At 42.1% G+C, this 288358-nt stretch overlaps 4 protein-coding genes across 7 annotated transcripts; 2 read left to right on the plus strand and 2 right to left on the minus strand.

Annotated features, from left to right (window-relative positions):
* The first annotated feature begins 31915 nt into the window (after positions 1 to 31915).
* MITF (melanocyte inducing transcription factor) lies at positions 31916 to 133871 on the plus strand. 4 transcript variants are annotated; one of them, XM_027640181.1, is made up of 11 exons: positions 31916 to 31931; positions 32240 to 32360; positions 89451 to 89697; positions 116269 to 116496; positions 117636 to 117719; positions 119077 to 119172; positions 124620 to 124737; positions 127932 to 127988; positions 128988 to 129063; positions 130043 to 130190; positions 132280 to 133871. In XM_027640181.1, the coding sequence occupies exons 2-11, from the start codon at positions 32257 to 32259 to the stop codon at positions 132679 to 132681; spliced, it is 1560 nt and encodes a 519-aa protein (XP_027495982.1). In that variant the 5' UTR covers positions 31916 to 31931; positions 32240 to 32256; the 3' UTR covers positions 132682 to 133871. The 4 variants fall into 4 exon arrangements, with proteins under 4 accessions (XP_027495982.1, XP_027495985.1, XP_027495983.1 ...); XM_027640184.1 differs by lacking the exons at positions 31916 to 31931; positions 132280 to 133871 and adding an exon at positions 130479 to 132273 and having other exon boundaries at positions 32169 to 32360; positions 130043 to 130241; XM_027640183.1 differs by lacking the exons at positions 31916 to 31931; positions 32240 to 32360 and adding an exon at positions 39815 to 39968.
* An 8354-nt stretch (positions 133872 to 142225) lies between these two features.
* Positions 142226 to 146942, minus strand: LOC113945860 (2-epi-5-epi-valiolone synthase-like). The gene is made up of 4 exons (XM_027640521.1): positions 146256 to 146942; positions 144439 to 144672; positions 143528 to 143780; positions 142226 to 142843 (listed from the first exon to the last, which is right to left on the minus strand). The coding sequence occupies exons 1-4, from the start codon at positions 146940 to 146942 to the stop codon at positions 142743 to 142745; spliced, it is 1275 nt and encodes a 424-aa protein (XP_027496322.1). The 3' UTR covers positions 142226 to 142742.
* A 10708-nt stretch (positions 146943 to 157650) lies between these two features.
* LOC113945776 (D-threitol dehydrogenase-like) lies at positions 157651 to 184909 on the plus strand. The gene is made up of 9 exons (XM_027640324.1): positions 157651 to 157657; positions 158036 to 158268; positions 164798 to 165034; positions 166379 to 166456; positions 167644 to 167860; positions 172615 to 172823; positions 173349 to 173421; positions 178508 to 178625; positions 184714 to 184909. Exons 1-9 carry the CDS (start codon positions 157651 to 157653, stop codon positions 184907 to 184909), a joined length of 1368 nt encoding a protein of 455 aa, XP_027496125.1.
* Positions 184910 to 231976: 47067 nt separating this feature from the next.
* Positions 231977 to 241116, minus strand: MDFIC2 (MyoD family inhibitor domain containing 2). The gene is made up of 3 exons (XM_027640663.1): positions 241088 to 241116; positions 235917 to 236138; positions 231977 to 232602 (listed from the first exon to the last, which is right to left on the minus strand). Exons 2-3 carry the CDS (start codon positions 236095 to 236097, stop codon positions 232343 to 232345), a joined length of 441 nt encoding a protein of 146 aa, XP_027496464.1. The 5' UTR covers positions 236098 to 236138; positions 241088 to 241116; the 3' UTR covers positions 231977 to 232342.
* Positions 241117 to 288358: the final 47242 nt, after the last annotated feature.

Consider the following 288358-nt stretch of genomic DNA (forward strand, 5'->3'; position numbering starts at 1 on the left):
TGACTAGACATGCAAACTGCAAAACATACAATCTGAACTGCTGAGCCCTGGCAGAGCCAGAGGGGCTGATAAATAAGACCCTTAAGTCATAAATCCAGAGTATCACTATTGAAGTACAAATTGTTCTTTGCATGCTCCATGATCATATAACGCAGAAAAGTTCATTTTCCTGAGTTTGCAAATAGTTTATAAGACTAGACAAATAGATGCTTTCCTCTAGCACACTGAACACTTGGAATATTTGCATATTTAGGTAATGACAATAATTTTTTATGCCTTAGCATATGGAAAATATGGATTTATGAGTACTTTGCTTGTGGTCATAAATCCATAATGCACTGCAAGGCTTTATTGTCCCCCAAAATGTGATGTGCTTCAGTTTTTCCAAGTTATGAGCATGCATCTGCAATTCATTAAGTAACCAACCAACACATTTTCCATTTCACAGTCACTATCTTTGTTATGACCTCTTTGGTCTGATGACTCAAGCATATTTCATAAATTATTAACGGAGATTACATTCTTGGGAGAGGAGCTGTGTAATTAGTTGAAAGAGTGCTCAGAATTGGGTTTGTTGGGATCTTCTGAAATCAGAGAGGGAAGGTGGTCAAGAAGACTCCACAGGAGGTGGGGAAAGAGCACAGAAAATTTAAAACCAGCATATTTTCAGATAACCTATCCCCATATTTTCATATAAAAAAATGAGCCTTGAATGAGTGCAGCTCATGGCTCTTTCTGTGGATTTTAGCTGTCAGATGCTTTAGGGACACAAACTTCCATCCATCTCTCTCTGGCCTCGTATAGGAAATAGAAGATTTGAGGGAACTGGGACTTCCCCGTCCACTGAAGAGCAGCTGGGAGTGTGGCCAGCAAAAGGCAGAGTGGATCTGTATTTTAAACTGTAGTGGTTGCTGAATTCTTCCATTCTGACTGGTTTGTTCACGAGTTTCTAGCAAGGTCTAGAGGGCAGTTGTGGGTTCCTGGCTCTCAGCTGGGTGCTGGGAAGATGCTCCCTGTCCATGGGTGCAAAGGTTGGAGTACAGCAAGTGGGTCTGAAGGACACGTGCTCCAGTTTGGGATTAGCTGGTCCAGAAGGGACCTGCTGCCCCTGCACTGGTGCCTGCAGTTTCAGAGTTATCTCAATAGCTCTGATTTTTCTCTCCTGCATTTTTCATACACTTTGCCTTGCCCAGCTTTAAATGCCTCAGAGTAAATGGGTTTGCTCAGCTCATGCAGCTTTAGTTTTGTCTAAATCTAACCAGTGAGCTGTAACTCTTAAAGTAATAAACATTATTAGTGTTCTGATAAATGAGGTCAGTGTGGCAGAAAAAGCTGTCCATTCTAATCCATGGAAGGGCTCAGCTTCAATCATATCTTATTACTTTCAGAGTATTCAATCTTCATCTCAAATCATTCAGTGGCAGTTTAATCAATACATCAAAATCATGCACAATCCCTGCTACTTTAGGGAACAGCTTGCATCAGAAGTGGTTTCTGGGTTGCGTTCTGGAATCAGGCAAATAACTAAATCAAAGAACTAATGATAGAAACACTCTTAAAGGAACCTCTTTATTTTCTTTATGATTTATCTACATTTCCTGGCCTCAGTTTGTACATGACACTGAACTTCAAATAATCCTCCAAACCCTTTCCACAGATTAATTCTGAGGGTATCGCTGTGATCCAGGTGAGCACTACAATTACGTCTCAGAGCAGGTAACCAGCACAGGGACAGGGGTTGCCATTGCCCATACTGGTCACTGCTCTACTGGATTTGCTGGTTTAAGACTGTAAAATATTACCTGAAATTCAGGCCTTAGCTCTTGGCTTATTGAAAATCAGAGATCAATGGGCTCCTTTGAAAAAGGTGACATTAAAAACAAAGCTAAATTCCAATGCTAAGTTGTAAATGGTCCTGGACTCCAGAAGCATTTTTCCTTCTGTATCAAAGAAATGTAATGCTGCCTTTTCTCCCAGCACTCTTCAGGAATATTTTCTCAAATCCTGATTTCATCACATTGGAGACAAAACTCAAAAAATTAGTTTTTCTGTCTTCTTCACCTCTTTTTTCTTGCCTATCTTTTTATTTTAGTTTCCTGCATATTTTGAGGACACTGCAGGTTAGGAGCCCTATTATAAGGGTGAAAACAAATGTAATCAGTCGTGGGAAATAGTTATTTTTGATGAAGGGCTTTTTTTTTTGTTTATTCTCTTTTCAAATATAATAATGTATTTACCTGATTGACCTGGTATGATCTCCTTGTAGATTTGTTGAGAAGCCACCAAGAGCAGACTTCATACAGTAATGAAGAAGACCCAGTCACAGCCTGCACGGAGTGGTTTTCAGATGGCCTCAGTTCAGCATCCCCCAAAACCTGTTACACCATATCTTCCCTCCAGATAAAAACATGATGAGATACACATGTAATTGCAGTCAGTGGGAGCATCTTGTATGCATTAGATGTGTGGTAAAATAAGCCTAGTCCAATTCTCTTGGTGAACTGTAAAGCATTCATGAGCACTCTGTGAGGCAGCCAGCAGCAAGGTCCCTCTGCTTCCCACAGCACACCTCACTGTGATAATGGCTTGTTTGGATTACATATGCCTGTAAAGTGATTTAGTAGTGAAAAACAGTCACAGTAGCAGCTCATGGAGGGAGTGCTGTATCACTCTGAGTTATGCAGTGCCCCTGCACCTGCCTCAGGAGCACCTCCTTCCACATGCTGTGAATCACTTACAGATCTGTGATTATTCCTGTGGCCTAGACCAGAGACGAGCAAGCAACATGTATTAGTCTTTCACTAGAACTTCATGAAACTGTCACTGGCTTAATGAAATTGCCATCTCTCCATTGACTTCAAAGAGAGAGGGGCTGGGGCCAGCCGTCAAGTTACCATCAAATGACAATAATCCCATTCTTCTTTTGATCAGATTTCCTCCCGTGTTTTTAAAGGTGATGGAGAACACAAGCATATGAATTCTTTTGAGATCAGGTCACTTGCTTGAAGTAATTTTTTTCTGCACTTTGTGCATTTTTCTTTTTACCCTCAAGGAAGAGGCCAGAAGAAAGCACTGACTTCTCTTTTGTTTTTTTTTCCCCTATATGTTACTCCTTTTTTGCGTATCAGATTATGCACTTAAGAAAGCTTAGCAATAAGCCTTGTGTGTGAGACAGGTTGACCTCCAGCTATGACAGCAGGTACTCTATTATAATTATTTTCTGCTCTGATATATTTCATAGAGAAAGATGTGGCTATAGTGTGCTCAAACTGTTTTATGAGAACAACAAGGATCCTGAGGCAAGGGGGTTGATATATTTGGTGCTCTGCTTTGGACAGCACAGCAGGAAAAAGACTCATGGTGCCTTGGGTTCCTTCACTGCAAAAGATTCTCTCAGGACACATCAGGTGGTAAAGAAAAACCCCCACAGGCATTCTTCCCCAATATTTATGCCAGAAGTCAAAGTGTTTGATTCCAAAACACTGTGATGCTCCTCATGTAGTCTGAACACCCCATGGCTTCACTGTCCTGTGAACTGGGATTGCTCAGCAGGCTTTCTGCAGCTGGATTTTCACACCAGCTCCATCTTTATAGTTAAAACCATTTTCACTTTTCATTTCAAAATACCATGTCTCCAAGAAAAGACTGTGACCTCCTTCCTCATGCCTACTCTTTCTTGACAGTGGGATACCATAAATCCAGATATCCAAATATTCCATCCCTCAACCTTCAGCCTCAAAAGGATGCTTTTAGCAGGATATTTTGTTTTCTGGTGTGTAAAGTCCATCGTGGTGTCAAATCACAAGCTAAATGAACATGGTATGTTGGGTGCAAGATCAAACCCATCACATGGCCTTGAGGAAGAGGGTGGTATCAGCAAATGCTAATGGTCTGGCTGTGAACCTCATGGCTTTCAGCAGGATTGGGGTTGTCAGTGTTCTGAATTTCTCCTGAGAGCAGATTAAATGCACCCATACTCACAGCAAATCTCACCAGTGACACCCCTCAGCACCCACTGAGAGCAGAGGAGGAACCATTAGGAAATAAACACCTATTTTGGGCTTACAAGATTATTTTTAGCCTTGTCAGAAGAAACTAACAAAACTGAAAGGATTAGAGAGAAGAGCTGTAAAGCTCACAACCCCACAGATTATGTATGACCACTCTGGCTATGCATTATTTATCATTATTTATCATTATTTATTCTGGCTTTCTGGCTTTTGGACAAGTCCAACGTGTAAAATGCTGGCATAGAAGAGTATTTTTTTTTCCCTGGGCTTTGCTGTGGGGAGAGAAAATGGTAACATGTGATGGGATCCTGCATAAGAAGACAACCGTGATGAAAAATGAGCAAGCTTGTCACGATGGAGTCAGCGCAGTGCTTTCTAAATGAAAAACAATTGAGTAGTTAATTTTAAAGTAAATTGCCCTTGTTTCTTGTGGTAAAGCATTTTGACAGTTGTGTTGACAGTTTCCCTATTAGATGGGAATATTTTGGTGGCATTTCAGTGTAAACCAAGCCAGGTGTTTCAAGGGCCATACAGATCTAATTTCTAGTAAGGTGGATGGTCCGTTCCCTTCCAGGCATCCGAGTGACAGAATTCCATTATTTTTTGTAGACTAAGCCCCTGTTGCAAGCAGCAGCTCATGATGTTGCCAGAGGCAGTATGTAATGTGCATCACAGGTACCAAGGAAAAAAGGTTATCTGCTTCTACTGTAATCTTTTCATTGCACAAAAGCAGCTTCTTGAGCACTTGTGGAGATTTTCAAGCCTCCCCCTTGGTGGGAGGAAGGGAAGGAGGCAGGGAGCACCTCCAGGAGCATGAGGATATGGCTCCTCTCTGCTCTGGGCAGCACTGGGGAGAAACCCAAGCAGAGAATCCAAATAGGAGGAGAAATGCAGTAAATGGGGAAGGGTAATAATAAGCTTGAGAGTGGCAGGAGGTTTTTACTTTAAAATGTGAACTTTGATTGAAAATTCCCCCACTGATAATCCTGAGAAATGTGTGGGGTGAAAGGATCTGGCCATTCCAAGCTGTAGAAAGAGTTGGATCTGCTTCATGTTCACATGGGTTCCAGCACCAGGAGCTGCTCTAGTGATTGCACTGCAAAAATTGTTGTCTCTGACACAGTAGCCCCAAAAAACTCATCTTAGGAAGCTGCCTGGCTTTGTGAGCCCCTTTTAGTGAAATAACCTTGCCTTTTTGTTTCAAAACATAAAAAACAACTGGAATATTAGGTCCATTCACTCAGGATGCCAGGAAATATCTGTACAACTTTTTATTCCTACTCAAGCCAAGAGGTTTTCTTGCAAATGCAGCACAAATATGTACAAGCAATAATTTTGATTTGTGGGACCTCTGGTTTATCAGCTTCCCTGGACTTTTGCATCCCATATGGGAGTGGGAAAGGAAACAAAACTATTCCTCTTTGGGGGAAGGGAAACTGAGGCACAAAGGTACCAATTCCATGATCTCTGTCTCTGGCTTGAATCCTTCAGGGTGCAAAATCTGAACCTTGTGCAGAGTCAGCCTCCTGCCCTCTCTGCCTCTGACAGAATAATTCAGAAAGTTGAAACAGTGGGACAAGAGACTGTTTGTTCCCGTTGCTAGTGGCCAGTTGCTATAGGAGATTTCAGCACTCCCCTGCTCTGCCAGGGGGGATCTTTTCATGTGCCTGAGGGATGCATAAAGGATTTGACTTTCCAGACACAGTTCTGTGCTTAAAATCTCTCCTCACACAGATTAAAGTATATCTTTCTGATTTAGCAAAGACCTCTTGGAATGCTGGATGGAACACAACACGGTTTTCATTCGGCTTCAGCTGCCAGGCCTAATTAGGGAAGAATTAGGAGTTTGCCTGATGGGAATTGTGCTAACTTAAAGGCTGATTTTCCCTCTTTCACTGATGGCTGGTGGATGCTCAGAGCACATCCTGGTCAGATATATTTGAAATACTGGAGGAGAAAATAGCATCCAATCCAACTGTAGAATTACACATTTCTCACTTTGCTGTGTTAAGGGGCAGTGGCTCAACTTCCTCACTCCCTGTGTAACCTGGGAGTAGCAGGGTTCACATGAAAACCGTAGGTGTGAGCCAGAGGATCTCAGCCTGCCTGGAGCCATGGGCTGGCCAGGGGCCACGCTGCCGAGTGTGCAGCTCGGGGAAAGTAAATAGACATTAATACAGCATATATATGTATAAACATATAGAAATATGTAGAAAGATGAGTATTCTTTACTCAAAATCTCTTTGAAAATTACTTTTGTAGTGCAGAGACATTCCCAGCTGGCCCTCATGCCCTTACATCAATGCAGTCACACTTTGAACTGTGCCAGGAGCTCTTCTGCTTTCATATCAGAGTATTGAAAACCACTCTCCAAAATTTACGTGAGGGAGAAATAAATGATTTATGACTTTATTTTTTTTTTTAAAGTTTAGCTTCTTCTTGCTCTGTGAAACCTGTCTGCTCTATTTAAGGACTTTATCAACCCTTCAGATTCCATTAGACTTTCTCAGGCAAAGCTTAAACCCCTAATCATGCAATACATAAAATTACTTGTATGTCATTTTTGTAGGGTATGTTTTATACCCTACAAAAGAAATGTAGAAATTATAACATTTTAGGGTGCATGTGTAATTTAGTTGTCTACTCTGAATTTCTAGATGCTTCAGGAATAAGGCTGGTCGTTCTCTCTTGAGCTGCTGCTTTATTGAAAGTGTCCTGCTCTGGCCACAGGCAGAAAGAAATGTTACTGAAGAAAATGAGTTTGCACCTTCAATACCACAGTGAAGGAAGCTCTGACTGTGACTAAAAGAAATGTTTTTGCAATAGAGAAGGTACAGATCCTGCCTTGTACTACTGTTAAGTGGCATAAACCAGTCACATTCATCCATTGGGAAATTTAAAATGAATAAATTATTACTTCCAGAATAGGAGAACAGAAAGACAGAAAAATAAGGTGAGAATAAACTATAAAAGCTATAGAAAATAAGATATAGAAACCAATAATGGAGCACAGCAACACATGTTGCAATTTATAGGTAATTTATAGCTTTAAATGGTATATTAATTTTATGAAACTCCTGTCTGATTTATTTCACTGGGTGAAACAGTTTTTCCCAAGTAACTCCATTTTATCAATAGCATGTGAGGTAATACAAATTCTTTTGGCAGGAGTATCCAGTGATGAGATAGCAAACATTGCATTACTAACCCCAATAATGCAGGGAAAACATCTTTCTATTGTGCAAGCAGACAGCAATATAACACAGAATTTCCCCGCAGGAATAGATCGCGCTCTTACAACAAAAGCCTTGTGGAAACCTTTGTTCTGATCCCCAAGGATTTTATGATTGTCACACAATCTGTGTAGATCAGCCATTCACCCTGATAAGCAGACTTTGCATTTCTGTGATAGCTGCCTGCTCTTTGAATAGTAGAATAAAATAGGGGGAAAAAATAAGGTGCTTTCGATCATTTTGAGAAATATAAATTTTGTTTCTTGAAGGAGGAAGCAAGAAGAGGTCTGAAATATCTTCACAATGCACAGGATGCCCAGGTGAATAGTGTGAGTGTCTCTGACTGACTGCAGCCAGACCTTGAGGAGACATCCTGAGTAGCCTTTAAATATCTACACAGGTTTTGAAAGTGGGTTTTGTACTCCACTCTGTCCTTACATGGACGCCTGAATCTTTACTTGGACCTCTAATGTTCTGATTACCTTTTGCTGAGATACGAATCAGCATCCCATATGTTTGCTGCAATGATCAACATCTGATTAAGACGTTTTCTCTCTTTCTGGTTAGAAAACAGCATAGATATTGCTGATGCTGCCTGTGATTGTTTTGGAGCACTAAATGTGTGTATAATGTTTATTCCATGCAAGGAGCCTGCACATGGCCACTGCCAGAATTACTGGAGCTGTGCACCCACCATGGTGATATATTTTTCAAGTGATACTTCCCAAAGATGTTTTTATAAAGCTCAACAAACAGGATCCTGATAGACATAACCCTGAGCAAGTAGCATCACTGCATCATAATAATTCAAAATCTTGGCTCGCTGATCACTAGTGAAGTGATCTGTGGTCATATTTATTCAACTAAACCCTGATTTCCTTCAGTGGGCTTCTTGTCGCAAACAGGCTGTACCTTGCAATGGTTTAATACATTAAATTCACTTAAATATGTTTTACTCTGACCAGTAGCCCACACTTTGGGTGAAATAGTAGGAGCTAAAGGGGGAACTAAACCATCAAGATTTGTATTTGACTGCATCTAGGTCACCTCTCCTTGCCATCAGGCTGGGGACCTTGCCCTTTGTGCAAGTGCTGGGCTGGTGATTGCCATCACTGCTCCCTTCCCTCTCCCACCCATCATTAGCATTCCCCTCCTGTGCCAGCTCCAGAGGGGAGCTGTAATTAAAATTCAATGTGACAGAGCATGTCAAATGCTAAGGGTCCCCTTTTGCACGAAGTCTTTGCTAAGCTCCTGTTCATTTTGTGGTTGTTCAGTTCCGTGTGCTGCTTTCTGAGAACAAATGGGCAGGGGAAGGTCAGGCTTTCACAAAATCCTACAGCAATTTTGTTTAGAGCAATTTCTTGATCGTTAAATATCATACATTTACTGGTTGTTTCTTGCTTACAAAAGCAAAGTGATAATCCATGAATTATTTCTCTTCAGAGCCTGGATGTTCTCAGTGTAACAGAATATTGTCCCTGGAGCGAGGGCAGTTCTCCCAGGCCAGAACTTTGCAGCCACCACTCCTTGGGAGTGGATAGGGAGGGCAACCTGGAGGGATGGTGAAAGAAACCAGTCCAGAGCAGAGCTTCCCAGGATGGAAAAGCTCCCCCAGTTTCACCTAGATGATCTAAGAAAGAAGAAATACACAGTAATGCTTCAGCAAGGAGGCCTTGAGATGAGATTTGTGTTTTGAGAAGGGCTTGCCAAAGTGGTCTGGGGAGTCTGGTAGATTGAGAGCTCAGCTGAACAAGAAGCAGTTGAGGACTGGCAGTGGCCCTGCACCAGCAGATCACTCCTCTCAACTAGTGAGACTGAGGAGATTACCCAGAGGACACACCAGACTGAGCAGTGCATGCTTCCACCAGTGCAGTGAGACAGGGACAGGCAGGGAGCTGTGGAAGATGAGGAGGATGGAGCAAGTATTAATGGGGCTTTCCCTGGGCACAGGTGCAGGGTTAAGTGCCTTGTTTCATTAGGGAATTCTTTATACAAAGTGTGCCAGTCATTAACATGTGGTAACCCTCCTTGTTGCATCCCAGGTGTCCCACTCTGCTTTGAAGCTGTCACCGGTGAGACTGTTGATTGCTCTGACTTCAGTACAGAAGTCATGGCAAAAGCAGAGGTTACCACTGTGGGCACATTGCCTTTAAGTAAAGAAAACTTCAAATACTCTTGAGTAAATGTCCACAAAAGAGTGGGGCAGCAATAAAACCCCTAAAATGATAACAAATCTCATACTAAGAGCAAATTTCCCAGTGGAGTGAGGAGGATGTTGGGGTGTAGCAGATCCACACACCTCAATCAAAGGGGTTCTCCCTGTGCTTATCAGAGCAGAAAAACACTGCTGGTGCAGGTGTGATAATCAAGGCCATGGTGTCTCTGGAAAGCTGGGACATATCAAATCTAATGGAGTGATTATATAGTTAATGAGAAGAAGCTGTGCCTTCTCCTTGACTAGTGCTGCAGGCAGGGTATTTAGGCAGGCAGGAGGAGGGCAGGGCTCTTACTAGGCTGCCTGACAGTGCTTGAGAGGAGTGCTCTGCAGAGCAGCAGTTTCCTGTAACAAAGACACCCCTGGAAACCTCAGCATCCTGTGTTGCTCCTCAGGAAGAGCAGATGAGTCAGGAAGAAGAGGGAATATCCACTTTTAAGAAGGCATTGACCTGTAAGCCAACCCCTGAGGCAGCTGTGTTACCACATGAGGAGCACTGGCTTAACTGTAAAAAGGAGATTATGGATGAAGTGGCAGTGCTGCCAGGTCTTTAGCTTTTGAGCCGAGTCACTGTGGGAGCTTAGGAAGCTTAGCAAGGTTTCTTATCATATATTCATGATGAAAAATATAACCACTTCCTTCTCAGGTGTGGGAACTGTTTAGGAGCTGGTGTTTTGTGCACAAGGTTAATTCCCTGGGGGATTTCTTAACACTCTTTCCACTTGGGTCTGGATCTCGCTGATATCTGTAAGGATGAGTCCAGTGATTTAAATGGGCTTTAATTTGTCCCTGGGTTGCTGCACACTCTGAGCAGGAGTTCTGCTTCTGTGTCATTTACAGTGTGCTGTCCTGTTTGGGATGTGAAGGGGAAATACCAACACCCTCCCCAGCAGAAGCCTGTTCTGGGTTTTTCTTCTCTGAGCTCTGCTCTAGCTCTTCCCCAGCATTCCTGTGGCACTTCCAAAGAGTGACCACATGGTCTGCCATGGCTGTTGTCACCCACCTGATTTCAGCTTCACATCTCAAGATAATTCCCGATGTCTGTTTGTACTGTGACTTGCCTTACCCCTGTAAGGACTGGAATACTTATTTAATACCATCCAAGATCAGCTGTAGGGAGGCTGATATTTTAGCAGTCTTGGCCATGTTTTAATTGCAGCTGCTGTGTTAGCACTTGGACTCTGAGTGCACACCTACTGGAGAAAGCTCCACTGATGGAGCTCATCCTCTCTGTACGGAGGAAGGAGAGTTGCTTTCAGTCATCAGCCTTGGTCAGTACTGAACATGTTTTCTTTACCATTTAATGTTTTTTTACTAGGTTTGTGCATTGTGAAACACAGAAAAAAGCCTGAGAGGCAGGTAGAGTTGCAAATATTGAGTGTGAGCAATCCTTGATAAGAAATAGCTCTTCTCCCTTTAACTCCCTTCTCTCTTGTGTTTCTCCAGGAAGGCACAGGAGAGGTTACACCTTGCCCTGTTTGGTTCCAGGTGGTTTGGTTCAAAGCTTCCCTCTCCCAGTTACTGACCATGGTCCAAGGAGCCCCAGAGGAGCGTGTCAGAGTGTGTAAAGTATGTGCACTGCTCTCCCAAAGGCTTCTTTGTTAAATAGAATAAATCATGTTCACTCTCTCCTTACTGCTTTTCTGAATATGATCAAGCATCATTCTACAGGCAATAAAACTCAGTGTCAAAGCACCAAAGTAATTTATTTTACACACTCAGTCCGTACACACCCTCATACTCAGAATGGATTAATGCATACCAGCTGTATTTTGGGGTCTAGCTGGCTTTGGACATTATTAAGATGTAAGCCAAATTCAGGAAATTACCTTGCTAAGGGCTCATTGAAGATTTCCATATATGGTGCTTATTACTGTTACTACAAATGAATTCATGGGAAATTTAATTAAGTTGTAAAAAAAACCCAAATGGTTTTCTATCTATTAAGTATACTGGCCAAGTTTACTTTTGGCACACTTCCTTGTCCCATAAAGGTTTTCAGTACATTATTTTTCTCTGAGTAATCTGGTTACTAATTTAAGCCTTAGGGTCAGCATCAGCTCTCTGTCTAGTGTAGGAAATGTTGATAACTCCAGCGTGCTGCACCTGCAGCCAGGGACGCTTTAAATATTGAAGTCACCACTCTCAAATAACACTCACAGAGAGATCACATTCATTTTCCCTGTGTGTGGCTCCTCTGTATTTCAGAATGGATATGTGCAAACACATCCAGCCAACGTTTCTGCTGGAGAGCCAAAGCACCTTCCCTGCTGTGCTCAGCTGTCCTTGGCAGAGCTGAGGCACCTGTCACTGGAGCTGCTTTTGCCTCCCCAGGCCCTAAATCCAGCAACCTGGTTAAACACTGGAGCTCAGACATGAGCTCTGTTATCACCTGCCTGCTTCCAGATAAGGACTGTGCTAATATGGAATGAACAATGACAGAGCAGTGGAAGATGGGGATAATAATTTACCGTTGACCTGCAAAACCACAAGGAATTATGCAGGAGAGCAGAGAGGGAGTGATGGGACAAGGGGAGATGTCTTTAAACTGGCAGAGGACAGGTTTAGATTAAATATGAGGAAGAAATTCTTCCCTGTGAGAGTGGGGAGGCACTGGCACAGGTTGCCCAGAGAGGCTGTGGATGCCCCATTACTGGAAGTGTCCAAGGCCAGGCTGGACAGGGCTCTAAGCAACCTGGTCTAGTGGAAGGTGCTCCTGCCCATGGCAGAGAGTTGGAACCAGGTGATCTGTAAGGTCCCTTCCAACCCAAAACCATTCCATGGGTGTATTTGAAGTAGCAAATCCTTTCTGTTGCTTGTTTAGGGAAGGAGAAAGGCATGGCTGTAAATCCAGAGGAGTTGCTTATCTGCAAATGGAATGTTGCAGACATGAGCAGCAGTGCCAGCTCTTCTGCTTTGAGCTCTCTGCTATCGTGCTGGGGTTTGTAATCTGATCAGTGAGGGTGAGAGGTGAATGTGATTTAGTATCACAGATCAAAATAATGCCAGGCATGGAAAATATTCTTCCTAAATCCTGTTATGGCAGAGCAACTACCTGTTCATCAGTTAATGCTGACTGAATCTCCTATGCTGAAAGGTGCTTTGCACAGGCAAAAAACCTCACTGCACTTCAGTGAGACACTTATTCAGTGCATGGATCAGAACACAGATGGGTTTGCTGGGCTGGAAAGAAATTCAGCAAATCTTCACCCCAAATGAGAATTTTCATGCTCTGTGGATTCTGCCATTGTTCTGCAAATGTAGACTGATCTGTTTTGGAGTCCATGCTAGGGAGAGGAGCTTATAAGACTAAACACCATTGACACTGCACCTGACAGCTTTAAAGCCACCCAGAAAGTGATGCAGAAATCATCTGCTTGGAAAACAGTAACCTGCAGCAGGCATATTCAATCACTGCTCTGTAGTGTGCACTCACTCCCTGGGACCTTCAAACTGCATATTACATGCTATATCTGTTTCTTGGAAATCTAGATGACTCAGGAACTTTATTTCTAAAATCCTGTCTCTCTTCCTGGGTCCTGCTGCCCCAAATGAACAGGGTAGGGTGGGCAGTGGATGGCAGGAACCCTGTGCTTGGTCCAGATGACAGAGGCTTGGCCAAATCTGCAGGGCTTCCCAGCAGCCTGCTGGAAAAAGTTGAGGGCAAAATAATTCAATGGACCCAAGGGGCTGCCCTGGCAGTGGGGGATATTGCTTAAAGCCACCTGTAAGTCACTCCTTTCCTCCCAGGAAGGGAAGACACAGTGGGGTGGCAGCAATACCTGTGCAAAACCCTGTTACATCACCAGCTGATGCAATATGTGATGGTGAATATATATATATATATATAACTGCAGTCAGAGACAGAGACTTTCCCAAATTAATCTTGTGTCAGATAGATTGGTGGAGGGGACCTGGAGTGGGACTCAGTTGCTGGAGTACCGAAGTTGGCTAATTTAAAGGAGCATATATCAAATGTTTAATGCAGATCCTTCTGAGGATGGGGAGCAAGCCATCCTGGGTTTAGAGTTGTGCTACAGAAAAGCAGGATTTGCTGGTTGATTGTAACGTAAGGCTCTGTATCAATTCAGCAACAGATGGTAATTGGACGTAGATGATGTAATGCTTTGTCTCTTTGGTCTTTCTAAACCTACCGTACACTTCTACCTCATTTATTATTTAGAAACTGATACATTGCTTTATGTGGTGAGGAATTTATGCTCTCAGATATTGACTTGGTGAAAAATCATAAGGTCATTTTGACTATTTCCATTCCAGCTTGGAAAAACAAGCCATAATCCACTGTATGGAGACTGCAGTTGCCCCAGGACATGGTCTGACCTGGGGGTGATGGAGTAGACCAATAATATTAATATTTCTAGTAATAACAATAATAATAGTAATGAAAAAGAGAGAGGGGAATAAAACTCAAGAGAAACGAGTGGTGCAGAGCACAGTTGCTCACCACTGATGATCAGTGGCTCCTGACCAACTCCCCCCAGTTTATATATTGAGTTTGATGTTCTCTGGTTTGGAATATCCCTTTGTCCAGTTTGGGCAGCTGTCCCTGCTCCTTGTGTACCTGCTCACTAGCAGAGCATGGGAAGCTGAAAAGTCCCTGATTCCATGTCAGCCCTGCTCAGCAACAACTAAACCACCAGTGTGTTACCAGTGTTATTCTCATCCTAAATCCAGAACTCAGCACTGTACCAGCTACTTGGAAGGAAATTACCTCTATCCCAACTGAAACCAGGACATTATGGATTCCTATCCCATCCCCTCACAAGGGGCAGGGATTCAGCTCAGGTGGTGCCATACAGCAAATGAGCTTCTCTTTTAGTATTTTGGAAAGACCCAATCCCTGTTCTCCCTGGGGAAGAAGGGGGTGCCCTAATTAAATTAGAAATGAGCACAGTGCAGCAACTCTGATTAGAAATTGGAAAACATCAGGACAAAAGTATCTTTTTTTTTTTTTTTAGGGTGGCATCCCAAATGTGTTTACATCTATATAAACCGGTAATTTTTTCACTCCCACAATGGATCCTACACATCAGCAAATAAATGTCTGTATGTGTTTTCTTTGACTCATCCTAAAATCTGCCTGCTTTCTAGCTGGAGACTAGCAGGGATGGAGCTAGTGCTGGACAGACCTTGGAGGGGTGGCAAACACCAAGACTGGTGGGAGACGCTGTGCTCTGGGCCCTTTCCCCATCATAACTCACTCCCAGTGTGTGCCTGGATCTCCAAGCAGGGTGGAAGTGTGTCGGCTCCTGGCGAGTCAGCAGCACCATCTGCTGCAGGCAGCTCAGAACGGCAGGACTGGGAATTAAATATGGATTTCAGGGCTTAGACGCTGACTGCAGGCTGAGCAATAAATCACACAAACAGTAAGCCAAGTTGCTTAGTGGAACAGCTTGTATGCTCCTTACTGAACAGCAATCGGACTGAGACAGTGCTCTGAGAGAAACACAAACTCGAATATAAATCTCTCTTGCTAAAATAAGAAATGTCAAGTTTCCACAGAGCTTTTGTGGCATTTCAAGTGGAAAGGGGTAAAGGGAAATATGTCTTTCCTAATTATAGAAGCTGGTCAAAACCTCTGATTTGATCTTATGAAAGAAGGAAGTTCAGCTGTGACCTCTGTATCCAAGAACTGTGGGGCACAGCACTGTAGTGGCACATGGTGAGGTCATTAAATGAGAGGACTGATGCTGCTGTGCTGAGCTGTTTGGAAACCTCCCTGCTGCCCTTTTCCACCCTGTAACTGGTAAACTGTTTTCCTGCAAAAGAATGGAAAATTAGGCAATATGCTGAGGGTTTGATCCAAAACATCAGCTTTGGAGAAATCTGGAGCATGCTTATCTCAGTAATCTTCACTTTGAACAGTAGAAAATATTGATTTTCTTTTTTTTTTTCAGTAACCATGTAAGAAGTTCCAGACAGATGTACCAATCACCTGAATATTTGGGTACCATATCTTAGACTGATCTCAGCAGCTGAAAGTACTGTGGAAGTGGTGTCCTGGGCAGGACAGGGGCATTTTCCTCTGCGATCTGTAAGTATGAATAACCTTACATATATATTGTCCCCTTAAAATCTCTTCTCTGGGAAGAGTGGGGGTGTTTAATACCAGATCCTTGGCAGACTGCTGAGGAGATGAAGCATTTTCAGTGAGCTCCCCTGGGCACAGAGGGAAGGTCTGACTCCAAAGCTGGTGATGCTCAGTGGTCCTTGGCCCTGCTCCATCTTGCTCAATGCCCAAGAGCAAACCACAGACGAGAGTAAGGAGGCACCCCAAGCAGCCTGATTGTTGCAACTGTTTTCCAACAAGGCTTGCTCTGCACCCAGCAAGGGCAGCCCAGGGCTGTTTGGCCTATCCAGGAATGTGTGTTTCCAGTAAGCTCCTCTCATGAGAAGAAGGCATGTTCAGGAAACCCAGAGCGATTTTTATTTCCTCATTTAGAGATGCACGCAAAAAAACCAAGCCCAAAAAATGTTGTCAGAAGCTCCCAGCAGGTTAAAACATCTGGTGATGGAGGACATAGGGGAGAAGGGGCTTTGAGGTGTCCCATGACACACAGGCAAGGGCTTGCTGGACCAAGGAACTCCCAAAGCACCCCAATATCAGCAGAGTGTTTGGGTGCACACTGCAGTATCATGCTGCTGTCTGAGACACAGGGACTTTGGAAAGCAGTCTCCCAAGCTGGGATGAGAATTTCCTAAACTGCTGTTAACTGAAAGAGCTGCATCTTTAATAAGGGGCTATTGCAGAAGTAATTTAAAATGCAAAGTTCTACCTTAACCCTGCACTTTTCAAAGCTCTGTTGATGGTGGGTAGAGGTTTCACTTCAGTCTCAGTCCACCTGTTATGCCCCAGAGGCCTGGTGGCTGTGCTGGAAGTGGGACTCTGCCTTATCCTCCAAGTGGAAAGTAGACAGGACTCTTAGAGAAAACCTCAAGTTCATCCTCTCTATTTACTTTGGGGACAGGGTAAGGAAGGAGCTGAGATCCTGACCTAGAGTTACATCAGCTTATTCAGCTTCAGCAGCCAGAGCACGTGGCTATTAGTAATCTAGTGAAAAATGTAACAGCACTTGCTTAAAAATAAACAGCCCACTCAAAAAAGGAAGTTACAATAAATAATCTGCATGCGAGGTAGCAATAAAAACTTTATGGCTGGAGTCATAACTGGCTGTAGAAATAAATGTCTCTAAAGCAGGATGCATTGAATATTTTCCTCCATACATCTTGCCATTGAAATTGCCCCAACTGGAAGAAAGCAAGTGCTCCCAGGCCTGAGTGCCAGGGAAGGAGACATCTCTTTATTTAGAGTCACCCTGGTGCTTCTGCCCACACAACTTCCTTTCTTGAAGTCATGCTGTAGAGAGAAAATGTTTCCCTTCCACTTGCTCAGCAGAGCATGGTGAGCTCATGAGCAGGAGACTTTAACTTTCAGATGTTGAACTCGGCCAAGGACTGATTTCCCTCATTATTTATGTTTTCTTCAGCAGCTCCCATGAACTGAGGCATACTCTGTTAAACTAATCTTCACCAGCTTTCACTCCTCCTTGTCTGGAGAAGTTGTTGCAAGAGGCTGTGGTCAGCCTGTGAATAATCCCCCAGAATTTCTGCAATCCCAGATAATAGGGACTTGCCAGATGAGACTGGGACAGCCCAACAGGGGGTGGGAGAGGTTGCTGCTTACATCTTCTTTTTGGTAATTTTGCATAATTTCAGCTCAAAAGTGAATTGCTTAAGAAGTGCTCTAAAATAGAGTGGTAAAAGTAGACAAACTCCCATCTGGCTTTGTACCACCAAATCCCCAGTCAAAGGAAGGGACCCAAACAAATTGTCCATTGCCAGGGAAGGGAATGGCCCAGACCCAATAAAGCCATGGCAAGTGCCAATCTACTGCAGCTCTGACCTGACAGAGTTCAGTGCAAATTCCGGGGAGTTGTTCTTAACTACAACATCCCACCCCATCTTGCAGAGATGATATCCTCCCACACGTGTTGATATTGTTCTCCAGAAGGCATGTGGTTTTTTATTGTGCTGGTACAGTTAGATGAAACTAATGAGTCAATGGTCCCACATTTTTTAACAGATGGTTGAGATACAGCACTTTTGATTTTAGTCAGCTGATGTTCTCTGGTGCCTCTGTTTTGGATTGAATGTTTGGGACTACACCTGTAGGGAAAAGAGGCTTAAAATGGCTATGGATGCAGACTGGGGAGTAATGGTACCTTGCTGCAGGAAGTCTTACACTGCCTTTAAGACCCTGTGAAGACCCCTCAAGGAGCGTGGTGTCTGGCAGTGGGACAATGGAATTCTTGAAAAAGAATAAAACTGTGTCCTGAGGATGACTGGGGCATCCTATGGGGCCCCACACCCAGAGTGTGAGCTGCTGATACAGTGATGTCAAACAGATCTCAAGAACCTTGGAGAGGCATTTTGGAGAGATGCTGACATTTGGTGTCATCGCACACCTTCACTCAAGCTGTAATGTTCTTACTCATGTTGAGCAGTACCTCTCTGAGGAAGTAATCACACTGGTTGCAGTAGGATTGCTCATAGCAGGCACTAACGCTCAACATGAGCAAACAGCTGTATGTGTGTGATGAGATGTATGTGGTTGCTCAGTCCTCTGGTTTGCAAGGCTGTGGGCAATGCTAGGAATAAATGCACCCTAGTGCAAAATTCCAGATAAATGTCCTCAAGGTTGTGCTGACATTTCTGCAGAGCTGAAGACAAAGACATCTCAGTGATTTTAGTTGGAAAGATTTCTTCTATTCTGAACCAATTTCCTTCCTGTCATTGTTTGGGCTCTGTTGACTGATCTTTTAAAGTTAGGAGTAGAAGCAATATGTGCAAAATGTAGTGTTTATAGACCTCATGGTATCTGAATTCCAGCTAGGAAGTGCCCATACTTGCAGCTCTGAGCGTGGCAAGCAACACCTTTGTAGTACAGTCTGATGTCACAAATCTGGTGTTTGTGTATTAGATGGGAGAAATGAAAACCAAAGCAATACTGAGCAAAAGAGATTTACATGAGGACTGGAAAAATTGTCAAGCACACTGCCATGCTTAATTTTGCCACTTTGGGGATGATTCTGGTGGTTATGTTTGTGGCTTCTTGTGTTTTCTCTGTAGCAAAAGCCTTTGCAGAGGAGCTGCTTGACATCCTGGGCCCATTGAGCAGAATGGTCCATGCACTCCAGTGGGATTCAGGGCAGAGATCTTGGGCAGCCAGGTGTGGCAACTCTCAGCTGCAGGCACACCCCCACACCATGGATTTTGGACTTCTCTAGCACTCAGTCCACAGGTATTTCAATAAATCCCACTCTGAAGTGTTCCAGAGAAGCTGGGCATGGGTGAAAGGAAAAACCTTGTTAAGAGAATGGAAAAATCCCATTGCCTATGCCCTCTCCACAGGAGGCTGGAGGTGGGAGGGTGCTTTGAGTGGCATTCATAGAGGCTGCCAGTCCCACATAATTCACGTAGGAAGTTTCTCACTATTACAATCTGCGGGGACATTTCTTCCCCCTTAGTGACCTAATTTTGATGAGTGAGCAACTGTTTGGAAGGACTTTCCCGCCTCACTTTCCAACTGTAGCTGGGAGCCAGCAGGAATAGGAGCTCAAGTTCAGAGCTTCCCTGGTGGTACATGGTCCAAGAGTCCCAGGATTCTGCCTGGAAGCCCTGGTGCTGTTGGTGTGCTGCTGTGTCACAGGGTGACACTTCATGGACAGAATGTGACGGTGCTGCTAAAAGAAATAAATCCTCAGGATATAAAGCAGCCTAAAGCAAGTTTCAGATCCCACTGTAAGTAACTGGATGTGGCTTACTGAACTTTCATAGAGCTTTGCCAAAAGAAAGTAACTTTTTTTTTACACAAGGCACATGATTTTCCTTTGAAAATATGTTTACAGAATAGAGCTCATTGCTTCATCAGTCAGTGTATCCTTGATATTTTCATTTATGTGGTTTCTTATTCAACACGTGTTTGAATCATAAGACCTCTATCCCTTTATCTGAATTTATCTACTGGGAGCATTTTTAAGAGTGAAATGTCAATCAGGTGCACGCCAGACATGTAACAAACAAAGTTTTTTCTCTGCTTCCTGACTCAGTTCCCTGGAATTCCCCTCTGCTTCCTTCTCATTTTTAATGTCCCCTTTCTAGCAGAGGAGAACAGGTCCAGAGTTTTCTCTGACCAAGGCAACATACTCAGTGAGGTCCTAGGACCAGCTCCTTGCTTAGCATCTTTAATCCACTGACATCAAAACAGGAGGTCTTTTTGTCTCCCAGATGAGTCTTTGAAGACTTCTCATATTTCTTCAGCTGCTCTGTTCTGGTTTGGTACTAGAAAGGTTCCCTCAAGTCTCTGATGGGTCTAAAACCAGACAGCAGCTTGTAGTGCTGCTGGACTGAGTGTTTTTCAGGTGGGTTTTCCCTTTGGCTTTATTTAGATAGCAAAGGAAGGGAAAATCAAACAGGTCAGGAGCATGGTAAGCTGTGGGTGCCCTCCCAGACCTTGCAGCAAGTGCTCCCTGCCCTTCTCTGGTCTGGATGTCTCTTTCTGATTTGTGCTGCACCTGCATGGAGATCTGAGAAAGTGGGCAACACTGGAATGGGAACAGAATGTCATTATTTGTGGTGAATTATTTCTTCAGGCTGAGTGTAGGAGAGACTGTAAATATATGCACTGGTACAGTTTTAACACACTTCTTTCTTCACAATAATAATTCAATTTTCTAGAGAATCTTATAGAAATCCAGACTGAATTTGGATAAAAGAAGTAACTGTTTGTTTTTCCCACTCTTAATTTTTCACTTAAAATAATATACCTAAATATCATCAATAGCGTGATGCATGTGCAAGAATGGTGACAAAGAGTAAGCATGGGGGTGGTGTGATGCTGAGCAGAAGCAGCTCGATGTTTGGTGGTTTAAGCAAGACACGTTTAGAACCAAAACACTGAATCTAAAATATATGATCTTGCCCATATGCCCCTGTTAGCCACCCCTGGAACTGTATCCTGGCTGCTGTGTGCATTGACATCACAGGCAAATGGGGCTGCTGGCATTGATGCCTGTGTCACATGGATTGTATGAAATCAGGGCAACATCTGGCAGTGAGGACTCCAGGCCCCCCATCAGAAAACTGAGTGTAAGAGGAAATGTGGTCGTTCTGCTGTCTCCTGGGTGCTTTAAAAAATAAGACAGAGACTCAAGAACAAAACTATTTCCTAATGAGGCCTACAGGATCTTTCCAGTGTTAACACTCTGCAATGAGCTCAGACAGCATCTCCCCAGAGTGCTGACGAGGGGTTTCAGATGTGTCTGCAGTCAGCAAAGGCATCACCCTGCTGCTGAGATCCAGGGCAAAGCCCTCTCCATCACCCAGGGAGACAATGGCCATGGAGGCTTCAGCCCATGCTCAGCCACATAACAAACCAAAGGGGCAGAGCAGGCACGGGAAGGTCAATGTATGGCTACATCTTTTTTCTTTGCATTTGGACATGCTGCTGAATTTTACTGATAATGCCCAAGTTGGGCAAGAATCCTGTTCACTCACCACCAGTGGGAGAGGATCTGCAGTTCTAACAGGGCCTGTAACTTCCCATCAATTGCAAGGTGCTGTGACTGCACATTTATATTTGATGATGATGACGACGATGTCTTTCAGAAAAAGGTATAGAGGATTTTACATGACTTTCAGCTGGAACACGATGTCACCAACGCTCCCCCTTCCAGGCTGGTGGAGTAGTTCTGATTGCTTACAACACTTTATTAATAGACTTGCTAACATCAAGGAAAGCTTGATGAACGCTTAGAATACAGGGAAGTGCCAGTGACTGCACCTTGAGCTGCTTCTACTAATAATATGTAGAAATTATAAATGATGTGGTTTTATTTTCTGTCTGAGACAAGTTAGCATCACCAATGGGTGGCCTTTCCTTGGCCTTTCAGAGCAACATCCAGCAGCCCTGACCTCTCTGATGCCCACACCAGGCAGTGACAGTGACTGTGTGCTTCTTGCTTAGCAGTTTGGCTAAGTCAAACCCGGTGCCTTGCAGCAGGAGGGGTGGGCAAGGGGTGCAGGAGCTTTGCAGGTTTGCAGATTGGTTTGCAGACAATGGTGAAAACTGAAGGGGTGCACTGGGACAGCCCTGGTAACAGAGACCTGAGGGACTTTCATGCCTCAAATGGAAATGTCCTTTCCCAAGGAAACCCTTGTCCCAGAGGTGCTAACTGACCCTGTGTGTACTGCTCTGGAGGGGGTTATGAGAATCAGTCTCAGTCACATATCTGATGATATGTCAGCAGGGTACATCAAGGATGACATCACAGTGGCTTGACATAGTGCCTTTTGCACTTACAGTGGATGAGAAATGCAGCAGCTGGTTAAAAACCCTTCTTTGTGGGGAGGAAGATGATTTTCCATGAAAGGATAGAGAGGTATTGGGATGTCTTGTGATCATCTGACATGAACGGGGCAGGATTTATCTCTTTATAAGAAGCAGGACTTAGGTTCCTTGGCTTGTATAGCACCTTCTTCAGGCTTTCCACACATCTTGAGCTCTGATCCTACAGTGCTTATAGCCCCCAATACCTCCTTGGTTCCAGTAAATCCAGACACTGCCAGGGAAAATTAAGTGAGGTAGGCTTTATCAGCTCCAGACAGTATAATCTACTTCAGAAATAGCTCTCCCCTGATAAGGATCAGGTGTAACTGATACAGGAACTCCTGCTGGTGTATATGGGAACCTCTGTGAGCTACAACATGTAGCTTTCTCTTTGCCTTTATTGAAATTTAAAAGACTTCTGGAGGTTCTAGCAATGATCAGGGCTAATTAGCTAGATGAAGACATGGGTGTGAGGCAAGTACTGGATTCTTTGATACTGGTTTATAGTTTTGGACCAAAGCAGCCGTGGCTGTTCTGTACTGCTTGGAGGTCCATGGGCAAATAGAGGTCTGTAGCCAGGACAGCACAGATGAGCAAGGGAAGGTTATGAAATCAGGTAACTTTGGTTACTCTAGACTAAACCCTTCCAATTAGACTTGACTTCCTGCTGAGCAAGGCCTTTGTGTTGCAAATAACTTCACATTAAGACCTGCTGGGCAATGGCTTTTCATGGAAATCACTAGAGAGTATTTCTTCCATTCTCCCACATCTGTACAGAGTGTGCTTTTTATTTCATTTTGCCACAGTAATGGCATTAACTGCTGGGAAAGCAGACAGCACGAGCTCCAGGTCTGGCATTCTCACTGACGAGCTCCTTGGAGAGGAGGCAGCTCACTTTAAGCCATATCCATGGAAGCTGCTGTGCCAAGTAATTAAAGCCATCTGAAGTAGTTTGAATACCCTGTTCTCATGCACTACATCATTGGGCAGGGTGTGGAAGGCTAAGGCATGTGTCTGCTCATGTATTCAAGTCACTTAGCTGTGTACAGTTTGGTCCAGGCTGTGCTATTCTCTGTCAAGTCTCCTAATACAGAAAGTAGCATTGGTGCTTCCCAAAGGACTGGCAAAAGGAACTCTCCCAAACAAGCAGTAGTGGTTCAAGCTATACTGCTGGGGCCATGCCTATGTGTTTTGGGGACACTGATGCTTCCCCCAGGGTTCAAAGCTAATGCCAGGCCTTGGCTTTATGGTTTTACAGTCATAGGGGCCCTTCCCAAAGAGCATCTGGGGTCATTGGGCAGTTCAACACTGCTCCCACACTGGGTGCCCTGTTGTTAGTTGGGTGAGCAGAGAATATCAAAGTGACATCTGATGTGAATGTTTTCCCTGCCTCTTCACAGACTGGCACTGATGGGAATGAGTGCTGCATGAACAGAGAACTAAGGAAGTGTGGGGTAAGAGCTGATGAAGGGATGTAAATAGATGGGCAAAATCACAGAGGCATACTATGGGCAAGCTGCCTCATTTTCTGCTTCTTGTGAACACGTATTTTAAGTAAACATTTAAACTCCTCCCTGGATTTACACTATGGGAAGGGACATCCTTTCTTCATGGCTGATGAACAGCCTTCCCTCACAAGCAGGTGATGGGTCTGATGGATTCACGTCGAGCATGTTGGACTGGGCTATCAGGTGTTTAACTTCCCTCTTTTTAACAAAGCCTCTTTAAAGAAAGAAAAAAAATTATCTGGCAAATTATCCTTTCCAGGTAGATGGAGGCAATGACAGCCTTACATTGCATGTTCACATCAAACAGCAGCCTGCTGAGAGACAAGAGGGGGGGAAAAAGTATTAAATCCCTATGGGGATCTGAAGTGGGGACACATTATAAGTAAAGCATTTAATGATCACTCAAGAAAAGTTTTGGGAGCTTTTTTCTTTGTATGGGCAGTTTTGATCTCAGCTATACATAGTTTTGGCCCTTGATGCTATCAATTACCTCTGTATAATACAGATTTAAAATACTTGCCACACTGTCTTGCTAGCTGAAGGCATCCTTTTTGCACATCCAAAATGTGAAAGGTAAGACAAAAATTCAGAAAATTGGCCCTTATCCTTAAACACTCTGCTTTAAAAACCCCACAAGTCTCAGCAGGTTTTATGTACTAAAGACTTTTTTTTTTTTTTTGCTTTGGATTTCTGATTCTCTCACTGCTTAATTTTCGTTTGAAGACAAACTTAGGTGGTGACACAGTAATGAATTGCTGTAGATAAAGGGGAAAAAGGGACTGACTTCAGGTGGAGAATATTTCAGTATTTATTAGAATAATATTTGATATTCTAGTTTCAAGTGAGTGAGTAATTTAAGACATTTGGGGAGGGTTTGTATTTCATGATGTGTGCATAAGGGCCTGATATAAAGCAGAAATATGAAGGTCTTGGTGTTTGAACTCATTGTGAATACTAATGTCTGTATTTCTAATGTTAAAAAAAACCTTTGTTCTCTTCAGATAGTGCTTGTAATGAAGTGTCTCTCAAAAGACAGATGAAGCACAGGAAGCAGTCATGGGACTGTATCAAACCAGAAAGATTTAGAAAGTTTTCACTGAAAAATCCATGCTTTTTCCATTCAAAATTGTTATTGGAGAGTGGGAAATGAAACAAACACCTTCCCCCTAAATTGATGACATTATGTGTATTTTGGAAAACGGGCTGTGATTTTGGTCTCACCTTTTATCGACAGGATTTTTGAGAAACAGATTTAGACCTAAGTGTTGCTGACGTTAAGATTACAGTTTCTCAGGAAAGCTGAGAATAGGGCACCAGAGATCAGGGCTGCTGGGCCAAGTCCTCTGTTCTTGGTGCACTTTGCTCCTGGTTAAAAGCAGTTTCTTACATGTCTCTACAGGTGGTACTGGTTTAAATACAACAGGGAAAAATTGGCAGAGTTGTACAGTTTGCTTTTCATTTTAAAGCAGTCCAGTTAAACCAGCACCAGTACTTACGGCAAATGTATTTAAACCAGTTAACTCTCTAATCAGTTTAACTAGCACTGATGCTGTACACAATTAACATTAAATCAGCATAAGTGAGAGTTTAACCTGGTTTATCTACGTCTGCTCTGGCCTTTGCAACAGTTTAATTAACTGGATTTGCAATGCTGTGCTGGCCAAATGAGGTTTGCCCTCACAAACTTCATTCCACAGACTCATACTGAGTTTCAAGTAGTTGTTCCCAGCCTGTCCATGGCCATGTCTGAGTGCCAGTCGGTAATACCTGCTGGGGTCCAGCTCTAGCTGTTTCTGCTGCTGCCTTTCCTCCCCAGAGATCCTGCAAGAACTCAGAAGGATGAGTCTGTGTGCCTTCTTTGAGAAGTGAGACCCAAATGATTTCTCACTGTAGGAATAACCCTCTGGTCCTCAGGAGGAGCCAATGACACATAGGCTGCTGCCAGCTCTTCTGACCGTGTTCTTGGCCCTGGATTTGTCATTCCCAAGGCAGCAGTTCTGAGAGCTGTTCTAGCTCAGGAGAACCTCAGCTTTCTCTTAAAGAAAAGGCCAACTCCCTACCTCTCCACTTGGAAATGCACAGTCACCACTTCTGAGGGTGACTGGGTGTTACTGGCTGGAAACCCAGTTTAGAGCCTGTCAGATCCTACTCTCCAGGCCATGGATTGAAGGCAAGAGTCCTTTAGGCTCTCCTCTCTATCCTGCAAAACCCTTCCCTGAATACCTCCCCAGACCAGGGAAGATTGACCATTTTTCCCTGCAGAGGCAGTTGTGACCCACACACACCCTCTGGACCCAGGAACATCCGCCTTTATTACCAAGCTCAGTCTCCAGCATGGAAATCATGAAGACTATTCTTTTGATGAAGAACCAGAGGGAATGACTTAATCCCCAGTCTAGGCTTTTTTTTCCCCCCTAAAGCCAAGTCAGAATGACATTGCTCTTCCAGCTTCTGTTTGCAGCACCGCTGCTGTTGGTAACCAGTGTCATGAGTTAGCATCTGGAAAGAGGAACATGTGAAAATCAAAACAAGGATATTGAACAAGAGAGATTGTCCAGTTCCCCCTTGAATTCTTCCATTACCTATCCAAATATGGCAGAGATGAAGAAAGGGAGGACTAGGAATTAGTGGATGACTCATTAGAGTAACATAATTCATTCAGGAGCCCCAGCTGCAGAATTAAACTCCTTCAATTCTGCTGATAAAACCACCCTGGGACTGACAGGGTTTCAGACTTTGTTCCAAACTGATGACACATTCTTAGAATCTATATTTTAAAATACGAATTATCCTTATTTCTCCTGGGGTATTCATGTAACAAGGGGGCTCATTTTCAATCTGAGAACTCCAAACTTTTTCTAAGAGAAACAAATGCAAACTTTGCAGTGAAATTATTAGAGCTGGCAACAGCATCTCGCGTGGGGCAGGCTTGGAGAGCAAGGCTGTCCTGCTGAGATGTGGGGTAGTTGGCCTGCTTTTCTCCCTCATAAAATGGTTTTTGGATTCCTTCTCAAAACATCTGGTTGCTTCTGCCTGTCTAGTAAAGCCCTGCATGAGAAGTGACAAAGCTTGGAAAAATTATCTTGCTGCGTGTGGCTGCTGGTTTTCATGTATGTCAGAGATAGGCCATGTGCTGCTCTTGTGACAATCAGGCTAAAAAGTATTCTTTGAAAATCTGTACCTGGTATATGCACAGCAATGCAACAGTTAAATTTCCACGGGTTTCATCCCTCTCGGGCATTTTCCACCCTAAATGGGAGCAGGATTTCCCCTCCCTTACATTTCCGAGGTGCTGTCTGTAGGGAGCTGAGCAGCTTGTTTGGTTTTATCTTCCTCAGTGGGGAGAAGGAAAACCCTTGATTTGAAAGCAGAAAGGATGAAAACTGCACCCTATTGAAGACAGAGCTCAAACAGCCCTCAGGGTAGGCAGCAACTGTGATTTAAATCTGGAGTAAATGTGTGAAAGTATCACTGGGAGGAAGAAGGAGATCTGAAAGAGGGGAAATGTGTCTTGGCTGGGCAAAGAGATGGGGTGGCAGCTGGGGAGGGAAGGAGATGGGTGACAGACGAGGGGTCTGCAAAGAAACAGGGTGGCTGGAGAAAAAGAAACTGGGACAAGAAATGAGACATTGGGGATGGAAGATTTTAACTGGTGATATATGCAGTTGGTGGAGCAAACAGGACAGGGATGTTCCTCTGAGACTATGTAATCTCCCACGGGCACTGGAAGTTCCCACTTAAATGCCCCCTTTCTGTTGCATTCAATGCTGAAAGCTTTCACACAAGTCTTCTGCCTTGCAGGGAGACAAAGAGCAATAACTTCTTGTCTTTTAGTCTGCAGGGGTAAATTGCATTCTCTTCACGAATTTCACAGTGTATGATACAGAGTATGAATGCAAAAGTCTGGGAACTTTCTTCAAAATTAAATCACATGTCTGTTTATTTTTTTGAATAGCAGCATTGACTGCTTCCTTTCCTCTTCACATGAATGCACAAATAGTTGGTGCGGGGGACTTCTTCCAAACTGGGAACTGAGTTGTGTGTCAATTTTTTTGCCTGCTTATAGAGATATCAATCTATGTTGTTGCTCTCTGCTGTCAACTAGAGATCCTCAGACTGTGGTTTGAGTAACATTACTGATGGGAGAATCATTTTAAATGGTGCCGAAGAAGAAAAATACAAATTATGAGAATTATAAGTGAGGATACTACAAATAAGGGAATTTCAAAGAGGAATCAAGACAGGGAAAAGTATTGGCTCTGCCCAATGTGCTTGCTGCACATTAAATTGTGCACCTCATGGTATCTTGAAAATCATTGCTGAAATCACAGGAAATGTTGGTTCAGAATGAGGAAGAGCTGTGTCTTCTGATAAACCTTTCTTGAGAGCTGCACAACCAAAGTCCTTCAGTCTCCTGAACCTTTGTGCTGCTCTCTCAGTCTTGCTGAGAATCCAATCTGAAAAGGAGAATTTGCCTAATAAGCTGAACACATTTCAATGGCTTAAGCAGAATCAGACCCATCACTTGAAAAATAACTGAACAATGCTGACCAGAGCAAAGATGTCTGCATGGCACTGGGGAGCCCAGATGCAGTCACTGATGGCTTTCGAGGGTGTTAGGTTAGTTTGGGTGAGGAACAAGACAAAAGTGTCATATAAGCACTGAGACTGCCTTTAGTGCTGAAGATGTTGATTTGCAACTCTGGGAAGGACTCAGCAAGGCACGAAAATTTCATTCCATTTGAAAAATGGGAAAATAGTAAATAACATAAATGTGGGCCAATGGGATATTGCCTTCAAAGGGGCAAACTGACTCGCAGTTGTGGTGGGGTGACTGGTTGGATGCCAGGTGTCCACCAAAACAGCTCCATCACTGCCCTCCTCAGCTGGTCAGGGAAGAGAAAATACCCTGAAAGGCTTGTGGGTTGTCTTCTCTCTCCTCTCTCTGGCTGTAATTGCTGTTGTGCTGTTTTTCCTCCCCTTCTTAAATTCTTTATTCCAGAGGCACTGCCACCATCACTGATGGGCTTGGCCTTGGCCAGTGGCAGGTCCATGTTGGAGCTGCTGGCATTGGCTCCACTGGATGTGGGGGAAGCTTCTGGCAGCTTCTCACAGATTCCAACCCTGTCCTGTAGCCCTCTGCTGCCAAAACTTGGCCACAAACCCAGTGCCATAGTTGTCAGTATAGACACAGTTGTTTTATTCTGGTTGTGATTTGCATTAAATTGTTCTTGAAAGTAAGGCTGGTTTCAAGCAATAGAAAACCAAGCTTTGTGTTCCCAGTGATCCCTGTATGGGAATACAAGACTATCCCTGATGAAACCTGACTTTACCTCCTAAAGTGTTTGAGACTCGCTTGTAGGCCCTTAGTGGAGTGACAATACTACAGAAATACTACCTAGTAAGACTCTTAGTAGGGTTATGCCCATAATGCAAACACTAGATTGAAGTTCATGTTCTGCCACTGATTTGATGCTTGACAAATGACCCTTTTGTGTCTTGTTATTCACTTTGCTAAATTGGATAATCATTCTTGCTCACCTCCCTAAAGCAGTTTGACATCCATAACTGCAAAACTATCAACAGAGCCATGCAGAACTCCAGCTATATAGAGTAACTTTACAGAAATCTAAACCCTGCAGCAGCACAACAGTCACTTCATCTATAATTTCACCTAATATGTATTTTGCGGTTAATCTAATTTTCTTTATGGCAATTTAACTTCAATATTGGCATAATAGTATTCATTTTTAAGCATCATGTTTGTTTTGGGGCATGCTTATGTATTAGTATCCTGCTTAGGCACAGTGGAAGTATTGTTCTTTCACCCTGAAAGATAAACTCTAATAAGATATTATAGACATGAATGCCTTCTATTATGAATGGAAGAGCACTTTGTATTTCTCAGCAAAGGTCCCAGTTAGCCCAGGTGCAATGAGAACCTGAACACCAGATAAATGCGTTGCACAGAGGAAGGATGAAAGAGAAAGAAAAGATTCAGTGTCTGCTGAAAAGCAAACCAGCTTCCTCTCTCCCTGGGAGCTGCACACCCTGGCCCTGCTGAAGCTGTGGTATCTCAAGTGAAGCAGCATTGCCAAGGACAGGTATTTGCATATGAGATCTTTGCTCTTTAGAACCAGTGCTATAATTACAACAGAGCCGCACATTTCTAACAGCAGAAGAGAATATCTCATTTTTACACCTGGAAAAATAGAAGCAAAGTCATTGCAAAGAGATGAGTCCTGCTGTTTACTCCCTTCATCAAATCATGGAGTGATTTCTCACTTGTGAAACCACAGTTCCTCAGCAACACCTCCTAACCCACAGGGGCTGAGGCTATAAATGTAGCTTAGCAGTGGGTTTATTCTAAGTTGTTTTTAATTGTTTGTTTGTTGGTTGCTTTTTTTTTTTGCCCAAAGGACTGTTAGCAAGCCTACTCCTCTGTCGAGCCATCCCAGCCATCTGCCAATGTGGGCTCAAAAGAACATTCTTCAGGGCCTTATCCAATTTATTGTATCTGATTCATTAAAGCAATAACTCTTGATATTAAGTCACTGCTTTGAGTTTGGCAGCTGCATAATGACCTGGGACTTAAATTTCTAAACCAAGCTAAAGTTCTTGTGTTTATTTTATTAAATCTCACATTGCCTGAAATGAGCAGGGGTCCTGGCAGCCCAGTGCGAGCAGTCCCTGGTGCATCAGTCCCTGAGCAGCTTCAGTAGTTGTGACAGAGAAAAGCATGCATGGAAAAACCTCTTTTCTGGCTTATCTGGTCTGTTGGAGTTAGTGATGCTCTGCTGGCACAACAGGAGTGGTGTGATTTTAGCTTGGAGTGATAAGATGGCATCAGAATTATTAAGGCATCAGTTACCAACAGCATCCTCAAATGTCCCGGGCCTTTGAGTTGTGCCGTGCCTTTGTTTATTGAGGTCAAAGCTCTGGGGAAATGCCATGAATCAAATTTCCTATGGCATTTCTGAAACGAGGGGTTCCTGTCACCCACATGTGGAAAAATAGAAGCAAGTAAGGAGACAGGACGGAGCTGAGGAAGGTTTCTGGCTCTCTGGATTGTGAAGGGGAACCTCCTGAGAGTCAGTGCTGATACACAATCTCTTCAACATGGAAACAGAGCCCCATTCCTGAAATCCATCTTCCTGCAGCACCAAACCTCCAAACTGAAGAAAACAACAAAGGCCAAACAGGATCATTTGATGAGCCCTGAGTGGGGACCCTCCAGGGTCTTTGAACCCCAGAAGGGACCAACCCCATCGCTCACAGGGCTGAGCAGGCACAAGACATCTCTGATCCCCGACACCACCCAAACTCCTCTGTGCTGAGACCTCCTTGCCACCCTCCCACCCAGCCCTCCCTCCTCAGCTCTCCCTGGGACTGTCATCTGTGTGGGTACAATGGTGTGTGGCAGAGGCTCTTCCCACCTCTGTGTCCTGAGATTATCTGCTCTTAGTATCCTAACCATGCCAGGAGCCGATCTGGAAGATGAGGTGGCACTAAAATATTTCTGCTGCCAATAACTGAAGCCCAGTTGGCTTCAAATGTTCCATTTTACTGCAACTTTCTTCGCAATGTTTATGAGCTTTAGACTATTTATAAAGGCAGATAAAGTTCAAAGGAGGCCTTTTAGAGCTGTCGGTTCTCGTGCTGGGAACTTAATTGGAAAAGTGCAAAGTCCTGGGACGCAAAGCCCATTGCTTTTGTACCTGGCGTAGAAAGTTACCATAAATGTCTCACACTGTCATCAGTTGATCTCTGCTGTTGGCATTCAAACCTGTCACACCCTCCTCTGCCCGAGTTACTCCACTCCCCTCTGACTGAAACCCTGGCAAGGCTGATTCCTGAGTCTGCAGCTGCATGGGAATGTTGTTTGCAGCTGGACACCTGCTGCCTGTGAGACCCTGTGCCAGATGTTCCCAAGGGGAGATGAAGAGCCCTTTATGCCGGTCCCTTCCAGTACCTGAAGGGAGCCTACAGGAAAGATGGGAGAGGGAGTTTTTACAAGAGCAATGTAGTGACAAGACCAGGGATCCCTCTGTAAAGGGAAATGAGGCGATCTCTGTGTGTGTTTCCCTCCCTTGTGGTCTGTTTGGGACCCGCTGTCCATCCTAGTGCTGGAAAGTCAATGCTCTCCCACGCCTTGAGCATCAAACTAAAAGAGAGTAGGTTTAAATTGGATATTAGGAGGAAGTTCTTTGCTGTGAGGGTGGTAAGGCGCTGGAAGAGGTTGCCCAGAGGAGTTATGGATGCCCCATCCTTAGAAGTGTTTAAGGCCGGGCTGGATGGAGTTCTGAGTAATCCGGTCTAGTGGGAGGGTGAACCCATGGCAGGGGGTGGAACGAGATGGTCTTAAAGTCCCTTCCAACCCAAACCATTCTATCAATCTACGATTGTAGGGGACACCCGCAGCGCTGCGCGGAGGGAGAATCCCGGCCCGCCGCTGCCGGGGGTCTGCGGGGCAGCGTGACGTCACGCGCGGCACCTCTGCCGTCAGAGCCGCGTGACGTCACTGCGGGGGCGGGGCGGGCAGGGAGGGGGCGGCAGGTGGCGCCCGGCCGGGATGGGATGGGATGGGATGGGATGGGACGGGACGGGAATGGGGCGGGCCGCGCTCGCCGCGCTCCCGGCTGACAGCGGCGGCCCCGGCGCGGCCCTGCCCTCCCGGGCGGCGCGGCGGGAGTTGTAGTGCGCGGCGGGCGGAGGCGGCCGGGCCGGCCCCGGGGCGGACTACAAGTCCCAGGCGGGGCGGGCGGCGGCGCTGTGTGTGAGCGGGGCCGAGCCGAGCGGGGCGGGCGGCGCGGCGGGGCTCGCTCGGCGCCGCGGCCGTAACCTCCCGTCTCTCCCTCTCGCAGCGGCGGCGGCGGCGACGATGCAGGCGGAGTCGGGGATCGTGCCGGACTTCGAGGTGGGCGAGGAGTTCCACGAGGAGCCCAAGACGTACTACGAGCTGAAGAGCCAGCCCCTCAAGAGCAGGTGGGGCGGCGGGGCCGGAGCGGGGCGGCGGGTGCCCGCCGAGCATCCCCGCGGGCGCTGCTGCGCAGCGGGGCGGCCGGGAGCGCTCCTGCCATAATAGCGGCGTTGTTGGCGGAGGGCGGGCCGGGCCCGCGTTATGTAAAGGGCATTGTTGGCCGTGCGGGCCCGGCTGTCCCCGGGGCAGCCCCCGCCGGCCGCACCTGCCCCCGGTGAGCGCCGCGGCCGAGACCCCCCGGGCGGGGCCAGCGCGGAGCCGCGAGGGGGTTGCGAGGGCTTGTGGCATCTGAGGTCGTTCTTGGTGGGCTTTTTTCTTATTTTTTTTTTTCTCCCCCTCCCCTCCTTTTTTTTTTTTTTTTTTTTTTCCTCCCCCGACTTTGAGAGTAGGTTTGTTACTCGCAATTGTTTGGGGATTGGAAACTTTTGGTAGGTAGGTCACTTTCTTCCTAGAGTGTTTTTCTTTTTTCGCCGAGATAGACCCTGTTTGCTTATCTGGAGCGGCTGCGTCGCGTAGATATGGTCTGTAAAGGGAAATGAGGCGGTTTCTGTGTGTGTTTCTCTCCCTTGTGGGCTGTTAGGGACCCGCTGTCCGTCCTAGTGCTGGAAAAAGAAAGTCAGTGCTCTCCCGCGCCCTGAACATCAACCTTGTCAGCGATGGCACGTTTCTCCCTCCTCTTTTTTCATTCAGCGAACCCTCCATTTCACCTCAGTGCTCTCCTCTGCTGAATATAAGGTCATTGCTGCAAGTGTATTGTGTTTGTAATCACGTCTGTTGTTAGCCTGTTTCTATATTCATATTTTGAACACTGCTCTTTGTACCTCTGTGTGCAGTTGAAAAATGAATAAGAAAGTAAATACTGAAAAAAAAAATTGTGCTAGAATGACTTTAGGTTGTACCGTTTGTCAGACTCACTTCAAAGTAAATACATGAATTTTTGATGATCCTCTGAATGTTTCAGAAACACTGAAAGTCTTGTAGTAAAAGATGTTAAAAATTCTCTCGCTGTCACAAGGGCTGGGAAATCTGGGACCACCTCCTGTGGCCTGTCTTCACAGCAACCCTGCCTCACACTGAACCTATGGTACTGCTGAGGAATGTTGCAGGTAGTGGTGATATACAGACTAAGGGGCCATCGAACCAAACCAAAGTTGCCAGAACTCCTTTGCTCTGTAAGGTTATGCAGGGAAGTTGCCATTATCAAGGTAATTAGCTGGGGGCCAGGCTAATGTGCAGAGAAGGGTTCATCAACAGTGGTGGGTTCCAGCTGTGATGGAGGCAGCTGGGAGACCCACAGGGCTTCGGGTTCAGTGCCTGTGTTGCCAGTGGAGTGCAGCAGTCACGACAACTGTGCTGTGGTCCAGGAGCCCTGTTTGCACCAGCTGCGGGTTCTAACTGGTGTGCAGGAGTTCTCCCTTTATGGTTGTCCACTTTGTAGTCAGCAGTTTGTGCTTTCCTGGTGTGAGCAGTGGAGCATAGAAAGCAAGTCTGCATTGGAGCTTAGATGGCAGGTCTGCATTTGACCTTGCACAGATGTTGCAACTGCTTTTAATTCCTGTGACTTGGTGCTCTGGGACCCGAATGTATCAGTGCGTTGTTCTCTTCTCTCAGGGGGATGTCAATAAACTCTGTAATGAAACACTGGAGTATTTGGCTGTCTTGTAAATGTTGTCACTTCAAATTTCCCTATACTGAATTTCCCTGGTACATCCTTATTTGATTCTCCTGCAGAGCCAGCACTGCCCACCCTTTGGGTTTAAAGGGACCCCTGTGTCTGTCACCCTAACAGCCTGCTGGTGCCTCAGGCCAGCATCTGTCCTGATGTTGGGTAGGAGAAGTGACCAGCTTGCCCCCCTCTGCCTCGTGTCCCTCCACACGTACCCACTTCTATGAGAAGAGGGAGCCCTGAGGGTGGAATAACAATCCATGGTTTTTCTGGCAGACAGTGAACTGACATGTTAACCTCAGCATGGAGCCTGCCCAGCTCACGTACAGCTCTTACCTCGAGGTAGAGTCTCAGTTGTCTTCCTGGTCTTGTGGGAGATGAAGATGCAAAGGAGTCAAGGGCTCTGCTGGGTCCGTATAAACCTGTCCCTGCAGCCAGGCTGATAAAGCTTGATGATAACAGGAGGCAGAAGTTGCTCACAAACCTGTTTGCTTCATGATTGTATCTCAGAGGACTTCTGTAGTCCTTCAGCTTTGCTGAGGCCTGAAACCAGTCTGACTGATGATTATCGAGGGTATCCAGCATCACCCTGCTGCTTTCCCTTGTGGATGTAAATCAGGAGTAATTGCAGAGCAGTGAGTGGAACAGCAGCAGGTCAGCGTGGTGTAGTTGTGGGACTGTGGCCGTGGGAATTGCTTTCTTACCCTCTCCACAGCCTGGCTCTGGAAAGGTGGCTGGGGAGCAAGTAAGCCAGAGGCAAGAGCTGATGTTAGGAGCTGAGTCTAAACAGCAATCTGCTCTTTTCCCTGGTGAGAACTGCTGATTTCCTAGCAACATTCAGGGCTTTCTCTGATCTTGTAACTATAAGAGGTGAGAAGCACCCTTGGCTTACCATAGCAGCCCAAATTGTGAATACAGAGAAAATCCATCCCACTTAAAAACAGGTAAGAATGTCAGTGCTTTGAACCAAGAAAAAACATTTTTGTTGCCCAGTTTAACTCAGCCTTGCTGATATTGTTGTCCTTCACTCAGTGAAACTCTCCTATTCGCTTCCTCCCAGATTGCTTGTTTTCCAATACATGACATCCAGTTCAATGTTTCTCCTCTCCAGTGTGCCCTCACAGTTACTCCATCCCTATTTCATAATTCAAGTCTGCAATCCAAAGCCGCAAGGGGTCCAATAATAAAAGGTTTTTGCAGTAAATACTGTACTAACTCGGGCCAAGCCACAATTGAGTGCTAGAGGCCAAGTTAAAATGTAAGCCCAGCAAAAGCTTTAATCACAGGGGATGGAAGGAATACATGGGGCTGAGATAGATCAGTTCCACCCATATTTCCCAAACCCCTTCGACCCATCAGAAGTTGGCTCCTTGGGCAAAGCCCTACCTACATTCAAGGGTTCTGTGGAATTTGCCATGGTCAAATCTCTTTGAAAACTGAGATGATGTTTCAGTTGCTTTGGTTTCTCCAGAGTCACTTTTCACTGTGGGAAGAAACTGGACTTTAAGACTAGCCAGTAAGACAATGAGATCTGGTTTTTTCCCCTCATATTCATACTTTATTCCTCTCCTACCACATTCACAAGGGATAATAGTTTTAATCTATAAGTACATACACTTAAATATGTATGTGTTTGTGTAATGAACAAGCAAATAAGATTTCTTTCCTGGTACAAGCAGTGTACAATGAAATCGATGGAGTTTTATTACCAAAAGTAAACACAGATCCTGACATGTCTGCATGCAGTCAGCAGGGTGCTGGAGGCTTAAATTACATCTGTCATATTGCTAATGTAGATTCTTTAAATCATTTAACTTACTGTAGTGGTGTTTTGGGTATCAAACTGGTATCTGGAGGTGAAGACTGTACAACCTGCTCTGCACAGGGCAATCTGAACTAACCCAGGTGCGCTGAATGCAGCAAAAAAATTCTATATTCAGTTGATTTTTCTCTGTATTTTTTTGTTCTCTGCAATGTGTGCCCACTTGGATTGTCTGTGAGACCTCGCCAGCAAATTATTGTCGATTGTTGTAATTTACTGCCTTGCTCTTAATAAAGCCTGCAGGTAAATTACTGCTATTTGTGCTCTTTTCTGTTGCCTATATTTTCAGACTGGTTAAAAAGCACCCAAATGATGTAGTTACTAAAGTATTTTTAGTGGAAAAAATACTAGGAAATGCATTTAATTTGCATGATAGTTTCTTAGGAAGCTTATTTTTGTTTTATGAGCAATGGCATTGAGATGTAGAGTTTGTCATTATTAAAGCAGTGATGTCTTTATAAAATTCTCATAATTCCTACTGTCCAAAGGCCTTTTTTTTTTTTTTTACAAACCTTCAATATTTTACTTATGTCAGCCAGTGCCTCATTTCTATCCATTTAGGATCCTCTATAAAGCACTCCTTTTTGTTTTTTTCCTCTTTTCTGGTGCTGTGCTAAACACTGAAGTCTTGATTTAGTTAAAACTTCCCTTTTAATACACAGTGATTGTTGAGGAAATAATAATTTCACCAGAGAGGCACATATTTTTGAAATGTGGGCTTACTCTGGAGCCAAAGAGGATTCTTCTAAAGTGCCTTAGTGCCTTAGCCTGCAGATGATCAAATTTAATTTTGTAAATGAACTTTGCAGCGTGATTGAATTTGAACTTGATTACATTAGGCTTAACATTGAGTTTGTGCCTACTGGAGGTAGTCTTTTCATATTACTGCTATTTATGGATCTTATTCAAGTGTTTTATATTCTGGTTGGGTTCTGCAATGCAGTTTGTTCAAGCTACTGCTTATATCTGTTCCAGTTGTGCAAGAAGTGGAAAATATCCTTTATTTAGAACAGGTCACATGTTCTTGCATCCAGGAACCGCGTCTCAGTGTGATTAAAAAAAAAATAAAAATGTATCTTGGAGGAACAGATTTAAAAAGTTCCTGAAATATTTTTCCGTCTGTTAGAGAGGAACATTACGTATTTTAAACTGAAAGGTAATAATAGCTGAGCTTAAAGTGCTACGTAGGCTAGCACTGCCTGAAATCAGTGGTAAAAGTCTTAGCCAACGTCAGTGGGAGTAGAGCTAAGCCAAAAGTATGTCTCTGAAATCTCTCCGGTAACATTTTTGTGAGTGAGTCAATAATTCCATGTTTATTCTGCACCTCAAATTCACTTCACTGGGAAGGAAACCCTCGCTACATCGTTTTGTACTTTTTTATTTCTGAAAACAGTCTTAAAAGAAAAGGCTGCAATTGGAGTGTCTATTGTATAAACATGTGGAGACAATAAGTGGTATTTCCGTATGTTTCTTTACACAGGGAGCTGGTGCTGCTCCATGTCTGTAGCAGAGCATTTTCCGTGGTGAGAGATCCGGGGTGACCTTTTCTCTCCTGCAAAACTCTCACTGTTATTTGCAGTAGGCCTTTGCTATTTAGCAAGGAAACAGAAATAGCCCATGAAATTCAGTTCAGCATTTGCTTTGATACGAACTATTGAGCGTCACCTTTTTGCTTCCCTGGCCTGCTTTCCTCGGGAGGGTTTTGTTTGGCTGCCAAGCTGATCAGAGAGGGCACAGATATTTTGAGGCCGAGCTGGCTGCACTGACTGTGCATCTTTTAGCAAGCACATGTGTTTTCTTTTTATTTATCAGACTGCTGGCTGCGTTAGTTGTGTGTAAGTACATATGCACTCTGCTTGAAATAAATCTATACCTTTCTGGTGAGCAGGAGGCTTCCCTGTCGGAGGCTTCCCTGTCTATTCTGTTATTGATTTACAGAATCCAGGTGATAATTTGAATCAATATATTCTGTCTCTTAAATGGCTGAAAATAAGAATGTGCAGCCCTGTTGATGGATAGCTGGGCTGCCCCTGGTACTGCTCATTTCCCCATGTGTGGTGGAGGTAATTTCACAAGCTGCTGGTGTAGAATTTTTGGGGCTGCTGTGAACTTAGCCATTGTCATTAACAAGTCATTGCAGAGCCTTTTTTGCACTGTATATGCTTTTATTTGGCACCTAGGGCAATGCACCAGAGGTCTTTCCCAGCATGGTGGTAGGCAGCATGACTAATTCCTGCTGTATGGTTTGGTCAGGATCTAGAAGAAAACTGGGAAGCAGGAGCAGAGGAGACTTGCAGATGTGCTATTTTACAAACAAATCCAGCCTCTTACCACATTCTATGATTAAAAGTTTAATGGGAAGAAATCTGTACAACTGCTTAAAAATGAGGGTACAGGAGACACCCATTCTGACACTTAACTATGCAGTCCTCCCGTTTTTAGATTTGCTTTCCAAAGCAACATACTTTAAGACTTTGAAAATGAAACAGAAGGAGTAATTTTCTGTTTACTTTTCTGCTAAAAAAATTGAAATTGTGTGTTGGCTTTTAATTGTCTTCCGAGAACGATCTGCTCTTTCGGTGTTGAGAACAAAATGAGAGTCCAACTTCCATTAAACTGGTCAGGCTCTTGGCCATTATTGTCTGTCTCGTTCTATTTTGGATTCAAAAAGTTTTTGAAATGTACTGACTGTAATGTTTTTGTTTGCGGAAAAATACACTGTCTTTAGTATATTTTTTTGCTGGAATGAAGACAACATGATTAAGCAGCATGGCATAGCAGATTTTTCTGGACAGTTAACTGTTGCATCACTATCATATCATACTAGAACTGTGATTTTTCTTTTTCTTTTTTTTAATTTTCTCTAGTTAAACAGTAACAGCACAACTAGTGGCTTGCTTGTAATTTTACACTTCATTTCATACTGGGGAAAAAAACAGCACGGGAAAGGGAATATTGTTGCATATTCATGATATAACAATGCAACTGCTTCATCTGCGACAGCTGTAAGAACTGATGCTGCTTTGAGTGTCAAGATTGAAATACTCAGGCTCACTGGAACCTAAGTCTTGAAAGATCAAGCCTGTTCTCGAGCCCATGTTCAAGGTAGAAGTTCCATGCTGTTTTCAGTGTTAGGCACCCCAAGGATCTGCTCGCTGTGGGTAGGCTCTTGCAGTTTTGGATGCCTTTTGAAAGGCTCTGTCCCAGTATCTTTGCCCAGAATTTCAGCTTGTGACTTGCTTAGGCCCCAGTCATTGATGTCTGTGGGCTTCACCAGGTCATAGTAGTGTCCAAGTGCAAGAGGATAGTGTGAGTATCACTGGTACAAGCACAAAAATGGTGGAAATTGCTAAGGAAGGCTTGCAGTACAACTTCTAGCTAATACTTCAACCACTAATAGTGCCTTTGGATTGAGCTCATTTTTTCTGGTAACATCTCTGCTGCAAGGGCTGCTGTAATGTTTGTGTTAGCAGCTTTCTGCCAAGCATGCAAGCCAGGGGCTGGTGGTTTTTAGCTTTTTTTCTTCAGTGGTGATTATGTAGAAACGCTCCATAGGCTCCCCCCACCCTGACCTGCTGCTCGCAGCTGCTGCATGGACTGGACTGGCAGGTTGAAGGGCAAAAATGTGTTCCTGTGATATATAATTACTTCTTCCAGCATGAGCCAACAGAGCTGCTTGCTGTGATGATTGTTACGTATACTGCTATGTAAAACAGAATGCAAGTGTAATGTAGGGTTCGGGCTAGTATTTTAATGTTGTAATTAACAGCCTCTAACAGTAAACAAGTTTTTTTTTTTTAAATCAGTTCCCATGAAGATTATTCCTTTACAATGCAGGCAGACGTACATCTGCAGATGTGGAGTTTATGAATTCTGTGTTGCTTGCAGAAATGAGCATTGAGAACAACCAAATGCCTTTTTTTCAGACCCTTTTTCTCTCGCTCTAGAACACCACAGGTACGGTGTCAGGTGGCTGGAGACCAGTCCTGCAGCTGGTATTTCGTAGGGACATTACGGCTGAGGGCAACAGCTGCACTGGAGATGATGCAGCTGTTCCCACCTCTGGGAAGAACTGGATTCATTCTTCTTAACCGCTCCCCCAAAAACGGTGATCTAGAGGCACAGGTACGTTGCACCTTCGTTTGTGCTGCTCTTCTGACACAAAGTGGGCACAGACCCACCCGGACCTTCTGTTCAGGCTGGTGTGGCTGGGTGGAGCATGCTGGGGGTCTGCTCTTCTCAGGCCATCTTGTGAGACTGATTGTGAAGAGACCACTGAAGTTTTGGAGGGTTGGAAGGACATTTGTATCTGTTCAAACCTACAAAGGCAATCTTTGTGTGCAAGGATTATGTGCCTGGTTTGGCCTACTGTTACATTAAAGAGTTTATTTGTGGTGAATTCTGAGGAAATTCAGGTGAATATATTAATATTTTGGGTTTCTGAAAAGATGTTGATCATCTTTGAGGTATTTAGGCACTGGAAGCAGCACTATGATAACATAATATATAGCCTGTAACCCAAATGCCGAGACACTGCTTCTCTTCTTTGCAAGTATGTGACAACACAAACTGCAGAATGAATGGGGGAAACCTCGTAGGGCAGAGATTTTGGGATCTGGAGATCTGAGAAAAGTAGTAGGAAGTGGGAACAACTGGATTGTCCCAAATGAAGGACGCCTGGTAGAATGGAGATGGGAACATTCAATGATTGTTACTAGCCTTACTGCCAGGCATCCTGTTGTAACATGTAAACACATGAAGAAAATAGGAATTAGTGTGATCCTTTCTGGAGGAGAAGCAGCTAACTAGAAAACTTGGGATTGGAGATAAATCAGTTGGGAACTGTTTCAGGGTGAGAAGATGAGACCAGACTTTGGAAGCTGTCAGATGGGGAGAGATTGGGAATGTGGGCAACGGGGACATGTGGTCCTGGAGCTTAACTGGGAGGTTGGAATAATGTCATAGAGATGGAAAAGGACCATTGAGATATCTGAGTGGGAGAGCCTGGCTGAGCATGTTTTGTGCACATTTACTATTTCCTTTCAGGATTCTTTGGGCTTTATCTAAATAAAGTATTGTATAAAGTATGACTTTGGAAATGCTTTTTCTGGATATGTCTCTGCATGATAATATGCAGCTGTAAAGCCAAATTAGGAATACAAACTACTTCTATAATGTTTGTGAACTTCAGCCTGGATAAATAACAGTTGCAACCTGAGAGAATGAAATCAGAATAATATTGACATGTGTACACATGCAGGAGGGAATGATCTTACAGAAAAACAAAGGGAAAAAACTCCTATGGGCTGTTCATTGAAAGCTGGAAGGAGTTCAGGGGGGTGTGGGTCTCTTGCATTGTGTCCCCTGGGATGCCATTAACTGCTGTGTTTGGGTTTCTGCTCTATCTAGCAGACTTTCTTTTATTTGTACCAAATATTTACAATTCTACCCAAGCTCAGGCAGCTGAAGGCACATCCCAGATGTCAGTCTGTCCAGCGAAGCCACAGGCATGGCTCAGAAGAGTTGCTGAGACCATTTATTTATTTACTGCTGTTGTAACACGAAGGTTGCTATCTGATAAATAATTATTCCACCCTTGGAGAAGGTACATTGTAAATCTGTTAAGCTGCTCCTTTGTTTGTTGGGCTTGTGCATAATGAGTTTGGAATTTAAGATTAGTAGTGTGCTGTGCAAACTGCTCATTTCGTGACCTCATCCCCCGCTCAGCTCGCCTGCCTGTCCACCTGTCACATCCTGTTGGACACTTAGGGCTGTATTCATTAGGGGAACTTTGGGTTTAGTGTTGCATCATCTCATTTTTATGTGTTCTGCTGCCTAGTGGAATTTAAAAAAAACCAACCAAGCATGAGGTTGTTGTCTGTGTTCCTTAAAGAACTCATGAGGGAAAGGTGGATTCAAAGAAGGCTTGTGAGCACCAGCCTGTGGAGTGGGGGATTGGCTGAGTCAGGCAGGGAAGGGTGCAAGAGGCTGGTGTTGGTGCCAAACGCTGTCCCTTGAAGATTTGGTTGTTGGTTCTAGGTGAGCTGTTGCTAAACCCTCCTCAGAGTGACGTGCCCAAGGCAGGTGTGCTCTTACAGAAATGAGGAAGAGCAGGTAGTATGACATCCCCCTACCTCAGCTTTATCCACTCAACACACAGGAGTTTGGAGTTCCAATCCTGACTGTGGCTCAAGACACAGGATTGAAAGTGCCCACCATCCTCTGGAGTGCCCAAACCAATAAACTTCTTTGAGGTGTCTTTTTTGCTGAAGCTACTCTGTTTTGCCTTGTATAGTGTGATTGAGCCTGATAGGGGCAGGAGTGACTTGGTGTAACACAAGGGAGTGAGTATTTGCATGGAATGGTTCTCACCCTCCTCCAGAAAATAGCTACTTGTACAAAGTGGAACAGCTCTACCAGGAGGCAAGTAAGATGTGCTCAGAAATTAGGTAGTTTTCAGCTCCATCTGTTTCTCAAAAATTAGTTTTCCAAATCTCTGTAGTTGAGGTCACAGCATGAAATATGAGGACCTGCTTGAAATAAGAGGGATGATATTTGGGGCAGAGATAGTTGGATGAAGGGAGGAAGTCTTTAGGGTTATGGGAACCAGAGTCCTGAACTGTTGCAGGAGGGCAAGGAATTTGAAGGGTGGTATGAACTCTCATGGCCAAAAGACCTCTCAGAGTGGTATCTATTGGTGAGGAAGCTTCAGGCAAAGGGGGATATTAAGAGTGACGACAAGTATGTGTTATTTCTTAGGAATGCTTAAATTTTTAGGAATGTGAAATCATTTGTGGTACAGCAAGAGAAGCTTGAATCTGTGTAGAAGTGAGTTACAAAGGAGTAATGTAAGGCAGGGAATGAAATAAGATTACGTCTGTATCATAAACTTGTTTTTTGATTTAGCTTGTTGCATAATTTACAGTTTCAATCTAATTGCAAAACTATTCTGCAAGTGATAATTTGGTTCCCAGCTAATGCAGCTTTTGATGCTGCACAAAGCTGTGCTGTAGGAACTGTGAGCCCTGAAGATGCTGTGGACCACCAAGGACTTTGTGATTTTTGAGTGTGTTGAGTAACGTAGAAAATCATGAAATGGATCTGCCTGTTTGAGATCCTGAAGCTGCCCCTGCAACAAAAACAGGGCTGGATGGAAGGGGCCTGGTGCTGCTGCACATTTGCAGAGCTGAGGGAGGGTCTTGCAACCTTTTTGGTATTTCCCAAAGGAATCAGCCTCCTTACAGCATCTGGAAGAGATCCCTCTGAGCAGGCAGTAATTGTTGTCTTTCCAAAGGAGTCCTTGTTCACGGAGGAGGGTTAATTATCCCTCACTTAGCCTTACTAATGAAGGTGCTTGTAAGAGTTGTGCTGGGGTACCACGATCTCCACAGGACAAAACTTCCCTCCTCTCTATGTTCAGTGGTCTCTTGCTCTGATCTGGCAGGTGTGTTCTTGGCTCTCAGTGGGGATCTTTAGGAACTTGCTCTTTGAAACTGTTGACCATTTGGGCTTTTGACTTGCAGCACCACTTGAGACTATAAATAGACCTACAGAGGAACAGGTCCAGTGATCTTGTGTTCCCAAATGCTGTGTCGAGTGTCGCGCTGGGCGCCAGCTCCGAGAAAGGAGGCTGGTGAGAAAAGGTGGCTCTTGCAGTGAGGAAGCCACCTTGATGGTGATCCCACCATTTTCATACCCAGAGCTTCTTCTAGGCAGCTATTTTGGGTAGGCACAGAGACAGGGACACATGGACGCTGACAGGTCCTGCTGTCTGCAAGGACTGCAAGTGGTGCAACGTTCAGCAGGTCCTGGTGATGGTCTTGTCTCTGCCCTCCTGGCTGGATGATGAGGGAAACCAGTAGCATCGTGTGAAAAAACATTAATGACCTACAGAAGAAATGCTTTAGTGATTTCTTACAATTTAAGAAACTCAGTTTAAGTGCTGGGTTTGCTCCCTCGCCTGTTTTCTCCTATTGTTTCTGAGGTGTACTCTGGGCTCCAGGTTTATGTGGTACTGGTATCCTCCTCTGCCAGGGGATAACTCCTGTCCCGTTGCTATGAAGCATTTTAGTGAGATGCCATGAGATGCCATGGAAAAAGGATGAATCCATCTGTAACTGCAGAGATATTTTTTTTCATGGCTCATCTTTTGCTGATCTTTCTGATCAGTTTTCTGATTCTGCTGGCGGTGGATTTGAATGATTTCAGGTGTTGTCATACAATTATGTGATGCTTGTTTCCCATCTGTAATTTAGTTCCTTTGCATTGAGATTTATTAAATAGCACAGCATAGAAAATTGCAGTATCTGTCCTCGTCTCTTTTCAGTGGGTTCGTGTTTTGTGGCAAGGACTTTCACAGCTCTTGAAATTCTAAATCTCTAATGACTATTTAATCTAAGACAGTTTCCCCTGTATTTAAAGAGCCACAGAATCAGACTATGCTGTGGAGAAAATAGCAAATTTGCTAAATTTGGCTGCTTGCAGAGTCATCCAAAGTACATGAGTTATTCAGTAGGTGCTGTTTGGCTTCTTGTGCTATAGGGAATGCTGGGGTTTGGGGGTTTAGTGGTGGGAATGCAGTTCCTCCTTTCTGCATGTAGCACAGGAAAAAATAATGGTTGCACTAGGAGCTGTGTGCAATTTATTTGGTGGCACTTAGAGCTGCAGAGCGCCCCTGGCAGCAGAAAGATGGGTGCTCTAGAACTGGAAGATGGTATTGATTGTGCTGCATTTCTGCTGGAACAAAAATATAATGGGCTCAGCATTTGCACTTTCCACTTGTGTATTGTTTTCTCTTTATTTTGTGTATTTACAAAATGCTGTGCTATGCAAACTGCTGGTTTGGTATTTTCTGTGGAATGAAAATCATCTGGACAATTTTACTGAATTTTGTCAAAGTTTTTGGGAACAGGCTCTTTTCTGTTCCCTGGCATCTTTTTTAGATGAAGATGAGAATTTGAGTTCAAATTCAGGGAAGTGTCTGTGTGCTGGAATTTTAGAAACAATTTGGGCTTGTTTGAGGTTGTAAAAGTAATTCAAATATTAAAATAATATGTAGTATCTCCCAAAAGCATTCTTCCTGAGCAAATGCCTACATTGTCTGTCCTCCCCCCCCAAATGTACTTTAGATCCTTGATGTAGTGGGAGCTGCAAGCTGAGAAAGCATCCAGTGTTCAGGCTGAGGCTATTTTGAAAGAGATCAGCATTCAGTGCCAGCTGAAGTTAAGCATATGTTTAAAGATCCACCTTGATTAGACCTCTGTCCAACACAACACTTCCACATAGTCTTTATTTCGGAATACTTAATAATTCAGTTGGTTTTGTACTTGCAGATTTGAACACAAGAGAGCTCTACCCTGATCCAACAGGCCTTAAGCATGTGAGCTGTGCTGCTTGAGACTGTTTGTGCTTCAGTTTCAGCTCTTGGTTTGAGCTGAAATCCGTGTTGTTGGATTGGGAGAAGAGTGTTCAGCATATGGCAGGCTGTTAAATCTGATGTACTTCTGAGCCTGACACTGTGCTTTTAATATGTTCCACTTTCATTGAAATACTACTTAGAAAAGTAAAAAATCCCACTAGAAAAAGATAAATGCATAATCTTTTCAACATGAGATGCAGAATTAACTGACTTTCCGTATAGTCTGTTTAGCAGAGGATGAGCACTATCAGCTGGGGGTTTTGTTGTTTGTTTTTCTTCCAAAAGACTTAACTGCCCATTTGTTTCAGATATCCTGATGATATCGTTTGAGATAAGTATTAAGATTTGCATGTGCTTATATCATGAAGAACAGTTCCTTTAGCCCTCACATGTGTGTTTGCCTACTGTGATAGCAAGTGCTTTTGTGGCTCCTCTGGAAAAGGAGCTGGATGTGACCACAGCTTTCTGGATGCAAACTGGGCTGTTCTCAAAGTCAACCACAACTCTGTCAAGTCTGCTACTGGGTGTCACATGGGCAGGATCTGAAGGTTTGGAATAGGGTTATTTCCAACATTCTGAAGTTTTTCCCAGTGGCTTTACAGACTCACAGAGTCATTGAGGTGACACCTCTGGAGATCATCTTGTCCAGCTCCATTGCTCATCATTGAGTAGTGGCTCAGAGGCATGTCACGTTGGGTTTTGAGTATCTCCAAAGACAGAGGCTTCATAACTTCTCTGGGTGACCTGCTCCAGTATTGGACCCTCACAGTAAAAAAAAGTGTGGGGTTTTTTGTTTGTGTTTTGGCAGGGTTTTTCTGAGTTACACATAGACTGTTTTCTGACTTCTGTATCACAGTGTGGAGTATGCAGGCGGCTGCACAAACTACACTCGTTCAGCTTTGGTTTTTGAAGTAAGACAGGGGGCTACGTTTCTTATCTAAACTGTTGGGATTTGCCCTAAAAGCAGTGGATTGTACAGGTTTAGTTAAAGACCTCTTGGGCAAAACTTCTGTGTCCTTTTCAGTCGTGACTCAAGGTTTTCTTACTCCTCTTGTTTGAGACAGACTAGTTTTCAACTCTACCATTCCCCATTGTGGATAGATGTAAAGCACCCTTCAACATAACGTTGCATTTAATAAGCACTTCAGTGCAGAGGTTGTGTCCAGTGCTGCAAAACTATGCCTTGGTGTTGTTTGTGCAAAGCATTTGACAGATGCTCATCGCTTGTGATGTTATCTTGGCTGTTTAACATATAATAGTTCCATGAGGCTGTGACTAAAATATTCCTGCTCTTTGATGCACCAGCACTAACTTGTCAGCTATGAATTCATACACTGAATTTGAAATTACTTCTAAAATAGTAAACATGAACTTTGGCCATTCCATGCTCTGGGATAAATCTAGAAACGATTCCTCAGTGTGCTATGCACAAAGTGCCTTTTTGTGACCTATAGCTGTTTCTGTTCATCAGGACAGCATACAATGCACTTCAGCCAAGGTATATTAAATAAATATCACGTGGAATTGAGTATCTAATCTTCAGTTGGGACTGATCTTGTCTAGACTGTCTAGGACTACTTTTCAGTTTTGTGCAGATTGCTTTTGGCAGCTTCAAGTGCCAGCAAATCAGAGATCTTACAGAATATGTTCTTTAGCTTAAAGAAAAGTTTACTGCAATGACTGGAAAAGTTTACTTCAGAGGTTTCTTCCAGGGTAAAAAAAAAAGTGTAGCACTTAAATAAAAATCTGTAATGACACTGCCAATAGCAAGTAAGAGTCCAGTCCTAGGCCATAGCAGTCTTACTTGATTTACTTGGTATCAGATATTGAGATGACCATGTGCTACAGTCTCCAGTCTGTGTTTTCTGAGGCTGCATTCATTTCTCTGTATTCTCAAGCTCTGACATGTTTGGATGATTGGAGTTGACTGGCAATAGCATAACGTCAAGTGTAGAAAATAAACCATGTTTACTGCTCCAGACTTTGTTCCTTTTGCATTTACAATAACTGTTGAGAAATAAGCAGAAAGTTAGAGGTGGTTTCCCAAAGTAGCACTTTCTGGGGAAGAGGCTTGATTATGTAATCCCATCTTGAAGCTCCAGATGAACTTGAGACCCACTAGACTCAATGGTCCTTCTTATTTCAGGTTAGTAGATGAGGATGATGTCTACATTTATGCAGTCCTTTCAGGATTTTCCTGTGTAAATGGGAATGACTTTGGATGGTAAGCAGTGGACAGCAATAGCTGCACTCTCAGTGTGCTTATGGCCTAGTTAGCTGTTAGGTGCTTTGGTGACAAAATTAACACCCTGTGAATGCTGAATGTTGGCAGATCTTGACAGTAGTTTTTGCCTCTGGGTGTACTACCTGAACTGAGAGCTTTTTTTGCTTCATTGCTTTTGTCTTCCCTCCTTTATTCTAAGGCTCAGTGGTGTGTTCCAGGCAGGTGAGAAGCAGATGGGGGGAGAGGTTCTGGATATCTGCTTACAAGACCATCACAAAATGCCACTGGAGTATCTCACTTGAAATGCAAGATTCTGGAGCAGGAGGAATCCTGTCACCTGGATCCTGGGAGGTCTCGCTGTGTGAGCTGCTGCTTGAATAAAGCTGTTGGGGCAGTTTAACTCTGCAATGCTTAACTTCAATTAAGTTGTCAAGTTTAGCATTGCTTTAGGCATTAATAGAGTTTTACTCTCACTTAAAAATCTGGTTTAGTAATTAACCTCCATTTTATTCTGGAGTTCAGAAGGTGCTCATTTAGTGCAGCAAATCTAATGTCATGTGAATTAAAACATGAAAGATATGCAGTAATGAGAAGCTGAAACAGGGTAGTGCAGAAATTTGATTATATGCAGTTTATGAAGAGCTGTGCTAAATGCTGAGTTCTTAATGAAAAGCGTTTTGAAGGCACCGCCTTGCTTCTGCATTTGCATGGTTAAGGGATGTTCTGAATTAAATTAGGAATTAGTAATGGAGTCAGGATTTCTGATGTTGCACACTGACTTTTTGTTGCACTTAGGTTTATTGTACAGCTTTTTGTGAAATCTGGGCTTGGGATGGCTGAGTACAACTTCCAAAAGGTGTGAGGCATTTGCAGAGGTTGGGAGAAGAGTGTACAAAGATGGAGGGACACCTGGTTCAGCTCGGTGATACAGACTAATAGTTGAGATCCCCTTCTCTGCTGGAACTGAAGACTGAACCCAAACTCCAGGATATTCTGCAGAGTTTATTGTGGGAGAGAGGCACAGAAGGGTGGTACATGGAAGGAGAATTACACCTGCAGACAGCAGAGTTCCTTCACAAAAATTGACCTGGTCTTTGTGATTTATTTGGTAGTACCCATATTTTACATCCTACCACAGCCATTACTGTTACAAAGAAAAGTCCCCAGCTCCTCTGGCAAGACTGTTTAACTGCTCTCAGCACTGAGTACAGCTGTGTGCTGCAGCAGAGCTGCTGTGCAAGGGCAGAGGTGTTTAATTTCCCCCAGAAAGTGTCAGGTTTATTGCACGTGTGCGTGGAGTATGTGCCAGCTGGTAAGTCCCGTGCTTTTCAGGGCTGGACTGCTGGCATCATACCAGTTCATACAGGCTGACTTGCCTCTGGATATAAGGTACAGGTCTTCAGACAGCCTGGAAAACTGCACCAGTTTCTGCTGCCCAGGAGTTTTGGGTGACCTCAGGGATAAGGGGCAGCTTTCCCCTTTTCTACTGAACATTGCATGTGCAAAATGTTGGTTACTCACCTTTTTTTGGTCAGGGAATCGGAGACTGTGTAAGAGCTCCAGTTCAGAACATGAACATGAACACAAAAGCATTGCAGAGCAATGCTGTCTATCATGCTTTTGCCCTGTAATGTGCATTCCCATATTGAAGTGCACTTTTATCAATTATTTGTCATTGTCTGCTTCAGTAGATGTCAGAGGCAAAGATGCAGGAGGTTCGATGTTTTTTCAGTTATCTCCTCTGTAGCTTAGGTATGTGAAATCAGAGGCTTTGTCTTCTCTATCACTTGAGCGATTTAAGGGAAAAAATAGCCTCTTATCACTTACTTGGCTACTTTATTTCCAAGGCAGTAATGTGGGGTAAAAGTTCACCTTACAAATGCTGGCAGAAGGACTCTGCACTAGGCGGGGTGTGGTTTTGTGCTCCACCTGATCTCCTCTGGCTGCTGCTGGAAGGTCTGGCCCTGCCCATCTGTGCCTTCAGCCACAGTCCTGTGGAGGAGCTGGCTGCTAAATGGCTGTAAGGAGAGTTGGCTTATCTTGCTGATTCAATGGGAAAGGACCACACATGCTCAAAATAAAAAAATTTTCCATCTGCTTACAGAACTGACTCGTGCTATGGCCACACAGTTATAAGACCCGACCCAGGGGAGGGTTGAGAGCCGGACTGTGGGCAAGACTCCTCCTGCTGTAGTAGCTTGCAGTTATGTTGGGTTACATGGAACTTGAAACCATACTGCTGACCTTACAAAAACATGATAAAACTGGTGTGTGAGTTGTATGGTTGCTGGCCTGTGGTTGTTTCTTTTTATGCGGTTGAATGTCTTAAAATCAGCATTCCAGCAGAAAGTGTGACGGGTACCATGCTTACAGCCAGCAGATACCTTTACCAGTGAGTCCAGTTTGATGTCTGTGACTGATTCTTGTCATACTGAATTTCTTAAATGAATGAGAAACATATGCTAGTGTTCTGTTAACCTGCCAGGCCTCTCTCTTCTTGAGCTTTATGCTTACTCCATAGGAACCATGACCCAAATATACTGGCTCACTGAGCTAATCATCTTACAGCTCAAGCATAGTTTAGTTAATTCTGACTAATAATTTACTGCTGTCAGCTCTGCTGCAGTAGTTATCTGTGTGCAAAGTCCTGGTTTGTAGCAAATATCACGTAATGCAGGTTTAACACAAACCTCTCTGACCACAGACTAAGCTAAGCTCTTTTAGTACACCTTGACTGTCCTCTCACAGCACACGTGGCTGCTCTGGCTGCTCAGCTGCTGAATGGCAACTTGGGATTTTGATGGGCTGCTGGAGCCCTCCTGCCACCCCTGAGGCTTGGAATCCTTTGCATTGACTGCAACTGTAATGTCCAAGTCTTCCTGTGTTAATCCATTTTCCGTGAAAGACAGAAAATGTAGATAGTGGATGAAACAGGGTTAAATTCTTCCAGTGAGTAGCTGCTGCTGGTAACTGTGGACTAGTTTGACAGGGTTCACATCTGTGTTAACTTTCAGAAGACAACATGAAGCTATTATGCAGTTACTACCCACTCCAGGATCTGCACATCAATTAGGAGAGGCTGCTTACTCATGCTCCTCAAAAGTTGTGCCAAAATAGCTATTACATTATGTCAGAGCCCATATTTTCATCCTGAACAATTAATCAGAATATAAACCTTGTTTCTCCTCAGCAGCTTTGAGTATAGACCGACAACTGATACAGGGTGCTTTGGAGGTGTTCTGGTTGCAGAGGGCTCCTCTGTAGTTGGCACACATCAGGGAAATTATGATGAAATGTGACATTATTTTGTCAACAGTATATCTGGGAAGCTCCAACAACAACCTCTTCTGTAAACAGCTTTTGTTCTGTGTGTTGTGACTTATTCTACTGTAACGCTAAGGATCCCTGCTGGGACCCAGTGTCCTGTGCTGCTGGTAGGTGCTGTGTGAGCTCGAAGGAAGGTGGTGGGCTGCTTCACAGCAGATCTGCAGTCTGAGAATAAGACATGAGAAGCAGATGGCTAAAGGGGGAAACAATGAGGCAGAGCTGTCAGCGTGATGGGATGGAGTCCTAGTGCACCCACTGCCTTGCTGTTGGCAAAACCCTGGTCAGTGTCCTGCCCAGGAAAGAGCTCTTGGCGGACTTGGCAGGGCAGGTACACTTGGAGGTACCTCTGAGAAGGTACCTTTGGAAGTGGGATAAAGTGCTGAGCTTTTATCATCATTGGAGGAATGTGGCGTTTCTGGTGACCAGCTTGCAGGTTTTCTTCTCGAGCATCAGGAACCCGTGGGTCTGGATCCCAGCCCTGTCCCCTTGGGTAATTGTGGTGGTTCAGTATGGTCCAGAGATTCACAATAGCAGGGCCTTGGACAGGTGTAGGATCTCAGTTAAGATGTGACATGCAAAGGAAGCAGCGTCTGTGGTGAAGTGACAAAACCTGTTGTAATGAAACCAGAAAAATATTGGCTTCTGGTGTCAGACAGGAACCTGGAGATCTGTCTCCTGACTTTCCAGACTGCCCTCCTGTAGGAGCTGCCTGATAGTGCTGTCCAGGAGCATCTTTTGCAGGAATATTTGTACTGTGCAGCATACAACTTGAATGAGATTCTGCAGAGAAAACAGTACCATCACACTGATGGGAAGGCTAAACTCTGTGCTGTAATTCTTGATCCTAATTCATGGTTTTCTGTCTGTTTTGCCAAATACCTTTAATCCAGGGAAAATGATAACTCAGAAAAGATGGTGTATGATAAAAATAGAAGCACTTGCTCCAATTCCTCCATATGTTAATGGCTGGATTTTCAGGCAAGAGATTCCAGAAAGGTGTGCCAACAGTCTGAATACCTGCATGTGCTGTGGCTCTCTTTCAATGAAAAAGCTGTTTGGGTTAGAGACAAGGGTGAAGTCACTGGAAGTGTTTGGTATCTCTGTGAATTTTATTAGAAGAAACGAAGTATCGTAATTCCTGAGGTACTTGCAAGGTTCTTGCTTTAGAAATCCTGTCTTGCTTCCATTTATTTCTTCTCCATTGGAAAATTCATGGTGAGTGCATAAATTCATTGCGTTGGAGGCCATCTGGAAATGGCTACATCAGGCTAAATTATACATTACATTTGATAAAAACTTTTCAAAGACCCTTTCTGTGGGGAAAGGGAGGATGGAAGCCTGGAAAAAGGTTTAATAGGAAAACCAGACAAAGATTAGTGTTCAATAAATGGGAAACTATGGTAATGTTTTCATTCAAAAAAATACATAGCAGAGAAGTTAGATGATGATTGAATACAAATACTGAACTGTCGAAGTCGTCCCTCACAAATGGCTGTTCTCTTGGTTTATTCTATCTTTTACCAGTTAATGTTTATGACTTCAAGATGCAAACCAGTTTTCCATTGTTTAGCAAGATACCTGCTTAGATTAAAATAAAAGCAAACACAGGAAATGCAATAATACAGGTTTGTAGGGGGAAAAATAAGCTTAAACAGGTAGTAAACACATGAATTTGGTTACTCAGGAGGCTGTGGAAGTAGCTGGTGCTACTGGACTTAAAAGATCATGGACAGACGAGATACTGAAGGGAATTGGACTGGGGTTACTCTGTCTCTTAGTTAGTTACTGTGGATGCTGGAGGGTTGCAAGCAGAGCAGAGCTTAGAGAGTAGCTGGACTTGAGACATGGTGCTGAACTGGATGGACTATGACTGTGATTATTCCATGAATTCACCCAGCACCTGGAATCTGGGTACCAGTCAGCTGAGCTCTGGCAGGTTGGATGTCTAGTTCCTTCTTTCTCTCGTTTCAAATCCGGGAACAACTTGTCCAGGTCTGGACTTATGAATCATTGCAAATGCTTGATGTGTTGGCAGCTCTGTGCCACCCAGCTTCACACTATTCTGCTGCTGTAATTTTAAGAAACTATTGGAACAGTGCCCTCCCCCTAAAAAAGTATATCCAGAGATCTGGGAACTAATGTATGCAGCCCTCCCCCAGTTTATTTGTACCAAGCTGTTTGGGTAGGCCTTGGTATTAGTTTTAGCTGCAGAGCAGGTTTTAGTCAAGGAATCAAAAGCTTGGATATGGTTTACTCTGAGAGGATAATTGAGCCAGTTAATCCAGAATTGATGAAAAAAAAAAAGCGCATCTAAGTTGGGAGAATTCAGTCCAAAACATCAAAATCTCCTGAGTCCATAAAAAAGAGCTTTGCTTTACATGGGGTATTAGTCATTATCCTGTCAGTCATGGTTTTTAGTTTGATTCAGAATTTATTTAGAGGTCTGTCGTGCCAAGCTGTGCTCATCTTGGCACGTACAGGAGACTCCTTTATTCTCCTAATGTGTTAGTTCACTTGAAAAACTGAAATCTGTACTTCCATCAACTATTTTTCATATTTTATTTGACTTGCAAAGGCAACATCATGATGAACTTCACTCTACATGTTAAAACAACTTAGTCTAGTACTTCTAAAAGACTCCTGTCTTTAAGGAGCAGATGCCTTGTGAGGGGGATCTGCTTACCTTGGTCTGGCTGAGGGGTCAGTAGACTTTCAGCATTTATACTTTCAGCAGAGAAGAAATGAGGAGTTATGGAAGTGAGTGGTCCTCTCCTGAATGGGTACTTTATGCATCTTTGTTTTTTCACCCCACATCCCTGTAAGACCTTTGACCTTTTGCTTTCTGAAGCAGACCACAAGTCACATTTGCAGGTTAGCCTGGCCAGAGGAAGAGTTTCCATTTTACAGAGGGGTGAAGTCAGGGACAGTATTTCATCTGGAAGTTGTGAATTGGGCCATTCCTTCAAATGCAGAGGAACAACCTCCTTCTCCAAAAACTTAAACCTTTTTCCAGTATTTGAAAAGTTGCCTGTTTGCCTCTGCTAGTGTTTCCTGCCTTTTCTTTTTCTCCATTTCTGCAGTGTCAGGAAGAAAAAATAAATCTGTAATCCAAGTAATATTCTAAATATAGAAGTGCTAGTTTACAAATGAGAAATCTTTCTGATGGCTTCAAAATGGGTTTTGTAATAAAAGGAAATGTATTTGACACTGCCAGAATTTACAGTCCCACCAGAGACTTGTGAAATAACTGCTATACCAAACAGCCTGGGCTGGAATGGAGCTTGTTGACACGTACGGGTTACTGAAGGGTATTTCTGGCTGTTGCCATGAGGATGGCTTAGCAGGAAAAAATACATTCTCTGCGACTAGTGTAGGGCCCTGTCTGTACCATCAGCTTTTAGAACAAGCATTTTAACAGAGGGTGGTTAAAGAGGGAGGCTGTCTTTCAAATTGGGTACCAGAATATGGATGCTGGGAGCCAGGAGAAGGGGTTATGAGCAAGTCTGGTGTGAGTAGTGCAGTCTAATACTGCTTTTGGCTGTTTAACTGAGTAAAAAAGAGTTTTTGCTGGAGTTCCTACATATTTTGGGCCTTTTTTTTTTTTTCTTTCTTTTCTTTTTTTTTTTTTTGCTTGCTTTCTCCAAAATCCCTTCAGGCTTTGACCTCTCTACAACTGCTCTACAAGTAAAGGTCCCAGTTATTCCTGAGTGGGATAACGAATTTTTCATGTTGTCACAGAACTGCAGGAAGGTGCCACAGTGGTCTCAGATGGTGTCAAACACAGAGACTGCTCTCAGCCCTTTGATGAGATTTCAGCCACGGGTTTAGAGGTGAATGGCCTTACTCCATTTGACAGCAATTATACATAGAGACATAACCACAAAGGAGTTGCAGAAAAAGAGTACTATGCCGTGGTTTCTGCTTGGTCTAACTTAGGGGGCACTGTTGATGTACTGGGGAGAGAGAAAGCTTCTGCCCAGCTTCTCATAGTGCCCCAAAAATAAAATGCTATGGGAGGACCTAAAAAAATGACTAGAAGGAAAAAACCCTCCTCTGTAATGAACATTTCTCCTATCAAAAGATAGTTTTCAAATTGAAATAAGACAGCTAAGAGAAATATTGAAACTTGATAAGTTAAATTGTTTATTAAACAGGGGCTCTGCTTCATTGTCTTCAGATGAAGTTTCTCATCTCATTCACTGTCACACATGAAACTTGCACTATATTATTTTCATCTGCAGGCCTCTTAAGGGTCTTATTGGCTGCCTGTGAGTCCTGTGTTGCTGGAATGTCATGGTATACTGTACATCACGGATTTGCTTAAATGTTTTGCTAAATATCAGTTCCCCTTGCTGAGTGACAGTGATTTAACCAGCAAAACCCCAGTTTTAAAGCCACAGTTTTCAGCCATGCTTAGGCCTGTGACTGTGTAACCTGTTTCTATGGGTGTTGGGGCTTTGCTCTGCCTTATTCTGTGTTTTTGACGTGTGGGCTTCTGCTGCCCTCACACCACCGGCCCTTGTTTGTGAGTCCCTGCTGTGCTGGGTTCCACCAGGCTCTGCTCCTTCTCCATACGCAATGAAAATACCTCCATGAGCTCTCAGAGATGTTTCAGGTTACATAAACCAGAATTTAAAATAGTATCTTTTTCACAACATTTGGAACACGTGTTCCTGAATATAAATTTTCAGCGCAGTGCCAACAGAGTTAGTTTAACAGATGCAGAACTCTGTTACTAAGAATAGTTTCTGCAGTTATCTCCCCACACAAATTTTCTCCCTGGGCATTTGCTATGTGCTTATCAACACTGCAGAAGATCATATGCATGTTCTTTTTTTTTCAGAAAATAGTCTACAAGCTTTCTGCTTTCAGAAGCTATTGAAAGCACATTCTTCTGAAGCCACACTGAGTTTCAACTGATGAATCAGAATTGTGCATGGAAAGATTCGGGTACAAACATAATAACGAAATTTAGCAATACCTTTTTTTGTTGGTTTTTTTTTTTTCATTCTTGCTTTCCCTTGGTAGACAGCAACACTTGCTGGCAAGAATGGGAATAACAGATCAATCTGCTTATTTTCAGTTGTTGGATTCATGTTTGTCAGTCATCCAGCTCTTTTCCAGCTGTTACCCAGTGAGGATTTACCTGGTGGGGAAGAAAATAGAATGTCTTGGCACAAGCTGCAGACTCCTTCCTAGTGACATTAAGGCCATAAGAGCGCCTGAAGTCGAATTCAGATTCTATTTGAATAAAAGCTGAATTCTCAAGAGTTTTCTGACTAAAATGAAGGGCTCTCATGAGTTAGGCAAACAGGATTTGGTCACCAGTAAGCACAGGAAACTATATTTAAACAAGAAGGAAAGAGTTAATTGGAGGTTGCCTGTTCCTCTTTTGCCAAGCAGCAGAACTTTTATAGGCTGTGAAACTGTGGTTATTAACTAGAGTTAATAGGGATTGTCTCATTCATTACCAGACACTGTTAAGAGTAACTGTTGGTTCCTCTGTTCAGGCCGTACTTCTGTTCCCAGTGATGTCAGGAGATCTGCTTCATTTAAAAAAAACAAAGACCTGGGCTTGGTATGTTAGTAGCCATTGAAGGTGAACATAAAAGAAATACAATAGGAACAACATACTGAAAAGAAAAACACGATTTTTAAGGTAGTTGACTGTCAGTTCTCATCTCCCAAATTTGGTGTTCAGTTTGTTGGCATTGCCAGCTGTGGTAGTCCAACCTTCCTGGGTGTTGTCCCCAGTGGTTTCACTGATATCAGGATTTTTCAGCAGTTTAAGACTTTTTCTGTAGGTGGCATTTCTTTTAGCTCAGCTTTTACAGGCTTCAGCATTTGCGGCACAGAAAATCTCTGCTGAGTATTTACGAGATTCCCTAAACATGGAGCTACTTCTGCAAGTCTGGCTCTAAGTGTTACAGCCCCTTTCCTTGCTTATAGGCCACCAACATACGGTTGGATTCTGCCTGGATTCTCCTCCAAAAGTAATTTTAGGATCTGCTGCTGGGAGAAGGAAACATAGCTGGGCCATGGAAGCTGGAGCCTGCTGTCATGTACTTTGCTTGTCTGTACCTGGGAGCAAAACTGATCCCTGAAGTTCTGTAGGACTTCCCCCTTGAAACAGGGAGTAGGAATATGGGGAGGCAAAGGAAAGCTTGGGATTTTCCGTATTCTTGTGCTTAATTTGAAACAGTGATTCAACCAGCCAAGGGAGACAGTTTATCTGTTCAGCTATGGCATAGGCGTTGCCTCTTTTTGTGCCAAATACCTTTGAGGATGGGAAGAGACAACATGGTCCTTCTGGAAACCTGAGAAGAATTTCAGTGGTTAAAAAAATGAAATAAAACTTGAGCCTGCTGAGTCTGTGCTGCCATTTACACCTAGTAGAAGAGAGTAGGGATTATTGTAGAGTTCAAGAGTCTGTATGCATGTTATTTTAAGGAAACCTTTTATTTCTGACTGATCTGTGTCATTTGGTATTTTTATGTCTCCTGGAGAAGGCTCCTGTGTGTGGCTTGTCCATCCAGCAGCTGTGGTAACCCATAACCATGGAGTGCTGTGCTGTAGGTCTGAGATAAATGTTGAAATTTGCATGTTTATTTCTGAAACATGATACAAATGTAATAACTTCTGAAGATCAGGTATAGATTAGCAAATACTTGGTGAGTCATACCTTCCCCTTGCTGCCTTTTTTTTTTCTTAAGCATGTTATAAGCATTTAGGAAAGCTCATTCATCCCAGATAGGTGTGAAATCAATCTTTGATGCATAGGGTTGTGACTCAGGGAGTGGAAACAAAAAGGCCACTTGGTGTAATGTCTGCTGCTGTGCTCTTGCCAAATGCCTTAAGCAGAGGGGGAAATCTCTTCTGCTCTAGTTTGTTTGGGAGATGCTTTGAAGATTATGGATCTCTTCCATGTAGCAGACACCAATTAACTGTGATTAGGAGTGTTGTAGGTAATGGCTCTGCTATGAGGATGAAAAGAAGATGAGAAAGATGAATAGCACAGGATATGAAGGGATTGGCTGGGTGCGTGAGGGAAGGTGATGGAGTATTGGGAACCTTATTCTGAGGGGAACAAGACAGCAGGGAAGTGTGGGGCAGTCCGACCTGGAGGGAGCCTTTTCCAGAGGGTTTCTAGGGCAGGCGTCAGAGCTGGCTGGGGGCTGATGTCAAGGTGAGTTTCCACTTAATCTCTGCGCTCTGGCTTCAGTCCTTCTCTTTGTTGTGTGTGTGCTTTTGGCCCTTCGGATGGAATAAGTGGGACTGCATCCTTACAGGATCCTTTGGTCTTTTATGCAGCACAAAGAGGAACTCAAAGCCTTTAGGCTCTGTCTCTTGCCCATTCTTTCTGTCTTGAAATTAAGTATGTCAAATATATCTTTAGCTGTGAGAACTTTTCCTTATCCTTCCATGTGCATCTTCTGTCCTTCAGAACCCAGCAGTGCCATGAGACTCTCCATCCCTTTCTTCCCATACTTGCTCTTTCAACGTGGACAGGTTTTTGTCTGTTAGTAAAATGAGCTGACTGCCATAACTTCAAACATGTTCTTCACTCTCTCACTTCCTGCCTTGGAAATCACTATTCCAGATTTGTCTTGTGTTACAGCACATCTGCTTTACCTTTCCAAAGCTTTTGCCGTGTGTGTTCATCCACTGTGTCCAACGGAGCACTGTTCCATGATCGTTATCTGTGTGAACCTTTAAAAATGGTTTTATTAATGAACTGTGCTTTAAGTTGGTAAATGGCAGGAAGCTGATGTCATGTCTTTAGGGCTCTTGGTGGCGTGCAGGAGCCTCTGCCCTGGTCCCAGTGGATGTCACCTACTCCAGAGGGGTAGCCAGCCTCTTGCAGCCTGGCAGCTGAGGCTGATGGAGCAGCTTTGGGGCGCTCTTGTGTGCTGAGTGTGTTTGAGCAATGTTGATGTTCCCGTAATTGCGACCAGGCGGACAAACAGGGTGCTTATTGCTCCTGTGATTGCCCAGGAAATGTTCTGTCAACTCCACCCTTTTTTTCCTGATGTGTAGCACATCCCTCTGATCCAGTGTTGGACTAAGTCTGGAGAGGGGAGCAGAGCTCTGGGTGAGTCATCTCACAAAGCTGTTACAGGAGGTGTCTCGCTGAATCTGCTTACCTACCTTGCTTTTCTCATGGTCTTTTTTCTGCCCCATCTCTTCAGTTTCTTTATGTTGTTGTTTGACGAAGTGCTCTTAATAGTAATAGACTTGTTAGCTCTTCTTTTTCCCATTTATCTTCCATTCTTTCCCTCGAGATCTCCAGCTTGCCAGTGCAGGGGGTAAATTAGCAGGTAAAGATGATCTTGATGCTTTCTCCTGCGACATTGCTATGGCAGCATTGCATAAAATTGATTTCATTCAAAGAAAATGAAGGGGAAGGATCAGGAGAGCAGCACCTGGGGAGGAAGGACTCCCAGCTACAATACTGTTTCAAGTGAAAACTTCCATCTGTTGGCCTTGTTGCATCAAAGTGAGTTGACTGTTTCATATGGAAAAAGTATTACTCCTTCCTGACTCTTTCTCCTTCCTTCAAAAGGAAGAAGAGATCCATAGTAGGAAGTGGTTGGGGCTTTTTTATTATAATTGTTAAAAAATACAAACAAACCCCTTTGGTATTGTAAGGACTGCTGCTGTCTCCTGGCACACTTCTGTCTCCCCCCATATTTCTTGTGTTGTCTGCCTTCTATAATTAGGGTTTTTCAGGACAGGAGTGGTCATGTTTGCTATTTGTGTAGTGCTGTTTGGACAAGATGCTGATTGATGTTGACTGCTCCTGTGTGCTGTGGCAGTGCAAACAAATAATTAAGTAGCTCCTATGTGGCAGATAGAGACTTAGTGTATATATGAGTGAATGTGCTTAAAACCCCTGATGTGGTGATATGGTGGGGGTGGAGGAGATGTGCACAAAGCTTTAAGTTTTGTGACTTTGATAAATAAACTGTTTTCAGGTAGTGGGCCAGAGAAATCCCATCCACAGTGGATAAAATATCCAGTATGCTCAAGGGATTGTAGCAAAATAGAAGCCTTTGGGTACATGATGTTGTCAGTCAGAATCGTGAAACAAGTCATTCAGCGGCTGCTTTGTTTAATAATTTTGAATATTATTGTGACTTCTAATGCAGATGGGCAAAACCTTTACCCACTTAAACAATTTTTCTTCAAATGTATATAACAGAGTAAATTAATGCTTTTGGTCTTCATCAGTTTTTTACTTAGTTTGAAAGAAAAATAAGAGAGGTCTCCAGTAAATCCATTTTGACTTAGACCATTCTTCAACTCCTCCACCACTGGAGAAGTGCTGTATGGTTTCTTTTTGCAATGTAAATATTTAAAGGAAACATAACTTGCTGGTGGAAACTGTCTAATTAAAAGTATTAGGAGCTGTGTTTATTTATAACATGTATGAATAATTATTACTCAAAGTCTGAGTATTATTTTCTTGGGAAGTCCCTCATTAGAAACTCTGCATCATCAGGGTGAACTGTACTGTTACTTAACTAGTTTCGGTTCACATCTGGGCAGAGGCGTAAGAAGAGAACTGCAGAGGCAAATACAACATGCTGTGAATATGAAAGCGAATTTTCCAGCATCCCAATGGTTTTTCATAATTATTTTTCTCTGTTGTCTGGAGCTTAAGCACAGCCAGTGCTTAGCTGCTTGTGCAGTGGAATGTTGCATATATGGAGTGTTGTGCTGGGTGGTGCTGGGAGGAAGGGGGAGAGACGTCAGGGAGGGGGGTGTGTGCTTCCCCCCTTAGTGCCAGTGCTGCTGGACATCTCTGAGCCTGCCATGTACCTTCTGCCAGACTGCACTCCCTTGGTGCAGCTCTGCTTGGGTTATACATCCAAATATTTGGCCCCTCTCCATTTCCTTTAGAACAGGGACCATTGTTTGTGCCTGGACAACAGTGGCTGTGTTTGCTAATTCAAAAAATGCCTTATAGAAGAGGCCTTTATCATCATTCCTGCTTTGCAAATGGGGAAATAAAAATCAGGGAAGGGAACAGCTTATCCTCAGGTGATGTAGATAAGCAGCATCCTCGTCCTCACCAAGTCCTATAGTTATTTCTCTTGATGTTAGTGCCAACAAGTAAAACTCTCCTGTGAGCTTCTGAAAATAAGAACGTGAACAACTTTTCCCTGAGTGCAACCAGACCTGGCTTAGTTGCAATTACTGATAATCATGGCCTTAAGCTACTGGCTGGGATATTCTTTGACAGGTAGGAAGAGCTCAGTAGTCAGTGCTGGAGCTATAGAGTTGGAGAGATGTGGCGGATAATAACAACATGTACAGCAGGTACTTTTCATCCTTCAGATTACTGGAAAGGGAAGTTTCTCTACATGTCTGCTCATGTCTGGGTCTGGGAAGTGCTCTCCTGCATGGTCCCATGCACGGAGAGTAAACTCTGACCAGCCAGCTTCTTGAAGCACTGGTTTAGTTTTTGTTACACAACACTTGACCTTTCCTTAAAGAGAACAAAACCAAAAGCTGTTGGGATTTCTTGTTCTTATTTTCTTAGTTCTTCAATACTTTTTGTTCTACGTTACTTCCCTTTTTTTAGAACTGATGCTGTTCTTCCTGGACCCATAAACAGGCATCTCTTTTCCCATCAGTTTATCTCTACATACACCCTGACAAGTATGCTTCCATTTTTACAACAATGGTACTCAGTTGCACTCTGCACACTTTTCTGGCCCTGTCTTTCCTTGTCACTTACTTCACCTGCCCTGATACCTGTCTTCTACCTTTCTCATGCTGTGGATGCTTCAGGCTCCACCTGTGCCACATCCCTTGGGACTGTTCCTCGCTCCTGACGGCTTCTTTGTGTCTCTTGTTTTCTTGCATTTTCCTGTGCCCTTTTCCACTGAAGGAGAATGCCTCTTTTACTACATCCTTCCTTTTGATGTGAAGCCTTGCACTTTATTCTTCCCTCTGTCCTCTCTTTTTACTATTGAACAAATGAAATTTCTGTAGCTTTGTGCCTAATAGCCAGATCTTGATTCTATGATGTTTCCAAAATATAAAGGAATCCCAGCTATAGCTCTCTATTTCGTAGTGTTTTGTACAGCACAAACCCAAGGATGATCCCCAAAATTCTTGTTTGGTGACATTACTTCATTTGGGGTGCAAAGGGTAGAAATGTAAGTAACACAGAAACAAAGTGATAGTTACAAATTTGGGACAGGGCGAGACTGCTTCCTGTAATGGAGAACTACTTGTTAACAAGTGGAAACTGTAAGGATTTTGCTAGCTGACTGTTTCTGAGGCCAGGCTAGGATGGGAGAGTGTGCACTTGTGGAAGGACGTGAGTTTGCTTTGCATTCAGGATGGGGTGAGGAGTGGTTCTGACCTCTCTGCCACTGTTTTCTTTTATCCTCTGTTTGCTATCTATTAATCCTTATGTCCATGACCCAAACAAACCATAATGTGTGCTTTGTAGCTGGCACCTCACTGTGATTTATTTTTGCCTGTTTGCTTCTGTGGCTGGTAGTGGGATAACCAGGATTTAGCATGAAGGCTGTACTGCATGATATTGGTCATGTTAAAGCCTTGCTGTGCATCTGTCATGGAAAAGGAGGAATTCAGATGCGGTCACTTGATTTAGCATGTTTCCATCATACAGTAAAGGAAAACATGTCAACTGAATTGGAAGTTGTGCTTTATTGCATTAGGATTTTTCTTTTCTGTTCATAAATGATTATTTCCTGACTACCTACCCCCTTCCTCCCCAAAACTAATCGAATTTAAGCAGAGTCAACTTTGCATCTAAGGACTGGGCTTCTGAAAAATGCAGTGGAAAGGAATCAATTAATGTCTTATAATAATTTAACCATAAAAACATGTCAGTTATTCCACAATAGCATCGTTTTTCTCGGTTTATGCAACCAGTGGCATGTGAACAGTCTCTGCATTGCTGAAAATGATCCATGTGTTGACATGCTATTGGAACAGCAGAGCACTTCATGGTGCACAGATCTGGTCAACCATTAAGCAGGCGTTTCCTTATAGTTTGGTAGCTTTCTTTAATCATGTGAGATTGTAGATGCTGGAACTGAAAGACCTGGAATATAACTGTGCTGAGCTCACAGGAGAGAAATGGCTTTGTCCAGTGTCCTGCTGTTATTTTTGCCCTGCTTCTGTCTTGTGTGAGAAACAGCAAAACAAAAAAGGTGTATTTCAGAGGTTGGTTTTGTTCTGAGTGGTGTGAGCACCTGGAAACCTAACAAAGAATTTGTCAACTAAAAGCTTATGCTTTTCCCAAGTGTTTCTGTTGATCTAATGAAGTAGTCTCCTTGTAAACTCTTGAATCGCTCATGCCCTGTGATCATCATGGCTGCAAGCACATCACTTTTTGTTATTATAAGAATATAGATTTTGATGTTTCAGACAAATGGGTTTGTTCATCAGCTGCTTTAACAAGTACTTTGTGGATGCATCCCGCAGTCATCTGTCCTGGTTTCTTTTATATTTAGGGAAGGCAAAGGAACTGTGCTGAATACTGTCAAGATTGACCAAGGGTGGTCTGGGCCATCTACTTTGAGTCTCCGAGTTCTGGCCCCGGATCTTTAAACAGTGACTTTTTTGTGTGAATGCCTGAGTCCAGCTCATGTTATCTGCCACCTGTCATCCTGAGTGTGGGGCGAGGGGTAAGAAAGACCAAGCTAGAAGAAGGAAAGAAAGGGTAGAGAAGGGCAGGCAGCTTCCCCTCTTGAAACTCATAGCCTGACTTAGGGAGGTGATGAGAGAAGTGGGGGCTTCTGTTGGATTTTCAGAGACTAGTCACACTGACCTTTCTGAAACAGAGGAAGGTGGTGACTGAGATCTGTTGGCTAAACCTGTAGCTGAAGCCAACTTGCTGTCTTTGTGTGCTGGTGGCTTTTTCTGCAGGCCTCTAGAAGCACAAAGTGTTGGTGGCATCTACGTTGAGGGAGGAGGGAGCAATGGACCTGGAAGGGCTGAATTGTGGCCCTATCTCCTGCATGGGGTGTCTCAGGGAAAGCTGAAAGAAATGATCTCCTGCAGACCAAATCCTCAGCCTTACATTTGAGGACAAGGTGGAGAAAGAAATTAGAATGGATGGTTTCTTTGAAAACAAGTGCAGTGGGACCTCTCCTGCAGCAATTACTTGTTGCTCCTGCCAGGGACAGACCTCTTCTATCAGATCTCCCAGATACAATGTTTTATGATAAAATAATGAGCAGATTTTCTCCAGGTCAGACTTTGCCTCTGTGACGTAACATTACCCAAAAATGTGTGAGCCTGAGTGTAAGAACCATGCTAAAGCTAGATTGCTGTTATAAAGTGGTTTTTGTTATGGGAATAGCCATCCTTTGGGAGTAATCTTTTATGTCTTCACCCAGAAGTTCAACTTTTGTTTCTACCTGAAATTTGAACCCATGGTAGTAACATGGTGAATGTCCTTTTGTTTTGGAGTATGTGTGGGTTACAAGAAAGATGCTGGAAACTGCATATTTTTTGTGACAGTGCACCTGAAGTAGATATCAAGCAGCTAAACTGAAGTAATCCATTTTTTGTTTTCCCACATTTAGGTACTATTTCTTATCCCTGTCCTGATTACACAGGTGTTTGTTTCTGTCTTGTCTGTTTTTTACATAGAAATTAATACTTGTGCTCTAGTCAATGACAATACAAGTGAAATCAGAGGCAAGTGCTGGGACACTGGGGTCTTCTGTCTCCCCACCAGTGCTCTGTGCTCAGCAGTAAGTGGAGAAATGATGAATATTTTCTTCAGATGTTTTGGGAAGACTTGCTGTGTCAAGATGTCTGTGCTGCAGTGCCCGATGGCTTGAATGACACTGCCAGATGGACTGGGTGCTCGAGTGGCTCTGCCAGGTCATGGCATGTCTAAAGGCTTAGTCACCTATTAGATGAAGTTTTTGAAATATTGTTGTTTTATTTTAGTTTAGCATACAAGGCTCACTAAATAATTCTAAAATCCATTGAATATTGTTCGTTCTTAGTGCAATAGAAACAGTTATTTAAAAATGTTTGGAAATGTGTTTCTCAGTGTTTGCTTTGGTCTTTCTGTTGACTGAAATTGTTTATTAACTGGTTAATGCAGCAAGGCTGCTCTCTGAAATAGATCATCTAATACACCCTCTACTGCTCTGCTCAGTCAGTGTGTGTTTCCTTTAAAATGCTACAAGAAGCACAAATATAGCTGGAGCACCTAGTCTGGAGTCGGGGGTCAAAAATAAACATGACATTATTATATTAGACTTGACCACAGTTCTGACTGGTGGTGTGCTTTGATAACTTTGATATCTAATACTTTTAAGCAGACTTTAAGGTTCACAGGGTTTGCTAGTTTGGTGGCCAAGCCTTTCTCAGTCCATTTTTTTCTTTGATGTTCTTGTTTTGCTGTTTGTATCCATCCCTAAAGCCTGCTATAACAGAAAGCCAGGGTTGTGCTTTTCCCTGCTCATACGAAAGTGGTGGTTGGATAGGATGCTCCTGCTGCCAACTGCAAGTGCTCTTTTTTGTACAGCAAGGTCAAAATTACACAGACTTGCAATCAACTCGCTCTGTTACCTTACTAAAGCATTTTTTTGTAGCTCTCTTTCCTCCTTTCCTGCACTGAAACTCCTAAATTTAGTAACACTGAAGCCCAGGGGTTAGATTGTGCTGTGAATTTGCCACAACTCATTTCATGTGCATTATGCCCATTCAGACTTTTAAATGGCTGTTCCCTTTCTTCTGCTTGTGTTTTGGGAAGCCATTGGCAGCTTGCCAGTGGAGTTTGGCCACTGGGCTGCTCTGAGTCCATGTCACTGCTATTGCTCCCACCACTATACCAATAGCTGTATTTATATTTGCAGTATCACCAGCTACAGCCTTTCTATTTTAAGAATCCCTGGCATGCTGTAGCCTTTCCAGAACATGATTTGCACTCTTAGGGAAAATGAAAGATGCATCCAAGAGAAAGGAGCAAGCTTGCAGAAGTTTGGATGTACATCAAGTTTCCTTGAGGCGTACCTTAAGAGAAATGATGGCTGGTTATGAAATATGACTGCTAGAAGATTTCTGTCACTTACAGAAAACTAACAAGGAGAGATTCTGACTGATTCTGCTTAATTTTTTCCAATGCATGTACATTGGCCAAGTACTTCTGTTTTCAGTGCTGAATAGCTGTTAACTCAATATTGTGGATTTGTCACTGAAATTAGTGTTCAGTAAAGAAGATGCTCCTCCAAACTATAATATTTTCCTAAACCTGCCTAAAGGTAATAAAAAGTCATCTTAGACAGTGGCATTGTTGTTGTAGAATAGTAATATGCTAACCAACCTCTGTTGTGTGTGTGTGCATGTGTTAAGTTTGAGCAGGGAAAATATTGCTCAACTCACTGTTGTTCTGGGGGGAAGAAGGGGGTTCAGCTGCTCACTGTTCCCTTACAGGCAGATTTGATCCATTAGTGTTTTAAGAAAGCAGTCAGGAAATTTGCTGTCTCCACATGGAGTTCTATGCTTGATGGGGAGAGGTAAATGTACAATGGTTCAGTGGTTTCTTGTTGGCTCAGCTAACTGAATTTTAGTAGCTGTCAACATTATTAAAAGCTTACATGTTGTCTCTAGTTAATTCTATTAAAAGAGTCTGAATCTCTTAAAATTACAGTAGGTCAACAGACAAACTTACAAGGATTAATAAAGAATTTAACAACAAGGGCCCTGGAACTAAATGGCTTGTGTAGCAAGACGTGCACATAGTTACTGGAGAGTAGTAACAGTCTTGTTGCAATTATAAATGTTCTTATTGGTCTTTCCAATGCATGATGCAGTGCCTGAGCCACATCATTCTGTCATTCTTGATACCATCTGCCATGGCTAAAAACTTTCTAACATGTATGAATAGAATATTTTTAAGTACATGGTAAGTAATTCAAGAGTCAAAGATTGAATCTCAGTGTTTCTGGACCAGAAATAATTTGAGTTGGAAGGGACTCTTGAAGGTCACCGGTCCAATCCCTTGGTTCAGTATCCAAGTTGGAAGCTGACCAAGGAGGCTCTAAGCAGCCTGGTCTAGTCAAGCTTTGCTTTTCTCCCAGGGATCACTAGTGAAAATGTTGGGCCATGTTGATCCCAGTGTTGACCCCTGCAAGGACAGCAGCTATTTACTGTCCCTCCAGTGTGGGTTGACCTGCTGAATGCTGCCTGGAGAGAGCCGGGCAGTCTGTCCAGGTTTCCTCACATCCTGTGGTCATGCCCACGGTGATCACTGCTCTCCATTGTGTCCTCTGAGCCAGCTGTGACACCGTGGAAGGCAGACAATTTGCTGAGTCACCATTTGCCTGGTATGGGAGCCATCCCATCACCTCTCCCCAATCCCAGTGTAGATTACGCAGGTGTTTGACCTGTTCGCTTTGCCTTTCTACTAAAAACCCCAGATCTAAACCATCGTGGCAGTGAGCAACCAGTCAGGAAACAAGGCAGAACAGAGGACCATTGGTTTCTAATGTATTTTCTTTGTGTCAGAGGGCTAAGCAATGCCAGGACTGTGGGGCTTTCCTTACAGATGCCAGTGCCGGGCACTTCCCAATATCCTTCACTGCCTGGATGTTCCAGGTTTCAGAACATTCTCAACTGTACTGATAGGTACATTGTGGGTGGGAAGAGTTTGTTTCCTATTGAAGAAATTAATTGCTGGTAACTTCCCACATTCTTCTTTCTCAGTTTTGACACTGAATATTTTCCAGGACCTGGGGTTTTTTCTGGTAGCGGTTTTGGCTGGAAAAACTATTAGCCTGGTTTTTGGTGCTGTTCACTCAAAAGCAGCTAATATTAAGAGGAAAGTGCATTTGCATTTTCAGAACTTGTAGATGATTAAGTTTGCAGCAGCAGAGATTTTTTAATTTATTTATTTAAGTGCTAACAAAATATGTGCATGCACAAAAGCTGTGTTTGAGTGCATAGAGATTAAGGCAGCTATAAATAGCATCTTCTGTGACCCTGCTGGAATTTTCTTTAAGCTTGGAAACACTGAAGTGTGTGTTTTGTCAGATTTGAATCATGAACCTTGAAGAAGAGCTAATGACTTCTTATTTCTCACCCCTAATCTTCAACTAGAGCATTCTTTATATGAACAGCAGATCAGTCTGAAACTGTACCTCAGGCTTCGTTTACCTTATTTAACTTCATTTACTTGCTTTGTTCATTGTAACATTTTTTCTGCTCCATTTGGTGTGTTTATGAAAATAATTATTTTCAACCCTTATTGTCAGGCCCATGCAAGCTGTGCAATTGTTGCTGGGGGTGACAGTTCCCAAAATCTGCCTTATTTTCTGTTGTACTTAAAAGCAAGCTTTTCCTCTTGAACATCTTGTAAATCTTACCCCGATGAAATGTGTGGCTTTCTCTGTTACTCTGTTTTGTTTTCATGGTGACTTAGTGAAGAGCTATAGCTGGGACTAAATGAACAGCTCTTGGGATAAAATCCCTATTCTTTGCTACCTCTCCTGGTGGACGTGGTTGTAGGTGAGGGGTGGAAAAGTACTTGTTTGCTTTTGGGGCTGAGGTTCAGTTCTGGGCTTCAAAAGTGTTCCCAGGATGTGCTGCACTCGAAGCGTCTGGGGGTCAATTAGCATAACAGTTAATTATGTTTTACCAACAAACCAATAAAAACTGATTAAAACCCTCCATTTGGTTGAAATAAAAGCATTCTGTAGAAATGCATTAGCTTTGGCATATTTGGTAGAAAGCAATCATAATGCTTTTCCCATCCCTTTTTGGTGCTGAATTTCTTTCAGCATACATTAGTACTTAAACTGTAATAGAAGTTTTGGTAATCGGTTGAATCCTTGCTTCAAAAATCTTTTCTTTAAATTTGTCTCTGTTTCTGTGTAGGACGGAATTGCAAAAAATAAATTCCAGTGCTTGACTAGCTCTTGTTTGGCATGAAGTTGTAGAGCACTTAAAATTCCTCATACAACAGCTTTAATTGCTCACTAATCTTGCCTAAAGATTGGCTGAGAATGTCAGCTCCGTTCTCCTGTTGCTTATTCTCAGTAGAGAAAAGTACTGGGAGCATTTACTGTAGAACCTGGGTGAAGGGGTATGGAAACACTTGCCTAGAGGTCAAACTGTTGACATTTTAGTAGCTGGTTATTGATCTCTATCACTAGTCTGACAGCTGTTTAGCTGTTGTAGAATGAGTTAAGAATTTCTTGGTGTAATGCAAAATCAACACCCAGTTGACCTGAGCCCCTGAGCGTGACCCCCATGGAAGGGGATGGTGTGAGATGCTGTTCCCAGTACGTCTGCTCTGCTCCACAGAGTCTTCCTCAATGAGCAGCACTTCTGGACAAAGTCTGACTGGTAGCTGTGCCTTCCTCTTTCCTTTCTGTGTTGTGTTGGGCTTTGATGAATGTGTTAGTGCTCATGTTGTCGGCTGTTCCCTTTTTTTAGAAGCCAATCTTACCCGCAGTAGCTCTATATCCACAGTGAGTAATGGAGAAATCATTGCTCGTTAATGATTCACTTGCAGGTTCCTGTATTGCTGTTGCTCAGTCACTGGTGCTGCTGTTGTCTCCAGCAGCATTGCTCAGCCGAGCACTTACACCTGATTTTCATAGTTTCAGTAGGTTGTTATGACAGGGTGGCAGGTGTCTGTCTGGTCCTCTGGTCCAAAATATATCACTCCAGAGCTGGTCCTGCTGATGCTCTTGGCAGGATTGTAGAAATTCTGTGCTGTTGAACCTTGCAGCTAATTAAAGACCACTTGTACCAGTTATTTTTTGTTGGTCTGTGGAAGCTGTGCTTGGGTATTTTCTTAAAGAGTAACTCATAGTTTACTTGTCCTGCTGTCTCCTGTGCAATAAAAAGGATAAATTTGAATTTTCATTTTGAACTGTATTTCCAGGTAAAGTTCTCATCCCAGCCTCTCCAGAGTGTTTGCTTTCTGTGCACTTTGTGAACTGCTTTCTTGGGAAGTGCATATGCTTTGCTGCAGTTATAAGAATGGTACTTCTAATCAAGGAGCCAAAGCAAACTTCAATTCTTAATAACTCAGCTGCAGAAACAGTGTCCTGAAAGATGCCTGGGGTCACAGAGTCCAGTCCTTTGTCTTAGTCGTGCCTGTCATATCCTCCCTAGGCTGATTGAGTTACACTTGCCTAATAATTCAGCTTCCTATTTTGTAACAGTCATTATTGTAAGCTGTTTCATGGTGCCATTGTTCGAATAAACTATGGAAAAAAAATAATAAAAAGGGCTCACACAAGAACAAGAGGATGCTTTCGCTGCTTCTGGCTTGGTTACTTCCTGTGAAAAAAACCAGTTGCTATGTGATGCTTGGGATTATTCAGCAGCAGTCAGCCCAATAATAGAAATTAATAAGCTAAAAGCCCCCGGAAGCTTTAGGATGTGAACAATGTGAAGATGCTGTGGCCTGACTTTTGAATATTCAGTATCTTTGGTTTTTTTTTCTCCTTGATGTCAACTCACCATCCAGCGTGGGCGGCAAAAGCCCAGCGGCTCCGAGTCATTTCCCAGCACCTTTGTGCAGGATAACGGAGGCCCTGGGCTTGGCAGTGCTACATTTCAGTGCAAGACAGGTGTGAAACCTGCACCCCAGATGAAGGAAGGGGAGAGACACAGCCTCTACTCGGCCATGGTCACAAGCATGGGAGGAGCAGGAGGCTACGGCAGCCCCCAGGCCAAAGAGGGTGTGTGGTGGGAGCTCCATCAGTAAAACATTACAGGCTTGGGGTGATTTGGGACCCAGTTATTTTTATGGCTTTCAGGAGTTCCTGGAATTGATTTATTGAATTGATTGTAGGGAGGAAAGGCAGAATATTGTAACGGAAATAGTTTTTGTGGGGTTTTTTTCTTGTTTCTTTTTTTCTTCCTGGTGGTGAACCAGGTCAGGTTTGCGCAAGGGAAGGCTTTCTCCCACTGTCATTTCACAGCAATGGCTTCATACCCTCTCCATTTTCTGTCTCTTGTGTTGCCCTTCTCCACTTTCCCTTCCCTACACGCTGCCCTTTCCCTCCCATCCCACCTGTTTGCTCCTGGCGCAGTGGGAGCTGGCCTTGTGCCACTGCCAGGAAGGAGTTGGGAGCTCGGCTTGCCAGGGCACCTTTGCCTTTCTGAATTCATCAGCTCCAGAGTGTCACATACCAGAGAGCTCAGGGCTGCCTTTGAGTTTCAGTTTGTGCATAAAGTGGGAATATCTCTGTTCATATTTATTTTTTAATTGAACTCTTAATGTCTAAAATGAAGCAGCACAGAACCCAATTATTTTTATTTTTTTTGTGAGGGATGCCCTTCAAGCAGCCTGAGATTGCTCTGCATTGTGTTGATCCCCAGAAATTATTCGAGAGACCTGGGCCTGAGCTCGTATGGGAAACTGCTCTGGATCAATGAAAGAAAACATTCAGCAATGTGTGTTTTATACAAGCATTTAAACTTTTTTTTTTTTTTTTTTTTGGTTTTTTTTTGTAATAAAAAGAAAAAAGCTATTATTAGTGACCATGGGCTTGGGAGTTTGCTAAAGCAGCAATAGTTACTCATCTGTTTTCATTTGCAGAAGTATTCTAACAAAGGCAGCCACAAATGCAGCAGCAGGGTTAGGAGGTGGATGGTAGGAGTGGAAGTGCAGTTTCTGGAAGTTGGTGCTTACTAAGACCTTTCTGACTAGTCTGGGTTTTGTGGCCATCAGAAGCCCAGGTCCCAGTGAGCTTTTGCTGGATTGGAATGTGAGAGAATGAATCCCCTGGGTAAGTTTTCAGTCCTTTTTTCTTCTCTGAGCTGCAGCAGGGTTGTACAGAGCATTTGTCCCTCCTGGGGTTGTGCCTGCACGTCAGCTCCTGCAGCTGGCTTGTAGGAGATGGAGAACAAGCAATAGGATATGATTATTTTGTTTTAGTTTTCCCTTTCCCCTCCTGGCCCAGGTAGGAATCAAACGGAGAAATCTGACTTAGAACAACAAAACCAACAATATTTCCCTGCTCATTTCTTTTTCCTTTGCAAAGCAGCCAAACAAGCATGCACAAGACCTTTGCATGTGCTTTCATGTGCAGCCAGCTGGTTCAGGGTTTGCTCCGTGGCAGATCCATGGGCTGCAGAGCTGACTGTGGATGGTGGGATGCATCCTGCCTGCCAAGGCAGTTTCCTCAAGTGCAGAAGGGCAGGCAAATTTTCAGCTCAAAATGCTGCAGAGTGTGTCCAAAGAGTCTTTGGGAAATAAGAATGAAATACTCCTATTGATTTCCATGTGTTTAGGACCATGTCCCAGCTAAATTTGCTTATGATGCACTGAATACATGCCTGAATTTAATGCTGGAATTAAATGCTCAGTGAAAGTTGCTGTCTAATAATTCCAATCAGCCTTTCTCCCCAATCTTGCAACAACTAAGAGTCTGCTTTGCAATTTCAGTTTAAATCCTAAGGTTGCTAGGGCAAATACCATGAGAAATATCTTGAATAGTAACAAACTTTCAGAAATTACTGTTTACCTGCATGTCTGTGTGCTGAAGATACGGACTTAAAACCATGGAATTGCAGAAGACCTAAATGGAAAGGAGAGATGCAGAAAGGAGACTCTTGTCAGTGCAGAGATCTGTTGGGGTAGCTGAGCCATAGCCTAGAAAGTTGCAAGTACTTTTCTAGTGTCAGAAATGATACTGTCAGTGGTTTTTAGATAACAGATAAGCGAGGGAGGAATAATTGAGCTGCTTTATCAGGGTGCTTACAGAAACATGACATTTAGCATGATAATTGAATAAAAGGTCTTATCTGTATTTATGGTTGTTAATGGTCAGAAACTGCCATATAAGAGGACAGATTATGTAACTAGTATTAACATTGTAAATATATCCTTTTTTTCCTGGATTTTATACAAACATTTTTTCAAAAAACATATCTTCTCTCTTTGCTACATTCAATAATATTTTGCTTTCAGATGGCAAACATTTGGGAGTAGACTAATGTTGCACTCGGTGATATTTTTACACATGTAGCAATGCTTTTTTGATTTTTAGGAATGGGTTATTAAAATTTTTAATCATCCAGTTTTCTTTCCTTTTTTTTTTTTTTATAGTTGTTTTGCAAGCACAATAAAATGTGTAGACATAAAAGTTTGAAATGACCTGGCACTAAAGGGAACAAAGAAACCTTCACCCTCTTCAAACAAGATTCTTCACTCAGAACTCCGGTTTGCTTGGTTTCCCTCGATGGCAAACAAATTTTTCAAGTTTACTTTGGCAGTAATTCACACCACCACTGTGTTAAATAGGAATGGAAGGATGTTTCCAAGCAGCATGTTGCTTTGTTGCCATGCGGAAATGCAGGTTTAAATCTGTTTTCTGTAGGTACTTTGTTTTTTTTTTTTTTTTTATTTCCTTCTCTTCTTCGCATGCATCTGTAGGTTCCCAACACCACTGGGAATCATACAATCATAGATTGATTTAAGGGACCTTAAAGATCTTCCATTTCCAACTCCCCTGCCATGGGCAGGGAAAAATTCCATTAGACCAGGTTGCTCAGACTACTTTAAAATAAATATTCATGGTTTTAATTGAAATGAGGATAGTATATGATTTGGCCATTCTGGCTTGAAGTTCACTGTTTAAACTACTTTGCATGTAAAATATTAACTGATACAAAAATACATGTGGAGTGGGATCCACCTGCATCTTCATATTTGGTTTTTTAGTACCAAGGGATTTATTGCATTTAATCTCAAATGACAAATTATAAAGATGGACTTTGCCGCAGAAAACTTAGCAGTTCTCTTCCAATATCAAAATATTTTTTTGGTGCTCTAGTGATTATGGAAAACTTTACAGAAAAGCCCTTGTGTATTGCTTCTTCGAGGGTGGTATTTGGGAGGTTGATAAAACGATGCTGCTGTTGAATAATGCAATGAGAAAACGACAAATCAGTTTGAAACCAGGTTTTAAAGCTGCTGCGGCTCAATCTAGAATATTGTGGCCAATTTCTAACAAAACTGGCTGCTCCAGGTTTTGTGGAGCTTGGTCTTTGATTGCGGGGTGCACCTTTGTGTTCAGGGTGGGGCAATACCAGCCCAGGAGAGTGGTGTTGGGAAATGGATGCTATCCATGAGTTATTCCTGCAGTACTGTGTCCTTACAGGAACACTGTAGGCGTTGCTGTACTTCACTGAGCACTTTGGGGATTTTTTGTGGCGTGTTTTCATTCTGAGGATGCCTCTCAGCTTATTCTCCTTAAGCTGTGTTGGAAGTGCCGTGGTCGTCTTCTAAAGGTGAATCAGCCCATTCTTAGGAACTCCAGCTGTCATTTCCATGTGGGCACGGAGAGAGCTCCTCACCCTCGCAAAATACCATCTTGTGCATTCACTGGAATCATAGTAGCCTTTTACTGCTTTATATTTTTAATGGCAATATATTGAGGTTTTCCTTAACTAAGCAGGGATACACCTTACCTGAAGTAGTAACTGTCAGGCTGGTTTTGGTGTCAGTCTTGAGTACCTCCCTCCTGGCACTTGCTAAGGCTTCCTTTGCATTTTCTGTTCTGGGACACTGTAATACTGAGCTCTTGGACCTGTTTGAAAGCCAGAGCCCTTTGGCCTGGGAACTCCATTATTCTGGCTGATTTTGCAATCCTCAGTTTACCTGATGTTGGTTCTGCAGAGGCGTGTGGTGGGATGGGTGGTGAAATTTGATTATTTTCTTTTGCCCAGGGCTTTCTCCCTCTTGTGTTGGGGAATTTTTGAATCTCAGTCTGGAAAGATTTAATGTGCTGGGTTTTTAGTAGTGCTAAACACTTGTTAGATTTTTAAAAACTCATACATAATCGTTCAAATATTAAAGACTTCAGTTTCAAACTACTTGAATATGGACTTAAGAATATATTAATGCATCTGATCTGCTCTGGGGGGGTTTTTCAGTGTAACATTTTCAGCTTAACGTTGTTGTGTATTTTGGAGGTCATCTTTGCTTTTCCCCAATTATTTTTAATAAACCATTTTAGCAGCATGAGCTAATGAATTGTCCGTAGAAAGCACTTGCTCTGCCAGACAGGAGGGTGTTTTTCAGGTTCCATACTTTGGTTTTGTGTACTTAATTATTACTTTTTTCAGAATAAATTAGGCTGTATTAAAAGAGCACCGGAGGCTGGAGTTCTTTGTTCCCAGGCTGTAAATAACATGGTCAGTGATGGTGTTTTCATTTTGTTCCACTTTCAGACTTCAGTGGAAATTTTAGATGGCATGTCCAGGATGTTGAACACTTAGAGGGGGTCAAGGGTTTGACTGTCTTGTGTTCAAAAGGTATCCCACTTAAATCTGCTCTGAATGAAAGACATGCTCTGCATATCTTCTGTCTGCTTTCAGTTGTCTCTTTTCGTAGTAGGTATTTCTTGGGTTTATGTGTGTCTTGGGGGGAACCCTTATCTTTTGGTTATCAGTTTTCCTTTGGGAGAAGAAGGGTAGGTGAGCTTCTACAAATTAACCAGTGTAGCTTTGTAGTTTAAAACATGAGAGCTCCAACTTTCCAGGTTAGCAGAAAGTGGTGGGGAAATTAAGGTGTCCTAGTAAGACTCCTGAAGGTAAATTGGCTTAGTTTTCCTTGCAAAGCAAACTCCCTGGAAGGGAGTATGAATTTTCTTCTATCAAAGTTTGCTATAAGTTATAAGCATGTTATAACCAGCTTGAGCTGAATAAAACAGTTAAATTAAATGACCAGTTTTGACTGTCCAGTCTGGACTGGTAAAGGTATCCCCAAGCTGATCAGAGAGCCATTGCTGGGACAAGAAAATATGGTAGGTGTGCCTTTTATTTTCCTATTTTGATTTTGTTCCTTGATTGAATAAAGAAACAATTTTTTTTTTTTTCTCAGGGGAATATTTGATTTAGGAAAAACTTCTTGACACTGACTCTGTGGGCCAGTTAAGCTGAATAACATGGTGTGGTCAACAGAAGGAAAACACGAACTGAGGCTGATCAGTCTGATGTGAATGAAGAACAGCTTTTCCTTTTCATCACCTGCTCCCACAGTTTTCTAACTCTAGCTTTATTTCTGTGCTGTTATGTCAGTTATTTGTACCACTTGATGAGAGTTTTTGCCTATTTAAGAAATACTGACTTGGAGGAAATTTTGCATGATGAAAATGACCTTCTTTTGGAGCCTCTTTTTAGACCTTTTCCTAATGTCAGTATTGAAGTTAGTCTTGCCTGTTGACTTATTCCATTTGAACCTGTGGCTGCCCCAAGTTAAGTAAGTGCTGTACCCCTCTGGTCTCTGCATGGTTCAATGCAAAAATCTGGGGATGAGTGTGGCAGCCAGACACAAAAGGTGGGGTCAGCTAAGCTGTAGTCCTTTACTTGCAAAGCAGTGGCATAGAAACTCAAGTTATTTCTAAATTAGCTAGAAAGGAGGGGTTGCATTTTTGAGGTATTATTTACTGCTTCAGTTCAACACTTCTGAACTCTGGCTCACTCAGCTGGGCTAACGTGGGAGGGGATACAGGCAGAGGAGGAAGAGAGGGCTTCCAAGAAATTGCAGCATGATGACTGCTGATAACGGTGTCTCTGTCCAGTTAACCCAGAGTCTAGATGATAAGAGCAATGTTTCATTAGGGCCCAAGTGGGCTGGTAGCTCTAGAAGAGCATCTTTGTCCTGGTAGGACCTGCTGAGAAGGCTGTTCAAGCCAGTGTGCTCACCTTCCAGAAGGATTGCATTTGGTGTATGGGAAGGCAGCAGTTCCTGTTGTGTGCGATATTCCAGCACTACTTGAGATCCATGAGCTCTGCCAAAGGGTTTGCTTTGTCCTGTGTCTGTCTCATTCGAGCTTTGGCTGCAGGAGATCTTCTGTGTTCAAGGAACAACTGGACATGGCAGTCAGTGCTCTGGTCTAGTGGACAGGGTTGGTCTCGATCTTAGAGGTCTTTTCCAGCCTAATTGATTCTGTGATTCTGTGTCCTGTAATTCGTTACTGGCTGCTTCATTCCACAGTGACCTACTTTGATTAGGCAACCAGCCTTTATTTGAAAAGGAGCATGTTGTTCCTTCACCAGTCCTCCAGTTGGAAGCTGTTTCAGGTCTGGGCTTCTCAGAATGAGACTGTTGATACCAATTTAATCTTGTTCATAGCTGGTTTATATCGCTTGGTGACGTGCCAGGGTTGTTCTCTCCTGGGTGTTTGTTTCTCAGCTGTATTTATAGGCAGCAACACTCATCCCTGTCAACCTCCAGACTTTTCTTTAGCTTCCCACTATAAAGTGGGCTTGTTTCCCTTGTCCCCTCAATTTTAGCTTCTTTTTCTTGAGCGAGTTGCCCCAGCAGGACCCCTTGACCACAGGGTACACAGACATTTTGCACTATGGACACTGGTGCTTCTCCATCCTCTCTGTCATTGCCTTATCTGATACAGCCTGAGGCTGCTGCTTTTGGGCTTTGCAATGCTGGCCACTTGTGACATTGGGAGTGACTCATTCCCTGGACTCTTCTCTGTCCCATTGAGTTTAAATTCATCATAGAAATACCGATGATAGACCATATCCTGTTGTGCTTTGAACGATCCTAATGGAGTTGTGGCAGCTCACCAGAAGGATGAGCTGTTTCTCCTGACCTGTGATCTGAAACAATACAGACCAAATCCAGCAGACACAAGTCAAGGGAAATTTTATCCATGAGTTGTTTCCCTGAAGTCAGTGGATCCAAGGTTGGAGCCTGAGCAGAGGCATTTGGTAGAGATGTTTCAGGTTACTAGAGAGGAGACCGAAGAGCTTATTTTGAAAGAAAATAACTGGAAATATGAAGAGGGATCCTGGAAAGCCAGTGAGCAATTCAGGTGTGTAATCTGGTAATAAGCTTAAATGCTGTCCCTGTATAAGGGGAGGAAAAGGAGTGTAATTTGAATGTGGTGTGAGCTCAAGACAGTGCCTTGAGCTGGTAGGAGCTCAGCACAGTTTGGGATTTGGAGTTGCTGGAACCTTTGATTCTTTGAAAACAACAAAACAGTGCTCAAAACAGAGATTACTGGGGTGGGAGGGCAGCAGGAGCAGGAAGAACACGGTGAGAAGCCAGGTACTCGCTGGTATCACGCTGTTCCCAAAGCTGCTGTATGCAGGCTGTTTATTTGGGGTGACGTTTGTGTTTCACCCTTTGCCTCTTTACCCTTTTTATCCCAGCTCAGAGCAGTGCCAGACAGCTGAAGAAGCAGGGCACAAAGCTCCATCTAGTGTGGAAAGAGAGGTGTCTGGGAGCTCACCAAATGAGAAATCCTGTAGAAGCTGCCTTTCCCTAGCCTAGGTGTTATTTTTTTGGTGTTATTGTTTTGGGGAGTTTTTTTGGTAACTTGTGAATAGTATTGCAAATGCTTTGGCTGTGTAAGTGTTAATTGAATAACTCTGGCATTCTGACAACTGATGTTCATTTTTGGTGCTCTGGAGTGTGTAAAGGATCATACTAGCTTTAATGCAACTTTAAGTAGTCTGTAATGTCAATTCAAGGAAAATTAAATATATGTCCTTCTGTTAAGATTAGGAATTCAATAGCCAGGTTGCAGCTCTGTGAAGAGACACAGAAGTATAACGATGTATAAGGTTAACACTTTTAAGTTAGAATATCTTTTGACCCTGACTGATTTGTACAATCTTAAACTACAGTAAGATAGCTAATACAAGTATAAATGGACCAGATATTTTATTATCTGCTTTTAAAAACAGGACAAGAATAACAAATCATTTTGAGGTTGCAAAAAATAGATTCCCCTCCCCCCCCCCCAAATACTTGGAAAGCTAATTGCAGTTCCTGAATGTGGCTTTGCAACAGCCTCTCTGGATGAATGAGAAAAACATTTTCAGTGTATTATGTGTAAATATTTCAGCGTATTATTCTCTATGTTGTCCCATTCTTATCCAAAAATAAACTGCCTGTCCTTTTACCTGTAGTACCTCTTCTACAGGTCAGTGCCACAGACCACTGGGCAGAATTTGTCCTTGCCTGAAGCTCGCTGAAATCTGTGGAAAGGTGGAATCTGTGGCAATGGATTTGCCATATGCGGGATGGAAGAAGTCCTGTCAGAGATGGACTAGTGAAGAAAATGAAAACAGTTCAAATGCTATAGAAACCGAAGTTTTTAAGGTGGTTTAAACAGTTTTTAAAATGGCTTTTACCTTTTTGCAGAGTCATTGCCTCTTCTTCCCGACACCCCCTGTGCTCCCACACAAGGTGTCCTGGGAAGGTGTCCTGAGGTGTTTCCCATTAGCCTTTGGGAATCAAACACCTATTTGGGTTTTTATTGTTGTTTTAGGACTTTATATAATTTCCACCATGTTGGGAATACTGGGACTTCTTCCTGTTTCCAGCGTGTTGATAATATTGGGGATTGTTCCTGCTGGGGGAGGATCATGGGGAATAGAAGAAGGTGAGTGAAGAGAAGGTGAAGTTTTCATCCAGATCGGTAGGTTGAGGTGAGGGCACGGCTTCCAGCACTAACTCCTCTGAACCAAGAACGTGAAGAAATGGCAGGGTCACTCTGCTCCCAGCAGCAGGTCTGTCAAGCTTTTGTTCTGCAGAAACGTGCGGCTGCTGCCGAGTCCAGACTGAGCCGTTACAATACAGCTTTTTGGGGACAGCAGTACAGTGGCTGCTGGGCTCCAGCAAGTCTGGAACTGTGCATCATTTCCAGGTGACTTTGCTGCGTGTTTATAAACCTGGCTGACTAATGGAGCACTGTGTAGTCGTCTGCTGTGGCCTAAAATAACAGGAGGTGTGAACTGCTGCTCCACAGCAGTGGTGGGTGCTCCCGCAGGTACTTTGCCAAGGTCACGAATGCTAAATAAACCAGATTAAACAAAACCCTGTTGCAGGAATGCATGATTAACTGTGGTCTTTGCGGGATTTGTTGGCTATAAGCTAAGCGCCTGCCTTTATTTTTTTGCCCTAGTAACTAAGGCAGATGTGAACTTCAAGTCCAGTGAAACATTTTTTGGCTCTTGCCTCTGTTTACATGATTCAGGAGTTTGCAGTAGTTCCACAACAAATATAGCTTTGAACAGAAATAGCCATTCAAGTGCTGTGCTTCTGGCAGAGCAGAACAGATTAAGAGGGTCTAACAAAAAGGCCTGTAAATAGTTTTGAGTTGGTTGCTTTTTTTTCAAAAATAAACCACAAGGGTATTTTGAGAAGTAAGAAGTGGTGTTCCTGCAGCAAATGACATGGACAGCACGGCTCTCTTAGTTGTCAGTGAACTGTGCAAAACATGCACCATGCTGAACAGTTTTACTTGAAAAAATCCCCTTGTCTAGAAATGCATCAACTGTGTTAATTTTTGAGATTTTATTTGGTTTCGTAAAGTTATTTCTGAGGATTTTTCCTATGTCTGCTCTGCAAGAGGCACTTGTGCCTTTTAGAAGCAATATAAGAGATGCAGAGCAAAAGAGTAATTGCAAAATTAAATTAAGGCTGTGTATTAGCAGAGCTGCATTTGAGGTGTTAAAAGACCTATAAATAGATTAAGGAGGATCTTTTTTTATTTATTTTGACACTGTGAAATCCAGAAGTATAAATGTTACTTGTATGTTTTTATTTTGAATGAGAGCTCATTCTGTATTATGTTTTTCATTTGTTATTTTTTATTTACATGTGACCCCAAGTTTAAGTAATTATTCTCATTCCCTCTCTCTGGTGTTCATGAACAGTTTCTGGTTAGAAACACAAGATGCAGAATTTTTTGATGGGGGTAGAGAGGGAATTATCAGAACAGACCCTGGAGATGCAGTTCCCCAGTGCTGAAGCCTTTAAATGTTTCTGTGAAAGAGTGCAGTTCATATAGATGTGACGAATTTAAAATAGAATTTGCAACTGCTGGATGGTGGGTGAAGAGGTCACTTTAACCAACACTGGCACTGACCTACTCCAACCATCCTGACCCACAGTGTATACCCAAAGGCTGTAAGCACACCGAAACTCAGAAAATCCCTGAGTTTGGGATTTGGGAGAGGTACCTGGAGACAAAAGGACCTTAGTGCTGGATGTGTCTGTACTGAGGATGCTGCTGGATCCCGTGGTAGCATAGCAGTGATACCTGATGAACTGGGGGGGGTGTGTTGCTTTCTCCAGGAGCTTTGGTTTGGGATTACCCCATGTCAGGGATGTTGATGGCATTGAATGGCCTAAGCAAGAGAACTGAAGACTGTCTGGTCTGTAGTTATTTGCAGTTGGGTGATTCCTCCATTTTGCTTGGCTTCAATTAGCACATCTGTAAATATCAGTAATGTTTTCTTACATGGACAGCTGAAGCTTATCCCAACTTCCTGTCTTTGGTGTGAAAGCCCAAGGCAGCAAGTCTGGCACATCTGTCCTGCTATTGCAAATTGTAATTGCAATGTAAATATGTAAATGATTGGTAAAGTAACTTGTTGCTGAATAAAGGCTTTTTCCACTGCCCGGAGTCATTCAGCTTACATAGTCACACAATCCTCCTTGTCCCAATAACTCTTCCACAAATAGACAAAAGTGTAGAAGAACTATAAGCAATGCTTAAGAACACTCAAACTGAAGTTTACTTCAAGCATGTGGATGCTGAGGAATTGGTTTCTGCAGTCTGGAGAGCTGCTTTGCTAGAAAGAAAGGTTGCTGAACATACTTGCTGATTTGATCAGGTTCCGTAATGAACAGCTAGTGCTGTGGCTGGAGATGCAAGTGAGATATCTGTCCAAGATTATTTTAATGTTAGAGTTATTGAAGTAATAACTTAGAGGTTGTTTGTTCCCTTGCCCATAGTTTTCACTGTAAGAAGCAAGTCCTCCAAGCTGATAACACTGACTGATCACACACCAAGCACTGAATTCACGGTGTGGTTTTCATCGTGACTCTTTGGGGTTCTTAATCATTTAAAGCAAATCTTCCATAAACACTTTCCCTTTTGCTCCTTAAGATCCTGTTTGCTCAACATACCAGAGCAGGGATGTCATCTGCACGAGATGAGGCTTCGAGCTGCCTCATCCTCTTTGGAAAGCATTAAATAGTGCTGTAACAGTGGAGTCCATAAGCAGAAAACCTTGGATGAGTGGAAGGATTTAGGCTGGGAATTGCTGGGTCACGTTAAGCGTTGAGGAGCATGGTGGCTTTTTAGCTTGAAGGGAATATGAGCATGTAAATTATGGGTACAATCTGTGAACACAGCATGGTCGAGTTGTTTTCTGCAGGACTGCATCTGTGAATAAACTTGCTATTTGACTATGGAAGTGATAGATAATTTCTAAATCAAGATATGATGGAAAGGTGTTGTGGAGTCAGACCTGGGCACTATGTAGTTGCAAAGTATCAAAAAGTGCGGTGATCATACGTCATCTTCCCTCTCAGCGACGGTGTTATCGTCTCTATTTGCCCAGGTAAAAGAAGGTAAATTCTGTATTACAAAATCAAACCCTACAGAGGTTGTTAGTGGAGAGTTATCTCCTCGATTTTTTCTTTTATCACCTCTTGGTTGTTTTAGCTATCTGGCTTTTTGTTTTGCAAATTTGTGTAAAGCCTTTCAGAGAGGGAAGTACCCATAAATGTGGTGTCTGAAAAATGGTTCAAAAAACCTTTAGCAAGGTCACACTTTAAAGTGAAAGACAAATCTGTCTTCACCTGCCTGGTCCTTTTCTGCTTGAAGGTTTCAGCCTGTTTGAGCAGAGGTGAAACTGGGGGAAAAGTGTGTACACTGTCAGTTTGACTCTCCATACCATTAGAGATACACATCTGGCTCTTGTGAGATGCATGTCCAGTGGTTCCTAGGTAGAGGTTCACCTAGTTGAGCCTTGAATGTGAAGGAGTTGTATCCCAGAAAACAAATTTGTCTTGCACTCACCCTTTCCCTTTGTCTTTTTGGTGATAAAGATCGTGAGAAAACGGTGCTGTTACAGACAGCCCTTATCCACTCCTCTGATGGTGTTAATGACCTGATCACACCCCTTTTAATTAATGAATGGGAGAAGTGCTTTCAATGCCAGCCCTTGTCTTCCATTTCTCCCAGTGCTCTCGGGATGGTGAGGGTGGTACGGCTGCCTGGGTGCAGGTGTGGGGATCACACTCAGCCCCACGGTAGTGCTGGACATTTATCCGTGCTTGCTGTGGATCCACACCTTGCTCCGGGCTGTCCCTGTCAGGGCTCTGTGCAGTGCTCTCATGCAGGTGAGACAGGATGTAGTGAGATGTTACCTCCAAACTTCTGGGGTGTTTCAGAGTCGTTTCACGACATACAAAGACCTTGTGCGTGGCTCAACCCCCCCTTCTTTTCTCTCGGTAGGTGCTGGATTGCACAGGTCTGCAGTGCCGGGAACCGCTGCCTGTGTTGCTGCTCCGTGGGGATTGGAGTTGCCAGGTCCTTATCTGGAGCCTCCCCTAGAGACACAGCCGGGCCCGGACGCCGCTTGACTTTCACCCGAGGGTGCTCAGCAAAAGCCCTTGGACACAAAATTGGGGGGAAAGATGGAGGCTGTTAGAGTTCAGATGTTCATGCCCTGCTCCCTTGACAGCTTCTGTCTGTGAGTGACGCTTTCCCGGGTGACGGCACCGTGAGCAGATTATTGTGTGATTGATTTGCTGTGGTGGAGGTTGTGTTCTGGGAGTTAAATATACAATACTTGAGAGCTGGCCACTGTCTCCTGCAGAGCCACGGCAGCTGGGGCTGACCGGCCAAGAGATCATGGTGACTTTGAGGAGGGGAAGACTTGTAAAATACTCTGTGTTTAAAAGAAAAGTAATTAAATATGCATATAAATATCTCTCCTTCCGAAACTTCATGGCATACACAGACATTTGGGCTGATGGGTGTGTTCGGTTTAGGTGGAAAAAGATTTGGTGCATTATAACAATTATTCTGTGGAAGTCTTTCAGGATACTGTGGGTTTGCAGTTATTTATCTCCCTTTAAAAAGAAATGTAAAGGATTGTAAAATGTGACCTTTGCAGATTCTGGATGGAACCTCTTAATTTTACCTGGTTCCTTAATCTGACTGTGATCAAGCTTTCCAAGCTGTACTGCAAACTGTGTCCCCAGGTAAATGGGCATTCAAGCAGATCAACTTGCGGCATTTTATTAAGTCAACACTCATGCAAAAGCCACCTCCAGAGCTTAATAATTATTTACTGAGTGCTCCTGGGTCATGAGAGAGGTTTTCATTAAGTTCAGAAAGCATTATGTTCAGCAGCTTGTGAAGGTGTGTTTTCAAGACAAGAAGAAAAATGGAAAACTACTAAATGGTGTAGAACAACTTATAGAAATTCTTAGCAAGGATTAAATATCTTTGTTTGTGGGGTTGGGTTTTGTTGGAGGGTTTTTTGGGGGGGGGGGGGGGGGGTTCTTGGTTGGTTTTGTTTTTTTGTTTTTTTCCCAAAGCAAGTGTGTCCACTGCATTAATTGGATTTGAGATTCAACCCTTAGCTCCTTGGTAGTAGGTCTGCGTGGTCGATTGCAGGGTTTTTCCTTCCTTCCCCACCCAACCAGGTGCACACAATGCATTCAGGGAGATGGATGGATGGATGCCTTTTGGGCTGTGAGGTGTTCTGTGGGTGCAGCCCATGGTGTGGGGTGAGCAGTGCTGCAGCAGGAGAGCAACTGTGAGCTGGTGCAGGTCAGGATGCAAAAGCAGTTGAGGGACAGAAAACATCTACTTTGATGAAGGAGCAGATGCAGCCTGTCTCTTTAAACATGTAACCTTCAAGTGCAGAAACATTTCATGTAGAAGCCTGAAACGTGGTCCTGGCTTTATTATAAGGGCTGATAAAGGTCTCTGCGCCGTTTTTGTAACTGCTCTGTCCTTGGCAAGTCAGGGCATACAAAGGTGCCAACTCTTGGGCTTGGTTTTTTCTGCGCTGATACTTCGAGCAGTGCCAGGCAGTTGGCGGTGAGCGGAGCGTCGCTGTAACCCACAATCAATTATTAAATGTTAGGAATGAAGTACAAAGTGCTCCAGGGAAAATGCTGTAGTTGGAATCCCTTACCTTGGCTGAGGATGGGGGAGAAGGGATTGTGTAGAACATTTTTGTTCTTTGTGGACTTTCTGCATTTTGTATTATAGTTTCTTTTGGGGGGTGGTGTGGTGTGTGTAATCTGGGTCCTCTTTGCATTTATTTTTTTCTTTTGGTATTCCCTTTTCTGTCACCCCTCTGTGAGGCAAACAGTGGTGCTTGCTGGCAAGTTAGATGCTGCTGCAAGCATTGTTGCCTCAGCTACATATTTAGTACAGGGAATAAAAAGTTACTTGACATTTTACTGCTTGGTTGAAAACAGAATTTGGACAAATCAACTTAATTTTTGAGAAAACTCTAGTGGTTGTGGAACAGGAGGAGTGTTGGAAGGGGAGCTGTGGGGTGATCTCTTCTGAAAATGCCTTCTGGAGGTCCAACCAAGTGTTAGAGTTGTAGCATTGGCAACCTCTCATCTGCTTGCTTTAAAGATCAAGACCGTTTTATGCTAATGTTGGATACTTAAATGTGGATGCCTTTCTTTTCTCTATAAATAATTATGAATGACATAAGGGTAAGAAATTAACACAGGGCTTTAAATCCCGTGTTATTTCTTCTGAGATCTGGTACAGCTCAGTGGATTTCCTGAGGTGCTAAATCTGCTTTACTTGGCTGATTTCTCTGTGGACTACCCCATTAACAAACAGTTGGCATGAATGGAGGAGAGCAGCAGCTTCCCTCTTGTATGCCATTTCTCTGTTTAGAGCAGGGTAGTACATCCTGCCCAAAGCAAGTGGGCTTTTTTTTTTTTGCCTTTTTTTTTTTGTTGTTTGACTCTTGTCAATCTCTGGTTGAGGAGGTCTGGGTTTTGAGGGGTTTATCTGTGCTTTAATTATTGTAATTTGTCTAAGAAACCTTACATTGGAGGCTTTTCTTTTTTTCTGAAATAATTTTTTAATGGCAGTTAAAAAGCAAAGATGAGTTAAATATTTTTTCGAGTTCAAAATCACCAGAGAAGTTTCTTAGCAAATATGTAGCTGTTGCAAAATAATACTTGTGAACCAGACAACTTGTTTAAATACTGTATGTGAACCAGAGAGCTGGTTTGATCAATTTATAGGAATCCAAAACCAAAACTAGCCAACAAAAGATGAGTTTGTCTTTTTGCCCAAGGAGGCAGATAAAATAATCAGTACATATCTGGGAAGGTAGAGTGGGCTGTAAGAGGTATGGTCCCTCTAATCTCTGGAGTCGATGGCAACAAAATCAAACTTGATTTTAATCTGATCAGTTGCCTTTTATTATGCAACACCTGTGTTATAATTCGTGTGCAGTAACTAACATTTCCCAGGCATCTGTGCAAAGGATATGTAATTTAAACTCATTTAATAAAATGTTATCACTTCAGGATTAATTGGATCGGCACATGACACATAAGTAATAACTCCCAGTCTGTATTACACTGTGCTTATTAGACTGCTAATGGATAACTGGTTTAATCATGTGTCAATTAAAGGGATGAGTCGGTTTCATTTATTGCAATTAGATGGTTTCCATAAACTGTTTGCAGGAAGTATCTAAATCACATCGTGTATCAGCTGCGTGTGTGGGCTCTGTTACCAACTCTGCGTGGTCTGGGGGTGAATCAGTTCATGGATGGGAGTTTTGAATCCACATGTCCAGTTCTGGGTTGCACTGTGGCACGTGGCACAGAGCTTGATCATGGGAGGGGATCTGCCTGTGAGGCAGCATGTAGAGGTCAAGAAGCTTTAAAAAGATGCATTTTCAAAATTCTCCTGATGAAGCCTTTGAAATAACAAGTCTTTAATCGCTTCTTTGATTGGAAAAGTGAGTTTCTGGCAAACCTACTGTTTGCTCTGTGGAGGGTATATGGTGATGAAACCCAGACTATCTTCTGTTCCACCTCGGAGTGTTCTGTGCTTGAGAAGAGGAGCAGACATGGTGGAGAAGGGAAGCCAGGCATTCGAACTCACCTGCATTGATGGTGTGATCGTTGGGTGCCCATCTCTTTTTTCCAGGTAACAAGGGATAGGATAAGAGGAGATGGCCTCAACTTGTGTGAGGGGAGGCTTAGATTGAATATTAAGAAAAGTTTCTTCACCAAAAGGGTTGTCAAGTACCGGAACTGGCCGTCCAGGGAAGTGATAGAGTCACCAAAGACATGTGGATGTGGCTCTTCGGGACAGAGTTTAGTGGTGGACTTGGCAGTGCTGGGTTAATGGTTGGACTTTATGGTCTTGGAGATCTTTTCCAACCTAAACAATTTCATGGTTCTTTGGCAGTAACTGCAGTCTGGCAGCACGTGCCTACCAGCACTGCCTGCGTTCAGGGCTTGTGGGCCTCTATACCCTGTAAAATACTGAGCAGAATTGCAAAAGAAATAAAACCTGGAAGTGTCTCTGCCCTTTGGGGAAGAATTTGGTAGAACAACATTTTCTGGGACTGTTGTCTCTTTCAAAGACACGATACTTGAAGCTTTTGTTGACAATTTTCAATCAGTGCTAGAGCCCTGAATCACCATCAGGAACCTGGAGGGACGGTTGTTGGTCTGAGCAGGTACAATAATTGTGTGAGTGAGATCAGGTTCCTGGCAGGGGCTGTTCAAAATGCAGTGGAAATTATTTCTCCTTCCTTCTCCCTCGCATTCCCCAAAATTTCAGTACATGGGAAGGTTCTTCTGAGATGGTTTCCAGCACACTTGGCTTTGGTTGGCGGAGAAACAGTTCAAAATGAAAGAAGGTGGGAGGAACTGCTGGGTTACCAATTTTGCAGCATTAAATATCTGTAAAAAATGCCAGTAGCACACAAATGAGAACACTGTTCAGTGTGATACATAATTCACTTCTCTTCAACATGAGGACAATGAATCCTTCCTTGAAAGCAACATTTGAGTGCCTTTTTTTGCTCAGGTGTTACAGTAGTCTCCATAGTGGGATGCACAGTGGTTGGCAGGAGGAAAATATTATCGCTTCAGTAATACTTGTATATAATTCATAAATAAATAAATATACATATATTGGGAGTGCATGCTCAAACATTCCTGTTAGGAATGTGTAATCAAAAAAATTAGAAGGCCACTGATCTCTAACTATCGTAGTCATGGAAATAAAGTGTCTCCTCTGTTTGGAGATGTAAAAGTGGTTCAGATGTGCAGCCAGAAAACAAGCTGCTGGGTTTAGATGTGAGAATGCTTCACCCTTAATTGAAAAAGGGAGTGTTTTTTACAAGTATCACAGTCAATGACTTGTCTTGAGCAGCTAATTAGTACGATTATTCCGCAGCTGCATTAGTTGTTTTATCAAAAGGATCAGTGTCTCTGTGAATGTTTCAACCTGACAGGTCTTAAATAGCAAGATGGTCCCCTGCCTCCCTGCCCCCAAAATGTGTGCTCTGGAAGAGCAGAGTTTGATCTCTTGGGGCAGTAAGTGTGGGTTCTCCTTTTTTTTTTTGTTTCTACCCTGAACTGTATTCAACATCAGTCCTAAACAAAGCTGGAAAACTTCCAGCAGTGCTGGCTCCAGTTGCCCAAGCACAAGCAGCGCTCGGTACCCACGGCCTCCAAACAAGACCTGGAAGGGATGTTGGCTCCCACACTCCTGTGTCCTGCCAGCATCCTGCAGGTACCACCGAAGCACTGGAGCCAGAGGTGGGGTTTTCAAGAGCAGCCTCCTTCTAGAGTGGGAGGGTTACTGCTGGCATGACCCTCATCATGACAGCCTGATGAGCCCTGTCCTTCCATGGGCTGACAGCAGCCAGCAGAATCTGAACCCAAATATGCTGAGTTATGCACATTTTAGCTCTTTCTTATGTGGAGTCATGTATTCTTACCCACTTCCAACATCCTTCCCTTGAAGGATGTGCAGATTGGTGTTTGCATACCCTAATTGTTCTGCCTTACGCTACAGGAATGAATTTTGGTTCTGAGGGCTAAGAAAAGGATGAGTTGCTTCAAAAGGTGTCCCTGCAGTCCATGTCAAAGTCCAATGGTCTGTTCCAAGCTCTGCCAATGGCATAGAGGTAGCCCTTAGGTGTTAGGGCAGTGCTGTGTGCCAGACTGTTGCTCTTTATAAAGTATGACTGGAATAAAGCTGTTACTGTTGTTTATTCTGCCTGTTCTTGTATGTCACTCCGCTTGGAAGATGCTGGTAGGCCTGGGGTGGGAGTTGAGTCTTTTTGTGGAGGTCTAGTTTCTGGCTCAGAAGTGTGTCACCTCCAGCAAATCCAACCCCAAGGCAGTATTTCGCAAAAATAAGTGAACTTTGTTATGTTGTGTTTTCATGGGAGAGGTAGATTTACTTTATTTATTTATTTTTGAGCTAGACCTGGAGTATTATCTACACCTATCATAAGACTTGCTGCAGGCAGCTCTTTATTACTTTTTTAAGAAAAAGGAATACGAGTGCCTTCCCTTGTCTATTAAAGCATTTGTTTTTTCTTGTGGGCGGTTAGTGCAAAATTTGAAAGAGCAAATAGCTCTTTACAGCTGGATGTTGGCGTTTGGAAGTGGTTGGCTGCAGTCAAGTTAAGGCAGCCTAATGTGGCCGCTAAGTACCTCAAGTAGGTCGGCTCCGAGTTCCCCCTCGCGCGGTGCGTCGTATCCTCACCCACGCCCCGGTCTAACTCCTCAGGCTCCGACCGCTGGAGCCACCATCCCGCTTGGTGGAAGCTGAGCTGTCTTTCTCTGGTCTTCCCACAGCAATTCCGAGCATCCTGGCGCTTCCAAGCCTCCCTTAAGCTCCTCCAGCATGACCTCACGAATCCTGCTACGACAGCAGCTCATGCGTGAGCAGATGCAGGAGCAGGAGCGTCGGGAGCAGCAGCAGAAGCAGCAAGCAGCCCAGTTCATGCAGCAGCGGGTGCCCGTGAGCCAGACCCCTGCCATCAACGTGAGCGTGCCCACCAGCCTGCCCCCCGCCACCCAGGTGCCCATGGAGGTCCTCAAGGTACGCTCTGCCTTTCCTCTCAGGAGCTTGCGCTCATCCGAACGTTCTTTATTTGCGTGGTTCCAGGGATTTTTGGCAAGGAAATTTTGCAAATATTCTGCGCTCTGGCTTGACTTGCAGCTTGTTTTGGTGTCCTGATAGCAAAGAATGGAAAAACCTTTTTTAAAAAGTTTGTGTAACTTTTTGTTTTCTTTGAACTGTGAGATGTCCGGAGGGGGGTTTTGTTACAAAATGAATGTTTCCGTCATTTTCCCTTTGGAAAACACTTCTCAGTCTTTCTAGTACGTAATTATTTTCAAAAAGAAGTTATTAGTAGATATCCAAACCAATATTTTGGTTTTTAAAAGAAAAACAATGAAATATTTTTGTAAGATGGAGTCAAAACTCTTTACAAAAGAGCTCCTCAGAAAACCTTAATCTGAAATATGGGTGAGTTTCCAGCCTCTTGCAACGGGTCTTTGTAATCCTTTTTTGTTTAAATGACTTGTTTGCTATTAGTAGCTTTGGATTCCTTGTCCTACTGGAAACTGTAGGAGCTTGTTAGTGTCCCTCTGTCAAAGGGGATGTAGCTTGCTAATTACTCAGGGAAAAACGTGAACAGCTATAAGAAAAGAGATAATTTCACGCACTGCTTAAGTTCAAGTGGGCTGAAGTGACATGAAAAGTGCGAGTAAAACAATGAGAGATGTTTTGGAGAAGTTTGCTCACATATTTAATGAAAATACATTTTTCACTAGTTTTGAAGAGTGTACTCTGCATTACTGCTGAATCTTTTTATTACAGTTTGATGTTTAGTGACTGCTTTCAGTCAGGGAGTGTGTTCTCACCACGTAAGTTAATTGAGCTTGGTTACAAACCACTCGTAGTTTGCTCATTGCTCTTATATATCAACAATACGTAGTCAAAGATTTAGTTTTAAAATAGACTTGTAGGCTCAGGATTTTGAGGCAGTCTGTGTGATAGGTTTGTGGAGAAAATATAGGGTCACTTTATTGAGTCTGCATTATGGCATTGTGTTGTCAGCACCAAAACTAACACTTAGTTGGGACATCAGGGTCATACAAAGAGGTAGCAGTTGAATTTTGAATTCTATGTATATATACACACATTTCCATTAAAAATTAAATATGATATACTCTTAAGCATGTGTGCATGTGTATAGAAATATGTATAAGGAGTCTGAAATTGTCTGTGAAGAGCTGTTTTGTCTAACATTAGTGCATTACTCACAGTGTTTGTGTATAACGATTTGTTAAACTCGTTTCTAGGTTATGGCAGTGTTATAATTCAGATCTAGCAGAAGTGTATGTGCTATGAAATAGTGTTTTGTTTGGAATGCACCTAGTTAAATAAGCATATGTTACGGTTTTTACATTCTTTCATCCTAATATATTGTGACATGAATTTTAGGGAACTTTTTAAATCTCTGTCAAAATTTGTAGGGAAGCGTTTATTTTCTGATGATATTTTACTGATAAGGAAGGAGTGTAACATCTTAAAGAAGCATTGGCAGTTGTCTTTATTGTTCATTTTGCAAATGCCTCTTTCTGTAAGAGTGGAGGGGAAGCAGTCCTTGATTTCTGAGGGACAGAAGACACTACAAGTGGAAGGTGATGCTCAGTTATTGCAAATGGGTTATACTGGGAATTGGCTTGTCACAGATCTGGATGCAGAGCTGTAACCTGCTGGAGCGTTGCTTGGGAACTTCACCCAGAGCACTTGAATCCTTGTCCTTTAGGATTCCAAAAGTAGTGTCTGTTCCCTGTTTCCTTCTGATGGGGAAGGATCTCCTGGAAAGAGGGAGAACACTTCTCTTGTCTTTGGCCCAAATAACAGAGTGCATGACCCTATAGAGCAAAAAATTATGAGAATATATCCTTAACTGGCTTGTAAAATAGAAATAACTACTGGCAACAACTACCCATTGGCAGCAGAATTGTGATGGTTGTGGAAATAGGAGCTACCTGCTGGACTGAAAAAATGTCCATCTTTTCATCACCTACATTTACATATGTAACAATCAAAATTATGTAAACCAAGTCCTCTGGGTCTCTGTGTGTGAAAGAAAAGAGTCTGCTTTGCATAGTTTTACTGCTTGTGTTTTTGGTGGGGGAAAGGTTCATCTTTTTATCCTTACTGATAAAAATGAACCAGTTCTGTACAAAAAAATTGATACAAAATACCGGTCTTGAAGTCATAATCTTCCTGAAAATTTACCACTGATGCTTCAATGAGAGTAGAATTTGGCTAAAAGGCCCATATAGTTTTGTGTTTGTTTGTTTAGTTGGGTTTGGGGGGGGGGGAGTAGAATTGTTTTGGTTTTTGGGTTTTTTTGTGTTTGTTTTGTTTTTCCAAATAGGATACTTGGCTCAAAAGCTGAGATTAACAATAACTCAGGATCTTCCTGGTGCCAGTGTGCTGACAGGCAGCTCTGCCTGCAGTGACATCATTTCCCTGCAGCTGCTTTTTACACTTCAGTTGTTTTTTAGCCGTAGACAAATTTTCCATATGAGCTGTACAGAAGTTTTAATTAGATAAATAGGGAACTAAGTTGGTAACTTTATTATCCAGATGGTCTGGATTTAGTGACCTTAAAGAATGAGATAGACAAAAAGGGGATTTTTTACACTTTCAGAAATGTTAATCTGCAAAGCAACTTTGTTTGAACGAGGTCTTTTTGAATATTACTTCTTGAACAAGACCAAATGTAGTAGCTGTTTTTGTTGTTTGTTTGTTTTGGAACTTTGTATCAAGAAACCCCACTCTAAACCCATTGAATTTGTCAGTGTTTTGTTTTTAATTGTATTGTGTGACTTGCCCTTTCACCCATATCTCACAGTGTGAGAAGAAGAAGAATACTTGCATATCTGAGGATGGTAATTCGGAATGACTAGTTTAAAAAGAAGCCAAATGTGTTAATGAGCTTGGATTTTATGTTTGTTTTCAAGATGTTCATTTAAAAACAATACAGAAAGAGAAATACGTACAAATCTATGTCACATTGCATAGGAATCTCCAAATTGCATAACTTAGTATGCTCAAGGCCATGTGAATAAATGGGATTTCATTTTCTTGAGTAATGACTTCTTATTGCATCACTTCTCTGCCAAGTAATGTAGCTTGGCAAGGTAGGAAATGACCTGCTGGAATTCAAATTTTGCATTGCTTCGTGCAGTCTAATTAAGAGGTGGACTGGGAGTAGCACCTTCTCATCCATCTCCTGTTGGTAGTTAAGGACCAAATCTACAGATAGATGTCACCAAGGATTCTTTCCTTCTGCTGCAATTCAGCTTCTTGCACTGCCTTGGAAAAAAGAGTATATAACTTAAAATGTTAATCATTTGAGTAGTTCCAAGTCCTATCAGTGTTAAATCTGTTCCTGAGGTACAAAATAAGCTTATGTTTTTATTTGGAAGGATTAACTTATTTTCAAAGAGTTTGTCTTAAGATGTCGTCATACTTCTTCCGTCCTGGTATTTTTTAGTTTATATTTAGTGTATATTTAATGGGTATTAAGAAGCTGTTCTTTTTGTTGGTGGTGTTTGAAGTTATTCTCTTGTCTGGTTGGACTTATTATCTGTTGGAGCAGAAGCAGTGCTGCAGATCTCAGCTTCAGTGTTCCAGAGCTGATCTCTGGGAACCGGTTGCCGCGTTTCTGTAGGCAGGGTTAGCCTGGGACTTGAGGAGGTCGTGCAGTCACTGAGGCCTGATGGTAGGTTAGTCCTGTTGCTCCTCAGTAATCTGTTTGCAAAACAATACTGTTATTAATCCCATACCATGGTGAAAATAAATTTGTTTAAGGTGGTGAGCTTGTAGAGAATGTGGTCTTGGTCTGTAGTGAGGCTGGTCTGTCAGTCAGCTTCCATTGAACTGTCTTGGACTATATCTGTTCCTGTCTTTACACTTGATATCACTGAATTACTGTTTCTGCTGTAGCCCTACCAGCTGCCTGTTGACAGTTGTTTGGGGAGCATCTCCAGCTGATGTGATAGAGTTACTGGTTTCTGCTTTTTATGTCTTTCATGCCTGCCCTGCTTACTCCCTACCTCCTTTCGTACCAAGCAACTTTCAGGATTCTTGTAAAGTGAGTGGTCTCCCACCTCCCAAGTTCGTTGCAGCAGCAGGACAACTCCCTGCCTTTCTGATAGGCAGTGATACCCTGGCCTCATCTGTAGGATAGTTTTCAATCTTCTGTGTCAGTCCAGGCAGCTGATTTTAGGATTTCATTGTTCAGCAGACAAAAAAGCTGACTTGTATGATCAGAGTTTTACATAATGTCCCTCTGGCATCTTCACCAAAGCTGCACTGTAGCAGTTTGGGTTTGGGGCTTATCACCCTTTACACATTTTTAAGAGCTACAAAAGAAAAAGGGTTTTCCTTAATCTAAAATATCTAGAAGATCCAAGGGGGGAAAAAACAAGAAGTGATTCTGAAGGCTGAAATTACCAGCCATCAGGACTTACTCCCACAAGCAAGACTGAAAGGTCCTCTACTTGTTTTTTGGGTTAGTCCTTCAGAAGTTCTGCTCATAGAAGTAACCAGACCGAAGATGTTGATTAAGGCTTGCCTTTGAAGGTTGCTGTGTTTATTTTTTTAATAAGGCCACTTGTACCAAAGTTGTTATATTTACAGAATTTGCAGCGATCCAGAAAATAAACTTACTGCAGAAATTCAGAGGAGTCAGGACTCATCTGTCTACTCATGGAGAGACGTTACAGAAATTGAATTGTAACTATGCTGTGTGGTTTGTACTGCTTTATCTGATCAAATTTGCTGTTCAGATCAAGCATGACACAATCCCCTAAGTACTTTGGACCTGCCTGCCCAAAACACAGTGTGGCATTGCAGGAACTGTAATTAGAGTGAGCAGGCTTGTGTCCTCCGTGGGAGAAGAAGCACAAGAGCATCCTCAGGAGGCAGCAAAGGAGGCTCAGGGCCAGCATCGGCCCACAGATTTGCAAATCAGTTCCACTGAAAATGTTACCAGTTCTTGTAGGATTGAAAACATTACTGGTGGGCAGCTGACATCCAGCCCTCTGCATGTCTCACTAAGCAGATGGAAGGTGGAAAATCGAGGGTGAACATTTCTTCCCTCTGTCCTTCCATGGTACTTGGTGACGTCTCCCAGTTGGTGCGTGGATGTGACACTTGCTGTTGTGTTTTGAATGTGATGCACCAGGTCACTGGTTGATGGAACCTAAACTGTGGATGTATTACAGGTCCCTGTCTCTGCTGCTGGATGCCATTGCTCACAGCGTGCAGTTGGTGTGCATCCCCTCCCTCCTGAGTGTTCTCAAACCAAATGAATAGCACAATAAGAACTCAGCTGGACTTCTCATATCTTTTCCTCCCTCTTTGTCTGCCATTTCGGTTTTAAGAATGTAGCTTCTATTTGGCACAGGTGGGAGATGCTTGTCTGAGAGTGCCATGTTGGATACTGCTGCACAGCACAGCCCCAAGGGCTGGAGTGAGAACCTGCAGTGGTGCAGATGTCTTTTGAACACTGCATAAGTACTTTGCAGGTGATAAGGTAAAATTAGTTCTCCTGACCAGCAGATGATGTAACAGGTCCATTACAGGATGCTAACATCTCCTTTTTCTTTGTTCCTGGAGAGTAAGAAAACAGTTCCCTTGCTCCAGGGCATCTGGACCAGGTGAGTCCTGCTTTGGTGATCTACATATTAAAATCTCTCCTCCCTGGATGTAGAATTTGTATCTGTGCGTATTCCTGCCCTTGCTAACAGGGCAGTTCACCCCCAAATATACATGTGTATATTTTATACATATATATACATATATAAAACCTTATGTATGGAAACATAGGCTGCAAAACCATTTTAAATATTTGTGATTAGGGGATTGTTAATAGTTTATTTGGATACAACAATGTTTATAATATGCTGGGTACTTAAAAAGTTATCTGCCACTAAGGCTTCCACTTTGGAGTCTCCCTGCTACACTGACTGGGTTGGTGTCTTCATGGGAGCTGTTATCTGCTCTTTGGTGCTAGAGTTGCAGCTCTTTATTGTTGCCTCTTGTCATTGTGACCCTTCTTCCTTGTTCTAAACAAGGTGAAACCTCTTCTTTTCACAACCTGGAGCCAGATACTCTTTACTACTTCCTCTCTTGCTTTATTATCCCAAGAGCTTTTCCCCATCTCATGGCAGTATTGTAGGTTGATCCCTGCTGATATCAGAGTAGGACCATTTTCCTCTTCCTCAGTGCCATCCCATTACTGCAGTTTGTGCTCATCTTTCCCCTTACAACAGCTTTTTCAGAGGGAAAACCAATGCTGTACTGCTTGGAAGAGTGCAGGCAACCAGCCTCTCGCCTTCACCCCCATGTTGTTACTCATTCAGATTCTAAATGTGCCACCATGATAAGCTCTTTGCATCAGATACCCTGTATTTCTTCATTTTTTAAATGCCAAGCATGTCTTCTGAGTGATGTTAATGACTACAGACATATATCAAAAAAATACCTCCTCCTAGTCCTTTTCCAGTGTGCTTGTGCCTGAGAGTGACCTGTGGTGGTAGCACAGCCCTGCTTTGCAGGCGAGGCTCCGCAGTTGGCAATAGTGTTCTTGGTGTAATAATTACCATAAAACTTCATTGCATAGGGGACTTATCTCACAGTTCTGAAGAACAGGAACAATGGGATGTTGAGATGAATGAGCAGTTGCGCCTGCTCCAGCAGATGTCTGTTTGTGGACACACTTATCTGATTAAAGGTAATTCAATCTAACCTGACAATGGTAGATAGTAGTGTGTGTGGGTTTGTTAGGTAAGCATCGTGTGTATTTGCAATCAAGAACTTAGACAAGTGATTTGCCAGACTGAGACTTTTTGAGCTACAGATACAACATTTAAACTGAGGTTATTTACACTCCCTGACTGGTATATGTACCTTAAGCCTTCAGCAAATTCTCCATGAAGAAAAACTTGCATTTAACTACGGAGCCACTAAACCCTGACTTGTCTCTTAAGCCTTGACATAAGTAAAAGTATCTCTCAGACCTTAAAACTTTTGCTTGCTCAGTGGGTTGAAAGCTATTCCAAAACAAGCACTGGTGCTTGAGTTCTGTGGTCAGCAACAGAGGTAAAATGTAAACTCTTGCTTAACACCTAGGATATTAGACATTAAAAATGCATGGAATTCAAGGGGGCAACATACTTCTGTGTGCAAGTATCTGCTTAACTGCTAGTGCAAAACAAAGCTTTCACCCTTCATCACAATGTCCTTTTCCTATGGATGCAAACATGTGCTGCAAACATTTCTCTTGAGAGAAATTATTGTTGCTGATGAAGATGTCTGATCTTTCCATCTTGTTTCTTTAGCTGTGGTCCCTGTGACACAAAATACAAAGTTGTAGGACAAACTGTGCTGCTGCTGGGAGTGGGATAGGGCATTTCCTGGGCAAAGGATGCTGTGAGCAGAGTGGGAAGGTAGCTGAGAAACTGCTCCTTATCTTAGAGCTCTTTCCCTGCCAGTTCACAGTAGTTACCTGATAGTTTGAAATAACGTTTTTGGCACAGAGGAAATCAGGATATACTCACACAAAATGATAGAGGCATCTGGAGGTCCAAGCTCTGACCCCTTTTTAGAAATTTTTAGTCTTCTACCCTAGTTGGTGGTCTGAAGCATTTGCTGTCTTCTCTCTGGCATGGAAACATCCACAAAATTAAGGAGAGCTTGCTAAGTTTGGTCTGTTACAGCTTCAAAGCCCTATTTTTTTGTGTGGTCTAGACATATTATCTGCTGGCTGAGTTACCAGACCTTGGGAAAATGGTGGTTTACCATGTGTCAGTGACTGTTTTGGACTTGCAGAAGATGAGTTAATCTTCCTAAAGATTTGTAGATGACCACAGTTGTGGGTATTAAAAGCATTGATGAGGCTCCACAGCCCACCAGCTAACAGGTTTTAACAGCTCGTACTAAGCCCTTTTCCAGTCACCATGAATTTAAAAACCACTTTATTCCTTTTTTTTGGTTGAGCCAAGGACGTATGAAGAAGATGAGTGTTGGTTGCAGTTGTGTTGTTGAGTCCATGGCTTAATTTGGCAGAAGACAGTGCCCGGGGAGGAGTTGGGGGGAGGTCTGGGGGGGCCTCTGCTGACACCTTTGACAGGCGTTAAATTTTAAATGTGAAAACTTAGATGTGCTTAAAGTAATCTTTGGGTATTATGTATCCTCGCAAATATTTCAGTTCTTCAGCTAGTTGGCAGCATTATTCCCCGAGATGCTGAACCTGTGTAGTGAATGAATTCAAAGTGACAAGCTGGAGACATTCCTGCCATTCAAGAGAGGCTTAAGGAATTTCTTATTGGCTAAATTACAAATATGTAGCATTTTGCCCAGCACTGCATGGCAATTTCAACCTGCCTGACCGTGACAAGATTAGCACTTTTCCTCCCCCTCCCCAGCAGTAATTTAAAAAAAAAAAATAAAAAAAAATTAGATTAAGAAGTACCAGGCAGAGATGCGAAAGCTTGAAAGAGTAAAAACCAGCCTTACCTTGAATGATTCTGTCTGTCATTGGATTGGTTCCTTAATTAGCCCCATGTCCTTTAACCTCTTGAGAAATAAGTAAGGGATAAATTTGGGGATAAAGACAAAGACGCCTGGAGATTTACCACACACCGCTAGGTAATTCATCAAGGAATGTTGGTAATTAGCCCTGCCTCTTTCCTTTCTGGCTCATTTAATAAAACTGGTTGATTTAAAATAATGCCTGCTGGTTCATTATCAACTACTTTAAGAGCCAAGTTATGAACTTGAAACAAAACCCAGTATTGTGTTGTCTGCAAAGGGCCTGGCAAGTGTGTTTTGTTTTCTTTTTTTATAAAAAGAAATTATTATGTCTGGTCATCAGTCTCCCCAGCTTGATAATTTAATGTTACTTTGTTTGGATTACCATTTGGCTTTTTGGGTGTACTTATTTCTAGTGTCTACTATAGAGAAGCAGAGGGGGGGGGGGGAAATCCAAGATCTTGAAGAGGTACATGTCAGATTGTGTTAAGAAAGCATGGCCTGATGGAATTCAGCTGAATAAGGACTTTACAATAGTAGTAGTCGTCGTCCAGTTGAGGAAATGGGTAACTGTTTTAACCCTTTGTCTCTCAGAAGTGAGTGCCATCTGCATGTCTTGTTCTTTGAGCAAAATGATCCATTTTATTAACCCATCTCTTTAGTGGAAGTTTGTTCCTGAGTTGAGGACAGAACTCATCTGGTTTGTATTTCGTTAGGAAAACAGTCATGCAGCGTTCTTCCTTCTTCTTTATAGATGGGAATAACATTACTTGGAAATTAAATTAGGAGTTCAGGCCATCACTGGATCAATACACTGCTGCCTTTGCACTTTTCTGGGGGAACATCTCAGCGTGGCAGCATCCAGCTTGAGTTTGTGCACTAACATGTGCTGGCCTGTGGAGCTGGTTGGGTCAGTCTGTTTGAATTAAAGAATTAGGTTACTGTTACTGTAAATCTTCCTTTAATAATTAATGTTAGAGTTGGATTGCAACACTTCTGAAACTCTTGTGGGCTAGAGGAAAAGCAGGCTTTGCTAGCCTTCCACTTAGGGTAGGCTTACTAGTGCTGCATAACACTTTTTTTGAACTTGAACCTTGTCAGTACCATTTGGGGCAGAATTGTTTCAGAAAAGAACATGCTCCTGCTCATCTTCCATACATCCCCTTTACATCCCCGGGATAGTGCTTATTCTGGGGGAACTTGTGTTTGTTAGACCCAGCAAAACCACGTCTGGCTTTATATGCTTGGCAGATTAGTAAATTAAAAAAAATAATAATGTGATAGCTTTTGTGGGAATATTACTGTACCAGTAATTCTTTTGTTACCAAGTATGAAAATAAATTGCTGCCTGCAAACACTTGCAGGGAGGCTGCTAGGGTGGTGGGGTGGCAGCTCAACCCTGTAGGTCCTCGCTAGAAGCTCTGCCACTGGATGCCAGTTACCCGCTTGTTTATTAATTTGAAACTTGTTAATAAACTTCTATAGTTTAAATTGACTTAGAACTAGTATGTTTCTTCCAACTTGTAACAATGTGGAGCAGAAAACTGAGTATCTTCTAAACAAACATCCAAACAATCTCCCAACAAACAGAACTCTGTTTAATAACGTTTTTTGTAAAGTCAGAATGTCCACGCTAAATTAATAGTTTGGGTTTCACACATCATATTCTTATCTTAAAGCACTGGAACAATATTTATTATGGACCTACTTATTACTTATGTATTATGGACAATATTTATTAGTGTACTAGACTTGTTGGATATCAATAGTTGAAGTTCCAGCTAGTTATTTGAAAATTCTTGTTTAACTTATATAATCCAAGCATATTGTTCTCCTGTTGATCACCAGCAGCATGACATAAAGCATTTCATTGTCAACATTACAGTAATTAAACGGGTATATGAAGTGCTGGGAAGCACTGATAACTCATCCAGGTTGTGTCATTCAGGGTGTTGCACTTCCATGATCTCTCAGCAGATGGCAATACAGATTCCAAGAGTCTGTGGATTCCTTGGGAAAGCTCTCAGCTGCCCGGGAATTTGTCTTTCTTGACTATTCCTTTAACTGATGAAGGCTAAAACTCGTGTGTTAAAAACTGTTTTGACACATTATTCTAAATGTGTTGTTTGCTTGTGTTATTGTATCATATTTTCATCAGTTAATGTCCTAGAGATGCCTTTAAATTGTTAACCAAATAAAATGCTGTATGTGAAAGTTATTGCGTGCAAAACCCAAATATTTCTAGAAAGTCTATGAAAGGCAGGCTGCCTCTTTTAAACAAACCTGCTGCTGCTGTACAAGTAATAAACTTGTTCAGCAAGTAAGACTTCACCGATAAAACTGGAGTGTGTTTTCCATTGAACATTCCAGATCCTCAAAGCTGTGTCAGACACAACAGTTCTGTGTTAAATTCTACCCCTCTTCTGCTTTGTGCTAAAAATCATGATTTTTGTAGAAAATGTCAACTGGTGAAAGAAAAATCATTTGGGGTAGTATATGATGCCATTCTGGAAAAACAAGTAGTAAATATTACTGTATTTCTAAATTAATGTGGCTTATAGAGTTCAGAAGCCATTAGCTGCTTTCAGGCAACCCACCTACTTGAATCCCTGGCTTCTGACAGCAGCATTTTTGTCACTGACTTGGCTGGAATCTGTGTCGTATCTCCAAGTGAGCACACTGACATCAGCAGGAGCGTGTCTTGCGTGCTCAAAGAAACCAAAGTTTCAAAGAGCTGCTTTTCTTTCTTGGAACAATGTGCTCCTTGTATCTATCTCTCCGTCCTCTGCTTTTGAACATGGAGAGTGGCAGATCCGCTCACCAGGAAACGTCACAGGCCACGCGAGCGCTGCGGATGCTGGAAGTACATCAGAGCTGTACATGGGAGCTGCTGCTGCTCAACTTGGACACCCAGCAGCAGTTGGGCATCTTTAATAAATCTGGGCCTAAGGGTTCATTGCTGCAAGCTCCAGCAAATCCTAAGAGCGAGCTTTAGAGTATTTTTCCCTCCCCATCCAGCGCTGACTTTTCTTTTTTTGTTTCCTGGTTATAGTGAGAGGCCTTGCCAGAAAACTGCTGTATTAAAATAAACTGGTGATGGATTGAAAGGGAAATTATTCTGACCTAGGATCAAAAATAATTCATTAATTTGGGACGAAATTTGTATGTGAAGAAAGGTGAATCTGAGCTTGTATTTCAGGCTACCTTCCTTAAATTTTGCTACCAAGAAATTGCTGGTTGAAACCATCAAAATTCAGTTTGCGGGTGTAGTGGTTGGCTGTGAATTAAAACTTCCTGTTCTTTCAGAGCAAAATGTAAACTGGCAACTAATGGATATTCTCTTCTTAAAAAATAGTCTCTTACTTGAAGACATTTGAAGGCTGAGGTGTAGAGAACAGTCTATCTTGGCTCTCCCAAGTCTTTATAAAGGTCCTACTAAGGACCTGCAGACAACACACTAAACTTTGTCTTTAAGACAACTGCTTGTAGCTACCTAAGACTGTGACTTCTCTGCTTATGTTTTTCCTATAGGTGTGGGATTGTTTCTGTTTCTTCTGGGTTTCAGGACACCTGTCTAGAGGGGGTGATATTCTCTGGAAAGACTTATTCCAGTTTACCCATATCAGCCATCCAGAGAGCTGCTGCCCTTAACCAGCATGGCTGTCCTGATAGCAGCTGAGTGATAAACCTGCTTTTGGCAAGACAGCTTGTTTTTACTGGGGGGGTAGGGCTGCCTTTGGTGCTGCTACAGCCTCATGTGAAGTAGGGCTGTTCTGTTGAAGCAGTGTTAGCATTTGAGGAACTGCTTTAAAGTTAATTCCTTATTTATTATAAAAGTGCTTTAAAGTTAGTTCTTGTCTTGTTAAGCTGAAAATTCTGAGAAGTGAGACTTCTGTTTGAAATACTATGGCAGTCATCTATATTATCATAATTTACTAATTGAAAAGTCATCCTTTGAGCTGTCTAAAAGTATTTTACTGTAGTATTAATTTGACTGTTTGACAATTCTGCTTCCTGACTCCCATCAAAACCATACTCTGCTGAAATACCTGTCTCAAAGAAACAGTTTGTATTGGGAGGGAGTAAAATGACCTTGAATGAGTCAGCACTTGTGTGTAGCAGTCGTAAGCTTTCCGTTCTCATTGCTCTCTAAAAGGAAATGATTTCTGGACCACAGGCACCATTCATTGCAGGGCAGTTAATGGGCTCCATTCACATGAAAGTTCATATATTCCTTAAGGGTTCAGCCCTGTATGGTTTGCTGTGTAAAAAGAAAAATAGCATTTAATCATGCTACTGTGGCTTATCAAAAGAGTTTATCCTTTTCATACATTGGCTTTTTGAGGGAAGAAAAGTGGTGCCTTCTGCTCTGGAGAGCTGCTTATGCAGTAAGTGGTCGCTCGTGTGAAGTGCTGCTTTCTCTGTGGGTCACTGTTTAGAATGGCCTGTAAGAAATGAGGAAAAAGCTTCCAGCCAGGGCTTCTGCCTGTTTGCAGGATTATCCTTAGAAAACACTTCTCTCTGAACTTTCACCTTCCCCAAGAAAACATATTAATTCCGTTTATCTACTTTGGGTAAAGGCTGCAAGGACTGAGGTGTGTCTCGATGGCTCTGCGTGATCTGAGCACAACGTGTGTGGATGCTCCGCTTTGGATGCAGAGTGAGGAATGTGCTGACTGCTACTGGACCCAGGGAGTAATGACAGATAGCTATTAGAGGAACATAGTTAATTCAACTTTGCATTTTCTTCTCTGGTAGCTGCAGTTGCAGAAAACTGTGCCTCAATAAAAAAAAAATAAAAGCTATTGCTGCCAGGTGTACATAAGCAGTAGGCAAACTGGGGGGTAAATCAGAAGAAGCTTTGGCTGTTAGTTGTGGAATCCTAGAATGATTTGGGTTGGAAGGGACCTTAAACATCACCTAGTCAACTCCCCTGCTATGGAAAGGTGACTGGTTTTTTAAAATCAGCTTTGTATTTTTGATTGCCTGGGTTGGTGTAGCCCTGCAAGCAGCTGTACCTGTGTCACTGAGGGCTGAGAGCAGTGAGCTGATGTGACAGGGCAAGAAAAAAAAGCCGGACATCAGCACTGGCACCTTCTTGGACCAGCTCTGCCTTTACTGTGGAGCAGCAATGTGATGTAAATTCCCAGTTGCAGCAGTAAATTCCCAGTTGCCCCCATGTATTACATATAGCTTATTTTTGCCCAGTGCTGTTGATGAGTACTAATTACATTCTTGTCAGGGAAAATTAAATGAGGAGACCTTGTGTTATTCAGCCTCCACTGGGAGTTCAGTCTGTGAGAGCAGACTAGAGCTGGTTTGACACCAATGGCTTGAAATGCATTATAGTGTTCTGAACTATTCTCCTATGGGGTCCCACATCTCACACCACGTTGTTGGCTATGGTGGATGTACTGGCATCTCCCCTGGCTCCTAGCAGATGTTAAAATACCCTAAGCTTTTACTTTTCATCTGTTCAAACTTAATTTGAAATAAATTATGTTCAGTGTGAGCTTATTTGCATTTTTTAAGATCTCTAAAAATATTTCATCCTGTTAGTAAGGTAGTAATATGCTAAAATGGGTTTATACTTGAGGTTTAAAAAAGGGTGAGGAAGGTCAGGAAGTCTGAGTTAGGATCTAGTTAATCTACATCTAATCTCTAATTACATCTCTAGCATCTGGCTGCCTTGAATTATGTTATGTTCCCATACTATTTCTTAGGTACCTAAAACCTTGTGTATGTCATCAATCAGTGATGAGAGGTATTTTGTAAAATACATGTCATGATGTTTGTATGTTTTCAGTGCTAAAAGGATATTCCCCTTTTTTTACATAAATAAATATGTGAAATCTTTAGTGAAAGATACTTTGCCTATTTCCCCTTGTGAACATAGTTCTGTTCTTGCAATAGCACTCGAAGGGTTACATTAGTGTGGGTCAAGTGCGGTTTAAAATAGGATTCTTCTGAGACCAAGCCTGGGGGCCCTGAATTTCTTTCTCAAAAGACATTTTGATCTTCTGACAAAACTATTACTTCTTAATTTCTTGATGATTCATATTTGCAACTAACCTTTGGAGAACTGGAACGATAACACACACTCTTCTTTGTGTTTTGTGAATGTGCCTCTCCTGGTGAGTCGACGGCTTGTACTTTTTTGAAGTTCAGATGAAACCATTGAAAAGAGTTTTTTGTAAGATGTTTGGAGAGGTGAAATTTGCCTGATGTCATGAAATACAATGTGATTCCAACCCTGCAGAAAGAGCCCTAACCCCAGCCTTGGTAGGACTTCATGCAGGAGAACTTCAAGCCTGTAGTCCCTTGCAAGCTGGAGGTTTTATATTTGCTCACGTGCTGCAAACACTGCTGTGAGAGGTTGAAAATCATGGCAGAATTTTAGACTATCTCTTTATATAACCTATTTTCAGAGTCTTTAAGTTTTTGTTATAAGGAACATGCTTGTGCAATATCTGTTGAAGTAATGAACCTGAGTGCGGTTTTTTATTACAACTGCAATATAAACAGGGCTCCTGACAGCTGACTTGGGTTTTGTCCAAGATTTCATTGCTTCAGTTGATGGTCCTGCCAGTGCCCCATCCTCTGGCCTGATCAAGGGTCATTTATGTAGACAGGAGCTTCTCATTTCACAGTGCAACTAATTATTTGCCTGCTGTATGTGAAATAACACGAGGAGAAGGGTTTTCAACAGCTCATCTTGGGAAGACATGGAGGAGCAGGTGTGGAGAAGGTTACAAAGTCAGCCAAGTGGCTGGATGTTGTTTTTTAAGTATAAAATAGATGGTGATGCTATGTCTCCATGCATGTAAGGCCTGAAATCTTAAAGGGCTGAAGTATTGGCATCCTTGTTTAATAAATGAGCCAGTGCTAGTCTTACTTTTTGCTGGGAGCCAAATGATAGCTACTGTCTGGCTGTTGTAGGAATAAGATCCTGGGGTGTAGAGCTGAGCTTGTGCAGCCTAATGGCTATTTGCTTTAAATATGTCTTCCTGTTACAGGATTATGGTGACATACCTTTAACTAAAAATTAACTAAACCACTTTAATTGTGATTTCTGGATTTAAAATTCGAGTGGAATAAACATAGTTATTTTTATTGTTACTGCATTTCATCCCTTGTGGCTACTGTGATGTCTGCTGGGACACCTGTTTTGTGAGTGAGATGTCAGAAAAGAAACGATGTGATGTTGCTTAATGGAAGTGTTGGACATTAGCACTCTACTCCCTAGGAAGAGCCAACATCATTCAAAGTAACCCTGACAGTGTTGGCTTTCAGTTTTGATGCTCTATGGCACCACTTTGGCCCCTGGGTAAATTCTCCTCCAGAGCAATGCCTTACTGCCCTGCACAAGGAGTGACCCACCTTTGTGGCTTGCCAAAGTCCTCAAAAAAATTCCAATTCTGGTATTTAGCAGAGTGCTTCAGATGAGAGCCAGTTGAGTTTGCATGAAGGTGACTTGGATTATCTTACCTTAGCGAACATGATGATCAAGCACTCTGAGGTACTGAAACTGTTTTATTATAACTCAGTAGGTTTTAATACAGTCATAAATAACAGCACAGCTCGTTGAACGGAAGGATAAAAATCAAGGAGTTCAGTGGTAAGCCAGCTTGCATTTCCTTCACTTAAGTGAAGTCAGCGATTTATTATTATTTTAGGCTGTGTCTAATGATCATATTAGTGATGTGAATAAAATGGATGTATCTGGAGTGCTTTATTTTTGTGCTTATCCGAGCCTTCCATATTGGGGCTGACATGAGACATCATCAGCTGTAGGCAAAGTGGTATAGAGCCCAACTAAGTCATTCTAATTCTTTATTAACTATGATATGTAGAAGCTCAGGGCATGTTAACAGTGTAAAACTGGTTTGAATTAACACAGTCTTCATCCTCTTGCTAACTTCTTCTGGTGGCGCTGTGTGTTTGTTGTAAAGCAAATCCTCTCCAAACAGGCTCGTTCCAGAACAAGTGTCCTTTGTGCTGTAGCCAGTGTGTTGACAAGTGGCTTGTTAAAATAAATGGTCCTTTCAAAATTATTTTCACTCTTATTTTTTGATGCATCTTTAGAAGTTTTGGTAGGCAGACTTTCCAGTAGATGCTGAAAGCTGTTCCAGCATGCACTGGTTGAGTTTGGTGTACTTGTGTTTTCACATTTGGGTCATGATTAGTGGCAAGTTCTTGATATGTGCTGTGTAAGTGACCCTGAGAGCTACCAACCCCACAGGTCCCATGTAATTACGTGAACCATGAATGTAGCAGTCTCTCACGTGGATCTTCTCTAGACAAGTATGCCACAAGTGTAGGTATCTTTGGAGAAGTATGCCGTAAGATATAGAGGTTGGACTAGATGGCCTTTAAAGGGCCCTTCAACCCAGACTGTTCCATGATGTCCTTCTGATATGCAGTGTACCCCCAAAATGAGGAGATTTTTTTTCTGTAGTAACCCAAGAGTTGCATTTGATTTTATAAAGTAGGTTTTATTTTAAAAAGAGAAGGATACAACTGTCTCTGTGGCTTTTGGGTGTTTGATATATTTTGATCTGGTGCCATCTTTACATCTCTCTCCCTCTCCTGCATTTCAGTGCTGAATGTTGAAGTTTCTGTAAATAAATAGTTCAGTAGCCCACAGGCAATATTATGAATACCAGTTCATTCTCACAAGCTAATGTTGTGGATTGGAAAGACTTGTAAATCAAACTCCTTATTGCTTAACCCCAAAGTGCCAACAGTTACATTCCTCAACACTAGAAGTTATCTTGACCAAAATCTGTCCATATGCTATAAATTTGAGCAACCCTTCACAAACCTCAAAGTGACAAATGAGTCCAGGGTTCAGGCTATGAGGTTTTAAAATTTATGAAAGTAACAAGTTGGGTGTTTTCCTACTCTTACACTTTTTATTTACAGTTTGGGCAAAATAGCCTGTTTTAACTTAATTTTCATCTGGAAAAAGTCAACGTTGCATGACATCTTAAGAGAAGTTGATGCAGGGGCAAAATAGATTTACTGCATTAAAATCTACTTTCGGCATGGAAACTTGAAGCTACTTGAATTTTATTTATTGAAGTCTGGACAAGCAAACAACCTGTCCCATTCTACATGTGGGTAACTCTGCATCCCTAGGAAGCTGACAATAAGGAATTTTATTTTAAAGTCGGTGTGTGCTGTCTCTCCTACTGTTTTAAGCTTAGCTCTGGTTACTTTTAACCCAACATCTTGCATAAAACTGATTTCTGTTTTCTCCTTTGTTTGTTTTCTGTGGAAGATGCCGTTATTTTTACCCAGTCCCACTTGTGTTCTTCACATTTGATGAGTGATGATGAGCAACCTGAGAAAAAACAAATCTGGAAAAGGACACCTCTTCTCACCTGTGGAAACTGCATCCTCAGGGCATTGCAAAGGATTTTGTGTAGCAAAGTCCGTGCTGTCTTGCTTTTGGGCTCTAGAAATATACCTAGGGTCTCCAAATCCTGTGCATGTGTGATGGTTGATGTGATTTAAGCAGTAGTCTGACCTGTCAAGGCCCTTCTGGAGAGAAGGGTGGGTATTCTGTGCCTCTTCCCTGCCGTGGGAAATGCAGTGAAGTTTAAACCACTGGTTTTTTCAGCCATCTTGCAGTGTACCAGGGACCTGAAAGTTAATTAGTGTGTCGTTCGGGTCTAGCAGGGGTTACTGCAAGGCTGGAACAGTGGCTGGGTCAGTAACCCCTGTGAAATGTCACTGACAGTCCTGCTCAGGCTCTACGTACGTGACCGCTGGTCAAAGCTGGCACTGGCTCATGCCGTACTTGGCAACCTCAGGAGGAAGATAAAGTTGGACAAATACTTTTACCCCTCTAATGTCACTCTTTCAAGTCAACAGTTATCTGTGTTAGAGTGGTCTGGTGAATCTTGTGTTGCTGTTGGTTGGGCTGTAAAATAGGCTTTGCAAGGGGAAGGTGGGAGCACAGGTGGCTTCAGACCGTCTGCCTGAACTGGTTTTGGGCTTTCAGGCAGCTGAAGTATCTGTAGTCCTGTGACTCTGCTCCCTCTTGAGTTCACATCTCTAAGCCAAGTCTTGCAAGAGATTTTGGAAGCAACTTTATGTCTATCTTTGACAGTTCCTGTGAGGAGGAGTCGTTTGTGTCCTACTTTGAGCGATCTCAAACCATCTAGTGCCGATGAAAGTGCTGCCCGGCTTCCTTCTGAGAGAGCAGGATGGCAGAAGTGGATGTAAATATTTGGTGCTTGAATTAAGCTTTTCACCGTGGCAGTACCATATTTCAAACTTGCCTGTCAGATGCAGTTGTGTGGCTGATGTTGTTGCCTGTTAAGTCATAAAATACTTATGCTCAGAAGCACCTGGGGTAGGTGAAATCATTGCAAAAGATTTGTGTCATTTTATGGAGTCGATTCCTCGTCTGTCCTAAAATGCTGGAGTGCTTTTTGGTATCTGTAACTGTATAAAATAAAAATTTATGGCATGTGTGTTAGGAAGTCAACAGCTAAAATGCTGGTTTCCTAAAAAAAAAAAAAAAGGCAGGACTTCAAAGGACCTAATCCTTCTGAAAGGCAGACTTGTTGAATGGCAGCTAAGCATACCACTAACCTGCAAATTACATCAGTTTCTATCTCCTTAAGCAAATTTGGCCAGCCTCTCTTTAATTTCTTTAGATGCTGTTGTCATGTGCTTCTATAGCTAAAGCACAGTTTTTAAATACTAATCCACGAATACTTTGTTCTTGTTTGCTTCATGTCTTTCCCTTGAACAAACAGTCACGTTACACAGAGGAATTTGATGATGGACTAAGCAACCCCTCGTTGTGTAAATGATGTTCATTCTGTACAATGTGCCATTTCTTTTTTCATAACTTTGTGCTTGCAGATGACTGTTGGATCCATTTACTTAAAGTTCAGTTGTGATGCCAGATCTTAAATAACTTTCTCGTATCTGATTTTCTTTTCAAGTTCAGAGGGGTTTTGGGTGAATTAGATAACCAGGGAGTTTTATTGTGCTAACTGATGTAGTTTCCTTGTGTTCGTCATGACCCTAAGTAAAATGATAGAATCAGTTCATCCTTTGTCATTCCACAGTCAATACAAGTTACTCTTCACCTTTTTCTTGCTCTTGGGCTTTCTGATCAGTGTTGTTCTGGCCATGTTTTCTGGGTAATGGACTACAAGAAAGTGGAGCAAATATGGTCTAGTAAAGTTGGGGGTGAGGGGAGAATGGCAGCTGGAGAAGTTACTGAATAGGTTTATCTATTACTAAATTCACAGTGACCCTAGGGGGAATGATCTATCACAGCCCAATCAGCTTCATTTTGGTGACATTGCAAGTGAGGTGGCTGCTTCATCTTTGAGGACTGGAAAAGTTTCAGAAAGCAACAGGACTGAACTTCTCACGCGAAGCCACTTCAGACCACTGACGTCTTTAGGGGGAAAAATGTGATGCTGTTGTTTAATGTTTGAATGCAGCATGTGGGAAAATGTCATTGAGAATGAGTTAAACCATTGTCTGGCTGGTTATTTGGATTGCTCCAAGTTGGGTGGTAGGAGGTTACTTCCTGGCATTGCAGTGAAACCCATGATCAATATTTAAAGAAGTTAATTGAAGGGATTTTATGGTCTTTAGGATTTTCAGACTTAGTGGACCAACCTCTGGTGAATATGACTTGCAGAATCTTGAATCTGGATTGGAAAATTTTAGGGGAATAAATCACTCTAAGTGGCACTAATTGATTATCTTTCTCATAATGTCATTCTCCTCAAATTTTTCCCCCTAGCCTCAAAGAACAGACACCTATTTATACAACTTCCTGTTTTTATTCAAAGTCTTAGAAGGCAACTTGTTGCTGCTGCTGTTTTTATTCTTGAAAGTAGGTTGAAACAACTTTAAAAAGGAACTTTGAAGCCCAGGACTGGTTTGTTGAACAGGCTTTCTGCTGCAGTGGACCCAGCTGAAGCCTGTAGCCCTTGCAGAACACTTCAGTGGATGTGGTTTCATATAGTTTTTCTTTGTGTGCCATTAATTGTTAAATGACACAGAATTTTAACCTTTCTTAAAAATCCCATGACATTTAGCTGTCTAAGCAACAAAAAGTTCTATTGAACCAAAAAAACTGACAAAAAAGTATTTTATTTGTAATTGTAAACTGTAAGTCCTAAGGCAATTTACTTAAAACAAATGGTCTTTTTAATTAAAGAAAAAAAAAGTGGGAGTGGGGTGGGGAGAATAGTCTTCCTCCCCCTTGGTTTGCTGTCCCCTGACATGTCCCTGTGCCCGAGCCTATCTCTGCTTAAATGAAGCATTGAGTGCTTTGGCTTTACTGTCACAGGAAGTTTCAGTGATGTTTTTGGTGAGAAGAATCTCCTTCTGTGCGATTTTGGAAGTGGGAATATGCTCCATCCCAGCCCGTGGGGGCCAGAGCAGCGGGACAGCCTGGAACTGCTGGCATCGTGCTGGCCTTTGTTCACTTGTGTTGCACTAGCAGGGAATTTGAGGCATCTTCAGCTTTGCTTTGAAAGCAGCAGCACTTGGAGATGTGACAAGTAAGACACTGTGATTTTAAGTAGTAACTGAGATGGTAAAACCAATATTCGGTGTTTCATCTTGAAGAAATACTCTTAACACAAGATAGGCTGTGTTCGTCCTTGCTTCCAGAAGTCACCCATTGCAAAGAAATCAAACCTGTGCAAGGACAAATTCATGAGTATGTCAGTAACACACACCAACTTAGCCTAGTTGCCTTCATCCAGATGTATCAGTGGCTCAAAGCTTGATCCTACTGCAGCATATCAACTTCCAACTATGGTTGAACTTGATGATCTTAAAGGTCTTCTCCCACCTGAATATTTCTATGATTCTGTAACCTTGAAGTTTTCCTAGAGTATGATTGGTAGTAATGCCATCTTTATTCTGTGTAATTCCCCATTGTTTTTATCATTAACCATTTAATTTCTGGATTACACTGTGCAAAATGTATTTGCAAAGGCATTAGGCTTCCCTGGCCTGGGCCTGCCCAAGAGCGAACTCCTGGGTGCCCCTACAAAAAGGGTTTGGTCTGTGCACAGCTGCTGGGAGTGGTGGTGCGTTGCTCTGCTGCCACGTAGCACTGTTCCAAGTTCTTGCCATTATCAGCAAGTTGTTAGTAAATTAAACCTGAGTGATTCCCAGCAAGACTTGACCAGAGGAGCAAGTATCAGCAGTATTGTTTCAGTTGTTTGTGTTGGCTTCGTGCAGAGGAACTACTTGATCTTTGTGCTTAAGCACACAGCTATGCTTTGTGTTTAAATTCCTGAGCCCCCCAATCACCCTAATGGGAAACGTTTTTAGTTTGGGAAATTCAAGGAAGTGTGTGGGTCTACTCAGAGGTTCTGTCACTGATGTGTAATATCATAAGGATTTCGAAGAATGTAGTCTGAAGTGCACCTAAAATTCCCACTGATGTGGTGTGTATACTTAAAACTAGTCAAAGCTATTGATTAAATGTTTGCTTGATGGACACTAGACACAAGGGCTGGGAAAATCTGTCTATTACTGTAATAAACAGCTTATTACTGTTGTTTCTGTGATGTGGAAGAAAATAGGCAGCTACTCAGGAGCCGTTTTTCCTCTACTCAGATACTTGAACTGGTTGTATGCCTGGAATTAGCAGTCAGATTTCAAGATTAGTGAAGGTATGATAAAACCTTTCCCCTGCTTGAGATAATGTGGTTCTCCAGGACAGTGCAAAGTGTGAGGGGTGAGTGCTGAGTAATCAGTGTGGCTCCATATAAAACTTTTCCAGCCCAGCTCAGTCTTGTAGGGCCTAAGTGGGTAACACAGGGGTGCAGTCAATCCTGCCTTTCTCAGTGCTTCACCTCAAGGAAGTGCATCCTCCTGAGTGTCAGCAGGGCAAGAGCAGATGGAGCTTGAATTGCTGACCAATGAGACTGGTGGTGCAGGAGTATCTAATGCTGTGGCAGTTCTAAGTGTGGATGGAACCAGGTTATGGAAATACTGGAGATGCTGCTGAGCTGGCATTGCAGGCAGTTCTGGGATGAAACCAGTTTTGGGGCTCTACTTCTAAGGCAGTGTTATTCTGTATTACCCATGTAGGCATTACCCTGATAACCAAGCAAATTGAAAATGCGTCTGAGTGCAAATTGAATGTACAGCTGCTTTCTGGGTCTTTCTCTGCTGAATCCAGGCTGTGGGCTTCCACTTGGCCATCCTTGAGCTGCAGTTCCTTATAGCCAAATTCTTGTGTTACTATAGTGTGATAAATTTAGCTTGTTTTGCCTCGGCTCATTTCTGAAGTTCTACACATATTACATTACTTCTTGCTTGTCAATACCAAAATGCCCAAAAAAACGTGTTCTACTCAGTTTAGTAATGTTGCAACAAAGCTTTGGTTGAGATTCCTGGAGATAGACAGTTGGAGAACCAGAGGACTTGGTTTCAAGTTGCTTTATTTTTTTCTTTCATGTCCTCATTCAGTCACGTTTCTTAGGAAGTGTATCCAAACCAATAATTTGCCATCTTTCACTTTGTGTCTCATGAATTTGGAAGAACAACAAGAACTATTCTTCACCCGAAAGGCTGGAAGGGGCTGAGGACCAAAATTAGATCTTAAGTCAAAGCTTTTATTCACGGTTTCAAGTTCGGGGTAGCGGAATTTCATTGTAGGGTTATTTTGCAGCTCTTTGCTCGTGAGATATTTTGTCAAAAAGGAAGAACTACTTTATGAGTTATCTACAGGCTGGCTGTGACTGGTGCATCTTGGGGTGTGTGTCCAAGTGGTCACATTTGGTCTGCCTTTGATGTAGAGACTGTGGAAAAGGATGCTTTAGGCCAAAGACAGGGCTAGTCCAACAAACAGCACAGAGTTCATAAAGGCAATTCCCACCAGATTTCCACAGTGGAGCTCCTAAGGCAGCTCAAGAGAGCAGCCAGTGACACAACAGAGAATCAAACTCAAGTCTCTCAGATGCCTTTTGTGTAGCCTGTTGGGCCTCGTGTTTGACCAGAGTGAGGGTTGTTGAAATTGGTACTTCTGTCCAAGAAGGAACATGTGTAAAGCTGCTTTAGTCCTGTAGGGACTCCTGTCCTTGTTGAAGGGTGGGAATTGTTGCATCACATTCTCCTCCATTTGGAGGTTGATTGTATGTTCTTGTATTTAATTGTGAAAGTATGTTTGACTAGCTGTGGATTAAAAGAAAGTGTTCAGTTCCTGAATATCTTTGCATCATTTTGGAGCAAGTTAATGACAGAAAAAGACAGCTCTCTGGCTTCTTTGGTTCACTACTGGACTTGTGTGAGATTGTGACACATGAACTCACAACGTTTTTTCTCCTACCTTTTCCAGCATGCTGAAGGCAGCACAGCCTTTTAAAAAAAACCAAAATTAGTAATTGAGTAGCAAAATAACTCAAAATATTCTAATGTAGAATAATACAACAAAATCACAGGGAGAGTAAGTTCTTATGAAATAAGTTTGTGTTTTAGCAACAAAAATCTTGTGTCAGTTAGGCAGTGTGTGTTTCAAAACTTGACATGTAGTGGAGTCAGTTCAGTGTGTTAGTATATGATATAAATAATGTAGTGTTTGATGATGTAAAGTTGAGATGTGGATCGTGGAATTTTGGTTGTCTCTCTCCTGGGAGCATGGAGGGTGGGTAAGAGTTGGGTGCAGAGAGGAGACACTTCATCCTGGGATGGAGAACAGCAGTTGTGTCTGATGATTATGGAGGAAAAGGAATGTGCAGATTCTGTCAGATGAGTAGGGCTTGTTTTTAAATGTCATAACCAAATATAAGTGTTATGAAAATAACTCATTTACTGATAATTTTATCTACTTTGAAGTTGAAAATTTGGTGAAAAATAGACTTATCTGGGTAGTGTAGCTCTTAGCACTGGTGATAGGAAAATTGATAATGCAGTTTGGAACTGTCACAGTGCTGTACTTATCACAGCAGGCTTTGGTATTGTGTTGTCTTGTGAGGCAGTGCAACAAAGCAGATTAAACTCTCTAGAAATGCCATCCTAATGTGCGGAGACTTTGGAAAATATTGCCAGTTGAGTGGTTTTTATGTCTGTGCTTGAGTACAGACTTCTGTCAAGGAGTTGGATAGAAGAAAAACTTAAGTCCTGGAATGTGCAGGGACTGTGCCCACCTGCAGATAAGTGCATTTGGAACATACTTTAGCCCATGAACTTGAAAACTTCTTGCAGCTCTAGACTGAGACAGAATTAATGGCTTTAGAGCACCAGGGAGGCTGAGGATGGGGTAGAGCTTTTTCAAGTGCTTCATGTTCTGCTGCAGGTCCTGGGTGGATCAGCGGCTGAGCCTGGAAGCTGAGGGTAGAACTGTGTAGCCCGTGGGTTTATCCAGTGCACTCCACTAATGCACTAATGCACTCCAGGGGATGTGCATTAGGCTCGTAGGGCATTTGTTCAGTTATTTCTTACTCTGTCCTTAAAAACTTTTAACCTTACTGCTAAAGAAAACTGCCATTGTCTGTTAGTACGACTGGAACGAAAGCTGAATAGCGAATTAGCCTTGAGGAGACTGTCAATCTGACTTTGATAGCCCATCACTTAAAAGGTCCTTTTATGTTTATGAAAAAGCATGACATCAAAGCCAGGGGAAAAAAAATACCAATCGTTAGGGCTTAACTTAAACTTGCATAACTTCCATGAAGAGCCCTTGTGTGAACTGTTTGTTTCTCCACTTGCATGGCTAATTAGAGTAGGTTACTATAAGTCTGAGCAGTGGCCATCAAGTTTCTTCTGCTGTTCTGGGGTAGCTTGTTTATGGTGCTTCCATATGTGGATCCCTCAAACTGGAGTGGCAGTAGAGGAAAGGATACTGTAGTCGCTTCTCTTGCAACCTCTAAGTAGCATGCTGGAAATGCTTGAATATAATCATTATCAGGTGAGTTGTTGTTGCAGGCTTATTTTAAAACCTGTTGCTAAGAAGGTGTATTTAGGATGCAGGAAACCCTTTTTCTCTGGTGTCTTGGATGCTTTATTTAATTTCTTTCACAGCAATGTACATGGTCACTTGTAACAGCAGAAGTCAGTTTGATGAAACTGTTTTAAAACAAAATAACTTCTCAGAGTATTACTATATTTCGGTTAGTTTTCTATCTTCTGGTGAAAATGCGAATGACCAGAGAAAGGCGACAAAGAGTTTCCAGGATATGGTGGAAATTTTTCATGGAAAAAAAAAAAAATTGCCTTTCTTCTCTTGCTTATTTAGAGTGCACACCAGTAGTTTGGTGTGAGGTTTTTCATATTTTGAATATAAAAAAAATTCTAAGTACTGAAAAGCTTATCTTAAATATAAAAATAGCTGTTGCTGAGGACAGTGATTGATCTGAACTGAAACACTTCTTTTCTTGCATCTTATTTGCATGATGTGTTTATAAACAGGCTGCCTTATTTGTATATGATTTAGGCCATATATCTGAGATATAAATAATCTGTAGGCAGAAAAATGGCGTCTTCCTGTTTTTCTAGTTTAATCAATGTATTAATTTAAAAAAAAACTAACAACCAAAACCTAAAAAAAAAAAAACGACGACAAACCTTTTGACCTCTCTTGGATCAAGGACAGCAATCCATAGTACTTGGTTTTCATTTGTAGCTATTAACAAGTAAAATGAGTCCTGCAGTACAACTCATTTATCCATATTTTAGTGAAAACTGAATGTCGCATAGCTGAAAGTCTGAATGCAGAACTGTCCATTCTGGACTGTCTGTATCAACTGGAAACCTGAGCGTTGGGCTTAAGTGAGAAATCTCATGTTGTAGAAGAATAACTGGAGCTTCTTGGTTTACTGATAATAATTCAGTTGTTGAAACACCAGGTTGTAAACTGATTTTTTGCCACCAGATGTGAGTTAGTGACATGCTGTGACCTTCCTTAGAGCTGTGCAGGTTTGTACTTTGTCAAATGCTTAGTTGGTACTTATGTCAGAAATGCACAGCTCAAATCCATAGCACCTGCGATGACGTTGTTAAGCAGTAACACCCTCTTTTATTAATTGTGTCGCACAGGTGCAGACTCACCTTGAGAATCCAACCAAGTACCACATTCAGCAGGCCCAGCGGCAGCAGGTAAAGCAGTACCTCTCTACCACTCTAGCAAATAAACATGCCAACCAAGCCCTGAGCTTGCCATGTCCAAACCAGCCCGGGGATCATGTCATGCCACCTGGAACTGGAAGCAGCGCTCCCAACAGCCCGATGGCAATGCTCACCCTCAACTCCAACTGTGAGAAAGAGGTAATACGCTCTCCCTGTTCACATTCTTCAGTAAAACAGAATTGCAATCTGCTTTAATTAAGTTGTTTTAAACCATTTTTGCTCATTGTTAAGATGTTGTGTTTATCTTTTCCGAACGTCATTGTGAAAGTGTAACTGCTGCCTCTGTGTCTGCCTGATTAGTAGATAGGTGCATAGAACGTTTTGGCATAACAACTGTATCCCTCAAACTTCCTCCTTTTTGAACTGTGTTAGCTAGTTGATACTTATTAAAACTACTTTTCTTTTCCCCCACCCTGTTGCTTGATGCAACAGTGAATAATTGACCTTTGGAGAACACAAAGCAGCTTTGTAAGCTGTAGCTTTCTGGAATAATGTTATTTATGGCTCATTCTTGTAGAAAGAGCAAAGAGCATAGCAAAAATAACTGAAAAAAAAAACCAAAAAGCTTTTTTGAGATATTTCAGGTATCTTTACAGTAAAATTTGTGCAAGTCTCCTGTGTAACTGGAAGGCCAGATTATCCCAGCAAATATACCCTAAAATCTTACTGGTTGCTGTTTCAGTGCTGCAAATATAAGACTTCACTAGCCTATGCCTAGAAGTCCTTTGCAACCTTGTCTTAATCTTTACTGGCGTAAACTTAATTAGATGTTACATGTGTGCTCAGGCACCAAAGGAAGATGACTGGGAAGATATTGACAAGTATAAGAGTTATGTCAATATTTTGTAAAATGAAAAATTGGAGACAATATAGAACTGCTTATGTCCTCTCATCCTCAAGCCTTTGTGCCAGATTTTTACTACAGATTCAGTCTGTGAGGAGAATACTACACATCTTTGAGAAACAGTTGTTACAGAACATATTTTGCACATGCAAGAGTAATACTTGTGCTCCATAGTTTCAAAAGAAATGAAAATCAAATATTTCCATCCATTGTCCCAGTGGCACCCAAATATTTTTTTCTTCAAGGTATTTACAGCTTCACTTTGCTGTGTCATCAGGAACATGTGTGCATGACACTATTTCAATCGTGCTCTTTTTGGGACTGAGACTGTGCCATGAACTCAGATCCATGCTTTGCTTTTTCTTCTTCTTTTTTTTTTTTTTTCCCCTTTTCTTTTCTTTTTTTTTTTTTTTTTTCCTTTTTATTTCTGCAGGGATTTTATAAATTTGAAGAGCAAAGCAGGGTTGAGAGTGAGTGCCCGGCTCTGAATACACACTCACGAGCATCATGCATGCAGGTACTGGATGACACAGGAGGTGGAGCACAGGTCCCCTTTCTAATGAGCATGTTTCTTTGATGTTGTGTTGACAAATAAACTTGCCCTGTAGTGTCTTTAAGAAGTTGAATATTAAATGTATTTAAGGTACAAAAGAGCAACACTGTTTGTTAGCATTGATGTCAAAAGTGCATGGAGACATCCAAAAAGGGCTCGTGCTGTTCTAGCACTGTAATGCTATAGCAGAAAAACACCTCAAACATGCTTTAAGGTCTCACTTCAGGAAATCTTTTCTAAATGGATTTTCCGAGACTGCATGGATGTGTTCTTACCCTGATAACTTCTGACTCCACATTTCTATGCAGATCAAACTTGCATTTAAATAAATTATGTGAGGAGGCTGTGGTAATTCATCCTCAGTAATCACCCTTTTATATTTTTAAATTTTTTTTAAACTAAATTTTTTTTATTCCTTCCCAGAAACAGTAACAAGACTTTAGTTATGGGCTGTAACTGTTAGTTCCTTTGTTGCCCTCACTTCCAGTCAGTGTAATTTGTTCTGATCACACTTTCTGAAGCCGATGCAAAAATCCCGTATACTACTATCCCATGTACTACTACTTCTATCATCAGTGTTATGCATTGATTTTCTAGATCTCTGTTATTTAAGCTCTTTTTTTTATAATGAGCAAAAAGGAGATAGTCCTGCAGGACTGTTGGAAACAGCTGGGTGGGTGCTTTGGAGAGGTGTTTCTCCTGACCATCTAGGAGCTTACGGAGGAACCTTCCAGCCCAGCCCAAAAAAATATGTCTTGTACCACCTAAAATCATCTCTGAGCTGCCCTTGGGTGGTGCTTCCTGGGAGGGTGTATGAGGGATATGAATCCAGTGGATTCTGCTGTCAGTGGTGGGCAGCCTGTCACCCCACAAGCAGAAGGCCTTTGCTCCCTCTCCTTCCCTGAAGGTGTCAGGGGCTCAGTGTTCCTGTCTGTGGGCAGGTGTTGGTCCCACAGAGGGAAGAGGTGGAGGGTAGGTGGGCAGTGCTGCGGGGGAGAGGGAGTCATGTCGTCAGCATTGCTCCTTCTATGGGCAGCTTCCTCCTCTGCTGTTCCTGGGAAGGAACAGTGTGTCCGTGGGCAGGTAGTGCAGGGTACCTGCTGGTGGGAGGAGTGGGTTAGACCATGAAGCCTCAGCTTTGCCATGACCTGAGTGTCCTGGCTGGGTAGCAGGAGTCGTGGCTGAGGGATTGCAAAATTGCACCAGCACCTTGGGCTTGTGCTGCAGAGCCCGTGTGTGGCTGAAGGGCTTTGTCAGGCCTCTGTATCCTGGTGATTTTGATGACTGGTCTGCTTTTCTTTGTCCACCTTTTCTGCTGCAGATGGATGATGTGATCGATGACATAATTAGTCTGGAGTCAAGTTACAATGAAGAAATCCTCGGCTTGGTGGACCCAGCCCTGCAAATGGCAAACACGGTACAACGGTCCTTTCCTTCTGATTTCCCTGTTAAGTCTATTTATCTTTCCTTGAGAGAAAGCAGAGCTGCAGCATGGCTTCTTTTCCTTGTAATTAAGTAGTTATTGTATTGTTCCACAGAGTGTAATTGGTTTTTTTCTTTGAAGAGCTCAAGGCATACAGTTGCAATGAAAAACACGAATTTAAAAACACAGGCTGGAGTCAGCTCAAGGGAATACAAAGGACAATTTTACCTTTCTTATTTTCAAGTTATGTCAGTTGTGAGAGGATTACAACAGAGGAGTAAACTGTGCTACCATGAATAGCTCATTCCCATCGATCTTAAAGACTGCCATGAACTTTATACTTGTCTTCAGAAAGGAAGGAACCTCTGACATCCCAGGTTGCTGTATCTTGTCATATTCAAGTAAGAAACTGTATGTTACATGTTGGCATCGCTGTCCAGAGATACTCTAGTTTGACAGTTAGCTCTGACATCACAGCTTTAGCTCAGCCTGATATCAGTTGAAGAGAAGTCCCCAGCTAGACTACAACAAAGATGTTACAGAATTTGGGGGGACGGGGGGGAATTTTAAAACACAGTCTTAAACAAAAGGGGAAGGAATAAAGGAAATTAAAAACTGACCAAGTTTGGGCACGTGGGAAGCCTGTCACAAACATCAAGAACACAGGAGTGTGGAAGGCTCTGAGCAAGGCAAGGCCCAGGTTACCTCCAAGTGGCTGTTTCGGTTTGGTTCACGTTGCTTTGAGAATTAGTCTAATCATACTTCTGGCATAATCTGATTTTGATCTTCTGTGGAGGGTAGCTCCAGTGAATTTTTTGCCTTAGGCTTAAGTGCTGTTAGATCTGGCTGAGTAGATGTCTGCCAGTGCTGGCGTCTGTTTCTTTTTTATCTGGTGCCAAAATTTACAGCTTACCACATAGCATTGATTTTGTAGCACAGGTTTACATTTGCTGACAGTAGTCGTCTGATGTCATGTTAACCTAGTCCTGTGCTCCCACAGATTCCCACAGCCCTCTCAGAGACGTGGTGCATGACGCAGGAAGCGGCCCACCAGCTTCCCTCTCTAAATAGTGCCCTTTGAGTACATGGAGAAATAGCTGCAGAGTCCTACCAGAAAGAATAAATTTTCCTTTAGTCTAAGATGCAAAGTGCAACTGTCCTGGAATTTGAGAGAAAAACTCAGTGAACTGCGAAAAAGATAGCTTTCAAGACACTTCATCTATTTTTTTATATATATATATTTTTAAATTGAGGGATGAGGTTCTTCTGGAGTCCTTTCTCTGAAGTTCCTTTGGAGTGCGACTTGTTAAATTAGGAGGGACCTGGTTATTTTTGTGGTTTTCTTCCTCTCTCATTTCACAGGGACCCCAGCAATGGTTCTTTGCTTCCAGGCAGGGACAGAATAGTACTCTGCACTCTTCTGGTGCAAGGAGTCCCTGCAGTCAATGTTCAGGGTAGTCTGCATCCCTCCTGCTCACTGCGTGACAAGAAGCCTTGTAAAGGCTGCCCAGTCCATGTTTACTGTGGAATTTAAGAATTAACCCACTCTGTGTGGTGAAGTCTGGAAAATAAGGATATGAAACAGTAGAATTAATATTTCTTTACTAATACATTTAAATTGCTACAGGAAAAAAGCATATTTCAGTCTCTGATTTAACGTAAAGAGATGGACATTGACCCATGTTTCCCAACAGTTGGCTTGGGGAAAAAAATGTAACGGACACTTTTCTTTTGGGACAGGATTTAGCTCCTAAAAACACACATTATTTTACTAATAAGGAATTAATGTTTATAGACTGAGCTAAGTAGAGGTGGGAGAAATCAAGAGAGGAAATGGTCTCTAAAGAGACGCAACCTATAAATAGCTGTGCTGAGACTCTGACAAAGGCAGCTGTTGTTCCATAACCAACAAAGAACAAAAGGACCAGTTTGTTACAGTTGGTAACAGTACTTAATTGATAAGCAAAATCAGAGATTTTTGTGCAGAGCAAGCTAAGGGAGATTTCCAAGTGCCTTGAACTGAAAATGGCTCATTGCAATCAACTGCTTGTGGAAGTGTTTGTAAACTTGGGGATTGGGCCACCAGTTAATTGGCTTTACTCCACTTTTGGTGGAGAGTGCCACGAAATAGTCTGTAGTTTGCAGAGAGGGTATTCTGCATAGATGTGACTTAGTAATTGAATTGCTGAGTCCTGTGTAAAGTACTTGTGTACCAAGTGGAGATGACAACTAATTCATCCAACTAATCAATTCTAACCAGAGCCTGACATGGAAAGCTGTGTATGGACAGCTCCACTTTTAGATGTGGCTTTCCCATGGAATTAAACTCCAGAAGTAGAGAGGAGTCTTATTTCAGGGACTGCTGCTGAGCGTGTGCTTGTACGTAAGGGAACAACACAATACATTGTAGGCTGCAAGAGCTGGGCAACAGGATCCATTCCAGTGTGTACTGATACCTCAGCAACAGCCTTGTTGATCACACAGCTGATGTCTCAGGGATTTTAGACAGAATGTGGGTGCTTGTTTTGTTGGAGTAGTGGAGGAGAAATGAAAGCCTGAGACTCCCATGAATGTACACTCCGATGAATCTGCAGTCATAATTACCATATTTGAAGTTTCTGTTATATAAAAGCTGTTATTAAAAAAAACCCAAAACCAGAGGCAAAGCAATAGGAAGGTTGAAATTTGTTTTACTTGGTGTGTTTGTGCAGCTTGTAAAGCCAAGGGCTTGAAATATGAAATCTCAAAAACTAAGGCATTTTAGACCATACTGTTTCAATATGCTAAGCCTGGCATAAGCCATTCTTCCTTCATTTACCTTTTGGAAGAGTAAAGGTGGATGATCTGACTGATGCTGCATTTAAATTTCTATTTAGCCAGAAATAGCTAAGAAAGCCTTAAGGAAAATCATATTTAGGTTGGAAACATGATAGAATTTGGAGAAGACAGGGAAGGAGCCTCCATGTCTTTCTCAAAGTTTGGGACTCCATCTTCGTTATGAAATGACCGTGAAAGTTTTGAGATTTTCCCGTCTCCTTTTACTTGGGGATAGTGATGAAAGGCTTGACTGTCTTAGAGCTGAAATGTTTGCAAACAGTGTATAATTTTGTTCAGTTTCTTTCGCAGGGAAGAATTTGAAATCAGTGCCAGGTGTCACTGGAAGGGCATTTACCTCCTCTTGGGTTTTTTTTTGCCTTGTTTCAGCCTAGTGGCTGCTTTTGTGTGCTTACAGCACTACAGACTTGTCCATCTCAAATCAATGCCCTCAGCACGGGGTTCTTCTCCCCTCTCCAGTTCCCTAAACTCTGCACTAATGATTATTGGTTTTACCTTAGTCAGTTGATTTTATTCCTCTGGGAACTGTTATATAATTGTGAACAGAGGATGTACCTCGGTTTTGACTTTTGGTCTTTAGCTGCAGGTATGTTATGTGAGGTGACCCAGAGTGTTGCATGCACTTGGTTTTCATATGGAAGTAATAATATAAGTGAGTCCCTAAGATGTGACTTGTGGGGTCCTGGAAAAGAGGTCTCTCAGAGGCTCATACTCTGTGTGGACTGTACCTGTAAGAAGATGTTACAACTGAAGCTTTGGAGTTCAGATGGTGGGAAAAGTCAAAGAAAGAAGCTGATCAGTCTCTTTGCTTATGGATCACTGATTTAGATGATTGGCATCTCCCCCTAATTTCCCTGATAAGCATTCCTGTGTACAGCCTCTAGCAGCCATCCAAGTGTGCACATTCAGCAGTTGCTGCTTGCCTTTACTGTCCCCTTTTCCTGTTTATTTACATGGAAATCTGGCACATTGACACCTATGGGAAAAAACCATCAATCATGAACTGTTGTAACAAGCAGCTTCTGTCATGCAGTAAGGAAAGCAGCTTGGTGACTTTAACTATTCTTCACGTTTCATTACAACCTGGCTGCTTTACCCAGGCTTTGAGATGCTCGTTTCTAGTTTTCTAACAAAAAAATCAATTCCCCCCTCCCCCCCCTAAATTCCCTGATCTTCCTAATTAGATTTCACATGTCTGGTTATGAACTTCAAGTCCTTGGGCCACAAACAAGGTCTTTGTGCTCTCCCCATGCTTCGGAGCATGAATAGAACGAGCACATCCAAGTCAGAAGGGTGTGTGACGCTATCGCTGTGCCGGTGTCATGGATGCATTTGGGGGGCCCAAAGAGACAAGGGTCAGCCTTGTAGAGAGCAGTGAGTGGTCACCCTGACACTAGTGTGGGTAGGGTAGATCATAACTGGGGCAGCTGTGACCTGAGCAGCATTATTAGATGTTTTGTTTTTTGGGGGTTTTTTTTAATGCATTCGAGAACTAAGGGCAGGGTGAGGAATTGTAACGCTGAATCTTGGTGAGAATTCAGTTACATTTTTTCCTCTGTCACTTAGAGGTTGAGTCAGGAGACTTTGTTTTTGTTGTTGGCCACTGTGTTCAAAGCATGTATCAGCATGGCCTCTAGCTGGTGGTACTTCACCTATCAACTTCTATTTGTCTGCTTCCACATGGCAAAGAAATTTTCTTAGGTCTCCCTCTGTCAAGGACCATCAGTAGGAGTTTAATAGTGCAGGCTGTGACTCGCTGCATTGTATTCAACAGCATTATTTAAATGGGTGTAAAGTTAATACTTACTCTAATCTCTGCAGGATCAATGTCTTGGGGGGATTGGTTTTCTTTGCAGCAGTGATGATAAGAAGTATTGCCACTCAGATAAGATACCAAAGTGTTTTATACCTGTCTTTTCAAAAACAAATAAGAGATGGGTAAAATAATCCACTCAGGATAAATGTAAGCTTCTTTAAATGCATTTCAGTTTAAAGGGATAGTTTTGGTAGGTCTTGTTGGAATACTGTATAAGTTTGCCTGCTTAAACATACCTAAATAAGCATTGCAGAGTGAACAAGTAATTGGGGAAACTTAATGTAAAAATAATCTTCCTCCTACTGGTGCGTGTTCTTGTTATGTAAGGCAAAAAACAAAGTAAACTGAAATGTTTTCTGTGTAGGTAGCTTTCAAATCACATGAAAAATGTGATTAATTAATACAGTGTTCTTCCTCAAGCATGTGACAACTTGCAAAGTACTTCACTCACATATCCCTGGAAAAAGGGGAGCTTTCTCCCAGAGAGTTCTTATACTCTTTCAGATGTGAGGGAAGTGTTGGGGGTACAGATGTAATAGCTTTAAGTGAAAAATAAGGAGCAACAATTACACAACATCATCAGGATTTTACCTCTTTTACATATTTTTGAGGAGATGTTTTGTTCCTCATGCCTGTGCATATCTATGTGACTTTTGCTGACCTTCTTGCACACTCTGTTTGCACATGGAAAAGAGCACAGATTTCTCAGCAGATCCTGACTCTGTTCTTCTGTAGAAAGGCATTCATAAGTGCAAATCAAGTGATCCTTTTCCTTGTTTATCTTTTGCAGTTGCCTGTGTCTGGCAATTTGATTGACCTTTATGGCAACCAAAGCATGCCTCCTCCAGGACTAAACATCAGCAACTCATGTCCAGCTAATCTTCCTAATATAAAAAGGGAGCTCACAGGTAAATACATCTAAAATACCACCTTGGAGTAGTAGTATAATTGTATTGAATTCAAGTGATATTGGACATATTTTCTGAGAAAGAATACATGGTTGAATAGTTACTTTTTGCTTTGCAGACCATTTTTTTAGCAGATGTATCAGCCTGCCATGCAGTTGTGTTCATGTGTGGGCACATGTGTGTGCACTGTCACAAGTTAAGATAAAGTCCCCAGTTGTTACAGTCACACCTGTTTGTTGAAAATGTGACCCAGGAAGTTTCCATGCATCTCTTCCAGAGCTGTTTTCTAGTTTGGTCTTATTGTTTGGTCTGTCAACACTAAACTTCAACAACTTCACATCTGGAGTCTCTGTGGGATTCATGTCGAGGAATAATACACACTAGAGGACTTACTGTAGTAGGAAAGAGCAGTAATGATCAAATAACCTGTTATAATATGAAATCTGGAGATGTAGATCCTATAAAATGTAGAATTAGGCACTGAGGGGGGCTGGAACTTCATGATATTTAAGGTCCCTTCCTTCCCAAGCCATTCTATGATTCTGTGAATATGCATCTCTAAATTAAGATGAAAATTAAGTATTTCCTTAATTTCTTGTTATACCAGTTCCTCCAGCAGTGCTCTAAACAATCTGTGGGAGGCAGGGGGAGGAGAGGAGGACATTAAAAACCTCTTTCTCTCAAACACATGTGTACAGAAGCAAGATAGTTCAAAGCAAGTAATAAGAAGTTTAATATTCTCAAGCATGTTTTATTTTGCTTCACTTGAAAGGATAAAACCTCATATAGGGTACATATACAAGGTAAGTTTGTCTGCAGGTTGAACTAATGGAGATCCATTCTAGAATTGATGGCAAAATCATCTTAATACCCAGAATTGGCTGTTCTTAAGCCCAGCGGGGAGTCACTGACTGTATGCAGTAGGTTGGAGGCCTGGTTTCTTTTCTTGTCTATCATCTTTCTGGGTTTCAGTTGTGAAAACTCACAGGCTGACTCAGTTGCAAAGCAGGTTCTGGGCAGGAATTAGCTTAAGTAGAACAGTTCTAATAGGCCAGGAGTCAGGTTCTCAGGAGGAAATGCCACATCTCTGAGCCAGTGGGTATTTGCATTTATATGACTGCACAGAATTGGAGCTCAGCACCAAAAGAAGACACACAAAGTCCAAATTACAGGCAGTTTCATTGCCCAAAATATAGAAAGTTCAAGGAGCTTTAGAAAAGAAGCTGAAGACCCAACTTGGATGTGCAGGCTGGTGGATTCACTGCAGATGGTTGTGTAAGACTGCAGGCCAAGAAAGCAGAAAGAGAGGAGAAATAGTGAGTGGTCTTATGGAAGTCCTTGATACATCAAAACAGAACTGAAATAAGTTACATGTCTATATGCTACACTCACCAATACATACAATTTAGATGAGTGCTTTTTCTGATCAAAATACATGCTAGCTGATTCAGGGCAGGTTTAGGTATTAAAGTAAAATTTAACAGCAGTCACTTGGACACTGATCTACCCAAGCCTTTGTGCACAAAGCTCCATTGATGGTGCTTTCTGACAGCCAGTGATTTTAAAATCAGCATGTTATTGCAGGCAGGAGTCTTTTGGTTCTCCTTTTCCTGATTTTGTTGCTGGAGCTAGGCTAGAGAGAGTTGCAATATTTAAATCTAGCATTTGGCAGAAACTTTTCTTAATCCTACTATATGCTGAATATATACCAAATAAATACCAAAATGGTGAAGAACCCCACAGAAAATCCAGTCTGTTATCTCAGCATCTGATGTTGATGGTTGTTACTGTAGTTACTGAAGCATTTATTGGGAATCCATCTCTCCCAAGAGTGTGGTTTCTATCAGTTTTGGCCTCACAAACCTCATATCTGTTTAATAAAGCAATGTCAGATTTAAGCCCAAATTTCATTAAGACATTCAGTGATCTTTCAAGCTTTTGGGGGGATCCTTGGGGAGCCTGGCATAGAAAAGGATATGTCCTGTTGTACTGCGTGTAATATTGGGGTACCTCTGTATTCTAAGCAATGAAGCACTCCAAGGGAAACCCTTAGCACCTGTTAATTTGAATTGGATGGGACATAATCCATATTCCTTAGAAATAAAATAATACAGGAAAGAAACTTATTGGAGGCAGTGAGGAGTTGTTTCCATAATGGAATGTGTGATAATACATGATAGACTCATTCCTCCTCACTGACTTACTGTGAAACTGCATAGTGCCTTGCTGGTTTGGGGATTTAAATGCAACAGGGCAAGGATTAATGACCTCACCTTTAAAAAAAAAATAAAGTGGTAGAGCAAACATGAAAATACTTAAAATTGCTTGAGAAACATAGGATCAAACAAGAATTATAAATAACAGATTTAGTTATGTTCTTGCCCAAACTGTTGCAAGCTGAAGTTAATAATTATATAACACTTATAGAATATAATAACATTAGTAATATAATAATAAATAATAGCTAATAAATGTGTGGAGTAAGGTTAGGAGCAGTTCTGAGTTGAGGAGACAAATTCTGTGCAGCGCAGCTCTCATTAGTTTTCTTTTTGCTTTTCCTGAAGCAAACCCCTTTGTTTTCCAGCTTTGTGTGCTAATGAGGGTATTGAATTTTTCATCTTTTTTTTTTTTTTTTTTCCTGTAGGATAGGAACAGTTAGTGTAGCTGGAAAATACAGTCATAATAGGTCACTTAAGTTATCCCTTTAGTGCTGTGGTGATGTGTGTGCACGTGCCACAGAAGGCCATATCCTTAATTGCAGTGAGCAGAGGCTCTGACTCCTGCCTGCTTCACATCCTGTGCAGGTAGCAATGCCATAAGCATGCTGTCCCTCTGGTTCAGCTCCCGTGGGACTCGTATGTAAACGTAGGAGAAGGTATGTTGGATTTCAGCAGCTTGTTGTCCTCAAATACCTTGCTGAGTCAGGGCCTCCGTGGGAAACATTCTCATCGTGGAAGTCAGCCTGGGAGGTGTGGGAAGGGACGCTCTGCAGGTGCAGAGGTGAAGCTCAATACCAGTGGTTGTGTTCTGGCATTCCCAGGCCCTTCTCACTCCTTGGAATGGGTGTAGTAATGGGTGTGACAAATATCGATCAGGCTTCCCGTGCAGATGTTTCACAGACTGAAGCGTTGTGTTTGAATTATTTTTAATTCTAATTACTTCATTCACATGCACAGCATGTATTTTTCCTACAGAGTCGGAAGCAAGAGCGTTGGCTAAGGAGAGGCAAAAGAAAGACAACCACAACTTGAGTAAGTTTTGGTTCTTCACATTTTGCAACAATTCTAGGAGTGATTTTGGGCACTAAATGTTCAAATACTGATGATTTAAATCTGAATGAGTCACTGCAGGTAGTATATAGTATTAGTTTGTTATGTCATGCCCACAGATCAAATATCTCAAATTCCTGTGAAATGTGTGCTTAAATGTACTATTGAATTTTAAGTCTATTGTTATTTTTTTCAATAAGCCAAGTGTATGAGTGAATGTTATCAATGGAATTGCTGTGAACAACACGTGACTCAATTGCTTTTAACAAATCCACCTTTCACCATTTGCTTTTTTAATTTTAATTATTTTTCAAATTAGATATGTGGTCAGTTTGTGACTTTAAACAACGGTTTTGATCCTCAGTGTGGCAATTTTATAGATTTCATTCTTGAAGGGAACTCATATTTCCAGGTTGGAAAAAAAATTTTTAAAATAATTAGTATCTTATGACTTAAAGAATCCTTAAGTTATCTTTTTATACTTTATATTACTAGAAAAAAGGAACCATTTCATACCTTGAGCTGTTCAGAAGCCCTTTCCATAGCATGAAAAACTAATGCTGGAAAATTGATATTTAAAACTGACTTTGGGATCCTCAAAATGTTGCATTTGTAAGAGTACTTTGAAGAAGAGACTGTGTCCTTTTTCACTATTCGTGCTTTGGGATTTCCTTGAGCATGTGAATATTTGTTTCTGAATTTGTCTGTGATGCTTTTCCCTAGGAAAGTGTTTTCTTCTCAGTCATCTCAATTTTTAGAATCTCAGTTTAACTCTGCCACTTCAGCAGTCCCAAAATTTACAGTATAGACAGAACTTCTGTCTTAATATGTCTGTGTGTAGGAGAGAAAATAAATTATCACTGGATTTTAAGCTTCAGGCAAACATTTCAAAGGTGCTGAAAGAAACCTTGGATGAAATAGTTTGTATGTTGTAATTAAGTGTGAATATTACTTGTAACACTTGTGCTGTTTTTCCTAAAGTTGAACGAAGAAGAAGATTTAATATTAATGATCGTATAAAAGAACTGGGCACCTTGATACCCAAGTCAAACGACCCGTAAGTGTAGCGTGCCCGGGGACTGTGGGAGGGAGGGGTTAAAGGGAAATAATCCTAAGGGAGAACAAAAAAAAAAAAATCCTGTTTTCTTGTTGCTCTTGGCACTCTGTGACTGTAGAAATCCTTGCAGGTTCCGTTATATTTTTTTTTTTAAGATTGATTTGGGGTTTATTTTTCCCCTTTAGGAGCCTGCTTATGTTTATATTAATTTGATGATTTTTGTCACAAAGCTGAGGTTGGTGCTGGGAGTGACTGACAGCCTTACCAGAGGCAGAACTGTGAGGATGGGAAACCATAGTCTGGTCTTGCCGCTTAGCTGGTTGCTTCTCTTGCCAGATGATTCTTTTAATTAATTAGATGCCATAGCTTGACAAGACAGAAACAGTCCCTCTTTCAGTGAAAATGGGGGGCAGTTCATCTGATAATTTTATGATAATTTTACTGCTATTAGCTTGTCTTTACACTTTCCCAATGCTGATTCAGTAGCAAGGAACCCTCCTTACTCTAGAGTTTGAAAGTCTCGCTTAAATCTGAATCAGTGCCCCGTGATGCTTCTGGGGAGAGTTTCCAGTGTTTTAAAAGCAGTTGCTCATGGAGCAACTCACAGTTACTCTGCAGAGAGGCTTTGCAGCTTCCTCAAAGGCCAGAAAACCAGTATTGCTCAGTATCAACCTATGGGACAGGTGAATCTTTGCTGATAGCATGCAGACTATTTGTTTATTTAAAGAAAGTAAGATGATGTGAGGAGAAGGCAATGCAGCACCCTCTCCCTCTGAAGAGAGTGTGCTTCCCAAGAGCAGCACTCCGGCCCCCTCTAGTGCATTTCCACTGCCTTCTGTATCCATAAACTTGGAATTAAATATTATCTGGGTGTTAACATCTGTATGAGGTGTAATCACAGCTATGGATGTAAAGGGAACAACTATGAAATAAAGCCTCCCCGAGGGCCTTATCTTTTCCTTTTGTGTTGATTCCAAAGGGATATGCGCTGGAATAAGGGAACGATCCTGAAAGCCTCCGTGGATTACATCCGTAAGCTGCAGAGGGAACAGCAGCGCACGAAGGAGCTGGAGAACAGACAGAAGAAGCTGGAACATGCCAACAGACACCTGCTGCTCAGAATACAGGTTTGCTGATAAATAAGCTGCAAGTGCTCTTCATGTTTGCAGCGTGTGACTGCAGATAGTGGTGACTGAAGCTTGTTTGTAGGGGTGTGGGTTGGAAGGAACCAGCATTTAAATTAACAGTGACCAGTGCTGAGATGAGGCTTTTCCAGAGAAAGCCAAGGATACATAAGTTTAAAGAAAAAAAAAATGGAGTCCTAACGCTCTAGTAGAAGCACTTATGGGTAGTCTGGTTTTGTTCTACTATGGCCCACATTAGTTGCAAAGCATACTATTAAAAAGATTTATATGGTAGTACATTTTTCTGGGCGCTGGGCCTAAGGAATTGGGACTTCATAAATCACCTGTTTGTTGATATTTATGAAATGCAGTTTGGCTGCTTGGGAGTTTTCCCCATACCTTGATGTCTGTAGGACAGTACAACAGTTCTTCTCAGCACTGAAAAGCAGTAAGTGGCATAAATACGTTTTCTCTGTGTGTTGTTGCCTTGTTGGATTCACCCAGATTCCCACTGTTCTGTGCTACACAGAGATCTAAGGGTGAGAACTCCATTTCTCTAATTAATTCCTTTGCCTTCACCTCAAGCTGGATAGGCAATCTTAACCTTGCAGCCTACACAACTTTTGTTGTCACCTCTGTTGTCCAGGTGGGCAAAGACAGCTGGATATCCACCCTTCTCTGAAAAAGGGTAATTAGTGTATCTAGAATTGGGTGTAAGAACACGTGACATAGAGACAGTGATATCCCAGATATCCTCATGTTGCTGCTCACCTGCAGTGCGAACAGCTGAGCTCTGCATGGAGCTGCAGTGTGCCAGGAGACCCCTGAACCACAGCCCAGCTAATCCACCAAGGAGATAATGAAGCTACAAATACCTGGGAGTCAAGTGTGGAAGTAAACAGCTTTAAAATAGAACAGGCTGGGTTGAGCTTCAGTGCAGTTTTTGTACTTGGTTGAACAGTCTGCTTGTTAGAGTGAGATGATAAAAACTCACAACCCTTCTGCAGAGCAACATCAAGCAGTGGTGCTTCAAAGCTGAGATCACTTTTAAAACATCTTTCATCTTCCTTTGCATTATCCATTTGCTCTGGCTCCTTCAATCAAAATAATATAAGACCCAGACCCTTGAATAACAGGCAATACATCTGGCAGCAAATGTGTATTTTCCCTTTTTGTGTCAATTCTGATTAAGCACAGAATAGGGAACTCCTGATTTTGGCACATTAGCTGATGAAAGAAGTGCTTTCTTATTCCACCTTCTCTCTTCATCTTGCAGTGTACCATTGCAAGCTTGTTGTCTTAGCTCGAAAATGGGGGAAAGGGTTATTAATCAACTTCAGTGACAGGAATATCCAGAAACAGCACAATCACAACAGTGATTGTGATTGTCTAATATAAGTAGAAGCAAAACATCTCTTTTACTGATGTATTTATGAAAGGCCATTTAAGTGAATTCTTCTATTATCTGTTTTCAGTCAAGTGCATCTGTATGATTAAATGTGAAGGTGGGATTTAAACTTTCCGGGGAGATTTGAAGAATCCTGGCTGTGTGTGAAGTCTAAGACCTTCCTGTGACTTGCTTGTTTTATTTCAGTGCAGAAATAGTGTTGCTCAGTTTTGGTTGATCTCTTTGAGCTCTGCTAGACTTGTAGAATTAGAAATGTCCCTTCCTATAGACCTGCTATGCCTTCACATATGACTTCATAAAAGTACTAAGCATATGCTTCTGCTATTTCATTTTTTCCTATTTTTAAATGTTTTCCTCACCGTTTGATGCCAAACTTGCCTATCCTGGCACTGGTTTGAGAAAGAGGCCTGAGGGGAAACATGTTTGTGCTACAGAGCACTGGGTTTTGGCTCTGGTGTAGGTTCTGAAGAGGAGTGTGAAGGACCTGTGTGGGGTGGTGTTCACCCACCTCTTCAAGAGACTGATGTTCAGGTGCAAATTTGCAGGGCTGGAGTGTGCAAGGTCACTATGGGAGAGGGAGGAAATGTGTACAGGAGAAGAAAACTCCTAGTTGCAAAGTGAGTGTAAGATGACAGATTTTCCTTTCAGATTTTCTTTTAATTTGTCCCTTTTCCTCCTTCACAGGAACTTGAGATGCAAGCTCGGGCACACGGACTGTCCCTTGTTCCATCTACAGGCCTTTGCTCCCCTGACATGGTCAACAGGGTCATCAAACAGGAGCCTGTATTGGACAACTGCACCCAAGACATGATGGCACACCACACAGACCTGTCCTGCACCACCACCCTCGACCTCACTGACGGCACCATCACCTTCAGTGACAACCTCGGGAACGTGACTGAACCAACTGGCACGTACAGTGTTCCTGCGAAAATGGGATCCAAACTGGAAGATATCCTGATGGACGATACCCTCTCCCCTGTTGGAGTAACTGACCCACTACTTTCCTCCGTGTCTCCTGGGGCGTCGAAGACGAGTAGCAGGCGGAGCAGCGTGAGCATGGAGGACACTGATCATGCTTGTTAGCATATACTTGGCACACCTTTCATAAACTGCTTTGGTTCTTGATCAGTAGATGAAATAATTTACCTTTTGTAGAATTTTTTTGATTTTTTTTTTTTCCCTTGTGCTTCATTAGTGTGTGTGCGTGTGTGTACATATTATATATATAGGATTTTTTTTAGAATTTTTGTGAAGAAACTTGTATATTCTATTTTAAAACTACCAACGCCTCCAAAATATTGTACAGCATATGTACAGTATCTGTGAACTGGATTCGCCAAGAACTTTGAACTGGTCAAATCTACTCAAAGCAATAGAATTACAGATGAAGAGTCTGTTTCTACTTGGGGGGGGAGGGGGCAATCATAGGATTGTAAATGCAACCTATTTACCTGGAAACAAAATGTAAAGTTAAAGAATGTAAAGAAACCAAAAAAAAGAAAAAAAAGTCCAATTTGTAATTGTATTAATTGAATAGTGCTGCCTTAAAGATACAGTGTCCCTCAGATGTTGGTCTTACATGACAAGTGTTTAGGGAAAATACCCACCCTATTCCACTCAGAATACAAACTAAAACCAAGTGTTAAGACATCCTGATTGTGTTGATTGTGATATAAAATGCTGTTGCTGAAACTGCAGGGAGATGTGAGTGTCTCAGAGTGTTGTTTAATTTTACTCTGAGCTGATTTGGGTTTTCCTTTTGATCACGGTTCGAGTTTTTCCTCTTAAATCTTTATTTTGTTTTGTGACACACATTGGTGGCTTTGCCAACAACAAACCAAGCAGGAGCACTGTAAGTTGGAATACACTCTTTGGACAAAAAAAAAAGGCATTTTATCAGCTGGGCACATTATGTTGTACATATCTAATTGGCTTTATTTTATTTTTTAAATTGCATTGTACAGTTTCTTTTGATTTGCATGGATTCCTTAGTTATCGTCAACTTTTTGTTTTAAATTTATTTGTATTTCATTTGTAAGATTTTTGCCTCTTAATATTGCAACGATTTTTTGACATTTTTAAAACTCATTGGAAGTTTTCTGCGTTCTTTGTAAACACTTGAAAGGAAGCTTTTATGCAGGGTTCTGTGTTTTCAGAGAGATTTCAAGAATATTTTGTATATTACAGTCTCACTTTGAAAATGTTTTTAAACGCATTTAAGGTAGAGTAAAAATATAGATTAGGTAATAAAACAACTCTGTAGAGAAACTGAACTTACATATTTATTTTTAGTGATACTGAAAAAAAAAGTAGTAATATGCTTGGAAACATAACTATGTAGTTAATATACCCGTTAGAGCAATTTGTGTTCTATTTCAGCACTGGGGCTGACATAAGAAAAAAAAACAACAAAAAAAAAAAAGGAGTAAATTACTGTATCTGCAAATAACTGTTACTTGATAACAATGTTATTAATTTTTAACATGCAACCATGTTGTAAAAGTAGTTCGGTGCATTATCTACTCAAGTGTAGTCCTATGCAATAACGGTAGTTTTCCTTGTATTATATCCAGCCTAGGTGTTTCACGGAGGTGACATGCGGTGTTCCGAGCTAGACAGAGGGAGTGGATTTCTCCATGGCAGCCTACAGCTGACTCGCAGGCGTAGCTCGTTCAGAATGAAGTGCCTTAAACTCTAGATGTAGTCTTCCTCGACTAGCACTGACTGAAGTGTGGCGTAGGAGAGAGCTTTAGGGTGGTGGTTTGTAGGACGTTGAGGTGTAGCATGGTGCCTACGTGTAGAAAACAAGAGCTTCCCGTTCTCCTTTGTGCTACACTGGAAATTCCATGGGATGAGTGCGACGGTGAGTGACTTGAGTGCCAGTTTGGGAGGCTTTCCAAGGAAACCTGGGGCTCGGCAGTTAGTGCCCAGAAACCAAATGTGAATTGGGTGGTGATGGGGCAGCTGGGGATGGTGTCAGGAGTCCATCCCAAAAGCTTCTCCACGGGAGAGTTCCTGGTGTCCCTGCCTGGCACCGCTGCTCCCGGTGTGGATGGCAGGGACACAGCTGCGGTTACGGTACTCCGGGGTCTGTGTGTTGCTCTTTCTGTGGCTGTGCTGGTTGTGTCTGGCCCTCTCCCTTCCTGCTTGAGCCACCAGCTATGTGTTAGCGTTGATGCAACCACCGGGTTGTGGCTTCTTTCTTTCCTTTGTAGTTTTTGAAGGAGGAGCTGGAGTTAGATTGTAATGATGCCTCTCCCTGCCCCCCCCCCCCCCCCCCCCCCCCCCCCCCCCCCCCCCCCCCCCCCCCCTCCCCCCCCCGGCGCCCGCCCCCCCCCCGCCCCCCCCCCCCCCCCCCGCCCCAGCCAGCCTTTGGGAATGTGTCTTTCCTAGGGTAGAGAAGCTCTGGCCCAGGCAGGACCCAGGAGCCTGCAGGACGCACTGCAGCCACCGTGGTCCTCGGGCAGCAAAATGCTCCCAGTCCCTGCAAGGCAGCTGTGCCATAGTCAGCTCCGAGTCATGTATGGGAGCACAGGCTTCTGGTGCTGCTGTTTGGTTAGGGTGACAGGTGAGAAAATCAGGGCTGTAAAAAATGCTTGTAGCTGTAACACAGACCTGTGTTAGCCTCCCCCATGAAAATGGGACAACTCTGCAGCGTTGGTACAACAAATCAGGGTGTGCACGCTGGAGTGTAGTAACTGAGAACCACTGAGTATATTGAATAAGGATTTTGGTTTGGTGCCTGTGCTGGACATTCAGAAATTCAAGTCTAGACTGTGGTATATGAATATTTTTTGAGCTTATGTGAAATCACTGGTACTCGTTGACAGCCGTGACTTCTAATTCTTAGCTATGTCTGAGTGGAGATGAGTTAGGATTCAAGGCAAACCATTACATCAAGAGCTGGATTCCTGGGTAGAAGTCGCTGTGGCCACAGCAGCTCTGTTGTGTGCTCCCTGTACCTTGTGTTGTTCTGGGGTAACATACAACTCTGCTGTGCCCTGCTCACTCTTCACCCTGTGTTTCCTTAGGCCACAGCCCTACTCTGAGTCTGCCCACCCCTTGAATGGTGACACTGCAGTGGGGACACCTTCTAGGAGACACAGACCCCCAGGTGGGTGCTCATGGGAGGTCCCTTTGCCCTTTTGGGCGTCATGGAGTGTGTGGCTGTGAGGTTTTGCAGGGCATTAGTGGCAGAGGACAGAGACAGCGACTACAGGCAGGGTTTGGCATGGACTGGGTGGAGTGAGATGGACAGAAATTGTTTCCCACTCTGGGGACGGTGACTCGTGTGACGCTGGGCAGCGACGGCTTCCCTGAGCAGGTGGGTGGGGAACGACCAATTCTCACTTTGCCAAACCCGTGCAACAGGCAGGGACATACAGAGTACCATGAAGTTCTTCCTTACTGCTTTTGGCCTATAAAGCAATATTTAACTCTTACAACCTGTAAAGCAAAAAGAAGGTACATGAGGAAAGCACAAAGCACAAAATAATGCACTTACATTTATGTTGTTTGACATAAAATGCACTGGGGGGGAAGCTGATGTTGATAATAGTATAAATACCTATATTTCTTGAAAAAGTGACATTAATTACTGCCTCTTGCTATGATGCTTGGTACTGTAATGTTGATATTCATCTGCTGTTGACTGCAGCAATAATTTGTGTATGGTCCATAGCACTGTAAATTATGGATCAATTATTAATGTATCCAATGAAATAATTTGAACTGTTGTTCTTGATAGATGGATTAAAGCATTTGGTTTTTCACATATGTCTGTGTAAGTCACTCGTTTTCCATGTGGGTGGATCTTGTTCTCCTGTGTATTTGAAGTCCCTGCAGTGCTCCTGTGTCTGGTGGATGTGTCCATGTCCCTGACCTGGTGTTGGTTGGCATCCCTGGTTGTACCAGAACTGTCCAGTTGTGTTTGTATGGTGGTAGCACGGGAGGATGGAGCTACAGATCAGACCCCACTTGGGCTTTGCAAACACACACCAAGGTGAAGAGACCTGGTGCAGCGTAAGGAGTAAAGCAAGTGAGTGTGGTAAAATGTCATTGCCTCTCCCCACTCATGGGCTCCTGCCCTTTGCCTGGCTCCCTCCCTGCTCCCGTGGGCATCTGCCAAAACCACCCCTGGCAGCACTGCCCTTTGCTGCTCACCAGCACCCTGTGCCAGGCATGGGCTCAGTGAGGCCCCTTTGCCCTGCTGTCACTCCTGCAAGGTCACCCACCCCCAGCAGTCCTATGCAGGAGCCCCTCACCACCTTCTCCAGCTGACCTGTGCATGGGATCCCCACCCTCCTTGTGTTCATGCCCAGGTTCCTCCTCCCAGACCTGCACTCACCCACCATGCAAACAGCTGCTCCTGGGTTGTGCTGGGAGCCGCAGCTTGTGGTGATGAGGAACCAGCTGGAGTCTTATTGTGTCTTGCTGTCTTCATTATTTCTCCCTGTCTCTGTTGCTTTCATCCCTTCTGGTCTTGTTCTTTGACAGGCTGTCGCTTCCTGTGTTCACAGCATTGAGTCCCTGTGTCTCTGTGGTCCTTGCTGCAGCAGCAGTGGAGGTTCATGAGTGTTATCTCATGGTTTTGAGCCCTGAATGCAAACAGAAGTTTGAATTTGGCCTGTGTCTTGAAAGTCTGATACCTATTAGGAGTAGAAAATACATAATTCAGTTGAAATTAAAAATTACTAGCTCAATTTAAAAACCAACCCAACAAAAAATGCCTGACTATGCTAGGACTACAGCTGTAAAGACTGGCTCCCTCTTTGTAGAAGATGCTTGAGTAAAAGCTTGTGAATATTTCCAGTAGGTTTTGTAATGTAATTTCTTTAGAAATTCAACATACTATTAGAATGTATCATTGTAATACTGTAGTAGGAAATATATATCAGCAGTCTGGGTTATAATTTCTAATTTAAGTTTGAGTTCTTGGATGTATTTTGGCTTTCCTTTGGTGGTCAGTTTGGAGTGAATTTCTTGCTTTGGGTGGGAGCACCTCGAGGTTTTGGCTGGGTTGTAGAACCCAGGAGGAGCAGGAAGAATACCTGTCATGGGAGTAGTGGCTGTAGGCAATAGCTCAGTGTACCAGCAAAGGGGTGGTGGCACCTCTGCTTAGAAGCCTTTTAGTTCCTTTGGACAAACCTGAAAAATTCTTTGCAGGGTAAGAAAGTGGATATTAGAAGTACGTCCACCTACGTCTGGTGGGGTCTGGTTTGCTGAAAAGCCCTGTGACTAGGATGTGGGGTGGGGCAGGGCTTGGCTGTTGTGTGGTGGCACAGCAGGATGCTGCCACTGGGTCACCTCCTCGTGCTTTCCTTCCTGGGAGACTGACAGCTCGCAGTGCCAGGAGAGAGGTGGTGATTGCCCTGTCTCGGTGGCATTCAGCAGTGCTGCTCCTTTTGCTCTCTCATCTAGGGGTGATCCCAGCACTGAATGATGCTCTACCCTGTTGCACCAGCTCCTTTGAAATGCACTTGTTTAAAATTGCAGGGTAATGGCTTGAAAAAGTGTCCCTGACTTGTTAAAATTAATGAGGCTAAACAGGATGCTGCCTTGGAGGTTAAATGTGTGTGCACTGACCATCACCTTTGTCTTTGCCTGTGACCCAAAGTACACACTTCCTAGAAACTGCTGTGTTTTAAACTCAGCTTTTGGGAGGACTCCCTTAAGAGCTGTGTGTCGTATGTCGAGGCTCATGTCTCTGCTGAGGCCTGAAGCTGCAGTTTCATCCTGTTTACAACTTTTTCACCTAGACTGCAAAGGAGTGAGAAGACTTCTCTGAAGTCCATCTATGCTGAGCACAGATGGATTCCCTGGAGGGAGGGCAGCTCCCAGCACCTCATGGTCCTGCTGGTTTATCCCATTCTGGCACTTTCAGGAGCTGGGCTTCCTGGGGCTGAAGCCCCGTTGTGCACTGGTATCATAAAGGGTTCCTGTGACAGACCTGTGCATTAGTGCTGTCCAAGAGCTGTGTGAGGCAAGGAGAGGCTGCTGCATTCAGTAGGAAGGGCCAGGGCATGCAAAGCATCTAAATATTGATTGTTCTTTAATATATTTATAAAAATCACCGTGGGGGTGATGTACATGGTTACATACTGTCAGCACTGTCTCAAAGCAGGGTTTGGTGGATGGGGCACACGGCTCTGGGGACTCTGGTCTTGCTCAAACACTTTGCCTGCTCTCGTGCTGTTCTGCAGTGCCTCTCCAGAGCTCCCTGCTCCCACTGGCTTTCCTCCTCTCCACCTGTAATAGCAGCAAGAGTTAGACATTAATTAAAAGAATGGAGAACAGCACACTCTTGTGGGGCTGTGTCTTTCCCAGCTGTCTGGAATGAGGACAAGCTTCTCTGGGTGGGCACAGATGTGCCACCATGAGGATTTCAGCGGCATCTCCCTGTGGTGCTGCCTTTGCTCCACCCCAGCAGCTCCATCCTGGCACAGGCCAGCAAACCCACCTTGCTCTAAGGCGAGTTGTGATTTAATTATGTCATTTGCAAATTGTTGTCTCTGAATGCAGAACATAATTCACGGGCTGGTGGATCCCTGCGAGTGATGGGCTCCAGACAGGCAGGCACAGAGGAGCTGAGCATGTGTTGAGTTGTCACTGTTATGATCAGCACTGTTTCTTTAGCCACTTTAAATACATTTAGTCAAAATCTTTTATTGTCTTCAAAACCACTGGTCTGATTCCATTTTACGTGGGGTACACTGAATGCTACTGTTCACTGGGCGTGAGTAACAACTCCTTGTGTAGATGCTCCTTTTTCAGTCCTAGAACCACAGAATTGTAGACTGGTTTGGATTGGAAGGGACCTTAATTAATCTTTGTCTTCTTTTTTCCCTGCTGAAAAGCAGTTTATAGAGCAGGTTGTTGCAAAAGAAATTACTTCAGAACATGTAAATATTAAAATAATTTCTTGTTCTCTGACCACTAAAGTAATTTTGTTCTAACAAATTCACGAAGAACTTGCACTGCTGAGGACCCAGCTGGATCCTACAAGCTTTCCACTTTTTTTTTTGGAGTCATGCATCATAAGAGAATAAGCAGAGATTTTTTAGGTCTAATATAATAATTCTGTTTGGAAAAGCAGGAACTAAATCAAAGCTGAATAAATGGAAAAGAATTAAATTCATGCTAGACATTAAAAAAAAATGCACCTCAAACAATGAGGGGTATTTTTAAAAGTCACTGTTTTATTAATAATACTTTCCACCCCTTTCCCTTGATCTTTTGATGACAAGCCTGACAGAGGCACTTTTTATCAGACACTGAAGCAATTTTGCTGCTGTCATGTGCCTTTCTTGATACACACGTATTAGTCACGCAGCCGTTTTATGTTCTTTAGCATATTTTAGTATATAATTAAAAATGTGGCTGTCTGCTACCAAGCAACCAAGCACATCAGGGGCTGATTGTGTTCTGTCACCCACAGCAGAAGGGAGGGCAAAAAATAATAATAATCATGTGTTCACTTTTCGTCTTAATTGCGCTCCAGCTCCTTGGATGTGTTGTTACAGACACACGCCGGCTTCTGGAGATGGAGGCAAAGCCAATGGCTGGCAGGTGGTAGCACATCAGTCCTAGATCGTGGGCTTTTAATATGTGCATGTGGTTTTGTGACTCTTCTTCGTTCAGTTCACCTGGACCCTGCTAAACTGTACCTTGGCTTTCCATGGAACTGGAGAGCTAAATGCTTTTGGGCTCCTGAGAGTCTCTCCCTGGACATTTACAATAGGAAACTGAAGCTGGATGTTTGTCTTGTACCTCCTCCATGGAGGTGGATGGGAGTAGGAGTGCTGCACTGAAGGACATTGACTGCTGGGCAGACAATAATCCTGTGCTTCATCCATTTCTAAGTTATCTGATGTGAAAAATGGCCCACCCAGATGCTTGACAGGAGGTAAACTACTTGCAAGTGTGCCCAGGTGATCACTGTAAGCACAACATCACATCCTCTCCTGTAGGCTCTTAGCACCTTGGCCCTCAGACTGCTCTCTCTGGGGCTCTCTCACGCTCCTAAAAATTTTGGGTCACAGAATCACAGAATGTTTCAGGTTGGAAGATACCACAGAAGGTCATCTGGTCCAACCTCCCTGCTCAAGGAGGGTCATCCTAGAGCACATGGCACAGGACTGCATCCAGGTGGTTCTGGAATATCCCCAGTGAGGAAACTGCACACCCTCTCTGGTCTCTGTTCCAGCGCTCGGTCACTGCACAGGGAAGAAGTTCTTCCTCATGTTCAGGTGGAACTTTCTGTGCATCACTTTCTGCCCATTGCCTCTTGTCCTATTGCTTTGCACCACACAGCAGAGCCCGGTCCATCCTCTTGACACCCTCCCTTCAGATATTTATGTACATGGGTCCTCCCTGTCTCCCGTTGCACTGTCCCTGCCTGTTCCAGCCAAGGCTGGCAGTGCTGGTGGATACCTGCGAGTGGCAGCAATGCTCTCCTGTCTCGGTGGCTGCAGGACCCAGCTGAATGAACCTTTGTTTGATGGTCTGGAAAAAGGACACAAGTTCACTGATATCCTCAGCCCCAGGCTTATTTAACTTGAGGAATTATGGGGTTATTTCTATGGGAAGTTGTGGCTCTAAGGATGTGCTCTAAAAGCTGTGGGCTCCTTGGTAAAATGGCACCATCTGTGTGAAAACCCGTCCTGAACCTGGAGAGATGCATTGATCTGGAAAAGGGCTGAGGAGGGCTTTTGGTGTAGTTTTAGGCACATCCTCTGCAGACTCAAGTGCAAAAGGAAATTTATTGTGTCAGCTCTATGCCTCACTTCTCCAGTCTCTTTCTGTCTCTCAAGCATGTGCAAATGTACCCAGGTACACACTGCAATCATTATTCCAAAAGTTTTTAAATTTTAGTAGCTTTTATTACTTTAGCGAAACAGAAGTCAGCACATCAGCACAAACTGGTGTGGGAAAAAAAACACCATCAGGGAAAAAACAAATAATGCTGTAAATAATTCAAAGGCTGTTTGTTCATTGCAATTCCTTTGATTGGACCTCCAGGGAGAAGGATGGCATTGCCTTTATTTTTTTCACCATCAGCATCCAATATATAATCTGCCCTGAGTCTGCTAGGATCTTGAGACGTGACACTGAGGCTGCTTGAAGATGATAAACTTACCTGAACTTCTCTAATTTCTCTTGTTTTTCCCCAGCTGGCCTTAATCTAACCAGAAACGGCTGTGATGGGGAAGGAGCCTCAGACAAACAGGTACAAGGAGAACTGTGGCAGATGTGGGGACACTTGATGGTTCTGAAATACAGCCAGGAGCCCAACTTTGTTCATAGGCACAACTGCTGCAAATTGTTCCCTATTTGTCAGTCCAGGGGCTTGCAGGGGTTGCACAGTGCATACATTTGGGCACCAGTGCATACATTTGGGCAGCAAGAGGGGCCTTGCCAGCATGTCCTCAGTATCTGAGTCCCAAGACATAGTTCCCATTGTGGTTCACAGCAGCAATATGCACTGATCTGTGGCTAGTGATGGTGCCTGTAATCAGAGTGTGTTGTGCAAAGGCTGGCAGATGAGTTTCTTTTTTTGCCAGTTTGAATGAGCTGAGAAAACAGGAAGAACACCAAGAAGAAAAGAATAATGCCAAAACCAGTGAAGGAGATAATATGATCTATATTTTCTATGAAGGAGATAATTTTGCAGAGCATGGAGATTTTGCATGGTGCCATGCCATGGTCTGTGAGCCAGCTATACCCATGCCATGGTCTGTGAGCCAGCTACACCTACAACTGCCCCTGTCAGGGGTCCAAGCACAAGCAGTGGTGGGATACCACTGGGAAGGGCCTTGGCAGCCCCCAGCTTGGATTAGCCAAGTGAATGAATAGTCCTGCTCGCATTCCCCAAGAGGAGACAGCTTGCTATGAACTATACTACAGGCACTTGGTGGTTTCACTTGTGAGTGATCACTTTTTGAGCATCGATAGATTCCCTTTCAAACAAAGCAATTGAAAAAGGTAAATGGGGTTAGATGCCAAGATTCTTCTTGCTCCATGCTCTGGGGTGTATGCAGTTTCACAGGTGCTTCTCTGTTTATGTTGTTTAAAATTCAGTTCTGCTCACTAATTTACAGTGGCAAACAGGTGTGGGGTAGGACATCAGCTTGGGCTCGCAGCAATCAGAGAGCAGCTGGCTCTTCCTCCAGCACCGTCCTGCAGTCCCTGACCCACAGCTTGTATGCTTTCTCCAGGGTCTCTTCACTGGTGTCATTGAATATCTCTGGAAAACAAGAGTTGTAGTTAACGGAACATCCAGAGGAGCTTTTCCTGCCTGCACACACTGACTGAGGGGGAAAGTCACTCCTTCAAACAGTTTGTGAGAGTCTGTTGTCTTATGGGTGCATAGAGACTGAGCTTCATAGAAGTAGTCTGGATGGATATTGATGCCAGAGTTCACAATCTGGTCCCTTGTGTTGCTTCTGTGTTAGGGATTGGTTGGTTTTTATCTTTAAGTCTTGTAAGTAATAATATTTAATCCCAGATACTGAACAGCTACTATTTAGTTTTCAACTATTAGTTCTAGACTCAGTATTACACTAAATTGTTTTTGCCAAGAACTATTTAACTAATCTTTTCAAGTACAGCAAAGGAATTTTTTTCCTTTTTGACCTTGCTTTGTCTGCCAGAGCACTGCATTTACCTGTTGGTTTGCAAACACCTTTGCAAGGTGAATTGGTTAATTATAGTGCAGTTAATTAGGCCTCAGTCCTTAACGGAGTTCTGGTGGTTACACATGAGACAGATCTCGTCTCTCAATGGGTTTATCAAGACGTGAACAAAAGCACCAGAAAACCCAGAAATGCACAGCTGCAAACCACAAGGCACATTTTCCAGCTTGTCCCTGTGGTGGGATGTCCCCCAAATTCCCACTCTGGAGGCTTCCTGGTGTCCCTCACCGCCGTACCTGCTACGCCGAGGCCGGTGGGCAGAGGCATCCGGGGCTGTCCCCCGCTGTGCTTCAGGCGCTCCCTCAGGGCTGTCTTGATGAGGGCCCAGCTGCAGCCGCTGTGCCAGACCGGCAGCTCCAGGCCCCTCATGCACTGGAGGATCTGCTCCCTCTCCTCAGTGGTGATGAGCCCCCGCGTGTGGGCCACGTACGTCATGAATGCCATGTCGACGTTCACAGCCTCCCCGTGCATCAGCGACGGCAAAACCCTCTGGAACACAGCAAAGGTGGGTGGCAGAAAAAAAGGGTTTGGGCTGGCAAAGAGGAAATAAGTAGGGTTTTTTCTAAAATTGCACCTGAAAATTGACACTTGACTCGCTGCACTTGCTGGATGTTGGCATCTTGTGGTTTACGGGTTGCGAGGGTGATCTGTTTTACATGTGATTAATTACATCTAAAATCTCCCACAGAGATCCAGGATTTAATTCTACTTCCACCTAAATCACTGATAGAGCACCACAGGATGGAGCGAAGAGCTCTGAATCTTGTCTCTGAATAAGTCGTCCCCCTCATTCCTCAGCGGCAATTTCTCCTCAGTGATATGGGCTATGGTCTCTATGCCTTTGTGCTGTTACAGCTCATGTTGGTGATTTCTAGTGGCTTCACTGAAATCTGGTCATCTCTGTGCTCCAGTAAATTCCCAGTAAGAAGTAACAACAGACCTGAGGTCTGAATAGGAAACATGGGTGGAGGTGTGGGGAAAACAAGGGAGGGACCAACAGGACCAGGCTGCTGCATTGGCTGATCTGGGTAATGTGCAAATCTGGAGTTTAGCTCAGCTGCTTTTCGCAGAGTTTTCATGCTGCCAATTGAAATTTTTTAATTCTTTTCTTTAAAATGGATGTTGTAATATAAAGTCTTTCACTTACCATTTCCAGCTCTGGGCTTATAACGTGACCAAAATCAACCAGTCGGTCCAGGTCATCCTCCCAGAGATTGGGAGCCAGCTCCTCCAACATGGTTTCAATGGCAATCCTGGTGGTCTGCAGTGCAGCGTCCCCATGGTCAGCAAAGCCGCTGCAGGACTGGAACTTGGTGTCCAGAAGGTATTTTCCATGGCTCTTGAGCAGGTCAAACAGCCCCTTGTGTTTCATAAGGGCCATCTAGGACAAAGAACAGAAGAGGTCATTAAAGACAACTGTCTGATGTGCTGTTGGAAACTTGAGTGTTTCAGTAGATTGGACTGTAATATCATGTTATACACTAGCAAAGAAACACCTGCACACGTGGTACATGAAGTTCTGCCTCTGCAACCCGCAAAAATGTTTCTGCAGACACAGTTCCTGGTTAGCTTGGTTGTGTTTGGTGTGTGTCCACCAGGCCTCTAGGGAATGTGACCTGGTGGTGTTGCACATGTTGTCAGCTGTGGTGAGTGAAGCTGGGTGCAAGAGGCAGCGTGGAAATGCCCAGTGGGACTCTGGCAAAATGCCAGAGATTATGGGAGTACTGGTGTGCAAGTTTCCTTGTTACTGGGTAGTTCTGCCCATGCTGGGAGTTTGATACATGCTCCCACATCCCAGCAGATGATTTGGAACAAGCTTTGGTTATTTGTGTGCTTGGAAGGAAACTAGAGACTAGACGGTGGCCAGCCCCGGGACAGCTCACATCTAATCCTTGGGGTTGCTTTTCAGGCAAGGGAAGGTGGGAAAGCACTGCAATATAGAGCATATGAGGGTTTAGAAGTGATTTACTTGTTAGAAGTACATATTTTTCCTGCCCCAGACTCGGGCATTAGTCCCCTCCTGCAGTGGGGAATGGTGACCTGCAGGTTTCCCAGTGCCTGCCAGAAACCTTCAGATATCATCGGGACTTCCCACTGTGCAAGCACTGAAAAATGCTGATGATGAACTCATCTCTAATACACTTTAATAGCTTGAACTCTGCTTTATCAAAAGTTTCCAAAGCTCTCCAGGCATAAAGCCATTTACTGTGCACTTTCCAGGTAATTTTAGGAGTAGAATTTTCCTCACAGGAGATTGATTGACCACACTTGACATAGCCGGTGAGGTAGGTACAAATGATCTTGCAGATTATTAATCCCCAGTATAATGAGCCTCAGATTCTCTGCCAAGAGTTCATTATAGAGACTCAACAGGAAGATATTCCTGTGTCTACACCTGGCTGTGAGTTTTGGAGTGTACTCTGCAGGGTTAGCACTAGACATTGTGTGTGAGGGATGTTCCAACAAGTTTAGCAGCTGTAAAAAATATAAATGTATAAACTCAATGAGAGTTAGAAGTCCCTGTGCAGCCTTGATGGCCCACCTTGGTTTCTCTAAGGTTGTTTATACAACGCCATGGATGCTACTGGACATTTTACCAGCATTTCAATACTTAAAAGAGGCTTGTAAGACAGATGAGGACAGACTTTTTAGTAGGGCTTGTTGTGGGAGAACAAGGAGTGATGGTTTAAACTAAAAGAGGGTAGGTTCAGACTAGATATAAGGGAGAATTTTTTCATAATGAAGGTGGTGAAACACTGGAGCAGGTTTCCCAGAGAAATGGTAGATGCCCCATCCCTGGAAATATTCAAGGACATGCTGAATGGGGCTTTGAGCAACCTGATCTAGCAGAAGGTGTCCCTGCTCATTGCAGGGGGATTGGACTTGATGACCTTTAAAGGCCCCTTCCACCCCAAACCCTTCTATGATTTCAGTTTCGAAAACTGCACTTGCAAGAGCTCATACCTTTAAGATTTCCCCGAGGCCGTTGGAGATGTGCCGCCGGGGAATGCTCTGGATGAAGGATCTATCCAGGAAGCTGGCTATGGGGGGGGTGTAGCCCCCGAGCTTGTTCTTACACTGCAGGAAATTCACCCCGGTCTTCGCCCCCACGCTGGCATCAACGTAGGAGAGGAGGGTTGTTGGGACCCGAATGTAGGGGGTGCGTCTCCGGTAGAGCGACGCGGCGAGTCCCACGATGTCCAGGCAGACGCCCCCTCCGATGGCGATGATGGGCTCAGTTCGCCTGTCAATGCTGAAGTCTTGGACTTCTTGCAGGATGTTCAAGACCAGGTCCATGGATTTTGTTTCTTCGGTGGTGGGCAGGGCGAGGATTTTGTGCTGAACATTGTTCTCTTCGAAGTATTCTCTGACTTTGGAGCCGTAAAGTTTGTCAACGACTTCGTCTATGACGATAAAGCGCCTCGGTTTCCTCTTGCTGGTGGTGGCAAGCTCCAGTTGCTGGGGGTCAGTGATGTGACCCCAGAGCAGAGTATTGTTAGAGGGATCCAAAATATTGTATGTTTCTACCACCTTGTAGCAAAAATAGATGGGAGCTTCAATTGTCCAGGAAATCCCACCTTCGGAGATGCACTCACCTCTGGCAAGGGGCAGAAAACAAGGTTTGAAATCATTATATTTTGTCCTTTGCATGTCTGAACTAGTTTAAGGATGTAGCTGGGAGGTGAGGAATGTGGAGTCTCCTGCCCATGCACTGCTGAAGTGTGGGGCTCTGAGGGTGGGACACCCTCCTGGGTGTCAGGGCTCAGCAGCTGTACTGCTGGAGAAGCTCTTCCATGTCTTAGTGAACAGTCAAATGGCTGAATTCCTACACGGCATTGGAAAGGTGCAGAGCAAGCAGGGCTGGAGCATGTTTTCCATGCTGGAAGTTGAAAACCCCATAAAAAAACCCAGCTCAATCATTTTAGCTTCCAAAAAGGGAATGGGGAAGAGAAGAGGTGGCCAAAATTTTCCAAAGTTTTTATGGAGGAAGCATCCTCTGATAGTATATCTAGGTGACAGGAGTTGATTCCTTCCTATCTATCTACACACAGCCCCATACCTCCTTACAAATCTGTGTTTCTAAAATGCTCCAGTTGAACCAGTGGATCTCTACCTCAAAAGAGGTATGATAGAAATAGGAAGTGCTCCCAGAGAGGAGCACTGCCAGTGCTGGTAAAGGTCCCTCTGACCTCACTGAGAAAGGGGTTAGACTTGTGCTATTAAAATCCGAGCATGACAAATGCTAGAAAACTTCTGATATGCAAAGCAGGGTTGTATTAAGAAATATCTGCATCACAAATGGGGGTCTATGTGCTCCTGAAAAGGAGTATTCTGTAATTAAAGGATAATTAACTGGAGAGATGTAATACCAGCAAAGAGCTGTATGTATCCCTGGGGGAAATTTATCTCTCTGCTCTGTCTGAAGCAGCATTTGGTGACTTCTGCAGTTTGAGAGATGTGTTAAGGGTTTTGCTCCTGTCAGGGGCTGTTTATTTTTTCCACCTACCCATTTCATTTATCCTCAACCACCTCTATAAACTCGTCTATCTCCCATACCTGCGCATCAGCTTTTGCACACACAGATTGCAGGTACACAGGTGGCAATAAAAAGCCCAAGTGCAGCATGCAAAAGTCCCTGCATAAGCTTTTCAGAAGTTTGAAGAAACTTCCCATCTACAAAAATGGTGTTGAAAAAATTCACTCTGCAACATGGCCAAGTTGTGCCAAGGAGAACAGCAACTACCTGTGCTGCCACACTGCAGATGTTCTGAGGGCCACATCACGGGGTCGTACACGTAGGGGGGTTGGATGGGGCTCTGAGCAACCTGGTCTAGTGAAAGGTGTCCCTACCCATGGCAGGGGGGTTAAACTCAATGACCTTTAAAGGTCCTTTCCAACCTGAACTATTCTGTAATTCTGGAACAGTGCGTTTAAGCCGCAACAGTGCACAAGATGCTTTTTCCATCTGAGATACATCCCACTGGGAAGACCACCAAGTCTGGCCAGCCAGAGCCATCCAGCGCAGTTGCCAGCGAACAACACGGGCTCCTATACTTACATTTTTGCCTCAGAGAGAGTGATCTTGTCCTCACCATTGGAAAAGGTTTCTCCTTTCTTGATGCGGCACCACGTGCTCTTGACTCGCACCAGCTGGAAGTCTGTCTGCCGAGGCTCCTGGGCCATGGTGGCTGGGACTGCTGGAGCACAGGCCTCCCCCGACACCGGCATGCCTCCAGAGGGTAAAACCTCCCTGTTCAGGGTTCTCCCATCACTGGGTGTCTCTGAGGTGCTTTTTAAAGGCTCCAGGTGACCAGGCATTGGAAGGGGAGGTCTTGTCTCCACGGGAGAGACTAGTTACAAAACTGAGATTATCTAATCCGGGATGCATGTGAGGGGTGGCAGGAATGTTTGAAGACACGTGAGAGTACCAGGATGGGGTTGTGTAATCAGCTGGTTTTATAATGCTTAAGATGTACAATAGGAGTGCATATATTAGCTTCCAACACGATGCCCTACAGCAAATTTAAAGTTATGAAAGGCAGTTTGTGCGATTCTCCACATCATTCAGGAACGTCCTTTTCTGAGCAGAGCCTCTGATCTGGCTGCGGCTCTAAGCTGCTCTTAAGGGGTGAGACAGGAGCAGATACCAGCTGGGGTATCTGGGGATTGATATCATCTGGTAAAACGTCTTTTGAGTTCACATTCCTGGGATTCTCTTGAATTGGGGAACAAAATGATATATACACATTTTAGCCTTTATGGTAGGTTGAAAAAAATGATCAGAGAGAATTTATCTCCTGAAGGGCTGCTTGGGGCATGAGCTGAGTTTTGATCCCCATGTGTCCGAGGGATGCACAATTCACTTTTCCATATAATCTTCCAGCTGGGGCTTTTGGAGGGCCCCGGGCTCAACTTGCCACACCAAATATTCCCTTGGTGTATAGTTCTGTGTGCTGAGCACAGGGAGATCTTCCTTTGATTTCACCAGCAGTGCTTGAAGGCACAAACCCATCTTTGTCACCTTCTTGGCAATGTTTCTGAAAGCTGTCCTTGTTGAGAAACAAAGATCAAGAAAACCAAAACCAGATGTAAAAGCAGAGGCTGGAAAAAAATGGGTCTTTAAGAACCCATTGGACAAGACCACTTCATTTCTTTAAAGGCTTAATTGCAGCTAAACTCACTTAGGAACCTTCATCTGTCTCAAAATTACTCTTGGGAATGAGCTAGAAGAATAATCTCCAAAGCCACATAGCCCTGCTTCAGGAAGAGTCTAACTCCTGACTCTAGGTCTCACTTCTGGGTTCATCTCCAGATGACAAAGAGTTTTGCCAAGAGGACACTCTTATCCCCATTTTACAGAGGAGGAAAATAGACTCACAGAAGTGAAACAACTTGCCCAAAGTCACCTTCAAAGCTAGTGGATGTGGATTAGATGGCATACTTAGCCTGTTTACAAAATACTCCTCTGACATTTAACTCCCAATCTAAACACAATTTGGATTGCTTTCTGCAGGAACTGGAATTCTAATGCAGCTTGTTGTTTACTAAATCATAAAATAGAATAATCTTAGGTATACCAGGAGGTCTGTCCTCTTCATCTTGTTTATTTGTTTTAATTAATAGAAATTTATTCAGCCTTGGGACTTACTTTATTTGCTTTTCTTCTACTCTTTCATGCTATGCCTTTACTTATTTTCCACTTATACTTCCATGTTCTATTCTGGGGGCACTGAAATGTCTTCTGTTTCATTTGAGAAGTTGACAAATTAACTTTCCAAAGTCCATCTGCTTTCCAGCACCAATGACTGCCATGTTCCTGTACCATCCATCCTGCAGAGGGGCTGCCAAGAGCCTTGTGTGAAGACCTGTCATCTCCCTTGCGCAGCCCTGGGCTCTCTCTGCAATCTATGCAGGTACACTGGGTTGGTCCTCGACTAAATGAGCTCAGGGTGACACATCTCAGAAGTGAAAGGTGCTGTTCATGTTATGGGGGAGTCCACAATTCTCCATTAGCTTCAGTTTGTGTTTCATCTGTGTGAAAAGGAGACGATCGACCTTGGCTCCATCAGAGGCTATTTCATGACTTTGCTTTAATTCCTCACCAGCCTTTTCTGCCCCAAATCTGCTGCAGACCAGTGAAGGCTTTTGGATGCTCTGGATGCTCCCACTGATTCCTCCTAACGCCTCCCTTGGCCTGTGCAACCCTGGGACCCTTTCTGGGGGTGCAGGTCAACTTGTACCCAAGTGACACAACCTACCCCGGCCCATGCAGAGACCTGGACCCCAGAGCAGGGGTTGCTCTAATATTTGGCTGCACGGGTCAGCAGTGACCTTGTAGATAATCTGGGGTTCAGAGTCCTGGGACTTTTTTGGCCTCATACTTGATTCTTTAGCTGGGAGACATGTCTGTGGTATGCAACGGGAAAGTTATGAAACTGCTGATTATCTCCTGGAGAGCCAGCAGCTTCCCAAGGTCAGGATGTGAACTTATGTAAACCAAAGGCGTTAAAAGTCGGCTCTTTTGTTGTTCTTTTTCTTGTCAGATGCTGTTGGATCTCACCTGCTGCCTGTGGTCTGGGTGGGACAGGCGGATGCAGCTGGGGCGGGTGCAGCCCCCGCCCGGGGCCATCCTCCCCGTGCAGCCTCTCCCCAGCGCTGGGGCTCTGCCCGGGTGATCGCGGGCAAGTCCGTCCCCTCGACGGATCCCTGAGCACCGACCTGCTGCTCTGCGGAGGCAGCAAACCCACCACAGCACCCTCTGAGGCCGGGGGACAAGAAGGAACATGCATAATCCTGCAGGTAAACTCCCTGTGTGGGGTGGGGAACTCCAGGAGAGATGGTGTGGCAGGAGGGGACACAGCTTGATGCCCCGGTCCTGGGTCCCCACTTTCCCCATAGAGACGTGACCTGCAGGTTCTGTGGCTTGGCAGAGAGGAGTAGAGGGCAGGTTTGTTGGGGAGAGGAGAGAGGCTGAGCAGGGGAGATGGGTCTGCAGGAACATGGAGTAGAGGGAGGAGGATGCTCCGGGAGAAGGAGATGGGGTGGGAAGGTGAACACAGTGGCAAGAAAGTTTTTGCTATGACTAATTTCTGATGGGTTGGGACGCTTGTTTTATAAATAATTTTTCTCCTTAATGGAGCACTGGAGTGATTTAGCTTTTCTACTTCTTTATCAGTAGGATCTGTAGAAAATGTATCAGCTGATGTACATTTCCCTTGCTTTCCCCTGAAGTTCAGTCAGAGTTTAGCTCCCTGGTTCCTACCACAGGGCAGCAGCTTCCCAACTCCTCTCCCTCTTCCTCCTTGTGCTTCCACTCCACCCCTTAGCCGCTACCTGTCCCCAAGCCATCACTGCTGGCTTTGCTGTGGGCTCTGAAACTACTGATGCTGAGCTCTGCTTATGACATCCTGCAGTGTTTAATGGCCATGACTTGGGTTTGGCCCACTCTGCCACCCCACCCTTGTCCCCCCTACATGGGCCATGACATGCCTGTGCCCCTGCGCATTGCCCTTCCTGGGCTTGTGGGTGGTGGGTTTGGAGCCAATGAGCAGCCCCAGATGTGCAACAACCACAGTCCCTCTTCCTTCTGCTACAGCTCCATCCATACAGAGCTGGGGTTAATTTGTTTGGGTCAAGCAGTAGCACAGGGTCTCCTAAGAGGCTGCAGTTCTGCATGCAGTGTTCTGGTGGGATCAGGAAACAGCTCAGGCAGTGCATGGTGGTTTCCATAACGAGGATCTCCTGATAAAATGCCACAGCTGAGGTGTATTTACACACTAGACAAAGTGGTGAGTGTTGTGATAAGCTGTTGTCAATGCCTGAGGTGCCTTGGTGAATATGATGGCTGGAACTGTTCCGGATGATTTTATCAGACTGGATTTCCAAGTGTTTAGCACCGACCAGCTCCTGCCAAAGTGCCTGGCACTGGAGCACCAAGCTGCCTTGGCAGCGAAGTGTTCAGGTGGATCAGGTTCAGTGCTCTGCCCTGGCTGGGAAGGGGAGATCTTCTGGAAGTCATTGCTGGGGCTGCAAAACAGATCTAGAGGCTGGAAGGTGAAATGAGGATAGCCCAAAAATGGAAACCAAGGATCTAGCCCTACATCTTTGGATGTGGCATCTTTGCTTTGTTTTTGCCAAATCCAGACTCTCTTCTTGAGTGCTTGTCTCTGTACCTCTTCCTGGGCAACCCCTTGCAAATCGTAAAGGGTCCTCCTCTTTCCCCCACCCAAAAAGTGCCATCTAAGAACAAGCTGCAGGGTTTAATGTCACTTCTGAAGCAGCAGGTCCTTCCGTGGCACTGCCTGCCTGCTCATGGGACACTGATGTCCCACACATACAGTTTAGTTTAGTACTTATTACAGTCCAAGAGTTTTGCTGGGGTTGTGCAAACTATGTACTAAAACGAATCACTTTTCCTGGAGTAACATTAAAAAAAAAAAAAAAAAAAAGTAGTTACATAAAGTTTAGCTCACGTTAGTGCTCAAAGCCTTGGGCTGGGCAGCCAGTCCTGAGCTCTGCTCTGACTTGTCTCATGCTTGCATAAATGAAGGCAATTCTGACCTCTGCTGTTGGCCCATGGCATCACCAGGCTGCAAAAAATGCAGCACTCCCTGAAAAGATTGTATAATCTCAGATGCAGAGCTGCTCTTGGCATGCCCTGCCATCCCCAGCAGCACCTCTTGGCGCTCGCAATTGGTGTTATAACACAGGTTACAAAACAGCGGGAGGTAAGTCTTGTTTGCAGTTGTGTGTCAGACAACCCTTCTCTGTTACTCATTCAGAAGGATAACATTAAGATTACTAAAATCCGACAGGGATTATAAACATGTTTTTTCCCCCTAAATTAACAAAAACCTCAGAGTGCTTCTCAGGGAGGATAAGCAGATCCTGACCTCCAGCATTCTCCAGTGGTGCAGCAGGAGCCTGTGGATACTCCCTCATGCGGTTGTGAAAGGAGTGTGTGTCCTCTTCATTCAACACGTAGCTGGACTGAGGGCAGCAACTAACATGGCTTGGGAAGGGGTTGGTTATTCTTGCACTTACAATTAATTATAGAACTGCTGAATGAGACATAAACTGCCCCTTTGCCATTTGATGGCAAGAGATTGGGATGAGATATAAATCATCATATCATAGAATAAAGAAAGAGTTGGTTTGGAAAGGATCTTAAAGTTCAACTAGATCCTACCCCCTCCTATGGGCAGAGACACCTTCCACTATCCCAGGTTTCTCCAAGCCCTGTCCAACCTGGCCTCAAACACTTCCAGAGATGGGCCAGCCACAGCTTCTCTGAGCAACCTGTGCCAGGGTCTCACCACTCTCTGTGTAGAATTTCTTCCTAATATCTAGCCTTAACCTGCCCTCTGCCAGTTTAAAGTCACTGCCTCTTGTTCTGTCACTACATGCCTTGTAAATAGTCTCTCTTCATCTTCCTTGAAGACTCTCTTCAGGTGTTGGAAGGCTGCAGATGTAAAGCATGTCCTCATTTCACTAACTCCACTCAGTTCTCTGCAGTTTTTCTGTCGTAGGGAATGAAATCCTGCCAGGGGCAATCTGCTCCATCCCAGTTACACTCACAGCCTATTGCCCTGTGTCTCTGACACCTGGTCTTGCAGATGCTTTCATAACCCAGCACGTGCTCTTACACTTGAGGAGTGGGGGAGTTTCTATGAACTATGTCTCTCTCTCTCTCTGGGGCCATGTCTCCCTGTGGTCCATGGTGGCACTGCTGCCATAAGGGTTTTCTGGGGTCTCAGAGCAAGTTTAGTGCCATGGGCAGCATTGCGTTGGCCCCAGGGCAGGATAATCTACATCCTGGAGATCTTTCTGTAGTCTTTGAAACACTGATATATTGTAGTGTTGTGCCTGTTTCTTTTTACCTGAATAATCAGCTTTTGGCAGGGTCTGGCTCATGAAAAGGTACTGGCAGTTCTGCCATATAGTGCTGGTGGATTCAAGCATCATTAGGTTTTGTTCCCCAAGAAACAGGATGGTACATCACCACTCAAACTGTTGTGGTAGGTTGAAGGCAGGAGAAGGATTAGGAGGTTTTGTTCCTGCCTGATTGCTACATGAACCTGCTTAAAATCATTAAGACTACCTTTGATTTTGTGCCATCATGGATCTGGCATAATAGTTTTTATCATGGAATGGTTTGGGTTGGAAGGGACCTTAAAGATCCTCTAGTTCCAAGCCCCTGCCATGGGCAGGGACACCTTCTACTAGAGCAGTATTTGAGTGTTTGTCACTTTGGCTGCACTAGGACAGGTGTAATTTTATTTTAGCATTAGCATCACGGATTGCTCTACAGACTCTGTGCACAGCAGCCTCTGTGGCACAGACACATGTCAGGGACACTTGTGCATCCCATTGACACACAGGTAGTGGAGATCCTCCTTTTCACAAAGCTACATCCAGTGCCTGCATCTCCTGGCTTAGAGGATCTGCCTGGTTTGGCAAGAGCAGTTTGGGAAGAGCTCTATTTTCTCCAAGGACAAAGCTACCTAGAGGAGTGGATTTTGTTTGGTGTTTGATGTTTGTCTCAGAACTTCAAAAGCAAAATTCATGTTTTTAAAACATTCTTATCCTTGATGAGCTGTGCTGATCCCCCAAAAAGGGAGAATGCATGTGACAAAAATCTATTAGAAGTACACTATTTTTTCCATTTGAAAAGGTTTCCGTGATTGTTTTCATAATAATTCAAAAACCTGTATTTTCTATTAAAAAAAAAGTGCGCTTGTTTTTTTGTACTCCAAATTCCTCTTCCGCTGACTTAAGCAGTCCCAAAATCATTATTCTTCCTTTTATTTTCTATTTCAGAAACCCCTTCTGGACACATTGCTGAGAACCTTCTCAAAGCCAAAGAAATAGCTCTCAATGACTCCCGTGTACCTGAGCAGCTCAGGAATTACTTACAAAAAGCTCTTGATGTTGCTCTTGGACTAGACCCTTACCTGGATGCAATGGCAACTTCTAAGAGGTACCAACTCTCCTTTGTAACCTTGTGCTTTTGTCTGGGAGTGTGTGAATCTGTTCTCAGGTTTTCTGTCCAGAACATGCCATAAAAATGGGAGGAAGAAGAATGAGAGTTCTAACTGCACCCAAATATATAGCAAAGCGTGCATGGATGTGTGTGTCTGTGTGCACCTACAGCATACAGGAGAGGAGGTGAGAACAAGAAGTCCTGACTCTAAATTTTGGGAGACATTCTCCCAGCTGACTGTTAACTATGTCAATGTCTTTGTTTGACCATATCCTGGGGAACAGCAGCACACCAGCTTCCAGCTGGAAGGCTGAAAGAGCGAGCCCCTCAATCAAATTGGTGCTGGGATAAATAAAGAATAAGGAAAACCTACACCTCTGGATCCACCCTCTAATAACAGCCTTTATATGCAGCTTTTATCTCCAAGCACTCAACAAACATTAATTAATCTGCTAACTAAATTACTCTAGTAACTAAACTAATTAATTAAACTAATTTAAGGTATCATTAATTCAGAAGTCCAACTGATACCCTCATTATTCTTTTCTGAGCTACAGTATATTACCTAGCCATGTGGGGTCTGCTAAACAATTCCCATTTATCAGTGCACGTTTTGATATGTGGAAAAAGCCAGTTCTGTCTAAAATTGACAGTGTGTAAACTGTTCCAGGCTGTGGATTATGGGAAAGCTGAGTGTTCGTTCTGTTGCTGAAATAATAGCTGATAGTTGTTTGACTTACACTTGCTGTAGGATAATAGCTATACATTATCTTATTAAAGTTGTTAAAGCATTTGTGAGGGGCAGAAAAGAGGTTATATGAAATGTTCTACTCCTTAAGTCTTGGATTATCTGAGTGTGGCTGACACGGGTTATGAATTCTTTCTCATTTTACTGAGGGGTAGGGAGGGGGAAGCTGGAGGAAAAAAAAAAAGCTGAAATGTCTCTAAATTCTGACCTGCAGAATAATCACCATCCATTTCTGATGGTTGCTTTCTTCAGATAGGGTAATCAAACCTGTCTGGAGGCTATGGACTTCTTCCAGTCATCTGTTGCCTTCCCTGTGTAATAGGTAGCATCTCACTTCATCCAGATACATTGTCAGAGGCCTGGCTTCTGTAAAATAGCATCTGGAGACACCCTGTTTTCTCGGTAGTTTGTGTGGAAAACCATGTTTTTCCCATCTTGCAAAACAATTTAGATTTTACATCTTTTCCCTTATTCTGCAATGAAACCTCTATTTTTTTTGGCTAAAACAAAAATAGTCATTGTAGAACTGAACAAAACCTGGCCAGGGTAACTAGGGTGATTTACTCCAAACCAGCAGACTGATAGAGACTTGTCTAGGACTGGCTGGAAATGGGAAGAATCTGGGATTGAACAGTGGGGAATGCTTTCCTTTGGTCCCATAGCCCCTTCTTCCCAAGTCCCTATGGCTGGGGTGGCTACCAGCATTGAGATGGGCTTATTGCCAAGCCAGGCCCTCTTAGGACTGGAATTTAGGATATTTGTAATGCTTCTGGGCTAATTTTTCGTGGCCATGCACATCTAGAGCTTTTCCAGGCATTCCCTTTTAGTTGCTGCTTTTTATGCAGGACTCTCAGATTTCAGTTGTTACCGTAATGTTGAAATTTATTTCTTTTTCCAGAAAAACTTCACCTGATCACATCCCAGGGGATGCTGAAGGAGCTGGAAGCAGAGTTAGGCTGCAGGAAGCACGTACCTCTGGCTCACTGAATGGCAAGTTGGTCAACTGAGAGGATAAAATTGCACCAGATTGGTGTAAAGGTTATCACTGACATTGAAGCTATAATTCTTTACTTTGTCTAGAGTGAGGAGAGGTTGAACGCCATGCAAATGCTCAGAAAATATGGGAAATTGCTAAAACATAACGATATGAGCCTCCTGTGGGCTTTGATCTTCCTTTGGCATGAGTTTTCCTTGTCCCATTCCTCCTGTGCCCTTGTACTCACACTCATGTGTCCACACAGACACTTCACTGTGCCAGCCCCATCTCTTGGTGAGCAGCAAAAAGATCATTACTCTTGTTGGAAGGGAAAGGAAGGGAAAAATCATTTTGGTTGGGTTTGGAGGTGTCTGTTAGGGGTTTATGTGCTTTTTGTGGTGGAGGTGGCCTGTCGCCAAGCACTTGTACCTTTACAAGTAGCAATACCCAGGCTTGTATCCCCATATAAAGCCTATTACACTGAATCTATTCCCAGATTCATTCTTCCCAGATGTTCCCATCTTTGGACTAATATATCATCCCAGTGAAGTACTCTTATAATGTATTACACTAATACATTGTTCGAAGGACACCACTGATGATAAATTTCTTAAATGATGGTGCTGTCTGGGGATAATGACTCTAAGAGCAAATGCAAGGTAATGTAGTGATTTTTTTTTTTTTCTTTTAACTGGATTCCAGAAAGAATATGGAGCCATCTCAAAGCCATTTTCATATGGGGGGAATGTTAAAATATGCAATATTTCAAGCACTATTTAACAAGCACTTGAACAATAGCAGCACTAATGATAAAGGTTCTACATTTAAAACCAGTCCCTTTATTCTGTTGTCTTTTAGCTGCATTTTAGATGAAATTTTGTCAGATTCTGTTGTTAAACCCTTACTTGAGAGTGTTTTAAAATTTTTTTCTTTCATTTTTAATGATCACTTAAAAGGCACATCTAATTTTCATTGTTAACAGGGTACCCTCTTTCCTATGGTTTTATTTTTAATTTTTCTTTCTTGTCTTTCCACAGGCCAAATTTTTAGGATGTTTGTTCATATGATCAGAGCCAGGAAGATTTTATTAATTGGCAAGCTTAAAGGCTACAGTATCCTTGCTATTGCAGAGGAATTGCCAGACGATGGCAAAATTTTTGCGTGTGCAGAAGCACCGTATCTGGGAGTGAACAGCCAGGAAGCATTTGATTATTCTTCAGATGGCAAAAAGATAAGCATGCGAGTGGGACCAGTGGCAGACACCTTGGAGGTAAAGTCAGTTTGGAAGGGGAGTTTGGGAGCTCTTGTGCAGAGCACATTAAACCATTTCTGGTAGGTTCTATTTCCTGCATCCAAAAAGCTGGATGGTGGCCCTGGTTCGCTTGCAACTACTTGAACGCGTGGTTGCACTGAGGATATTTCTTATTCACAGTGTATGATGGGACAACTCTATCATACAAAACAGTTGGGTTTTTTCTTTTTAACTAAAATCCTGCAGCTTTTTGATCAGAGGAATCACAACCTCTCAATGTAGGTCAATAGGCTTCAATGACAGTTTTACTTCATGTCGGTTGTTTCAGATCTCTAATTCCAAATATAACAAACAGGAAGAGGGTATCTGTACCCTGCTGAGCCAGCCCTTCAGAAAAGACAGCTTGCTCCCAATGTTCACAAGAATCAGGAAGGTCTTGGAGAAGTTTCTAATTCAGCCACAACTTCTCATTATTTTCCCCCACTGCAAACTCTGTGGGAAATTAAACCCCAATTTCTCACTTCCAGAGCAATGTGATGAGCTTAACACAAATAGGGCATTAGCTGTATTTGTTTCATTCTGACTAGTGACTTTGTCCCAAGAAAGAGAAAAGCTTATGATTGCCAGCAACTCACATTTAATTCCCATTTGATTCTATTTTCAATCTGGTTGTGTCAGTGTGAGCTTGATTGTAACTTTACTTGCATTAACAGGTACCATATTTATTTCCAAAATGAAATGGCCAGGAGCTTTCTGACCTTTGGCTTTCATGACCTCCAAGTTTGATAAGAAAGAAACAAAGAGCTTTGCCAAGTATATGAATAACGAAATGTTACAGATCACCTGCAATGTGCAGCATTTAAAATCCCAGCTCCCCGCAGTGAGTGTGAAATTAATTGAATTGCTGTTGCTCTCTAGTGCCCATTCTGTGCAACTGACTTACTGTGACTGAATTAAAATATCTAGAGGCAGGCAGAGTACATGCTGTGTAGAGATTAAAGAAGGGAGCAAAGACATGAAAATTAAATCCTTAAAACAGAATGTTGCAATTGATTTTATATCCTCCAATTGCAACATGAAGGCACATCCTGACCCTGGTTCTGCAGGTGCTCAGGACTTCAAATACCTCTCAGAGCTCTTGGGAACAGAGATTCTTGTGTTTGGCAGGAGAGACATCCCAGCATGGGGACACCTCTCTGTGCAGGATTTCTGCACTGGGCTCTGAACTTTTTTTGCTCAGTGTGGCAGATGTTTTGTCATTGGTATCAGGACAATCAGGATTGTCCTACAGGTCTAATCCACAATGGCTGTAAATGCTGAAGCAATGAATGTGGTGGCCTCTCTGGTACCTTGGCAATCTGGGCTTCTTGAGGTTTGCCTGGTTGGAGTTGGGCAGCCACGCGAGAACACAGCTGGATGTGCGGAAGAGGCTCAGGCTGTGAACAGTGTGCTGCCTTTTCCCTCCCAGATGGCTGCTTTAGGTTGGAGACACAGCAGGCTTCTGCTGCTGCCCCATGGACATGCTGAAAGGCAGGAGGACAAGGCAGTCACAGGCTGGAGGTGGGTGAGGGATGGCACAGCCGACCTCTCACAGCTCAGCTTCGTGGAGGAGTTGGAGAACAACATTTCTCTCCCCCATGGTCTGCAGGGAGGCTGGTCTGGAGCAGAGCTGGGTAGTGTTTGTTGAGGAGCACTATGACAGTCTGAAGAGCTGGAACAAGCTCTGGCAAGGATTATCTTTGTTGCCCATGGTGTCTGCAGCCCGAGGTTTCATTCTTGTCCCTTTGGAGAAATTAGAGAGCAGAGGTGGTCACCCACCACTTGCTCTTTGGAGGTGTCTGATGCAGTTTTCTTGCTGTGGTGATGATGGCTGAGTTTTGCTTCCAATCTGAGTGCAAGAGGGTAGAATCTCTGCTTATCTGCTGCTCCTCAAATTTTCAGAGTGTTAAGGCAGCACAGCAGTCCATAACAGCACCTTGACCAGGTTCTCTGAAGATGAAGAACATCTCTCTTGATGCTCCTTTGTGTTATCCCACAGCAGTGGAGGAGTCAGCCAGTTCCTCGCCTCCCGTCCCAAATCACAGCCAGCTGCAAAATATCTGAGATTTTGACCAGTCAAGGGATGCTAAGTATCAGACAGGAGCCACAGAGTTCAAGTAGACAGTGGGGTTCTTTCGGCACCTGAGAGCACACTGACAAAAACCCACCTTTCCCACATGTGGGGGATAGACACTGCTGAGCTAGGTGAGGTTTCCACCAAAGTGTGTATCTCACATACACGATGGCACAAGCCTCTGTGCCCAGTGGCTTCAATAATTTCTATGTAATATTTTGAAATGTGGACTGAGGGGAAATTTTCCTTGGGTTCAGTCTCAGGTACTGGTGTTCTTAGTGGGAATTAGCTACCCTTTCAATGTGTGCTGGGCCAGCATTTAAAAACATTTCCCACCAAGGTCCTTAAGTCTAAACTCTGTTGTGCTGTGCCTGGATAACGTGCCTTGCCATGCATTCGCAGCCAGCAAGAGCCTGATCCTGCACAAAGAGCTTCCTTCAATCCCCAGTGGACTTTTCCTTGAACAATGGCTGCAGGATTGAGTCCGGACAGAATGCAAACTACCAGGAAATTATTCTCATCCATGATTTTGATCCTTCCATTTTAAACTGAAAATGTACCACAAAAAATAACACCGTGTTTGCAGCCGATTCTGCTGATTGCAGGGCGTTGTGTAAGCATGTCGGGGTTTGCTTTCTTCTTTTTTCCCTCCTTTTAGCAGACAGAATAGGTGAAGAGGTTGAGCTGCAGATCTCATTTCTCCTGTTTTGCTGCTTGTGAAGTCTGCCAACAGAATCCACCTTGACAAAGTCAAGGACTCTGCGTTTAATGTTGAACTGAGTGAATAAATTATGCATGAAATTGTGTCGGAGTCTCTAGTGTGCTCTAGAATTGCTCCTTTTGATATGAAAGGTTAATTCAGAAAGGAGTCCAAAATAGCTGGAAATTGTGGGGATAAGTGGATAGTATTCACTGTTGTGAGCTGTTATTACTAGAAATTGCATTCCCTCTCTGGCTTCCCTAGAGATTTCGCCTTGCCGGTGAATATAAACTGTACTCAATAGAATAGCATTTAGGAGTAACAAGAGTGTATGTCCACATACAGTAAAATATTCTAATGGTGTTTTAAAAGGAAGCTGTACTTTTTCATGTATTCTGTGTGCCCTAAGGATGGATTGCTATTACATTTAGGTCAAGAACAAGGCGTAGGGAAGGTAATAAGTTTTGAGTACATCTTTATTACAAATATGCTGACTGTATGATCCATATCAAAGGAACTGGGCAGTCATTTTTTTCCTGATTGAGTTTGTATGTGCCTTATGTTGTCTCTGAGAAGGACTCCAATCAGGTTTTCTCTGAGCTTTGGCAGAAGATTCATTCATGTTTTTATTCAGGATGTCCTCTCCCTGGTCTTTTGCTGTATCCATCAGCAGTGCTGCTGTGCCCTTTCTCGTGGTCTCTTTTGGTGTATCTCCTCTATGGAATGCAGTGTTACTCTTTTTTTAATCCAAAAGGAAGTTAATGACTCACTGTAATCAAAAGCATTAATTTTAGCCAAGTTTGCTCTGAATTAAAACTCTTATTGCCATCTGTTACCATCTAAGATGACTCTATAGCAAGGAGCAGGGATTGCACTGTAAACACTCAGGAAATTAGTTTCAGCAGGATATTTTGCAGGCAGATTATTTCCTTCTGGATCTCATCTTTCCTCGCAGTTGGAGTCGTCTGGGTTCTGCCTCTCTCCAAGCAAAGGACAATGGAATCTTCAGCTTACTGTGAGGTCCCAGGCAGGGCCTGGCCCAGACTGTGGTGGGAGGGCAAGGATTGTCAATCCATCTTCTAAAGCCCCCTCATCCATATGGGACAGCAGGGAGTTGTCCTTTTCATCACTGCACCCATCTTTCCAGTGCCTGGCTCTGCAGTCAGAGCTACCAGTAGAGCAGTTTTTTACCTTTCTGGCTGTCTGGGTTCAGCAGCAGGTGCTGCCAGTGAGGAAACCCTCTCCAGTGTTGGACCCTGGCCACAGTTACCACCTGTCTGAGTGATCCCTGCTCTGCTAGCCAAGGAGCTCCAGGAAACAGGGGACTTTCCCCTTCCTGTGCTTGTTTCCCTCCTGCTCTAGAGGCAAAGATGGTTCAAGGAATTTCGTGGATTCCTCTTAGAGTCCTGGAACTGTTTCCAGCTAAATATGGAAAACTCAGCAGCAATTCTGAAGCTGTGGAAACAAGAAACTCAAATGATGACAGATCCCAGCACAAACTCAGACAGTTCCTTACAGGTGTCAGATACTGGGTATTTAGAAGAAATGAAAGGAGCCCAAGTGACCTTCATGGCTGGTCATTCAGGACTTGATGAACTGGCAGAAGAGAAATGCCTTAGAAACCGTGGCCTTGCACACTCAGGCAGGGCAAGGACAAGGCAGGCGTGTGCTGGATACATATCCAACCCAGGTACCCTCGGGGGATGGAAGCTGTGGAGTTAAAAGGTGCTTTATCTGTATCAGAAGACAGATAAGAAGGAGATAAGCTGTCAGCAGGTAGGCAGTATGGAAGGAGGGTTGAAATGAGAAGTCCAGCTAATATCCAAAGAGCTACACAACTCCATATGGACCTAATGAAGCCAATGCATAAAAGTGAGATTCTTTTTCATTAGGGAGCCATACCATGGAGCAGTAGTAACATATGTTCAGCAATGGTCACATCTGCTTCTGAATGTCTGCCCCCCACCTCCTCCACCCAGGAAGGTTACAAGTCAGAAAGTAGTGATAAGTCATGATAATTACTCGAGTTTGGCTTTGGCTCTTCTCCCTGGGGAATGAGACCTCTAATCTCTCTTCCTGATGGGCTCCTTGACCCAGCTTTCATTTTCTGACCCTTCCTGAAGTATCTACATTGGACAGACTGACTGAGGTGCAACCTGATAGAAGATGGTCTTCCACAGTAGCAAAAATGTTCCTGCTGCTTTCCCCCAATATGGCTCAAGAGGGAACCAGGGCAAAATTTTCTTACTGGTAGTGAAATGAAAAGATGAATCCCAGGAAACCAGATGTCCCAGTTTCTGCTCTATTTATTATGAACCAGCATATATTTGGCCTTAAGGTCTTCTTTTATTATAGTGCAGCATCAAAAGGTGTCCTAAATGTGGACTCATGAATGCTTTTGGCAGAGTTTCTCTGCTATTAAGTATCTGCAGTTAAATGTGACTATCCAAGCTTAATTCCCTCACCACTAACCAACTCTCAATGACACCAGTTTGCACAATAGAGGAACTCAGAGCTTCGACGATCCACTTCCCGCTGTTTTCTTGTCTGAACCACACACTCCCCACCCCAGAAAAGCTCCTGAAATCTCTGTTTGGGAACCATCAACCTCACTCCCCAAAACCAACCAGTCTTCACATTCTGTTGCCATTTGCTATTGATGCTTCTGCTGGTACGTCTCAGGGGATCACTCATCACTCGTTGTGTGCGATGTCTCCAAACACAAAAGGGAAATCTGGATGCAAAAAGTACCGTTAAAAGTTGTGATAGAAACAGTGAGTTCTGGAAAACATAATTGTTTCTCTTTTCACTTGAAATGCCAAAACTTTAAAGCATTTCTGTTTGCCGAGATAGGTGGATGAGCTGTTGTTTCATTGCAACGCACACAGATGCAGTTAAATAGTCCCAGATGGAATCTGAAATATTCCATAGCAGCCTCTTGGGCAGCAAGTGCATTAGCTGCCACAGGAGAAGGCTGTAAAGGCTCCCATCTGGTCATCCATCAACACTTTTATACATTATCATCAGCAGCCTGCTTGGAGGGAAGGTGTGCCACATTTCTGAAAATCCAATTAGATGATAGCAGTCAGTTCTCTTTTATCCTCTCTGTTGCTGAGCCATCCAAAGCATTTTTTTAGATTAAAGAAACATCATTTTCCCTCATAGAGTCTGTGCTGCTTTATCTCTATTGTGACCTGTTCTTTTATGTGCTTTATAATTCTATTATTAATTAGGATTTCAACTCTTTTCCTGCTACTGAAGTGGGACTCACTAGTTTGCAATTCCCAGATCTGCCTTATGCCTCTTTTTTTCGCCGGAGTGATATAATTACCACTCTTCAATTTGTTGATAGTTGCTCTTTTGAGAAGAGATAAGTTACTGTGGCCTGTCAGTGGCAGGGTTTGATGCCAGTCCTCTCCCTTACCCTGCTGGATCAACTTGCTTTGACTTGAGGTATGCAGATGTTTCTGTTGTGACTCTCAACACCTCAAGCTGGGATGAGACATCCTCTTTTATATCCTGATTTTCTTTGAGAAGTTCAGGGATTTGTTGCTGTGGAATTGTTTGCAAAGCATGGAAAAACTCCCAAGATCTCCAGAAGTAATTCTAGCAGTGTTGCTTTAAAAGAAAAAATTTTCCTCTTGTTTGGGCTTTATATAAAGGATATTTTAATGGCAAGACTTTAACTTTCAGGTAAATAATTAGTGTTTTCTCTAACATAATTTTTTTCCCAGGCATTACATGCTGAGGACGAGCACTTTGATATAGTCTTTATTGATGCTGATCAAAGGAATGCTGTTCACTACTACAGCTTTGTCATGGATAACCACTTGCTGAGAATGGATGCAGTGATCTGTGTAGAGAATACACTCATGAAAGGACAAGTCTACCTGGAGAATGTATCAGATGAAAATGTACTAGCTGTCAGAAAATTAAATTCAGTGATTAATTCAGATCCTCGTGTTGAGCAGGTTAGTGCAATGCCATTGGTTAAGGTGCCCGTGGTGCTGTATCTATGGATTTTGCAAAGCACTCTTCAAAATGTTTCTTTCGTTGGTGCCATTATCCAGAGGACCTAAAATGAACTCAGATTTTATTGTCATTCACCTCACTTGAGCTCTAGGTATGAGTTTCTATATTCAGGGACAGTCCCTACTCTGTCTACATCTTACAGAGTGTTAAAGGAGAGATAAAAGGGGAGCACTTAAGAGTGAATAATCAGCTCTACAGCACAACCAAGGAACCACCGCTCTGCTTTAAAGGCTCTGGGGGCTGTAGGGCACCACCAGCACAACAGGAGTCAACAAAGTGCTACTCCAGCAGGAAAGAAAAAAAATAAGAGAGAAGTAATAGGATGCACAAACAATATACTGTAGTTTCAGAGGCAATATTAAACACATATCCTTCAGGGCTTTAAAAGCAGGTGTGAGTGGTGCTGCCCCAGGACAGCAGCCACCAGCTCACCCTCATTCCATGGCTGCACCAGGATGGCTGGATCCCCGTCTGCTGTCCTGCACTGTAAGGATGGGCTCGTGGTGGGGTAGGGCAGGTCTGCCACCTCCCACACTCCCCCCTGCCACAGCTCTCCATGGCACAGAGGTGTGCAGCTCATGCCCAAAGTGTTTTGATGTCTCATAGGCTAAATGTCTTTCTCTACCTGTAGGTCGGACACCTCTAAAGGTACCTCCTGTGGTTCTGTATTATTCTATCATCGACACAACTAATAGACAATGTTCCAGAAGCATCAACTTTTGTTTGTAGATGAGGGCAAGATTAATCAGAGTTTTCCATGTCCTGAATCTCCCTGTTAGCCATTGAATGAATGTAAATAGCATGTGGATTCCATATCTGATCTTCTAACACTGTGATAGTCGTGTTGAATTTGCAAAACTGAGTGCAGGTTTCCTCATGATGATGCATGTCCTGCACCCTCATCTGTGGGTGAAGGACAGATGTTCTATCACATGGTGAAGAACAGTATTGCTATTGTGGTTTACTGTAATACTGGACTGTCCTCATGACAGCCTTATCCAGGGAGTAGAAACCCAGCAACCTCAGCAGCTGGTACTGATTTAGAAACTAGAGAACTAAAATTGTGATTTTTTTCCTGTCATTTGTGGAGGCAATGAATTTGAAAGAGGCATGTGAGCAAATAGAAATGCCTGACATATTTGTGTTGGAAGGAATTTCACATAAGAAAAGGAATAGGAGAAGAGCTACTATGGCCTGAGGACTATCCTTCATATCAGTGGAATCTGGGTGACAGAAAGCCAAGTACAAAGCAGTTGAGAACTGTGTGTGCATTATATTTGCAGGTAATTTTACCTGTGCAGAGTGGACTGAGCATCATTCGAAGGATCCCTGTACCTCCAGATGCAGTGATTGAATTCAAGGTGGGTATTTCCTCTCTGTGAGTACTTCTGGGAAACTTTTGACTCTGCTGAGGACAGGGACAATATAATTTTCAGGGGTTTGGTGGCAAGAACCCAAATACATAGTGCTGTTCATCATGGATTTACCAACTTAGGGCTTGGCATTTTTTAGCCTCACTTGTCCAGGTTACACTAAATGCTGATTCCTTGCAAAGTCTTTTGGATCAGCTGATCCTGTGATGAATTTCCAAAGTGGCTGACATGCTGCTCACTGGGTGTCTGTACCTGTTGCTCTCCTGTCCTTCCCATGCAGGGGAGCGTGGGCAGATGGAGCTGGGGTCTGCTGAACCCATACAATATTTCTGAAGTAGCTCTTTTTTCAACCCAAAGCAGCACACAATGCCCTCTTATGCTCTGTGAGCTGACTACTTTCATGGCCTTAGATTTTGCTTGTCCTATGGAAAAAACAAGGATTTTATCTTTCTCCATTTTATGTAGTGGGCATCATCCAGCTGTAATGAAATTCCCATCTGCAATCATAATGGCCTAGCTCAGTAAATGCAGACTCAAACATCCTGATTGTTTTGCGGTTTCTGAGTGCTCCTAAAGTTACACCCACTGGTAATTCCTGGCATTTCAAACTCAGTATTTTAAACATCTTGTATTTTCCATTTTGATTCCAGTTAGGGGGAAATGATGTATGGCAGCTGATCAGATGACAGCTTGGTTTAAGTTATTGGCTGATAATCTTTATTTGTGCACCAGCCTTGTGAAGATATTTTGATTGCACTCTGCTTGAGCAAAATCCTGACTTCGGAATCTTGCTCTGTGTCTTCCTGGAACCAGCTGAGCCTGAGGCAGGATTGGGCCCTGGGGGTAAACTAGTTGGAAGACTTAATCAGTTAGCTTCTAAGACAATGTACCTGATCCATCTCCCTGGGAAACCAGGCTGGGAAATGCCATACCCTACTGTCATGTAAGTGGAGTGGTTAGAGCATCTCCCCAAAGCACAACCCTTCTGTTCCGTTGTCTGGTATTTCATGCTCCTTTTGAGACTAATATTGTCATATGTTTTATATTAATTAATGGGCAAGAAGACATGGATCCCTGTTCACGCTCCTGCCTTGTTCTCACAGGCAAAGTCCTTCACAGGTCTCACTTAGTGAGCTCTACCCCTTATAGGGCAATGTGTGTATGTTTTGTTTCAGAAAGAAGTGGTGAGGGATGACATCTTCTGGGGCCATAACAGGCGGCGCATCCTGGACCGGCTGCGTTTGGATGGCAAGGTGGCCTATGTCACCGGCGGAGGGCAGGGCATTGGCAGAGCCTTTGCTCATGCCCTGGGGGAAGCCGGTGCCAAAGTGGCCGTTGTGGATCTGGTCCTTGCCAAGGCAGAGGCGGTGGTGTGTGAGCTCAGCCTCAAAGGTAAGTGTGGGACTGACCTGTCATGAGCACTGTAATGGGTGGCTTTCCTTCTTCAAACCTGACCTGTTCTCTGCAGTGGAATTACCTTCCATCCAGCTCTGATGGGGAATAGGTTAGAGCAGAAGATGTTCATGCCATGGTCATGAAGCTTCTCCTGCCCTGGCGGTGTTGTCTCAGCAGTCATCAGTATGACACCGTCTGCAAGAGTTATTTATTAATATAAACTTAACTAGAGGCAAAGTGACCCAAATAAAATTCCTTGCCAAGGGTGCCCAAAGGAAACACAGCAGTGAGCCATGACTGACAGGGACAGAGAAGGGTCACCCCTTACGGGTGAGATCTGTATAACCAGCATTGAACAAATCTAGATGGTGTTTCTCAGAGTAAATCATGCAGCGTCTCAGGCTTCACTAAGGACGAATGACAGACATGGGCTACAAACTCACATACCCCTTCCCTGGCACCTCTTCCATACCTGATGTCTGGACCATGAGCCAAAACACCAAAACAAGGTAGATGTGTTGTCAATCTGAATCTCTCATTGCACTCTCAAATTGAAGCAAAGTCATTTTTGAAACACTCTTTCAAACATGCTTGCAAGGTCAGATATAGGAACAAAATATTAATAGATGTAATAACTAAAATCCCCAAGAAGAGGTAGCATCCTCTACAAGCCACTTCTGTTGTAAAAACAGAAAATGTAACATAAAATTAAATTTCCCCCTATAATCGTGATAAACTGCAATTATAAAGGGGAAAAAGAAAACTGGAAATATAGTTTTAATGATAAAAGAAAGGAAGTATTATTCGTTTTATAATTTATTTTGTGAGGTTATACCTGAGCCTTCTTCAAAGTTCAGTACTTCATTGTCTCTAAATGTAGAGCTTTACCCAGGAAATTTTCATATCCCAATTTTGGATAAAGTCAGCAGTATTTGTTTCCATTCTGACTTCCAAAAGGGATTGGGCCATTAAAAACCATATTCTCCAGCAAAACCAGCCCCTGCAGATGCATTTGTATCACCAGTCTCAAGAAGGGCGAGGAATGGTACATTTCTGGGTTTGATACCATCCTGAGCCTCCCCAGAGAACTTCTAAAACAAGATATCCCTGTCTGCACGATCCCAGCTCTGGTAAGCAGGAGACACTTTGCGCTGAGCATCAGTGCAATGGTTAAAGCACTGATCTAAAATAACGAGCTAGAATAGAAAGTGTTCAGTTCCTATTACAAATTCTTGAGTCATCCAGTCCCTCCCCTCCTGAAGCTTGTCCTTCCCTTATGCACCAAAGCCATATGGCCTTGGCACAAAGTAGCTTTGCCCTACACGTTAACTTGCCTTTTGGACGTTTTTTCCCTGTGAGATCCTGCATATCAAGCAGAGCTATTCAGATAGAAATGGGCTACTTGACAGAGCCATGAGACTTTGGATGCCAACAGCCTATTGGAAAACTAACTTAACTTATCTCCAGGGCATTTTTCAGTAGGAGTTTGATCATCCATCCTTCAATGGCTGCCCTACATCTCTGCTCCTTCAGCGGTGGGTTGCAAGCCTGGAGGAGGTGGGGGGGTGTTCCAAAATGCAGTCGGAGAGGTCATGAGGCATAGCAAATATTATTGCACTCTAAAGTAAAGAAAATCTCGCTTCTCACTCTTTACACATCTTTATCCTTTGAGGTCAAATACTATCTATCAACTTGACCAGTGCAGCTGGTCAGGGCACATCTATTCCATCTCATGACGGTTTTTGAGGTTTCAAATTTATTGTCATTCCCTGTTGGAACAAAACCCAAACTTTGTAATGCTTTTGTGAAAGGGAATTATAACCAAATGCCCGTTTTTGGAAAGGATCTGAAAAGGTCAGGTTTTCAATCTCTTTCTCTCCAGAGGTAACTAGAGAGTCTAGCCTGGACCTCAGAAGCTTTCCCTTTAAAACTTTTGTTGAAATCGATATATTTCCATGAAACATTTTGGCTTCAAAGAAGTAACATGCTCTGTTGGAAATAAATTTTGACAAAAAGGTTCAGCTAGCTTTACTCTGAAAATATTCACATGAGTAAATTGAAGAAATCATAATATTAATACATATTTTCCCCGCTATAATAAGGACAAAGGAGCTGTGACTTTTTTTTTTTCCCCTTCTAGGGTTGTAGAAATCTCTAAATCAAAGTTGGAAATGCAGTGCCCCAAGTCATTCCCATATTGATACTTTTTCAAAACATTTTGCTTAAATTGCTTAGAGCTGTTCTGCTTCTTATACCAAGGAGTCCTTTACTGCCTTTTGGGATGGTGCCATCATTTCATGATGAGTTTTAAACATCAGAACCTCTGTGATCTCAGTTTTAGCTTTGTTAGACAGCTCGGGTGTATGTCCCTTGGCTACAGGGGTCTTTGTTTAGAGATCCTGTGTGAATACCTTTTTCAACAGTTGCTAATGGAACCTGACAGAAGAACCGAAAATGATGAAACATAACCAAAAAATCCTAAGGGTTACCTTCCACAACACACACCTCTGTCTTCAGGGGGAATCACTGCCTCTACCCTAAGGGAAGAATTAGTCTGATGGGATTTTTAAAATGTGCATTTTCACTGTAAACTATGCAAATGCCTTGTGCAATGTCACTCCTGATCTTCCTGTCTATATGCAACGTGTTACTTCCATTTACACCGAGAGACCAGAGATGAGTCCTGTGGCAGGGGGACGTGTACATGTCCCCTGCAGAAGGGCACCTCGGGTGGATTTGGCATACCGGTGTCTCTCCACCACAGAGCAACTGGGCTCCACTCCTTCCCCTCTCATCACAAAACTGCCTCCACAAGCATCACAAAACTAGACTGAGGGCTGTGGAGAGGCACTGACTCTGTCATGCATGCAGCAACACAGTCGTATGTTCTGTTTCTTATCTCTGGCTGTGTCTATAGAGTTGAAGCTATTTTTCCACAGTTTATTTATTATTTTTAATAGGTTGTTTGGGGAGACAGTGGAGAGACAGAAAGTGGGTTTTTTCCCTCTCTCTCTGAGTGCAGGGACATCAGCTGAATTGATTAAGGTCAAATGTGGGACTCTGGTTTGAAGTGAGTGTGTCTTCACTGCTTCTTCGCCAGACACTCACACGTGGCACCTTTAGTCTTGTTTTTATGAACTATCTTATAAGATGAAGCCATAAATGGGGTGAGAGTTGGAGGGCAGGTGAAGAGTCTCTCTGTTACCATTAGTAACACGCTTGCACCCGTTTTGTCTGTAAATTGAGAAAGAAAGATTGCAGCAACTCCCTGTGCGTTACACGTCTAGATAACAATTAGGAGGAGCAACGAGGGCTGTCTGGCTATTCTTATTCTTTCAGCATATTTAGCATAAAACCTGCGATAAAATAAGAGGTCTTGTTTTGTGGCAGAACATGCATTCATTTTTTAGTTGGCTGTATTATTTCTCTGCCATGGAAATCAAGAGGGCTGTGTCATCACTGAAGGGCACAGGAGCTCCCATGGCCTGGTGTGGGGAGCACCCCAGAGCAGCATCACCTCAGGGATTGCACTCTGGCAGGCTCCTGAAGGCATTGGAGGTGAGGAGGAGCTTTTCCATCCAAAAGTCTCTTTCCTGACATTTTCTTCAAACACCACTGGGCAATTACTGCTTTGCTTTGCTTTTGTGGAACCCTCCATCTCAAGCTTCGTTTTGGGAGAGTCTCCTATTCTCCTAGAATAGGCTTAAGCCTTCTTTTAAATGCTTTATCAGAATGATCTGGAAGAGAAACCAATGGGGAACAATTTTTCCATTTATATAGAAATAAAAAATCTTACTTTAATAGCTGTAACTTCTTATCTGTGCACTCTTTGCTTGTAGATTGCTGATCCACAGTCCAACCCCCAGTGTCTGCCTCCCACCTCCTGAGTTAAGACCCATTTCACCACAGCCCTTACTGGTGTAAGGGCTTGTTTGGCTTTCTGGATGGATATAATCCCATTCACATCAGGTGCCTCAGCAGGCTGCTTATGTTGTTTAATAACAAGTGTATATAAAGGTGATTTTTATAATAAATTAAATGAAGTTATTTATGGATCAGCACTGGTGCAAAAGTCAAGAACTGGATTTTTCGAGGAAAAAATCACTATGGCATGTTTCAAATCTGGTAAATCTCTTAACTTCTGACTGTTTGCACTATTCTGGCAGTGTGATTTGCAATAAATAAGGCCAGGCAATGTGACTACCATACCTATGCACCTGAAGGTATTCCCAGTTAGCTCTCCCACCTAAAACTGGTTTGGTTTTGTCTGAGGCTTCCAGCTGTCTGGATGCTGTAGTTCATCCAGAGAGCACTTTGGGGACAAATTAATTTGATTTCTGGAGCATCTCAGGGGGACATGGCATAAAAAAAGCATCTGTAGAGCTGCTGATGGATGGGAAAGCTGCAGTTGAGGGTTTGGACAGAAGATGGTGCAGTGTTCCAAGCTTCGTCCTGCTGGAGTGGCAGCCTTCGCTCCCACAGCTGGGCTTTAGGTTGGTCTCCAACAGGCAAAGCTCGCACCAGTCAGCAACTTTATTATAACAGTTTTGCAGTAACAAACGCACGCTTTGCTACAATTTGTGCAGCAGTGAATGAAGGTGGAATATATATGCAACACAGTTATATATGTAAAATATATCTCTATATAAAATGTCTCTATATATGCATTGATAAATAGTCACAAAATAGATTTTTTTTTTTCTTTCCCTGAGAATTCCTGTACTGACTCCATCACTCTGATGTTAACACAGGGATTAAAAGCCTTGCCCTGGCAGTGGATGTAAGCAAGCCTGAGGATGTGCAGAGGATGGTGGATACAATCGTGGCTCGCTGGGGCACGGTTCACATCGCGTGCAACAACGCAGGAATCAATCTGAACTCTGCAAGTGAAGAGACTTCCCTAGAGGAATGGGACAAAACTTTTAATGTTAATTTGCGAGGATTATTTTTGTGCTGTCAAGTAAGTGTGAAATGCTGCACTGTTTTGTTTTGGAAATGGGTAATAATTTTCTAAGTACTTACTTGATCAAGACTTAATAACACTTTATTACGAATTATCGTAATAAAATTGGTCCTAGTTTGGCTGGAGTTAAGGGAAGACTTGCAGATTTCAACTACAGATTTTGGTCAATGTTTCCAAAAGCAGCTGGTACTTACTGGCTGCCCAAACCCAGGCATTTGAGAATGGCAAAAACTTTTTGAAGGGTCATTATTTGGCACATCCAGAAAACCAAAAAGCTTTGTGGGGGTAGTCCCAAAATTAGTGATTATTTTGAAAAAATATTACCAAGAGCGAAGAGGTGTCAAACGGCAAAGGGATTTTTCCTGCATCAGCCATTTTTATACTAAGTTTTTAGATCAAGTGCTTAAAAAAAATGTGTTAGCACATCAACTCTTCTGAAAAGTGAAGACTAATTTATTATCATGTCATTATTAGCACAATCACAGAAAGGGTCACTGGTCTTTCCTTTAATTTCTGTCACAGGCTGCAGGCCGCATTATGCTGAATCAAGGATATGGGAAGATAATTAACACAGCATCTATGGCAAGTTTAATAGGTGAGTGATGAGAGCTAACAGTTGTGCTTCAGAATCCATATTTTAATTACTACCGATGCTATTTGAATCAATTAAACCTGTATTGGGAAGGAGTAAATCACTGACATTTCGTATTAGAGGAAATGTACTACAAAATTTTTATTGATATCATTTTTCAACATTTATCTGTCCTCAATGTTTTAGAGCACTTATTACTTTTTATAGAAGAGGTGGAGTCACCTTCTGTGACTCCATTGCATGGATGGCATGGGAAAGGTGCTGGTAATCCTCCCCATTGTTCCAGGCAAACTCCTTGGCGTGTGGGAAGCTGAGCCCCCGAGGTGTTTAAAAGCCACCCAAGAGATTTAGTGCCAGTTTTTGCCCCAGTACCCGTGGGTTTTATAACTTGCTCTCACCAACAGGTGCCTGCACCAGCGCTGCTGAATCAGCAGTGTCATCAAAAGCGCCAATAAACCATTGTAACATATGGAATGAAATCCCTACTGCTGAGCTAATCTGGAAGGCAGTTACATGCTGGTGAGCTGAAGCCCATGTAACAAAAATTGATCAATTACACGAATTAAGCATAGCCCTTTAGGAATTTATTTTATTGGTCTGGACATCTGTTGCAGTATTGTCCAAATCCAAAAATCAAATGGTGCCTTGGGTTGCCAAGTTAGGCAAGAAAATCTAGTAGCTATAAAAGTACAACTGAAAACCCCTGTATTAATATCATGTCCATCTGCTGAATGTTACATAAGTATGCAGTCTTTATATTTTCCTTTGGAATAACATTTATTTTTACTGTGCCCAGTTTGACATTCTATGACATTCTGCTCAGTTTATTGCACAGTAACTTTAAATGTTTCTTCAAAAATCCATTTACAATGTTGTTGTTAATATTTTTTCAAGTGTCTTTACCAGCTGTTTTACTTTTGCTTAAACACAGGCACCATCCCTTTGCCTCGGCTTTGTAAAGTCACAAAATCTCACAAAGAAAGGTAGTTTTTAAAAGAATGTAGGGCTTTAAATTTCAAACACACCAGGCTTTCCTGCTCTGCACTCTGCAGTCGGGCTCTGGTCTGTGCTTGGCTGTCACCATCCACATCACTATCACCAAGCAAAATTTCCTGGGAGGTATTCCACTCTGAAGAAAGTTAGGAAGCTTTAGGAATTGGCACCAACTGAGGATCTGTTGGTTTGGCACACTGTTCCCAGTCTCACTGCAGCCCAGCAATGGTCTCCACTGCTTAAGGAGAGGCTTTTTCCAACTTTTCTGTCGGGCCTTGGCACAGCTCTGCTGAGCTGGGAGGTGATGCCATTCCACCACTGCATCCATCTCTGCCCCACTTTGAGGCTGCACCTCCTTGGCTGGTGAGTCAAGCCCAGAGATTCACCTGGAGATCACATTTGTGGGAGTACTGGTCTGGAACAGAAATGAATGTTGGAAAGCAGCCCTGAGAGGAGCCTGGAAGGGTCATCCCAAGATGCATTTAAATGTCAGTAAAAGTCAATGTGTGCTAGGCCAAAAGTTAAGAGATGAAGAGATGTGTTTACCTTCTGAACCTGTTTGAATCTTGGCATTGAAAAAATCTAGTAGTTATGAAACTACAACTGAAAACCACGATGTTCATATCATGTCCATCTGCTGAATGTTAAATAAATATGTTGGTTGGTTGGTTATTTAAGTATGTTGGCCAACTGGCATAGTATGAAATGTTTCTAGAAATAGTTAGGGGATATTTTTTTTGTTGTTGTTGTAGGTTGAGTCCTTCCTCAGAGATACAGGAAAATGAGGAGACGCTTAGCAGGATAGGGAGGTTTTTGTTTGTGATTTTTCCAGATTCACTGCTCAGAATCAGTTTTAATTAATTGAAGATAAGCCGCATACATTTTGCATATGTGCATTTTGATTCTGGTATTTCACTGGAATTATTCCAGGCATACGCTCCAGCAGCGGCGGCGAGGCTGCTGCAGCTCAGCAGTTCACACAGGTGTAACTCAGAGCTGTGATTTTTACAGTGAATATCTTTGGTGGTAAGTGGTCTGCTCTGCTCTGTCTGTGTGCACCTCTAATTAGCATTATGTGGCTGCTTCAAGGTCAGCCTAGAAGCCTGAGGCACTGAGCAAGGTTGCAAAACCAGAGCGTCAGGTTGTTGTGGTTTACACCCCACAGCCCTCTGCTTGCTCCCCCCTGGGATGGGGGAGATAATCTGAGAAAAGAGTTAAAACCTGTGGGTTGAGATAAAGATTGTCTATTAGGAAAGAAAAGGAAGGGAAAATAATAATAAGGATAAAAGAATACACAAAACAGGTGATACACAATGCAGTTTCTCATTACCCACTGACCAATGCCCAGTCAGTCTCCCCAGCCAACTCCCCTTAGTTTTATTGTTCAGTATGATGCCATATGATCTGGAATATCCCTCTGGTCAGCTGGAGTCAGTCATCCTGGCTGTGTCCCCTCCCAGCTTCTTGTACCAGCTCCCAGCCTCCTGGCTGGCAGGGCAGCACAAGAACTGAAAAGGCCTTGATTTAGAGCAACAACTAAACCATCAGTGTATTATCAACATCATTCCCACTCTAAATCCAAAAATCTGTAGCAGCTACTGGGAAGAAGATTAACTCTATTCCAGCCCAAACCAGGACACAGGTGTTTAAAACATAATGCAGCTGATGTTGGCAGAATTATATCTGGGTCCTCCTATCGTCTCAGTCTTGAATAGGAGTGAGTGTCCTCGCTTCCCAGAAGCCTTAATAATTCAGATTTTTTTGGTGACACTGCTGGAGGCATAGCTTCATTCACAAACTCTAGCCCTGTTTTGTATGAGTTTGAAGGGTTGCAGATTTGCAGTGGTCTGTAAGAGACCACTGTAGGTAAGGGGAGAGGAGGCGGTGCAGGGTGCTGAGCTGCTGAAAGGCCATCCAGTGCCAGAGCCTTGCAGTACCTATTGGCTCCTGGAGCTTTTCTAAAAGAGAGGGCTCAAGTGTCTCAGAAGGGGGAGTTACCTTACTTAGGTATTCTTACAAAGACAAAAGCATTTACAAGGAAGGACTCTTGAAAATCCTGTGTCGGCACCCACCCCATATCAGAAGCTGGTTCTCATAGCTTGCAGCAACTCGTTCTCACCCACATGCAGAGCTGGTGCCAGAACTCCCATCCTCTTAGCAAACACCAAATGATTTATCACAGAGAGACATGTTTGGAAAATTTAGCAAAGAACTGCTTTTGGGAGGTTACGAGGTTAACTACCGAAGTTGTATGTAACCTGGAGCTGGAGCATGGCAATTAATCAAGAAATTACATTCCACATCTTTTTGAGAGCCCCCACATCATGCTGTTTCGGGGGGCAACAGGCATACACAGAGGGCAAAGCAGTTCTGCTGGTCAGAATGCAAAGTATTTCATACTGAACAAAACAGGAACACAGAATAAATGCTGGCAGAGGAGGGCCATGGTGTGTAATGATCTTTGTAGCAAGGAAAAGGCCTCTGAATTCTGAGCAAACCTTCAACACATGCAGAAAAAACCAAAACACTAATTACTGCTCCCATCACATGTGTGCTTTAAATCTATTCACAAACATCTATGTTCAAGGCAAAGGTCCTTGTTCACATGCTCGGTAATTTGCAGCAGGGCTTCAGGCTCTTTCAGAGTTCACATAACTCAGTTATCATCTTCTTTCCACCCTTTACATTGACGTATGCAAACCCAATAGTTTTAGTCAATAAAAGCAGTAGTGGGTCTGTTGGGATGCCATGGGTGGGAGTGATCTAGAGCTGATGCATCAACTTAATTTATTAAGACCAATTTAATGCCATCTATCAGTGCTGCTTGTGTGCTTTTATGCTGTGAGTTGGGATTTGCCTGCTGAACCTCACACAATCCCAATGATTACCTTTCTTCCAGGGTTCAGTGTTATCCAACCCCACAGGCTGGAATTGCCTGTCTTTGTGACTACTGATTTTTAGCCCTGATTTTCTCCACACTCCCTCCCTGAGAGTCAGCAACTCAGTGACACTTAGCACTGATATGGAGCTAATTATGGATTGGTGCTTTGCACTGGATTTGTTTAATGAAGTCCTAATGGCAGCCAAAAAACTCCAAGGAGAGACACTTTGTGAGTGTAAATCCCAACAGCTGGGCTGACTTGGTTTGACTCCCATGGGTTTAAAGCACTTTACACCCACTGGGGATTTATCCTTAAGTAGCTTTCATGGAGCTGGTGAGGGGCAGAGCCAGCAAGCACACAGCACTAGCAACCTTGAACATTGTAATTAGCAAGCCGATCATTTTCTGTCTCTGACTGACATGTGACACCTCTGAAACATTTTCAAAAGCTTCAGATTTTGAAAGTGGTGGGTGTTCTGAATTTTTTGGGATGCACCTGTGATCACATCCACACAAACATGTGATGTATTTGCTTCAGATAATGTGATATATTTGCTTCAGACTATGGATAATTTAAAAATTAGGGAGAATAATTTGTTCCAAGAGGTTATATATAATATGTTATATAAAATCTATTATGCACTTACATCATATTGTATCGTATAATGTCATATCAAACAATTTAATATGTTGCATTACATTATATCATACCAAATAATGTACTATATATAAATAATAAATAATATTTATATATTATAACAGACAGAACACATAATATAGTATTAATCATATAATGCATTATCACTATATGATACTATATTAGTATTACAGTGCACAAATATATAAACATATATGTGTATAATATGTGAATGTGTATGATTATTGATCTTTCTTGGGAGCAGCCAAGTATTGCATATCTATGTTTAATACATTGGGTTTGGCTTTGCCCCAAAATGGGGCCTTTTATATTTCTTTATTTATTTCTATTTTTGCCTTTTTTTTTTTTCAGTAGACCAGCTGCTGAGGCACAAATTTTAGGTGGCAAAATAATATTTAGAATCTTGCATTGTGAGTGGCTAAATTCTTACTCTTCCCTACCTACCATCGGGAAAAATGTCAAATAATTCATCTCAATGCAAGCAATTGTCTGTGTAGCACCTGAGCTGTCTTAATTTGGGAAGAATAAATAATTTTCTCTTTCTGAACCCCTTGCAGTCCCGCACCCACAGAAGCAGTTGGCGTACAACGTCTCCAAAGCCGGGGTCGTAAAATTAACACAGACGTTGGGAACCGAGTGGGTTGACAGAGGAGTAAAAGTCAACTGCATTTCCCCGTAAGTAAAACACAGCCTCATTCCGGAACTACAAAGGGAATGAAATGTTCCACAAAGCTCATATGAACACTATCTCAGCAAATAAAGTTTCTAATTAGCAGGTGGATTGCATCCCTTTTTATGTTGTCTTTTCCTTAACAAAGGTTTAAATACTTAGAACCCAACCTGCTCTGTTGCTGTGTATACTCAGGGATTTAAGGAGAGGTTTTAGCATTTGATAATAGGTTTTCCAATAATGTGAAGGGTAGTTTTTAGCATTTCTCTTCTAGATGAAATATTTCCTTAGTCTGTCCAAGCCTTCTGTGGTTAAAGAAAAGGTTTTTGACACTTAATAGACAATACTTCTTTCCCCTTTTCACTTGAGGCAAATATATAGGTTCTTTAAAAGCTACATTATATTGCTGTAATTGAGCTACTGTTCAGCTCTGACAATCACAGGAGGCCAGGTGTAGTTTTGTATATATGTATATGTTTATTACAAATTAAGCTTCCCTTATTTTTAGAGACTTCAAGCTCTGTGTTTTATGATATTTATTCACAAAGGAAGGTTTTCTTACTAGACGTACTTCGTGTCTTCCTGTTTCTCACACACATACCCAACCCAGTCATTTTATTAAACAATTAACAGTGCATGATAGTGCTGAGCAGAAACCCAAGTGGGTAGCGTTAATTGGAAGCGGTCAAATTCCGTAGACCATTGAAGTCAATCAGAGTAAGTAGGAAGGGCAGGATTTTAACCCAGGAGTTAAATCGTCATAATGAAGATAATAATGTACATCAAATTAGGGAAAACAAATTGCATATTTTAATCCACAAAGTGGAGTAAAAAAAAAATAAAAACACAGAACTCAATGGCAAGTGCCTCTGTTTTTACTGCCGGTCTGCTCTCCCCTTGCTTGTGCTAGCTGTCTTCCTTATGATTATTTATTACTAATTATACCAGTGACTCCAGCCATCACTCCATGTGATCCACAGATTCTTTCAACAGCATCTTACTTCCTAATGGGATTTTCCCCATGCCAGTCCTAGCAGCACTGTTATAGTGTTCCCACAAGTAGCGCTAGTGAATTTACACTGGCTTTCGGGAGTCGGGGGAGATGAAGGGATTAGGAAAGCTCAGCAGGACCTGGCAGGAATTGTATCTGAAAACACACAGGTAATCTGTACCAACAGAAGTGGGATAGTAGAGCCACATTCACGGCAATTACAGGTGAGAAGGCTCTTAGAGGAGGAATTACCCATTTTGCGGGGGCTTCCATAAATTAAAAATATAGACATCAAATATCAAAATGCCTTGTTTTGTACAATTTGGGAGCATACAGTCATACTTGAAGAAGTTATGTCTCTGGAGGCAGTTGTGAGAGCATGGAGAAAAAATAGTCATGTTTCTACTTTTCAAGGGTTGCATATTGATCACCCCTACCTGTCTTAAACTCTAGCTCTGAGCTCAGAATCCTACTACAGGAAGGGATGTTTCTTTGTGGAGGAATAGCCAGGAAGGGCACACAGAGGACAGATGTTTTGCTGACTCTGAGGTCCCCTGTTCTGGACAGAGCAGTTTCCCCTAATGCAGCTGGGAACCTGGATTGATCCACCCCAGAGCTGGACAGTTTTCCTAATGGTAATTCAAAGCTCTGACTGAGCCTCTCATGGTGGGCCTGTCCTGGGGAGCTCTGAGCAGCGTTCAGAGGAAGGAGCCTGTGGTGGTTCACAGAGCTCAGATACCTCATCACCATAAGCAAGAGCCATGTATACTTCAGAGTGAGTAACTACTCATGTTTACCTTTCTGCCCATGTGAGATGTGAAACTGCATTTCAGTGCAGATTTGGACCCATTCCCACAACTGTGGATCCTACCAGTGTCATTGTCTCTTGATATGACTCACCAAGACACAGGGACATCTTCAACCCACTTGATCTGGGTAACCAATGCTGGGCAGGAGCCACAGTGCAACAGCACATGTGTCAATGCTATTGTAGTTGAAACATCCTCCAAAAGCATAAGTCTTGCTGAACATGGATGCCCAACCTAGCACATAGTCATCTTATAATGGGAGAGGATTTTGAGGAGTTTGAAGAGCACAGATGTAGATATAGGGCATGATGGTACCCCAAGATCATCTCTGGACAAGTAAAATATCTGTGTCCTTAAGTACTTTGTCCCTCCCACTCACGATTGCATTAATGCTTCAAGGCACTCTGAGCATGTCTCTGTCTGAAGGTCCAAATGCTCCAGCCTGGCCTTAGACATTATTTCACCATGCAAACCTTCTGGCCTTTTCCCCCTCTTCCTATCTGGTCACTTTTTATCAACTTAATTTCTTAATGAGTGCATAAAACTTATGCAGAGCAATGCATAAAAGTTAGCAATGCATAAAATGTTATGGCAGAGTTCTTAGGATGATTTATTGCATTTATAAAATTGAAGATTCAGGCTTCTCTTGCCAGCCAAGCAAGCCTGGGGAGAAGGTGGCTGAGACTCCCTGGATGTTTTGGCTGACTTATCCTGTTGCTATCATGGAAACTGTGTTCAGTCCTTCTGCCCATCCAGTGCCATCGCCTGTAACCTGTTAAACAGCTGATGCCAACAAAATTAATAAGGTGCTGGAGTCTTTCTGGAAGGGATGTGAGGGTCAGGCTGCAGAGGGAACATGGCTGTGAATAGGGACCTTTACAGAGCACTGACTGGTGGCTGTTGCTCAGCTGTCTCCATGTGTTTTAGTCTCCCAGCACATGTGAAGTGTGTTGAATGTGATGGAGGAGAGGACTTTGGAGGGTGCCTGGTTTTTAGCACGTGCAGCATTGGAACACTTCATTTTTCAGCCATTACACTGAATCAGTGTCTATTTTTTGTGGGTAATTGCTGCTTCTTTCTTGATTTGCAAGACATAATATGCCATAATGTGATGACCTTCCAGATGGGCAACTGGAAGTTGATCTTGAGGTCAACTTGCAGCCAGGACAGCTTGTTAGAGACCCAGTGAAACTCAGCAGTCCTGAGGGATGAACCATGTTCCCCACTGATGGGCTGCAGGGATTTGGGTTGGAGGTGCCATAGGCAAAGAGGGTTTGTGTGCCCTGTGTCTTTCCCTGCTCCTCTGGGGCAGCATGAAGGCAGCTGCACGGTGCTGTAGCAGGCTTGTAGCGTGGTGGGTATGAGCAGTCAGAGAGCATGTAGGGCAGGATCACTGCAGGTTTTGGGTACACCCCATCAGGGGGGACAGAGAGGGAGAGCTGGCAGGAGAAGGAGCACCCCAGCATCACCTGAAGGCATCCCAATTAAGCAGCATTACTATCCCCATTAAGCAGCAGTCGTTGCTGGTAAGTATCTTTGGACTTAAATCTTAATTCCTTGGGAGATGTCCCAATTAAGTGGATCTTGTGATTAAACACTTCCTGATTAAGTGGAGTGTACTTAACTCATTCAAATTAATAACTCATCTGAAAGAAATCAAGTTACACACAGATGGAATCTTTTTTTGCTCTCATTTGGGGATTGAGTGCACGTAACAATTCCAGTTAAGTATCTGGTAAGTGATATTTTTCCTAATGTGTCTCTCGAAGTGGAAATGTTTTAGGCAATTGTTTTTTTTTTTGGCGGTCTTTTTTTTTCCCTAATGTCTCAAATCGTCCTGTGTATCAATAATGAAATATTGATGCTCATATCTAATGTTAAGGAACCAGCAGTTTGATATTACATTGACGTGCAACAGAAAGTACTGATAGGCTCAGCACTGCATACGAGATGAGGTAGGGAATTAATGCATTGGCAGTTGTCTTTGCTGGAACTGGTTAGAAGCCAACTAAAATCTGCCTAAAAGGGTTCGACAACATTAAGTTGCCCAATTTGGCACCAAAGCTTTCCCAGAAGATGTGTAGTATCAATGACATGCCTAATATTTATAGTGCCATCAGTATGTGTGTTTGCAACTTTTAAGTTTTGCGCTATATTTTTTTCTCATTTCTATAATAAAAATTTGTAATGAAGTTTGGTTACACATCTAAATTTTTGCTTCTTGAAGTGAACATAAAGAAAGGTCCAGCGACAGCCACAATGCAGCAATTCACAGGCTGCAGTGATCAGATTAAAGATCATTTTTCTGAACAGATTGAAAAATGTCCTCTTTTTAGCAAAATCTGTTGTGCTGAAGGATTGTGTGTCTTACTTCCTAATCTGCATTCCCCTGGGGTTAAAATATATCTGTAAATGGAAAAAAAGCCCATTACAATCATATGGATCTTATTCTGGTCTCTGATACTGTAAAACCAGAGTGATGATGATGGGGATGGTTTTGTGAGCACAGTGAGAGGCACGTATGGAAAAGGAGTCCAATATATTTCTTATCTGCTGCTCAAAGCACGTTTCTCTCTGAAGAAAACCAGTTCTCGAGGAGTTTGGAAAAGCAAGGAGGGAGAGCAGGAGGCTGTGCTTGAAGGAAATAAGTCCACAGTTCTATACTGGAATGTGCTTGGTTTTGTTACGTTGCCAGAACTTAAACAAGCTGCATTGCTCACTGTTTCTGAACTGTTCTGCTCTTTATTGACAATTACAGTAAAAAATAAAGCTGATATTTAAATCCTGCCTGATTAGTGCAAACAGAAATGTTTGGGGGAAAATCTGAATTAGTTCCACTTCGTAACAGAGTAAATAGAAGATTTCAGCCTTCATTTAAAACAAAAGGTAGATCTCATACCCAGAATCCAGTCTGACTCAAAAAATTATTTCCTTGGAAGTCTAAATTGGGATGCCAATGAAGTTTCAGAACAAAACGGGTATTTTTATACTTTGTTCATTTCATATTTATCACTAGCTTGTTTGCTAATTTTCATTTGCAAGAGGCAATTCTTCCAGCTAACTGGCTGCCTCAATGGGCCACTGATTTCTTTGAAGTGACAGTCTGTAAATATGCATAAAAAAGAGATGCAATTAGCGTGTGTGTGGTTCAGTGCAGCCTGATTTCATTGGCAAGTTTACCCACAGTGTTGATAAGCTACATTATCTAGAAAATTGGCCGCTGAAAAACAGCACCTCTGATTGCCAGCAAAGGTTCCAGATAACAGGGTGCTGAAGAGAAATATAATTGAGGTTGAATATGTTAACCAAGGTGTCACATGCTCCTTAGAAGCGCTAATTTATCAGCATGTTGGAATTTTTATTAACATTTGGAATGCATTTCTACCACACTAATGAAGTGGAATTGGCAGTTCAGGTTTTAGTTATTGTCATTTCTGAGAAGTTAAATGTAATTTCTCGTTAGACACAGTTATGTAAATATATTTGTTCAGGGGCTGAAAAAATTATACATTTCGCAAAATACAAATATGTTGTTAAGGAGGAGTATGACAAATCAGTTGCAGTTAAAGTCAGAAAAGCCAGCCAAATGTTCGCCCTGCATTGTGCTTCCTGCAGCATCACTCATTTTTAGGGCACCTGAAAAAAATGAACTTAGCAGAGTTTTAACTCATTGATGTAAAAGAGGAAAAACAGGTAAATCAGTGTGATATGTTGGGGTGTTGGTTTAAGGGGGAATCGCACTGGTTGTGCTGTGCTTATCCCTGCCTCTCCTTCTTTGTGTGGAGTGGGTCTGGTGCCCGGAAGGGTGCTGGCTTTTGTTTCCCTCATTTTTTGACATATGGGAAGTTGGTCTGTTTTCAGTTTCTGGGCTGTACACAAACGCTGTGTGACATTATGCTGCGGAGCGATGAGAAGAGAAATTGGTAGAGGGACGACAGTTCCCAGGAGCCGCGACAGACCCGACTCAAGATGCTTTCGATTCCAATGCCATTCTTGTTTTCTAGAAAAAAAAATTAAACTGGTGACCTTAAAGTAAGGGACTTCTGCTATTAGCTAAGCAGATAGTACCTGTGCACTTGCTTTAAAGGAAACCTCTAAGCTGCCGGTCAGCAGTGAAAGGCAATGACAGGAAAGTTTTCATCATGACTTTCAGCAGAGGCAGAGCAGGTCTGATGTGCTCATCTCATCTCCTTTGTGTTATTCCATGGTTTTCCCTTCTGAATTAACATCTCAAACCCCTGTAAGTGGTGCCTTTTCTTCTTCCTAAACTCTTGGTGTGTGTGCTCCTTGTAGGGGCATCGTGGACACTCCACTCATCCGCTCCAAGGAGCTGCGGCCGCTGGTGCAGCGCTGGATGGGCGACATTCCCGCCGGGAGGCTGGCTCAGACCACCGACCTGCAGGCTGCCGTTGTCTACCTTGCCTCTGAAGCCTCTGACTACATGACAGGCCACAATCTAGTCATCGAGGGCGGACAGAGCCTATGGTGAGGGGCATCCTCCAGCCTCCCCTCTCAGAGACACACAGGTCGCTTTGGAAAGTGCGTATTAGAGTTTAGCTTAGTCCCAGCTTTGGCTTGTGTGACTAAGTAGCCAGCTAATATGAAATTATTGTTTTCTTCTTTTGGGTGTTAATTTGGAGACTTGTATAATGCAGAGGGAAAAAAAGGCAATCTTTCAGTTCCAACATTTTTGTGTTTTTCACTATGCAGTCACATTTCTGTTAAATTAGTATTTAATGATATAAAGGCACATTTACTGCAGTGAGATTCAGCTATTATTTAGTTTAACAGGGGGCATTTTTAAAGCAATCAATATTAGCTGGTCTGTGTAGTTTATTGTTCTTAGGCAATTTTTTTTGTATTCAAGTTGTTCCAGTGACATCTGTGCGTGGTGAAAAACAGTTGGATGTAGTGTTAAAAAAAATAAATTAGTTCATTACATTTGAACCTGAACATTGCCATTCTATATTTACTGGTGTTCTTTAGTTTTTGACAGTGTTTTTATACAAACACCCACATAAATGCCCCTGAAAGAACCGTACTGCTCTTAATAGAGAATCACGGTAGGTAATTATAATGGCTGTAATCCAAAGCCCATTGAGGTAAGTGGGGACTGCTCATATACTTTAAGTTAAAGGCATGTTTAAGTGTTAATACAACTGGGTCTTTGTTTTCCTTGATAGGCAGATGTAAGCAAAGGTTGTCTTCCATATAATGTTTTTCCTCCCGTAAAATTCTGAGGGCAACTCTTGGGTGTAAATCAAGGCCAGCTCAAATGATATTGATACAGTTGCGTTGGCTGAAGACCTCATTTTGGTGATAGCGTTGGGTTCATTGCTTATAGGCAATAAAATGTGGCACAACAACCCCACTGTTTTGATATCACTCTGAATATACACAGACTTCCATCCTGAGGGCCCTTAAGCATAACCTAAGGAGAATTTACGGGAAGAAATTCACTTGCAAATCCTTGTGTCATTTGTTTTGCATTTGGCAGCTCTTTGTTACCATAACATAAATAATTGTGGATGGATGTCATTACTTTGATTAAGTGCTACGAGCCCATGCATTGGCTGGCCATTATTGTGGTGAATTGCTGTAATGGCTTCAGACTTGACATTCACTACCACGTTCTAAGGTATGTGCCTTGCTGACGTACTATCATCGTTATCGTGGATAAAGTGCAAGAAGATACTTGTCTTCATTAAATTTTCTATTAGACCATTGATAATTAATACGTATCTCATGTTTCATCTCGAGTCATTTTTTCTGGGGAAAAGCGACTCAGGGCTCGAGCTTTTTGGCTTGAAATCCTTGCCTTGTGTGCATGATCTAATTTATTGACAATGCTCTGCAAACTCACAGGCTTAAGGAGAGCTCGATTTTGGATAAATCTTCAAGAAAAACAATTAAGGATTTAAACATTTTATTATTTTTTCTGGGCTCACAAAACCTTTTCTCTCCTAGCTCCCACACTTGCATCATTTTGTGTCATGCTCTGGAGGGCTCGGTGGAGTTCTCACATCCCTCTGGCTGGCTTTTCACCCAGAGGTTAATGTGCAAACATTGGTGAACTCATCAGGAGCTCTTCCAAGGAATCCTAGAGGGGCTTGTATACTATTGCTTGGACTGCTGGTGAACAGTTTGTTGCAACTCCTACCTAAAGTGTAAAATAATGAACTTTAGTTAATTTGAAATACAAACTGCAGTTGGCACTGGAACTGTGACCAGTGTTTTCACTTTTTCAGTAGAAAGACAAAGGGCTCAACAGACTGCTGGGGCTGAACAGACTACTGAGGCTGAATTCCCATTCCCGTCTGGAGATGGTTGCAGTTAAGCACCAAAAGGCACTGGCAGGGCATTGCAGGAAGCTGAAGTTCATTGCTCTGGTGTGGACTGGTTTTGAGAAGAATCCTTTCAGCCAGCAAGGGTCATGCTGTGACTTTCACAAGCTTCAAGTTAAAAACAAAACCCAGACAGAGAAAAACCACCTAGACTTAAAAAAAACAACCTCATATATCAAAATTATCTCCCAAGTAAGCAGCCTCTGGTGTTTGGACTAGAGTTTGTCTCACCCCATTCTGTTTGCCCCCAGGCTCTGCCTTTGAAGGGCTGAGCAGGCAGAGCAGAGGAGTGCGTTTACCTGCACAGGCTGATGTGTTTGAAGACATTGCCATGTGCCCACGTGGGCCCTGGCTCTGCCCCATGCTAACCCAGAGAGGCTGATGGAAGGGGCCATCTCTCCATTACACAGGAGGGACTCAGGACTAAGCAGCCCAAGGGAATAGAGCACTTGCTGCCAAGTCCCTGGGATGATGGGCCGATACCCCTCAGCACTTTTGGCTTTCATGGCATCCTCACTTTGGCCAAAGAAACAGATCCTGGAGAAGAGCAGGTGTCAGGAGGGAAGTGTCTCTTCCCTTGCATGCGTGAGCTGGCCTGTCTCCTCCTAAGGACACACTTTCATCTCTCTCCTCCACACACTCCTGTTGAATCATAAAAGAGTTTATGTTGGAAGGGACCTTAAAGATAATCTAGTTCTAACTCCCCTGCCATACCTTCCCCTACACCAGGTTACTCAAAGCCCCATCCATCCTGGCCTTGAGCCCAGGGCTTCATCCATCTGGGAGCTTCAGCAATGGCACTGTGGCTTTTCATGGTCTCAAATGTAATTTCCCAAGGGAAACGACTGATTTCCACTCAAGGGCAGGGTTGTGCCCGTGCAGTGGTGCTTTTGTCTGATGAGGACCAAACTTGGCATTTGGGTTGGGATCTTTGAGGTGGCTACTCCCTGGGTGTGGGGGTCCCTGCATGCTGCCTTGTACTGAGAGGGAGCCTCATTGCTACAGCCATGGAGTCTCTTCTGGAGACACCACCCTAAAGCAAGTGGAAGACGCAGTTTCCATTTATGAGGGAAAAGCAATGCTCACAGATTTATGTATATTGGTGTGTGTAAGTATCTGAAGGGAGGGTACAAGAGGATGGAGCCAGGCTCTTCTTGATGGTGCAAAGTAATAGGACAAGAGGCAATGGGCAGTAACTGATGCACAGAAAGTTCCACCTGAACATGGGGAAGAACTTCTATCCTTTGCAGTGACCAAGCACTGGAACAGAGACCAGAGAGGATGTGGAGTCTCTCTCACTGGGGATATTCCAGAACCATCTGGATACAATTCTGTGCCATGTGCTCTGGGATGACCCTGCTGTAGCAGGGAGCTTAGACCAGAAGGCAGACTGTGGTCCCTTCCAACCAGAACCACTCTGTGATTCTGTGAAGCAGGATGTGAGAAAAGCCTTCTCCCCTCTTAGCACTGAAGACCTGAGAAAAGGAAATATTTGGGGGGAAAGAAAAAAAGGGAAATATTTGTGGGGGAGAAAAAAAAAAAAAAAAAAAAATTGGGGGGGGGGGGGGAAGCAACTTTCTGGGGAACGCGGGTGAAGCTGCGAAGTGGCAGCATCTGTGTTGAGCGAGGTCGTTCAGGGCAGCATCGTGCACTCGGCCCCGGCGGAGCGGGGGGGATGCGATGAGATTTCGTGCGGGCGGAGGCGCCGTTCCCGGCGGTACCTCTAGGAGGAAACCTCAACCTGTGTTGTGTCTGCGGGAGACGGGCTTCCCGGCTCTGCTATTCAACTTTTATATTGCAGCTAAGTTAGTACTTTTGATATTTCTAAGTTTTTTTTTTTTTTAAACATTTATGTAGAACACCACATAATTGCAGAAAAGATAATAGTCACATACCCTAGGGCTTGGTGTACACTTATGTTAAAAGTACAGCTTTTATTGGCAACTAAAGTAATAACCTTTCCATGTCAAATTGCTTTAAATTAAACTTAAAAAAAAAATGCTGGCTGATACCCACACTTAGTAATTGTCAAACATTAGCATAATGTGGAATACTAAAGCTGCTTAAATCTTGGGTTTAAAAATAATTATTTACTTAGGTAAATTCTCTGTTCAAAAGCATAATATTAGAATTTTTTTTTGACACAGTCTCCTCTATGTATATGTTAAAATGCAGACCTGAGCTTGACATGGAAGTAGGACTGAATGTTGCTGTGGCCTCTGAGAGAAAAAGGGAGATTTTATACCTTTAGCTCATCCTTCCATCATTGGTCACCCTGAAATAAATGTTTTAGGGTGACACCTCTGAAGGCAGAGGTGCTGTGGGTGACACCTGGTGACCCAAGGATAGTGACCTGCAGTACTTGCTGATTGTACCCTGTCCTGCAGCCCCGGAGTGCACACATAATGTTTCTTGTGTTGGAAGACATCTGGGAGACGGGTGTCTCAGGTATGTGGGTGTGCAAGGCCAAGGGCAGCTGGTCAGTGAAGTGTTTCATACAGGTACATTTTACATTTCTGTTTCAGCACAGAACTGGAGCACATGTGGTGGGAACCATTTAAATTTCCAGGGCAAAGCAGGAGAGGAAATAATACACTGTGAGATGGGGCTCTCAGGGCTCGCTGCTGCACGTGAAGGAAACTGGACCTACCAGATACTGTGAGGACACAAGTCCTCATGGTTTTCTGCTTTTAGAGAGGCCCAAGCTCTGAGGACTCCATCCCCTTGCTAGGACTTCCCTGTGAAGTCCACCATGGCACTGAGTCTACCAGTGCTTCCTCAGAAACATGCCAATATTTTACTGGAAGTTCAGCAAAACCTATTTTTGGACATTTTCCTCAAGAAATCAGCAGTGCCTTTATTAGGGCAAAAGGTATTTTGTCAAATTCCTGCACCTTTGGAGAGCAAAGTTAGAAAGGGACTGGCTTTCTCCCTCCTTTAGGGAGCAAGAAGATCTGGGAGGCTCTTGTTGCATTTCCAGCAACTTTCTGGAGGAAAAAAAATGGAATGGCAGCACCTGGTAACAAGAAAGTTATGAACTTCAAGAGAGAGAATTTAACAGTTGTTGGGAGGAGAAACACAAGGAGTTGAGGAAAACTGTGTAATTTTCCCAACCTGCCTAATATCATGTGTGTTTTATACTGTTTAGACTGTAATTATAGATCTGATTATATATTAATTTCCACACTATTTCAATTCTTTACAGCAGGGAAGTAAAGTAGATGCTCTTCCTTGGAGAGCCCCAGTTCAGTCCTACAGAATATACCTTCTCACCACAACAGTTTGGAATTCTTCAAACAGCAGTGAGTGTTTGCTGCTGGATTCTAACCTACCTGCTGTCTTTTCTCCATTCAGCACCTCTTTCCTCTTTCTCTAGCACTCTCCTTTTCCCACCTGTCCTACCTGACCCCTTTCCCCTGCTCTGCTGCCAGCGCTGCTGCTGTCGCCCGATTGTACCAAGCAAACGAAGAAGACTGGAGAGGGACCAAGTAGAGTACAGGTTACCCAGAAATACCTCTCAATGCCAAGGCCTGGATATAACCTTCATTTAGTTGCACCCCAAATGACTCCATCGCCATCCATGAAGCTTCTGGCAGCAGGACTTCCTTGGCCGCAGCAAACGCAGGAAGGCTCTTGTCAACAGGTGAGTACAATTAACTCCCACCTCACTCCCCTCCCATTTGAATACACAAAGACATTCTTGAATATATGCTGGGCATGGGGACAATATTCCCTCCCCTGGGAGACGTCCTTTGGGACACAACCCCATGCTACAGTTGCAAGAGCTCTCTGCCATGCCTTGTTTGCTCCCCTCTCACCAGCGTATCTTGCTGTGTAAAGACACACTTTGTATCTTTAGGAAGCCTCATTAATTCACGAGATACATTTTTTTTTTCCTCAACAGTTTGTAACAGCTTCTTAAATGTGTAAACTGGCATTTTCAGATTTGTATTAAAACACCGACAAATAGATTTATGTTTCCATAGGCTACTTCCTGTGTCTGGAAGACTGACACTACCTTACATGTACAGATATTGCATAAATGATATGTTAATGCATGAGGGAAACCATTCACTTGAAACTGTTCAGAATGATTAAGGGCTTTAATTACAGCCCTGATCGAAACAAGGCTTTTGGTAAATAGCAAAATGGCAAATGCTATGCTCTGCCACTACAAACCTCTCTTGATGACGGTGTGGTTTTTCTCCGTTGCTTCTCTTATTGTCACATCACTCATCCAATTCTGATGTTCAAATCCCACCTAAGAAATGGTAACAGGCTTTACTTCAATGCTTACCTTTGAATAAGGTGTTGGAAGTGTTGATTTACTTTTGATAAAGCTGCACAGTGCCTATGCTGTAACAGAGGAATTAGTTGAGGGACTAGGCTCATCACTATATATGACTTTTTCCAGGTCTCAGATAGATGTACTCAGCATCTTGCATGAAACCACGTCAATGCCTTTCAGCAGGATTTCTCAGGGTGCTGTGATGTTTGGGAGATCAGTTTTCTCCTCCTTTGCAGGGGACTGTTGCCTCTGGTGGCAGAAACGTTGGTTATATTTAGAGCCTTCAAGCAGCACCACACAGAACACAAGCTTCAATGAACTTCAGCATCTTTCTGTCCAAGCATTTCACATGCTCCTGAGTCTTCTGCACAAGAATTTTTTTTCTTTATTTCTAATTTTAAACAGATCTTTCACTGCAGAGATGTTGGGAAGACTCTTCTGAGTGCTAGAAATGGCTTGAGTGGGTCGCAAGTGCTAGGAAGTCATCCTCCCTCCCTCTCTCCTCCGGTACTTTCTGGAGTTAGTCTAGTAGTCCTGAATGAAGAAGCAAATCTTCTCTCTTCCAAAGCTCCTCATAAATGTGCTTGCAGTTAATATGAGTCCTTTTATATTCTCTCCCTTCAAATTCTTTGGATTAAAACAAATACCGTCTGGTTCTTTTAGCTCTTTTGATTATATATTCAGAACTATTGTGTATCCTGGAAAATGAATTCTTTTCAGTTTTCACTTTTCTTGACAACAAGCTGAAAAATTTCCCCAAATGAAAATTTTCTGCAAAAGTCTTGGTTTGTTCCAAGACCCATTTTTCAAATAAGTAACGTTTTGATGAAAAAATGCCAACCTGTTCTACTTAACAACTGTTCGTAGAACTGACGAGAGAAAAACAAGGAATTGGAGAAAAAAATTACCGAGTCTTTTATGTAGAGTTAATCTTTGAATATTCCTGTTGTTTCGGTAACAGACAAGATGTTGGTACAAGTAGATGAATATTTAAACATTAGCGTTGACACTGACTTATCTTCTTGATAACATATTGATCTCGTTCTTTCTATAAAGATTATTCTGGACTTCCCAGAGAGTCGAGGAGCAGCTTAATGAAGTCACAGGCTGGATGTTTATGTAGGTATTTCCTTAGGGGTTGGTTATACAATCTGTGCACAGAATAAACCCCCACAGATGCACCTCAAATGCAAAATCAGTCCATGTTTCTGCCTTTTTATCACCACTAGTGTGTGCAATTAGGTAGAAACGTTGGTGTTGTGATGCAGTCTTGGCTCAGTATCTGTTATTCATTGGATTTAAAATGACCAATAGCTTTTCTCTTTTCCAAGGCATCTGGATGCTGATTTAGACTGTCCTCCCCAGGGAAATTGATGTTTTTCAAGCATCAAAATGATGCCTGAGAAGAAAGAAACTCTACAGTCCTTCCCACGGACACTTATATATCTCTGTCCATGCTTTTGGGAAGTCTCTGCAGGGTGCTGTGCTCACAAGGGTGTCCCAGTGTGAGAGCTGACACCAGGTGAGAGGATGACTGCCAGGCAGCCGTCACTGCTACAAAATCTAACGGCCGTAGAAGTGTCCCCCTTGGATTAATACAGGATCTGTGTTGTGTTAGTGGCACCAAATGAATTTTGCAGTGGATGAAGATGTATGGAAAGAGAGGTTCTAAAATGAAAAACATATTTATTGCAGTAGGATATATGCTAGTGTCTTTCAAGAGAAATTTTTTTAAAAAATGAACAGTACTAGGAAGGAAAAACCATAAGTATGTAATAAATTATGACTCAGAGCAAAACTCTCATTGACTTTTAGAGGAAGGCAGGACTTAATTTTCACTGTAGTTATTAAGAAGTGCCTCTCGCTGACATGAAGAAGAGAGGCAGAGAACACTGATCTGTGGGACAGTGGAGAGTTGTTAATGCCATTAATATTTAAAGTATGTTTGTAGTTATTCTTATAAATAGCTGCTTTTTGTAAGCTTTGCAAAGTCACGCAAGTGCTCCAAGATACTAAAAACCTTCAAAGAATAATTTGTCAGCTTCACAGTTCTCAGCCTCTCTCTTACAATTCTCACTGTCATGCAAGGGGGCTTATTCCAAGAGATGTTCAGGACAATTGCAGTTTTGGAATATTGAGATTATTTTTGCACAGGAAGTGTTCCCCATGAGCTTGGAGGTCTCAGTTCTTGGTAGGGTGGGCACCTCCTCTCCCCATTAGTACTCTGGGGAACAAGTGGGTAGGTTTTCTGAAGCTGGGTGGTGTGGACTTCCTCAGCATGCAGAAATGGGTGTACTTCTCTGAACGTCAGCTTCGGGCAATAGGAGAGGCTTTATGTCACAGGATCACTCTAAATATAGTTCACCAAATTGTCTTCCTCATCTGAGTTCCATACAGACATTTTTAGGTTTCAGCACAATTAGGTTTACCCCTAAGTTAAGCTCCAGCCTTGAATGAACCCTATATTTGGAGTTGATCTGGAGATGTATGATACAATTTTTGATAATACAAGGACCTGAAATTTGGACAGTGCCAGAGTAAATGCATATATTGATCCAGGGTTGTTTTAAATTAAACTGGGTTCCCTTAAAATATTCATGAACTGGAAAGGGTCAGTTAAAAGCTTCAAGCTGTGAGATTTATAACAGACTTATCAAAGCAGATGCGTTTTGCATCATTTCTAACTTTTGACTGGTGAGAAGTTTAGATTTTTTTATAAATACATATACATTTTCTCTAGCAAATGTGTGTGTATATTTATATAGATATAATTTTTTTTTCAAATACATCCCCATATGCACCCTCACTCTCAGAACATTTTGCTTTTACTCTCCCGGCGTTTCAGTAACTCGCCTCAGCTGTGCGCCGTGTTGCCTTCCAAATGCAATGCATCATAAATTCATGATGGTTTGCCAAGTAAAAGAGGGCACTGAGCTTCTTTATGAAGAGGATATTTTTGCAAACTGGACCTCATCTACATCCCAATGGAATTTTCTGATGCTTCCCTATTACTCCCGTACAAAACTTTTAGGGAGTTATAGATCAGACATCAAAAACAGTAATTAAAGTCCAACTTAGTCCTCTTCAATATCTGTCTATCCTTTTCATTAGGGAGCAGAGACATACCCTTCCTCTCCTATAACAGTCAGTTTAATGACCAGCAGTGCTTCTGCTTCTCAGATTTCCAAACCTTCTGGATTGGAGGATATTGCTTGTGCTACTGTGTGTCCTCTTAGGTGTATGTTATCTAAGTTCCCCGCCACACAGTTGGATATTCCAAAATATTGGTACATATACAATTAAGTGCAAACCAGCAGCTACCAGGTGACCAGTTTGGTTTTGTGCTTGAGGCCTGGATTCCAGTAATGGATGTGGGCTGGTACCTGTTTGGCGAGAGCAGTCCCAAGGGACTGGGAAATTCTGAAATGTCTAAAGTAAACCTGGTCTCTTTCAGGGGTGTCATTTTTTATTCAAGCATATTTTAAAAGCTCACGGAGTGAAATAAACCTAAATAGGCCTGTGTGTAGCACTGACCATCAAGCCCAGTTTGATACTGTTAGTCATGGCATTGCTGCACTGTTGGTACATGTTTGTACGTGTTTGCACGTGGCATTTGCAGCGCTGTTTGTACCAGGTACTGTACACTACACATACATGTCCTGCTCTTATGTAATTTCCTCTTCTCAGCTCATACCATCCTAGATCACCACCTAAAAACCTACTGAAAACAATAAGCATGAGAACACAGCACAATTGTCCTGTCAAACACCTCTCCTGATTTTTTGGTTGGTGTTGTTTTGTTAGTTTGGTATTGGGTGTTGGCAGAACCTCGCTGCAATGACTCTAATCAGACACCCAGATGCTTCAGCTGATTTTGAGTTGGAGGAAGTTTCTGAAAAGCCTGGAGAAACTTGCCCATAGCAATTCGTAGGCCCTGTTCCTGGAAGTGCTTCAGTGCCTGATGGAAAAAAAGCCACCCTGGGAAAGCAATGCAGGTTTTGCAGACCTGGCCTCACACATAGGAAGGGTTTGGCTGTGTAAAGATGTCATAGACCACTAAACCCAACTTTTAACTTTGGGAATGAGGCTGAGAAAACTCTGTGCAATGCAACAGTCTAAAGTGTTATCTGCATTGGTCTCAGAAGGAGGCACATGATGCTTTCCAGAGATCCTGGGTCTCCCTGCTTCAGGAGCCAAGAGAACTGTTAGCACTGACAGATGAGAGCTCACACAGAGTACAGCCGAGGATTTTTCATTAGTCTGTGGCCTCTGCTTTAATGACCTCTGATTTAATGTCCTCAGGAGTAGAGAAACTCCTGAAGCTCTTGCTGGGATGATGGGCCTTTGCAGAGATTTGGCTCTTTACTGCTATTCAAGCCTTGGAGGGGTAATTATGCTACAACTGACTCACAAGCAAGAGAAAGCTTGTAGGCTTTCAGCTGTCTTTAATTTTACATTAGACAAAAAGTGATAAAGAACTTGTTTTCTGTAATCTATGGATTTAACTTTGAATAGCAGGTGGTAAATGTTCCAACAAATATGTATATATATATCAAATCTGTGAGTGCCCAAATATTTACATCTTCAGCCAAACAAAGGCTGGAGACTCACGTTGCCTGAGGGGAAGATTGTTTTAGAGAAACAGGTTGAAAGGAAATCAAGAGTGGGAATTACAAATCTTCTTTCAGAGATGAGGGGTTGTGGTAGGGAGGAATCACGTTCCTGATAGATCGCTGGCTTAGAGAGATAAGCCGGATTGCGAAAAGGGGTGTCCCGTTGTCTTTTGGGCCATGGTCTTGTTTCTTTGAGTACTGTGCACATTTGAATTGAAGTCTGTACAAGGAGCACGCCAGCATTAGTCAAAGTTTGTACCAGCTTTCCCAGCATGGGCTGTCAATCTGGTTATATGGCAAGAGGATGTGATCTGTAGCTGATGTATCTGTGTTAGATGGCAATGCTAGTAAGTCTATCAGTTCTCCATTGCTGGGATGGGAATCCGTAGGAACATCAGTGGATTTAATGATGGTCCATGAGCCCCAGAAGTCTGGGAATTCTCGCATTCGTGATGTAAAACCCAACAATAGGGAGACATGAGATTTTTGCTTTTCTCAGTGGTCTGCCATTTACAATCTAAGAATGGCTACAATGACGATGCGTTGAGTTTACCAGACGACTACTAAGGAGAGCTAAAACTTCTCTGCATAGTGAAATTTCTACAGATGTCCAGTCCCTTCTTGAGTCTTACAAGGTTGTAGGTTTCAAGAACTTTCTACTGCACTTGAAGAAATTGGGAAAATATGAGTAACCATCAGTTTTTAATTTCCCATTTTTAATGTTCCCCTTATGTTTTCAGTCAGGAAGACTGAAAGTCCTAGTCGATCTCTATTACCCGCTTCTCTTGTATGCCCTTTTCTTTAAGATAAAAAATCCCAGTCCTTTTCAGCTCTTCACATAAGGATTTTTGCACAGCTTTGATTATTCTATCACTCACACACTACTTCTGAGTAATTTGGGTGTTCTAGCCCATAATACAGGTTCTGATCCATACACTGGAACTGTAATTCACCAACTGTAATTCACTGTTTCTTCTCCAAAAGACTGTACATCAATTGCATATGCAGAAGTTCAGTTGGACTTACAGAACTCAGAGGTGTATTTTATTCCTGAAAACTCAATTTTTTTTAGGTAGTGTTGCATGTCTCTGTTACCAGATTATTGCTGCAGAGGACAAAATTTTGTGTGTGTCTGTGCACTGGTGGGAATTCTTAATCTCCAAGAAGGTTTACTAGAGTGTCAAGAAAAATACCATTAATATATGAGACACAAGGTTTAAAGACTGCCTTTGGTCTTTGTTTGTGGGCTATTTACAAGGAGCTGGAACAGACTCACACTGTGCTGCCTGAGCAGTGCAAAAATAAGGCAAGTGCAGGATAAATGCCAGGACGAACAGGTACACTGTGCTATGCCTTGGACGTGTTCAGTGACAGATGCTGAAGCTTGGGGGTTTGCATGGGTATGTGTCACCTGTCATGAGCTGCAGATAGATCCAGGCCTTTTTTAAAGAGTTAGGGAAATGCAGGCAAGCACAGTACTCAAAGGCAGAAGGTGAAAAACAGTGAAGAATGTCACTTCTCCTTGCATCAAGGCCAATGTAGCCTCTCCTGTACACCAACACACACTAAATTTCTCTTGTCTCTTTGTCTCCTCTGCTGTTACACCTTTTAGTGCTGGACACAAGCTGCTGATTTTCCTATTCAAGGCTGCTATTGGTCTGTCTTGATCTATTGGTTCATCAGTGGAATTCCGTGATTCTACCAGTAGATAGAGATGGGGCTTTTTTTGCCAATTTGATATAATAATAGAGAGGCTTCCTTGTATGTTGTTTGAACACTGTGTAATATTGTACAACTCTCCTTTTCTTCTTCCAGCTCCTTCCCTTGCTTCCATGCTTGCAAAAATAGTTATGGCTGGAGTTAAGGGTTACCCACCCATTTCCATTCAGGAATTATTGACACAACCCTTACAGTACTGAAACCTGGTGTTTCTTGACCAGTATGCCTGAGGTAATAAGGAATGTATCAATAATCCAGACATAAATTTAGGAGTTTGCATCACATAAAAATGAACTTGGACTGGCCATGTCACATGGGCAGGATTCTGAATAGCTTGGTAGAAGAAAAAGAGTAGATTGAAAAATGAAATTATTAGTTATTGTACATCTCTGAAGTACAGCAAGTAGGAAAAAGCCTGTGAAGTTAAAGGGACATTGATTTTTTTTTTTTTTTGAATGAGATTCCACTGTATCTGTAATTTCATGAAAAGAAAGATAAAAACATTGTGGAATTCAGCTTTTCAGTTTGCTATATTTTAACATATGATTGAGTTTAAATGTATTGGTGTATTGGATATGTTTTTTCCATTTAAAAAGCTCTTGTAAATGAACTATTTATTTACATGAAAGAAAAGGATTCCCAGTGCAGCCCACAATACTTCTCCCTCCAAGCCTGCCTTGAAAGAAGGTTGTCTTTTCATATTTGGCTCTAGCTTTCGAAGTCCTCAAAATTAAAAAAAAAAAGTATTCTTAAAACTAAATAAAACATATATATCAGTATTTCTGACTGAATGAATAAGCACTTCCCCTGAACAGACCTATTTGAATGGCTACTCGATGTTTTGTAAGAAAAGTATATTAAAAAGTTGAAACAGCCTGCTGAATGAAGGTGAGGAGAGAAACAAAATATAAAATGTGTCATGTTAAAAAAGAGCCCCTTATCCAAGAAGATCTTGGTAAAACTTTAAATGGAAAAGTGACACTCATCAAAAGATTTCTATATCATCTGCACTGAATAATTTACTTTTGGGTGAGATTCACTAACATCATTGCAGAGGAAGTGTAATTGAAAATTATGAAAGCTATATCTTTATTGTGTATTACAGCACATGCCTTTGATATGGCGTTATGTCTGCCACAGCGGGAAGTGTTTCTCAGAAAAAGTCAAATCTCTGGGACAGATTCTCAGTGGTGTAAATCAGTGTTACTGCACTGACAGCATCTTATGTGAGCAAGCTTCTGTCTGCTTCTTACATGGCGAGACCTAGGGAGGAGCTCTGCTATTTTGTTTATTTATAATGGACAGCTCCAACTGATTTTAAAATTTCAGAGTCTTCTGCTCAAAATCTATATAAATATCTATTTTTTCCCAGTGAATTTAAGTAAGCCTCGTTAATGATCACTATACAATGTCACAGGTCCCTGTGGCACCATGTACATCCACGATTCTAAGCAGCCTGTTATTCAAGGTCTTGACCGTGCACTGGCTTTGATAGCACAGGCACTTCAGCTTCAAAAGGTGCTTCAGAAGTAGAGTCTGAGTAGGAGCCAGTCTGAATACAGAACTGGTGTCTAAATCAATGCAGATATGCTGTTTAAGGACTTGCTAAATGTCTTTTACAGTGTACATGTCAAGTCCAATGTACTTCTTTAGTTCCTTCAAGAGCATCTGAATGGCTAAGGCTCCATCCCCAAGTGATTTAGAGAAATCCCCCCCCCTTGCCAAGGGCTGGCAGGAAGGGGCAATGTTGGTTTAAGGCACTTAAACGATGTTTGAGCAAAGTGTTTTAGCCTGGCTCTGTGTGCCTGGGTGAGCTCCGGCTGGGCAGAGCCCCAGTGCCCCAGGAGAGTGCCACCAGCTCCTCCAAGCTCAGCTGTTTCCCAAATGACTTGTGCTGGTGGAGAAAGTCTGCCCAAAGTAGAACACCATGAGTGACATTAGCATTCGGAGAGCATCTGTTCACCCATCCCCAGTTAGCGTATGACTGTCAAACTGAGACACACGTCTATTCCCAATCCAACTCCTTAACCCCTGCTTTGCCTAACCCACTGCCACGTCTCCCAGGGCTGTTTCTCATGGGAGAGGCAGGCAAGTGCTGTGCTGATCCACAGGCACGTGAATTAATTATGAAGGCCTGACTACTTTATTAGAAAGTATCTTGCTTGCCATTGCAACGAGAGTGTGCCTGACCCCCCTGTGGACAGCTCTTTCTTGGCCATATGCCCTATCTTGATCAGGGTCGTGTTTTTACTGTTCTGAAGGAAAGGTGGGAATGTTGGCAGCCTTGAGAACTAGGAGGTATTAAACATCATGAGTGAAAATCTGTGAGGGTGGTGTAAGGAGCTGGACTCAATGAGATGCAGATTTCTCCCTGACTTCTTCAGATGATCCTTGGCTAAAGCAAGGCCAGCAAGCACTCTCTTAGTCCATGTGAAACAGTGCCTGAAATGGCCCAGGAAGCAGAATAGCACACCAGCGTTTCCAGGAGTTACTGGTACTTCACAAAGGGCAGTGGCACAAACCATTTTTTTTTAAATGCAGGTTTCCACATCTCCTTCGTGTAACTTCCTTTTCCATGGTTGAAAGAAACCCTAATCTGTCCTCCTTTCCTGAAGTGTGTGTGTATGTGTAGATGAGCAGAATCTGAATGTTAATTAACATTTGCATGGTACTGGAGAGCACCTCATTAGCAATTGTGTCTTTGGAAGAAAGGACAGTATTTTTGTTACTTTTAAAAAGAGTTTGATAGAGGACTTGTCTTACTGGCCCTATGATGGAGGTAACTCCAGTGCCGTCATCATTTAACTCTCAACATTTGCCAAGAAACACCATGGAGTAACCACAGGTTTTACTGTACTACCCACCACGGAGTGCTGGTTTCCCCAGGAACTCAGTGCAGGATCAGGACCTGCGGTATTGATCCAAAGAGGGTTTTGGCATTCAATATCCTTTCAATGGCAGTCATTGACAGTCCTGTGAGACAGGCATCACATGGCCAGTGAGGATGTTCAATTAGCAGCTGCCTTGTGGTGGAGTATTGGATTGAAACCCTCAGTGGTGCAGGTTTGACTCTCCAAAGGCCTCCCTGTGTGACCTTGGGCAAATACCTTAATCCCTCTGCTCATGTGGCCATTGTCACCCTCCCCAGATGTTTGGGGAAGTTCTGGCCCATTTGTGCCCCAGTCTTGTTTTCAGCTCTTGTGGTGCCACTGTGACATGAACATCAGTGCTTAGAAGGGTGCATTGAGTGCTTTGCTTCTCTTTTAAAGAGATTTTGAACTTTCTATGAGTTCATTTATTTATTAATACAGAATGTCTTTTTAATCAACTTTACTACTTAAAACTTTGCAAGCAATTAAGTGGGTTTGCTCAACAATGACAAATTATTGTTTTCCAATACTTGTGAAAAATTCCAGTGTGCTTATATTCCAGTCCCTGAGCTGTTAAAAAAACATTCTCATAGGTGTTTTAAATGTAATGCATTTTCAGATACCACTTATAAGTGTCCAGTGGATAGAATTTTATTATTTTTTTTTTTAATTTCCTTCATCTGATCTAGGTCTTTGATAAACACTACAGACAAACTGAGTGCTGTAGGATCAATCTTGACAGTTCTTCAATAAAAGGCTGTGTGGTTCTTCGTCAGTGTCTTCCTTTCAGTGACAGCTGCTTTGTTCTTTTTCAGTCAGATTTTCTAGTTAACACATCAAAAGTGTATCTGTGTACACGAAGTACTGAGAAAACAGTTCAAAGAGGCAGGAGATTCACTTTTAACTCTTCGCTGCATCTCCCTGCACTTGTCACAGAAGATAACTTATACAGAAAGCTTCAGAACAAGGTGAGTAGTTCACCAAGGAGCACTGTGAAGTACAGCACATGTGGATTACTCTTAAAACACAAACTGGTCAGTCAATCCACTTACCATCCCAAATCAGCTTTCTTTTGAGCCAAGCCATTAAGTGATAAGAAGTTTTCAGGTTTAGGCAGCAAAAGGCTCACACTGGACACAGATAAAGCCATATGTTTGATCCAGCACTGAAATTCTGTCTGATGGTTCTTGCTGTGGTGTCAATACCTTAAAACTAATTAAACTGAGTTCAGTGTTCAGTTTAAACTCATTTCTTTGGAGAGCTGCCATCAGCTTCTACACCAAGGTAAATAGTAAGGACAAGCAACTGCTTTGCATATCACTTCTCTTATCTATTGTGCCTGAAAACTTATTTCTGACTGCATTTTTAATTGCCCACGCTTCACCCACCAGCTCAGCAGCGCAGCACACAACTTGGAATGCTCTCTGCTGCTTTACGGTTATTAAGCATTGCTCAGGTAAGGAGCCAGATCAGCGGAGAAAGTGCTAACTCAGGAGAGCATATTCCAAGCATCTCGTCCTAGTCCAAGCAAGGTTTCAAACCTGTGCTACAATCCGGTAATGTTAGGTCTTACAGGAAGATCTGGTTTTGAGTGCCTGTTCTCATGACATGGCTCCTGAGTAAGACCAGGGAAAGTAGCTGTGATTAGCAGTGATGGAAGCTTCCTCCAGTATTTCTTGCAGCCTTATGGTACTACAACCGTCACAGCTGCAAACTTGCTTGTTTGTCTCCTCAGGCAGCCCTGGGTAACTGGAGAGCCTGTTTGGCTCTGGGGCTGTGACTCTCAGGCATCAGTGGAGGCAGCAGGATAATTCCAGCAAGTACTTGCATCCGGTGATGAGAATTATTCACCCATCATGATGCTCCACTTCAAGCCTCGTTGATGGGCTGGCTGTGCCTCTGAGTCTCTGCCTCCAGTTTGGAGACCAAGTCCTGCCTTGGCAGGCAGGGGTGGCAGTGACACCCTGTAGTGTGGGCTCAGCAAAGGGACCCACTTCATGGCTTCCTTGCCAATACCCAGGGAGCGAGCACATCCCCTACCAGCTCAAGCTTCTCCTTTTTCTTTTATTGTTCCCTTCACTTCTCCTATTTCGCTCTTTCATCCTTGTATTAATTGTTCAGCAGTTTGGAGCACCCATGTGGCTTTGTACTTAAAAGCTACTCTTTGTATCTTAAGCAAGAGGATGTGCCACACATTGGTGGGAAGCAAGAGATCTCACTGTCCCGGCAGTGCCAGGATGCAGGAGGTGAGCAGAGACCTCACCCTTCCCTCCCCATCCTTCACGCAGCACTGTTCCATTCCCCTGTGTGGTCTGTGCTGCAGGTATGAGCAACAGCGTCTGGTGGGGAAATTTCCTGTCCTAGACAGGCCTTGCCTGTGAAGTGTAAGCTGCTAAAGGCACACAGGAGCTGTGTTTGTTCAGAGGCAGCTCTGTTCTCCCTAGCTCAGCACTCCCCATCAGCTCGCTATGACATGTCCTCTGTTTGACTCCTGCAGATAATGGAGACCAGAAACACGCGTCTTCCTGGAATGAGCCCCACCAGACAAGCTCTCCTCAGGCTGCCCTTGTTGTACCCTCCTGTGGGATGTACAGCCTCAGACACGAGGCGACAGAGTGTGTGGGAAGACAACATCAAAGCCGGTGCTTGTTACAGACCCTTCCTCGGGTCCTGTCATCTCAGGAGTGGGCTGGATATCCCGGTGGCAAAACCACCACATTTCCACAGGATGGGATTTATGCAGTCTGGGGATTTGTGTAGCAGGTCTGGAAGAAACCATCAAAGGAAGGACAGCTGGTTATAGGAACAGATAAGGAGGTATGTACCATAGAGGAAGGATTCTTCCAGGAAAACAAGGGGGGTGCTGGTGATTTATGTGTGGTGGAAATTAGTCATCATTAAAACAGATGGGTTGCAGGAATGAGAGGGTGGAGTCCTGGGAGGTGGAGAGTCAGTCCAGCAGACACATTCTCCAGGAGAAATATAAAACTGCTCTGGGCTCCTTCTGGGTGCAAAGGAAGCAGAAACATGCGCAGAAGAGGTCCTCTGGATCTTAGCACATGGGAACCTCCATTTGCTCTACAAACACCAGAGAGCAAAGCACCACTGCCTCAGCAAGTCTTTATCCCGGTTTCTGATGGGACATAGAGCTTTAATCAAGGAGACAACACTTAAATGACTGGAAGATAAAGATGGCCACATCGAAAATGTTATGTGGACATGTTTTCTTTACAGAGGAAGAGTAACACAGTGAAAATCGTTATAATTAAAGACAAGAGGTGAAGAAAACACTAGTGAATGGTACAGAGCCTCTGGTACAGAGGATATATTTTCTATCAAAGGGATAATTTTTAACTTGATGTTTCTGGAACACATTCAAGCAGGTGACCAGAAATCATTATTTGTGGAAACTAGGCTTCTCCCTCTCATCTATGCTGTATCACCAAACGTTAGATGAAATTTGCCTAAACCCAACAAAATTTAGGGAGGAAAATTAGGCACTGAACAGATGTTATAATTGATTTTAATATTTAGAAATGCCCAATTGAAGACTACATTTGGGTAGCTGGATATGTTTTTATGTATATTTGTTTTGCAGAAAAATGACTTGGCAACTGAGGAAATACCTGAGGACTAGCTGAAGGAGATACAGCAATGGGCAGTCCCTTCCAGAGAAGACATGTGAGTGCTGGAGCAATCAGGTCTGTCACTTTGTCCTCCCTTCACCAATTATGTGTGCTCACATTTCCCAACAGCTGGGAATTGTCCAGGAGGTTGCATCTCCTTGGTTGGTTCCTTACACCTCCACCCCCATCTTGCCTTCACTATATCTCAATCACACTGGCTGAAATATAAAATCTTCAGTGCTGGCCCCATTTTAAACAAATTCCTGATTTCTTTTCCCACAGTGAAAAATGCTGGTGGGGACAACCCTATTAATTTCAGTGGTCCTCTGCCTTCAGCTGGCATTAACAATGTTGAGTGAAGGATTTGGAAAAATGTTTTTATATGCTGTCAGCCAGGTAGAAAGGTGGCAAAAGGAGTGCATTAAAAAAATCTGCATTTATTTGTCAATATCAGAGTGTGCACTGTCAGTAACCTCTGGCTTACATTGTTTTATCATGTCAATATTTCATAGCATCATAATGCTATTATACGGCTGACTAATGGGAATGGCTATTAGCAGTGTTGATGTAGTTTGAAAATAGCAATCCATATTTTATGGACCAGAAAGAGACCAAGCCTTTACCTTAGACCTTAGCAAGCATAAAAAGGGAGATAATGTAAATGAAATTTACCTTCTCATTTCCATCTTCCCCCAATTAGTTCATAATTCACATATTGTCCGTCTGCTTTCATGCTTTGAATGCACTTACACAAATTAAAATATCCTGAGGAGGTCTGTTGAAAACTCATTCTTTTCTAGGTTGAGGTAACACAGACAGCTCTGCTCTGCAGCCTTACTAAATCACAGCTGTCCTTTATGTTATGGGCTAGGCAGTATTTTGAATAATTTACTGAAGTCACCAGCTGAGTATATGGACTGTTGCTGAGGGATGTCTTGGCAGGGAAAAACATGGGACAGTGATTCCTCAAGGTCTCAGCTGCTGACCATAATATCTGTGACCACAGTCAGGCTTGGGGCAGATGGAATGGTCTAAATGTGAATGCACATGACCCAGACCTTATTTACACATCATGCATTGCATTGGATGTAGAGTTTACTTTCAGACACTGGCCCTATTTACCTGCCTGAGTATCCAAATATATTCAATGCCTTGGTGCCTAGCAGAGAAACACATAGTTCTGCCCAAAATCCCAGTTTCTCTTACCTGAAAATGCAACTCCCCCTTAGCTTGGAGGACAGGAGGAGACAGACACATTACCGCTCTGAATCTGTGCTGGTTTCTAATACATCCACTGGAGGGGCCAAGAAAAAAACCCTATTAGGCTGTAATCGTCCATCTTCTGCACTAACCTGCACTAGACTTTCATGAAGTTATATCTATGACATTAAAGAGAAGAGAAATGAACATTGCAAATGGCCTGTGAATAGCCTGACTCTGAAAAGCTGCCATAATGCGGTTTTACACAGACCAACTAAATATACTTTAATAGTAACCTAATGGTGGAGCTAGAAATTAAATAGATGGTGTGTTAATTAGGTATTAGTTAATGCTATTATTTCACTTCATTATTCCATGTTCCACCTCTGAAAACTGGAGTCCACCCTAGTGCTGAGACACTGAAGTTGTCCCAGGCAGTGCAGAGCTGAAGAGGATCCCATACATGTGTCTCTTACACCCTATTGAATCTTTTGGTGTGCAACATAAGTGCATTTACTAAGTGAGAAAAACTGCAATAACACATCTGAACTTTGCTACTTCAACAATTAACAGCATATTATTAGTACATTGTGAACTTGTTTCTAAGAAAAAAGAAATCTCCCCAAGCTAGAAGATCATTAGTAAAGTATTTAGAGAAGGTGATGGGAAGCTTTCACCAAGACATCCCATTAAAATGTTTTACATTTTTTACCTTGGCCTTTATTGTCCTCATTACACAGCATGCATTATTTATTAAAAATGCTGGCCACACAGTAGTGGGCAGCAAATCGCCCTTTAAGCTAAGTATTAATGAACAAGTGTTAAAACTTCCTGAGAAGGGGAGGATTTGGAAAGCTGGTGGTCAGCCTGCTGCATCCCAGAAAGCCAGATGACCTGTCAAAATTCATTTTACATGATGGCCACGCTTCATGTGAATACGGTGGGTGGCCACTGTTGAGATAATCTTGTTGGAAAGAGGGGTATAGCAGCTTAAATTAGTAAAACTGAATTTATCCCAAGGCTTCTTAAAACCTCTCTGTCACTAATGTTTCCCTTTGGATCAAGGCGCTGACTGCACACAGCATTTTCTTTTGGTACAGTCATTGATGGTCCAGTAATGGCCAAGATTTACACTGCATTGTCACAACAGTCAATTCTAGAGAGAAAAGGAGAGGAATGTAAAAGACAGTGAGGTTTTCCCAGGGAAAAAAAGAAAAAAGTCTTAAGCTATTTGAGTCAGCATTATGTGCACTCAAAGAGTAGGTAGTTTTCTAGTGGGATTTTGCAAAAAAAGTCCATATTTTCTTTTTTTTTTGCCCTAAAATCAGATATCTTTATTGTTCTGATTATGACCAAAACTAGTGTCTTTCTTTTGTTTCTTCTTTTTTTTTTTTTTTCAGTAGTCATGTCATGTTTAAAAGCCTACACTTTCAAAAACAATTGGCGTGCCTTCACCTGTCCCTTGGGACGTTTTATTAGCTCCTGATTCACAGTCAGCCCGAGCCTTTGCTCTCTGGCAATCAATTCTCTTGGGCAGCCACCCAAAAAGAGCAACTAAACCCAGCAATCTTGTTCTGAAATCCAGAGTGATGTGCTGCTCGTACCATCAGCTGTGCTGGGGAGGATTTTAGCATTACTCTGGTGCCCATGTGGAGGAGCTGCCTCCCCTCATGGGCTAAGGTGGGGTCCAGTACCAGGGGACAGGCCTCCCCAAATTCAGTGACATGATTTTTAACTCCTCTGGTGACCCAGCCTGAACAATTGCAGATGTAAATTTGCAGGATAGGATGGCCAGATTATTTTCTTCCTTGACTGTTTTGCTAATAATCCCACTTAAGTGTTTTGTTCCGTGCAATCTATGTGACTGGAGTCTACATTCTTTCTTAAACTTTATAAAAACATCCTTTGTGTACGTTAAACTTTTAGTACTTTTAGGCAAGTTAATTTTCAGTCTTTGCTTTGTTAGTCCTGGTTTATCATTTCCCATCTCCTGCCCTGACACAGCTACAAATCCTCTGATTCAAATCTGCACCATCAGAGACCAACAGCAGCTTATCCGAGCAAGAAGGAAAAGAACCTGGTCTTCAGTAATTATTGCAGGAACCACCAGATCATATGAGACCCCAGGCTATAAAGGCATAATTCTGCAGGTAAAAATTACCCGAAAGAGCTGCCCTGGAGCTAAATGTAGTTATCTTTACAGTAGGTCAGAACGAAAGAGCAGGCCAAAGGAAATACCTCCTCCTTGCCTCACTTCTTTACAGGCTGGCACATGTCTTACATTTTAAGACATTTCAAACCCTTTCTACTCTAATTATGTACAATGGTCACTCCCTCCCCTATTCCTTTTTTTTTTAAATTTTGCTAAGATCTACCTTTCAAGAGGATCTTTCTATTGGCAAAGGGCTCTGTCAGCTGCCAACTGTGCAACATTCCTGTTTTGTCTATTCCAAACTAGTGTTGCTCTATTAACACAACTCTATTGCTTTTCATCCCTCTCAACTAGCTGGGTTGAAGTGCTGAAGGAACAGTCTCGAGTGAGCTTTAAAACCATATGATTTAATCTAGAAAATTTGAATGAAAATATTTTAGGGCAATGTTTTCACTTCTTCTGGTAGTTGAAAGGAACTGGAAAATGTTAGCTTGAAGAACAGAGTGCAAATAAAGCATTTGTACAACATAGACAAATTATTATTACCCCAGTCCACTGAAACAGAAATCATAAGTTGTTGGGGTTTTTTTAAAGGAAATTGTAAATATGGATTTGTAATCCAATATTTATTGGCCTAGATTTCTTCAAAATATATAGTTTCTAAATCTGAATTTAAATATTTATGCAGTAGCACATATTCCTGATATAACTAATATAAGTAATATATTTATCTTTCAAGGCAGCAATATTTTTTCACTCAACCTTGACTTTTAGGTTTAAATATGCGGATAGGAAGTGGTGCTATCTGGAAATTGTTGTCAGTTATGTCTCTCTACAAATCAAGATAATTCTGACTGCTTTTTTAAGAGATAGCATTATTTATTTCTGTGCTCCATCTGATCAAGCAGGTTATGATGGTTTATTATTAGTTTTTATTTTTCTACCTTGAGTTATACAGATTTTTGTATGTACCTTCCAAAATGAGGAGGTGAATTTCCACAGCCAGTGGAACTCCTGGGAAAAAGTTTAATGATAAATTATGCTTTTCCCTGTAAAAATCCAGGAAAAGTTTTTCATACATGTGAAGTCTGTCTTGCATCATTCTCACACTTTAAAGGGCATATGATGGGTATATATTTAGAAGAACATGAGAGGGATTTAGGGTAACTGAGACTCTTGTCCATATCTCTGAGTAGGTGGAAACATCTGTTTTTGTAGGACATTTTTGATAGATCCCTGACATATTCTTGTTTGGTATTAAATCCTGTACATTTATATCCATTTACCACTGCTGAGGAAGTGATCCCAAGACCCTGCACTTCTTATGTTTCCAGTCCTAAGTTTTGCTTTGGCATTGAATTTTCTTTTTATCAGACGTAATACCTAGATACAATAAATTTTGCTTTATTGTCCTAGTGCTTGACGAATAACTTTCTCCCCAGAGAGGCCTTTTTTCTATTAGTTTTTCTTCCTCATCTTTGTCTCTCACCCAGTTGTACAGCAAAAGCAGGTGGCAATGGAATATTTTTCTCCCCCTCTTGAATAGGCAACTTTTGCCTGCATTGGTATCTTGATGACAAAGGGGCCATGTCATCCCTGCCTAGGGAAGGGTTGGATCTGTGCTTCAGCAGATGATTCACTGGGTACATGGGGAAGGAACACGCCAAATGACATCCTTGTCCTGGAAAGCAGCTTTGTCCTTTCTTGGGACTTGAAAATGTTGGGTTTTTTCTTTTCTGCTGAGGAGGTTTGAGCTGGCTCTGGCAAATACCACAGTTAGTTCTTAAAGAAACATGGCTCCAAAATCGATCTTTGTCCTTATCATCCATGTAGCTGAGCATGTATGAAGTCTCATGTTCAGAGGTGCTGATCTGTAGGGGAACTCATACTGGTTTTCACTGAATCTTTGAATGTGCAACCCACCAATTAATCCAAAAAGAATTTCATGAGCTGAAGACTCTGTGGCTGCACCTCATTCACTGTATCTTGAGCTCTTCATCCAGGAGGGCAGCACTGAAGAGTCCTCCCTTCCCCCTTCCCAAAGTGGAAAGTCTCTCCTACAGCAGCATTGCAAAAGAAGTATTATTCTGTCAATACAGTGGCCCTTGGGATGTCAGTGCTAAAAGTTAAAAAAACCCAAGTCAAGAGAAAAGCCTAATATGGTTGCACTGACTTTGCATACACTTTGAATGAGCCATCACTGTGTCAATCAAATGTCTAAGACAGAGCAATCTCACAATGTCAGTGCAAGCTCTGTTCTAAAATCAATGGCAGAGTTCCTATTAATATTTGGAATTTCTATTTTCTTAGACTCTTAAAGCTATTTTCATATCTTTTGAATATTCAGTAATGCATGTGAGAAATGTTGCTGCTCTTCAGCAGTCTTCTTGTTTTCTGCATTAGAAGTTGTGTGACAGTAAAGGTTTTTTTATGCACCCACTTGCTGTCTCCTTTTTGTACAAGGATGCCTTGAAAAGATCTCTGCTCAGCTCTGTGCACATATGCTAAAAGAACAAAATATTCCCTATGTGGTGAAACTCTCTGTGATCTCTAAACCTGCCATTGCTACCCCTTGCAAGCAAGAGTCCAAGCAACCTTAGAGAAGATTTAATTTGTGGAGGCTTGAGTGTTGGTGCAGTCAGGCTTCTTTCTGCTCCACTACAGATGACAGCCCTGACCTAAATGCCTGCAAGAAGTCAGTGCATAAATCCAACCACTTGGAGATACCTGACTTCTCACATAGTTTTGTAAACTATGGGGAGACTTATCAATGGCTTTAAAATCATTACCCAATGCCCCATCAAATCTCCTTGCAGCTGAGTTATAAGATGGGAAATAAGAGACAGCAAGTAGAGAAAATCATTCCTCGGTATGGTAGAGCCACCTACTATACCAAGAGAGCAGAAGGAGAAGCAACACTGGATTTCTGGAGATAGTGCCGGCACATGAGCATTAGGCAATAATGGAGAATATATTCCTCATCCTTCTTCTCCCCCAGACAGCTAGAGGTGATATATCTTTTGGCGCTGTCAGCCTAATCTAGGTCAGTCCTATTGTCAGGCTCCTCAAATAGTACCTGTCCACAGTTAAAATTTATGTTGGAAAAGCATTAATGCAAGCTTTTAATAAGATGAAGAATTTAACAGTATGCTGCTATCTGGAGATGATATATTTTATATACAGGAGACATATTTAATTAGCTTTCGAATAGTCGAAGTGTCTCACGCAGAGGCAGGCATGGCTGTACTTCCACCCCTTCCCTCTTGTAATTAGTGACTGAAAATGCAAAGCACATATTAACTTTTCTGGTGGCTGAGCTGCCTTGCGTAGACCTTCACACACACTGCTGCTCAAATATAAATTAGCCCTTGCGAAGTACAGTCACTGGATAAATAAAAAGGAGGAAAAGGACTCCTTGAAGCTTCACTGTTAGGTAGCCGTAGCAAGGGAGGAGCCAGGAGCTGCACAACCTGTGGGCAGCTCAGGTCCTGCAGGGAGGAGGGTGACCTGAAGAGGAGGGTGAAATGCTCTTGGTTCAAGGCCCTCCCTGCACTCAGGGCCATCTCCACAGCCTGACTTTTCTCAGACATCACTTGACGTTGTGAGTCTGGTGGGAATGCAGGGAGCTGGGCTGTCCCCATCCTTGGTGCACTTTCCATTGCCTCCTGCTCAGACTGTTTCAGAGGAATGATGTACAGGCACTCATCAGAAGTGAGTGGGTCACCTCCCTCCTGCCTGGGAGGTGCTCTGGAGTCACCAGTGTGGGTGAAGCCAACAACACCATTGATTGGAGCTACCATTGATGGTCCCGAGCAGGTCATTGCAAGCACAACTTCAGCTGCTCCCAATTCTCTCTCAGCCCTCCTCTCTTCCTCTCTGTGCATGCCAAACCCTGTCAGGAAAATGCACATTTCACTGCCGCGTGTCTTCGGAGGCCCCATGCAGAGCGGTGGCCAAGGGCATCCTTGAAACCCTGTGAGCATTTCTCCTTGTCACAGACAGCTCACACCAAGGTTTTGCTCTGGACCATGGCCCACCTGTGCATCAAAATGAAGTCCACACAATTAAGAAGGTTGCAGGGGTGAGTGTGATGCTAAATGATCCCACACTTGGCTTCTCTTCCCTTATCTTTTCCTTCCTGGGAGATGGTAGATACATCCAGCCCACTCACCCCACGTGCATATCCCAGGCCTCAAGGTGCTCTGGGCCACCATGGATGGGGTCACATCTGGCAGCTGATGGCTGAGGGACTGCTGCCTTGGGACCCCACAGCAGTGTGACAGCCAAGGTAAGCACAGCTCTGCTGGGATCTTTATCTTTGGACAGATTCCTGAGAAGACTAAACACTCTGTGAGGGACAACTTATTTGTTTTTTAATACCAAAACACTTTTTAAGGACTGGTGATAGCTAGCAAGTCTGTTTCAGAGGAGACACATTTATTAATGCATAGCAGCAAAATATCTGTGAAAAGTCAGGAAAAATACTTTAGTCCTCTTATAATGATGATACATATGAGGTTAAATAGACAAATACGTTTTTTAAATATAGTCTTCTAGGCTATTAAAGCTTTTCTCCTGGCTGAAAAGATATAAGAAATCACCATAAACTAACTAAATTTAAATGGCTTCTGTTTGAAAAAAACAGTTCACTATTAATAAGTTGTTGAATAACAGGCATTTAAAGAAAGGCATAACTATGATATTAAATAGATAAATGTAAAATAATCTGTGTTCATTTAAATGTGAAGATTGCATTAGGAGTAGAAAATTACAAAAATTTAAATACTGTAGGAGGTTGTTATGTAGGTAGTCTATAAAAAACAGGCAATTTGGAATTCCTCTAAAGAACATAAACCCTAGATAGAGCTGCTAGTTCCTTTGATAAAGACAGGTCTCAAGCTGAAGGTTTGATGTTTAAAACCCCCAAAAGGTGTCTGAGCTATCTTTTTCTAAGGGATTATATAAGATAAAAGCTTGCACTGTAAGTCCCTATTTTAAGAAACAGAGTTGCTAGGAAGTTGCTAATACGAAAAGGCTAATTGTGCATGCAATGAAAGTACTGCTCCATTCACAAAATAAAGTGCTAACGATTTAATAAGGGTTGAAAATTGTCTGCTCAGGAGCTTCTGCAGGGTGTGTGTCACTCAGGGGCTGCTGCCTCATTCCCCTGGCACTCCTGGCTCCTAGTCCAGGTTCAGCACTGGGATGTGCCATGGACATCATGGAAGTGCTGTTGTCACTTAGAGCAGTGTTGAGGGAATAAGAGGGATCTCTAGGTTTTGTACAGCTCAGTCTTCCCAAACTGTCCACATCTCAATTGCCTACTTCTTTTATTCACTTCATCATATTTTCTTTCCCTTTCACCTCCAGCTTCTCCCCAGAGTTCAAATTTACCTACATCAATTAGCTGGTTTGCCCTGGAATATTTTCCCTTTCAGATATTGGGACACAGCTGTCCAAGATACAATCAGCATTCCCTTTACTATCAGTGAAATGAGGTTTTCACCCCTCATTTAATGTTTCATATCTAGAAAGGGCTGCATCCCGTCTGGCTGTGCCCACCAGGTGGATTAGGAGTGCAGACCTGGACTGTTAATTTAAGCATTGCCATTATTTTAATTTCTACTCTTTGTTGAACTTCATGTAGGCTTTCAGGGGCTGAATCCAAAGCTGGGGTGTAATGTCATTCCTCCATTGGATTTGCTGATTAATGTAGGTTAGATCCAGGAAGAGACATGTATTTTGTGGTGATGCACTGGCACAGGTTGTTCAGAAAAGCTGTGAATGCCCCATCACTGGAGGTGTTCAAGGCCAGGTTGGACAAGGCTTTGAGCAACCTGGCCTATATCCCTGCCCATGACAGGAGGTTGAAACTAGACGATCTTTAGGGTCCCTTCTAATCCAAACCATTCTATGATTCTACGATTTTAATGTGGGATAGAGGAAAAAAAGAGCTGAGCATGACTGGAATAATGGGAACTCTACATGCAGAGCCACCAAATGACCTCATGGCACAGGACAGACCCCTCTCCCTTCCCTTCCTTTTCCTGGGATGATGAGTACATCTGATTCAGACCACGCAGTCATGTATTCCCACCCACGGCATTTAAAGGGCTCATTTGAGTCATCAAGGTCTTTTATTCCTGGCGATGCAGCAAGTTCTCTCTGTGTGTAAAAACTTGTATCAGAATCAGGAACTAGATCCTCAGCCGATGTAAGTCAGCATCACTTCATTAACATGGCTATCTCCGTGCTATCAGTGTAGCTGGGTTGATGTACAGCAGCTGAAAACCAGGCCCCAGACCTTCCTTTTATTAAAACATTCTTGATCTGTAAAATAAAGTTGTGAATAAGATGATGGTGACAGAAGGGGATAGCCTGCTTTGTAGTACCTTGTTCACTAACATTATAAATGATATGGAAATTCAGTTGATGTTTTGCCTTTAAAATATTAGTTAAATCATTCTGTCAACACATATTTTTAATACATATCCTCCCTGCCAGATTTTACACTTAATCTCGGAGTCTGTAGACAGCTCAAGAGCATCACTTTCTGCAGTGACTCCTGCATCAAGGTCTCCTTTTCTGTTATATTCAGCTTGCATCTGTTTAAACACAAGATACGAGATAAATGATAGTGCCAAGCTTAAACATACATCATCAGGACTCTGATGTGAGGCTCTGGAAATGGCAGGCCAGATGGTGTAACACAAAACTCAGACATCACAGTTTGTCATGCCGTGCTCCAGTCCAGCGGACTAAAAATGGACTTCCCTGTGCACTTAGTCAATCATCTCTCCAGTGACCAGAAAGCAGGGGTCAAAACAAGAGATGGTATGAAACAAAGGTTGTGGTCCTACTCGGCAGCTGTTCAGCCCTCCAAATCTGGCCATTGTCCTTTCTGGCTGCAGAGATGGAATTAATAGTGGAAGGAGATTTTTCCAGATAATATTATTGGGTCAGAACAATCACTCTAACTTTTTTATTAATTAATGTAAGAGAAAATGTACTTACTAATTTTGCAGGACAGAGTCAAGAATATAAGAACCTGTTTGAAATAATGTTGTATTAGGGAACTCTTTTTTGAAGGACACCAGAGATCAACAGAGAAATAAGTTCCTGTGATGTTTGCTGAAAGGGAACTATGTAAATGCCATTCAGAGAAAAAAAATAGCAACTACCTCACTATATTTAGGTGAAAAACATTAATCAGAGAGAGGAGAGGCAGAGCCAAAAGACACTAATTTGAATGAAAGTGGTAGGTATTAATTTTGATTTATGATATACAACCACTTTTGAAATGTGGCCACACTTTACATTTTTTACATGCTGACCTCAAGACTATATTTAGAAGCTACTCCTGCTGCTGAGCAGGACTCAAGGTGGTATATAAGGAACTGCTAGGAGTAATTGTACTTCATACCCATTAATAATCAAAATACTTCTATTTGGAGATTTATTCATCACCACCTCACTTCAGTTTTTGGTGTGTGCAATTTCAGTGAAGCTTCACACTTCAATTCTTTTGAAATAATTTGAAAACCACCAGTGCAGGTGCTTTGCCCCAGTTGTGTAGCAGTGCAAATCCTGGAATAACATGGCAGTGAACTGAGCTTGTGGTGCTAAAGGCAAGGAAAGGAAAGGAACCACAACTTTCATCAACAGAGTGAACACCTCCCAGTCACAACAAATTTGAAATGTTGCTCTTAGTTACTAGAAAAGTATTTGTTATATTATGCAGGGCAGGTTTGTTTGCTAAACTCTGTCAGCTGGGGAAAAACATTGTATGGGAATTTACTTGATTTAGCAAGGTAAGTTACTTCTTGCACTGTTACACTTTTCTGCAGAAGAGAAGATTTCTTTGCTCATAAAATGCTCATTGTTGTGAGATTTTGCTTTATCAAGCATCAACTTCAATATGAGTGTGAGGAGTGGAAAAGATACAAATAAATTGACTGGTGTTTTAAAATATTTTCTTCAATTTACTATTCTTATATTTTCAAACTGCCACGAGCAAAATCAAGGCTGAGTAAGAGGCCGATGTACCTCAAAGCTTGTTTACTAACATTGACTTGTGTACTGTGAAATCCAGTTTAACCCAAAATAAGACTACAAAAAAGTTAAATGCTTTATCAGACTCCTGCTATCACCACACAGAGGTTATACTCATTCAGCTGTGTATGTCCTTTGAACAAGGTAAAGGATGCACTGGGGCAGCAAAGTTCTGGAAAAAAATCCCCCAGCAGATTCAGAGTTATTCCCTGAATACAGGTAAGTGGAATTGGTTTTTATTCTTTATTTTACAAGGAACAGATCATTATTTGGTGCCTAAAAAGATATTTTTGGAAGTATCCATTGCTGATACAGTTAACTTGTTGGAAGAGGCCAATAAATGTAAAAACAGCCTGTTTCAAAAGCGTAGAGTTGAGCTGAATTTTATTTATGGGAGCAAACCACTGAGAGCCCATTGGTATTTTATAGAGCTTTGATTTGATAGGTTATTGATTTTGGCTTCGGGGGATATAGCCCCTGTTGAGAAAGTATCAAACTCACACTGAGTAAAATTGTCAAAAGCCTTAAAACCAGTAGTGAGGGACTGGCTAGTTCTCACTGCAGCGTTTCAAATGGAGTGGGGAAGATATGCCTTATTGCCTTCAGACCTCTGGAAGCAGTTATATGTATTAAATACTGGAATAACTTGGTATTTTAAAAGCTTATACATTCATCCAAGTAAAATGGGTTTAGAAGACTGCTGGGAGTTCCACTATTTTATGACTAAATCGATACCCAGATTTATGCCTTTTGGACATAGAAACTTGAATTTAATTGAGAAAATGGATTTAATGAGGATAGACATTTTTTATGCAGGTGCCCTTGTTTAAAAACACACATGCACACAGTTCTGTAACACATGAAAAATAAAAAAAGGGCAACTTAGTTTTAAGGGTTGAATAGACCCACCAAAGAGAGTGACACACCCTGAATATTAGGAAACAGGTAAAGGCAAAGAAACAGAGGTACTTCTGAACTCCTGAGAATCCAAAGGACTTTTTCTTTTTTGATGCTTGAGTCAAAATTAACTAGTTAACGCAGAAAAGCAGATTATTTGCCAACATACCAGAGAAATTAATGGCCAGATGGCAATAACCTGGCCATCAAAATCAGCACTATTCCTGACTCAAGTGCAGCGTCAATATTTCCTAGTTGCCCGTTCTCTGGCAAATGTGTGATATTTATGGCACACTTTACCTAATACAAGCTATTATCTGTAGTGATGAAAATCAGAAGGAAACTATATTCAATATATTTAGCTAAATTCTGCTCCTTGTATGGAATCAATTTAAAAGAAAAAAGCCCCAGACAAGTATGTATGCGTGTGCTTAATTTTATTCCTGTCTCCAAGACCAACTTTAGACCACATGCTTTGCCAAATTGAAATCAAAATGCAGAGTAACCCCACTGACTTCAGTGAAATAACTTGTGATTCAGTTCCATATATTTGTCTCAGTATGTGTTTCATTGGCTATAATAGGCAGAAACTATTTATGACACAAATTTCCTGGACTTTTACAGGCACAATTAGCACTCTGAAGGGCAGAAGAAAACTAGTAGGAAAAACTAACAAGTAAAGAAACAGAAATGGAGAACTCATTAACATTTCATTTCTTCTATAGATGTACTCTCACACACACACACACACACAAAAATGACTCTCCACTGGGAATGTACACATCCTGAGAATCTAAATTACACACTGAGAATAGGTTTGTGTTGCAATGTACTGCAAGAAGTTTTCAAGTTTATAGTTGGCAAGAAATTAGCATTTACTATATAGAGAGACAACATGATGGAGTATATTTTGCTCTTTATGCTAAACTTCCATTGATTGCCATGGGAATATTCTATGTGTGGAAAGGCAGTAGGGGCTGTGCCTTTAACAGTAAACAACAATGATAGTCAGAGATGTTTCTATCTGCAGTGAAATGAAGTGCTAATAAAAAAAATCTGTGTTCTTATTGTTTAAAATCCACAGTCAGTAGATTTTTATTTTCCCTACTGACTTGAACAGTAAACTTCTATAAACAAAAGGTGACGTGCCTATCTTATTACATGTAATTTAAATGAGCACTTGGAAAAAAAACAAAACAAAAGATGCCTTCAGTGAAAAGATTCAAGGATGGGACTTGGAAACTATCAACTGGCTCTACTTTTCCTATGTAATTTCAGGTATGGTCCTTGAGTTCTCTGTTCCCTGCAGAAATATCGTGGAGTCGTGTTCACATGGCTTACTTGGGACAATGAGGACAAGTTTTGATGGGGCTTGGCATGGTGCCCATTGAGGCTGCTGTGGTTGTGGGTCCCATGCATTGGTGACCTGGACCCAAACCAGGTTTGACCCATAAAAACACCCCCCAGAAGATCAGGATTGGTGCCTCCTCCTTCCCCTGAACAACCTTACATACCAATACATGCCTATTTTCCTTCCAAGCAGCTGGGAATCTTAATGGCCAGTAATGGGATTGATACTTAGGCTTCAAGGGTGATGCAGCCATGGCACAGGGTGTGACCTCCACCCACCCAGCTCAGCAGACCTGACATCACTTTATTTGGCAGCCAAACTTGTCCTTGAAGTTACTGGAAGGGTTTGGGTGCAGGTACAAGCCTGCACATAGCACACAGAGCACGGGCTGCAGCAGATGATTATGGGGAGAGGAGCCAGTGTGACTCAGCGGCGCTCGGGATCGCGCCTGGGGATGGGCTCCATGGTCCAGGCTGGTCTGAACATCCACAAATGTGCAGCTGCAGATATTTCTGTAAATAGCTCCCAATAAAACTAAATTTCCAGAGTGAATAACTGCAGGCTGTGCACTTTGTATCTGTTGCTGCTCACCGCACTGATAGAAATTGCCTGGCAAGTCCCTCTTGTTTTATTCCAGCGAGCAGGTTTCTGTTGGAGTTAATGGCATGACTGTCATGTACACTGAGCTGGATTTGGGCAGCATTTTGCCCCAAGTAATTTTATAGGACATCCCACAATGTCCTGCACAATGGTATAGCTTTGTCCCGTGACTCCTGTGTGAAGCCTGACTGTTGCTAACTAATTCTGCAAGTGTGGTGTGCTCAGGAGGAATTAGCTGCTTTTTAAAAATAGATTATTTCCTGTCACACCCCAGTATTTTTTACTGAGTGTTTTTCACATGAGTTTTCTGTGTCTTGCTGGTACTGACATTTCTGAAGATTTTTTTTTTTTTTTAATAAACAACATACCATTAGGAAGAGAAAAAAAAACAACCCTGGAAGCAAATCTGTAAAGATAAAGCCAAGGAGCTGTGGAGTACTGGTAGTATGAATGTTTTTCTGCATTGATGCAGGTTTTAATGGGTCTCATTTTCCTGAATTTTTTGCATGAATCTGGAACATTTGTGGAGAGAACTGACTGTGATGCTATTAAAATCTTCAAGGCTGGTTGTACCTGTATGATGTGCTGCAAGGACCAACTCAGCATCTCCGTGTCAGGGACAATTCTGGGGCAGAGCAGCATCTCCCAACGAAGACCAACTTCTATGCAGGGCATAAAGGACCAGCCCAAATTCTAAGCTCCTGCTGTAACATCACCTTAACAGATCCACTCACAGGGATAATGGGATGTAAACCATATATTGGAAGATAAAGGATACGTTTTTGCCTGTTAGTGGGATACTCAGAATAACTCTGATAGTCCCATCCTCTCTCCCCTACGAAGAACACCCCAACGAGGGCTATTCATCTTACCTCTCCTCAGAGAAGGAAGAGGCTTTCAGCTTCATGATTAAATCTATCTAAAATGCTTGAAAAAGAGTCTGCACTTTCATGTTAGAGTAATTTGCATCAGGCTTTTGCCAAGAATTTTTTTTCAGGCATGTTTTTTTGCTTTATTCTGTACATGAATAGCGTCCAGGTAAAATATTTTTCATTCATTTCAGGCTGGATTAGTTATTGGAAAAAAAGAGATATTTTTTTTCCTTGTTGTTACTTGATTTAATTAGTGTTCTGTTTTTAAAGTAGCAAGCAAAGCTTTGCCAAGTCTGGCTCTCTGACTCACGCTAACAGGGTTTTATAGCCCCACCTGCACCTAAAGAAGGAAAAAAGCCCCAAAGCTTTATTTTTAACTCTACATCCATACCTTGTCCGTTCCATTAAAACACACAAATGCCAGTGCTGGTCTGTGGGGGGTTGAATTGGAGCGCCCAAAATCCACGGCATGTGGGGTCTGTGGGAGATGGGGCAGGCAAGAAAGCTCCTTGTTGTGGTGTGTCTGCTATGTACAATGTGTAAGAGAGTTTGAGGGAGAGAGAGCTTTAATTTTGCATTATTAATTTTGTATTTTATTCTTCTCTTAGAGTTACTTGCACCTTCCAGCAGATGAGCACTGTCAGGATGGAGCTGGGGCTGCCTGCAGTGGGTGACACACAATCTCAGTTACTTACCCAACACCCAGGTGAGGTCTGTAAAAGAGAAAAATCGCACCTGCAATTCCCTTTTTTTTCTTTTATCTTTTCCCTTTCCCAACCCAGATGCACCCTTGCACTCCTGGACCACGTGCAGATGCTGATGGAGGCTGTGGGAGTGAGGATGCAGTCCACTTCCCACCTCACTGACCCTCAGGCAGCTCTCCTTCAATTCACCGGAAAACTGGGTTTGAACCTTTATTCCCATTGGAAAAATGTATTTAACATTGCTGAGGTTTTTTGCAGGAGGGGCCATTGTGGTGTATATCTTCAGTTTGAAAAGTTTTGGGGTAAAAAAAAGGTTTTTTAAAATATAGAACCTGTCCATGTTTTGACTTTTAAATTTTTCATTTTTCTTTGAAACTGTCATTGCTTTCCTCTTTAGGTTAAAAATAGTAAGAAATCTGTAAGGTAAAAAACTGAAGAAAAGGTTTCAAAATGATCAAAACTAGTGATTTGTTTAACTATGCTTTTTTCCCAGCAGAGAAATTTTTTTTTTTTTTACAATCCCTCTTTTCTTCATCCTGAACAGAGGCAAAAAAACCCACCAAGAGGTCAAAACTCTTGACAAGGTGGGAGAACCCCATCTTCCCAGGCTCTTCATGGAACAACCCTCCCATGAAGGTCTCAGGGTCTTGTCCTGCCGAGAGTCTCAAACCTCTGTGCTGGAGGACAGGGGATGTAGAAGTATGCTCCTGAAGGTGGATGATTCCTTCCTTCTGCATCTCTCAGGGCCAGAATAAGCTGGCACAGGGTTTGCTTGTCCACTCACCCACCACTTTATCTCCCTCTCTTGGCCTGTCACAGCCCCAATCCTGCTCTTCCCAACGCCGCTGGCAACCCCCCTACTGGCTTTGGCAGGAATGGGCCTTTTGCTGTTGATTTTTTTTTTCCCTGTCAATCAGTTACTTTGACATCTAAATGTCAAATGACACCACATGGCATTTTTTTTTTCCTTCCTCTTTTTTTTTTTTTTTTTTTGGTGCTTGTAATTTAATTGCAAGTGCAAAATGGTGGGATCGGCGCGAAGGGTTTCGAGAGAATGTATCATTAGCAAATTCAATTAGCTGGCACTTGTGTTTGCTGGCATGGAGGGCTCTGATGGTGCCAGGGAGGCTGCTGTCACGCAGAGGGGGCCATGGCAGAGCCGTAGCATTCACAGGATTCCTGGCTCACCTTTTCTCCCCACTCTCCAGGAGCAGGAGAGACGTCCCTCCTAAACAACTCAGGATAAGAGGCTGTATAGTCAAATTCTCCCTCTGCAATGATAATAATACAAGAGCCTCTCCTGCTTCCAGGAATTGTCTTACTGTAGCAGCAAATCAGCATTTCTTCAATTGTAACATCATTCCTGGAAATAGTGTTACATGACATGCCCTCGCTGCCTGTCTCACTGTGAATGAGAATACAGCAAAGCTCATGTTTTCCATTGTTGAAATACGAGCATAAATCTTTCACTAATGCACTGCTGTCTTTTATTATAACAGTCACTGCAGCAGAGAAAGGTACGTCAAATCTCTCCTTGTTGGTACAGTCAGTTGTTGGCATTGCCCTGACATGTTGTTTCTTTCCTTAAAATGGTTTTGTAAAGGGACTAAAATGAGTTGCTCAGCCTCTGGCAGCACCTTTGCATGTTTTGACAAATCTGAGGCTTCAATGTTGTACGTAAGAAAGTTCAAAACAGTGGAGAAACAGAGTTGTAGTGATAGGTTTTGACAAAAGTCAGCCCCATGTCAGAAGTGATGGTTCTGGATCTCGTTATCGGGGCAGATTCTGTACTCATGCCTGCACAAAGCAAGGGAGGTGATGTGAAGGATGAGGGCAGGCACTTGGGAAGGGATAACCTGTTGGTTGTGGGATGGCTGGGACCATCTGTCCTGTGCCTTCCGGATGTCCATCCTCTGCTTCACCTGTGGATATGAAGGACCAAGTCCACCCTGGCAGTTGTTAGCAGGAACCCTCACTTCAGCTTGAGGATGACACCTTGCAGGAGCTAAGGTACAGCTGCCTAACTCAAAATCAGCTGCCCTTTGCAAAGGACAGATTTGGGCTGACCTGTGAGGGTCTGATGTCCCCTGCAGAAGACTGCAAAGCATTTGTCCTAAGTGGAAGGAAGCAGAAAGCATTTGGCAAAGCTCCTTGGCATTTTTTAGCTTTTTTCCCTGCTCTGCACAAGATATTTTCCAGCCTCTGTGAGTCCATAGAGAGGCTGGTTTTTGGCATGGGGTGTGCTGGAGGCTGCAGGCTGTGCTGGAGCCTTGGGAGTGCAGCTGGTCTTTAAAACCAGCTTTATAGGAAGGAAATTCTTTGGTCCCGCTGGAAGGAGGTACAGTCTTGTGACACTTAGTGGAAATAGAGCAGGTTTAGTTTGGTCAAATGGAGGGTATTTCCAAGGAAACATAAGGCTTTTTGGAGTGTCCCAAAGCCAAGGCAAGTCCAAAACTTTTCAGTCAAATTGTCTTGCTTTCCCAGGCTAATTTTATGAGGAGGCCCTAAAATGTGAACGAGGAGTGATCTTGTTCAGCCTGAAAAATAAAATTAACACCAGTATGAAAAAGGCTAAAGCCCAGAGAACTGTGTCTTATTTTTTTTTAATGGAAGGATGCAAAGGCTCAGCTCAAGATGTAACTGAGGTGCATTTGGAATAAAGTATTTTATACTTGTCTATGGATCCAAGCCCTTTTTTGGTCCAATGAAGAATAGTGATGCTCTTTCTCTTCCTTCCCTTGTAGGACTTTCTACTCCATCCTAGGTCGTTTTTCCTCAAACCTACCATTTATAGCTCTTTTGTGTAAGAAACTCCATCCCTCACAAGTCAGCCTGTCCTTCTTTTTCTTTCCATTTTGTGCTTGGCACCACTACAGTTCTCAGACAAAGTTCAACCAAAAGCTGTATCCCACTAGCCAGGAACAAGCCTGGACTGTACCACCTCCCTCCTCGTGACTGCTGGTAATATTTCTCTTCCTTGCCAGCAACTTTGGAGTTCATCTTGTGTCTCTGCACTTTTTATTTGTGCCTTATATGCATTTTGATCCCCTCTCTCAATATTTCCCACACCAGCCCCACACGCTCTGGCTGTAGGCATTCCTGGTACGTCACCTCTGGGCTTCCAGAGGGATTGTTAAAGAGCAGTGATGACAAAACCTGGCTAACCTGGGTTGTGATGGATGGTAGCAGTGGCTGCCAGCAGCAGCTGCTGTAGGTAAACCAGAGCACTGATATTTATACCATTTAAGTTGCCTCACTCCCCTGAGTGAATCTCCACAGAGTTGCTTTTCTAGGTGTGACTGTTTAGGGTACAGCCCTCCCTGTAAGTTACATACTCTGCCATAAAACAGACTTCAGCAACTTCATTCAACTTCTATATATAAAGTTTCCCTCAAACCTTCTTCGAACTAAGTCCTGTCTCCTCCCTAGGAAGCATCTGCTCCCCATTGCCAAACTCTTCTGCGTTCCTGTCCCTTTGGTCGTGTTTTCTTTGAATCCTTTAAAAAATGTGCATTTTGGCTGTGCGGTCATGCCAAGGAGTGTGAGAGTTTGCACATTTCAAGCAGGGATTGGCCCGTCTCGAATTGGTGCATCCAGAGAACCTGTCACAAGTTCCTTGAAGCACTTCTGCCTTCTGTTGCGCTGGCACGGAGCTGACGGGCGCTCATTTTGCATGTCTCGGCTCTGCGCTTGGCTGGGGAGGATATTTGCAAGGCTGGATATTTCTGGTTCTACTCCACGGAAGCCTTAAATGGAGTATTTGCTGTGCCCTGCCTTGCGAAAAGAAGCCTCATAATAAAACTTTGGAGGCTCCTGTTCAAAACCCTGATGTCAGACCTGCCTGGGTGGTGGTACGTCTCTCTCCTGTTTGCTGAAGGAGTTCCTGAATTTTTTGGCTGTTGCCACACTCCCTGAACTCCCCTGCAGTTCTCCTTGCTTTGCCTTACCAAAGGCTTTCACAGGGTTTATTAATATAATTTCTTCATATACTGCTCAAGCCCTTTTTCCCCTCATGGATTCAAAGATTTGGAAGTGGCTTGCAAGGCAGTTTGGACTATTCGCCATTGTGCACTGATGCTGTTCCCTACACCTTGAACCACCCCATAGGGCCGACAGCTGAAAATGTTCATGGTCTGAAACCCTAGAGCAAGTCCTTTTCCATGAAATGATGTCTTTGGAACCTTAAAAGCTACATTTCTGTTCAGCCCCTTGGGACTTTTCCATCAGGGGCAGAGGAGAGCCTGTGCTGACTGATTAGCAAACACCAGCAGCTGTAGATCACTGTCGTGCAGCGTGAGCCACATCCCTTGAGGTTACCAAACTAGCAGAGATAGCATAAGGATGCAGGTCTATCACCTGTCTCATCTGTCAGTGGTGACTTAATTATCTGGCACCTGGAATCCTCTTACTTACAGGAGTAAGAGGTAGGAATGACTGATTTAAAACCTCCTCTCTCCAAGTAGATGCCAATCTTATGTTGCCAGATAGTTTTGCTGGTGCCTTCTGACCTTAAGAGAGATGGATTTAAGTTAAATATCAGGCGTTTGGATCTTGGCAAAGTTCAGATTGCCAAAATGAAGAAATACAAATAGCTAGAAAGGCGACGCTGCGCCTTCCCTGGACGGCTGAACAAGTGCCATTAGCGCTTGAGTATATTCCCAACTAGATATAAAAGGAATTGGGGGTGTTAAGGAAAAACAGAGTAAAGTGAATGCCTCTTACAGCTGTCGCAATAGGAAAGTTGCAACATTTGCTTGTAGGAAAAGATGCAGAAGCACACAGAGTACCTGTTAGTGCGAGCGGAGCCAGACTTGGGCAGGATTTCAAGTGTTACAGACACAATCCTGAAGGCTATATGCAGAGCAGCATGACTTTTCCATGATGCCGGTTAAGAAGACGTGCCATTGCAAATTTTTTTTTTTTTTCTTTTAAGGCTGCTTAAGTTTTCTTGGGCCTTTATAGAGCAGATGTAGCTTAGGAGTGTTGAGTGTGCCGGGGGACTGAGCCGAGGGAACAGCATCCTTGGCTGTGTTATAAACACGGCTTGTCCCTTGGCCCCCCTTGCTGCAGATCAGATTTCTAGCTGGAGAAATAAAGTTCTCAGAGGGAAAAAATCTGTCCTTGGTCCCTTTGTTCTGTTTTCCTGTGGCAGACTGTACAGTCCTGTAGTACTCCCTCTTTTGTCTTTAATATTAGGAGCTCTCTATGTCATACTTCCCGTGCCTACAAAACACTGGTTGTGATGGGGACATTGCACTTAAGGGGGTTTTATTCCATCAGAGATACTGGAGTTTGAGTTAAAATACTGATTCAGATAGGTTTTAGGTTTTAGGAAATGGAAAAACTCATGTAGAAGGATTGGTAAAGAAAATTCTTTCTGGAAAAAAAATGAAAGGTTTCAGTTCTAGTTCTCGCTTTATATTTTAATGAAATGGAACAGAGGTTTGACCTGCATCTCCAGGACTTCTCAGGATCTCAGGCAAGTCCCTGGTCATTCCTCTTTCTATGGACTGCCAAAGCCCTCCAGGGAAATGAGCAGTTGCCAACACTACCTTGTCCATGACGCTGCAAGATTTACTTTAGCAAGTGATCCCTCTGTCATGAACAACTGTTTCACTGGAAAATTTCTCCTCAGCCTTAGATGGGATAATTATATAGCTTCTAAGGGTATTAACAAATAATGTTGATTCTGGCTTTGTCTTAAGAAGGTTTGTACCACAATTAATCTTTGCCTACTCTCCATCCTTTCTTGTTTCTTGGAACACAGAGACATTGCTATAAATATCTGAGAGTCTAAATGTGGATTTCTATGCACAAGTATAGACCCAAGTGCACAAATGGACGTTTTATCATATCATATCATGCTGTGTCAGAGTATTAAATATAATATTGTCTGTCTGTAATGAGAAGACATATTTTTCTGTCCTGATTAGTCAAAGTGAAGCGTCAAAGGTTAATTTCTTTCTGTCTGAAATTTGTATGAAGCAAGTTAGATCTGACTTTACTGTGCCACGATAAACTTCGCATAGTATATCTTGTATAAAGGTAAAATACATTTTCAATGACTTAAACCTTTGTGGATCAGTGCTATGCTAAGGGCAATTTGATTTAACATCCCTGGAAGCTCCAAAGGCATTTTAAAGGACTCACTCTTTTGTTCCAACTTTAGCACTCAGAGAGACTGAGACATTTTTGGAATAGGTTTTGATGGACTTATATGAAAATTTATATGACTAAGAATTGGATTTGTTCCTCTGGAATATTATGGATTATTTTTATGTTGGAATTACATAAGTGTGCAGAGCTGCATGCAGTTGGCTTAATGTAGCTAAAAATACATATTTTGAGTTCTATTTGGAAAGGTAGCTGGATTTTTCCAGCTTCCCCTCTCAGCAATGACTTTATAGTGTGTACAGGTTATATATTACAGGAAAAATTGAAATGCAGAGTAAAATCAAGGGGTTTAAATGGATTAATATTTGATTATATCTTTGAAAAGATGAATACTGATGTGCATCCTTCTCCACTCCTGGTTTTGAACTGTGGTGAAATCCCTAACAAATGAAACTTCTACCAGAGAGACTATCTGGATGTAAACAAGGACAGGAGTGGGCAGTGAGTGAGGAAACAGAAACCTCCAGGAGCTGGGGCAAAGGCTCATCCTGCTTTCATCCCATGGCTCATTTTCCTCTGGCACAGGAGAAATCACAAAAATTACCCTGACAGGAGAAAACTGTTCCTCAGAACAATTGCAGATGACAACCTAGGAACAATTACTATCAGTTACATTACCCAAAGCTACCTCACCTCTTTCTGCTTCTTAATCTTTTACTTACCTAGTTAGACATGGTACTATCCAAAAAATGCTTCTTGGAGAAAGATTTTTTCCAGCTATATTTTTGATGAAGTCTCATGAAGTGGAGGCTGAACTCTCCCATTCCAAAAGAGAACAGATTAGAAAACCTGATCCCTTTATTTTAAACAATTGACTGTCCCATTTAACATCAACCTTTGGTATACTTTTTTTCACCCTCTCTGTAATGTGTCTTATGTTACAACACCCCAAAGGTTTTCAGGAGGTGGAATTTGTGGTTCTGTGGGCAACTTTGCCCACAGATGCAGTTTGTGATGACTGCATCAAGTGATACAGCACATTGACTCTCTGAGGGGATGAATGATGCAAATACACTGCAATAGAGATGAACAAAGGGTGTTGTTCTAAATTATCTGCACATCTGTGACTTACCTAGAACAAGTACAGTATAAAATTGAGGAGCTGACAGGATGCTTCCATCAGGTTTTTAAATGCTGTTAATATGGAATGTGTCTTACAGCATAAAACCAAAATTCTACTTTTGTTTTGCTTCTTCTGTATGTTTTCTAATACGGACATGTCAGTTTGGCTGTATAGTCTCATCATATTTAGGTTTGATTTAAATCCTGTCTTTTCTCAGCTGTGCTTGCTAATGGAATCATTCATGCTTTTTATACAATTGATCTAATAATATTTTCTTCACTGCTCTCTGGCATTATTTTTTACTTTGTAGAAATCATGGCAAAACTGGCAATATAAATTGAGTCTGCATTTTAATGATATTGATAGTGATTTTCTTACATATTTGTATAAAGCAGGGGTTTTTTCCTCTCTGTACTGTGGTCACTTCAATATACTGTGGTATAAGCATGTGGATGACTGTTTGATTTGTAAGATTCTCTGATAAGGCTTTTCCTATATTACTTTGTTACTTAAACTGCTTTTCTCAGGAAGGCCATCAACCAAATATCCATGAGATAACTTCATTTTCCTCTTTTCTTTTTTTGAGCAAGATTGTCAGGTAACTTGTGAACTGGTCTGTTGGAAGTCCCTGTCCCATACAAGGGGAACAATGGCTTACCACTGGAAAGCACTGGGAGATGGTAAGTCAGTGACTTCCAGCATTTTCTGATTTGTAGATTTCTCAGATTTCAAATGGGGTTTCTTTTAGTGACAACATATTTTTTCTGGATACCCTCAGAAAGAGGACAAATGATGTACTGTGACCATGACCATCTCTGTTCCATTTTATATTTGCACAACCTTCATGACGACTTTAACGAGTGTGGGGGGAAGAGGCATACGTGTGAGCCTTAGAGTGAATTTTGTCCTTATTTATACAGAGGATCCAAGATGGCAACTGCTGCCTCAGGAGAGTGAAGCCCCTTACAGAAGCAACAGATGCAGTTCAGCATTGCTCTTTCTGTTGTGCTTCAACTCTGACCATAGAAGAGTGAGCTCTTGGGACAGAAAGTGCTCTGTTTATGCTCAGACCTTGGCATTTTTCCTAAGAGAACCAATTATAATGGTGTTTTTTGTGATATGGGCACACACCCATTATGAACTGGCTTGCACCCACCAACACGTTTTGCACAGGCCATGGAACATCCATCAGATGGTAGTGATTCCCATTTGTGTGCAATGTTAAGGAAATCTAGATCATTACCAGCAGAATAATGAATTCCATAGAATTGTTCCATTGTGCAATTATATGAACTATGCTAAGACAAAGTGCAGTTTCTCAATAATTCCCTCTTTTTTTTTTTTTTTTTTAAAAACCACAGGAATGATAGATTATTAATCATGATTAATACTCAGTTACAGTGAATTATAGTGGAGCAGTGCCTGGAAATCCCAGTCTGCTTGGTAAACTCATTTTCTTGCATAATAGAAAACTTACCTTGCATTTAAGAGAATCCAAATAGATGAAGATGAAAGCAATGGAATCACCCATTTCATGTAATTATAAGAGAAATTTAATGGACACATACATTCTTAGTCCAACACTATTGAACTTTTTTTGATACTGTACAAGCATAGTAGGAGAAACACAATTGCAAACATTTTGATTGTCCTTGTACTTTACTTTCTTCCTGAGAACCAAAGTCTTCTAGAGCTCAGCTGTAGCAGTCATCCTGAATCCCTAAACAGCACTGAAGTTAAGGCAGAGTTGTGCATTGTCTTGACATTTGGAAGATGTTGATTGTTCTAACTGATGATTGCTTGAGAGAGTATGGATCATTAAAATGCTTTAGGAAGCAGAGGAAAGTTAAATGAGGTAATATAATATGCTCCAGCCCTATATTTGGGGGTGTACACAGAATAATTTTTTTCAGCCCCTCATTTAGTGTGCATGAAGAGTAAGGCACCAGAACGACATTATAGAAGGGCTCATGGCCAGTCAGAGAATTTAATTTCCTTAGAGATAACTCATCTTTAATCTTTTGGAAGCACCCTGAGGCCTTTCCCATATTTAGCAAACGTCAATTTCCCTAAAGTTTACATCCCAATCTGTGTTGTGCTCTGAGAACACAGGGAAAGGAGGTGAAAAGACATGTTCCCCTCAAGGGTGAGACTGCTGGGTCATTTCCAAGAGGAGATCCTTAGAGAGCATCCCATGGGCCCCTCCTGTAGAAGGTAGCAATACAGCTCTTCGTTATTATCTCTGTCTCTCTCTTCCCCCAGCCAATCTGTCGGTGCATTCCTGGTGCTGAGGAGGGAGAGGCGTCGTGTCGGAGCGATGTTCCCGTTTGCAAAATGGTAACTTCTATTTGTTGTTCTGAGGAGCTGGTTTCACACACTGACATCTCCTGGGAGCACAGCTGAGTCCAACATGTTCCGAACAGCCATCCACCCAAACGCCTCCTACTCAGGCGCTTAGACCTTCCTTCCCAGTAAACAGAAAATACAGAGACAGCCTTGAATTGTTCCAAATGTTTCTGTTTCACTGGAATGTCTACCCATGTTCAAATCTGATAAATGGGTATTTTTCTGCCCTAGGAATTCGGCTTAGTGTGGGAATAGGATGGTTGTTCAGAGAGGAAACCCAGTTTCTGGAATAGTTAATGGAAACGTCGGACTGACTTTCTCTGGTGTCAATATATTAAAATGTTCCTATATGTCATGAAAACACAATGTTGCAATTAACAATTTTATGACAGAAAAGAAAGTCATCATAAGCTGCTTCTTCTGCTGCATTGTATGAAATAACACATTTTTCAAAGTTTCATCGTTCATACAGAAGGTCTCCAAAAATCTACTTCCTACAGTAGGAAACTGAGCAATGTGCCATTGTGCATTTTAGGCAAGGAAATATTGCTGCATTATTTAAAATACCACCATTCACTACAACAGCAGCCCTCAATATATCCCACAGTGTGATTCCATTCATATTGTTGGGACATCCTGTCTACCCATCCTGTCTATGACCCCTGTAATTCTGTCTTTGACATTACCCATGCCCTATAGTAGACATGACTTCAGTATCCCAGCCTATGGGTTACAACATGATAAAAAAAGATCTTTTGAAGAATAATTCCTAGGAAAAGAGTTGAAAAAAACTCCACATTTGTGCCAGTAGTCCTTAATTCAGCTCCACAGCTGAATGGAGACCTCAGTTGCTAAGGGTGATGCCTGTGTGGTCAATGCTTTTGTGTGGTCAATTGCCTTGCAGGCTCAAAACTGAAACAAGACATCCTGGCTTGCAAGACAAGCTCTCCATCTCTAGGTCCCACACTGATAATATTTTGGGGTATGCCACCGCCTGGTTTCCTGTCTTGGGTTCCTTCCAGCCATTGCACATGAAATCTCCCCTTTTGGGCAGCTGCCTCAAGAGCAAGGACTGCCAACGGATGTCTCTATTGGTACTTCTCTAAGAAATGGTATGTGGGCCAAATTTTCCCTTTTTCTGACTCTTAAGTGCCTTGGGTTGATGTTTTTATTCATACACACTCACATGCCACTTTGCCAAGGATAACCTGTGATAGAAAGGATGGAATGATCCAAGGTTCTCTGGCCTGATACGTTGCACTGAGAGTTTAGTTATGAGGCTCAGTACTGGAAAATTTAACATCAAAAATCTATGGGAGAATGGAAACTGGACCATTAAAACTCAACATTGCCCAGCCCAGGGTGGGTGTCCCAAACCAGTGCCTCCTAAATGGCAGTGGGCAGTTCTTTAGGGTTTGGATCCAGACCCAGCCAGCAGGCTGGCACTGGTGTGGCAGTGAAGGACTAATGATCTTGTTCCTTCAGGCGGCTGCAACTCATAATGTGACGTCACAATTAAAATAAACAAAACTCTTGTACTCCCCACCAACGTCCTGCAAGGAGCACAGAAGCAAGGTGTGCTGGGCTGCTCCATGCATTGTTGAGGTTTGTTGTCCTCTGGTCACTAAGCTTTGTAAGACACCTCTACAAAGATTGTCAGTGGTTCTAATTATTACTTTTTGGTGGTTTGAAGATATAAATTTTTCAGAAGTGGAGGGCAGAAAAGGTAATTCACATGAATTTTTTTCCCATTAAATATTTGTCTATCAGGATTACTCTGATTAATAAACAAGAGGCTTCAATGATTTCAACTGTGCTCAGCATCCCAGTCTCTTGCTCAGGATCTTTCCTTGGGATTCTCCAGGCACTTCTGCACTGGAATCAGTGGGGTTTTGGGGAGAAATTTTAGTGCCTGTGCAAAGCAAACACTATTTCTGGTGGTAGTCTATAAATATCAAATATGAGCAAGCAACTCTGTGTTTTCCTCTGTGCTTAATACCTGCGTTCTGCACCCTCAGGCAGCTGAATTTATGTGCTTTTGTTGTCATACGTGTAATGTGCAATATGTATTTCCTTTTTATTAATCAGACCTGCCATCAGAAAAGAGATAGAGGGAGTTTGAAAGCACAGCCAGGATAGATACTGTCATTTTGTAATCCTTTGTGCACAGGTGGAGATGTCTGTTTGTACTGAAATAGGTGGCAATATTCTGCTGCTTGCAGAAATCTCACAAATGAAAATAAAGCAAAGGAGTTTACTGGCTATCCACAGTGTAATTCTCCTCTGGAAGCATGCAGTCAATTCCCATTTAGGCTAATTACACTTAAGGAGCCCTTTCCTATAACTAATGAACAATAGGCATAACCTGTTATTACATAACCATAGGCACACACATTAATACACTGTCGAATGGCACTACCCTGTGAAAATGCTTCCTCCACAAAATTCACTGGAGATTTTAGCAACATTTGCTGTAATTACCACTAGCATGGCTTCTAATTCATTTAATTTTCTTTTCTATCTAAACTGAGCATATAAGTGTGTTCTAAGAGATTGAATAAATAAATTTTTAATTATAAAATGATGCTATATCATAAATTATTTATAATAACCAACAATATGTAGTACATATTTAGGTATGAATCCATTAGGAAGATGAAGTAATATATATATCAGTCCTAAAATAATGTCCTAATTTGTCCTGTGTTTATGAATGGGGAAACCTGTGATTAAAGGAATTACAGGTTTATAAAAGCCTTGGATTGACAGTGGGTAAAGCATGTGGCACACTTGGCACTTAGGAATTCTGTTGTCATCTATGGCAAAGGAGAAGACCCTTTTTTGTCCTTTATTGGCTTCAGCAGTTTGTGAAATCACACAACCAGAATGGTACAGATATACAGACCTCCAGGGAGGGAGCAGAAAGATGCTCACAGTCCTCATTGGCAAAATCTCTGGTTATTATTAATATCTTAAAAAAAAAAAATCTCCTTTGTAATCTGTCAGTTCACTTTCAGGTAGTTTTGAGGAATTTTTTCAATTGTTTTCCTCTTAGCGATAGCAGACTTCAGAAATTTCCATGGCAAGTTCCAGGCATTCCCCAGTCTCATGGCAGGACTCTAAAAGGCTGCAATCAATGTCACAGTCACAGTTGCAGTCGTTGTTGCCATGGTCTTCGTCAGAGGTCTGGTAATATCTATTGGATGGACAACAGGTATCTGTCAGCCAATGTTCACAGGTATCAGGCAGCATTACAAGAAAGTCCCAAAATTGGCAGAACAAGCAGGCCAGGATAAGAGTTGCACATTCATCTAAGAGAGAGGAAAAGCAGGGAGACATGAGAACAAGGGCATGCTGGATTACCCAGGTTTAGGCTTGTGTGGCTACACAGAAATGAGACGCAAAAGAGCACACAGGGTGGGCTAAAAATACATTGGTGATAACTACCTCCATAGAGACAAATGAAAAGTTTATTTTCTATGATATTTGTGTCTAGAAAAACAACAGCTGCATGAAAATAATTTGAATGGAAACATTCTATGGCAGTGAAGTTCAGAGGAATAAGCACTTTGAACCAAATTTATGATTGGACTTGATTGGACCCTTTTTTGTCCTTTATTGGTTTCAGCAGTTTGTGAAATCACATTAAAATGTATAATGAGCTCTCTCACTTGTACCCTTCTGATTCCCTCATTCTGCAGCAGGGCAGTGAATGAGCCTCTCTGTGGGGCTGAGTTGCAGCCTGGGACAAAACCATGACACCAGCTCATGTGACACTGGAGTTTATTTTCATGTTCACAAGAATTTGCACTAAAAATGCTTAATGACTGGTCAAGTACAGGGAGGTAGAGCAGGTCTGGAGAAGAGCATTCACAGAGGGCAGCGTGATCATCAAGTCTCAGCCCAGAGTCCTTCTACCTCCCCACCAAAATGGGGTTCTCACCTTTTCATTCACAAATGTCAATTTTTTGAAGGAGGAAAAAGTTTGGAAAATAGGTCATCTAGGTTGTGTGTCTGTAGCCAGCGAATATTCCTGAAAACTTGGTCACCATGAATAAAAACTTTGTGTTTTGTTTGTTCCCTTCAAAAGTCAACAAATTGACTCCCCACTGCTCAGCCTCCAGCATCTGGGGAGGCTGCTTGGGTGCAGCAGGTGTGAAATTCCAACTGTGTGTATCCAGTTGGAGCGCAAAGACCCAGACCTTTCCTTTTTTTTTTTTTTTCTTCCCCCCCCCCCTTCTTGTTTTTGGAAGGGAAAAATGCCTTCAACAATATGAATGTCTTTTCATTGGTTCTTTCGGGAAAGCATATGGTTATAACCACATTTCTTGCCCTAGGATGACTAACTGTGAACTCATTCAACTGCATTGGTTCTGTTGTGGCATTTTCTCTCTCATGTAACATTAAGTTCACTGCCAGGAAGTTTCCGGAATTATGCTCTTTTTTTTTTTTTTTTTTTTTTTTTTTAAAAAAAGAAAGCTTTCTTACTGAAAAACAAAATTTTAAAAAAATCCAGCTTCTTTATTTAAAAAAATAAGCAGTTAAGGCAGGTAGCAAGAATAAATAGCATATGATTGAACTTCTTTCTAAGTGTCATATCATCACCAATGTTATCAATTTTAATACTTATTTAAATATGTCAAGATCTATTTATGTTCAGACAAGCACAACTAACTTCTAAGTCAGTCCTGTCGAATAAGAGTGACTAGATTTCGGTGATACTTGGTAAATTCATGCTTATGTTTTTTTTCAAACTAAATGAACTGAAATAATTATAAAATTGAAACATTTAATAAGATGACACCGTTGCATTTAATTGTATGAAATTTGCACTGTAGAAAATGTAATGATTTTATTCAGCAGTCCTTGGTGTAATTAAGACTATTCTTTTTAGTTCTTTATGTTTATGAAATTTCTTTCCTATACATAGATGTGAGAGACAGAATTCAAAATTATGTATTAATTAAGGATTTTTAATTTTTTTTTTCCCCTCTCCAAAGATCTGTTTTCTAATAACAGGTTTTTTCCCTTGAATGTGTTAACCATAATGGTGCTTATGTAATCTGGAGAGAATAGATATGATTCTTAGGGCTTCATCCAGGAAAGAGAGCACAAAAAAAGCACAAAATTTTAATAATAAAGTAATGTTTCAGCACAGACCCTGTGATGTGCAGTAAAGATGCTTTTAAATTCCCATCAGAGCACACACCATGAACTGTGATAATGGATGTAACACATTTCGAAAAATCTGCATGTGTGAGGCTTTTTGGTCCTGTTTTAAGTGGGGTAATGTATATAAATAATAGATATTAGCAATTAAACATCCATTCCTATGCATTCATTTATATATTTGAAAATAAATTAGCCACAAACTGCATAAAAGAAGATGCAATCTCCTGTTTTCCCCTCTGTTTTCCCTGCTGTTTGCCAAACAGTGTTACTGCGTTTATCTCAGTGAGAACAATGACCTCAGCTCTCATTCTCTACATTAGTAGATTAATTAGCACAAAAGAAGAATTTCTAATAATTTTTCTAGCATGCCTCATCTCTAATTTTTTCTGCTCTTGTTTGGTGGCATCTGCTTATAGAGATGATACTCTGAACAGCCGTGGTCCAACGCTCACTGAGGCCACACTGGCCACACTTAGTGACACTCATGTGGATCTGCTCCTCCCTGAGTGCACAGAACAATATAATCATCAATTTCCTCACCTATTCCTCTGCTTTCAGGGGTTCTCCATGCACTAGAAAACAGGATTGGGCCTCATGTATGTAGAATAAACAGTAAGTTGTCAGAGTAGAGTGAGCTGAGCATGCAGTGACAACCACAAATCTGGCTTCCTTTGGTTTTCTTGGCTTCCATCCAGCCCTTAACATTATTAATTGAGCACAGATCGGGTTTTTTTTGTTGTTAATTTCTTTCACTTTTAGCTTTCTTAAGGAGTATGAAATCTGTTATTTGCATCACATGGTACACACCTGTGTGCCAGTAATGGTTGAGATAGTCAGCAAACTCAGAAAATAGGGAGTGTCTGGACTAGAGGACAAGTCCTCTAAATAAAATAAATCCTTCAGATCCTTCGTTAAAATTAAGTACATTCTAATAGATGTATCAGATACATCAGCGATAAAATAGAGATGTCAATGATTCCTGGAGAGCCTGGCATTTTATTGTACTGATATATATTTAGACATTCTTAATTTAGGAATTGTTAAATGATATACAGGATATAACACACTAATCCATTATTGCAAAAGGCACACATAAGAAACTTCTAAAATACTTCACAGAGCCTTTTTTCACATCCACTGGAGTAATCAGGAATAGCATTTATTTGATACTGACACTGGTACCTCTGTGCAAACACTCATTACTGAAGTACAAATACTTTTTGGCACAATAAGCTCTACACTCCTGTTGTATGACTTTAATATCACTGACAATTTAAGATCATCTTCTAGACAATCTCATCTACCACACGAATGTCTGCAGGGCAACTTAACATTGCTTTTGGCGATGTTCTTGAACCTCCTGTTCAGCATGTAATTTCAAGTCGGATACACACAGTTCTTTTGCAATGGGCATTATTTAGAAATCAAATGTGATCTGTTTTGTAAAACGTACCGTCACTGTCCCTCTGATGTACTGATGCGTCATCTTCAATGTAAGAGAATTCTCTGCATTTCTCCAGGGAAGCAATGGATGATCTGCTCGCATCTGACAATTTCTTCTCATTTTTGGTGCCCTTTGATGAAGCGTCTGTGATGCTGAATTCTGCGACAGAACTCATAACAATACCTTTCATAGGCTTTTCATCTGTGTGTTTTTCATTTGTAAGCTGGTTGTCTGGTGGGATTAGGAAAAAAAATAGACTGTGATACCAAGATAGAGATCTGAAAGAATAACATATGCAGAATTTCCAAGCCTACAATTGTTTACTTCCAAGGCCTAACCCTTCTTACCTAATGATTTCAGTCTCTTTACAGAGGTCTATTCATAGTATGGTGTTTGTGAACTTGCCTTCTAAGGTTTTGTCTTAAACCCAGTGGACTTAGAGGCTAAGTAATAATTTACTTCCACTGGATGAGATCAGGTTTTGAGAGAGAAAAGAACTATTGCCTCAGTTATCATCTATTTTGAGTATCCTATCATAACTTCAATTTGTGGTATAAAAGAATGTAAAACAATTAACTTGTTATTTTTCAACAGCAACTCTCTTTCCCTAAGTTTACAGCCAACAATGTACACATAGGGGGTACCTTGACGCAGATGTGCCAGCTCACCATGGCTCATAATCTTGTAGCAAAGAAAGCCAGATGGTCTCTGTTTAACATCCAGATTCCTTATTTCATAACTTCATCCCCACTTGTGGTGTTGGCCTGGAAGGCAGCTAGGAGATGGGATACTTCACATGCTGTCAGCGTGCCAGAGAGGCAGCTCAAAAACCAGAGGGAGAGCTTAATTTTAAGCCCCAACTAGGGGAAAGGTTAAGAAGAGTTCTGAGTTCAATTTATTCTTGAAGAACTTCTCAGGCACAGATAAACATGGGCTGATATATAGTTTCACTCACTCTCTGAAGTGATCAAGAGGCCAAGAAACACAGTCATTCTCTCTATGGCGGGGATGATAAAACCTCATCAGTTCTTATCTACAGCTGATTAACTCCTGCACCTCACATCAAGCACAGCGTCACTTTTTATCTTACTTAAATCTTGTGATATGCTTGCTCTTGAGCTACATACAGAAAATCAATCTTTACAAACAACTCAGTTTTGCAAATACTACTTTCTGAGAGGAACAGTAAGTGCTCTAAAGTGGTTAGTTTGCACTTGACTGCAAGGACCCCGAAGAGAGACCCTGCATATCTCTTGTTTTTTAGGTACCTTTGACCTCTGACATATGCTGAAGAAAAGCCAAGGAAAGGCTGGCAGAGAGTGAAACCTTGATGAGACTGCAGTTGTTCCACCAGTATCCTTGCAGCCAAGAGGAGGAAATGTGGATGGAATGGATAAATTACAAGGTAAGTGAAAAATCACTGGGTCCATAAGGCTTGAAGTGGGGAGAAGCAAGGATTTGAGGTCTAAGTGGTGCCTGGAGCAAGTCCAGTGAAGGCCACTGAAGATGTGAAGAGTCTGGAAGCACTTCTGTATGAGCAGAGGCTGAGGGAGCTGGGCTTTCTTGTCCTGGAGGAGAGAAGGCAAAGAACGGTGCTGGATGCTGTGTTCTACTTCATAACCAGGGTAATGGAGAAGCCAGACCTCAGCTCCTCCCAGCAGTGCACAGAGGCAAAAGGACAAGAGTCCACTCTCACAAGCTGCAGCAAGGGCAATTAGGATTGCACAGGGAACAAATTCCTCATCATAGGAGGTGTAAAGCACCAGAGCAGTCCAAGGAAAAGAGAGAGAAGTGTGTTGCTGGGCATGGGCCCCAGCAACCTGCTCTTACTGCAGTTAACACTGGTTTGTGGCACAAGCAGATGAGCTGACTTCTAGAAGCCCCTTCTGAGCTCGTTCTTGTGGGATTTCTATGATTCTATTTATGCATAGAATGAGTGAGCAATTCATTTAAATTTCTGCTCACTGTCTCATTGTAAATTTCATGCCATTTTAGGTCATTTTTATGTGATGAAATATGTAGAAAGGTAAAGGTTAGGAGACTAAGACCTTGGGAGAGGATATGCAGAAATACTAAGCTATCATTTTAATTTTCGTTTTACATTTAAATCACTGCTTTAAAATTGTGTGTTGGCAGATGTATTGGCTTGATTTTGAACTTGTAATAATGACGTCTACTATGAAGAAAATGTGGAATTACCCTGTCCTGGAGAGTTTACAGGTTGGCCTTAGACAGAGAGAGAACGATGGGATGGAGAGAAATAGAGGAAAAGAGACAGTAAGACAGCAGTGGCACAGAGAGGAGTCTCAGAAACCTATAACTGTCAGGTTTTATGAGTGTTATGATGAAGGAAAGCCACAGGCAAGACTTGGGAAGGGCAGGAGAGATGGTGGCTCCACTGAGTGTGACCCAGCAGTGCAAAGCACAGCATTTCTCCCCTGCAGGCTGTGCCCTTGGTTGTAGGAAACCAGCATGTCAGACTGTGCATATCTGGTTTTGCCCATCTGTGGTGATTTGTTGATGGTTTTCCCAGCAAATTAAGTAAAAGCTCTGTTTTTTCCCTCTCTGTCTTCTTGGCCAGCCTCTTCAGTCCAAAATGTGAAAACTCATGCATTTTGGATGTACTTACATGTGCAGTAATCACTATTTTCCAGTGTTTATAAATCAGTGACACACCACAAGTTTTCCTGCACTTTCATTCAATAACAAACCATCTCCAGGAAAAGTTGTGCTAATTGAAGCAGCAGAGCTCTAGAGGAAGCAATATCCTGCTTTTGCATTGGATTTATTGGATAATAGTTGATTTGTGAGTCCAAAAGACACATGCCCCACCTGCTATTCAGGTGCCAATCTTACACATGGATCCTGTTTGTCCAGACTGAGAGCTACACACAAGCTGAGCTGCTGAGCACACACGGATCAGATCCAAAGGCGTAGGCAAGAATGACTATAATTTTCCACTTTCATAATTGGCCCAAAAATCCAAACTAGATATGTTTTACTTCACAATATATCTGTTGACTTCCCCAGTTCTGCAACAACACAATGGCCCATGGAATGCATTTAAGCATTCAACAAGCGAGACAGAAAAAAAATCAGACAGAAGTAATCAGTAAATGCCAGACTAACATTTACTGTATCCACCGACTTCTACTATTCATACTTCGAGTCAATTTTTATTCTTGAAGTGCTGTTGAAGAGAAATCAAAACCAGAAATAGAAAGGCATAGACATAACCTGAATTTTTCAATACAGCACCATCAAACAAAAGGATAACAAAAGCTGTCACTCAAGGACTCTTCTGTTTGTTAAAGCATACTACATCTTGGAAAATACAGTACATTTTAGTGTCAGACTCTTAGTTTGAAAAGCTCCCTTTCAGTTATGTTATACTTGTCTTGTACAGCTAGATCAAGTCTTCATGCAATCACCGTAACAAGCAACTTGCTATGACAAGTGAGATCCTTGCTTCCAGAAAACACTGCAGGAGAGGCTAAAGCACTGTACAATTATAGGTCTCCATTTCATTTGTATGCAATTACCTTCAGTTCAGCTGTGGGTCCATCTACATTATGTCTTTTATCAATTTAATGTTTGCACAAAGTGTCTGAAGAAATAAAGATTATGCTAGAACAGCATAAAAAAAAAGGTGGTTAACACTTTTTTTTCCCCCCTTATTATAGTTTGTTGCTGGATGGAACAGTAGTAGATTGAGAGTTTGGAACAAGTAAGTGCAGCAAAATAAACTTTAAAAATACGAACAACTGATATTATTTATTATTACTGCTAATTGAGAATATAAAAAATTAAATTACAATGAAAGACGGGTAGAGGGTCAAGCCTTGCTGCTTCTTTTACGAGCTTGTGTTCAGCTTCAACTGTCTGCAAATTTCTGTGTTTTTAACATGTATAAATCATCCACTGAAGTGAATTTAAAAGAAAAATAAATGCATCACGATGAAGAAATCTCAGACTATTCAGTGTTAGACTGTTAGGCAGAGGCGGCTAAAGGTACACCCCCACAATGTGCCATTTTTAAATAGTATCATGAAGTAGTAACTTTCTTCCTCATATGGGGAAGCTGGGACTTGCCTTGGCTGTTGCAGTAGAAGACTGGGATTGTTCACCCATGTTTGTATTAAAGATATAGTCTCAATACTCACAAGTGTCTAAATTCATGAAAGCATGAAGTAAATCACTTATTTTCCACTGAAGCCACTCCCAGATCCCTCTGGTTAACAGGGAGGAGCAGTGATACCAAGACTGGCATTGCATGAGGTCCCCTGACTTCTATTTTTCTTCATAGGCTTTGGACACAAACCAGTGTCTTGCAGTCCTGGAGAACAGGAGGTTGGGGTTTCCTAGTATGCTTTTGAAATTAGATTTTCTATAGAGGCGTTTAAGAGTGTTTTTGATGAGGGACAGGGGGAATAAGTGGTGCTCTGTTCTGCTGGATAGGGACTGTAGCAATGTGTCTAATCCAAATAGCTCTTGGAGAAACTGGTTAAGGGAAGATGCCACTGAAAGAGAAGGAGAATTGATCTATCACCATTGTGGGGCTCCTCCACATCTTACAAGCAAAGGACAAGGGAGCCTGTGGCTCTACCTTCCAGTGGCATTTGTTCCCAATCTATCCTGGCAATGGCCCTTTGCCTCACACCCCTGTGGCAAGGAGGCCCAAGGGTTAATGCTAAACTGTGTGGAAAACTCTAGCAGTTTAGGACATGTAGCTTTTTAATTTCACCATGAGGCATCTTGGTGTATCAGTGCAGCAAAAGAACCAAAGGAATGCCTGACTGCTACCCCTGCCATTTGTTATCCCATACACTGCTGTCACTACCTGTCTGTTTAATATACCACATGCTCATCACTGGAAGAGTTGTGTGCCATGTCCACTCAGTCCTGAGATGAAGCGGGCAGAGCTATATCAGACCTGATGGATGGTAACTTGTAAGTATAATGGCTTGATCTGAACGCACTCGGTTTGAAAAGACTCATAGTAAAACGAAACCCAAACCTCAGGTTTCGATGGGCAGGTTTAAAAAAAGAAAAAGTAAAAAGAAAACCAAAATACTTTTTCTTGCTAGTTTAAAGGACATAATTGTCTTCCAGTAGCAATGGGAGGGAATGCCAGGGGTATCTCTGCACAATGTGACACATGCACGGGGCCAGCAGCTTACCTGGATGGTCCTCACTGCTCGGTGTCACCCCAGGGAGTGCCAGGAGAGGCAGGGAGCTGGTACGGTTGTCTTGGGGGGAGAAAAGAAAAAAAATGGCAGAGGAATAAATGTAGGTAAATGTGTTTTGGCACAGCTATCATCCTCAGCCACTTAATGACAGTCACTGACTTGGGGAGTTGGTGCTTTGAAGTCAAACAGAAGCAAGTGTGCTTCCTTGCAGGGGGAGATTACATGAGGTGGTGCACTGTTTCTGTTATCTTCTGTGTCATTTCTGGAAAGAAAGACAAATTAAAACAAATTGCTAAGAGAGAAAGTTTCATCTGAGAAGAGGTGAAGAGGATCACCAGCAAATGCAACAGTTCAGGTAGGACTAAAAAATTTGAGTACTGGGAGGTATGCAATAAAATGTGGGGCATCATCCACACACAAACACCACAGAAGCCTTACATGAGATTCCAAAACCATCAGCAAATGAGAGAGGAAATTTCAGCCCAACCTCCATGGCTTAGCAGTCTTGGTGGACAAGATGCCCATGGTGGCAAGCCCAGGTGCCCACATGGGTGCTGAGCTCCTCCACCTGGGCTGCCCTTGCCACACCATGCACTCTGTGCCTAGGGCTTGGAGGCTTAAACATTCTCTCCTTCTCTCTCCAACTGTCAGGGAGGCAAAATAGGAGGGGGTGTGGGACTATCCCTACAGTGAGTGCAGCAGATGGAACAAACTCCATGGGAATTGCTCTTATCCACGTGGGAGAGGCCAGAGGGAGAGCGGGCGCCACAGCAGTGAGCTGCTCCAGACCAATACATCACGGGTGCTTTCATAGTTCTGTGCCCATTACACTTTGCTGAGCTCAGGCATAAGGATGCAGGGGATTTAGAGACTGTTTATTTTTGTCGTAAGGAAACAGGAAATAGTACACAAGGCTATAAATATATCTTGGGCTTCATATGACATCATGAACTCGTGCAAGTTCTTCGCTTCTGATTTACGATGATGGACTGGTAATTCACAGGAGCTTTGGGTTTACTTTATTTTGCTGTTGCAGTAACAAAGCTAATGGTGCAATCCCGGGAGGGGGTATTTTATCAGTAGTGAATTTTTGACCTCATTGCGTACGTTTTAACTTCATGAATTAGTGACCCAGCTAACTGTAAAGCCTTCTATAGGCTTATTATAAATCTATCACAGGACTGGCAAAAACTTTTGGCCCAGATCCTAAGCTCTGACAGGCATGTGTTGATGGACTGCATAGCAAGCACTTCCACTAATATTTCTCACTAATTATACCATATATTAAGAAAAAATGAATGAAGCCAATGTTTATATGCAGCTTTAACTGCTTTTCATATAAGAAAGCAACACAATCCCTAATAAATTTTCACCTTCAACATTTCTATTCATTATAATTTTTACCATGATGAATGAAGTTAGAACTGGAGAGGGAGGGGGTTCATCTTGAAATCTGTTCAGTGAATGACTGAATTTACTTCCCTTCCCCAACTTGTGTCGAGGAAGGAGGGAACAGATGGACACAGGAAGAAGAGGGAGGCGAGTGCGGAACGAAGGAGATGGGTGAGGAACAGATGGAGTTGGGGGAAAGTGGAGAGGAGAGTCAGCAAGGATGGTAGGAAAGTTTTCCACTTGACCTTGAGTTGAAGTGAAGATCTGCATACAGCATGGGACAGCTAGATTTTTGGGATGCATCCTTTTTTCTCTCTGTGGCACTTATGCTGCAAAGATTTTTGGGCCATCCCAGCAGCCCAGTCCATCCCAGGGGACCTTCAGAGCCAGGACTTAAATTTTTTCAAGGGGTCAGTTGCAGATAGGCCCCTGCACTGTGTTGAAGTTCCGTAATGGTAATTGCAGGGGAGAAGTGTGTGCAAACAGGACCCAAAATGAGTTGGGATGTCATAAGTCTCCCAGGCATCCCAGATGCCAGAAATTGGAGTTTATGGCTTTGAAAAGGTATCCAACACCCAGTTTGTTTGGATCCAATGGCCAAAATACTGAGTAATTTATGATTTTACCTGCCTAAAGTAAGGCATTTGAGATGGCCTGATTTTCAGAATATGCTGAGCATCTGCGTTTTGAGGTGTATTGAATTATATATCCCAAATCACTAGTAAGTCCTGGAAAATCTTGATTATATTCTTAATTCTATTAAATTGCCTGCATATACTCCATTGGTTCTGGCTTTGCTAGCTGAAGAATGGAAGAGGTGAAAGTTAAATATTGGCCATGTGTGTCATTCCCTTTGAAGAAAATGGGAGCCATGTGCACTCACCTAACAGCAATGTTTGGCCCCAACTATGATTTCACAGCTGGGCCCTAACTTCAGGAATGCCAAAGCACTAAATGACTCAATTGGAGTAATCTGATCAATGCTGTATTTTTGCTGTGGATTTAAATTGCACACACAGCAAGAGTAGAGTTAGTTTTCTTCTCTCTCAAAATCACTTTTCTCTGCAGATTTGATAGCATAAATATGAAGTACTGCTCTCATCACACAACTAAGTGAAATGGCAGAAAACGTATGTCAAATAAAATGCACAACATTACGTCCTTTTTAGTTTTTGGAGGCTGTTTCAGAAAACGGCTTCATTAATTTTGACTGAATAAAAGGTTCCTTTAAGGGATTTCAATAAGTGACATGAAAAATGTTAATACGAATGATCAAGACAATGGAGGTTAAAACTGTTTTGAAAATATGTTTCTTTTATAGATCTCAGCTGTTGGAAGAGTTACAGAATAAATATACGGTAGTGCTGACATTCAGTGCTGTTTCATCTTAGCGAAAGAGTTTTTAATAAAGAAAATTCTTTCCAAGGAATGCTTTCTGCAGCCAGTCTTCAAAAAGAGGTTTTCTCCCCTCCTAGTTTAATAAAAATTAAAGTAATTTATGTCATATTGATATGTCGATATGTTTTTCAATAAACTTTTTCACAGAGATTTTTTTTTTTAAATTCTCTTCACTTTAAAAATTATAATTATATGTCTTCCTCCCACTTTGAAAATGGCACAAGGTGCTCATTTGCAGAGCTCTACTGTTCAAATCTTCCCTGAGAATAGAAATGTCATGACTCAGTTAACAATGCTTTATTATTCACATTGATCTTTTTTTATAGTGTTCTTTATCTCAAAAACATTGTAAATCAGATATCTTCCTCCCACTCTTTTGTTCATTTGCAAATTTTTATTATTCTAGTTTAAAAAAGCAATGGAGTGTCAAGAGTCATTGTATATTGTTTATGTTCTTTTTGCTTCAAAATTACTTTTAACTATAAAAAGTAAGATGTATAGCAGGGGGAAAAAAAGCTGTATTTAAGGATGCTTAAAAAAGAATTGAAGGGATCAGTGTGAATTTTATGCTGTTCGCTTACACCTTGGAGTTGTAAGGACTTTGCAAGAAGGGGGACCAAGCACTTTATGGAAAGGGTTTTATGTGCTAATTCAAAAGTCCCTGTTGCATCAGACATCATCATCCACATTGAACACTGGACATAATTCACCCCCTAAATGAACACAAGAGCAAAATTCACAATTGGTTTTGCCACGTGTTCCCTGGGTGTTTTACAGGCGCCTGCCCAGAGCCCTGCACTCCCATTGCTCCCTGTCAGAGCCTGGCGTCAGGTCCTTGGGAGCCCTTGGTTGATAAACACCAAGATGAATCATGGAATTCTCACAGGAACCTCACAGCTTTGGTATCAAGTGTTAGCTGCAGCAGAAACACAACCTCAGCTGAGCAACAGGCAAGGCAATCCCTGAAACCCACGGGCACAGGATACAGCCCTGCATCCTCTGGGAGAGCCACGCTGGGGAACCCCAGGCCTTGTTTCTAGATTGGATCTCCCAAATTCTCCTTCAGCCACTGTTTTCTTTCCCTATCATGTTTTTCTTTAGGTCTCTATTTCTGTCCTGACTGTTGTGACTGTATGAAATGGCTTCCATGAAATAAATCCATTACAGGAATCGGGGTTAGTCCAGAGAGCAGCAGGATCTGGTGCTATTTCACGTGCTACTTGTTGTTAGATCATTTTTTTTCCTTTTGCCTGTTTTAAATTTTCTGATCAGAACATCCTGGCACCCCATTGTTATTTCAGCAGCTCTTGGAAGAGATCCTACTCTCTGGGAGTCTCTGAGAATGAGTGGTTATTCCTGAAGTTTTCTTTAAGCCCCAGATTGGATTTTTTTGATCTTATGGAATCACAGAGTAGTTTGGGCTAGAAGGGACCTGAAAGACCATTTAGTTCCAACCACCCACCATGGGCAGGAACACCTTCCACTAGATCAGGTTGCTCCAAACCCCATCCAACCTGACCCTCGAACACTTCCAGGGATGGGCAGGATCTTGTAGGTGGTGTGGTAGCTCTATCATATGAAACAGCCATAAAAAGTTTTTTAAAGGAAACTATAGTTTCCTTTCCATATTCTTTTGTTTCTTCTTTTTGTTTCAATGCTGCACTCTGCTGATATTTTACTAAAAGGGATAATTAAAAACCTCAGAGCAGGTAAGTCTCAAACTGAACCTGAACTGAAAACACACAACCCTGTCTTTCCCTCTTCAGGTGGAGGCCTTGGTTTTATTAATGTCACCCCAGACACCATAGGGCCATGCCCGTCCTTGGGATGCAGGAATCTGGGATGCACAGCACCACACAGGGCCCTCAAAGCTTCAAGGACACCCTGCACTGGGTGCTGGAGCAAGTCCATCCCAGAGCTCATGGGCAAGAGTTTGTTTTGCAGGGTTAATTCAAACCTCTCAAATTCTCTTTGTTCTTCACTGCAGAATGTGAAACTGGAAGTTTTGGTGTATTGTCTTATCTGAATTGATCTTACTTTCAAAGTAAAGAAAAAACAAACATTATTATCATTGTTATTGTTATTATTATTGTCCTTGCCTTGACAGCACTGCTGCGTTAATCCTCTTTTCCTTCCTTCCTCTCATAGTTAATGACTCACCACACAATGTGGTTAAGACTGTCTGCAAATATGATCAAGTTTCAGAAACAAAATCCTAATCAGAGCAGAGTAGCCAGAAGTGGACAGGGCTTTGTTTAATACACTAGCACAGTAACTAAAGGGGGGTCCCACCCATGGACATCCTTGTGTAATTGTTTGCTGTTCAGTTTGGGAAATTTATAGATAATGTAAAACAGAAAATGCTGAGTTTATTACAAAAAAAAAAAAATTACATGTAAATCCCTGTGTCATCACATTTGGAAGGCTCTTAAAATGCTCAGTTTTATTTTTGGTGAGCACCATCTACTGAAAAGTAAAAATATCAGAGGGATCTCTAGGCAGAATTTGTGAACTTTCCAGTGAAAAGATAGCACAGTGTCTTCCTTTCATGTCCCAAGGTCTTTGTCAGTTGTGCCACTTTCTGTATGACACCGAAGTTTTGTGCCAAGAGTTTATTCCCAAAGCAGACATTACACACGGTTGTGGACACAAAGATATCCCTGCACAGCATTAATACCAGAAGAGCTTCGAGGTTGTCAGCATTTTGATTTGGAGGGGGGGATACACCCTCAAAAGCATGTATATTAACGCCATCAAACCCATACATATTATTAAAATATATCCAAACACTTCAAACACCAGGAAATAGAGCTGCAAATCACAGAAGACGCAGCATTTCTCACAGATAGTCCCTAAAGCTCTACTTGTGGTAAATTGGCACATGATAACATATGACTACAAACCCCATGGCTTCTAATAAGTTATAAAGCTTTTCTTTGATTTGAGCCCAATGGTGAGTGGCAATCTTTGAGAGTCTTATGTGTTCTAGAGACTCTCCTTGCAAATGCTTCCATTTGTTTCTCTCTAATCTGCATGCCATGCTGGAACACAACTGGGAGCTAGACTTGTCCAATATAACAAACATTATTAATCTTATTGCCAACTGAGAACCTTCCCAGGTGTTGCAGAACAGCCTGTGCTGGACTGCAGTGGAAAACCACTTATTTGTCTTCCCCAGGGCTTGATCTGGTATCATCAGATGTCAATGAAAAGAATTCCAGGAAACTCAACAGATGAGGCTCCAAACCAGCCTCCAGTATGGTAGCCTTGTCCGGGTTTCTTTGCTCTTTTCCTCAGGAAAAGTCATAGACAAAACAATTAGTGATATCTGAAGCAGAAGATGTCTCATGCTGTACATCTTATCACAAATCAGTTTTTTCCCTGCACCGAAGATGCAGAACACCTATTCTGGGGGCAGACATCCACTGTTACTTATGTATGTAATAAGTACTCTTAAAACAGTGTAGTCTTGCCTGCTCTGGCAAAGGCAAACATGGTAACTGTTCTGCTCACAGCATTAAACACACTTCTCTCTGTGTAGTGGAAGAATGTGTTTAAACTCGCAGTCTATCACTATTCCTGGATAGTGTAGGAGAGTCAGGAACACTCAAGATGTCTTTTCCTGTGTATATTAACTTGTTCAGAAGAAAATAGTGTTCTTAGAAAACATGAATCTTACAGCAGAAGAAAGTTTTCTTCATGAATGCGTTACAAAGGTTTCCGAACAGCTGCTTGTTCCTTTGGGCGCATGAAATATGAGGTTCAGCCTGCTCAGAAATGCAAACACGTAATTTCTTCTCACCGTGGCACCTTCGCTGTGGTCATTTCCACCTGGCCTTGTGATGTTGGCAAGCACAGTACTAGCACAATACCTTCATTGTACAAGCTTTTGGAGGAGGACTGTAGAACTCCACAGCTCCAGTGAAATGTCAGTGTCTCCCCAGGGCTGGCTGTTTATCCTGCTTCACCAGGAACTGTGCTCCCAAGGAGTTTTGTCAGAGTCTGATGTGAGCAGTGAACACCAGAGATTCCAGGTTTTGGTAGATGGTAGGGCAGCACACTCCCACCAGTCTGTGAACCATGAACAAGGATCAAAGGGTTATTGGGCAACTTTCAGCAGACTGGGATTGCCAAAGCCCCAGGAGTGGCACCCCTTGTCTGTCCCTCTCAGGGTTACCTGGGCACAGGGATGAGTGAGAGCCCAACCCTCTCCTCTAAGCTCACTCACACTAAAACCATCACTGGAGCTTTTGCACAAGACTCAGGTGTACAATCCCTCTCAAGGAAGGAGGTCACAGCCCAGGCCCTGAGAGGAAGAAGTGGGTATTAATAAAATGGAAGAGATATCACTGCTTTTACACAGATTAGCAAGATCTAACCCCCATTAATCCTTCAGAGCAGGGCCACTGGTTTGTTCTTTTTTCAATCTGTTCTGTATTCAAAGCAAGTACTTTTTTTTTCTATCACTATACCACTATTGTTAACAACTGTAAATGTATTAAAAACACAGGGGCATTTTAGTATGTGTATTGTGCATAAGAAATATTGTTACATGACAAGCTCCAATTGGCAAGTGAAAAGAGGTTTTATTGAAGGAAATAGCAGTAGCAAACAGTGAACTATGCAGAATAATGGTAATTGTTCCTTTAACATTGGCAGCGCACGTTCACTTAATATGACTGCTCCTCTGTCTCTGCCTCATCCAGACCCAGAGGACCTGTTAGACAAGCAGGCAGCCACCTCTCTCTGGGATCAAGCTGTCAATGCAAACTTGCTGTCTTTCTATTTCTCGGAGCTAAGCTGTACCCCCAGAGCTCCTGAAGCTTCTCCTGAGTGAAAGCTTTAAAAAAGCTCCACTCTAAATGACATCACACGAGCTGTTCTCTTCAGACTGACAGAACAAAAGCAGGGGGGAGAAACGCCAGAAATACCATCTAAATGAATTCTGAGGTGCACAGGATGATTTACCTCCTCATGCTTTATCAGAGTAGATTAATGTTGTCTTGACCTTGCCTACCAAAACCCAGCAGTGTCCTCTAACTAGCAAAGAAAGTTTGCATCGTGTGTTTGCACAGTACTAATAGAATCATAGAACCATAGAAAGGTTTGGGTTGGAAGGGATCCTAAAGATCATCTCGTTCCAGATGGGAATAATTGGAGCAGGTGAGCATTACCCATTTCTCCAGTGGCTGGGTAGAAAGCAGATAAATTGGCATATCTCCGCTTTCTAAAGGCTTTCAGGTGGTATGAACTGGTGTGAGAACCCTCACTTAGGAAAACATCCTCAGCTGGGAAGGGAGGGGGCCATGGGCCTTGCCCCTTATTTAGCAGATAAATAGAGGGAAGGGGAGGAGAAAGAGCAGTATCATGACAGTTCTCCAGGTAAGGTGAAGATTTAGTAGCTCTGGAAAGGTGGTGGTTTGGGGGCTCCCTGATACCAAAGCAGTCCACTGAGATCTTGCAAAAGGAAATAAACAGGTCTCATGTGGCTTCTAGGCTGACCTTACTGGGGTTCTTTCTCGATTTTCATAAGAAGATGGCAGTGAGGTGAAGAACTTGCTCTCCCACTCAAAAGCTTCTAGGCTTAGCCCCCTGTACAGCACTTCTGTGCTTGTTCTGCTGCTTTGAGTAAACCTTAAAATGTTTCTTTAGAGTCATTAATACAAACAATATTCTCATTTTAAAGATGGGCTGAAGGCTGAAACAGGTGAAGAGTAAGTATTAAGTAAAAAGTGCTGCTTACATCCCCCATGGAAACTAGACCTGTTAAACTAATTTTTTGAGTGGAATGTGCCACTTCAGTAGTTGAAATGATGTGGTGCCATGCCCTATGTGCTGTAGGGAGAAGGAGCTGGGAAGTTGAAGACCTTACTGGAGTTTTCAAGGGGCTGCCCAGTTTGAGAAAATAAGAATGGGAAAGGAAGGCTTCACTAAGCAGGAAAAGCTCCTCAGCTGAGGAAGTGCCTTTGTTATCCAACATACGTGTTTTGTAAACACCTCCAAACTATACTATTAACAGAGAAAAGTTAAGCTATTGGGGCTGAAGACTTAGTCCCTTAAATGACTTCACAAGTATGGAAAAAACAGTTCTTAATAGGAATTGGAGATACTCCTTTCTTTTAAGAATCTAGTGTCCTCTGGTCTCTCACTGAGATGATCTTGACAGTGTTTTCCAACCTAAATCATTCTGTAGTTCTGTATTTTCCACAGGGGACACAGGGTGTTTTTGTACAGTCAGCACTTGTCCCAGCCAGGAGAACAGACACTGCTCGAGGATCCTGACTCAGTGATGCAGCATTCAACCCTGAGCTCCTGAGTGAGAAAAGTTTGGGTTTTGTTCTCTTTTTGGTGGCTCAAGTCCGAGTTGTCTCCATGCACCTGGCCAGTGAAATGACTCTGCCTCAAGCCGTGAGGGACCATCCTAATGCTTATCAAAGGTAATGGAGGTGTTTGGCTACAGGGTATACCATATCAAGTGTTGTATCTGCTTTCTGTGGCACAATGAAAATCTTAACTGGGCAAAATCTGCAGTGAAATGATCACAACTGAGGCAAACACTGGTAGTGAGCCTGAATACAGACCTCATCACAGTAGGCTTCATCACATCCCCTGTCCTACCAATGGTACAGATGAAGTTGTTGGACTTGCAGGTGTTGAAGCCAGCAGGTTTAAGTTATTAAACATAACATTAGTCTAGTTCTCTGAACCATGGATTTAGAATATGTTGAAGGTCCAAGTTTAGCTCACCTACCTTTATTTTTCTGTTTCATCGTAGTGATGCTTCCTACTTTTTTAGGTATATTAGGGTTTTGCACTGGCTTTCACCACCATGGTATCTGAGTGTCTCAAAATCAAAAATGATGGTGAAACAGAAATCTTGATGGTGTCTGTAGCACTATGCATTTCTTCTTTGCTTGGAGGAGAAGGCGTAGATCTTATCTATGACTGAATACTTGAGTGTTATTCTGGTCCCACTGGATGTGGGATTTTGTGCCACACAGGGCACAAAGAAATAATGTTTTGCAGTTTCCTTGGTACACCTGGATTTGAAAACAAGTTGTGGAAAATACTAGTCTACCTTGAGGTTTACAAGTTGTGCTTGTAATAGTGGCAACCAGAAGCTGTCTTGCTTTAAAAAAATGAGGAAAATATGATTTGGGAATAATTTTTAGACAACAGACAGGGTACCACGATCCTATTCCCCAGGCTCTTGATTGAAGCATAGCTGGCCTTTCCTCAGGAGAGCAGTGAAACTTCTTATGGCATGGGGACAAGTGTGTTTGTAGGTGAAGACTTGTGAATCTCTGACACTGCACCACAAGCAAGACCTGGAGTCCCTTGGGAACTGTGTGTCTGTGAAGAGATTAATTTGCCTGTGCACTATGCAGACCACACTACCCTCTGCTCCCATCCCTTGGTGATTCACATCCTGTGTTGCTCTGTCTGGTACACTACTAGCTGCAGGCTTTGGGGAGAGAGTGAATTCCTTGCTCTCATCTGGAGGGAGATCTAGAAAGTTTACTTAGAAATCTGTAGATAACATTTCTCCCTTTAATTCTCCAAGAATGTGCAAGCTGAGCTTTATGCTGTCTTTGAGCTCTACTAAAAGAGAACAGAAATGCCTGCTTTTATTTCCCATGTATTTTTATTTCCCATGCATTTATTTCAAGCCATGATTCTTCTGTTTGTCTTTCTATAACAAATGACAATGGTTCAAGCTGCATCTCTGTCAACCTTTTTCTAAGTGGTTTCAAGTAGTTTACTTAGAGGGATTATTTCATCTGCCACAGAATGTGAGGTAGGTCTGAGGTAGTGTCTAGTTTGCAAAGAACAAGACCATGGAACATTAAGGCAGGAAATTTAAGGTTCAGTAGACAGTAGGATCACAAGAGGATGGAGTGATGGTTTGCAAGTGTGCTGCACTTTGAGGGGGGAAAAAAATTTGACTTTTTCTCTCCTGATGGTATCAGAAAAACTGGAAAAGGTTTGTGACATTGAATGTGGCAACTCCTTAAATTCTGACTGTCACTTAATGAAAGCTTATACTATTTAATTCTTGTGTGGTTTAACCCTCTATAAAGTGGGAATGTGTATAGTTCCTAAGCATACATGATTGGGTGCTGAAGTTGTTCTATAAATTAATATATAAGCTTTGTAAATGTGATTGTCAGTGTCTTGTGGTTGCCTTGCTGAGCCTCAGAAAGAGTCTTAAATTTCTATGCAGCAAACTTCTCCAGCTCTGAGAGCTTATGGTCACTAGTTAGCTACAGCAGGAGGGTCAGACTTTGGAGACTGTAGCTTCTTTCCAGCCTGCAGGTTTCCTCCCCCTTCAAGTCTGTTTTCTACTCTTGCCAGTACCCTGCCTTCTGTTTAAAAGCATTAGTAATACCAAATAAAGTTAAAGATGCTTGTTATAACAACTAAGTTGTTTCCATTTTAATCAGAGCACATGCTGATGCCAGGTTTGGCATGAAGAATCTGTGTAAGTGTCTGGTTCAGGGCACAGTAAGCTGATCATTTGTTAGAAGACTAGTGCATTACATATAATTTTGGTTTCAGTTGTACAATTTATTGGGAGGTTGGTACGAACATGGGTAATATAATTTTTGCTTGGTTGGAGGTGAATGAACCATAAAGAATGGGAAATAAGGCTATTGCCATGTGTGCTGAATTGTGGTTTGGTAGCAGCAGTTGTCTGTAGCTAAGTGGCCATCAAAACCTTTCTTGGGGTGGCAATAAATTATAAAAACCTTCAGAAAATATATCAGTTTTCAAAGAGTAAAGAAAGATGCAGCAATTATTGTGACACAGGTCTGCAGTCTGTTTCTGATTATCCTTTTGGCTGGAGAGTTGGGGTTTCTAATTGTAAGGTTAAGGAATCCTTTTTATCTATCTCTTGCCTCCTAATCCTATGCTAGACAGTATTGATTTCTGTGCCTTTTGTCTTCTGGGGAAGGAGACAATCTCTGGCTCATGTGAACATCTTGTTAGAGTCTGCTGAGGATTAGGGGGTGTGACAGTTTTCTTGCTGAGCCTTTTTATTGGGGATTTTTATGCCTGCTTTCCTGGGAGGTCTTTGAAATGTCTTTTATGTAGCAATCATTTCACTCTTTCTTTGTTGTCTCAAATGTTGAGGCTGTATTCTTCTCATCTGTTCCTGTTTATATTCCATACTAGCTGGTCATAACAGTTTAGTTTGAAACTATCATCACACTGTGTGCTTCTGAATCACAGGAGTGTTGCTAACTGCTCTAGGAGGACTGCAAATTTGAGGTCTTTTTAGGGCATCTGAAGTTTTAGCATGGTAGTTTAGTCTGAAACACTGATAAAAAGGTTCCAGATGAAAAACAGTCTGGGAGTGGGACTTTTGAAGCATCCACAGCTAGGTATAGGCAAATAAAAATGCTCCTGCTATAAATGCGATAGGTCCCCCTTGGGGTGGTGGTCATGGTAGTATCTGTGCCTGGCAGATATAGTAGGTGTTTAGTCTGGCCTAAATGTCTACAAAAATCGATGAAAGACAAGCCCATCCTGCAGGCAAGTCATCCCACCTTGATTGAAGAGTTCAAGCCAGGAAAAAATTGCATTTTGAAAGTCTGGTTTTATCCCTGTTCTCACCCCATTCTCCTGGCAGCTGATTACAGATAATTATGCAGACCAGAAACCCAACTCCTCAGTGACTAAAGCTAGATGTCAGAAAAACTAACCTTGGACAAAGAAATTAAGGAACTTAGCTTTTCACAAGGAATGTGGTAATTTCACATCTCAGTTTCAGAAAATGTTGCAGTCAGTCAATGTACTTCAATACCAGTGAAGCACAAGATTTTGTTGCCTGAAATTTTTATTAAATCAGTGCTTCTGTGTCTTGAGTAGTTATCTTAAAACATATGGACTTCTCATATCTTTTTAAATAGGAGAGTATTCCTGACAATGTCTAAGTTCAGGTACCAGCTGGGGAGATCCCAGATTCAAGGTTAGGCAAGGTGCCAGGGTTATATAGTCTTGTGATAATGAAGGTATCAGAGATAGGTTTCCAAGACATTCATATGGGAAAACTGGTTGCATCACCTTCGTCTTTGAGAAGACTGAGGTAAAAACTTTGGGTTTGGAATTCATTACCAAAACTGAGTGATCAATGTCAATAGGATACTCTTTCAATTTTTTAATCTAACTAAACAGTGTATCATACCTTTACAGAGGAAAAAGCTACATGCATAGATGCTTATCTTTTACTGCAATAAATACCTTCCTAAAAGCTCCCTGCCAAAAACTTACCCTGTATAACACTGCATTTCCACCTGCTTTTGCTTACTGCCTCTCCAGCCTAATTTTTAGTGTCTAAAACCATATTTAATATCATTCAATTTCACACTTAACCACAAACCCCACTCTTCCAGATATGACCTCAGTTTATTTTATATCACACATCTTTTTCTTAAAGTATTTTATACATAGCATAATATGCAATGATACGGAACTGATGTTTATCAAAATTGTTTCACACTGTACTTATTTCTATTTCTGTCTTTTGGATCAAGTACAGTACAGCTGCAGATTAATACCACCTTTTAAAATAGGCTTAATGTGTTTATTTTCTTACCACATTCACTCCATCCACTAACTTGTTACATGGATTATATTTAATGGGAATCTTGTGGGACTACCAAAGGGCATTTATTTTCTATTGAAATAACAATTAAGATAACACTCAAACTAATATAGTAATCAAATAAACCTGACAAATAACAAAAACTTTTTTAAAGCTGCAGAGGCATGCTAACAAATCTATTTGATCAATATATGGGATGTGAAAAAAGAGGAGACAAGATTGACTGATGAATAAAATGGAACTGACACAAATAGGCTGACAGCCAGTCGCAAGTCTCTTTAGGGCAAATGCAATTAACTTAGAATAATAGACTCAAATTTGATGGTTAGAAATGCATTTTTATTAACAATCACAGCCTGAATCATTATGTGCTCTTATGAATAAAATTGTAGTTATACTGGAAGTCTGTGTATACATGTATGCATGTGCCTACAAAAAAGCCTTGTTGAAGGAGAGCTTTATTTTTGTGACAGAATAGCTATGTGGGATTTAAAATATAAAGCATACACAAGTATAAATCTAAATATTCAAACCAGTGATATAAAAATCACATATGTGGTATGTTAGTGTTAATGATAAAGGCAATAAGCATCATTCCCAGGACTGCTTGTTCTTTTGGGATGTGAAATTGCAATCAGGGATTTACAGATTTCATTCTGAGGCAGAGAAGTCATTACTAGAAACATAAGCTCATTCTCTTTACTTTAATAGCTATTTTAAATCATTCATTTAGAAAATACATTAACTATTTATTGTATAGGCAGTACATTTCTATTGGCATTCCATTTTCATGCTTTTTATAATCCTTTTTAGCAAATTATTTTATTAAAAGAAGATTAGAATTAGCAAAGGATCCTACCAATTTTTGAAAATGCTACTCTTGAAGAAGGATATTTTCCATTATTAACAGGTATGCAGTATTAAAACTTTAAAGGGAGGGAAGATATTCAATTGCTAATGTGTCCTTTTTCTTTTGACCTTCGTTGCAGTGGTTCATTGCTATTTGTAAATTGCTTTCAAAATTATTAATCTCATTTAATTTCTGAATAAATACATAATTTTTTTCCCCAAAAAAATCCTTGGGTTTAGATATGAATAGAGCTGCTTGTAGGATATGTTCTGGTGCAGGGGTCTTTTATTTGTGGGAAAGATTAAAAAACCCCACCATTTAATGCAGAGAAACTCTACCTGGTCCTAACAAAGTATAATGCGAACATGAAACCATGATACCTGCAGTGTTTGGTGCTTAAGTATCCTGAGAAAAAGGTGTAATGGTAGGAAGCAAAACTGCACTGGGAATGATTTAAATCCAGTGTTTTCCAGGTTAGTGTTTGTAATGGGCAACTGGCTGGAGAGGCACAGGATAGGAGCAAAACATGATGCTCTGTGATTGTCTGAAGCATGAAGAACCTGGTGAAAAACATCACTGTGGCTCTCAGACAGTTTCTGGGGTTGATGAGATGGATTCAAGAAGCATCCATACTTGGTTTTCTCTGCTCTGAAGGTGATTTTAATCCTCCTCAATTCTCAGAAGTGAGAAGTGCACAGACATACTGGGAAGGCAAACCACCTCCTGTCTGGTGGGGAGAGGCTCATGGAAACCATTGAGAACAGGGACGGTGTCTGGCTGGGGAACAGATTTTTCTGGTAAACACCTGGTGTCTGGGGAATTTGTAGGCTACCATTTTGGTTTTCTGCCTCTAATTAGCCTTAAAGTCATTGCCATGAGGAAAAAACCTTGTTGGGAACTCCAACGGTTGCTGGAGACATTCCAGCCATTTCTTTCTCTCATGTTCTACTCTAGATAGTCACAGCAGCCCACCACAACACTTCCTGAGCTGGCTGCTTGAATGGCTGGTATTGCCTATTCTTAGAGATAAGATGGATGGATCACATGTTGTTCTAGCACCACCAAACCTGGTGCGTGCCTAAAATCGCAATAATCCTGTCAGTTCTGGCACAGTTGTTTTACTTTGACGCAGAAATCATTGCAAAATACTCCAAGACTTGGATTGCTGAAGATTTCTCACAGATCTGCATTTGGTGCAGAGGGAATTTGAGTAGTCAAATTTACATTATCTATTTAATGTCTCCTTACTATCCCTGTAGACATGTCACTGGAACTTGATGGAAAAAAGTTACTTTTTTGAATGTGATGCCAGAGAAATAATGTGTTCTTTGACCACAGTTACTTCACATTTTAAATGAGAAATAGATCTTACTAAAACTTTTGTGTAAGCTAGTTTAGGTAAACAGACTGAGGAAAAAAGACCAGATGATCTATTGATTTAAATGGGACAGAACTGTGGGGCTGTGGGCTCAGTTCTACCGTCTTGTTTGTTTTAGGCTACTAAAATACCACACAATATTTCCTGATGGATGCTAATGTAAGAGAAAGGAGGCTCAAGCCCTGCATGATGATAGACTAATTCTCCACTGATATAATCATCCAACCAGAACAGGAATGACTCATTCCATCCATAAATATCTTGAGGCCTTTGTCTGATCATTTAAACTCATTCACACCAACCTCATCTCGTTTGCTTGAATGGCCTTACTCCTGAGTTAGAATGATACATGTAAGAGAAAATCCAAGCCCCTAAAAATAAAATCATAATTAGTTTTTCTTAATAGCTGCTCTATTAAAAAAAAAAATCAGATCTTTCAAAATTGTATTAGAAAGCAAAAGACAATGTTTCTGAGTACATCAGATTTTTCCTAACTCAGCAACCATAGGCTCGTTGGTGATGTATCATACTTGCAATATGTTTCTATTGACATTCATGTTCCATATATTTTATATTCCCTTTTCAGAAGTTATTTTGTTAAAAGAAGATTAGAACTAACCAAATGTAACTACCAGGTCTTGAAAATACTTATCCTGAAAAGAATATTTCCCCCCAGCACCTGCTGTGTTTGCTCTGCTCCCTCTTAAACCTGTTCTAGTTCAGAACTCTGATTTCACCATTTCGTGCTCTCAAAATATTAAAAGATTACATTCCCCATCGGTTTATGCTTTCCTCAGTTTTTATCTTCTGCAAATATGGCTTGGCCATAAATGTTCTTGATGAAATAAAAATACTTTTGCTTTGCTTTCTGTTCACCTCATCCTCGAGCAGGTGCCAGGCAATCTGCGGCAGCTCTTCTGCTACCTGGGAAGTGCTCATATATAGAAACACCGGGCCAGCCTCTGTTGTCACGGCATGGAAAGCCAAAAATAGATGACATGAGAACATATTTCTTCCAATGAAAACTTTTTGCAGCTACGCAGTCTTTCAGATAAGCAGGTTTTAGTGTTGGAAGAGAAGAATAGTGATGGAATGAAGAATCTAGACTGCACATTTATAATATAAAAATAGTCTCTATAATACATGCTTAATTAGATAAGGATAGACATATTTGAATATTCCTCCTTCCCACAGTGATGAACAGTTGTGGCAACAACTGGTCCTCCATGTCAGGTGTATGATGTTTCATCCTATTATTATGGTTGGAAAGCCACAAGAAAGTAAATATCTTACAAAGACCATATTTTCCACTTATTTAATTTGCACTTCACAGGTTTGCTGTGTGATTAAGGGCTATCCTGAAGACTAGGTTGCACCAGACATCATGTTGTGTTAGAGCCCCTGGTATGGGGGAAGTTGGTATATTTTAAAGCCAAGGAATGGTGCCAAAAAGAATTAGAGGTTATTCGTCTGCAAAGGACCTCCTAGTTCAGCAGTCCCAGTCTGCATGACATAAAAATCTCTGTGGGCTAAACCCTTAGGTGTTTTCCCTCCCATTTCTTCTTAAACATCATCAAGTGACAGTGCCTGAAACACTTCCTGAGGCAGAGCATTGCCTAATCGTCCTTGCTTGGAAAATATTTCCCTACCATTAAAGCTGCATTTTATTCCTCCCACAAATCAGCATAAGGGCAGGTGTCCCATTGTGAAAGTGGAAAGTTTTATAATGGGGTAAGTAATTCCGAGTAAAGCAGTCAGCGCTGCAGGTTCTTCAAAACTTGATATTTCTGCAATAATGTATTTCCTCCTGGTCTTGGTGGAGCAGCTTATTTATGCTTTTCTTCACAATAAAGGGTCACATTTTGTACTCTTGTGTGGTTTTCTTTTAAATCAAATTACTCTTAAGGACACCCAAGGCAATTGCCATTTCAGTTGGGATCTAAATATGCTAAGGCTCAATGGAAATTTTATTTATACTGGGCAGTGTCAGGGACACTAGAACAAGGGGCTGATTCTGCTTTAGCTTTTATGACAGTGCTAATAAAGTTCTCTGGTTCCCAGATAACATGTAACAGGCCCACAACTGCAGTGCGAAATTATGGTTAAGGCTCAGCTGGTGGTTATTGTCCAGTAAATGTTCAACATATTTCAGTAGTGCATTAGTACGTAGTTACTGTAGTGACTGGTGATTTCTGACTTGGCCAGGAATCTGTCAAACTAAATGCTCAGTGCAGATACAGGTGAAGTGTTTCTGTCCCTGAAAAGTTGATATGATAAGCTGCAGTGTGGACAGAGATTTATTTTTTTCTGAAGAACACAATAAGCAACCTAGGGAACTGTCAGGTACAAAACTATGCTTACTTGAGTGCTAAATGGATAATGAAAAGCATATTTTTCTCCAGTTTTAAATAGTCTTAGTTATAACCTTTATTCTTTATGTTTCTTAAAAATTCTTGTTTCATTTTCTGCTGTCATCACGGAGAGGGCCACGTTGATTCACCTTCTAGGTGGCTTTCCAGATGTTTATGGTGTATATTTTTAATTCCTTTAGGTTCAGTTTGAATTGTTCATAGAACACTTACGTAATTTCAGTGAAAGTTCTAATGTTCTCCCAAGAGAAGGTGAATTTGTGAGGGTTGTCATTATGCTTCTTTTCAAACAATCTCTCCCAAAACCTTAAGGAAGGAAAACCACAAAATTGCACTAAAAGGGCAAAAAAAAACCCAACCACCTATAGAAAAATGTTGCTTTCTTGTGAAAATAAGCAAAAGAACTGTAACTACCCTGGAATTCAGAGTAATTTGTAGAGTTTTGTGGTTTTGGGGAGCAGGCTAGCCCAGTACAATTATCCTCTCTGACTGGGGCTCATAGAACCATCCTCAGTAACTTTTTTCTTTCAGAGGGATTTATGCTTTGCTGCATTAATGAACACAGTCACACCCCAGCACATATCACCAGAGACCCCTGTGTCTAAATCTAGGTGCTGCTCCCTAAAACCCAAAGGGAGTTTTGCCATTGACTTTGAAATAGGAACAAGCCCTTTATTTGTAACTTTAAAGCAAGTAGGTTGGAATTATGAAGAATGAGTATTTAAAATAGCAATGATGTAATATCAGTGTCAATTCCATTATTTTAACAGATGTAAATTTGCTCTGCTCTTGAACTCTGGTGAATTTTAATGGCAATATTAAAGAGATACTATTAAGACTACTTAAAAGAACTATTTGTAAAAAAAGTGTCTCCAGTTAGGGGGGGGAAAAGTTTAAATTGCTTTTTTATTCAGTCTGCACAATTATTTATTGAATGGTTTTGTATATTACAAATTAATATGCATTAGAAGCTGAAAAGATCACATAATAATTCCAGTAGTCATTGCATATGGGAGAGCTTACACTGTTTAGACAAAGCAAATAGACTCTTTATCCAGCTGTAGTTTGAGTAGTCTTCACCATAGAGAAAATAAGGAATGTACAATATGGACAACATAGATGAAGAAAGGAGTTGAAAATCACTGCCTGAGTAACTTTAGGGTAACTTTACATACATTTCAAGGCACAATCCTTGTCAGCTCCAGTGTTGTACCTGGATAATGAATGACTAGTCTATCTTTCTAATTTTACACAAAATGTATGTTCCAGTGGAACAGTGATGGAAAAAGGAGGTCACAGTGACCAGCACTGGAGAGAGACCTCTTAAAACTTATGGACAAGGCTGGTAGCCTCTGCTGTCTCAAAAAATGTTTATATTCTGGAGGGAAAGCTTAGTTTTAAAATCAATTCTATGGCTTCAATTCAGAGCTCATAAAATCAACTGGAAGATTTTGGACAGGCTGGTATTGCACAAACACAGGCCAGAAAAGTAGGTGTTGGCACAAATATTAGAATATGAAGCTGAGAAACAGGGAATGCCAGATTCTAACAATTCAGTACTGGTGTTTTTATTAAGGGCTCCTTTCTCTCAGTAAAAGTAATGTCAGTCCTCTGTGGTTTTTACATCATCTACAGCTATTAATTTTGGGTGCTAAAGTTATTTGTTTATTTCTTGGAAATATGCAGAGTTCATCTTTATTAAGAAGTGCTGGGCTCTGGCAACTGCAGTCAAACGTCTCAGCTACACATAAAGTCAGATATTTAGTATATCTAAGAATTACATATACCTAAAGTAATCACACTTCTAAGTAATTGCTTCACCTCCACTCCTATTAATCACCTTCATGGAGAAAATAGTGTTAGTGCTTAATGGCTGAAAAGGATTTGAGACCTCAAGAGAAAAGTAAAAATTTGTCAGTTGTTTTTTACCAGATAAGGAAAAATACAGTGCCTGAGCAGAGCTGGACGTTATGAATCATTTGACCTCACAACTGTTTTCCCTGAGTACAGTCTGGGAATGCATTCTTGGAAGAATTCAGCTTTGATCCAAGAAGAAATGTCTCTTTCCATTAGTTTTTATTTCCTCTTCTTGCTGCAGACAAACCTGAATATTACAAAGGGCAAATCTACGAAGCTTTCTCCAACTTTCCCTCGGGGGGGTAAAACAGGCTTTTTCATCTTCAAGTGACAGTCTTTCAGTTGTGCAAAAAATACCTTTCATTTCAGTAAAAGCCACCACATGGGAAGCTCTAGGCTGACCTACTGTGGCAGAAGAGAAGGTGAGGATGTATTTGACTGTGTCTTACTGTGGTAAACTCACATACAGATAGATTTAGACATCACTGAATATAAATATAATCTCTATGAGTAGAAAGAGCTCTTTTCTGTTGATGGAAGCACACTATGACTAACACTTTTTTTTTTTTTTTTTTGCTGTTCTCTCTGGATCTAACAAGGTTTTCTATATTGTGCAACAAACCATAATGGTCAGCTGCTCAAAGTGCATCTCCTTGGCCACCAGGTCACTGTGATTTTGACACAGCAGAGTACTTGTGCAGTTTTTGTAGCACAGTTGACCCAAGCAGCTACAGCTCAGCATAAAGTTTTAAAGCAGAGCCAAATGCAGCCTAACAGGCAGGTTTGGAAGAGATCTCCTGCCAGAACTCAAGCCCTGTGCTGCCAGTTTGCTTGTAACTTACTGGTATGGTCCACACAGTGCTCTTGAGATTAATAAATATATAATCCCATATCCCATTACCACACAGTGTTTGAAACATTTCCCATTAACAAAATACAGAACATGCAGGTGAAAATATCAATGCATCTCATTAGAGGGAGAAAAATGGAAAATATGTATTATATTAAAGCCAAGTTTTGGGCTCTTGGGAAAAGCTGGGGAGGGGGGAGGAGGAATGTATTTCTCCAGGTGGTCTCAAGTGGAAGGAAGGATCCAGTTTCTTGGCTACACCAGCAATTAGAAACAGGGCAACACTATAGCCAAGATGTGGCCTCTAATTCTTCATCTTCCTATTCTGTCAGAAGCAGGTTCAGCAACCGGCCCAAGAACAAGCCTAAGAACTTCAGGCAATCCTGGTGACTTTGCTCTTGAAATCCTGGTCTAAAGAATCATATCTGATGTTTGCTTTAGGCCAGCATTTGCATAGGTTGTTTTAGGTTGCACAGCAACCTGTAGAGTCCTGTGATCTGATTTTCTTCAGCAATAAAAAAACCCCTTGAGTGTAACAGAGATGAAGGTGGAGCTAAAGTATGGGGGGATTGAACCCTTGGGGAAAAATAATACAGGAAAACTGTATGTGATGAAATCATACATTGCAGACCCGTGACCTGAAAATCAAACAGACCAAACCACTCACATCTTTGAGTGACAAAACCTTTTTCTACCGCTTTATAGGAAAGCTGGGGACTGAAGTCAGCACTGCAAAATACTGTTAGGGGGAATGGAAGAGGAACATTGACATTATTAATTTCAGTGAGCAGCTTATGTTCGCTAGGTCTTGATGGCTGGACCAGCTGTTGAGCCAGCTATGCCTGGGCAGATGTTCAATTTGTGTCCTGGGTCTGGGAGGGACCTTTGTAGTTGCTGAACTCTGTCTGAAAGAGGAGATTCAAATGGACCAAAGTCCTTTTATTCTTGTAAGTTGGATGGAACAACCTGGTGTAATGAAAGGTGTCCCTGCCCATGGCAGGGAGTTAGAACAAGATGATCTTTTTAAGGTCCCTTCCATCCCAAAGTAATTTATGATTCTAAGTAGATAAACAGCTCTCACCTACTCATTCCTTCCTGAGGTTGAAATAATCAAACCCATAATTCAGTGGGAGTATTTTAAGGGAAGCAGCTCTATTTAGTGTAGGCTTAGAGAACCGACTGCCCCATTTCTTGGATAAACACAAGCACATAGTAAATCCTAACAGGTTTCCCACCATGCTTTAGGGTACCTTAGGCAAAACCTGGTGTATCAATTTTTACCTGAGGTCTTCCTACCTTGCTGTTAATGTAGTGTTTCTTGGTGGGGAGGGGGGGGAAGGCAGCCAAAGAAATCACAAGCTTGGAGCAGGAGGTCTGTTGGTTTTCTGCTCACATAAATTGCCTGCTAAACACACGTGGCCCTTAAAGGGCAGTGTTGGGGGGGATAATTCCCCTGGCAGTGCAGACCACATGTTCCTGCTGGTCCATGCACTCCATGCAGCTGTACAGCATATCACATAACGTGGTCAACTGCAGGCACGCTGCCCTGCCATTCCAGGGGGGCCCCCAATACTGTAAATAGAACGGGCAAAGAAACTCCTGGAGACATAGCACTAGCTAGGGGAGCAGGAATGCTTGAGTCAACTGCTCAAAGCTTGTAGTCAAGGTCACTTGTCAGGGGACCAGGCCTGTCCCAGGGTGCTCAACTTGTCCCAGGCTCTTGCCATGGTTGCATGTCCTGGTCTTGCTGACATTGCACTGAAAAACCTCTTAATGGAGAGAACAGGCACTCAGTGTTGTGCAGCTAAGATTTTGTTGTCAGTCTAGTTAATGTTTTATCAGTCCAAATTCTCTAATTGAGAGAAGCCTTTACTATATAGTCAAACTGTTGTACCAACCTTTTCAGTACCCACGCTCTTATGTGGTGTTGTGCTCACCATTTCCATGTGTGACATCCCATCCCATATGGTGTCCTGAAGCTCCTGCTGTGCTTCCACCTTGACCACCTTCTTACCTTGTCTCTGGGTAGCCCAGCTAATACCTACCCAAGGGGCTCCAAAACAAACAAGGGCACTAAGGAGCCAGCAGGGATACCTGGCTGTGGGAGATGTGACCTTGACTAACACACCTGCAAGATTCTTCAAGCTATGGAGCAGGAGGGAAGGGAGAAGCCATGTCTGGCAGGCAGGATGGGAGCCAAGGGAAGGGTAGGTTAGATGTGGCCCAAAAGTCACTACTAAACATGTGCACCATTTGTTTTCCCAAAGCTGACAAGGATACATCATTACAGTTCAATCATGCAGTGCTCAGTTATCTGATAAGTTTTTTGGTTTTTGAAAATGTTCAGAGATTAAAAAAAAAAAAAAAAAAAAAAAAAACTTGGGAAAACTATGGCATTTTACATATAAATCTGTTTTATTTTGTGTGAAATTTAACTGAAATGATCTTAATGATTTATGTAAAGTGAAATATTGGGTTTTCCTTTTTCTTTCTCTTTTAGGCCTGGTCTCACACAGGCATATTAATGATTATTTGTCAAAGTCACACTGTTTGCTTACAAGGTACGAAGGCTTTTTAGACACTATAATGACAGCTTTTGATTCACTTGATAATATTTAGAATAAGCCATAAAAGCCAATCTCTGAACGAACAGACCGCTTTTATTGGCTTTTAGTGCTATTACTGCTATCATAAGTGGTAAATTGGCCTAATGCAAGTAATACTGCTGTGTCATACTGTAAAAACCACTGCTTACTCTTATATTTTATTTATTTTTTTATGAAAAAATTTCAGGCACGAGGACTGTACTATCCTTCTACAACTCTTGGTGATTCCCTCCAAATCAGAGCTGGTGAGGCTTCCACTGCTGTTTGGAATTTCTTTGCTCTGTGATTACCACCTCTAATGGAACAGGACTGATCATAAAGTTAGGAACCAAGAGTGTGAGTGAAGTGAATACCTTGCTGAAGCTCGTAGGCTGTTTATTTATTTAAATCATAAATTAACTAGAAAAAAAAAAGATCATTGCTTAGCTCGAAGCTGAATTGGATATATTTCAAATCCTTTATGCTACATTTTTATATGGCTTGTTTTATAATAGCAATAGTATTTTTTTAAATAGTAAGCACTTAAAATATCTGCTGACAATAAATTTGGTCACTACGTCATCCAGCCAGAATGACTACCAGGTGCCATAATTGCTTTTTCCTATGATTCTTTTGGCTTTCTTCCCCTGCTTCTCACCATGTCTTCTATTGTTTTGCCTACTCTTGGAATAGAAGCATGGATTTCAGAGACTTAAAATTCCAATAACATACAATTTTTTCTTTTAATCAGGAAAAAAAAGAGTTTATAATAGAATTTTATGTTTTTCTTAGTGTTTATAAATAAGGAAAATAGTTGAGAAAGTGAAACTGAAGATATTTGAATTGACTTTTGAGTTTCTGTTCTTTTATTTTTCTCTTTCTTTGCCTCAAAGTGGACACTTTTCAGCAGTTCTTGTTTGGAAAGGAAAAGTGTAGTGTGTTTTAAACTTAGTTAAAACTTGAATATTCCATAGTCAAATATAACTTTATCAAGATATACTCTGTGGCCATTAAAAAATTAGTCTAATGATAGAGAAAAGTTTATCCTAGTAATAATCACTAATTTAACTTGAATGCACGCTTGAAATAATCATTCACATTCAATATGCTGTGGGAACAGAAAGAATCATATTCCAGCTTTAATTTTGGCATCTAAGTATTTGTGGATACATGATAGCATTTTGGCACATGTGTTGGTTGCCTTGGGTGCGTAACAAAACAACTTGATGCTAAAAGTGCTTAACTTCTTTTTAAGACACCTATCCTGACAAGGATCACACAGAAAAAAAAAGTCTTCCCTAATTCTGATATCTGAGTTTTCTTCAGTTGAAAGATACTGATTTGACCTGTATTTTACTCTGAAGAACTCAAGTGGTCTTATTGACCCAAAATCTACACTCCTTTTAAATTCCAAATGTCATGACATAAGCCAAATAATGTTCTCATCTGCATCTCTGCTGCAGTAACATCTTCTTTCTTTTGAAACTGTTTGTAGACATTTCAGTAAGGAGAACATAATCTGTCAGTAATCAGTTCTTTGATGCCTCAACACTATTGTGGCAATGTTTGTTTTTCTGTAGAGCACAGCAGTGAGAGGTGCATCTATTTCTCTATCTCTAGAGCCTGCTGACGTATTCAGGCACAAGTTTTTCTTCCTGTGCATATTTCTGTGCTGTGTATATTCATTTATGTGTGAGAGAAGAAAACATTATCATGTTTAACTGCTGCAATCATAAGCACATTAAGTAGACAGATAATAAACAATCCATCTGAATTTATGATTAAGTTAATTGTGTCTGTGTTTTTCTAACGTGTTTATTCAGATTAAAGACTGAAATTAGAATGAGACTATATAATCAAGAGACCCTAAGAGACTGTTTGACTCCTACAAAATAAAAATTAATTTAGTTTAGGGGATAACAAAGATCTCTGTAGCACTTAAATATCACTTAGGTGGTAAAGAGGCCTTGTGCAATTCTCTTTGAAGAGATGAATCTCGGTAGTAGTAAGAGTTATTAAGGAACTCAGCTGACACTGAGGGCTTCACAACCTAATTTTTGTATATGCCCTTCTGCCCAGCAGGCACCAGACTCACAGATTCAATTTCTGTACAGCACATGCAGGGGATCAGGTGACTGGGAGCACCAAGCTGATGGCAGAGGCGAGGAAACAAGGCATTAAAATAGGAGAAGCACTGGAAGGAATGGGGAGAAGGACCAGCCAAATTTACCTAGGGCTGCTTCACCTGCATTGGGCTCCTTCACCAGTCACTGCTCCTGAGGCTGTGTGGGAGGAGATGCTCTAGTCCCTTCCCACCTACTCACATCCATGATTATCCTGCCTTCAAGCTTAGGGTAAAAGTAAATCAGGTCTGAATAGTTGTTGTTTTGATGGGACTTCTATCAAGGAATTAAGCTCTATAAACTAACTAAATGCTCATAAATAGATTTGAAATATCTGTTTTTCATGGCATTTAGACATCTAATACCCACTTATATTAAAATGTCTTACTGTCTCCCTCCATGGGAAAATGGTAATAACACCAAGTTCATTTGTGTTACTACTCCAGATGAGAAGGAATACAAATAATAATTAATTTTTGAGCTTTCAGAAAAAAAGTTGACCAAAGTAAGCAACACTGGGCTTCACTGTTACCTTGAAGAGAGGCAACCCACTCTTGTGAGGGTGGTACATGTATTGAATCTAAGGCCAGCAACAATCCCGACAGAGAGCAGTTATACAAACAGATGCTATAAATTATGAAGCTTCTAAAATACCAAGTGCTTTTATTAGTTCTGTATTTTCTTTATCAGGTTACTAAATTCTGTTTAGTACAGGTATCTTTCTGGCTTGCAGTGCCTTAGATCTAGGAGACCAGTTTGGTATTTGACCCTTCCCTCTATGACTTGAAGCGGTACAATGAGACATGGTTTCATTCCTCCTGCTGCAATGATGCTCTAAGATGATTAGAGGGATCTGTCTTAAACATACTGGGACAGATCAAATCTTTTGCAAGCCAGTGCAGCTCTGTTGCTTTACTGGAATTACTCATTGCTTTGACACTGACCCTTAGGCTAAGATTTTCCAAGCACCAATTTGCCATCTTAAATAGGAAGTGCTATTGAGGCCCTTGGATATGTGGATTTTGCTTTAACATCTATATCGCTGAGAAACTCAACAACTAAGGAGTGTCTGTATCGTTATTTTATGTTTTGCTCTACTTATACCACTGAGAGCAAAATTCTGAATATTTTGCCCAAGTACAGCAAAGAATAGAATTGGTCTGGAAAAATTCCAGGAGTGAATGAAACAATATCTTCAGGTCTTCCCCAGAATTGGCAGTTGAATGAAATAGAATTTTCCTTTGTTGAACAAATTTACTTAAGGCAATCAAACCTAAATAAACCTTCACTTACATTTTTGCGATCAATATCCAGCATAGGAGTGTGACTTTAAACTTAACCCTATGACCCAGAGAAGTATCTCTATCTTTACTGTACATCCAAAGTCTTACATCTCCAAGGATCTGCCAGCTCAAAGATCAAGGACCCCTCATTTTATAACACTGTAATTAAAAGTGGTGAGCTGGGACCATTGCGGATTTCATATACTCCCTTGCCATTGGAAGAGTCTTTAAATCTGCTGGTTTACAACTTAAAGCAAGAGTTGTCTTCATTAATTCATCTGGTCATAGTCCTGAAGCTGACAAGGCATCTTCCAGGAATTTGAGCCCCCTGGGATCCTTGTCATCAGTTTTTAAATGTGCTTTTTCTTGTGTGTGTGTGTGTGTGTGGTGTTCTTATCTGGAAACAGTCTGCTTGGATTACAGCATTCATCTTAGAAGCATTTGGCATTTTCTGTTACATGAAACTGAGAAGTCTTTCTTTGCTATCAGTCTCCTATAAAGCTTTTCAATGCAATGACTTAATTCAGGCTGAAAGAAGAGAGTGAAAAAAGCTTCTGGACCCAAGTCAGCAAGATTCAGGAAACAAGTGTCCAAGCGTGTATGTAAAATTGCATTCACTGACTTCTGAGACTTTAAAAAGAAATCCTAAAAATGTCATTTAGCTCCCTAAACACAGGGATGAAAGTCAGATCAAAGCACTTTACTGAGAATAGTTTCAGCAAAGGTACAAGCCTTGTACTTTTATTCCAGCCCCCACAAACCAGGTATAAAACTGGAAGGTGGTGAAAGAATTGGGAAAACCCCTGAGTGTCTCCAGGACAACTTCTGCAAAACCAGTCTCATGGTGTTATGTCATCCTTCCTGCTTTATCACTCCTTGTAAAAGTCTCTCAAAGCCCCTGGGTAACAGAGAGGTGTGTTCCAAGGAAAAGGCATTTTTGAGTGCTGCCATGTAGAAAACTTTTGCTCTTACCCCCAGGAATACAACCCCAGGGCCAGGCTGTGGGATGTTTAGGTGTGGTACAGTCAGGAATAGTCTGCTGGGATGTACCACTCTTAGAAATGTGACCCAATCTCACCCAATGGGATTAATATTGGAATAAAGTGTTATTTGAATAATGTCACTACAGCCAGGTCCATGATATGAGTAAATCTCCCTTTTCATATGAAATGTAGTCCTTTTAAGGGGTGAAATATAATCCTGAACAGAGACTCTATTTACCACTTAAGCCCTATTTTATGGTTTAAGTGTTGACCTTGCACTGACCCTCAGCACAGGGCTGAATTTCACCCTACAGCGAAAATCTGCTGGTTAGAGCAGTGGATTAGAGAAATTGGGGCTACACATTTTACTATTTGTAAGACAATGAAAACAGGCTTTTTTTTAGACAAAAATGTTTCTGATTTATGAGAATTTTAGTGCAGAAAGGGGCTATTTTGGAGAAAGTCTTGAGATTAGAATTTCAGTTATATTTTTGGCAGGAGAGCAAGGAAGCCATTTCATTAACTTTTCACTGGAAGTTATATATGGAGGGCATTTGTGTACACAGCTGGGCAGCATAAAACAGGAGGGCTTTGTGTGAAAATATCCTGAAATGAAATTTCATTTCTGTATGAGTTGGATCTGCGTTCCTGGGCTGCCGTGGCCAGTTTTGGATGAAACCATGGGAGGGCAGTGTGAGGCCCTCACACATTTTCCCTTGCGTTTGCAATGGACGTAGAAATAGTGAACAGACCACTGCGGTCTCTGTGCAAAATCAGTGTCACCTTTTATAGCTTTATGTCAGTAGATAAGCTCCTGCCTGCTCCCACGTATCCATATGGCTGTAATCATCAAGTGATACCAAGAGATTTGTTTGTAAAGAACTCCAAAAGCCACATGCTGAGGCTGGTGTGAATTTAGCTCTGCTTTGACCTCCCTCCTTTTCCACCAGATGGCTGCTAATCTGGCACTAAATCACTGCCATGGTGGAAAGAGCCCCTGGTCCATGTGGAAGAGGCTGTGGCTGTGCTGTGCAAAGTGGGACCATCCCTGAGTCAGCCCATGGGAGTATTGCTCATTCTTGAGTATGACCCTACTAAAGAGCATATCTTGTGTAGCTTCCAGTTTTTACAGGGCTCTCTAATAACTGTGCTTGATTAGGAGCCCATGCTCTTGCTTGGGGTGTGATGATCTGCTTGTTGCACATCTTATCACAGAATCATAGAGTAGTTTAAGTTGAAAGGGTCCTCTAAGGTCATCTTGTTCCAACTCCCTGCCCATGGGCAGGGACACCTTCCACTATTCCAGGCTGCTCCAAACCCCATCCAACCTGGCCTTGGACACTCCCAGGGATGGGGCAGCCACAGCTTCTCTAGGTAACTTGTTCCAGGGCCTCAACATCCTCATAGGGGAGAATTTATTTCTAGTGTCTCATCTAAATCTCTCCTCTTTTAGTTTAAAACCCTTCCCACTTTTCCTGTGACCATCTGCCTGTGTGGTCTTGTAGGGACGTGAAGCAGGGAAGACAAAAGCCCCTGCAGAGGACACTTCTCTAATATTACCTCCAAGTTACATTGGTCATCCTTTTCTTATCCATGCATATTCGTATTCTATACACTGTCATTTATGTTATTTTGTGCTTTTCAGGGCAAAATGCGAATAAGTAGGAATAACACATGCACTGAGGATTCCTGCTCTAGTTTCTCATGGTAGATAACTTTGCAACTGCTTCTTTGCAAATGAACTTGTGTTCCCTTCTGCCCAGAGGTTTTACAGGTACTGGCATGGGAAACTCTATATCTCTGTCCAAAACTGCCTCCCATCTCCAGCAATAAGCTCTCCCTCACGGGAGGAAGCAAGAAGACATAACTGCCTCCACTCCTACACAAAGTAGGAGTTGTTGTCTGCTTTTGCTCCTGTGTCCCAGGCTTTCCTTGGGTTGGTTCTCATCAGTCAGTGCTATGGTCAGACAAGCAGAACTGCCTTTTCTCAGTGCTCATTCATACTGATTCTGGTGGATTTGCATGTGATGGTCTGATGCATAACCTCCAAATGCAGGGTTTCTCATCTTTAGAAATAACAGTCTGAAGAATATTCCATACTATCAGAAAACACTGCTGGCATATATATATATATTCTTTACCCTGAGACATCTTGGTATAGAACTGTGATCATTTCACTGTCCTTGTTCTCACTTTCAAGCCAGGGAGTCTCTCATGTTACCTACATGTAGACTTAAGTGCTAAGTGCCTCAAGAGGTACAGAGATGGTTTAGGACTTCCTTAAACTCTAAGCAAACATAGAGCACATGTTTACCGGTCTGTTCCCCCATGTACACTTTGATTATTATTTGATTCTGTGATCTGCTGGGTGCTGCAGACTATCCTTCACCAAAAAAAAAAAGGCTTGTAGGACAAGCAAGAAACAACAGGAGAAGGCGAATATGGCATTATCCTCTTAAAAAAATTCAAACTGGGGCCATGATTATGTACCCGTTTCTCTCCAAGACTGTGCAGACTTGTGCAACATTATTTTTTTTCCCTGTATCATCTTTAACTCTCATCAATACAATCCTATATTCCCAAACTACTGTTTTTTCTGTACTTTTCATGAGAATGGTTTGGTTTCTCTTTTCCTTTGGGGAAGAACTTTTCCCTCAGAATGAGGTTTTGATTTCTGCTTTTAGATGCTTCAAGACAGAAGCAAACTATCTTTATCCAAGAAAAAGGAGATGATAAATAACTGACAGCCAGATTAAAATCCCACCCCACCCTGATTAAGCAGTTTGTGATGTTGAAAAACAACCAAAAAAAGTGATAAGTACCTTATTTTGGTGTTGACCCACTGTACTACCAGTCCATAAGCTTTTACTTTGCAAAGCATTAGGAAAAAATGAAGTCTAGGAAAGACACTAAAGCCACAGCCTAGTCTATATATTTTTGTTTATTTCTGATACTATGTGGTTCATGATTGTTTCTTTTAGGAGGAACAAATAATCAATACAAAGCCATGAATAAAAATAACTTTTCTTTAACACTGGATGCTAAAAGAACATATAGTCTTCTTACTGTGCCTGATGGAAACAGTACAAGTCTGTTCTCCACAATTCGTTGTTTATTGGAATGCCTGAAATCTATACATGAGGTATTTTTAAAACATTTAAACATAGAAGTTAAGCTTCTGCTCCAGACAATTTGTTTCACCATATTCTAAAAACCCAGTGCATACCACAGAAGTGCTTAAAGCAAAGAAACAAAAACAAATTTTTTAAATTAAACTTCAATATTAGATAAAATAATCTCCATATTCTCATCTCAAGGAAAACTTGCTTTCCTCATGAGACAAGTTCAGTTACTTACTGACTCAGCTGCTGTACAAGACCCTCAGGGCCCCAATTCTCTCTGTGGCACTATGGAAAGATGTGCCAATAGTCAACACTTGGCTCTTTCTGAAAGGTTATAGCTCTTCCAAGTACAGAACAATCAAAAGGTTAGTAATGATCTAGAAACTTTGGATGGTATCTCTCCTTATGAAATGGAGAAATAAACCATTGTGAATTAGTGTCACTCAGTGAAATGAACTCAGGAATGCACAGGTCTGGAGCAGAGGATAAATAACAATATGGGACTGTGAGAGCCCCTGCTCAGAGATGTGGACCAGTCACGGTCCTCTGTACCTTTTTACCCCTTTGTAAAGCTGCAAATATCTTGTGTTCTACTTTCCTGTGATGGAATAAATACTCAATTCAGTTACATGTTTGCTGTTTGCAGGGTAAAGTCCAGTGCTATCTTGTAGGCTTAGACCCCGACCTCACTCAACTGTGTCTCTCTCTCTGATGCTCAAACTACAAAGCTTCTGCTTGCAGAGTTTTTATTGAAGTTATCTGACCCCTTGCAAGCAGAGGATTTTGGGTGTCCAGCCAAGCAAAACTTCATCTTGGTCAATCAGCTCGGCTTCATTTCTGCAGAAACGCTGCATAAACAAGGAAAGCTGCAAGGCAGTGACATTATTTCAGGCCTACTGTATTGCAAACTCCCTTGCAGCTAAAATATCTAGTGTACAATTAACTGCATGAGCTTAAAATAGTGATGCATGTTTCACAGATGACAGTGGCTAAAAATGAGCCTTTTCCCCAATATCCCCACAGTTAATGTTTCAAAATATGAGGTCACTTGTTGAGTCTTTCCAAAATACTTTTGTTAGGATTAGAATATAACTGTTCTAATTAAAAACCATAATTTGCACCACACTATGAATATTTAATTTCTATCTTGGGCATCTTGAGAGTGTCTGCTTTGAAATTCTATTTAATTAGAATTCTACTTGTCTGTATGACATACAATAAACTGATTCTTCTATGACCAACAAACATACATAAACACATAATAAACCATGTCCTAACTTGGCAAATCTATTTTTTCAGCAAGAAAGTATCCTAAGGAACTTCCCTCTTTATGCGTACAGGAATATGAAATATGAAAATCTTTACAATTCTATATCTTTTCCTTCTAAAGTAGTTTAACAAACAAATTGTAGCACTTGAAATACTGGTATTTGTTGCAAATGAGTTACTCAACACCTGTTATTTTTCAGCCTTTAAAACTGGAAAAGTCCCCATACTTGTCTTTTATGACTTCTCCACTTTCGAGACTTTATATTTCTATACATACAAACCGCTGACAACTGATGCTACTTTTTTCTCAGATAACACACTGCCAAATCCAAAGAATCAGACTTAACCTTTACTTGTATTTGAGAAAATCAAATTAATATTAATCTAATTCAGTAACAATTTAAGTGACTAAAAACTGTTCATCAAAATTAAGATGATGATCTATACTTCTTACTGGCTTACAGTTCAGGTCAAATAAAATTTTCTCAGGAATGTGAGGGTATTAGTAAAATGAGCTTTCAGTTTACTTTAAAATTTGGTAATTTAGGCCTTTCTGCAGCATAAAAAATTGTATGTGCATGTTGCGTAGAAGTCAAATGATGGAATTTGTATGGTAGAAATTTCTGGTCATATTTAAGCCTATAGGGTATTTTTTGCATTTTTCTTTCAAAAAATAAATTAATAAACGCAAAACATCTCTGAACACAAACCAGTAACTAATAACTCAATGAAACTTACCTTTTTTCAGCCAAGAAATATTTTGCTTATCATGTTCAAAACTTTCTGCTGGTTTGATTTTTACCTTGTCTGTCTTGTCTTCTGACATCTGTGGGGGAGAAAAGAATTTTGGGGTGTCAAGTTGTCTTAACAGAAGTTTGACAGAGAAAGATGTTCTCTGTTTATGTTCTTGCCATAATAAATTGTGCTTGCTCACACAGACACTTTTTTTCCTGCAGATTATCAATACTTTATAATATCTGAACCATTAAATTTATGTTCTGTTCCTAAATGCTTTATCAATATTACATAGTTGCTGTTTGTAGAGGGACGTTTTTGTAATGTAACTATAAATTACATTGTGAAATAAATTATAAGCTCATAGCATGGTGGTAATAGATAAACATGTAACACAGGGTAGATACAGTCTGGCTAAAAAGGAGGCACCCAGGCTGCCTGTTTGTTCTGGTTCAAAGTTGCTGTAAAGCCTGCTGTCAGAGAGGTATAATTATACAAATAATAATAATAATAAATATTTATAAAGGTAACTTGAACAAAGTGTACCCCCCCAAAAAAAAATCATCTTCACTGCACTTGCAACAATTTATTTGCTGTAACGCGAATGATCACAAACAGTCACGGTACCTGAGGGCATTGTGTGCACAGGAGCTCTCAGCCCAGGCACTGTGGTTTACTTCCACTGCCCGCTAGGAACAGGATTAGGCTGCCCAGGCTTCTCCTGACTGCTTTATATTTTCACTGAATCCAGTTAGGTAAAGCATTTCTCTATTTTTACCTGTATCTTCCGAGCGGGGGGGAGCAGCAGGGCTCAGTCACAGGAGCAGCGCTTGCGGCCGAATCCCTCGCTGTGTGTGGATGTCCAGCATTCCCATACACCGACAAACCGAAAGGATGAGCAGTGCAACTCCCTGCCTGCCTGCTGTGTGGTGCCAGATTTGTCTTGCTGCCAGAATCAGTCAACTTATTGCTGAGGGTTTGTTTTTGTTTGTTGGTTTCTTTTTCCCCCCCCCTTGCTTTTTGTTTGCATGCACTTCTAGAGCTGAGTAGGGTAGGGAAGGAGGGGGCTAATCAGCACCCCAGCACTAGTGGAGTGATAATAAAATATCAAAAGCTTTTCAAAAAGGAAAAATTGGTTTGGAAATGTTATTACTGCAGTTCATAACCCAGTGAATCTGCAAGAGGAGGAGGAAAATAGAAAGGGAACCAGGAAATTAATAGTGACAAATCAGATAAATGTGTCAGGTTTTTTTGCTAAATATAAGTTAAGATATGGAAGGATGTAGAAATCAGACATCAAAAATCTATTTACAGCTGTCACTTTGGCAAAGAAATGGTCTAAGCTGGTGGGGAGCTGGGTGCTGTGACCCTCCCCAGCTCAGGAAGGTGAAATCCATCCTTATCCCAGTGGGAAGGTCAGCCCTCACATCCACTGCCACAGGGCCGAGTGGCCCCTCTGGGAACAGCACAAGGGCTGGGTGGGCTTGACAGCAGCACAGGGCAGGGAACAACCTAGACTGCCCCATACCTTGAAGGCACTACAAAGTTTAGGTTCTTAGTTGGCTTTAAAAATTCTCTTGACTTAATTACCAGCAATATTGCTCCAATGTCAGTAGGAGCAGGGTGAAGCCTAAAAAGAACAACAAGATTTTAGGGTGTTCAGATGTTTAATCTTTTCTATAGGACAAAAAAACCAAGCCACTCTGCTTCCCACAATTGAATTTTGAAAGTGTTGGTTTTGGAGTAGATGCAGAATTACTCAGTTATCTTACTTTTTAAGCAATATTTACAAAATTTCAAGCAGCATTTGTCACCAGATACTATAATCCAGGATCCCAGTGCTTAAGTGTGGCCAATAAATAATAACATATTCCCTTTGTTATGACAATTATCTTCCTCTACTCTCCCATCACATGTCATTCTTACAAGAAAAAAAAATGTTTTCTTTCTTTTTTTTTTTTTTTTAAATCTCCTGTGCCAACATGACTGAGATTCTTCTACCATCTTTAGCTAATTGTGAATTGCATGGTAAGTGCCTACTTACCTCTCCAAATTGAAATGATTAGTCTTGCATGGTTTGAAAACCTATTTTAAGCAGGGTACTTTGGAAATAATTGCAACCACAGGGGGGAAACATCTAGGGGTAATATTTTAAGATCTTTGTTCCATTCCCTTTGGAAGCAGCTTTGAGAATTATGTATTTTCAATTGCAGTTTCTCTCTCTCCCAGAAACACTTGCCTATTTTTCCATGTTGTTGCATCTGCAATGCTTTAAATTTATCAGTGGTGCTGGTTCTTCAGCTGGATTTGTCAGGACAGTCTATGGAGCTCCTGGTGGGTCCCGATAAAATCAGCTGGGCTCCACACAGAGCAGTCTAGACCTCTCTGATTGCAACTTGGACCTGATGCTACTGTGCATTTCAGAAGCGCTGTTTAAAATGAAGATATGGGTTGTTTCCAAAACAAACTAGAGAGAAAATTCTCTAGTTCATCTGGCATGCCCTCATTGCTTTTCTAGAGGTTTTGTCAAAATCCCAATGCCTCCCAAAGAAAGCAAAACAGATGAGGAAAAGCCCCTCTAAAACCACAGCACTGAAAGCTGCTGTCACTCGATATAACAGCCCCTGAAATCTTGTCCTTAAGGGTTTTTCTCTCTTAAGCTCTCCTTGAAACTAGCAGGAGCTAGAACTGAGCCCAGGCTCAGCCTCCTGGCGTGCAAGAAGCCAGGGTGCTTCACTGCTCAAAGGCAGCCCATTGCTAAATATACCCTCCACAGCATGACAGTACCAGTTTGACAAAACCGAGCAAACGCAAACCTGACTTTAAATCAGATTTTACATCTTAATATCTGACCTTATACCTGACTTTGAGCTTCAGCAAAGATAATGCAGATTAGTGCTCTGAGATGTTCTCTTCACCTGCTGTCCTCAGCTGAGGTGCCCTGAAGGACCCCTGGCTGTTGGTGGCATGCAAACCTACAGAGGCTAGTGAACCCAAACCTCAGGAAACATCCCACCAGTGAATTAAGAAAACATTAAATAACTGTCCTGTTCTGAGTATTGTCCCTTACTGACATTTGATTAATGGCCCTAATGTTTTCAATCCAGGAGTATTAAATGCAACCTTTCTTAATCTTGGTCAACTTCAGTTTTCTACCGAGATATGTTCCCGTGTGCTATTTTTGGCTTTATTTAATTAAGTTATTCTGGATAAATGCATCAATATTTCTGTTTCCTAATCAATCTTAAAGTAGTTAGAGGAAAGGCAAGCTTGCCATGCATCCTCAGTAATGCCAGGTTTTACAAAGGAAGAAAAAAACATTATGAGGGAAGGTTATTAAAATATTGAGTAAACTTGTTTCTGTTAAAGCTGTAATTGAATTTTTAAAGCCCTGGCCCATTTTAAACACTGAACTTTAGTTTATGGTTTGATAATTCATTTCACTTTCATTTTATAGGCTTTATTTTATAGCTACTAAATATCTATGGGCCATCCCTTGTTCCTTTTCCTTTCAGATTGTGAAATAGGGCATTTAAATGGAGGATTAAAAATAAAAATCATAATGCCAAAATAGATGTGATATCAATCGGTTCCCAGATAAATGTACTGTATCAAGTGCTTGTTGAGATTTAGGAGTATATTTTTCTGGTCTGCTCAACTGGGAGTGCAATCAAGTCTTTGCAGAGTTGGAGAATAGGAAACTTTAATAGGTTGTAATAACCATCAAAGCAGAGGAAAAAACTCATTGTTGGTCCTAGCAGGAATCAGACCTCTTGGTTTCCTTAATGTTAGGTCAGGAGTCTGGTGCTGGATCCTGTCCTGAGTCCGAGGGTGGATGTGTAGCCACAGTCAGGAGAGTTTTTGGTTACATCCATGGGTGTAGCATTTACAATATTTAATTTCACTACCTTTGACTTTTTACTGGAGGATATGAACTGTGTGCCTAAAAGCTGATTTTTCCATGTGAATTTTACACAGCCTAGCATGAAATTAAGCAGTTACTTTTTTCTTGCACAATCCATGTAAAACATAGCCACTTGTCCACGGGCAAGTGGCGCTCTGTAGCTTTGGAATACCCCACACTGTAGTAAATGTGGCTTATTAAAAAAAAAAAAAAGTGTGATGAAACTATGTCTTTGCTCCCTTTTGCACCCTGAGGTGATCATTTCCAATAATAAAGTGAGTATAATGTGATGTGCCCTGTCAAAGTTAAGGAATCTCTTCTTGATCATGCATCTGTAAGTAGAATATTAAGTTGTGGAAACACAAAATACAGCCAAATTATCCTGGTGATTACATGTAAAATGCACAGGTTTTTAGCCAAACCATCATGTCCTGTGAGTGCTTCAAATGCAAAACAGGCTGTTTATAGAGACTACCTCAAACTGGCACTGACAAATGATCTATATGCTGCAGAGGCTCAGAGCAGTTCAAAGACAGGATTTTACTCCCCATCACTCTGCCCTGCAGACACTCCAGATAATTTTTCAATAATTCTGTGTCCTACAAGAGGAGACACAGGGTTTTATTTCACTTTTTCACTCAGTGCCACTGTAGGTCAGTGAAAGTCTGGGAATATGTTTAGACTGGAGGATGGAATAAAAGCTTGAAAAGAGTTGCAAAGACAGGTTAGCATAGAGGTCACTAGCATGGAGAAAGCCCAAACCCATGAGATTGAGAATGCTTTACTGAACAGTAAAGAAAAGAGATAGATTGCATGTCTTTCATTGTCCAGGAGGGCAGGAGGGAGGTTACTTGGTGTTCATGTGAGAAAGTGATGATGGGGACACTGCTGGGAGAAGAGGATGAAGGTCAAGTGTGAAACAAAGTTGAGAGGATGATACTGTCAAACTGGGATGGGGAAGGCAGAGAGACCCTGGAGCCGCGAAAGGCCCGTCCAAGTTGGGAAAGGGTCTGTGAATGCAGCAGTGAAACACCTTGGCTGTTTTCTCCCCTATCAGAGGCCCCAGTGACATTAAAGCCCAGAGTTTATAACATACAAGCTATGTGTGCCTTTGTATATCCCGTCCTTAAGCAGAAAATCCTCCCGTGCTGTGTCATGTTTTGTCCATCACAGGCCATGTTCTCCAAGACCTCTATATGTGCTGTTCTGCATTGCCCTGTCATTTGAGTAAAAAGTATCTTAAACCCAACAGATTTTCAAAACATTGATATATAGTGGTTTTTGGGGTTATTTGACCTTTTAAAGGCTCAGTCTGGTGCATTTGGAAAGGCAGGTGAAACAGCTCCCTAGTGTCCCTGGGCCTGGAAGGATCCATCCCTGCTACAGGAGAGTTTTCCAGACAAATATTTAAAAGTCTCTTGGGCATTACAGCAAAAATTGAGAAGGTTTGTTATGATGAAATGGAAAAAGACTGAATAATTGCTGCTATATCACAATGTATACTGTTATAAGGGAGACAGGAATATGACCATCTCATGGAGGCATTGTATCCTTTGGCAGACGGGTGTAACCAACAGAAGTTAGGAGGCTTTCATGTCAGGTGTAACAGGTGCAAAAAATGAAGGTTATATTTTCATTGCAGCAGTTTATTACTACTGTCTAGGAATTGGCTATCTTGGATTACTGCAAGGCCCCTGGCTGAATGTTTTTACAGGATTTTTAAAGGTAATGATCTCCTTCTTTAGCTCAATGCAGGATTGATTTGTGTCTCCTTGCCAATGCTCAGACAACCTGTTCTTGAAGTCCCATGAAGACACACAGGTACATGCCCTTTCCAGGCAGCCCAGCACTTTTGTTTCCTGATAACAAATACATAAACTTATCATGATGTCTAACTCTTCCTTCACTGCAGATTCAACCCCTTAACTTTCATCATTTCTCTTACGCTTCTGCAAAGCTGAGTTCCCCTTCCCTTTGCAAAAATCCTTACAGCAAATAAAGGAACACTATCATATGTTCCCTCAGCTGTTTTCGACACTTACATTTAGATAATGTTCTTTAGCCTATGATCGGTGTCGTGATCTTTGTTGGAGTGTCACCTTTCTGGTAATGAGGTGTCTAACAGTGGTCACGTTCTTCCTAAGGCTTTGCCCACATGGAATAGAGCAGTGAGGTTACTGGCATGTTTTACAAGATTTCCTGCTGTTTACACATCCCAGTATGATATTTGTTTCTTTCATGGCAGCATGAAATTATTGACTTATGTTTGGGTTTATCCTGTTCCCCAGCCTCCCTTCTGCAGCATAGCAACGTAAGCAGTTGTTTTCCTTTTTAGTGCAGCTGTTTACTCCTACCTAAGCATAGACTTGTGCAGCAGTGCCTCCTGAATGTCACCCTAATCTTCTCCATACTGTTTTATTGGTATGTGAAGATCATTTTGAACTCTCATCCTGTCCTTTAAAGTGCTTGCTAGCCCTGACCTGTTGTGGTCCACCATCAGGCTGGTGAATGCTTGCAGAATTCCTGTGGAAAACACCTCTGCAATATATGTGCTTGGAGTAGGTCAGAAATGAAGCTTTATGTTTCCCAAACAGCACTTTAATGGATGGCTCCTGTGCCCCCAGAATTTATTCCCTTACAGAAATCCATGAATATCTCTTATTCTCTGGCTCTTCATGGTTTGATAAACTACAGAGGCAGCTTCTTGAGTACTGGTATGACACATGTGGGGCCACAGAGAAAAATCCTTCATGTTTTCAGAAAGTGCATACTGGGATCCTGACAGGCAGATCACGCTGCCTTGAACATTATTTGTGAGCCAGGTAGGAACAACAGTGACTTGTTACATGTTGTGTCATATGTACCAAGCCAGTGGCAAATATTTTCTAATGAAGAGGAATCTGAGCACTTACGGACTCCTTTGCTGACTGGCAAAGCTTGACAGCACCTCCCTAAATAGCACTACCCCAGACAAGATGTCAGTGAAATCATTGTGCTTTTTAAACAGAGAGAAAACTGACTTAAGTGTTTTCCCCTCATGCTTTTAAATAAGCTGATTCCCAACAGTGGTTGAAATGTGGTCGCTTCTCGGAGGTGCTGAGTAGAGCTGAGAAGGAGGAGTTTTTGTCTAAATTACTCTTACAAGAAAAAGACAAAATTAGATCTCTACCTTATTTCAGGAAGCTGTCAAAGGAACTTGTAGCCGTCTTGAAGTCAGCACTGTTATTTCTCAGCTAACCGCTACTGAAATGAGTTTCTTGGCTTTTTTCTGAGTTTGTTTTGTTTAAATTCTGATCAGGTCAGATAGAAGGCAGCAGCAATGAGAAATCAGCAACCTGGTGAACTCTTAGGTTCAGGTTTATGCTCTGGGGTATAAGAAACCTCAGGTCAAGCTCCCTCTGCATGATTGTTTTCTTCCAGCTGGATCAAAACAGGTTTGACAGGAGAGATTTAAAAACTTGTCCTAAAGGAACCAATAGGTTGCTGGCCATGGGGGTTACCTGGGATCTTTCCTGCTAATGCTTCTATGAGATACTTTGTGAAAATCTGTAATTTGGACTGGTGAAATGTCGGTCTGGAAGTGTTCAAGGCCTGGTTGAACAGGGTTCTGAGCAACCTAGTGGGAGATGTCCCTGGTTGTGGAAGAGGAGTTGAAAACAGATGGTCTTTCAGGTTCCTTCTGACCCAAATCATTCTATGATTGTATGAAATGAGAAAAATTGTGAAGTCTCAAAATTCTGTGTAAGAGGGAACGTGTTTCCTGCCCGAGCACATGCAACTGCAACCAAAGAAAACGTGAGATCTGGGAGTTCAGTGCCCTGAAAATAAGGCCTGATGTCTAACTGAAATTGAACTTCAAAAAGAAAAGTAGTTTTCTGGCCCTTTTGGAGCCAAAACAAAGAAGTATTTATTCTATTTGATCAGCTATTCACAAATGATGCCTTTGTATCTTTAAAATAACTACAAACCAAATTTAAAACTGGAAGCTCTCATCTTTGATGTTATCTGCAGATAAGATAGAGCTTTGAAGCACTAACAGAGGCTAATTGGAACAGAATACCAATACAACTGAAAATTAATGGAAAACACAAGAACTGTTTGGAGCACTGTCACTCTAAACTGGGACTGTTTCTTTTCAAATCCTATAGAATTTCAGGAAAAAAGTGCAGTTTTCTGGACTGTAGATGAAAGAGGAGAATTGTCCTATTCAATGCACAATGATACTTGAAAACTAATTGTAGACTTTAGTTACTTGTATGTATTCATTGTATTTTTAAGTATCAAAATATTTTCCATTATGTAAGAGGTTGTAGGATGTGGGGAAAGGTGTGCCACAGGTGAAATAGTATCAAGTGCATATTTTTATTTGGAACAGGTCTTTTTTTTCCTGTTTTGTTTTGAGCACAGCATTTCTTTCCATCCTGATCTTGAAAAGAATTTGTTAAAGTTGCTGGAAGGGGAAAAAAAAATAAAATTAGTGCTATATATAGGAAAGTATGCAGATGAGAATCGAGCAAAATTATATCTGCAATCAACCCTAGACCTGATAGTAAATTGCCATCAGTCCTAACAGTGGCACAAAGGAGACTAAAATTTACCCTGGAGTTTCAACTTATCTCTCTTAGGCCAAGGCTGTTCTGATTCTCTCTGAGATACAGTCAGCTCCTGGTGAGAGAAACCAGGGAAGGGCAGAGTACAGTGGAAAGGGGGCTTGGGACTGTTTTGGGGAACAACTTGCCCCGGTGCATGTTCAGGCAGCACCTTGGATGTGCTGCTTTGCCCTCTGGACAACCTCAGACCCCAAGTTGGGATGATCCTTTCAATGTCTGCCAGCAGTAGTAGTAAGATGTGCATGTTTGAATCCTTACTCCTGCAGCGTAAGTAGACAACATGCTCTCTAGATTTGTCCAAGAAACCCACTCAGTAGTAAAAGAAAATTATTCCTGTTGCTTAGCCAAATACTCTGATACTAAGCAATGCCAGAACTGAGGTTGCTCAGGCAACCTTATTTCTACTCCCTCATTCATTAACATATTAAGTGATCATATGATTGAAGCTACGAATTTTTATTTCAGGCCATATCTTGGGTTCAGACAAAGTTTTGTGCAAGGCAGCTTGTCCTGCCATTGAAAGTCTTAGGATGGGGTCTCAGAGTTTTTCAAATACTTCACATGCTTTGCTGAAAGTGTGAGGAGCAGGAGGTATGTGGCCATTCTGAAAAAAAATAAATCTGTCAAATGTTAGTGAAATCTCCTTTGAGGAAAACTGTTTGTTTGTGAGGTCCCAGCATGGAGACCCTCTGCCTTCTTGGGGGACACCCCTTCACCCTCTGCTTTCCTACCCTCTCAAGGGTCACCCAGGCAGAAAAGCCTCTGTACCCACAGCCCCATGTGCCCATTTCTTTCAGCTGTGATTCTCACATTAGGCAGCATCTTTCTGACCAGATAGGTATCCACTGACTTCTGGGGAGCAGTCAGCTCTTTGTCTTGGGTCTGTTGTAAAGCACCATCTATCCTTGCCAAAACCGCAATTGAAAATACTGTTGATGTCATTGCCTGCAGTGTTTCAAACCATTCACCAGGGCTGTTCTATTTCCACAACTGGTTTGCTACCTCAGTAGTCATTAGTTGTTAGCTAATCCAACAGTGACTCTATTTTCAAATATTACCTAGGTGGTAAAACTTAGGATTTATGTATTTTTGCAAAGATTTCCTTCTGTTGTGCAGTTTGGATGACAAAGCACTCTAAAACTATGCTTAGTTTTCTTCTTGAAAGCAGAAGATATCTCTTTTATCTGTAACAGTGAAAAGTTGTACAGTATCAGCAGCTTTTGTTTTAATGCCTATTGCTTTTCCTTCTTGAGAACTTGGAATTTTGCAATCCTGTTAAGTGTCTGTATTCTCCGATAAATATTCTGCAGTGTTGCTATACTTCAGTTGTTAGGTTTCTCACGGGAAAAAGGCAGTTAAGAAAGAAAATGAATAAATAAACAGCTCAAGGCCTAGTGTCCAAAAATATTGCAGTATCTTGATTTGAATAATCGAAAAATGCGACACTTTATTTGGGTACATTTTAGCACCTTGGAAGCTTTCCATGCAAATCCAAATTCTGCCATTCCCTCCAATTCTTTTGAATATTTTCATTGCTCATCTTTTCCTAATTTGTTTGTTCCAACAAAAATTACAAGCCTATTTGTTATTTTCAAATAAAGTTAACAACTCTTGTATTAAATGAAAAAAATTGCCCACCAAATAGAATGGGGGGTTTATCTTCCCAGAAGTTCACAATGAATAAAAATCCCTTGATTTTCTTCTTTTATTTAACTGCAGGAGTACAAGAGATGCCTACACAGGATGCAGATCTATTTCAGAATATTTTAAACTGTACTTTTCTTAGTCTTAGCTGGAAATACTGGAAATCTAAGTAAAAACAGCAATAAGACCCCTGCTCCGAACACTTTGTTTGGAAGCTGGACTTAGAGAGGACTTAATGCTGTCATCCCAAGTGAGAGTGCTTTAATGGAATTTTGTTTCTACTTAAAATCCAAAACAAAGCCATATATCAGCAACATCTGACTTCTCTCAACATCTGAGAATGCCAGGAGGGTTCATTCAAACTACGTCTTTGGTCCAGATCTGTTCCTTTCCCTGTCTGATCACAAAACCAAGGAAAACGTCGCAGGCCAACTTGAAGAATGAGAGGGAGGGGTCTCATTCCTGCCTCTAGCCAGACCTTGGTTCTTCAGACAAGCTATCCCCATAGGCTCACTGTGCCTAATCCTTTATTTCACACCTCCGTCTCCTTTAGTCTAAAACTCTGCTGACCTAGAGTACAGGAGAACCCAGGACCACTTCTGGACGTCTTCAGATACACCTGTTTTACCAGGTTTGTCTCAAATATAGGGAAAAGAGACCCAAACCTGTTGTTTGGATGGGGCAGTGACATGCACAGCCAGGACCTGACCAGGTCCAGGGCTGTGCTGAACCTGACCCAGCCCTCGGAGGTGGTGGTGGCTGACGTGAGGACATTGCAATGGGGAGACTCCAAAGGCTCTCATTGCCTGGCCCAGCCTCTTTGACAGTACTTAATTTTTAACATGTGGAAATTTCTGAAATATGAATCTTGAAATATCTGCTTAGCTTGCCTAGAAAGCTTTAATAATTAATGGAAATTCAGACTTGAGGTATAGTAATGATTTATATGGGGAACTGTCTTTACACAATCTGCTCTCAAAGCTTTCTCCCATATTACTCTTAGTGTCTAATTAACTTCCGAAGAGTGATACTGCTACTTTCACTACACTGATTGATCAAGGGCTTAACTGCAAGTCATATTTTCCAAGTGATTCCCCAGTGTTTTCTCAGCTCTTAGGAGTTCTTACTGAGGAATAGACCTGTCTTGGACATCAGGAACTACTTTCAAGTTTTCAGATACTACATCTTACTCATCAGGGTGTTCCTGTTGCTGCTTTGCCCGTATAGCCATTGCACAGAAATTTCTAGTCTTTAGATACAGTCTTGAATTGTGTGGTCTAAACATCTTTCTCTTCCTCTGTAGCAGTACTTCCTGGTACATCTTTTGGAGCACGTTCCTTTCACTCTTTGAGACTCATGATGATAAAAATACACTAATATACTCAAATACACTAAAAATTCAAGTAACCAATAATGATTGAGGGCTAATATGTGGCATTGAAAGTACTAGCTAAAGACATTGAAAATAGAGATTTACTCCCTTGTTTTTTCCATTTGCATTGTGAGGGATCTGTGTAAATCACCTATAGAGACCCCATGGTAATTAGTACCATGTCTGTCTTCATGCTGTTGAGTATTTGTTTAAATCACAACTGTGTGAGAGTGAAAAGAAGAACTGGCAGGACAGTGAACAGCAGAGAAGGTCTCATGCACCTCAGTGTTTGTTCTTCTGTCACTAAATTTGGCTGTCCTGAGTAATGCAAAACCTTAGAGCCATGGACATGGGAAACACAAAGCACAGCAGTTCTTTCTTTTTTGTTTTTTTTTTTTTTTTAAAAGTCCCTTCCCAAAATAATTTTCAGGGTTACCAGAGGATGTTGGGGGGAAAAAAAAAAGCACATTTGCTCAGTAGTTAATTACCTGTTTAAGGCCTGTTTGTCCCACCCTTCCCTGTTCCTTGCTTGTGATATCAATGGATCCCTTAGCTGTCGGCAGAAGTTGCCTCATTATAGGTAAACAATATGTTTTATAAATATTTTCTCACCCATAGCTACAGTTATATTTGATGTTGGCAGCTCATGGTCAGCTGATGCAGAGACCTCAAGGGGGGGCAGTTCTTGGGCTACAGGCAGACTCTCCTGACCCCAGGAGATCATGCCACTGGTACCTTTCTTCAACTATATCACCACCTACAATCTGCTACTTTCTTAGCCACTTTCCTCGTTATTTGTGGTGATAAAAGTCTTCTCCAGCGTAGGCTGCTCTTACAGCAGTCCTGGATATGCCATGTATTCCCAGGATAATTTTTTTCATGTATTTTATCCTTTATAAAATCCTTTTCACAAAGACTTTGCCTTCACCTTGCACTGAGGGATTTACAGTGATCCACCAGCTTCAGAGACCATGTGTTCAGGCTCATCTGTAACTGACAGCCACCAACTTGAGAGTATCTACTTCCTTGGGATCCAAATATTCCTCTGACGGGATTAATGGCCCCACCTTTTAAGAAATTAGCTATACCTCCATTTCCTCCTTCCATCCAAACAGCATTTCTGATACTAATAACACCAGCCAGAGCAAAAGAGGAGATAAAAGCACTGGTGGCAGAGTTCCATGTGTGAAGGAAGGTGTCATAAAGTCTTGGAGGGCTCATCCAGAGTTTGTACCAAAATTAATGACTGGCTTTGTCATTTAAATCAGCCTGGAGCCCTAATATATTTATTCTGAAACTTCACCCAAAAAAAGTGAGTCTGAGAGTCTTACATTGGAATTTCTTAGAGTATTTAATTTCTCTGGAGCTAAAATCAAGATACTTAGTGTATCTTCATAAGTTACAAGCAGAGGCTGATAACTGAATTCAGAAATTTTGTGAGGTTTTTTTCATTCTTTTTTATTTGGAATTGTGTTGTTCAATTTTCAGCTCATTCTGTTCAGGTATGAGTAAGTTTGGGAGCTACTTTGACAAATGCTTTATGCCAGAATTCCCCAAGGAGAACTACATAAGGACAGATGAACCTGTTGGTTCAGCATTTCTTCCAAACTAAAGCATTAAGACTTCAGGCAAACTATATCAGGGATCCTATGGACATGCTTCTACTAAATTCTGATCTACTTTACCAATAGGAGAGAATATATGGAAAGAATCTAAAGAAGAAATAAGGATCTTCCACAACAATTTGTCCTATTAAAAAAAAAATGGAAAGTATACAATTTTGACATCTGAGTATCAATGTTTTGTGCTCCCATTTGTATCATTCCTTTCAGAAAGAAGAATTTTGCCGTGATAAAAGATGTGCTTGGTATAGGTGGAACATAAATGTAATGCATTGTAGATGATAATGCTTTGTCCAACTAGGAAAGTGTAACACTGGAATTATCTAGTGTTTTGTATTAGCATAGTCCTGATCCCAAGGAAGGATAAAACTAGGGTTGTTTTCTGCTGGTTTGTAAAACTAATCTCTTGTGAAAATCTCACTGAAAATCAGTTGCAGAATTAGCACCAGGTACTCAAAGAATTATAGGTATATTTCTTATATGTCATCTCTTAGCAGTATTGGTAGTAAGCCTTTCAATGTCTGTATCCTAAACCAAAAGTTTCCAAAATATGTTATGCCAGCATAACATATGACTACTGAGGAAAAAAAATGTGATCACCTGTGCAAAAATAAGCATTTTCTGGATAAGAGTAAATATTAGGCCATGTAAGAAAGTGATGACTCGATACAAATACCTGTACCTCCTACTACAGATGTCTTGTCTATCAGCCTGCCTCCCTCCTCGTGGTACAGCAGAGGGTTAGAAACAAAAAAGGTGGGAGGAAAACCCTTACAATTCCAGGCATAGAGTTGTCTTAGTGCACCTATGAATCACTTTGAAATGCTCACATTCCTATTACAGCAATTTTAATAACAAAATACATTGCCCAGACAGCCTGATGTTAAATGTGTGCAGCTCTTTAGAGGAGAAGGGCTGCAAACAGCAACATTTAAATTGAGGGGCTTCTTCAGGGTGAAGCTACACAAGAGCTGATCAGTAAAGCAAGAAATCACTGCTCTAGTGTGTGCAAGGGAAGGAGGTAATAGGGATGCTGCTACCTGAGAAAAAGGGCAAGTCCTCTCACAGATAAGGCAAGAGAGATCTGTAAGGGGGGGAAAACTATGTAAGGAAAGATTAGAATTTTTTAAAATGGGGAAAATTGTTTAACATTGAAGTCGTATCTCAAGTCAGTCCTGTCTATCCCAAGACCACTGCACATGTGTAACCTCAACTTAGAGACCACACTGTTTCTCCTAGATAACAGGGATATGCAGATAGTAAGAGGCACAAAAATAAATTAGAAAAGGATTTCTTTAATGCTTCTA

Source organism: Corapipo altera, unplaced genomic scaffold (genome assembly GCF_003945725.1).
Source record: "Corapipo altera isolate COAL_440 unplaced genomic scaffold, ASM394572v1 55, whole genome shotgun sequence".
In the NCBI taxonomy this organism is placed as follows: domain Eukaryota; kingdom Metazoa; phylum Chordata; class Aves; order Passeriformes; family Pipridae; genus Corapipo; species Corapipo altera.

Excerpts from the sequence above, each read along its gene's own strand:
- LOC113945860 (XM_027640521.1), bottom strand. The coding sequence starts at position 146,942 with ATGCAAAGGACAAAATATAATGATTTCAAACCTTGTTTTCTGCCCCTT. Across the intron at positions 144,673-146,255 it reads GCCTCGGGGAAATCTTAAAG|ATGGCCCTTATGAAACACAA; the intron begins GTATGAGCTCTT and ends TCTTTGTCCTAG. Across the intron at positions 143,781-144,438 it reads TAAGCCCAGAGCTGGAAATG|AGGGTTTTGCCGTCGCTGAT; the intron begins GTAAGTGAAAGA and ends GCTGTGTTCCAG.
- MDFIC2 (XM_027640663.1), bottom strand. The coding sequence starts at position 236,097 with ATGAAAGGTATTGTTATGAGTTCTGTCGCAGAATTCAGCATCACAGAC. Across the intron at positions 232,603-235,916 it reads ACATCAGAGGGACAGTGACG|ATGAATGTGCAACTCTTATC; the intron begins GTACGTTTTACA and ends CCTCTCTCTTAG.
- MITF (XM_027640181.1), top strand. The coding sequence starts at position 32,257 with ATGCAGGCGGAGTCGGGGATCGTGCCGGACTTCGAGGTGGGCGAGGAG. Across the intron at positions 117,720-119,076 it reads CACGAGCATCATGCATGCAG|ATGGATGATGTGATCGATGA; the intron begins GTACTGGATGAC and ends TTTCTGCTGCAG. Across the intron at positions 129,064-130,042 it reads ATACCCAAGTCAAACGACCC|GGATATGCGCTGGAATAAGG; the intron begins GTAAGTGTAGCG and ends TTGATTCCAAAG.
- LOC113945776 (XM_027640324.1), top strand. Across the intron at positions 167,861-172,614 it reads GTGTGAGCTCAGCCTCAAAG|GGATTAAAAGCCTTGCCCTG; the intron begins GTAAGTGTGGGA and ends ATGTTAACACAG. Across the intron at positions 173,422-178,507 it reads ATCTATGGCAAGTTTAATAG|TCCCGCACCCACAGAAGCAG; the intron begins GTGAGTGATGAG and ends AACCCCTTGCAG.